Consider the following 274,373-nt stretch of genomic DNA (forward strand, 5'->3'; position numbering starts at 1 on the left):
GGAAATCACCTCAGTGGTATCTCTACAACGAAGCTATTGTGACTTGGAATATTTGAAGACATGGCACCTACCGCAATGGTGCGACAAATTGAATCATCATGAATTCATCGACGAATCGTGTGTTTGGATTTACATATAGTTACTAAACTCGATTTGGGCCAAAGCGGCCATTTAAAAAACAAATTATGAATATAGTTACACACATAAAGAAAAGGGAAGAGAGAAAAAGAAAGAACAAAGGCCGGCATCAATAAATTGCCCTCAAACAGCGTAGCAAATCAATGGTTTTCGTCACCAAACAATATCCGACTCAAAAGATCTATTTCGCCCGTTCCCGTCTATAAGACTTACGTCTCCCAACAGCATCACTATCAAACGAAAGTACAGACTCCCAGGCCGACTCCACATTGGATGGTCTCACGTTCCTTGAATCATCATCCACATGTTCCTGGCCACGCTCGAACTTTGGGAATTCCAGGACACACCATGCAACATATCCCTTGAGATCAGTAATGGTTTTCAATATAGGTTCAACCTCTTCAAGTCCAGGACCCAAATCGGATACACCCTCATTGACAAGGACCCCTGTCAACTTGGCAGCGTTTCTTAATTGGAGATCTAGGCCCTCGATATTGTCCAATAATGAACGATAGGCCTTCACAATCTCCTTTGTGATCCTTTGGCCGCGTAGCGTCATGTATTTTTCGCCATCACGCCGATCATCCATGATGAGATTGGCATTCCAGCCTGGTGGAAGGTTCAGCTTGTCTTGAAGGTCGTGCGGGATCTGATTTGTGAGGTATTCGAGAAACCCAATAATATTATCTGATGTGAAATCGCCGATTTTCCTTGCGCGAATGAATAAGTTTTTGAGTGACGCATTGATTTTTACGAATTGCTCATGGGCATTTTTCATGTAGTTGGCTGTCAGATCGCCTATGGGTCTTCCATAATGAGGTAGCGCTTTCGCAATCTCGAACCTTTCCGTTAATTTGTCCAGGTAAGATGGTTCCCCGAGGATTTCAATAGACGATGTGAATGCTTTGTACGTGCCGTAGTCCCGCCCGACCTTTTGTGCCAAAGTATCGATGGTTCTTAAACGTGCCCGTTGGGTAGACTTACATGGAAAAATCGAACAAGTCACAGCTTTGGGTACAGTTGCAATGCTACTGCTGATATTATATGCGGCCCCAGCAGGGTCCAAGAAGATATGGCGCGGGCAAGGGACGAAAAACTTGGTGACCAACGTAGTATTGTGTAGCAGCCAAATGAGAATACCAAACACGAATAGATAACTACCAATCCTTCTGGTACGATATTCCTTTGGATCGTAGAGAGCTTCTCTGCGCAATTTTGGACCCGCCTTATCCTTCCGGGAGGGCTTGGCCTGCCCATTAGAAAGGCCATGTTGAGAGCTATTGAATTATTTGATAGTCAGTATAATGACTTTGTTTCAGTAAGATATGACTAGAACTCACAGTAGTTCCTGGTTTTTCTGTGCCTTCGGTTCAATTCCTATGGATTCGAGGAGGCCTTTTTCGTGTTCGTTCAAGGCCGGTACCGGTACTTGTGCTTTCATGTCCTCATGGGGTTTCATGTTCTCATGGGGTGCCTTTTGTTGCTCAAGACGTTCGATATAAGGGGTTTGCGCACTACTGTTTCTTCTAGCTGCTGTCTTTTCCTGCTTAGGGTGTTCGATATGAGGTCGCCTTGCACTGCTTGTTCTTTTCTGTGCCTTTTGAGGCTTGATATGTTCGATATAAGGACTCCCCTCACTAGTCACCTTTACCTGTGCCTTCCCGCCATTTGTCTCGGCCCTCCTGGAAGAAGAACCGGTGTTTTTCAACCCCAACCCTTGACCCGAAGCTCTGGGGGGTTTGTGATGCGCTTTATTGGTTTCTGTCTCTGGTACAGCACTGATATGCGCATTGTTAGTTGTATTAGTATTTGGCGACTTTTTACTTAAAATATGGCCAAGCCCAATCGTTTTGTAAAGTTCGTCAAGCTTCTCTGCCGTACGTGTAAATTCGGCATCGCTATCCCATGCATCAATTTTCTTCCAATCCGGACTCTGATAATCTGAGGGGGCGGGGTCGGGCCTTGGTTTATCGAGGGCATTTGGTCCCTGAAGCAGATTATTCCTCTTGTAAAACTCATCGAGGTCCGCCGCTGTCTTTGCGAATCCGGCATCGTCATCCTCCGATACGCTTGCCCAATCCCCTCTCGATGTCTTCGCGGGGTTAGGGGGAAATAATGTACCCTCACCATTAGGGTATAGAACCTTTTCGAGCTCCTTGTAGAATTCGTCGAGGTTCGCTGCTGCCTTTATGAATTCGGCATCGTCATCATCCGATCCGGGACGTCCTGGGTACTGAGGGTGGGGCTTTGAATCAAAACTCCTGGGTATTTCCTGACCGGACGGTACAGCAGATTCCGGCTCTTCATCATCCGGCTCCCCATCATCGTAGCTTGCCCCTGTATCACTGCGTGTACTGTCATAGTAATCGTTTTCTTCCAATCTTGTATTGACTCTCTCAGCCGGAGCTGCCTCGTAACGCCCAGCTGATATCCCCATAGTTCTGCGAGCTTGTGGTATATTATTTTGTTCGCGTAGGGATGGCGCTACCTGTGGATTTGCTTGCTTTAAATGCTTGTTTGCACTAAATGAGTCCACGAACTTAAGGTAAGTTATATCGTCATCTTCATTAAAACTATGAGAGTCGTCATCCGTGTACGCAGAAACGTCGGGATCGTCTCTTGTTGTAAAGGTCACATTTCTGTGCGTGGGCTGCGCGCGATTTATGCCCCTCATGGCCGATCGATTGGGCGGCCCCACTCGTTCGTGTCTGGAACTCATGGTGTCTGTTAATAAGCTGGTCAGTTTGTACTTGCGGTCTAGGGTGTGCTTCGCAGAATTAGAAAAGGACAGAAGATCTTGCAACAAGGCTATTAGAGCTCTTAAGGATGATGACTTCTTTATGTGAAGTTATCAATGTTCTTTGTTCTCCGCTGACAGGATGTCTTTGTTGCATTCTTAATTGCTCGGCCATTGCCAAGAGAATATATGGGGATTTTTCTTTGACGCTTCACAGAAACGGGTAAGTGATTTCGATTTTGATTTTTCTCATTCGTTGACACATAAATCATTACCAAGGCCGGACTTAACACCGCTACCCTAATTAGACACCCGAGTGAGGATCCATGATCCAAAATACCACGCAGGATAATCAGCCAATCAAACAAGCAGAATTACGGGGACTAAATAATCCCAATTTCTGTAATATTATTTGTTTTATGGAGTGTAAACAAGTTTATAGAGGATAATTAAAAATGGTCTTCGTTTAGTTGGACACTGAAAGTTTACCATAGAAACAGTTGTATTATCTTTGCATACGGGAAACAAAAGAAAAAATCGAATCAATGAACACATTTAGTTGATATATGCATACGTACCCAGAGTGGTTATATCATCTCTCTAAGCACACTATTATGTAATGAGCAAAATAATACAGCTAAAAAGAATTGTGCGGGAGCGCTTAATTGCTACTTACTCGTAGTTACGGCATTCCTCTCCCTGCTCTAATAGCTTTTGCAACTTCACTTTGGGCAGTATTATCGGCGCTTCAATAAATCAGTATGCAGCACAACCATTGAAAGCTAAGGTATTCTGCTATTCGATGTACTCACTATCGTTTGTAAAGCTTTCTTGTAGGTTCTTTGTCGCTCCCAGTTTCATTATAGCTCTTCAAGTCACTCAACGACTTTGCCCAAGCGTTCCATCTTTTCCACTCGGTCGTTTGTGGGACAAAAAATGGACCCTTGTACTCATCCAGTACCCAAAACCTTTGGAGCCAGTGAGCTACAATTAAGTCCACCATCATTGGATTTGAGCCTCCAAAGAAGAACCCGCCTTCCTTAGGCTCCCTCATAGCTTTCGAAAAAGTGAGTAGAGTGTCCAAGTACTCCTTTCTCTTCTCTTCCAGCCCAGGTAGGTCAGTGGCTGGCAAGAATTGGAGGTAGCGATGGAATGCCGGGACCATCCTGGTAGACACGAAGTCGCTCCAAAGCCTTGAGTATGCTCGATCATACGCATCAACTGGGAGCAACTTTTGATGATCCGGATAGGCATCCTCAATGAACTCACAGATGACGCTGGATTTATAGAGGGCTTTTCCATCGTGCTCGAGTGTTGGAACGAAGCCTCGGGGATTGATTTTCATCAACGAGTCTTGCTTGTTGTATACGTATGGGTTGACTTCAACCCATTTGTAGGGAACTTTCTTCTCTTCTAGGACAAGCCAAACACGTTGAACTGGAAGGTATGAGTGAATTGCTGAAAACAATGTGTAACGTGAGTGGGAAGGAGCTGAACAAACCAAAAGGACAGAACCAACTCCCATAAAGGGTAAGGTCCTGGTCTTCTTGATGACGGTCTACGACTGTACATGTCTTTGCGGCACCAGTAGCAACTGGATGAACGTACAGTATCTTCCAACGCAATCTAAGATAGCGGGATAACTTCAGCTTCTGCAACGGAATATTACATGTAATACTTAAGAAGTCAGATATGTAATACAATGACGCACCACTAAGTAGTACACGCCACGGTCAATCTAACTTCACTAAGAAGATCTGTACTGATCTGACCAATCAAGGTCGGTTATTACAAGGATGACGTTAGGAAGCTTGTGATCCGTACTGATGAGAATTCTTGTTTGTACATGTATGTATGTTCATCACGTGCATCCAACTCTAGATCTGCTTTAAGCTTAAAGGATCATGCATCTAAAATGACTAGGTCGCATAAAATCCGTACAATAATTTCCTGCGTAGGGCACACCTTTAAAACAACGCTCCCGCAATAAAAAGTCCGCCTTGTACGCCTGACCATGAGCTTTCAAACCAGAAAAAAAAACCTCCCCGTACATGTATGCCATTTAAGGCAGAAATAAGAAGGGAACCGAAAGAGAATAGAGAGAAAAACAAGAAATCCAAAATACCCCACAGAAGATGGCATACAATCTTCTCTTTTGTTGCGATCGGATCACCCGCGCCTATAATGCTAGTGTGCATAAAACCCAATAAAGGAAATAAAAAAAGAGAAAATGGTGAATACATGAAACCAGAAATGGTATAGAGACGACAAAAATCACCAGAACTTATAAATGCTCCATCAGTCTATCAACTTTCTCTACCTGTTCGTCGATGTTCCCTCTGTTGGTAAGGATAACAACACTGACCAACGCCGCGTACGCTTCTCGGATGGCACAAGCAACACATGTCTTGTTGATATCCGCTGTAATGGCAGGTAGTCCCCAAAATGCACACCAAGCTCTTGCAAATACCTCATTATCGGTCACCCCATATGCTTCCACAACAAGTACTCCCTCAACCCCCATATTACTCTCGCTCTCTTCATCATCCAGCGACGATTCATTATCACCTCCCGAAGAACCCCAGTTTTGTATGTCTACCAGCGTATCTACTCTCGCCGTTCGGTATCGGTATTCACAGAATAACACATGTGGGCCACTTTGGCATGGGTATGCGGCTATGAACGGAGTATCGTATCGTAACGACACCTTCCACGATCTAGCGCGATGATCAACCGTTATTGCAAAGGTTATTGATGCATCGAATATGACGATAGGCTTCTTTTCCACCTCACCATTCTCTCCGTGACCGATGGCGTGTATTCCTTTTGGATTACATGCCGCTGGCGAGAAGTTAAGACGTTCTATCCTGATTGAATCAACTGCATCTTCCTCATGTGCTTCTAGAAGGATAAAATCATCCACGAGGTATGTTGAATGATGTCCTCCAAGAGGATCACTATTGTGAGCCATAGCACGGACATCACTTGGTGTGATACGGTTACCCCGTGGGGGTGCCTGGTTGATAACGGCCATTTCAGAGCGATCAAGATCAGCGGATGCTGCACATGGACCAACCCAACCAGCTATTTGAGATACCCCAAAGGCAGCTCCAAGGACTTTCCCAACTATGGATTCCCATGACCAATATGTATGCCCTCGGTACTGCATACCAATATTTGGTGTTGTTGGTGAGAGGTTATGGAAATCCTCCGGTACGTCAGGATCGCAGTCTGTGAGTGCATTCATCAAAACCCATGACATTGATTTTCCGGGTAGAAGCAGCCCTGTAAACCATGACATGCAATTGTTGCTTTTATCCTCGAGAAGTTCTTCGGGGTTATCCTCTTCGGAAAGTGTATATTCAACTTCGTGCATATTCGGCCATCTATCATTTAAATGTTAATATCCAGTGCTTTCTCTTTATCTCCTAGTCAAGGGAGAGTAATAAATGAAATAAAAGATAGGTAGAGAAGACAAGTTGAAGTAGGTAAGAACCCGAACATCTTTTTCAAACTATGAGGCTGGATTCCCATCATGATAAAGAAGCAATGTTGTTCAACTTACTTGAGCGTCCAGGCAAAATTACGTAATGCCTCAATTTGATTTTTCTTGTTTGGAAATTTGAACGAAATGTTCGACTTTTGGCGCTTGCCGTTGGGACCTTTGACAGTCTTGGGAGGTTCTACCTCAACATTCTCAAGCCATCGTTGCGCCAATATCAAATCCCATCTGATCTTCTCCGGCATATCCGCTAATGGTTTCAACGCCATGCTAGTTTTATCCCTCGCATTAATTCTTAGGTACAGTTCTACTGATAGGAGGAGCTGATGAAAGAAGCTATTCGCCACACCAGGTGTTGGGTCTGAGAGGAATCGAGCAATTGTCTGGTTTTCAATCAAAGAAAAGTCCACCCAACTCGGGCGACACAAAGCAGCGACAAGATCCGAAATCTGGGTGTCGAGCGAGAATTGGGTATGTGGGTGTTCATATTTGCGTGTATCATGCAGCAGATTCTCGTAGAGATGGTGATGAAGCTCATAAGGGTCCTCTTCAACACCATTCTCTTGGAGCCTTCGTAATCGATCGAGGACATAGAGCATGGTTAGCTTTCGAACCTTCCCCCGAGCCGCCACCTCCGAGCCTCTAAAAGTACTCCCGAAACTAGCAACATAATACGACAATGTCACAGTTCCTGGGTAAATTCCAAATGCATGCCCCATAGCTGGGCGCTCTAAGGCATCAGTCTGTTTTCCCTCTGGGCTTGAACTCATATCACAGAAAGAGTCACTCTGAAAAGCAGCAGTATCTGATTCTTCATCCCATTGATCCCCGGCGAATGCAAATAGATGAAAATGTCCCCTGGGGCCGTTTGTAATCTCTCGAAGCTCGCCTTGAAACGTAGGCGCACCTTCACTGATAAAAACCTTGGCTTCGTTTGGGGTGAGCCCGGTTTGATAAGTTGTAGGCGGCCATCTTTTGGTGGGTGGTTTTAAGGGTCCGGGGGGAGCAGGAAGAGCTAATGGCGAGAAAACAGGAGAAGAGAGAGATGTTGATGAGTGAGATGAATGGGAGGGCGTGGGTGCCTCCTTGGAAGGGAGCACAATAAGATTCCCCCCCTCTTGCTCAATTCTAAACCTTTGACTCTTCTGTCGGGACAACGAATATTGAGACAAATCACTTGAGCGGGAAGTTGATGGGTGATGTGAATGGGGGTGGTGCGAATACCCACTGGAATAAGGTGTTAAGGATTGGGAACTTGTGTATGATGGATGCTGCTGGAGTGATTGAGGATGAGGTATATGTGACTCGTAATTTGGGTATGTGATTTGGTGTTGGGGAGGATAGGCTTGAGGATGTGCATTATGTGAATTTGGGTATGAAGAATGAGGGGCGTATTCGTATTGGTGGGGCGGGATTCCTTGAACAGGCGGGGGAGCACTATGGTAATGACCGTTCGGATAAGAATGGTGCTCTATTGCTTGATGCTCTACGGAATGACCATATATTCGTGGATCGTACGGACCATAGTCCGTGACGGGCAGAGTACCAACGGAAGAATACTCATATTCTTGATCTCGGGGGTCCTACAAAAAGCGGTTGCGCCCGTTTAGAACTTGTCCAAATCACGCCGGCTGGCGGACAACTTTGTGGAAATGATAACAGGGACAAAAACTAATATAACAACGGCCCTTTCGAGAGGAAACAAAGCTGGAAACAAAGCTGGAAGGAAAGCCAGAAAGCATACCCCTATATGTCTTATACCAGATCCCCTACTCCGCGTAGAGTACGAGCGGGGCTGGTCGGTGATGTCCGGAGGAGCGCCAGGAGCATGGGCGCGATACCTTGTCGAAGATGTTGACGACGCGGAGGGTTTCATATCAAAAGAGAGAGAAAGGTCCTATTCTCCTTCTCGGCGTTCTTTAGCTGGTGCTACTGTTAATGTAGGAACGCTGTTAGCCCAGGTTGCGTAGACATAGCAGATATGGTGTGGTGGTTGGGAAATAGCAGTGACGATTCGCTTCAAAAATCGACCCCGAAGCGCTGGGGCGCAGAGAAAAAAAGAGGAGCAAATCGGGAATCGGACTTCGACCAGGGAAAACAGGGCATGAGGGTAAATACTTGAATAATATATATTCAAGATCCAATAAATTCTCAAGCTTCACGGGTTAACAGCCAGGTTGGACCTGGCCGATAAGGCTGGTGCGTATAGAAGATGACGAAAGCAATTACTTGCCTGCTGGATAAAACCGCGATACCTGCAACCCACCACTGACAACACAGTCGACTACAATAAAGGAAGCTTCGAGAAGTTGCTGCTTTCTTTACTGATTGTGAAGGGAGGTGGTGATAACTAGGACTCTCGACCAAGCCAGCCAACAGACACAAATAAACAAAAAACAAATACAGGTGTTGAACAGCGAAGAGGAGTTTCCAAGAAGACAGATGTTGCTGGTTCGTCCACAGCTCGTTGGTTCACTTATTTTCCCGCTCTCTCCACTCGACAACACTGCAGTATGTAAGGTGTCTTTTGGATGCTCTTTAATGCCTCTTCCCGTCAAACCACGGCTCAAAATTACGACAAATCACGTCGCAAAAAAGCCAGCTGCCAACTCGCGCGTCTGCGATACCCAGAAAACTGACCGTCGCTGCCAAAGAATGAAATAGCAAGGTGGTGGTGACACGGTAGCGAGTGTTCGACGAGAATTAACGCACAAAACGGGATGCCCTTTGGGATGATGTCTTGCTATGGATTTGCGCAGCTGGCGAAATGAGCTGGTATGTGGGATATATGTGCTTCTCAGAAGCGGACAGTTACCTAGGACCCCTCGTCTCCTGGAATGCCGTGATGTACCTACAGAATGCCACGGCCTATTATATCTACGTAGATCAAACCGGGCCTACGGGGGGTTTGGAGTTGACCCAGGACCGTAAAAGCTAGACAGGACGCTACTGTACGTGCAAAGTGATCACTGACGATGGTGATATTCGATTGGGTGGGGCCTCTCAAGGCTGGCTAAGCCGACGAGCGGGGGAGATGTCTCGGAGGATCCAACTAACGTGTATCAAGCAACTGTTCGAACTACATGGTTACCCTATGTAGTACCTACATGTAGGTACTGTAGGGTAGAACACAGTAAAACATTTAAAATAGGTACTAATACTCTAGCTAGAGTATACTCCGCAACTATGTACCTGATTGCTTATGCACTGTCTTTTCAACAAAAAAATGGCAATCCAATACGCAAAGAAGAAAGCAAAAAGATAGGATAACCCAAGTAATTATTCCGATGCACTAGATCAACGGGGACTAAGTTTGTAAATAATTCGTTGAAAACATGTCACGCTCTCTTGGGTCTGTTCTGACTTTTGAATATCTGATTAGACATCACTGCATCTGCAGTTGCTCATCAGCAGGCATCACTTCGATTCTTCGTTCTTTACCCTGCAGAAAACCTCTGGATGTATGTACCTACATGTACTTCAAGATCTATAATCCGACATCGGTGAGCCCCCCACGTCGTTTTAGCTGTCCATGTCAATCGGCCTTAGAATCCAAAGAAGAGAAGCACGAGAAAAAGTATTTGTACTTTGTGATTGGTATTTATATAAGTCCCTTCGAATTGACTGTCTCGCTAGGCAGCAGAATGAGGCTGTCGCTCATCGTTATGCCACATGGGACGAACTGCCGTGCAGCTGTCACAGTGCCTAATGTATGATGCAGCAGTGCCATTCTGTAGTAACGATCTAATTAGCTAACTCATTGGACTTGCTTGGCGTGGGACCTGATATCAATTAATTGATGCTTTCGAATTCTTCAGGTACTTACAATAAACTAGATTTCTATGACAACATGCAACCTGGACATGCAGGATCTTGCGGAGCCGCGAGTACCGGTCGAGGAATTAATTTTGTGAAACGCTAATGGCCCCCAAAATGCAAGCCAGAAATTTGGTCACCCCGACTCTTCTCAAGCTGTGAACAAAAAATGTTTCCCCGCATTGTTTCAAGGTGGATTTCCGATTGTTATTGCTTGTTTCCGTGGAACCATCCCGAGAGTCTGGAGCACTGCACAGTCCGTCTCCCTTTGCGTGTGTGTGTGCGCCGCGGTGGATCATCCTACGGAATCGCACTTGTCAAGTTCCCACATCCTGCATTTCATCCCACGCTCAATCACATCATAATCGCGGGGTTTAAAGGGAGCGCCATAGCACATGATGATATGCATTCGAGGGGTATCCAAATCTTCCTAGAATATCACCGGCGGGGCCCCGTTGTACACAGCCTCGGCCGGAAAAATCAAAAACGTATGATTCAAACAGTCGACGTACGTACATACTGTAGTTATGCAAGTTAATTAATAGATACAGATATGCACGGTTCATTGTCTAAAGAGAGATTTCTTATAAGTTGACGCTTCGAAAAGAGAATCGATGATATCTGGAGATGCGAGGTATATCTATAGAGTACATATACGAATTCAACCACATAATGGAACCAGCACTAGTTATTTCTGCCAATACATTCTGAGCTCGCAGTAGATTTACTTCCTATCAAAACTCTATGGTTTAAATTTTTAAGAGATATGTATCTCCCGCTCGAGCTCACGGTACGTATATCTACAATCATTATGACCTTGGGCACTGTCTGCCTGCATGGAAAGAAACAAAGAAGGGAGGAAACCTACTATATAGGTTGACCTAATTCTAGAAGCCGGTACCCGAGCCCAGTCTCTAAACAGATTAGACTCATGACATTACGGAGTTTCTCACGGAGAATATACTAAAGGCGATCCAGCTCAATATACATGTGCAGCTGGCTACCCGCATATAAGGGGTCAATGCAATGTTTTGTAAATGAATGAATCCCGTACCCTCCCGCATAACATATACATGTACTTATATTTGATCGACAAGGTTCCTGCTTCGTGGCCCTGTGCTGATAATATATAATGGCACCCCAGAAATATCGATAGATAAAGCCTCGCAGTACTGTTGCGGCCACATCGCAGCTTGGGGGTTTCCCTAGATATGATACATCTAGACCGATTAAGCTCATAGTCTCCTTTAACTATTAAATTGCTAACTTAACAACTTTGGATGCCATGGATATATTCTAGGTCTGACAGATCAAGAAAAATATTATCTTCATCAGAAACCACTCGCCCTCAGGTGCCAGGTCATACATGCAGTTAGGGCACATTAGCGTTAATTAAACGACTACATGTAGCCTATTAGACATCCAAAATATGAACTAATGAATATTTATTAGAAGTAAGCAACAGTTATAAAGCGTATCCGTATCTTCTTTGGTTGCCGAAGTAGTAGTCAACATGTTATATAGGCATGAATGAGAACAATTTTCATTATCATGTATGTACGTACATGTACTCAGTAACTAACTTACTAACGTTTGTGGACGCGACCAATATTGCATACCATACAAAAATACGCCAAGCTCATGATTTTTAGTGTATGCAATAGTGGCCCAGTTCAAAAACGCCAGGAAGATACGAGCAGAGACTCATGTAGATACATGTAACGTGTTTCACCGGGAAAGCAACCGAACCTCACAAAATAAGGTTGTGGGCACCAAAACACAATATATGAAGGCACATATACTTGCCAGATTTTTTTCTGTGTCCAGCTGCTTCTTCCTCATCCGGAAATATGGGAGTGCTACGAAGCAACGGCCCTAAAACTTCGTGAATTTGATAGATATTTGGTGAGATAAAGTCGTTGCGACTCTTCCGTATCAGGAAGAATAGGTTCGCTGGACACAGAAAAAAATCCGGCAAGAGGGTTCAGTGTGTCCTTTCCGAATCCTGGAGTTACTTTATAATGAATATAAACCAAAATTTGGTAAAGTCGATAAAGCTTACACTCCCTAACCCAGTCAATGACCTCTCTGAAACAATACTCTCGCTAGATAGAGGTAAATCATGTCAAAAATATTTAGGAGACATCTAAATAACACCTCTGGCTACTTGGTTCTGTAATTGTATATAAATTCGGCTTTCTTCACCAACTTTGGATCATCCCGTTGTCACTCTTGATTGCTTTCCCGGTGACGATCGCTTTCCGGTGAAACACGTTATATGTATCTGTATCTCAACAACAGATCTTGTCACCAATCTTTCACCAATCAAGCATCACTTTGTGAGCCAGTGCAACGTGCACTACATTACTCGTATTTCTCTGACGTTTGTGGACGCGACTGATATTGCATGCCATACAAAAATACGCCAAGCTCATGATTTTGGGTGTATGCAATAATGGCCCAGTTCAAAAACGTCAGAGAAATACTAGTATTATGGGTTTCCACAAGTAAGCGTACATTCACGTTGCAACCAAAATTTGTATGGGAATGCAACTTCAAAAGCGTATTTCTCCACAACCACAAGGAGATGGAGCAAAGGAATCTTAGATATGGATTCTCCGGTAGTGATAGTATCTACAGCTAAAATGTCAGTTCGAGAGGGCGAATTTGAAATTTTGATGTTGTTAGGTGGTTTGTATGGTTACCACCTCAATGTTCGCTTACTTGTGGAAACCCGCAATACATATATATACTCGTGCATGTATCACATACTCAATTTAAGTACTGAGCAGCCTGAGAAATTAATTGACCCCAATATAGGGCTTTAGGTGTATTTGAAACATTACGTCTTTAGATGTACGTAATGTCGAATTTATGTATCTGTGAATCGAGTTGCAATCATTTAATCGTGATATCGTTGTTTGATATCACTCCTTATCTACTGCCCTTCTTTCAGGCATATATATATCTTGGCGAGAGAAAAGGTTCGAAAGATAGAACATTCACCTAAGTCTTCGGCTAGGCATCGTTGCTACATGTACCAGTGTTGGATCACAATGTCAACAATGCCATGTGCATCCAGTCTCAACCTGCGTGTGCATGCTCCCTCCGAGCTAGATGTTTCAGATTCTTCATCGTTGCCTCATTTTGATGTTTATCACTATCGATTGAGATGGACCCATCGTTGAGACTCCGCAAACGGTCATGAGTTGACACTCTTGGTCCTAGCCTCTTCCTCCCCTCCCCCGCGCAAGAGATGCCAATGCCAATGGCAGGGGTTTTTAACCTACGTAGTTAAAGGAATCTTCAAGACAACATAATCAATGACCTCTATCTAATCACATCTCTGGATGGGATGAGCTGTCTCGGTCGTATATCAGGCACCCTAGAGATATTCAAAAAACTGTTATCCAACTATACCCGATTTGATTCTACAAAAAAGATTAGCCTAGAATACAGAAGAAGCCCATTACAGGTGTGTACATATGGTTCTAGAAAGCGGGGGAGCTGGGTCGGGAATGCAACCAATGGGGAGCATGAGAAATGTGGAACTGAATCATAAGGGATCACTCACAGTCCGGCAAGATCCATATATACACTTCCTCGAGCTAGATTTTGACAAATCATAAAACCCAGAGCCGGAAGGACTAAGTGAGCCCCTAATCACGCACTCGATCCCTTTCGTGTTGTGTACTTGTATGTAGCAGATAGAACCAGAAAATGCAATTACATCAATTTGTATGGCGGAGCAGCGCCACTCCATACAAACAACCCCCGCTTCGTCACTTGCATTTTCTAGTTCTTATTGCTGAGCACGAGGATAAGTATATGCTCAATTCCATACGAATGCACTGATCAACATCAGTGCTTTTGTTCTCGGGTGTGCAGGGTGATCTTGCCGCTCTTTGCTGTCACACATAATACACTGTCATTGGAGTTAGCATCACTCTTAGACAAAGTTAGCTATTCGTGATGGTTTGATTAGCTTACATGGGCGGCCCTGATATATCGATGGCGCATGTTGACGTTGTTTCAAGGCCTAAAGATCACCATTAATAGTGCCGAGATCTAGATAAGATCACTTGAAATTCGGTTGTTGCGACATTGTTGAAAAGAGGTTTGCAATAGTCCCGCTAGGTCGATGTCAACGGGATGATGTCAAGTGCCGACCCCCGGGTTTGGTTTGCAATTTGGACCCTTGACATAAGACCTTATTATGTAACCTCCTCGAGCCCATGCGGAATTCGGGACCCTGACGACTCGGAGTGCGCACCGATGAACCAGATCAGAAAACCATATCCACGAGCTTTACGAATCAATAACATTTTGGGAATGGCGTTCAGTGTTTACTAGCTACGGATGACCCATGCTCAGCTCATGCATGGCGCTCGCCTGTGAGATATGTACCAATGGCCGCCAACTTAGGTAACCGAGATACCCAGCGACCGGTTATCTATAATTATGAGATACATGTATGCGTAGGTACATTCGCAAGGGTGGAGATAGAGTTCAAGCTGCAGATTAAAACTCCAGCCTTGCCTCCCTCTTTGCGAGTGAGCTCTGGTCGTTCACCATACAGCCTTTTCCCTCCCGAAAACAGAGTCGGGACCTCTGGCAACTATTCAACACCAATCGTTTCCTGCTGATACGTGCGTGACACCTAGGGTTACAACACGAAAGCTAGCTGAGCTATACAAGTTCCAGAGGCGCACAAATCCCTTCCGAAATGGCAGAAGTAGCAAGAGGCGATGAGTCTGCGGACGCCCAGCTCGAGAAAATGGGCTACAAATCTGAATTACCAAGAAACCTTAGCATGATGTCAATTCTTGGACTGTATGGTTTCCCTCCATTGTGTGTGCCTCCATTCAAACTTACAAATTATATCTCTACAGGTCTTTCGCAATTATGGGTTCGTTTAAGCCAATTCCTAGGGAGATGAGTTTTAAAAATGCTATAAGGATCGGATTGTACTGATGCCGACGTTGCCCAAGGGCCCTTTCTTGGATATAGCTGTACCATTTGTATGTTTGTTTTTGACGTGGGTTATCATCACGTTTGGCTAACCATTCTACACGTATAATAGGGTATAAGTACTACAATGTATATAACGCTCATAGATGGCCAATCAGTAACTATAATATGGGGCTGGTGTTTCGTATCTCTAATTTCGCTCGCAATCGCCGCTTCTCTTGCCGAAATTTGTTCAGTATTTCCTACAGCTGGAGGAGTCTATTACTGGTCTGCGATGCTTGCAACTAAAGAATGGGCACCAATTGCATCCTGGATCACAGGATGGCTTACGCTAGTTGGGAACTGGATGGTTACGACCAGCATCAACTTCTCGGGAGCACAGTTGATATTAAGCGCCATCTCGTTGTGGAGAGAGGACTGGGCGCCGAATGCATGGCAGACAATTTTAATGTTTTGGTGTATGATTTTGCTATGAGGGTTATCATTACCAGATCGAATGAAGATGTGACTGACTTATTTAGGTGTTACGCTAATATGTGCATCCGTCAATATATTCGCCTCAAAACATCTGGATTTCATCAATAGGATATGTATCTATTGGACAGGAGCCGGCGTTATAATCATTCTAGTCACTCTGCTCTCAATGGCTGAAACGAAGAGGAGTGGGGCGTACGTCTTTGGTCATTTTGACGCTTCGCAGAGCGGCTGGCCTGATGGCTGGGCGTTCTTTGTAGGTCTACTACAAGCTGCATATACATTGACTGGATATGGAATGGTGGCATCTATGTGTGAAGAGGTTCAGCAACCTCATCGCGAAGTTCCTAAAGCAATGGTTTTATCAGTCGCTGCTGCAGGTATTACTGGTGTTATTTATCTCATCCCAATACTATTTGTTTTGCCCGATGTAGCAGTCCTTTTGGGCGTCAAGAACGGACAACCAATCGGGTTATTATTCAAACTTATTACTAGGAGCCCAGGTGGAGGGTTTGGCCTATTACTTCTGAGTAAGTCGCGCAATTATCTACGGTGTCAAGGCTTGGCCATGTGCTAAAGGAGTTCGGATTCAAGTTCTTGGGATTTTGTTTTTCGCCGGGATTGGAGCCTTTACCGTTGCAAGTAGATGCACTTATGCGTTTGCTAGAGGTGAGAAATTGAATTCTAGGTGACTTTTGATAATCGATTGACTTATCTTTTTCTTATACAGATGGTGCTATCCCTGGATCAAGATTGTGAGTACAGATACGTATTAGTCAGAAGGACTATCAAAACCAATCATACTAATACATATGATGGTAGATGGCGCCGAGTGAGCCGAAGATACGGAATACCTTTAATGGGGCTGATTCTTTCGACCACTGTGTGCTCCTTGCTAGGGTTGATATATTTTGGAAGGTATGTGTGTCCAAAACCATTCTTTCTTTGGATGTATTCTAACGAAAAAAAAAAAAAAAAAAAAAAAGCTCGGCCGCATTCAATTCCTTTACCGGAGTGGCCACGATATGTCTAAGTACCTCCTATGGTCTACCCATCTTGGTTTCTGTACTTCGTGGAAGAAAACTCGTCAAAAACGCACCTTTCTCCCTTGGAAAGTTTGGAATGACTATCAACCTGCTCTCGATTATATGGATTTTACTTGCGTATGTTCCCGGGTAATGATTTTTTGGTAAGGATCTAGATTGACATGTGTTCCAGTATTGTGTTATTTTGTATGCCTATTGCAATACCGGTGACAGCACCTGGAATGAGTAAGTTTCTCTTTGTCCATTCTTTTATATTCCTGGTTATCATAACATAAAATTAATGTCCGGACCTCATTAGATTATGCATCGGTTGTATTTGCGGGTTTTACGGTAGTCTCTGCAGCATGGTATTTCATCCGCGGTAGAAAAGAATTCAAGGGGCCTCCGATAGAAGGGGACGTCATTGAGATGAAATGAACATGAGGACTTTTGATTTATATTATATTACGATAGCTAGTAGATATCAACTACATACATACATATAACCCTTTAATACTGAGCACGTACATACAGTGTATATCTAGAGTACATGTATTTTACCTCCATACAGTACCTGTATACGTATATACGATGTAAGTATATGTATCTTTGACTAGAAGTATATATAGCTACTTAAAAGGGCGATTTTTACCCCGATTATAACACGAATATTCGCGCGTTCATTAAATGGTCGAGGTTTTTAATGGGGATTTAGTCGCAATGACATCCAACCATTTAATGAACGTACGCACGATTAGACAAACTCAATTATTATATTCATAAGATGATATGTGGTACATGTAAGTCAGTCACAGGTAGCCTATCAGTGGTATCGATAAGCTCAGCTACAGTATATATTTTCTGGATCAATATTGGTGAATAGTCAAATCAGCTAAGGCGCTGATGTAAATGGTAAGATCTATAAGTCTCGTGCCCATACTCTACTATACTATGCGAGAGGTTATCACACAAACAAGCAACAGGGTTGGTGAACGAGTGATGGCTGAGGGATAGCTGTGGACGGGTGATGGTTGATGAAGGAGGGACAGATGTGGACGGGTGGGTTGATGGGCAGGGACGAACAGGTGCTCCCAAACTAAACGCAAACCCGTTTAGACCTCTGTTATCTACTACATTTCTCAGTTTACTACTTGCTAACGCCACTTTCTTTTTTACTACCGTGTCCGCTAAATCACCCTTGTCTAGATAGGACGACTCATCTGTTTCTCTGTGGGAATGATCCCCGATATTTGCAGTGATTTCGATTGGCCAATAAGCGCGCATTCGCCATTGACCCAGAAAGGACTATCCTCTAGCGCTATCTAGATAGCATGATAGATCCCGGAATGGGGAGCTTAAGTGAGGCATCAAAACTACCTACATACTCTAATATGCCTTGACATAACGTGATGCACAGATCATCTTCCGCCGCTATGGGAACATAGACCGCGGTTCAAGATGAGGATGCTCGCGGTGCATTTATATCCCCGTGCATAATAAAGATCGAACAAGATAACGTCTCCTGCCTTCCTCCGCGGGTCTAGAACCACTTATATCAAAGCTGATAAAGGCTTAAGGTATATTTTACATGACGCATGTTAAAGAGGAAACCTCTTATCAGCTACGGCGAGTATTCCTGATAGTTTCTATATAGCTCTACAACTGATCTGTTTCGACTGCTGTCAGGTTCAAAGGCGATCTTGTAGTGCCATCCCTCATTGTATCATGATATCCGGCAGTTGAAAGTGCATTTGGTGCTTGCTTTTGAAGTATTTCGCCCCCATCTAGGATTGAGTACATAGCCGTTGCAATGCAATTGTTGCTGAAGGCTCATTGACCTCAGTACGCATGGCTAATATCGTGGCATACTGACAGAATTCAATGGCATTTATTTTGCCAACGCTCAAGTTTCATGTTTAATAGTCCCAATCGAGCTTACTAGCCACAATCTTGCTGCTAATAATCATTTTCCTGAAGCACATATATGTAGGTTGGTGATCCGGCGAAGCAAGCGACGTTGAGGGGTTACGGTGCACAGCCCTGCAGTAGAGCCAGTATCTCTTGCTGCTAGATCAACAAGCCACTTAAAGAACGCCTCACTTGTATAACGCTTTGTTTTTCGCGCCCACTACGCCAATGTATTTACTGCGCAGTGAAAGACAACGGTCCTGCGCACTTGTTTGAGGTGTTAGAAGAAAAAGATATTTTCCTCTCCAGGAGTTAATGAAGGTACGGAGGAGGACAATTTGACGACTTGGAAAAGCAAGCTGTGGATGTGTTGAAAATTGAACCTGAACCATGACGATGGACGCGAGGCTCAGGCGGGAGTTCGGGGGGAATCGCGACGCAACCCAGCCGTGAATCTACCTATTCGATGAAGGATAGGCAGGCGGTAGTATTCCTATGTACCGCTCTATCAAGGGTGGGTAAAGATATATATCTGTATCGTATGGAAAAGAAGAGAGAAAAAAAAGGTTTGATAGTTGTGTGTGTGTGTCGACTATATTTCTCTCTCAGAGGCCAGGGGGATTTGCAACTCTGCAGGATTCGCTCGTTCTTCTCCGGACATCTATTCCAATCACGGCGACTTCATCGAGTCTGGATAATTGTCGAATCAGGGCGAGCACACCCGCTCTTAACTACTACAAAGAAACGTAGTAAGTAAATACATAGCAGCACACCAACAATCTCACTCGTCTCTTTACAGCTGCGGTGCTAGTCCCGGTCCTTACCCAGGGAGAAAAAAGAGTAACTGCTGTCGACGTCCGTTCAACCACCCTACGGTAATTTACCGACAACATCCTGACAGACTCCACCGTACATACATACCACCATACATACTCCCTTGACTGTCATCGACGTCTATTACACGCCCTTCGACACACCCACACCCACAACTTCACAACCTATTCATCTACCTACACAACCCCCGCCCACACTGTACCAACCCATTTACACGTTTCCACGTTCATTCCATACACCAAACAAAGACGTCACGGCATCTCCAGGACCCTCTCCATCCATTCATTCATCTTCCTCCAGGTCCCTAGCTCCCCCCCCCCAAAAAAAAATAAGGAACCGAAAAGTGTTTATCCCGCAGTGCCGTTCATTCTGGAATTTCCACAGCCCGTAATACCCTGCCGATCGAAAATTTCTCCAGGGCAACGCTGAAGTTCTGCCTTCTACCTAACCTTCAAACACCTCGTTCAACTAGGATCCCCGGAAAGCTCTGTTAAACTCAGTAGTAAGCTCTACTTCACTTACCCCTTACTTTTCGCAGTTGGTTTGTGTTTTCAGGTGAGGGGCTAGCTGCTTCAACGGTGGCAGTGGTCAAGGATGGCAAAACAACGAGAAATTGGGGCGCTGCCGTTAATTATGAACAGATGGATTGGTGGATCATATACTAAAAGCTTGCGACAGATCTTTATACCGTTTCCATCATCAGAAAACAGCACTTAAAGACATCACTAAACGAGCTATCGGGTGGGCGATGAATGAGGAGGAATTGAACAGTAGCAGCCCTTCCGACTCCTCTTTAACGAACCCGTCCTCCCTGTCCTCGCCTACCTTCGACCGTTCCAAACTTCCCTCAGAACAACTTTGGACGACAGCCAACTTTTCACAAGGCCTAACACCGCCTCCAGACTTTACAGAACCACGTGATAATTCACAACCATTTCAACAATCGGGTGGCTTTGGGGGGGATTTCGAACGATCAACTATTTTTTCCCTTGGATATCAACAGCCCCTTACACCTTCATCTATCTCTGTGATATCGGATTCTTCAGATCTGGATTCAAGGTCTAAAAAAGGGTCGTCATTGGAGTCTTTCGCAACGGAGGCTATTCTAGGTCCAGGGGGTGATGTAGAGATGAGCGGGGACTTTTCAGGCGGTACCCAAGCACGAAGTAGTATTCAAAATTCCCGGAAATCTCCGATAAAGCTCGAATCAGCGTTGGATATGAATGGAGAGGGTCGAGGTTCCGACCAATTCGACGTTGACCAGTTTTTCAACTTTGACGAAGCAGCGCTTTCTGTACCTGATCCAGTAGCCCAACAGTCATCCTCATTTCCAGCACCCATATCACTTCATAATATTGACAGCCCACAGCAACAACATATGCCGTTAAGCCCTGTGCCGTTTGGCGGCAATCACTTTGGACAAAATTTCATGGAAGATGATTCCAACAACACAAATATGCATATGGCTGGGAATCGTCGGAAAAGAAGTCAGGATCAGATTTTTGATGATAGTTTCTTTGAAATGTCAGACGATGGGAATAATGCACAAACTATAAAATCGACACACACAACTGCTGTTAGTTCACCGACGTATTATGAGGCGCATTCGCCCGATGATTCAAGAAATGGGCAAAGGTTTACTACGCCACCAAATCCTTCAACGCCCTGGGATCAGTATTCGTTTAATGCGTCACAACAAGCCAGGCCAATTGCCGGTTCCTCCCGAATTAACCAGAAACGACCTTCGTCAATAGCTTCTCAATCCAGGTCATGTGCTGTGCCACCACAACCACAACCACCATCTCATCCAGCTACAGGAGTCCATTTTCCAATGCATCTCCCGTCGACTCTGAGTGTGGACCAGATACCAACCAAATCCAGGGTTGAGACACAGATTCCAGTCAAAATTCATCTCTTCCCTTTCCCAGCTGGGGTTACCAAACTTCACTTACCGAGACACACCATTTCAAAACCGAAGTTATATGCCAAGCCACCAGTCACAAAGTCTCCTGACATGTTGGAATTGCACGCGAATCTCGTCTGCTCTAGCGCCATGCGGAATCATGATTGGCTTGCAAGTGCTTTGGCACGTGCACGTGGAGAAGATGTTCTGCCCGGTTACAGAAAAGATCCCTCTCAAAGAATGGAAATGACCGAAGGATCCAGTGGAGATGATTCAGATGACGCACCTCGTAGTGAAAACTCGAACTCGGACAAGACAAGTCCGCTAAGTGGAGGAGAGGTCAAGATTTGCCTTGGCTGCATGTCAAGAGAAAGAAAACGGGCTGCAAGGAAAAAAGCGAAAAAGATCAAGGAAGAGGATGAATGGAAAGAGGATGAAGCAAAAAGAGCAGTTGTTTTCAATAACACGGAGGTCCGAGAATGGATGCCTATATCGAAATCTCAGTACCACTCAAGTTTGGCACCTGGAAATCTCGAAGGTGGAATGATGGTTGAACTTCACATGAGGCTTGCCTGCTATTGTAGACACCAAGGCGAGAAAGAAGGGTTTAGGTTTGTAGCCCTATGAAACCGGTAATATACAGAATTGAGGATGTTCTAATATTATGTCTAGAGTTATCTTCACGATCAAGAATCATTTGGACGAAGTCATCGCTCAACAGATTACAAGCTCTATCCTCATCACAGATGATCACAAATCCAACTCGACTCTTTCTACAATGCCTGCTGGATCTCAAGATATAAAGATTATTGGAGCGGCTTCACAACAGGGCGTATACTCTACACTCCATCCGAACTCCAACCAGTTCGCACCTCGGCATGACGGAGAACAAGGAATGTTTTCTCAGACGACTTCGCCAGTTGCTCAAGCCCCTCAATATTCTAACCCAGTCCGCTTCGGTTCTCCGTTTAATCGGAACGGGGGGCCGTTGTCTCCCCAATCTGCAGTATCTCAACAGTCTCCTCAGTTTGGCCCATCGCCTGGAGCTCCTCATACCAAGAAGAGAAGGATAAACTCTGTGAATAAAGTACCAGCAAACCTAGCTATGACTAAACTCGACAACCCTAACCCTTCGTTTCAGGGATCACATACTGTGCCCTCCCAGCATCAGTTTATGGCGGGTGCTTATGATATGAATAATTTTGGACAAGGAGGTCCTCTAGCAATCCAGTTCCAAGAGCCTTCAACTCCTTCAGAAACGAATGAATCTCGAAGGTTTTCATTTGATGGCACATCAGGCGATTTCAGGCCCCAGATTGAGCAGTCACAGTTCACCTCTCCTCGATCTGCTTATGCCAGTGCTGTGACCAGCCCATCTCCCCGCAGCTCCTTTGTATCCCAGCAAGCTCAACAGCATGCTGTTCTAAGACAGATGCCCTCTGATTCCATGCAAAGGCATGATCGAGATGGTTCTCTAATACCAGAGATTGGCCGACTAATTCCAGGAGAAGGAACTACTCGGGGCGGAATCGAAGTCACAGTTCTAGGCAAGGGATTCGTCAACGGACTTACAGTCTTGTTTGGAGACATCCCCGCAGCTCAGAATATCTGCTACAGCAGTTCAACCCTTATCTGCTTATTACCTCCCAGATCGAGTGCTGGGCCAGTAGTAGTTACGTTACAGGGTCTTCCGCTCTCAAAGGCACCCAGTCACTACCCTCTTTTCACATATGTTGATGACACCGAAAAGTCACTGATGGAACTAGCATTACAAATTGTGGGTATTAAAATGCATGGAAGTTTAGCAAATGCCCAAGATATCGCGAGGAGCATTATCGAGAACCGAACAGGTACTTTTGGGCAGGGCACCTCCCAGGCCTCCGACAACGGTGGTGGAAATGGTTCTCGCCAACACTCCGTCCGACGTCTTGCAGCAGAATTCGGGCAGTTTGAATTTGAACCAACCCTGTTGAGATGCTTGGATACGATAGACCTTGACGATAGTCCGCACCCTGCCCGTCTTAATCTCCGAAATAAGGCTGGTCAGACGATGCTTCATCTTGCCTGTATCTTAGGGATGCAAAGATTTGTTGCAGCACTTCTGGCAAGGGGCGCGTTCTCTGATGTACGCGACAAGAACGGGTACACGCCGATGCATTTCGCGGCGTTACACAACAAACCCGAAATAGTTAAACGACTTCTTCTTAATAAAGCAGATGCCAGCATTCAGACGAAGACTGGGAAGACAGCTCAAGATTTAGCACTTATGGTGGCGCAGCAGACATTTGACCAGGCGCCTTCAAAACGCCATAGTCGCACTAGCTCCGAAACGTCTGATCAGCACTTTGGTCGTAGGAGTCGAGCAAATAGTGCAGCTTCTATGCGTTCGTTATGGGGCTCGGTGGATCCAATGAGTCATGGGCGCCCGAAGCCTATGGGAATTGATGATTTCTACGCTACAAGTGACGAAGCAGTTAGCGTTGACACTGATGACGAAGGGGCGGGTGATATCTGGGAGAATTCGCGAAGAAATAGTCTTCGAGATATCGCAGCTGCAACAGCTGCAATGGCGAATGTTTCTGTAAAGGACAAGCTTACACTTGAAGCAGCTCAAGCTTCTCCAGGATCTACCCCCGCATCACCAACAGAGATCGCCCCGTCACCTTCGGCAATGATGGCAGCTTGGAAGGAGAACTTTGCAGTGAGCCTTCAAAATTTCCAGAATCATTGGAATCTTCCAGCTATGCCTACCGCCGCCGGGTTCCAACAGAACCTCCTTCAGAATCTCAACCCGTGGTCCGCCGCAAACCCGAATCCAACCCAGCAAGACATGAAAGATGGAGATTACAAGTGGTGGGAACTCTTCAGCAATCCTCAAGCACCACCTGCTTATGACGAACTTTTCCCTTGGCCTGGACAACCTTCAAACTCGGCCGGTGATATCGTCTTGATGAGAGGAGCAGATGCGGACGATGCAAAAGTAGTGGAACCAACAATTATCGAACGCGCTGAAAGTCCCTTATCCGCATCTTCAAGTGCAACTTCGCTTGATATGGGCGAGTTGCAACGAAGAATCGCAAAGGGTGGTAGAGATATCACCAAAGCACAGCAGGATGAGTACCGCGCACATGCTCGCAAGATGAAGAAGATTAGCAATGATAGACGGTTATATTTTTTCTGGGTAAGCAGAATCCTCTTGTTCTCTCCGATGATATAAACTATTCCGCCTTTGGACTTCGACTAACAAAGTCTCTAGCTGCCTGTCTTAATCCTCATCATGATGGCCATGGCGACAAGTTGGGGACCCCGGATATGGTCCACCTCAAAGATCGTATTTTCTTTCGCCCGGGACGCAATCCAAGACCCATCAAGCGTCAGTGATCGGTTAGGTGCAATCATAGTGAATGCAGTCGGCGGTGAGCTAGAAGCAGTGTAGTTTGTTTATATTGTTGACTTGTTCTTTGCAATTTGGTTCCTTATGTTGGATGTTATTGATCCCTTCAGATTTCTTTATTGAGCTAATTCCTTTGAATCTCCCCATCTAAAAAGCTGTTTTATTTCTTTGCTCGTTTATTATAGCTTGCTTCGTTATTGCCTTGTGTTTATTGTCTTCAGCGCACTTGTTTTCAGCGCAATTCTTTCTGTCAGCGTGATAGATCGCGTCGACGTCTCCTTTAAATGTTTCTCTATTATAACATTGGTGGATTCCTTTTTTGTTGTATTTTCGTTGGTAAAGAGTTCGAGTTAGGAGGCGTTTTAGTGTTTTTTTTTGGGTATTCGTTTGTTTCTTGCATGTAGTTGAGGATGGCTTACATGCTAAGATACACTGGGCCTTTGTAATAGCCATAATGATGACGAATGTTTGGTTTCCCTCGGTTTTTCCTCGCTCTTATATGTAATCTAAGGTATCATTACTTTTTAAGATTTGAACTGCAGTCTCAGCTCTCAATACAACCAGCAGACCTTATTAAATGAGTATATGTGGCTGAGGATAAACCCAAGCTGGAGTCGTCCCTTCAGTTCAATAGTGAATGGGTCAAGAAAACCAACAAAAGAGCACCGGCTCCTTATCCATTTGAGACCCCTGTGATTGGTCGAGAACTCTCCACCCGGCATTGTCCAAGAAATTTCTGTATCCCTCCAAAAGTTAAAAGATGTCTCAGGAGTCGGTTCTTATTCGGGTATAATAATTGTGCCTTGATTGGTTGCTAATGAAATCCCCTAACCCACGAGTCTACCCCCGCAGGAAAGTCACCATTTTCGATCCAGTGCATTAAAACCCAGCAACGATTTTGCCGAAGAAAACCCATTGCTTAAGTGCATATCAAGTTGATGATAAAGATGCGGATAAAGGGGAGGCCCGAATCCGAATATCCACGGTTCCGCCCGGGGTTGGGAACGTTAGGAAAAACTTGAATTTAATGGCTATATAGCCGCTTGCCGTTTCGAGTGATCATGCGTGACCCCAACAATGATTCCAAACCCTAGCATGGGCCTTGATCGACTAAATAAATCATAGAGGAGAGTAACTCTATGAGTACAGTTAAACGTATAGTTTGTTTAGTCTTCTTTTCTCCAAGTTATTTAAGATATTTGTTACTACTGTAGGGCATCCCATACGTGGAGCTGCCGTATATTGTTAGAAGTACAGAATTGCCGAATCGAACGCACAGCACCTACATATAATTCGTGGATAATTGATAGTTCTAGTTCTTTAAATTGAGGGTTGATAGGTAAAATACCTTGATAATCTGAAGGCCAGCCTTTAAGCGATTCACCGAAACTTTGCCCCAAACTTCTCCTATGTAGCCCAGTTGACCCATGGCCTAATTCACTCGGGAATAGGGTTTATAGAGTAACAAGTCGGTTTATAAATACTAATCTCGGCCTCTAAACCCAGGGTCGATAATATGACGTATTCCCTATGTTGTGATTGGAAAAATACGAGCCCTAAAGGCCATTTTACATAGCGCTGTAGTCTCTTTATCACACCATAGCTATCCGGTGGCTGCCCTAAATAATAAACATATCAGTATCGCCTCTGTGTTGGGATTGCTCTTCAGCAAAGGGCTGGGGGGGCGGACTAATTTATGTTCCCTGACCTCTAGTTCTGATAAAAAAATTCAACAAACAATAGCCGTAGTTACTATCTCTTTCCCAATACATCGACAGAAACAGAAACCTTAGGTGCGCACGTGCCGTCTGATCTCAGCTGTCAACGGTCAGCCCTAACTGAAATGTTTGACTATTCTTCCCAGGTTCTTTGAGTGACAGCGGCCCGAGCCCAGGTGCAAGCTGTCAAAAAAAAAAACAAGTTGGTTGTGATTGAAATACAGCGACGGTAAGGTCAAAATAGGAAGTTTGGTTATATCGTAGATGAAGCAATGTCTCCTATTCCCTCCTGTATTCAGTTTACACCACCCTCGAGTGATCCTTCGAATAATCAAGACCAAATCCACAGCGGTCGGGATATTTGGATATAACTTTAGAAGTTTTACCCCTTTGGTGGCTGATACCAAAGCTTCTATGGTAGTATATGCAATACTCCAATCAAGATAAATGCCGCAGAAACGATACCATAGAATTTTTCAAATACTTTGCCTGAAGGAAAGTTAACATCTCGGGACAAAAGACTGGGAGATACTAGGACAGGTCTGGTTTTTATACTACGTATGCAGCAGAAACGAAGAAAAATACTTCGGGACCATTCAATTATTTTTTTGAAAGCAAGAACCAAGTCAGTTTCCCATTGGAACAGGTTGTTTAATTTATTGTGCAGGTTGAAGCTTGGGATAGGTATGTATTATGAGTCTAAATATCTATGCTAGAAGGGTTTAAGAATGCTAAGATACTAACGGTTACTCCCGAGGACTTGGCTTTGAGGCTCAAGTGTACGCGAATGTGTCTTACCTGCGCTATCATGGTGTCATGGGCATGCACTATGATCGTAGCAGGGGTCGGACCGGTGTCAATATCGTCTTAAACATCGAATACACGTGGTGACGGGGCTCAGTGGTAAGACTTCTTTGGTAAAATTCCACCGGCATCTATTTAGAGCTCTAGATGGCATGAAATATTTGACAAATGCAAGTCTTCCCATGACCGGGTTTATCTCGAGATGAACGTGTGTTTCTGCAGGGAAACATTAGGACTATTCTACAGTTGTATCCGAATGGTCTGTTACGAAGAAAGCTTTCGACTTCAACACGTTATCTGGGGCCGGCAGAGAGACGCCGGAAAAACATCGTACCAACACGAGATGGCATACCACTCTCCGAATCACTAGTACCGGTATTAGGGCCCTTATTACCAGTAAGCGAAAGAAACGGAATAATCGCACTGGGCGATTTCACATGATAAAATACTCAAACAGGGTGTTTGAGGGCTCAGGAGAAATAATATCCCTGGTCGCGCTTGTATGAAAATCCGATCCGATCCGAGAAAATCCACACACCTGGTTGCGCGCTGCGACAAACCTGACTCGAACTTCTTTGGGATAGACCCCACAACGTTTAATTTTGAGCCCCATTGCGCCGGTTGATCTGATATCGTGTTTAGTTGGAATGAGAATCATGTACTGCTTACACGTATGTAGTTAGTCGGTTCGGGATATAATATATATTGTATTAATGCACAGGCAGTTGACTTTACCAGCTTGTACATAGATACATGTAGTATTGTTACGTGTCTTTTTATGTTTCTTCCCATCTTTAGTTTTGCCACAAGATCGAGAAGTGATGATGATGAGGGAAGGTATTTGAAGGGAAAAGATTCTTTTTTTGATAAGTTGCATGATGTTTGCCTGAATGGATCTCGGAGATCTGAATACTAGAGGTTCGACTGAGGGGTACCCAAGGAGCTAGAACCAAACATGTTCTAGAGGCGAGGGAGGTGATTGGGCGCAGGGTTGTTTAGACATAATCGGACAAGGAGAGTTTTTTTTACTTGCAGCTTATCCCAGGAGTTACATAGGTCGCACTGCAGGATGTCGCATGGTAGAGTAGCAACGGTGACATGCTGTACTCGACGGATATGGGTACATTGAGCTTTACGGTTTTATGGTAGGTTGTGGTGAAAGTGACAGTCATAATGGTGGTGGTGCGTGCGTCTGGTGTCTGGTGTCTGGTGTCTGGTGTCTGTCTTGTCTGGCGTCAGAAGGACCAGCGACCGTCAGAAAGACTTCCCGCTTGAGTTACAGCAACCACTTCCAAGTTCCCATATTTATAATTTCTTCCCTCCCCCTTCCCTCCCTTTATATTTTTTTTTCTAACCATCAGCTACTAATTATTCTATATTACACCTATTATTCTTTACTACTAGTGCCATCTCACCTAGCTCCTTCTAACCCCTCTTATCTACGGAATTCATCTCATCTTCCCCACTTCGTTTTAATAGTAGCAAAGATGGTCCCACCTGCGCACTCTGCTGCCCAGGCGACTTCACATTCTCCCAAAATGTCAACAGCTCCCTCAACGTTCCATCGCACCACTTGTCACTCTCCTAGTCATCTAAGCACCCTCTCAATACCAGATATTTCTGAGGATTTGATGTCTCTAGATGTTGGCGGAGGCCCAGCCATTCCAATCGTCTCTCCTGCATCTCCTCCTGTAATGTCTGCTGCTCTCAATCCCGCCCACAGTCCGTTGCCGATTAAGCAAACACAGCACTCGTCGATTGCCAAATCTGTCATGAACACACCTGCGATGACTCGAACCAATTCCGGTGGGCGCGATATCGACCACCTTGCCCCTCCCCCTACTTCTGCAGCTATTGGACTAGGGTTAAACTTTTCGGATACGCCAGCCGCTACTGCTCCAAATTCTCCAAGAATGTGAGTTTCTTATGATCTTATGACTCAGTTTAAGGAATTCTTCGTATTGACAGTAATCCAGCCGGGCCACCACCTTAGATATTCCGGGTCTCACAAAATCTAAAGTGTCGCCAGATGGCCGCATTGCAAACCGTGATATCGGTGCGAAGCTTGTTATCGTAATGGTTGGACTTCCGGCTCGAGGGAAGAGTTACATCACAAAGAAGGTGGCAAGATACCTTAATTGGCTTCAGCATGACACCGAGATCTTCAATGTTGGCAAGAGAAGGCGTATTGCTGCTGGCGCTCCGGATGGTTTGGTCTCCACCTCAGGACCTGTCACGGCGGCGAATCTGCTCAAGTTGTCAAATACCTCATTTGCCCCACTCCCCCCTCCAGCTAATGGTCACAAGCGCACCGATTCCACTGTTAGTGATATTGCAGGGGGATTAGACCAATCTGCTGCGTTTTTTGATCCAGCGAATAAGGCTGCTGCAGAGCTTAGGGAGAAGGTTGCTTTGGAGACACTGGATGAACTTCTAGACTACGTGCTGCATCGCGGGTCTATTGGGATCTTGGATGCCACGAACTCAACCTTAGAAAGGAGAAAGGCTATCGTAGATAGAGTGAGAGAAGTTGCGGGAAAAGAGTTGGGTGTGCTATTCTTGGAGAGCGAGTGCCATGACCAGCAATTGCTTGAGGCAAACATGCGCCTGAAACTAAGTGGTCCAGATTATAAAGGCCAGGATCCAGTGAAGGCATTGGAGGACTTCAAGAAACGAGGCATATTTCCCATCGCTGAGCGAATACTAGGAGCTATCCATACTAACACTTCTTTCAGTTGCTATTTATGAAAAGAACTATGTTACCCTTGGTGAATTCGAGGAAAAACAGGGAATGCAGTATATCAAGGTATCATTAATTGACCTACTCTTTAGAGTTCTGGTAAACTAATTTGTCTTCTAGATGATTGATGTTGGGCGCAAGGTGGTAACCCACCAAGTTAAGGGCTTTCTTGGCGCCCAGACTGTTTATTTCCTTTTGAATTTCAACCTCGCTCACCGTCAGATCTGGATTACTCGCCATGTAAGGAATTCATTTTCGTTGTTTAAAATTGGTATTAAAGAATCTGCTCTAACAGAATTTTTTAGGGGGAATCCACCGACAATGTGCTTGGCAAAATTGGAGGAGATGCTCCCTTGAGTGAGGAGGGAAAGAAATATGCAAAAGCTCTAACATCTTTCATGGAACGTAAGTTTTCGAGAAGCTTTAGATCAATTCTTCTTAAGCTAAATCCTATTTTTGTAGATCAACGTAGACTTTTCAGGCAACGTCAATTACAGAAACACGAGTCCGCACACATGCCCCCTCGTGCCGGTGATATCACACCTCCCAACCCTGAATATTCCAAGGGAGATTCAATGGATGAGGATGGCAGGCCTGCAGAGAAGAACTTTTGTGTGTGGACATCAATGCTTCAAAGGAGTATCCAGACTGCCCAATACTTTGATGAGGAGGAGTTTGACATCAAAGAAATGCGGATGCTCAATGAGCTCAGCGCGGGAGTGGCTGAAGGAAAGACGTATGATCCCCGTTACCTTAATATCTTACATATTGGCTCATTGAATTAACAACATCTCGTGTCTTTAGATACAATGATATTAAATCCATATGGCCAGATCAGTATGCTTTGCGGAAAGCAGATAAGCTTCATTATCGCTATCCCGGAGTTGGCGGCGAATCATATTTGGATGTTATCAACCGTCTTCGTGCAGTCATCGTTGAGGTGGAACGTATGACCGACCATGTGTTGTTGATTGGACACCGAGTCGTTGCAAGAGTCCTTCTAGCATATTTTCTTGGATTGGACAGAAAAGACGTTGCCAAATTAGACGTTCCGTTGGGCAGGATTTATGGTCTTGAACCGGTGAGATGCACATTTTATTCTATTGTCAGTTTTTGCAGCTATACTAACTTGTAATAGAAACCTTATGGGACTCAATTCAATACGTATCAATACAACCCCGAAACTCAATGGTTCGATCAAATTCCAAATAGCCAGCTCATGAGCGAGGAAGGAACGCTTGTCAAGGTCAACAATTAAGCCACTAAGTTCTAATCGTCTCCATGAGCGGTGCTATCTGGAATTACTCGTTTTCTTTTAACATCTTACCTGGGTCATTTTTGTGGGTTTCTTTTTTCCTTTTTTCCTTTTTTGCGAAAAGAATGTGCGTGATGGATGGGAAAGCAGACTAAAGCCGTTGTTCTGTTTTGTTCGGTTTTGGTGGGCGTTTGTGATATTGATTCTTTTCTTTTTTCAAAAATTCCTCCTCCTTTACAATCTCCTTCATCTCTCTACGAGATTTACATGTACAACTACATATCTCTCAAAAACTCTCTACTTCAAGTTTCTTTCTTCCTTGGTCGGTCTGTTAAAATGATGTTTTTGCTCTGCGTTTAGGAATAAGCTTTTTGTTCGCATTTCTTTTTCCCAGGGAATTTCTGATCACCCTTATACCCGATTGGTATAGGCTTTTTTCTTTTATGGCACGCCACTTTTCTAGCGTTTTATATTTTTCTTTTTCCATGTCTTTCCTCAGATTTCTTTTAGATGAGGTTGGGAACTTGCGGTCAGCCTAGACTGAACCACGATTCTTCGGCGGGGACTCGATCTTCACAGTGGTTGCTCCGTTAAGGTAGATAGATGGTGGGGTTAAATGTCGTGTTGTACCAATGAACGTCACGTGCCTTTGTGCGTCTGCATCTAGCCAACAATATATTCTGTCTTTTTTTTTGTTTCAAACCGGGTGGCCCTGAAAAACAAAAACACTAGCAAATGGGAGCAAGATGAGCCGAGCCGTCTATCTCATCACTCATCACTGTAGAAACACTTTCGTTTGCCCGGGGAAATTCCTCTGCCCTAGCTCGACAAGATGCAGTCTTCCAGAAGGGTTTGGCCACATGTAGTTTGGCCCTCTTTTTTTATTCCACCCCGCGCAATTCTCCGTTATTCAACTGATAGAATGCTCCAGAGATGGAGATTGCTGGCTTCGGTTGAGATCGGGACCATGGGTTGTCCGTCGCCCTTCTTTGCTTTTTTGTTTCCCCACAATCAAACTTCAGTCTTTCGTGGAGGCGGGGGAGAATAAGAAGCTAGGGTGCAACTCCACAATATACTTTTCGTAGGTAAAAAAAAGTGAGGAGAAAAGAAAACATGTCCTGTTTTTGAATTCATATTCTGCTACGTTTCTCCTGATATACATGTTTTCCCAAAGACCCCCCCCCCCAATCCACCTCCACCCCATCTCTCCACCTAGGACAATAACAGACCGCAAAGTTAGTTAACTAGTGGTTGATTGGTGGGTTAATATAAAAAATAAGGTTCATCTTCTCTTCAACGCCTGTGTGTCTGCCTGTGGTTGATGATGCACGACGATCATCCATCCAGCTATCCCCACGTACGTTAATGTTCCACTTTTCTACCGCATTTCCCGAAGAGAAGAATCCACAGAAAGTGTGTATGTGTGTGTGTGCAAGAGAGGAGATTGACAGCTCCCTAGATAGATTCCAGGAAGACAGGATAGGATAGAAGGAAGGACTGCTAATGAATAAATAAAGGCAAAGCTAGCCCGTCTGTAAAGGGGACGTAAATGAAATAATAAAAAAAAATAACAAAAAAAAAAACGGAAAAGACAGAGAAAAAACATAGAAACGCAAAATTCGAAACTGCCTGGCCCATGAACAAGAATAACAACAATAAACTCGAAACAGTATAAAATCGCGTAAAAAATCACAAAAAGCCACCCATTTTGTTTTGCCGTTCCCATACCATCCACGAAACCCCCAAACCCAATTCTCTCTCTCTTTTTTTCGTTCTTTCTTTTTCTGCTTTTTTAAAAAGGAAATCCCCCCCCCTCGCTTCTGATCGGTGTTTTACAAACCAGTCTTAAAAATAAATAAAAATTGATGAAAAGCCTGGAAATAATAAAAAGTTAATGACCGTCACGGATAAAAAATCTGAAGTGAACCTCTCCCCCCTTCTGTATTCACGCTAAGACCTATTGACAGTCCTTGACATCCTCGCACCTTCAACCGCTAGCTTGTCGGCCTGAGAATTCCCATCATTATGTCCAGTATGACCCTGTACCCATTCGAATCTCGTTTGGCTACCATACTCTACTCTCTCCTTGACCTTTTCCAGGATTTTTTCGATCAAATCTTGATTTTCCACAGGCCTTCCCACACTCGTAATCCAATTGTTTTTTATCCAGTTGATGTGCCAAACCGTGACACAATTGATGGCGTATTTGGAATCAGTATAAATCAACACCTCACGGTGCAGTGGTGCAACATTGATAGCACGGAGAATTGCGGTAAGCTCAGCTCTCTGATTTGTCTGACGAGGACCTATGAGGGGTTCAGAAATGTTTCTGGAACTTGAACGTTAGTAAGTATGCGCATTGGAGCGATCAATGAAATAGATATCCCACCTCGCATCCCTGTCGCCGAACCACACGCCAACACCAGCCATAGCTGTATCTCTACCATTTCCGAGAGCACTCCCGTCGGTATAAATCCTGAGGATGGAGTTCTTTTTCGCAGTAACCCTCGGCTTCGGTTTTTTGCGCTCCGCCTCCTCGGATGTAGAGCCGTCGTTTTCCTCCCTCGGATCTGCCAAAGACACACTGGGAAACTGTTGTTGGTGCTGCATATGCTCCACGGGGGAGACGCTTTCCTGCTGCGCCAAATTGTTTCCCACGCTTTTCCTCTTCTTTGGAGCAGGCGTGCTCTGTTCCGGGTCCGATGAAGACCCGTCCCTGCCAAAGCTCTTTACGCTCTCCCCCGCACCGTTCCTGGCAGCTTTTTCGCGCCCATTAACGCTCACCGGCGATCCCTCACTGCCACCAGACCCACTGCCGTTGACAAAGGCCTCAGCTTCCTCGCGGGTAGGGAAACATCGGACTTTTGGTTTCTGAACGCCGACGACTTGCTGCTCAGCTGAGGCCCAATCAGTGTATACGCCGGGAGTCTTGCCGCTGCGAACACCGTAGAATTTCGCTGTATATGAGGACGATGCAGGATCGAGCGAGGGATCAGTCCCTGAAAGGAACAGCTGCGCTTCTTCCTCGGAAGGGAATGACTTGACTATGCAATATTAGGTTGTGGATCATACGACGGAAAAGCTAGTGAACAACGCACAGGAATTGATTGAAGGGGGAGGGGGGGCTTTGAGAGGGAGGGGCGGTCCAAGGAAGCTACATACATTTTGCTCCCTTGAAACCAGTGATCTGCCCTAGACAATCCTTCCAACTGGTGTAAATACCAGGGTTAAACCCGGTCCGTACCGCGTAGTACTTCATCTCTCCGGCCCTCTTCCTCTTGGTACCCGCCGCCCCGTCGCAGACGGAGGCGCTCTGAACTGATGGTGAAGCCACTTCGAAAGTTCTAAGAGGGTTATTTTCTTTTCCGAGACGGAAAAGCTGCGATCCGCGGAGCAGAGAGCTGTAGTTCTCGTTCAGTATTGAACGGAGTGTATAAGACCGCAATGACACTTTGAAAGAGAGAATTGTGTATCTTAAAACTATGGACAATTACTCACCAGAGGCAAGATTTGTGGGAGGAGGATATGGAGGAGGAGGGGTAGTTGGTGCTATGTACGGAATGTGGAGGGGTGGTTGTGTATGATGCCGGCTAGTGGTTGAGGGAGGTGGAGGAGTTTTATTTTGGTGAGACGCGTTTTGGGGGACAACAGATTTTTTCGACTATTCTTGCAATGACGTAGAATGTACCTGGTCACGGTATCGATAGAAAAACAGCACTCGGAAGTGTGGGTTGAAATGTATTGCCCAGAAGCAGCAGCAGTAGGTTGCAGTAGCAACTCCGCCGAGATTGTGAGATGATAAATCAGTATACTTTTTTTTTTTTTTGAGATATAAAGATTAGAAGTGAGGTTTGGGAAAATATGAAGGAGAGAGAGAAAATAGTTGTGGGTAATATTGGAAGTAACGGTAGTAATAAAAAAAAATCAGTCTAGCAGTCTCCTGCTCGCTCTGGGTAGACGATTCCCCCCTCCTTTTTAGCTGTTTCCCAAGCTGCACTGTGCAACTCACACACCCACCCACCACCACAGGCAACACACACCACTCACATACCTAGAAGAGAGGTCCCGGGGGTGGGTGGAGCAGACCAGACCAGAGAGGGGGGGGGGGGGGTTGCGTTGCAGAAGGGGGGGGGTTGTTTGGACTGGGCACTAGCTAGGCTTTTCCGCTTCTTCTTCTTTGTTGACCACCCCCCCCCCCCCCCCTCACACCCCCCGGAGTCACTGCGGGGGGGGGGGGGAAGAAAGAGAGAGGGGGGGGTTACGATTTCTCGGCCAAAGGGGAAGAGGCTTGAATCGTCAAATGACCTCAAAAAAACTTGGCCAGATGGAAGAAGGAAGAAGGAGAGGAGGCTCTTTCCCTATCGATGCGCGGATATGAGAGGTAGCAGATAGTCTACATGTGCATACATATGCGTATACGCAAGAAGAGTAGACGCACGAGGTGATGCCTTCAATTCTTTTTTTTTTTAATCCTACGATGCCGATCGTTCTATCATCGTTCGTTGATGTCCGTTCGAGTCAATCAACCTGACCATCTTTTAAACTAAGAAAAGTAGAGAGTACTAGCGCGCAAGCCCAAAAGAGAATCGAAAGGTAGTAACGAAATAAGGAAACAGAGTAACTACATGTACATAAGTAAGTAGGGATGAATGGCGATATGACCACTCTACCAGTAATAACCAGTAATAACCAGTAACAGAGAGAGTGAGAGAGAAAAAGGAATAATGAGAGAAGAGGGGGGGGTGTTAAGTGTAAGAGTGAATATGGAGGAGGATGAGGAGGGGGTATGCTTTTTTACGATCCATATCACAAGTTCGCCGGAAGAGGATGGGGCCTGGCAACTGCGGAGAACACTGTAGAGAGTATGTTGGCGCGGGCGAGCAAGCAGCCAGAGAGCGATGGAAGTGGGATCAGCTTATGATATAGGACATACGCGTGCGCGGCCCAGTCAGGGATAGAAAAGTAAGAAAAAAATAAGTTGCTCTGGGACTTTCAATCCGTTTGGACCCGTGGAGATGGGGGAGTTATGGACTGAGAAAGAAGGAGAGTGAAAATGGGATTACAATTGACCCATCCATTTCCATTCCATAGAGGGGGGTGAGTGCACGAGTAGAGAAATCGACATGGGTTCCAACTATTTACTTTTTCTTACGGGTTCTGGCCCGAAAGGTGGACTATGTAGTAGCTCGTCCCTTGCTGGTTCTCAGTGCGTATCCCTTCCAAATCATAAATCATGGCGGGGAAGAGTAGGAAAGGGAGGAAAGAGAGAGAGGAAGGGGGGGGGGGGGGGGGGGTTGGTTGTGAGGGGAGGGGAGGGGGGTCGGACGCTGAGAGGAGGAGGGGATGGAAGACATCATGAAGAGAGAAGTGCGTGAGAAATGGTGCAACAAACCGGTCCTAATCACATTGAGGAGGCGAGTAGTGGAGTACCTACTCCACGAGTCTACTCCCATCTACATCCTGCAGTGTGCCCGATCCGCCATATCGTCTCTCCCGTTCATGTACAGTCAGGTATTTTGATACGGTACCAACAGTCGCGGCAGGCAGGCAGGCAGTCGTTATTCGCACAACCCCCGCCTTCGCGAATTCCTCCCTGGTCAACTTCCCAACTCACACGCCCCCCCCCCCCCCTCATCATCATCATCGTCTTCCTCCTCCCCTCCTTCACTTCCAACCCTCCCTCCCCCTCCCCCTTAGTTAAATAACAACCTACCAGCAGTAGCAGTAGCAGTAGCAGTAGCAGTAGCAGCAGCAGCAGCAGCGACCAATGCACCCCACCAAACAAATATTGTTGGAAAACGGCCCCCATCTATCATCACCATCATCGATGAGGACTGGCCATTGAAGAACATATCGACCCGGGGCTATTGTCTCTTTCGGCGTTAACCACCTCTTTCAAACAATTCCTACCACCCTGCGAGCTTCGAACCTTTCGATCAAGTATTCAGATCGCCTACATATACTAGCCTTCCACCCCCCCCCCCCCCCGAAAAAAAAAAAAACCTCTTCCCAAAATTCAAGTCACGATGCCCAACCTTCCCTCTGCCCCCCTACCTCCAGTAGTTGAGCGATGGGGGATGGGCTGCGAGCTCGCCGGTTCCCAATCTACACAAGCTCTCCCAACATTCCCTGCAACTATTGCTCTATTAACCTAGCCCATATCACCAGCTCCTATCCCGATGGCCCTGACCGTACGTTCGCCTGAAAAAAAGTAAACAGCATACTGGGCTCGACATCATTGCAAATCTAAAGCCACTAAAATAACCGAGTCTTAGCATATGCAATAGTACCGATTAGATATACCTATAGAACCCACCTCCACCCCTCCCAAAAAAAAATCCCGTAGAAACTGCGGAGGGTAAGGGTACTTGTTAGTAAAGGTAGTGGAGGAAGACAGGAGGGTAAGGGTTACTATTACTACCAGTACCCTAATAATCGTGCCTTCGTTCCGTAGATATTCCATGGCACGTTTCCGATACAAATTCCCCCTCAATCAAAGCTCTTTCTCTTTCTTGTTCGGAATCTCAGGGCAACCGAAATGAAGGTCCGGAAGGAACAGCGAGAAGGAACAGCAAGAAAGCCCCGATTCAACTAAAGAAAAGGCCAGATCGGAGTACGGAGAGCTACTAACTAACCCTAACAACATTATTTACCCCTCCGGATGCGGTAAAAACGGTTTTTTACTAGAAAACCTAAATCACGTGAAAACCAGAACCGAAGCTTATTCATAGCACAAGACATCACTCACACTGACTGGCCAAGGAGCTTTTCCGAAATAAGCGAATGATATTGTATCCAAGCCCTCCCTTCTTGAAATAATCGAAATAGCTATGCTTCACTTATGATAATGAACGAGGAGGAGGAACAAGAAGAAGAAAAAAAATCCTCGGCATTAGTTATATAATATCGTCATTGAGAATAATAAGAAAAAGGGGACACCTATATAAACGCCACTGTTCGCCAGTGCAAAATACAAATCGCAAAAAGAAATCCACCACCCATTAACAAAAAAAAAAAAAAGTAAAGGTGCAGAAAAGGAATGCTTCGCCGTTCCTTTGGAGGCCGTGATACACTCGAGGAAATAGAAAGAAAAAACAAAGGGGCAAAAAAAAAAAGAGAAAAAAACTCTTGGTATGTGCAGAAAAGTATACAAGAATGAGAAGAAAAAAAGGAAAGGAAAAGAGAGAGAAAGAAAGGAAGAAAAAAAAGATTGTAAGAACTCCGGGTCATCGATCCCTCTATGCCTGTATTTTACCCTCGCAGCTAACCCTGCCCATTTCTGTTGACTATAATTCCAATGTCCATCTTTCCAAAACAGGAAATCTTAAAAATTATAGTGCCTCCATGTAATGGCCTTCGATAAACAAAATGAATGTGCGTAGAGCTGAACGCTTTACCGGTGAACCGCTTCCAAAAACAAAAGAAAGAAAAAATCACCCCTAAAACTTTCTCAGCCACCAATTAAACTTCCACCGCGCCTACCCTGGTCGTAGGCGAGTCATCCTTAGTCTCCATCGTCTAATCCTCGGTTGCAGAATGAGTTGCATAAATAACATTTTATGCCCCCCGTTACACCCTCAAAATAGCATCGGCATGTTCGATCTCCTTTCCCTTTCCCGTAGAAGGCATATCTGACGAGTCGCACCCGCTGTCAGGGCTTTGTGCACGCATATCTGGATCAAGTGAATCTCCGGCTTCTTCTGGTATGGCTTGGGTGACAGTTCTCCGAAAACTACGGCCCCTGGCATCCTTCCAGGCCTTACTACTTGGTGCCGCGGTTGTACTAACACGGCCATTGTCTGAACTTGATCCCCAGCTATGTCTCTTCCAGTCCTCAAGATAGGCAGGCCTTATACGCTTTCCAGAGCCGCTAGTGCTGCTGTTTTTCTCGTTAGAAACTTCTGGTTTTGAAGTCGGATAAAGATAATATCCGTATCCCGCTGGATCCGCTCCGAGAATTGACATGCGTTCTATTTTTTGATCTTCGGTGTAACCACCAACACCATCGGGTTTTCTGCCGTCTGACCGTCTGCGGAATGTTTTTGCACGTGCCAAGGAACTGGAAGATCTTGGTCGCGGAGAAGAAGAGTTCGATTTCGGCATAGGAGGAAGCGGTGGGAGATATTCTTGCGTGAGGTCTGCAAGATCTGGGTGGGACTGGCTACGGCGCAGGAAGTTTCCCAGTGAGCTCCTTCTCCTTGGCTGGTGGTTCTCGTGACTCTGACTTGTCATTGACCTTGGTGGTGCAGAAGGTAGGGTGTATGGTGAGTGGGCATCCATGACACTCGACAGTGGTGAGGGATGTTTTTGGTAGCTGTCTGTTGGCCTTTTGACGGGCTTTGGAAGCTTTGTAATGTTCGGCGATACCTGCTTTGGCGGAGAAATGGGTTCCACTGGGGTATCTGCTATGGTTGTTGCCGAACCACCACCCATAGTAACTATTGAGGCAGATGATAATGACTTTATCAAGATTGACGGGGACGAGTTTGAGGGTGAGGTTGCTGCTGTAGATGCATCTGACGTAAATTCGAGTGAAGAAGCAGACGAATTCGACGGAGATGGTGCATGACGGGCAAAAGGTGGCTGTACCTCTGCGGGTAGCGATGCAGTCGATGAGGTTCGAATGGTTGGGAGAGCTGGCTCCGAATTTGCACTTGAACTTGAACCTTCACTGTCTGAACGCTCCCTGGTAGGTCCGGTGGGTAGTGATGCTGTAGAAAATCCAAGATCCTTCGAAGCAGGTCCACTGATGATAGGATTGGCGATTTCGGCTTCAGCAAGCACAGGTGTCTTCTTTGAAAATTTCCAAAATGAAAACATAGCTCTTAGGCTACTCCGTTTCTTGACAGCTTGGGAAGCATCTTTGGTTCCGGCAGGGACTGACTTGGGAGATCGAAGTTTCGTCATTTTGTGTGATTTGTATTTGTTCTTCCTCTCTCTCTCTCTCTCTCTCTTTTTCTACTTTTTTTTTTCTCCCTCACTATCTGTTTTCCAAACCCTTCTCTCTTTTGACCCACTCTTCTTTTTTCTTCTTTCCCTGTCTCGATTAATATAATTGTTGTAATAGTAGTGGCAGTATTGGATATAATAGTGGTGATAGTGGTGTGCTAATAATATGAGGGTTGTCGTTACTGCTGTATGGGAGCGAGTGATACTTGTACAGCTGCCGGATACTGGCAATTGATGGATTAAGGTTTATAGAAACGAGGGTAAAGTAAGGCAACTAGGCCGGAAAGCAAGCGAGCGAGGATGTGGAGATAAATAGGAGAAAAGGGAATGAAAGAAAAGAGTGGACAGGAATGGTTAATATTAGAGAAGAGGAAGGACAGGGAAAACAAGGAAGTCACAAGCCTGGAACAACTAGTAATGTAGTAAGTCAGGCATAATCGAATGGAGTGATGACGATAGCCAAATATGCGCGAACATCTTAGTACTATTTCCAAGGGAAAGGGGTGGTGCATCGACTGGCCTGGGCAGGACAGACAATTACGCGCACCCTAGACAGCTCTAGAGTAACGATTTTCGCCCTGTAACTTGACCCAGGCAATCGGAAAAACCAGCCGAGAAGCAAAAATATCAGACAAGACAAGACAATTTTAAGACAAGTGCACCTTAACAACCACCCACGGAATGATAGTAGATGCACGGAAGGGTGCAACATGATATGCACGGAACAGTGCAACATGGGCTATTAATTGACTGACATTGATTGACCGCACATCTCGCTGCAGCAACCGCCGCACCGCCGCGATCTCATCCAATCAATGATCGCCAAACTAGAGTCGCAATAGACGTGTTCATGGGCAGAATATCACTTATGGCTTGGAAAGTGTAGGCATGTAGTACTGTGAGACTGATCTCTCCTATCCAGATAAATAAATCCTATGTAAAAACATCCTCTCGAGTTTCATAAAGACTCGGGAGTAAAATAGGAATCCATACGGCAACACACACCAACAAGGCCATTCACCAACTCACCTACTACGTACTAGTCTGCCTGCCTCAAACCTTCTGATGAGCTCAATGCAGTCGATACAGCGCACAAAACGGATGGGATACCAATGAGGGATTCGTGGCATGGTGTAGACGGGTTCGAAACAGCATCATCAGACATTATGTAGGTTATAGGAGGGAAAAGAAACCATTGCGAATACGTGAACTCGAGATGGAAATAGAAGTAGAGGAAAATGAGAAACACGCTGCTATCAGTCAGACCTAACGACACGGTACAGACTCCAGAGCCACTGTGGACCGCAGCACTCTCAGATCGCGATTCGTGAAACGAGCCGTGTGGGTGCAGAAACGGCTCGCCTTTCGCTGTATCTGTATAGCTGTATCTAGTGTGTATACATGTCCCTATCTGGTGTTCGGAAATTATAGACTAGTAGCTTGTACCCCGTAGACACCTACTGAAGATAATAACTGATACACATTTTGGATTTCGAGGCACAGGACACAGCAGGACGTTGCCTGCTGCCTGCTGCTTGTTGCCTGTTGCTGCTGCTCCAGCCAGCCAGCCACAAGGCCAATAGGTACATACATGTACCTAGGTGCTACTATAGCAGCTGAAATCATGCAGTACTCCCATGTGGGATATTTGAGATTGGGATTCAGATATCCTACATAAATATACTTAGTGTGATACTCTTCTAGGCCCAGGATGCCCCACGGTCAGGGAGTTGATGCTGATAAGGAAAATTTGATTCGCTCCGGCGCCAATTTATCCGCCCTTCCTCATCCTCCGAAGGCCCGTGATTCGGGACTCGTTTCGAAGAGGCCCCTGCAGTCGCAAATCTTGATTCGCGGAATGTGCCGTGCGGTGCGGTGCGATGAGGGAGGGTTCTTCTGCTTTCGCTTGTCATGTCAACGTCAACATGGGGGCTCCTAAAATCAAGTAGGTAGTCTAGTTAATCCGTTGCGCACTCACAATTGACGATGCCATTTTTATTTACTTTTTCAACATCATGATCAAAGCACCATGCATGTAGGTATAGAATATCAGAGTATGTACTCTGGATAAGAAAAGTATCCAATGTCCGAAGCATATCACAGTTGAATAGTAATGATTTACAGTATAACGCCTTCATTTATATATTTGTAAGTACTTTATACGTACCCCCTACTGATCTTGGCCTTATACCATACCGAGGAGCACTCCTGCTCAGTAATATAAACCACACGAATGTAGGTATAAACGGGGCCAGAGTATATAATTACATCCGCTATTGTCAGTATACTACTAGGTTTGTTCATCGCGCATAAATACAGGTATTTCTGCTCGTTAAGATTTTGAAAGGAAGCTGCTCCATGTAGTATCGCCGTCACTGCCACCTATCCGGTAAGATAAGGAGCGACTCACATCATCTTGCATGTCTAGATACAGGCTACACTTATGCTTTCGAAAAAAAAAAAACAAGAAAGACATCCTGCTGTTTTTATATTTATCTTTTCGCCAATCATTCCTAATAGAACCAGGTACAACCGGCGTAGTGAGGTTCTCCGAAGCCTAACCCTAATATTCTCCGATATGATTGTCTGCCGCGTTATCTTTTTTACACTCAAAGTTTTTTTTTTTCTCCCCACGCTCAAATCCCACATCAGTTACTCTTGTGAGTGTCACGTATTACTTGGCAAATAGGGTAACTTTCGTCACCGTATCACCTTGATTCGACCCCCGAGATTCCGCCTTCAGTTTACCCATTCACATCCCTTCCTTCTTTCCCTTTTCTCCTAGTGTCGCACCCAAGATGCGCAGACTACTTAAGCTTCTTCTGCACCACGAATACTACGCTTTTAAAACATATCCAGTGCTTTAGGGGCGTGGCCTTATCTGCAGTCATCAATTCGTGTCGCGCCGGCGAGTATTCGTGCTCTTGTTGCCCTTCTTCGGATCGATTGTGTATTTTTTTTCCTTTTCATTGATAGCATGATGTTGATTGACAGCGCCAACAAAGCCCCCCAAGCCTCGAACGTGTCTATCCTCAATCACGAAAAAAAACATGCATATCAGACAAAAGCGCTTCGCTTGTGCTGTTTAACCACAACTTCGGACAATCTTCCGCCTCATGTTCACTCAATCTACCGATAGGGTTGGGGAGTGGATCCACTTCAGTCTCGAGGTGAGACATGCGCATCCTAAGCAAGGCATCCACGAGTCTTTTTACTATTCATTGTGGTAATTCGCTGTTTTTTGATTCGCGATATCCGCCGACGGGGGGGAATAAGTCGTCATATCTATGGAATTGAGGATTTGAACGGATTTATAAAACAGCCCTATCCAATAGTTTGCCAAAGCTCAGACCCTCCGGAGTTTTTGCTTTCACGGGAATTGAGGGTAGAAGTGCTTCGAGGAGTTCGTCCGTGATCATCGAGAGAAGCAGAGCGAATCGATCAGATTTCAGCTGAAGGATAAAGAAATGACAATTTCAAGCGGCTGGACAGAAATCGAATTCGTTTACCTGTCAAAAAACGACTGTATTGGTGGGCGTCAAAGGGAGTGGACCCATAGAAGTAAGTTTGTCATATTCTGTATATAAGAATACGGATTCTACTTGACAGAAGCAAACACGATGCCTTGCACAATCCACCATGTCCTTTACGTCAGTCAGAAAAACTCATTCGAAGGTCGTAGATTTCGACATAGAGGTACTAAACGATGCGGCCTTTGAAACAACACCGCATGTTAGCATCACAGGATATCACTCGTTTGACCAAAGCTTGATACCAGGGGCTGTCTTGGTATTTGATCGGCAGGTATCTACAAACACCAAGTGGACTTATTTTGATTTAGTCCCGATTCTGCTTTCAATGTGCATGAATGATCTCAAAATTTACCATTTGGTAACGACTTTGATTCGCCTCTCGCCAGCCACAACTGACAGATTGGCTCGGATCAATATCCCTGTAATAATTCGATCCTTTACGTCGAGGCTACTAGTACTCTCTAGAACGGAGTTGTCGGCACCAAGATAATGATACCCGAGTTCTGGCTTTCACCGAGCCTCCACAATTCTCTACCGGATCGCCACTTGCCATTATCATGGGTACTAACAGGTTCGATAACTGGCGACATACGCGTACCCCCCGAGGGAAATGTGCCCTAGGGCTAAAAAGTAGTTTTTTTTATAGGGCCCTCAGTTTACTGCACGTGTAAAACCTCCCAATATGGTATACTATGCAGCCCTGGTTGTGAGCATAGATAGGGTAGATTCAAGCCGCCGAATCATCGGTTTTGAATTATCCAGGTGCGGTCAGCTCAGCCCGCCCAGCCATCATTATGATAGCGTCAAAGCAAGCTGAAAATCCTACATGGTAAAGGCAATAAGTAAACAGAAATACCTAGGATGCGATTATAACCTATGACATGAGGAAGAAAAGCACACAAAGTTTCCTCTTCTTTCCGATTTTTTTTCTCGCTACGTTTTCCTATCGAGTGAGCTCCTTGCCTACCAGCCTAGCATTCAATCTACATACATACATGTATTTCTTGGCTGCAGGTCTGACAGCCAGTTTTTGCATAGTGGGGGGCCCAAGACTCGGTGCATAGGGAGCTCGTTCAGCAGACCTATGGAGTAGATACAGTATTTGGCATTAAGTTTCTAATGGGTATCTTCGTCTATCATTTAGCGAGAAGAGCACTTCTGAGATCATCTTCCAATAGGCCGATCCAATTAATGCCCTTTCCCCGCAGTGCGCAGAGCAAATTGGCCCCCACAAACACTACATGAATGTACTCTACTCTGATCAATCCCGTGGGGGCACCATGCTTCGATAGTGTGTAACCGCGGGAATCGAGGATTATGTTGCTTAATTCAGAGCCTCATCAGCAGGGCGATAGCTGACAGCTACTGGCTGCATAGCAGAATCCAGTCGCCGAATTTTATGGGTTTATGGCGCCCCGCATGGGGATAATCCGATTCGTTCGCGCTTATCTCGCTTCCGGATTTCGGGGTCTATATATGCGGCAGTCATGTAAGAGACTAACCAATCTTACTTGCACCATCTTCGAGTGCTCGTACGTGATTACACAATTAATTCATAAGAACATAGGGTTTGTCTATGATCCAAGCCATTGTCTAAAGAGGTGCAAGGATGAGTTATACTTACAAGCCTTATCTGATAACAATTAACTAGCTGTCAGTTATGGCTTTCAAATAATGTCCTCTACTTGGAGTCTTGTGGAAAATGTCAACGTGTTGAGCTGTCGTGATTGGCGAATAGCGTTCACATCTAAGATCAACCTCAGAGATATGGAGCCTCATGCAAACAGCGAGCTGACCATAAGGGGTGCGCACAAGACTAGGTCTCATGCTCATATATTGAGTGAAGGTAGTTCCTTGATGCTGTAGAATGCGTCTGGGGTTTAAATATATCCCCGCACGCTTTATGGCCTCTTTATGCTATAAATTCGGTTGGACTTCACGGGAGGCGACAGAATGAAGGCCGACCTAGTTTACCTGTATGGAGTGTACTCGATATCCGATTGAGTAATATTGGGATAGATACATTGTACGGGTATGCAAATATCCTCTGATTCAGGGTTATTGGGGTATCCGGCAGGGCACATAGCGGTGCGTCCTTTGGGCTGAACTGAGGGGAGTCCAACCGGGTCAAGAGTTCTATTGAAAGGCTTGATTTAGACAAAAACCGATCTTCTGACTGAGTTAGCAGCCATGATATAGGTGAGGGTTGGGGCTATTGGTCAGGAAGACAATCGCCGAGCAAAAAACACAGAAATGTGTTTACAAAAAACAGCCATATCTATCCTGCCTCTGTAATTAATCGTATAACGTAACGGTGGGGGTCTAGAATGAACCACATGTACTTAAAGACATATCGAAGCTTTCTTAGCGCATTAAAGTTAGCCATCACCTTGCAGCTAAACATAGCAACGGCCTCCAAACATTCCACTGATGTCAGCTTAGTGAACCGGATATCAGTATCAAGTGCTGGTGCAGTCTGTGGTGGCAGGTTATGCTCAACACAAGCCTCGTAGGATGCCTACATTCCCTGATAAGAACGCCAGTTAAGTAATAGGTCGGGGATATCTTCACATAAAGCTTGTAGGAATTGATCATTTCCGGTTTCCTCTACATGCGACCACAGTGTCCCTTACACCCTCGAGTCATGATCATCATAACTAGCTGGAAATCAGGTTCTCGGCGTTCCTGCAGTTGGGGAACTTATGCGGGGGCATCACGTGTTTGTTTCACACGCTGGGGAGAAAGGAAAGAAGGGGTTTGGGCTGCATCTCAACATGCAAGGTACCAATCGCTGTAAGGGGAAAAAGGGCTGTCTGGAGATTAGGTTTCATCCGAGATGAAGAAGCTCTTCAGCATAAAACAAGTACAGTGGTAAGTAAAATGGCATTTTTTGTATATCACGACGGAATATTAGACATTTATGCCCAATTTCCCGCCCCACTGCGGTATTTTAGAACGATCCAAGACTGGAAATGAGCCTATGTTAATCAAAGTTGTTGACACATAAAGGAGGCATGGAAGGGGTTCTGTGAATTCGGAGGCGGACTGTTCTCCTCATAAGTCATAACTTATAATTGGTCGGCCCCCTGGAGTTTTCTCATTTTTTAAAACTGTTCCCTCTTTTATTAATGTGGTCTATATGAGCTTCATCCTAAGAAATTGGTTTCGAAAGAGGTGTGAAAATAGGAAAGACAGGAAGACATCTCCTAGAGCATCATATATTCGTTTAGATCAACCCCCAAGGATACCAACATTTGATACGACTTCAACGCAGAAACTTGTAAGTAGTCACTTCATTTAGAATTTGGTTTCAATCATCCATAAATACCTAAATCTAACCTTGACAAACAGATTCCAGAGGGTATCTACCGGTAATATATTTCATCTATAAAGCCAGATTAAATTTTCAACAACAACTATGCATCGTATCATTGCCCACGCGATCCATGCCTTGCTCATGAAGCGCCATGGAGTAGTCACGCATGACGATGATTTTGAAGAAGATCATCTAAACGATCTTTCCGAACATTTCCATACCATGATGCCACTCGACCCTGCCGGCCCCCCATATAGACCTTCATGTGGTGGGTCGAAAGAGGTTGGCGTCGATTATGATATCAAGTTACATCTTGCTTCTCTCCTCGTATTACTAGTAACAAGCTCTGCTGCCGCTTATGCGCCAATTTACATACGATATCTGATTAAAAAAAATGCACGTACTGCCGACGCCCGAACCAGCGATCAACTCCACGCGGAGGATGGTATCTCGATCATGACAGGAACGAAGGAGAGAGTGACTGAGATTGCATCGAATACATTTCAATGGGCATTATGGGCTACTAAACATTTTGGAACTGGTGTCATTATCGGGACCGCATTTATACATGTAAGTTCTTACTATTCTTGTCTTAATCAGCTGATCGAGTGATATACCATGACGACATAAAGTATACTTCGCAGCATTTTTGTTTCTAAATTTGATTTAATGAAATATAGATACTACCTGCAGCGCATTCTTACCTTACCGCACCTTGCCTCCCCCCTTTCTTCACGACCGATTACCCCTCTCTGCCGGACGCTATCGCAATGGCAGCCATGTTCGCGATATTCCTTATCGACTTTTCGTCCAAAAGTTGGGTCGAATCCCTTCATGACCAAGCTACAGCAGATGCCGAGAAGAATGCGGGATTATCTGAAGAATACGAAGCACGCATATCCGACCCGGCAAACATTGACCGATCGTTGTACCAATCCGAAGAGAACGGATCCGTTCTGGTTTCTTCATATCGGCATGCGTCCAAGGAAGTCACCCCAAATGATATGAGCGCGGTTCATCAGGACGACCTTCTGACGATAAATCAAACACCACCACTCACAGAATCTGAGATTGCAGAGATTGCTGATATGGATGCACATCAGGTTGAACTGCGCTACCATAGGCAACAAGAGTTGTTATCAACTCTGATTGTAGAGGCCGGAACATGTTTTCACAGTATTTTCCTTGGACTTTCTTTGGCTTTATCAACCGGGGATGGGTTCACGGCGCTTTTTATTGCGATCGTATTCCATCAAGTATTTGAAGGACTGGCTATCGGATCTAGGCTAGCGAGCATCGACCTCGATAACCATAATTCAAAAGATTGGAGCTTGTGGGTTTGCTCAACAATTTACGGAATTACTACCCCGATGGGCGTCGCTATTGGCATTGCGGTCAGACAGGACTATGATCTCGCGAGTGAGAGATCGCTCATCTTGACGGGAGTATTTGATAGTATGTCTGCTGGGTTCCTGCTATATGGTGGGCTTGTGGGATTGCTGAGCCGTGACTTTTTACAGTAAGTATTCCAGCTAAGGGGCTTAGGCAGTGCTGCAACATACTGACAAACAAATAGTGGTGAGCTGTCAAGGTCACCAGCTAGAGTGCGTATGGCGGCCATTTTCTTGGTCAGCTCTGGAATGTTTGTTATGGGGTATGTACTCTTCGGGTGTTTTCTTCTATTTAATACTGACTTTTTTTCTTCTTCAGGGTTCTTGGACGTTATGCTTAGAGGTACCCTGGTGACGAAATTACAATTAGCGAGCCGGGTTTATGGTTTATGGTTGGAGGGATTTGTCACTTGGATTGATTAGCTCTAGATATTGTTCTGCGGACTGTAATGTTTCGTCAAGATTACGAGTAGTTATGATTGTTTTGAATTATGAATAAATGTGAATCCCAGCGTCTTGATAAAGTCTGACATAATCCACTCACCCTTAAAACACCGAGTGATAGCCTGTGATCTTCAAATGGTCCAACGATGTGCTTAGTATTGGGGTTTGTTGACTCTCGAGTCCCATTAAATTTTTTACTTACATACATGTACAATGCAGAGAATGTAGTACAAAAACGTGCCGAACCATTCAAACGGTCTAAAGTGGGACACGCATTCAGGCCAACCATCCCTCTCCTGCCGGTAATCACAGAGCGGCCCAGGCCAAACCAACCAACGACCGCCCCACCCACTCAGCCAATCACTTACACTCAGGTACTGCCAGCAATCCATCATTGATTTTATTAAACACATCAAGAACCATCAGTAACAAAGCAAACGTACATACAGGTTGAACCTCATCAAATCCTCTGGCGGGAGATTCAAGCGGTGTCACGCACGTTGCCTAGAGCAAGCTCACCTAGAAATAATAACGGTTTAATGGATACCCCCATCAAAAGTATCTATTTCCCAAAAGTTCAAACGACGCAACAAGAGCTATTTTGATTGAGCTAATATATCTTAGATAAATCATCTGCGCCTGTTGTGATCGACAGACAGGATCGATGGCCACCCCCAACAAACCGACCTTTATACCCTGTGCGACCAGATTTTTTGGAGGAGCCGTCCAATATTAATACCGGAGGGAATAAGGCATCCAATGTACCGCAAGAATTTAAGGCATCCCCTCCGCTGCCGCAAAGGCCTGGCATCGGCCGCGGTATCGGGCGACTTGCGGGAAGTCACCCAGTACTTTTTCAACCAGGACCACAAAATTATCCTAAGAAAAAATTAGCGACAAGCATGCAACATCAGAATACGAACCTCAAGTCTTTTCTTCTCAACACAGTTTCCGACTTTGAGTCTTCGACGCTAAACTCTGCCAGAGCCACCACAGCTGCCACATGTAGCGGTATTTTTGAGCAGTGGCGATCAGGGGAGTGCAGAAGTGTCGAAAAAAAGATGAAAAATACAAATTTTCAAAACGGCTCGGATTCAGATTCAGACGGGGGCGTTACTCTGGCTGTACAGGCTGCTTTTTTGCAACAACCAGGCACCGTAGGCCTTTCTCTCCGACCCGTGGCCCCAAAGCCCAACATAGAACCCCAGAAGCAGGAGAAATCACTACATAGAGAACATGAATTGAGACAGCAGGGGTTGGAGCCCGAAAAGGCCGTTAGGAGACCGTCCTTGAGACCACAGCCCTCGTTATCTTCTCACATAGCAGCAATACTACAAACTCCAGGAAGTGTGAACTTTATGTCTACACGTCGTAGAAGCTCAGTTACAACCGCCACTGCTCCCAGTCCAAGGTTCTCTAGCTCGGCTAGCTCGTCCACGACGTTTACTCCCGTTGAGCTCGAAAAAAACGAAGATAAGACCCTTGATGAGCCTTCTGGGAAGCATTCAAGCCCTATTGAAGCTCTATATAATCTGCCCAATTCTGTTTTCACTTCAAGGGAATTGGTCGAAGATAGGTTTCCCGGCAGGTTCACCGACCCCGATAACGATTTATACTGGAATACACCGAGTACACAGCCGGTACAGCTCAGCAAACCTCCACAAAAACCCCTACAAAACCCTTCACAAAATTCCATACAATACAAGCACCCCGTGCCTGTAGCTATTACAAAGCAAAGAGATCATAGATCATCAATAACAACGCCGCGGAGATTCCGCGGGCTGAAAGACGGCGACATTGTCGGAGAGGAGGCACCGGAAATTCCTAAGGAGAATAAGGGTCGACGCATGATGGAGAAGATGGGATATAGGGAGGGCACTCCACTCGGTATCAGCGGTGATGGAAATCTGGAGCCTGTCAAGGTTGAAGTTAGGGTTGGGAATCGTGGGTTGGGCTTGTCGAAGGAGGACTTGGCAAACAGGGCACGGGAAGAGCAAGCAGTTAGAATTGAAAGGGCGAGGGATATAGAACAAGAACTGCTGGCCAGGGTGGCCCAAACGGAGAGGGTGGCCCGGATGCACAGGGCGAGCTTAGATGCTGCAGTCCAGAATCATGCGTTTCACCAACAATATCAACATAACCCAGTAATCCTAGGCCCAATAGATCATACAGCATTCGCTCAACAAGGACAGCTTGAAGAGTTTACTATCCCAGGACCTGCGCAAATCGTGAAATACACCATGGCCACGCCTTGGGAAATTCATAAAATTCGGGAGCGGGTTACTCAGATTCTCGGCAATCTCGATGCATGTGGGAGTCTTAGCCCGGTGGAGAGTGCATCCGTCCTTTGGTCAAGTATCAACTGCGCGGTAGCGGATCTACATCAATCACGATTTGGATTCCTGGTAGATGCCGAGTTGACTGAAATAGTTAGGAGGGGATATATGGGAATAATCGTTCAAAGAGAGCAGACCGGGGGTGGGTGGTGAAATAAAAGAAAGGACCGAGTGGGATTAGAATTAGTTTGATTTCATTTTTAACTTTGATTTTTAATTCTCATGATTGATTCTCATTGTTAGTTCCCATTTCCCATTTTTAGTTTGAAACCTGATTGATGAGATGATTGTCTATAAATTAGCATGAAAATCAGAAATGTCTCTATCAGACATTTTGTCATCACGATATGTATGGCAAATTGGAGACGGAACCTTCTTGTGACAATAGAGAAAAAGATACCGATTAGGGTGTATTTATAACAAACCACAAGTAATATATAGCCCTACTAATGAAATTCCAGAAATGAAATGTGCTCCCTCAAGCTAGACGCTCCCTCAAGCTAGACGCTCCCTCAAGCTAGACGCTCAATGGATTAAAAAAAAAAAATGTGAAAAGACTCTCCGACATGAACTGGGAAAGAAATTGAAAATTGGCTGCATGCCAGAGAAACCCTCATAAGCAGTGCTCCCATCATCTGCTATTACCTCCGAATCCTAAAGCCGCTGTCGCTCTTCCCCGATTTCTTACCGTCTTCATCAATTGGGATTGGGCAACTTAGGACAGGGTTTATACGTACCCAAGATGTTATAAGTTAGTACGAGAAGCCTTAAATGTTTTGAATCTTCACATCCCTTTGAGCTTCACTTCGACCGCTCCCTCTCTCTTCCTCTAGTTGTGCTAACAGGGTGTTCAGTTCTCCCTTGGCAATCTTTTCGCATGTCTCATGGTCCACATCGAGAAGAGGATCTCGCATCATCATATCTCTAACTTTCAGATACGATCTTACGAGCGTATCATTGAAAGCAGTTACTGAAACCTTGTGTGGGATGCTCTCCTCTAGAACACAAAGAGAATAGAAGATGTCCGACAAGGCAACTTGCTCTAGTCGCTCGATGATGACAAAATCAAAGAGACGCATGGGTACTGTTGGCCTGCCAGGAGAATGATGGTATGGTGGGAGCTCCCAGCGTTCCTCTCTGCCATCGAAGCTTTCGCTCGACACGGGCTCCAGGTTCTCTCTGGTCTCTTCCTGACATCTATTCTTATTCACTGCTCCTACCTGTCCCCCAGGACTAGCATCGGGAATTTGAGGGTGAGCCTGGGGAGGTGCTTGGGATTCGATTCCAGCCAGACCATGACATGAACGATCAACTGCGCCATCGAATGTCCCTCCCATCTCCAAGTTTTCAGAACCAGTTTTAGCTTTGCCACCGACTACATCATTGGCTTCATTGTTGTTTCCATAACTGACATTCTCCTCTTCCTCTTCTTGCTCATCGACTTCTCCATCGACCTCCTCGCCAAGCTCCTCATCATCAATCTCGTCGTCAATCTCCCCTTCGATATCCTCATCGGGGTCACCGAGTTCGCCACTTTCGAGGGGTTCCTCTACCTGGCTCTCACTCTCACTCTCGTCTCCATTCTCATCATCGCTCCCAACATCAACCTCGATATCATCCTCATCCTGGACGTCGTCGTCGATGGTAATTACCTGGGGGCCGTCTGTCATATTCACATCTTCCTGGCCCCGATCTTCATGTACTTGCATGCTCCGTATCTCTTGCGGAGTCTGTAGTTTTTGAGCGTTCTGATCCCTCGAACTTCTTGGATCCCTCATACCCCTCGGGTCCACCTGCTCCCTGCGCTCTTGCATTTGCCCATTTTCTTGCAATTTCTCCTTGTCCAGGGGCAATTGCACACCGCCTTTGTTATCATTATTGCCACCAATAGCAATACAAGAAGGATCTCTATCTTCCCCTCCATTATCCCAGTACCTTGCTTCGTTTCCTGTCATTCTAGTATCACCACGACGTCTAGGATCTGAGAGGTGTCGAACACCACCTGAAGTGCCGACTGCTCGGCTGTTTCGTTTAAAAACGCCACTCGAGGATCCTGGTATTCTCCCAGCTCTCGATGCTGCTCTGTCTTGATTGTTTCCCTTTCTCATTAATTTTCCACGGCCACGCGCCCCGCCAGGAGGAACACCCCTAGCCGCAGATGTACCATTCCGGTACGCCTTTTTGCGGCCTTGGAAACGACCAGAAGGGGGCTTTCCTCTATTTGAAACCCCAGCTCTAGGTCCCATATCTTCCTGTTGTGCGATAGGCCTCTGGTTCATGCTTGCGTCCATGCCCATGAATCCATAACCAACACTACTTCTTCTTCCCCTTATCATATGATCTACCTGTCTTTCCACACCCTCATTGGGTCTTCCAGCCCTATACCCGGGTCTCTCAGGTATGAACCGGCTCTGGTTTCTAGGAGACATCTCACCCATCCGAGTGCCAAATATCTCACCCTGTTCATATCTAGACATATTTTCTGGACTCCAAGTTTGAGATGTCTTCGAAGTGTTGTAAGCGTTAGGTTGTTTTGGTGGACTATGCATATATCTCGCGTCGGAACCATGGTGAGGAGACGAGTTGAAGTTGTAACCTCGTTCTCGCGGATCTATTTCATTTATCGCCCGAGAAGATGAGCCTTCAGGGAATCTCGGACCGGTAGGAATGCCGCGGTAGTCATGGCTAAATGCCTCTTGTCTCCTATGCCCCGAGCCAGTGTCGGCCGCCGGCAGTGACTGTGTTAGAACCTGGCCATTACCATTTTTATCGCGACGGTGAATCTCGAAAGGAGTAGAGTTTGACCCTTTGGCGAGCCGTTTAGCACCGTGGCTAATCTTTACAGGGGCTTTGTGTGAGTTGATGGCGGTGCCATTCGCCCGCGGCCCTCTGGGTGAATCGAAAGCCTCATGCGCTCTTTTGGGCGAAGGTCTAAACGAATTTTGATGGGACGGTATCTTGCCATTAGGTGTCTGTTGTCTGCCAAATTGGTTGGTATACTCGTTCACTGGAATATCTGGAATGTGCTCGCGCGCATGAAGCTTTAAAGGGGAAGATTTCAAACCCCGCATCATATCCGAATGTCTATGGTTTTTCTTAATAGAGGAGGCGCTAGCGCTACCGCCGAGCTTTTCTCGCAAGGGTATAAACTTCTTTTTTTTGGCCTTGTTTCTTGAGTTACTTCTGGATGCTCCTGGACTCGCCGCTGCTACTGATTGGTTAGAGCCGCCCTTCGAAGATCTACGAGGGGTTGCTGTTTGATGAGCCTTTGGACCAGTAGGTGGTGATTTGATGCCCAGTGGCATCTGGTTGACACCCTTTGCAGCAGATTTGGGCGTTGCTTGCGACTTTGGGCCAGTAGGTGGGACTTGCGGAGTCATTGCCTTTGGTGCCCTTGGCGGACTCCTCGATACCTGTTGAAAAGCTGCATCAGATGGCACTGGAGCTCTGAAGGCGTTGTTCCCATTTTGTCCATTGGAACTACGTGATGGAGTAGTAGCATTAGATGGTCCCAGGGCTGTTGTTGTCGCGGGAGCACCGATATGCCGCAGCCTGCTAGGGTGAACCATTGCAACGTCTTTGGGAGCTCTCGGAAGATGTTCTTTCGGTGTATTCGAGCTCCGTGTGTCCGAAACTGTAATAAATGGACGCCAATGAGCTCGTCATCGTCGAGGTCTTCATCGAGAATTATAGCCTCACCCTTCAAGAAATTACGCAGGCCTGTGGCTTGTGTACTATTACCGTTTGCGAAGACAGAGGGGTGTTCGCGGCCTTGATTTAGCTTGGTGGTTTCAAAGTTGCTTAAAGATGCCCCTTCGGACATGGTGGTGCTGTTGTTGCGTCAATATGAGTAGAGCTGTGAGCTATCGCTGGCGGGTTGTTGCTGGAGGTTAGAGTCTAGGATGTGATTGTCGTTGCCGAGACCGCCGCATCGTCACTCAGCCCTAGCGGGGAATGCAGGCACCCTAACCCTGACAAGAGTAAACCATCCATCGATCAGGAGTTTTGTGATTGGACAGAAAGAGGGCACCTCTGTCCAATCACGTCGTTTGGTGGGAAGGGGAGGAAATTCCGTGCAGCGCAACATTATTAATTTGCATGGGAATACTTATATTCAAACCCACAAACCCACAATCAACTTGCTTGTATTGATGTGATATCCATCATCAACCCTACAATTAAATAATAATTGTTCTATATAACCCGGTGAAGTATACTACTCGGATGGTAATGCTATTGAATACATATATATATATAATACTGGAGGGGTGGAGTAGGTACGATATATACATACGATACCAATACGGAATTGCATAAAACTATCAAATTAAAGTACATTAGACCCGCTCCCTTGATAGAAAAACCGCTAAAATTTCGCTGAAACAGATTCCCTTCTTCCAGATACAGTAGAGACTCTACCCACGCCTCTTTCGGTAATACTCACCCTTTCCCGCTGTTGTCAAGACTCCCAAGTTGACCTGCAGTACTTGTGTTTTCTTCATAGGCTCTCACTCATTCTTGGCAGTCTAACTACATGTATAATATCTTACTAGGGACTAGCACTGCTAATATTAGGGTTCAATCTCTAACCTTACCAGTGCGAAGTTATTCTAGTGGGATAATGTGGAAAACATAACAGTGTGGTCGGTGGACTGTGATAGACTCCTATAGGTAGTATTTTGGCTATTCGTTGATGAGAAAGAGTTATACAGAATAGGGTGAATTTGAGCATGTGCACCGTACCTGTATGGCTTAATTAACGCCCAAATATTACTCCACCACTTAACCACCAAAGAAACCTCATGAATTCTGGATCAAAAATAGAGTTAGGAGATGATATCTCCCTGCAAATCTCATATGGTCATGTCTGGTTTGAAAGCTCTATATAGTCTAGTTCGGGGCCACTCATAAACTCTGACTCGAGCTAGGGTTAGGGAAGATATTATCGTCAGGAACAACTGTTCATGGTATATGGTAAATATGTACTAGTACACACTGCATTCTTGTATTGTTTTTTGTATCTCCGATAAATTCCGAAATTTAGTATAGGTACTCATCAATCATTGATGTTACCAGTGAGGCCGTCAATCTTTTTCAAGAGGGGTCTTATCAAACGGTTGTGGGATTCGGTGCATAGGTTGACCCACCACGTAGTTAAGAACATCCGCAGCAATCGTATCTAACCAAGCTTAAGTAGTAAATATGAAATTTCGACAACATAAATGGAATACACGTCATTGTAAAACCCAAATATATGTACTATAATAAACTACAACGTTTCTACCATAAACACCGTTACTACCACTGTCACATACACCATCCCAGTGCGTACCCACCTCTCCCCCACACCACCTGCTGGAGTACAGGTTACCGTTGGCAGTATTGTCAAAGATGCTTCACTACTTCTTGCTCTTGAATCCGGGTTATTTTCAGATGTTGTATCTAGAGTATGCGAATAGTATTCATCGATAACCCCAGTAAAGATTATTTGTACCTCCCGTAAAAGGTAGGCCCACGTACATATACATCATCAAAGCTGCCAACAAATGCACCACTGGCAGTGATGGAGGCTTCTGTTGCGTCAAAGCTCCCATTGACCTGGTTGCGCAGTGCTTCGTGTTGTGCGCGATCGCTGAACGATGCTTCCGAGTCAATAAAGGGATAAGAGTAAAACGACGCCAGGGGTGCGGATGAGTCGTTCGAGTTGCTGCGCAGTGGGATTGGATGAATAGAGAACTATCTTGGTACTAAACGTTGGCGGAATCAATATCCACACAATCCAAACATTTTTTTTGCGTACGGGTTTATAGGTTTCTGACAATGTTTTCGAATATATGCTGCCATTGAAATTATACTCGCTTCCACTCTTCCGGGCAGCGAGCTCCCACGTTGAAAAATGCACCCCAGTAGATAAGTGACTCCTAGCAAGCGCAAATGAATTCAAACTCTAGACGAAAAGAACCCATTAGTAATATGGTCATCACTGGCTTTATCAACATACATGTAAGCAGCGGTTATATTTACCACTTCGACTTCTGCGGGCAACCAGTTCATCGACGCATTGCGAATATCCACAACCTCACCCTGGCACAGCGCCAGGTTTCCAGCCATTCAGTAGGAACGCAAAGGAACTTTCATTATCAACCTCATCTGGCGTTGGGTACTCCATGATTCCCAGGACTGCGTCGTACTTTGAAGAAAACTCCCCATCTTGACCACTGCAGTTTCTGTACTCCTCATCGATTGTACATGTGAATTGAAACTCCTATATATGAGAAATAATTAGTAAACATCTTGGGTGAGAATCCTATGAAGAAAGTACAATGCTCCCGTTGTAATAGCTACCTGGCCAGCGATGTAACCAGTCCCGCAGATGGGGGCGGTCACTTTCAGGAATGATATAGCAGCCTGACTCTAGATTTAAAGACGATACAAGTGCGGCTTTTGTAACGCTGTCAGAGTGAGGATGAGTAGAAGGTAAGCGAACTCCATCTCGAGAAATAGGTCGAGGTAAGTGTTAACGAGTAAAAGGATTGGGCACAAGGCGTGAAGCGTTGTCTAGAAAGATGTTTTGAATCAATGAGGCCAAAGAGCCCAAATATAACAAGACCAAAGGCCGAAAATCAAAGCGTTATTTCACCAGCCCAGTCCTCTCTAGCTCTATTATCACCCACTTCGATCCCACCAGAATCACATATCCCCAACCACGAGTCGACCCTCAAACCCCGATCTTTAACAACGCCCTCAATAGTCTAAGCCCCCTCAAGCTTCCAAGCTTGAGTAACCAAACATTTGGACCAGTTCTAGGGTTCTTCCTCCAAAGAATTCAGCCCTAAGGTCCGATTTGCCGAATCAAGCAACTGAGTTGTCTACACTATTCCTCATTTCATCACTGTGCATAAGTCATTAGTAATATGATGGGGCGCTAGATCTGAACCGCCCAGCGGCTTCCTGGTAGGTGGTGATGATTGGCATTGCGTCTGCGTGCCAGGAATAGATTTGGTGGTTGCTTTCATTGGTCAGTTGGACCACCTGTGATCAACGTGCTCCCCTTGGCAGAGAGATGTTTGGCAGCCAGTTTTTGTGTAATATATAGAGTCCTAAGGCTCGATGTGTAAGTTGGGAGCTTGCTCGACAGTTAGGGAAAGGGAGTAAATATTCAGAGTGTATCTACATACATGTATTTATCAGTAGCTGCTATCTGTTATTAGTACTGTGTCCAGACAACGAGTATGTTTGGTTGCCTTGATAATACGTGTTGATTTACAACGTAAGTCTTTTTTTGCTATAAGGAGCTTGTTTCTTCTACTCTTGTTAATTACCAATCACACAATACGATTCTCTTCAGACTTCAGTCTCTTATCACATGTGCTCTGAATAACAGCAACTGCGGTTTAATGGGGCCCAGTCTTGGTCGAGTAGTTCGAATAAGCTCTAGCAGGCAACTTAAATTTGAGCTCGAACTAAACCCAAGACCCCGAGCCCCTAAACACAGAGATGAAGTACTGTTGTTCTGACGGATATAGATAAAAGAGGAGGCCTAAGGGGTGTGAGGTTCGAATCATAACAAATGATTCGAGGACTGGAAGTATTATAGTCACGTCGACGTCGATCCTTGCAATACTAGCGTATTTTTTTTTCCCCATCAAAACACGAGATACATGTATCTAACTGCATGTACACACGCCCTACCAACGCAGTACCTAGATATCGGGGGTATAAATACAGTGCTATAATGGCCATCACCACCGTTATCTGAGACATTATTGGATCTGATTTGATCAATTGGGTAACAGAAGCGTTAATTAGTACTGGTATTATATTAATATTTACGCTATCTACTAAATTTAGTCGCCATTGGCTATTCTATCTCACTCTGCATATTACTAGCACGAAGATCATCAAATCCTCAATCTACAATAAAATCAATGCACGATATCAGACCAATCACACCAGTTAAGAAAAAACCCTTCATTCATATCGTATTTCGCCTGTATGCCTACGGTACAAAACAAGAGCCCCAACGAGCTAAGAAAATTCCCAATTCATCCTGCAATAGCAAAGAACATACTCATTATCCCACCGTCGAAATCGTCACCTCCAGATCCAGTGTTATTTGCCAGCCATCGCAGAAAAGAATTCTATCTCAGACCAATTAGCACACATACACACACTATAAACCCATTCATCGAAGACAAAGAAAATACATACCCCCATCTCAGCATCTACCTCCCAACCCACCTCCTCCCATACACATCCCCAACCCCATAGTCAACCGTCTGCAAATGCCTCCTCATGCGCAGCGCCTCCGCCTGCTCATGAAGCAGCGCATCCATCTTGATCTCCTCCTCGGTGATCAAGATACCCTCCTGCTTCTTCGCCTCGACCGCCTTCACCTCCTCCTTCTTCGCCTCCTGCTGCTGCTGGGCAACAGGATAGTTGTAGGTGTTGTAGACGTTATACGTCAGCTGCGGCCCACCACCACCACTGCCGCCAGCGCCGGCGGGGAACTGCCCCGGCGGGTGGACAATGATCTTGTCGGTGGAGGTGACGGGCGGCGGCGCCTCGATGGTAGTCGCGGCGACGGCGCCGGCGTTGGGACGCAGCGTCATGGCGTGGGAGGGGTAGAAGTGCCATACTTGCTTTCCGTCGATGAGCTCTTGGTGCCAGATGCCTTGCGAGGTGGTTGACAGCGCCATGGTGGTGGATATTTGTGTTTTTTGTGTGCTGATGCTGATGATGGTTTTATGATCGATGGATGGATGATGGATGTGATGAGGAAAGAGAGGAGGGAAGAAGGAAGGGAAGTGGGAGGAACTACGGCTTTATAGACGGGTAGTGAGAGCGTTGCTCATTGAATGCGAGTGACTTGGGGTGATGGAATGGGGTTAGCCTGCTTTTTCAGGTCGAAGGGAAGAGATTATATTAGAGCCAGGGGGCAGAGTTGAAGTTTGGGGAAATTGCGGGGAGCTATTTTAGGTTGGGAAGTACAAACTGCTACTGGTACTTGGCTGGTTGGCTGGGTACACGGGTGTAGGTGAGGGGGGGGTGCTGTGCTGGGTACAGTGTGGTACTAGCTGTGTTTTGTGGCCGTATACTACATGTGCCTCAAAGTTACTTATATATTACTTCAAGGTTGGATATTGATGGGAATGAGAATTCTATATTCATAGATGTGTGTTGGAAGTGAGGGTTGGGGTCATATATGTATATCCCCCACCCCCGCTAGCTGTGCAGCAGTTAGCAACCACTAGTAGAAGTAATTTCGTGATAAACAGCCCCCTCGTCGCCAATTCCACCATTAAAACCACTTTTCAAAGCCCACGATATCTTCAAACACCCGGTACAAGCCCTCTAGCATCCGTAAGTCGTCATTTTTGGCTGGATTTTTGGTCGAGTGATAGTTTGTGATCGGGCGCGGGAGATGGGATTTGGGAGGTTGGGAGGTTGGTTGTGGAGGTGGCCTGGGTGGTGGTTGGTATTTGGTGACTGGTGGTGGTGGTTGTGGTGGTGGTTTGGTACTTTGTGGGCGCTGGGGGTGTGGACACTGGGTGGGTGTATGAGGATTGTAGACGGTTGCGGAGGAGGAGTTGTACCGGGGGTACTGAGGAGTGATGCAATTGCAATGAGTCTAGTAACGCTGAGAGCCACCTCTATGTCAGTGGATTGACTTGATACAGCACATAAATTCTGATTGAATTCATTGCTAGAATTGACTAAATTAACAACGCTAACCCGTATCAGCGGGTTGGGTCGGTTGTGTATAGGCGGGGTTTGGAATTGAACCTGTGTGTTAGACTGACTTGACACCGCCGCTTCTTTTTGAGAATGGAGATTATTTCGGCGGTACGTATAGCTACATGCTATAGGCTGGTTGATATTGGGTCTTGATCGTTTGGTTAAACTGATCACGGATGCTGCATGCCCGGGTTTCGTTGAAAAGAGCTAACTGGCGGTTGTAACTCCTGGCTTTTGGAACGACTGTTAGATTGCTGGGTATCTCGAGTGGTGTGCAGTGCTCTACGGGGACGCATATAGTAGGTTAGGTGACATACGAGAGATACGACCTTGGGTCGTGGGCAAGGGGGGGGGGGGGAGGCACTTTCATCGAGTTGGTCGTTCTCGATGGGTGGCATGTCGGCGTCTAGCTACGAGTTTATGGCAACACTTGAGTTGCGGTATGTTGGCTGATCTGGGACTCGAGGGATAGTGGTTGTTTTTGGGCACGTATTGCTTGGATGGCCACGATCGACGGTGTCGGTGCACTGGGAGTTGATGGGTTTGTCTATATACGAAGGTCACGTTTGGATGAACGAATGTCACGGATACATGTACGAGAGTAGATTGTTTGGAACTAGATTTTTTACTATACAAAAAAAAAAGAGAATATAAAAAAATATACAAAAAAAGGGAGAAAAAGGGAACCTGTCAGAGTTCCATCCCCACCCACCGCCCCCTCCAAAACAGAAGAGGGGGCAGAGATCATCATGGCCACCCCTGCCAAAGCAGAGGCAAAAAGAGGCAATCACTCTAGGATGGGGAGGATGAGTGTCATCACCCAGGTTGGAGTGTCTGGCTCTTTAAAAGAGTTCTGACAAGGCGATCTACTATAGAAAAAGATCCTATGAAGTAAAATCGCATGGCGAGAGGAAGAAGGGTGTGGGTGGGCGCTGCCTTTTATAGACTTGGGCCGGAAACGCCAATATGGGCGGCCAAGGTTGAGGAGCGGCGAATGTGCGGAAGGGCATAGGGCTCGAGGCCTTGGCTTGTCGTATGCTGTAAATAAAACCCAACCTACAGACACCAAACCCGTCCACCACCCGCCCGCCGCAGCAGACAACACCGCCGAGTGACATCTCGTGATGCACCACCACAACACACTCACACACTTCAATTGATCAGGTATATTTATTGCAAACAAATGAACTCCTAAACAATAGAAACAGTACAACGCTGGCTAACAAGCAAACAACCAACCAACCATCCAAACGCGCCCAAAAGTCTCCAAACACAAACCAACCACCGCACCGCACCACACCGCACCGCTCACGCATCCCACTTCGCCACCAAATCACTCGGCACCGGTCCCTGCGTGTCCTCCCTCCTCCTGTACACCTTCACGCCCTCGCTCTCCTTCCCACTCGTAAACACCAGCGTCGCCCGTCTGCCCTCCATGCGCTCCACCACCGTGCGGATGCGCGCCAGCAGCACCAGATAGCGCTTCAGCACCACCTCGTTCTCGTCCTCCCACTCGCGCAGCAGCGCCGCCGTCTCAATCTTCTCCACCCGCTCAAAGCTCCCGCCGCGCTGGTAGCCGATAAACAGGTGCGGCGTCTGCGAGAAGAACACCTGCGGGATGGCGCGCAGCATCATTGACGGCGCAGAGTTGTCGCTGCACGTCTTGATGCCGACAATGGACTCGTGCGGGTACAGCGGTGTCAGGCTCTTGTGGGCTTCGATGGCGACTACATGAGGGGGCATAAGGGTCAGCATCTCCATATACACCGAGAAGTTCAGACTAATGACTTACCTGTAGTCTTGACTCTGCCCAGCGTCAGCTTCGACAGGCCCTCGATAAACTCCTTCTCCAGCCAGTCATCCGCCTTCTCCTGCGGGCTCGCACTCTTCCTCCTCGCCGCCTCCCCCTCTCCCTTGCCCTTCCCCTTCACCTCCTTCTCCCTCTCCTCACTCCCCCTCCTATCCCTCTCCCCCACACCCCCTCCCGCAGCCTGCGCCGCCGCCGCCGCCGCCCTCCTCTCCCTCCTCCTCGCCCTCTCCCCCCTCTCCCGCTCCCTCTCCGCCCAAAACCGAAACTCCGCCAGCGACTGCGTAATCGCATCACCATGATATCTAACCAAAAACCGCATCCCGCCCATCTCATACTCCACCACGCGATGGTGGCTCTGCAGCTCCCCCTCGTCCATCACCGCCTCCTCCCCCGCGTCCCCGAACCGCGTGAACCGGTTCAGGAACTGGAACCCCCACCCCCGAAACTGCCCCTCCGGTATCACCTCGGAGCTATTCGTCTCCCACCGCGACAGCAGCATGCTCGCCCTTGTCCCCCCGCCGCCGCCCATGATGTCAACGTCGATCCGCGCCTCCTTCGGCGGGTCCATGTTGAACGGCTGGTGCTGTGTGCGCCCACCCCGCCCCCCACCGCCGCGATATCCAAGCCCTGCGCCGCGCCCCCGCGACGCCGGGCTCCCCGGCGGCGTCGGCAGCCCCCCACGCCCCCGATACCCCCCACCACCGCGGCCCGTGTGTGTCGGCGTCGTCGGTGCCGGCGGCGGCTTCACCTCGCCGCGCACAAACTTGAACAGCTTCAGCAGGCTGCTGCGGTCCGTAACAACATCAACACCGCGGATGTCGTAGTCGGGCCGGTGCGTGTACACGGCGCGCAGTAGCGGGCGCAGCGGCGTGCCGGGGGAGAAGTACTCGTTCTGGTGGATCATGCGGAAGCCCGTGTCGGGCGGGAGCTTTATGGGTAGTTGCGGGGGGTTCCAGCAGGAGGGGTAGCCTAGTTGGGTGTGTTAGTCGCACTGACACTACTAAACTGCTGGGCTAGGGTGCTATGGAGAGGCGGCTTACCGGGGACAATGATCTTGAGGCGCTTTCCCGGCCCGTACACCCAGTTGTAGGAGGATATGGTCTGGAGGGCGGACGGGTGCAGGTCCTGCTTGTTTATGGCGGCGAGGGCGCGGTCGGACTCTGTGGGGACGGCGATGGTGGCGGCGGGCGCGCCGATGGTGCCGTCGAGGAGCGTGCGCGGGGTGTCGGGCTCGAAGGGCGTGGGCCCGATGCCGGAGATGAAGCGGCTGTTTGCCATTGCGAGCTAGCTAGGTGGTAGTAGTAGAGGTAGTAGTAGTAAAGACAAGATGGGAGGACGAAGGGGGCAGCGGGAGGACTGTGGGGTTTCTTGCTGGCGCGGTGGATTGGGGGGAGGGAGGGAGCGGGGGTTATATACATATGTCTCTCTCCATCTACATGTCTAGAGTATGGTATGGTATGGGGGAGTCTACAGTCACTTCACTCGCCGTGCAGACAGTATGGTATGACGGTGATGATGCGTCTCTCTCTTCTGCTTCTGCTTCTCTTCTCTTCTCTTCTCTCCTCTTCCATTGCTGCGCTGTCCCCCAACCCCCCAAGGCTGAATTGTTTCCATCACCTTGACTCAATGTTCAATTCCTGCTAACACCAACAAAAACGATCAGGCAAGCAACATTAAGGGTCCCTCCCTCCCACGTAGGCGGATAGAGAGAGAGCGATTTCAAAAAATTCAGGCAAGCAACGTTACACCGCAACGGGTGCATATCGCACTTATCGATTGGTTGGTTGGCCGACACCGCTGCTGCTGCTGCAGACAATACCGTCGTCCGCCTTGCGGATACGGCTGTCATCATGAAACAGCTCATCACCACCCCCCCCGGCAATCTTTTGCCTGACCCGATCATTGGCCGGTCGGGGTTGTTGGGTGCGGGTCGAGTGATAGTTTATGACGGGGGTGAAACCCTAACCTTACTTACTCATTCGTTCACTCGTTCGTTCAGGAAAGTGCGGATTGATACAACAGACAACAGCAAGCAAAAGCCAAAATACAACCCCCTACCTATCATACCTACAAGACACAAAAAAAAACAGCAATACGAAAAGACAGAGAAAAGAGGACAAAAAAAAAAACATAAGCAGAGAAAACAAAATGCTCGTCAATTCCAACAACCCCCAACAAACAAGGACATGTGTTCCATCGCTACGTAAAGAAAAGAAGAAAAAAATATCATGCTCTCAATCCCTTGATAAGTCCCACACACACACACAAATTAATGCTTTCGTCTCATCAGCTCATCACAGTTCCCCCCCCCCCCCCCCCCCGCGGGCTGATCCCCCCAACAGCATATCAACATCCTACAATAGTTGCAGGGCCTCATACAACAATTACGTCTTCTCGTTTCATTACACCGTCCCACCGCCTAGAGCTCGAGCCCAGACAGATACTTCGCCGTCTCCGCGCCCAGCTCCATAAGCTCCGTTCCATTACGATGGTGACGATGATGCTTTTCCATCGCCGCACGATACTACACATCAAGACCCCATTAGCTTCCACACTCTCACTGACCAAAAGAAAAAGCGTATAAAAAGCAGTATCAAAACCCACCTGGAACGCAAAATTAACCCCCAACGCCACCGCCAGCGCCACACACACCACCACCGGTCCCAGCGCATTATCAAAGTCCTTACCCGAGCGCTCCCGAATCAGCTTTGAGCGCCACATGTACATACCGTATCCCCAGCCCGCCGCAAAGACCGCAATGCACGTATACACCAGCGCCAGCCACCTCGCGATAACGTTGTGCGTGCCCGCGGCGTTATACAGCCCGATACTCAAACTCGCCAGCAGGATCGACACATGCTGCCACTTCAGGAACGTGCGCTGATTCGCCAGCCATACTTTTGCCTCGACCTGCACGGGCCCAGAGTGCATGATGAGGGTCCCCGGCTTCTGCACACCAGGCGGGAGCTTGACTGCTGCGCGGTGGGCGCGGCCGTAGCGGGATGTGGAGAAGGTGGGGAAGAGGTTACGCAGGCCGGCGATGGTCGCGACGGTCGTAGGCTTGTCCTCGTCGTCGGTACCCGTGTCTTCGTCTTCTTCTTCCGTGTTCTCGCTGCCCACCTCCGTGACGTCCTCCTGCGGCTGCTTCTTGCCGGCGCCGCCGGTCTGCATGATCATCGGGAAGCGGCGGTCCGCGTTTGGCGGCGTCTGGCTGTATCCGCCGGCCGCGCTGCGTGGCGCGCCTGCACGGCCGCCAAAGTCGCGGGCGCCGGGAATGAAGCTGCCGACGATTGTCTCGTCCTCAATCTGCTTCTTGGCCTTCTCCTGCTCGGCCTCCCAGGCCTGCTTGGGGTCCTGGCGGATGTCCTTGTCCAGCTCGCTGAGCCAGAAGGGGAAGCTGTTGACGTGGTCGTCAAAGAGGACGGCGACACCGTGCGCAAACTTGCTGAAGCGCGGCGCGCTCTTGATGAGATGCGAGTTCATGAGGTCCTGGACCCACTCCTTGCTGCGCCCGCGGAGCGCCGACTCGAGCACCTTGATCTCGAGCAGCGCGTACGGGAAGCGCGAGATCTCGCCCTTGCGTAGCCCGCTGAACGGGTACTCCATCTGCGCGTCGTCAATGTCCTGCCTGTGCCAGTCCTCGGGGTCCCTGCAGGGGCGCTCCAGGTCCAGCGAGTCCTCCCTGATGAGCGCGAGGTCCGTGTCGAGCGAGACTCGGATGCGGTCGTCGCCGGGGATCTGGAAGGCAGTGCGCGTGTAGACGGCGCGCATGACGGGCTCGAGGTTCTTCTCCTTGATGAAGCCCTGGAGCGACTCGACGAGGGCCTCGTAGCGGTTGACGTCCTCGCTCTTGTTGCCGCGGTCCTTCATCTTTTGCACGTTCTTCTCCATGGAGTAGGAGCCGTTGATGAAGTCCTTGACGTACTTTTCCTTGATGACAATGCGCTCTTCAATTGCGCCCTCAGAATCGTTCTCGGCAGCACCGCCCTTAAGCGTCTTGCGCTCAATGCTGATGTCGGGCTTCTGTGAGAGCTGACCATACCAGCGGAGACGGAGCGAGGCGGCTTCGGGTGTCTTTGAAATCTTGTCAGTGTAGAGTGAGAACTTGGGGTTGTCAAAGTACAGAGAGTTGATCGTTGGGTCACGGCGATTGGCCTCAATCTCCTTTGAGGGCTGCGGGTTGTAGATCAGAATGGGGAGACGGCGCTGGATGAATGTCTTGACCTCGGCAACATTGCTGGGGTGCACCCAGAACTTGTGCGAGGTGTATTTTCGGTGGCCAGCCTGTGGGCCGGAGGCAACTGAGGACGCACGGGTCTGGCCGGGTCCGCCCTGCTTCAGGTTCTCACGGATGAAAGTGTCCATGGCCGAGAGTCTGCAAACATGTAAACATTGAGAACCGTGTGTGCGTGGAACCGCAAACCATCACGTGAAGAGAGATATTGATATATTGCTCACCTGTACAACAGCGGGCTGTAGTCCTCCTTGTTGAACTCTAATGCACTCAGCCTGACCTGCAGCAGCGGGCGAATCTTGTACTCCCCCACACCCGAGCTCGCCTTTCCCTTCCCCTTGCCCCTCTGCTGCTGCTGGGGCGCTCCTCTTGGGCGACGATCGTGCTTCTTCGCCGCCTTCAGGAAACCCGTGAAATTGACCCTGGAAAACACCTTGAGCTCGTCAATGTCGCTCGTGATCGCGTCCAGCTCGTCCAGCGTCTGCTTGAGCAGCTTCTGCTTCTCGTCCTCGCTAATCTCCTCCTTCTTGTCCTCGCCCGGGGCCGAGGCCGCCGAGAGTTTCTCCATGCGGGCCTCGAGCTTTGCCGTGCGCTCCTTGAGCTGGTCGCCCATCATGCGCTGGAAGTTGTTGACCTTCTCGAGCTGCACGTTGATGAGCTCCTCGACGAACGCGGACTCGTCGTTCTCGGTCCAGGGACGGCCCTCGTAGCTCTCATCGGTGCGGGAGGTGGGGCCGCGTTCCGAGTCGCTGTCGTCGCCCTCGTGCAGCAGACGCTTGAGCTTTGCGTAGTCGATGTAGTGGTCGCGCCATGGCGCGTAGATTGACGACTGGAGTGTTTTGCCGAAACGCATCTTTTGTGTGTGGTGGTGGTGGTGGTTAGTATTAGTATGTAGTTGGTGGTGGTGGTGTTGTTGTTAGGACGGATGATCCCTTCGATCCTTCCTGTCAGTAGTAAGAGAGGAATTGACCGTACAGAGGAAGAGGGGAGGGGAGAGAGAGAGAGAGAGAGAGTAGGAGAGAGAAGAGGAAAAAGAGGAAGAAGAGAGGTAGGTGGTCAATCGAGGGTTTTTTACCGCTCGATGATGGGTGTGATGTGATGTGATTGATGGGTGGTTGTGATGGTCGTCGATATGATATGTTAACTCGGCCACTCCACATCGAGGGTGCTCCAACCTTCGTTCTTGCTGTGAGACAATTAGCCAATCGCACGTACAACCCGCGTCACTTTCGTCGGAAGAAAGTGCTAAACTCAGTTGCAGAAAAGAGAATTAAAGCCCGGCTGTCCCGTTCCTTGGCTAAAAGAAAAATAAATCAATCGCGGTGGCCGCTGCTAGCCTTTTGTTGCTCTTCTTTTTCCTCTTTTTCCTTCCCTTCCTCTCGTCTCGTCTCGTCTCGTTTCTTACTTAGGTCGTGTGCTCGCTTGCTTGCTAGACTCGCAGACAGAGCGATTCTTGGTGAGCGTGCAGACAGAACCTCCACCGCCAATCAAGCAAGGGCTCAGGGTTACATCAGTCGGGGAAAACCATGTCTTGGCTGCTTCTTCAAAAGAAACACTCACAATTTTTTTTTCCCACCCTTTGCTTCACTTCACCTCCAACCCCCCACCGTCACCACCATGCAGGAACGACCACGACCACGACTATTACTATCACCATCTCACCATCACCGCCAAACATGGGCCAAACTAATCCACTAACAAAAGGTATTTACAATTCCGCTTTTTCTCTCACAGCACAATTTGCCCCTCCTCCTCCTCCATTCCCCTCGAAATGATGACTTCTGGCATTTGGCTTTAGTTCGTTGTCACCTTTCTGGTGGTCCTCGACAATGATGAAAAACAACCGCTACCTTAATAACTTTGTCTGATCATTAACACTTTCATTCCCCTCTTTTTACCCCCCACCATCATCGCTGCGAAAAATAACATTTTGATGAATCAAAATTGGCTAACTCGGCGATTCAGAACAGGAAAAAAAAAATCATTCTAGATACCTCCACCGTACCATACCATCGGCAATGACGGCCTCTGCGCATCGACTGTACGCCATATATAGAACTAATAAAAAAATATTTTACAAAAAAAAACTCACTTCTCTTCGCTCGCGGTGATCGTGAAAACCTATGCCTATGCCCGTATCCATCCGTGACAGTCAAAAATAGATTTTGTAGACCTCAATTGGGTTGAACTTCCAATTTGCAATGCGCCGTGATTTCCTTCCTCTCCTCTGTGATATAAAAAAAATACACTCACCCGCTCGCTACACCGCAAAAAAGAAATATCAAAAGTGAAAATTTTTGCCTGCGGAAAGAATCACAATCAGTAATTAAAGATAACGCCCCCCCCCCCCCCCCCAGTCCATCGATAATGGGGGAAACGCAATTAACCTGATACTCTCTACCATCAACTACCGGTCAAGGCTATTTAGCACCCGAATTGAGCAATTGCAAGACCGCCCATCAGCGACCACCCCCCAGGCCCTCCCTCACATGCGGAAAAAGATCGTGTGCGTGTGCGACCTGAAATTTTTCTCACCGATGATACTGATAGTAGCGCCGGTAACGTACCCCGCACAACGGGGCGGAAAAAAGCAAAAGATATGATTTCGCCCGGGCTCGAACCGGGGACCACAAGTGTGTTAGACTTGTGTGATAACCAACTACACCACGAAACCATACATTAGAATGTTATTCGTTACAATTCTTATTCACAAATAATTAACTTAACTCTAGCTGGAGAACATCCCGCGCACAGGGGATTCTGGTGGTTTTGCCTTCATTGCATCCTACCATCTAGGCGATTGATTGATCGCTAGGATTCAAAGCGGGCATGTAGATACTCCCGTTTTTAGAGATTCCAAATGCGTCCAAAGAGCGGGCATCAGGCACCAGGCATTAGGCATCCGCCCGGGAACACGGCTAGCAAGTGCGGTGCGGTGACATGACCGCCCTCTCCTCCCCCCAAAAAAGGGCGTTCACAAACCAAACCCATCCTATTCAAGTCAGCCTACAATAGTCCGTAACATACCAAACCGCAAAAAATAAAAAAAATAAACGTAAATAACTATAAAAGTAAAAAAAAAAAAAAAAAAAAAAAAGAGTGGCCTGCAGGGGGATAGGCACATTATCACTCGATTCCTAGTTCCCGCCCCCCCCCCCCCCCCCGCGGGCAGAAACTTATTGTTTCTCTCTCGCCGTAACCAACCCACTTTTCTGGATTTAGATCACCTTTAGAAAAAAAAAGGCACCAGAATTCATAAAGCGTTTGGGGCCCCATTTTATGAATTAAGACTCAATTGGGCTCTCTGTCTATTCTCTAGCGGTGCGGCCCTGTTTTGCAATTTGCCCATTCGCGGTCATATCTTCCACTGTGCTCTTCGACCCTACTTACTTCCGCCATAAACCAAGTACCATTGAAAGATGTCCATGATCTGTAACCCCCCCCCCCCCCCCCCCACAAACCAACTCCCCCACCCCGCACCCACCTCCGGGCCCATCACGAGCGCAATTCCTACCAAAGTCAATAACTAATCGATAGACCGCTCCAACAGTCAATGATCATTTTACCACTTCTTCATCCTAGCCGCAGTAATGGAACCAATGTAGTCACCACCCACCGTTATGCAAAGCAGTTCTCAAAAATATCCTGTACCTAGACGAGAAGAGCGCCATCACGTGCAGTCCGAATAGACACAAGTGACGAGTTGTCATTATACACATGTACATACATACTAACGGATATCCGAATAACTCAACAAATCCTCCCAACGCCGGCGCCCATCCCCGCGTAGCTTATCTAACCAACCTGGCTGCGGAGCTAGATAGAACTTATAATCCTACTCTGGGGGACCTGTTGATCTAGTGGTTATCGGCGGTGGCTGGCTATGGATGACACCGATACGTTTAATTTCCCTTAGGGTTGTGCTAAAGATGGGAGGAGGGTTTACACTATTGGTAAGGTCTATTGGGTATTCCCGAGTGAAATGGGCTCTCGACCTTTCCCCATACTGCGAGCGTGCTCGTCCTGCACGTAACGATAATAGTTGGGCGCCTTCTCCACCCCCAAAAAATATTGGATGATAAAATAGATGGCCCCTCTGCGCGATTCGCTAAAGTTACTCTCGGTGATTGCCAATCCGGGGCAGCTTATTCTACTTCAATGGCTTGCCATTCTCTTCACTGTGAAGCACGTTCGGCAGCAGGACGAAGAAACCACCCAACGCGGGCATGGGCTGGGACTGACTAAACACTGTGATATTTGTGTACCACCGCCCCATTTCCCCTAACCAAAACACAAGAAGCACCGCAGCAAACCAAATCAAACCATTCAGAAGACAGATACGATGCAGAGCCACGGACAGAAAGAAAAAGGCCCGCTCCTCAGACAGGCAAGCAACTCGCAAGAATCCAAGAGAGAGAGAAGAGGAAATACGGTAACAAAAAAGGGTACCAGATTCGTATCTCATAAAGAAGCAGAAGAAAGACGACTAGAAGTAACCAAACCCTGCAACGCGCAGAGGAAAAAAGAAATGACGCAAACCCATGGACCCCACCCAGCCAGGAAAAGTTGAAAAAGAAATCGACTCCCCGAAACACGTAAACCCGTTATCAACCCGCGTATCATACAGAATAAAAGAAGGCCCCCTGTGCATATGGCAAGAACCCGACATGGCGGATAATTTACTCGACCTGCCCAGATCCCATCTGATACATCGCCGTCTTAACCCTCTCCCTAACATCCAACTCAGAATCCTTTAACATTCCTTCCAAGCTCTTGTCGAATCCAAGCCTCACCAACTGCTGAATACGGCCTCTAACCTCCTCCTCCTCGGGGCTATCTGCCTTGTCGACCCAGGTCAGATTGATAACAATCCAAGCAAGGCCAGTCCTAACATTCGGAAGACGATGGTTCCACAGGCTGGAGAGAAGCTTTAATAGCTCAGTTCTTTCGGCCAAGATTTGTCGGTGGCTCGACGCCCCAGCAGCGATGTGAACAAGGATGTATACAATAGAGCTTACAACTTCCCCTGGTGGTAGGGCAAGGGTGGATCCGCTCCCGTTCCGAAGCTTTATGTTCCGTGGCCTAAGCTTATCCTCCAACATCTCAAAAAGACGATTCTCGCCCATACGCTCAAACAAAAGATCAATCATCTGAGTGCGGTCCTTGTTGCAAATGAAGTTTCTGATAAAGTCCAAGCCTTGTTCCTGCATTGCGATGCTCTGCTTTCTTCTCATGGTGATTTCCTCCGGCTCCCTCCGTTCAAGCTGTGCCATAACCAAGGAAGCTTTTGGCGGGAGCTTCCGAGCTTTAGACCTCACTTTTTCTTCCGGAGCGTCGTAAAATTCTTCGTCTGATCTCCTATGGGCCAGTTTCCTCAGATCACCGATACTATCTTCCATCGCGCCCACATCGGCTTCACCCTCTTCGACCTCAGCCATATCTTCGTCCTCGACTGATTGATCACCAACACCATCAGTGCTGATAACCTTAATGAACCACTCAATCCCCAGTCCTTCAAAACATTTCCTTTTTACTCCACTCTCGGCATCAAGGATCAGATGCTTCAAAGCCCAAAGCGCGTTTAGTCTCAGCGATGCGTTATCACTCTTAGCGTGTGTGCATAGTATATCCATGACGCCAGCATCAACTATTGGCTGCCTCATCGGTGAAAAGTCTAGCAACAGGTTACAAACAGCGGCAGTAGATGCGACGCGGACCTCGATATCCTCGTGGCGCAAAAGCGTAAATAGGGGCATCGCGACTCCGGCATCAATTAAAGAAGTACGGAGAATTGAGACTGATCGAGAGAGAGACTGTACGACACCACAAGCGGCAATAAGAACAGCAGGTGGGTTGCCCTCCCCTGTATTGTTTTCTTGAGAAGCAGGGGCACCAGGAATAGGCTCCAAAGGCTTCATGGAAGAGACTACCATAGGGATTACCCCTGCCTCAATGATTGTTTTGCGGTAGTCGTCCTTGAAAAGTGCCAGACTTGCTAAACACCTCATTGCACCCTCCTTAACTTTCATGCGATGGGAGATCTCTGGCCTATTCCGTCTGTGTTTCTCTGTCTCTTCGGACTCAATAGAGTCTTCATTTGTGACGCCATTAATTGAGGAAGATGGGGACTCTGTCGCTTTCCGTAGCATCAGAGCCAATTTCTTGATAGCCAAGGCATCAACTGCAGCCTTCTGCATCTCCGGACTATCCATGACTAGTCTTGAAAGAATAGCCGGCGCCCTTTCCTGGATGACCCACTTTTGTCGAGTTTCGGCGTCCACCCCGCCAACACCGACACCCACCTTTACAAGCATATCCTCTTCGTTAAGAAGCCTTACCAAAACTGGCAATACCAATAACACCAATATATGCGTCATCTTCTTGCTGATAAGGGACACTTTGAAAAGGTTTGTCAAAACAGCAGTGGCCATCAATCTTGTGAAAGAATCCCCTGAACGAACCTGAGAAATCAGCCAGAGAATTACCGGCGATTCCTCAATCTCTATATCCGCTTCTGAGCCACCGGAAATAGATTCAAGATTTGATGCTCGAAGAATTGGGTCTTCTGCATCGGTGGTTTCCGCACGATGACGAAGAGGAGTATCGCCTCCCGTTGAGGATTCTGAATCGTCAGTCCCACCCCCGGATCCAAGAAGCATAGACTGAGCCTCTGCAACTCCGATAGAATGGTTGAGATGATGATGATAGTGCTGCGTGCTGTAGTGATGGAGTGATGAATAATCCGCAGATCCTTGGCTGGCAGCAGAAAGGGGTGGAAAATGAGCAGAAGATGGAGTAAGTGGGGGGAATGCAGAAGGTGTGATGAGTAGTTGTGGTGGCTGAATTATTGAGCTTGAAGAAGACTTCTGTTGAGGAAGCTTTATAGATGTTGTTGATCCGGGCAAAGAATCACTATGCTTATTTGACATGGAGGATTTAGCTTCCGCTGCGTTGGAGGTTAGCGTAGATGGCGGGAAAATTGCCGTTAAAGCTGGTGAAAATAGAAACTCCAAAGAGCGAAGTTTCGAATTTTTTATTATGACCGAGATAGCATCAAGTATTGGGGCTAGTTTTGCGCCTTGTGGAGCTGGAGACGGCATGTCAGGCTCCCCGCGACCCTTCGACGGTTTTTGAGTAGCCTTCCATGAAACAACAAAGGATCCCAGTCTTGCACTCAAAGCATCCAGCACTCCTGTTTCAACGAGTAATTTTTCATGGGTCCCTTCCTGAGATAAACTGTTCCCACCACTATCAATGATCCTCGCAGGATCGTACCGGCCACATGACTTTGCAATTAACGATGAAGCAAGACAAATTTGCTGCTGCACAGCAGAAGATGGGGATGTCTGGGAGATGATTTTGCAAATATTCCTCAACACTTCGGGAGTGTATAGCGCTGTGGCAATTGCATAGGATGGGCCTTCTGATGAGGACGCTGTGTCGAGAATAGTGTTCAAGGTTCGAAGGGAGCAATGAACGAGCTTGGGGGGATTGTAGGACGGATTGAGCGAAGCTATCAGAGGAGCAAGGGCCTGCGAGAAAAGCAAATGGGAAATGTGTGCTTCGCCGCCTGTAGGTTGTTCACGAAGCTCAGCGATGGACCACATAAAAGGAGAGGACACGGAGCAATTCACGTGGCAACGAAAGGTACAGTCCAGTGAGATTGAAGAAGGCTTGATATTGAAAAGGAATTCCTACCATACGCCAAACTTCCTATAGCAATCCCAGCTTCAACCCTCGCATCACCCCAAGCTTCATCCGTTGTTCTAGTACCACCTTCCAGAATCTTCACAAGCGGGGGAACAATTCCCAAACGCACAAATAGTTCCTTCTTCTGGTCGTGGCCGATGAGTTCATGCTTAAGTCGTTTCAGAGTAGTAACTACAGATTGAGGCTGTGAGAGCGACAGATTCGAGAGCTGCGAGAGGAGGGCGAGAGCCGTAGATTCCTCTTCCGAGTGAGTCATGATGATGATGTGGATGGTTGATGGGGTGTTGGAGGGGTGTTGGAGGGGGGGTACGGCGGTGAGTTATGGAGCGAAGCAGCAGAGGTAGTCGTTGTCGTATGTAGCTGTCGTGCGAGGTGCCGGGTGGTGCGATCAACAAGACTTTAAAATAAATGAGAAAAGAAAGTTATTGGAGAAGGATCCGTGGCGAGAGATTGTTGGAAGGGTTAAATAATTGATGAATCGATTGATGTAGCGATTAAGATAGGTGTATGTGGGGGGAGGGGTTGGCTGGGGGCACTGTATGAAGTTATTACTTACCTCTCTCTCTCTTTTTTGGAGGGGGGATATGATCGGAAATTAAGAATTTTCGGCGATGTGGAGAGAGGTGGAAGCAAGCTTTCGGTCGGAAGTGTTATGTAACCTTGTGTTGCGTGAGCAGTTGCCTAACGCACTCAGTGTTCAGAGCAACACCCACACATCGACGGTAACGCAAAGGCCGCCGGCTGTGCCCTGCCCGCCGCCGCTCCCCAGGTACCGGATCTTCGCAGTCCGTGCGCAATCTGTGTACCCCTCTTTCTCTCAGCTTAGCACCCCTCATTTTTATGCTAGTAGTAGCACTCGGAGGTTTCGTCCGATCAACAACAGCATGCGAGGCAGACAGGAAGACAGGGTGGCTAGTCGATAAATGGATCTTTGACTCGCCGCCAACACCCCAAGAAACTATAGAGGGTCCAATCGTGACAAGAGGATATACTCGTGGTGTCCTATCACTCGGAAGGTGTGCTTTGTCAATCGATTGAAATCAGCAGTGCAGAGTGTCCTGGCAATACCTATTTGCCCCCAACACGAGTGCATGTGCTGAGCCGCTTGTCCCACTGACCGCTAGGACGGGATTCAAGTGTTACATTGGCTTGGATTCGTTGAGATAGTTCGTCTTTGAGAGTTGTCGTGGTGCTGTACTCTTCCGCCGGGTTCGTGAAAGGGCTTTTTTTTCTCTCTTGTTATTTTCTTTTTTCTCTCCGCGGTTCCTTTTTTTTCCCACTCCCCTTCCCCTGGTGTTGGTTGGACCCCCGGACTGACGTCCGCAGCAATAAGTACGTACATAAGGTGCCTGTTTCCCTCTGTACATACACTTGCTCTACTTGTGTCTACCAACAGCTGGTTTCTCCCTCCACTCGTGTCGACGTGCCAACAATTCCCTCAATCATTCATTCCTATACGTGCATACTACATTTACTACTACTTGCTACTACTACTTGCTGCTACTACTACTACTACTGCTTCTACTACTGCTGCTGCTACTGCTGCGTGGGAATTTGTTTTGCTATAGAGCCTTTTGTATTTGCTTTTACGCTGTGCGCTTATAAACGCACCCGTTCCGCCAGAGCCTCCTTCTGCTGTTCTGGATACTGTTCTGGATACTGTTCCCGATCGTCCTCTCGTTCTCGTGGTTCGAGACGTACCTACAGGCACGTAGCCTAGAATCTAGTATCGACGGTAACCCACATACATTATTCCTCACCCGACTTGATCTCTCTATCATTGGTCGAAGTTGATCGCCTACTCAAGAAAGAGCCCCCATCGATTACCTCCATTCGCTATTACAGCGATTCGGGGAGTTTTAACAGGCTTTTCAAGCTTTCAGCTTGCTATATTTGCTTTTTTAAAAAGGAAAAGGAACCTACCCATTCTACCTGCGGCTACTGCACCAACCTCTAATCCAAATCCCCCATTCCCCGCCGCAAACTTTCCTCTAACCCCCTCCATCCAACCATCACCGCCACTACGACTGAAACCTTCCCATAGCAATAACCAGCTATCGCCCGCTATGAACCCACCTCTGCCCTGCATTAGTACGTCCTCATCATCCTCATCAACCACTACGTCATCCGAAATTATACCCCGGTCTGCTTCCTCTTCAGTCAAGGCTCTATCCCCGGATGATTTTAAGTCATCTTCTTACCCGCAGTACACCCAATCGCCTTCTCTCCTCGCCCGCTCTTCTACCTCGAGCGGCGGCGCATCACACATGTCAGCCCCACCAACCCCCAATGGTGGCCGACCTCTTTCTGAAACTCCGAGAGCCTCTCCTCTGATGAAACACTCTAGACGTTCATCGCGCCCCCACTCTCCAAAAATAACTTCGTCAAAGCCTTCTTCACCCATAGTAGCTCCTAGAGCCTCTAATCTATCTACCTCCACACCCCCGAGTAAATGCTCAACTCCCCCAATCGCTCCTACTACCCCTATTGCTCCTCCTTCTCGCGATGATACTGGAACCCTATCTCCTCCCAAGCGAGCCAGACACATGGATCCTTCAATCAAAGCCCTTCCTCAGCTGTATCAACACTGTCCTACAAATGATCTTGTGTACCTGATCAGTGACATGTTGCTTGAGCTGGTGGGCTTGAATGATAAGATACCACTATCGGGGGCAGGCTTGACCCGTTTCCACTCGCGGTACTAACCCATTTTTACAAATTACTCACTTGCTTGATCGATTTTTCAGCGCTGACTTGACCATGCGCGCAATTATAGAGCGCCGCCTACAATATCAATCCCAGACTACTTATCGAGATTAGCACTGCATGCGTCTCTACAACCATCGATCCTCTTATCGATGGTTTACTATATTGACATACTGTCTACTCATTACTCGCCATTCGTTGTCTCCTCGCTGACTGTGCACCGTTTCCTAATCACGGCTGCAACTGTCGCGTCTAAGGGTCTTTGTGACTCCTTCCTCACAAATGGGTTCTATGCCAAAGTTGGTGGTGTTAGTTTGATGGAGCTAAATCTACTGGAGCTGGAGTTTCTTGTTAGGGTTGGGTGGAGGATTGTACCAAAGGGTGAAGTTCTGGAGGAGTATTATAGGAGCCTGATTGGAAGATTACAATCAAAATATATAATTGAGGGCGCGGAAGAGGCCCTGGGTGATACTCCGGGGTCCTCAGGATCTTCTGCGGTTGCAGGTGTAGCTGGACCGGCGGGAAGTTGACTGTGGTCTAGATGGAGTAGCAGGAGCTATGCTTCTTACAGCCGCTCTATTTTGTTCAATAGGAGTCTTTTAGTCTACATTGTTTCTTGTTTTATGCGAATTGTTTTGATGTTATTGCCCAGAGAGTTAATACTGGGCAGGCTGGAATCTGTTTGCGGGGGGCAGCTGTGACTTAAAAATGGGGAATACTTCGGAAAGGTACAGGCACAGACGGGATAGATAAGCGGGAATAACGATTGATGACCAAAAATATATGTACATGCTCGAAAGACGATATACCTAGCTCAGTTGGAGTAAGAGTACAAGTAGTTGTTACAAAGGAGCTCCAAAATTTTTCCGAGGCAGAAGCTTTTCCGGTGCCTTGTTGACTCTTTTGTTTTTTCACAGTGAAACACGTAGCTTTTTTTCTTTTTTGCTCCTCCCCTTTCTTTTTTTCAGGCGTCCAATCCCATGAGGGTCCTCTGTTATCTTGCAAAATGGACCAGTACGTAAAATGTGCTTTATGCGCGTCTTTGCAACGCGCAAGAGAGTAATCATTTGAGGAGAATCATGATCCATCACTCATCTATCCTCACACCCCGCAGTTGCGATAGGCCAGATGACCTGGGGAAAGACTTCGACTGTATCCGATCTAATTTGCGCCTTGATTTGCCTCGGACGCCTATCCGACGGGCGAGTGAATGATCAAAATCGTGGAGGTGGACGGTTAAATAAGGCGGGGAAAGGGGGGGGGGTAGTAATAAGAGCCAAGAGAGTCGCATAACGGGAAGAACCGAAGGCAGGAACCGGGGCGACAGCGTTGACGTTTATGCTTGGGGTGTTTTAGGATGTAGTTTGTTTGGATGCTGGGAAATCGGCAGGGGTGCAGTACGCTAGTTGTCAGATCAGGGCATGCTAGATATCATAAACTGGAGCTTCACTACTAGAAGGAGAAAAAGCAGCGTAAGCGGGTGTAGGTACAGTTTTTCCCTCTGCACAAACAGATCCAGTTTCATTTCTGTCACATTAAGCATATCCTCAGCCGCAATCTTATCTTATCAATTTGTACCCTGAATATTTATTTATCCCAAATAGATCATTACTTAGTTATCACTATTATTACTGCTCAGAAGGTGGGGAAATGATATGCGGCTGAACGGTTCCACAAGGATTTGAGGGACATGATTTAAATGGCTTGCGTATGAATCGGATGTTTAAAATATAGATTGTCAAGAATGGCTAGAGTAAGATGGCAGAAATTAGTGGAAGTGCTTCAGGACTTTGTTGTTTCAAATGGAATCATAGCTGCACCTACCTACGTACTAGTACTACATGTAATTTTTAGGGTAGACGTATCTATCATCTCCAGCAATTGAAATCTACCTATCGAGATATAGACACAAGATTATAAGTATATGTTTAGTAATATCTATATAAAAGCCTGCTCACTAACTGCTTGATAGTTGGTTTATTCATAGAAACGTATATGCTGTCCGGCCTTTATTAATACCCTGCAAGGTGTGACATCATGCATATGGTCGATATCGCGATACGAACCCCACCAAGCTCCCCGCGACAGCTACAGCTACAGCCATAGGACATACATATCATTGATACTGTTCGAGATGACGAAATTAGATCCTAAAGTTCTGAGTGCCCTTGCTCTCCAATCCGATACCACTACTATTGCGCCATTCGGCGGTAGCGGATTCGCATCCACACTCAAGATCTCCACGGTTCTTGCGGAAGGGAAGAAGAAATGCTTTTTTATGAAGACCGGGGATGGCAAGGACGCAGAAACAATGTTTCAAGGTAAACAATATTCACTCCTTCTTGAGACGAAAGGCTAAACGAAACAGGTGAATTCGAGTCTTTAAACACAATCCACAATGCAGTACCATCACTATGCCCCAAAGCCTTCTCACACGGAGCCTTCGAGTCTAAGCCTGGCTACTATCTCGTGACTGATTTTATCAACCTTTACAGACACTCATCGTCATCTGGTGAGACTTTAGCACATAAAATGGCAAAGCTGCACCTCGCGCCGCAGGCGGAAAAATATAATAATAAATTCGGTTTTCCTGTGCCGACGTGCTGTGGTTCCACGGTTCAGGATAATACATGGGAAGATGACTGGGCCGAGTTCTTTGGTAAACGAAGATTGATGCATATTCTCGCTGAAAGCGAGGCGAAAAACGGAACCGACAAGGTGTTGAGGGAGTGGGTAGAGAAGACGGTGGACACTGTAGTGCCAAGACTGTTAGGGGTGCTTGAGAATGTGAAGCCGGCTCTTGTTCATGGGGACCTATGGAGCGGAAATGCGTCCAAGGGGTGCTTTGGAGAGAATGGGGAAAACGGAGACCCAGAGGATGTCGTCTTTGACCCTTCGGTCAGTTTGGCCCTTTTCATGGGCGAGAACTGTGACTGAAGTAGATCTAGGCTTGCTATGCACATAACGAGTATGAGTTTGGGATTATGAAGATGTTTGGTGGTTTTGGGCCAAAATTCTTCAACGAATACCATGAACATATCCCAAAAGCCGAGCCTGTCAAAGAGTATGACGATCGTGCCGAGCTTTACCAGCTGTATGATACCCTTCTACCTGCCCTAACAGGTATTTTGTGATCTAACTATATAGTAGTTATCACCAATTGAATCATCATGCACTATTCGGGAGCGGATACAAATCAGGCGCTATTAGTACTATGAAACGTCTATATACAAAATATGGGGGGTAAAAGAGATAGGTTCGAACGTTCAAAACTGTGTGTTTTTAGAATTTAACTTTCTATAGACGTACTTTTCATCAGAAGAATACCAGCTACTTATTTCAAATCTATCGGGATTACAATAATAACAAAACGGACCTTCTTTACTGAAATGTCAAAATAATTCAGCCAGATAAATTCTCCAATTCAATTTAAAACAAAACTCCATTCTGATCAAAAACAATAGATACACAGTATCGTAGAAGGATATAAAAATAACTTAGAAGTAACTCATATAGGCCACCCAAGCGAGTTCGGCCAAGGAAAAAAAAACAAGATATGATTGGGATTTCGACAAGTTTCGCAATTTTAGAACAAAGACGAAATTCTCGCACTAGAAAGGAACATCCAGAAACCCATCTACAGTAGATACACTGCTATCAGACCTGGGGGAATCGTTTGCTGCTGCCCCAACTGGCAATATCAAACGGCCCCTCGATTGAGCTGCTTTGACTCCTTTATCACAAGTGTATGTAGCACCATCCTCCTGTGTCTCTAATATCTGTGATGCAAGCCGGTCTATGATGGTAGGAGAAATAAAACGGGGCAATTCGTTCTCCTGGTCGGAAATAGCAGTGTGATAGTCTGTTGAACTCGTTGACAAGTCTGAATGGGAGTCCTCAGCGGTATGATATATCGTCGAATCTTCCAAGCAAATGCTTTCAGAACTTTTGTATCCCGCCGCGCCCGTTGGTACAAGAAATTTCGCATGTTTATCCTCATCTAGCTTCTTAGCACCGGGTTCCTTTTGCTGAAGTTGTTCCCACGCCAGACGTTTTTGCTGCTCTTCGAAATATGACAGGGGTTGATGCAAGTGGGATAGATCTGGGAACCCAGCAGCGACCGAGTACTCGTTGTACTCCCTCAGTTGCTCCTCTGTGGTCTTCCCAGTAGGATCCACTGAGATCCCTAAGTACACTGGATCCATCTTGGGTGCATCTCTACTAATACTGCTCAACGCGATATCAGAGCTAGAAATGATGGAGATTTCGTCAAGAAAATTCTCCGCATCGGCCTCCAATTGCTCTATAACTCTGGTCATTTCCCTAAGACCTATGGGTTGCTCCAGTTCGGTGATGTCGATATACTGCGCATTGTGTCTCAGGACGCCCGGGACTTCTTTACCTGCACGTTTACTATCAATAAAAGTAACCTAGATGCGCCAGTATCACGGTTTCTAGCTTTAATAGGCTCACCCCCAACTCCATCTTGACTAAGAATCTGCTCACCCCCTGCACCAGTGGAGTACTCCATCTAGTAAGAAAGTCTTACTCCAATAGAATACACTAAACATATATCAGTTATTAATACTTTGTCGAACATCGGAAGATCAGCTTACAAGTCTCAGATGAAACCCCACACAATAACTACTATCGGATGCGAAAATCAGAATTGAGCTTTTAATTAGCAACTGCCAGCGTCTTTAACTATCTGAGACGAATTTCAAAATCAATGCTATCTCAAAGCTGATAATCTCTACACAGGAGGGTCTTTGTAACTCCTGAAAACGTCTTGTCTATATACAAATCGTCATACGAGGGCTGCCGAATAAACCGATGGTCTATTTTTACACATCAAACGGGAATTGGCAATCCCCGATTATCATAAGGCGACGTCTTAAGAACTATCTATTGAAAACAATACTGTATAAAAACACCATATAGACCCCGAAGATATCGTGACCGAGCCCAATCGGTTCTTTTCCGTGCATCGTACAACAGTTCATCTCGGCTTTTTGTATGCACTCTACATTCATACTCGATGCACATTCCCGCTGAGTATTTATCTTCTTAGGAAATATCAATATCAGGTGTAAGTAGTTACAATTACCATTGTAGTGGTAATGAGTTATATGTGTCCCGTTGCCGATCAATGTATCGAGTGATATTTCATGAGTATTACTAATCTCATTTTATGAATATAGTATATTCTCACATAAATACGTATATGCTGCAATCCGCGAAAACATTTACTACCGCGGTAATACGGCCGGTCGCACGAGACGTTGAAATTCCCTGTTCGGCTATCTGTCTTTAATACGCCTTTAATCTCCCCTCATACTTGAAAAAGGTAACTCCGACGTCCTGTGTGGCCGGCCGTCTGTTTGCTACGATAGTATAGGGTATTTTCTTTGATCACAATCATCTCGGCTAGAAACCATTGAATAGTGACAGCTAAGATCCTTCAGATTAGTAGTCAGAGAGGTACTTGTATGTACCAGTAGGAAGAAATGGATAGAATTCCACTATTATTTTATAATGTAGATACATGTACAAATGGGTATAATGAATGAAAATCTATGACGCACATGTTATGCAAACTCTAGGCTCCAGTCTATGATGACTACCTCCATCTATGGCCTCATAACACAAGGAAACTGCCTGTATTAATCAGTTGTAAACCAATAGCATTCTTACCTCCTATGCTTCCACCAGGCGGCCCCTAAAGCCGTTCCAATAATCAATGTCCTTCCAAAGAGTGTGATCCAAACAGCATCCTGAACGATATCGTAATACCCTTCCAATAAGGTCCCAACAACACTAGTCCTAGGCTCAATCTGGCGATTCTCGTTCCTTCCTTGAACAAGAACCATGCTGCTTTTCGTGTCCCCATCTGCATCGATATCCTCCAATCTTCTTTTCTCTTCTAAAGCCCTCGCCATGCTTCCTTGCTGCATCTTTAACCAATTCCTTTGCCTGAGGCTTTTAGTCATGAGCCATACAACAGCCTTTACATCCGGACTCGTAAATGTAGGATAATTCCACCCAGTAGCTGGCTCCCCGTGAGGTAACATCTCAAGGAAGTCTGTCACAACTCCCAAGGTGAGTCCCCAAAGCAACATGGGTCTATCCCAGCTCCCGCTAGCAGCTCCGGAGTCGGTGATAAAGTCACCGCCGAAAGAGGAGTAAACCGAATGACTTGGCCAAAGTCTAACAGCTGAAAACTCCATCTGCCCTAGATTGATCCTGAGACCCCAGCGTACAAAACGGCCCAAGAGTCCTGTTGTTTGTCGCGCAAGGCGGTCGGATACGTCGCACCTGTGGACCGTACGGAAATCTGGTGAGAGAAGAGTACGTAGAGGAACCCAGTGTGCTGAAGCTACTTCGGTAGGTTGTAAGTGAAGGGGTGGGGGTGTGGGAGACATATGGACGAATACAAAAGGACATAGAACCATGAGCCTGTTGTCACAAATTAACACTCAGTTATATGCGCAGTGTGTAACAAACTCAATCGTAAAACGGCACTTACGGCACTGTACCCCACGAAGTCGTCACTCTATCTCCCCGATCCAAAGGTCAGTCATCAAGATTCAATTGACCCCTCAAATGACACTTACATCCTATCCGGCAATTTACCACAATCAATTGCCATTTCTCCATCGAGATCCAACCCAACCTCCTCCAAGCACTCCCTCACAGCTACCTCGTAATCGCCCTTATCCTCTGCGTCCCTCTTTCCGCCTGGCAATGCCACATGGCTCGTCCAGCGATCCCCCTTCCTAGCAGCCCGTTTGATAAACAGGCACTCGGGATCACCATGCTGTACCCAGGGAAGGTCAAAGAATTCCGCCAGAGTGGACACACTGGCATTGTTGTTGTCTTTGGGGCGGTATGAAGGATGCGGTTGGATCTAGGGGAATGGGGATTGTGTAATTTAGCGATTGGACAATTGCACCAACACAACGGGCCTCGGGAGGGGCTGATTAAGGCACAAGCACAAGTATGTAACAATGATTCACATTGTATCTCTGATCGTACTTACCCGTATGACGAGTGCAACAGACGCGCGCTTGGGAGTGGCAGCGGGTGATGGGATGGACGGTGGGGGATTTTCATACAGCTCCTCGAGTACCCTATGGAGAGTTGGGATCAGGTCTGGGGAGGGCTCCATTGCCATGTGTTTCTCTATCTGTAGCTAAGCGAGTTGGAATTCCCGACGGGAAACACGAATGAAGGAGAGTATACGGATAAGCTTAAGTGTGAAGTCTGGGAAAGCGGTTCAGAGGGTTTTTCACGAAGGCAGACGACACGAGTCAACGGGTGGTGGCAGTGATGGATTTCGAGTGATGATGCTGGTAATGATCTGAACTGTAGGACATGTGAGTGGTAGAGGCTGTATTTGATTGTATGTATGCCTGTCTGCCTGTATGTAGGTACAGAACACACACACATCTACGTAGCTACCCCACCACCATCCACCATCACCACGTCGTGGCCTACACCACAGCACAGCAGCAGCGCTATCTGGCAATGGCAGCATCTCATGGGCGGACAGCAGCTCAGGAACATGAACAACACAATGGGAGGGGGGGATATGTATAAGTAGTTTGAATGCGAAGGGGATTGGGGTGGAGAGTTGTCGATGCTAGTGCTGGTGTAGCTGGCCAGATTCCCATTCTCCAGGGCACGGCAATGGGGGTGTGTTTGTGCAATTGCAATTGATTGATGCTCAATTCACCATTAGGGCGCTTTCCCTGAGCCAGTAGATTAGATTCCTCTGCTTTCCTCTGCTTTCCTTTCCTTTTCCCCCCGCGGTGTTCGGACCATAGGCGCCCATACATGTACTCATGTCTACTTGACTGGAAACATCATCATCACTCAGGACTTGCTCGCTGTCCGCGTCAAAACGATTGGCTGACTGCTTGGCATTCCTCGAGGGAAAAGAGACCCTGCGTCGTTTCAGGCTTAGAAAGCAGGACGAGTTTCTTTTCCCGAAAGCCGACGCTTCGCTGATCCGATAATTCCACCGTCTCCCCCCTTTCCACTTCCTGTTCCCTTCCCTTCCCTTTTCCCTCCCTCACCTACATGCCTAGTGTCCGGTGTCTGGTCCTGTCGATCTCCACATCCATCCACACCATTCCTGGACAAGAACGCCTTTCGCGGCTGAAAATAGAAATCCTCTAGAAGGCCTTCTATGCATATCGTCCTACCAAGTTCATTCCCAACCAGCCCTCCCCACCCCCAACATCGTGAATCCTTCTCTCGCACTGCAAAAATACATGTGTTAGCGGCGCGACTACCGCCGAACACCAACAGGCGTGCAGGCTGCATGGAGCAGGAGAACATGACCTGCAGCAAGCAAGCAGCAGTAAGTACGGCAAGGCAACCGTCAGCGGTGCCATCCATCATCATCCATCCATTCCATCTACATATCGTCCATCCATCAAATGCATCATCCCCCCCCATGGACCACACACATCCGTCCAATCCAGCTGCCCCCGACCTGAGCTCAGCCCAGTAGCTCTGAATGCAGTTTAGCTGCTAGATACTAGCTTGTAACTGAGCAACTGCATCACGGCATTGACTGCTAGATGTATGCTCCCAAGATTCCTAACTTCCTTGCTTCATTAACTCTACGAGTCAAGTACAAGAAAGTACATGTACTCCCTACCTACCTACCCTCTTGCACATTCCTCACCGAAGCTCAATTAGCGATCAAGAGGTAAGTATGTACAGTACTAGTAAGTAGAGCTTTCCCTGTGCCGCAATCCCCAAGCACATATCCCATAGATGATATCGTAAGCAGGAATTGAGTAAGGAAGCGAGAGTGCTCAATTAGCCCTCAATAATTATAATTACTCTCACCCTCCTATTCACACCCCCCCCCCCCCCCTCTCCCTCAATTCCTAATTTGGTTATTCCCGGATGATTAACTGGATCGATTGACCGACTCGGTGTCCGAAGCACTCCTCCCACCCCACCGCACCGCATCGCCGGCGCCGGTCGGCCGTAAGAGAATCATAATTAATTCGAGCCTCAGTCAGTGAACCCCAGCAATCGAAATTGCTGTGACTTAATTGACCCTAATCACTGTTGTGTATCATTCCTTTCCCAATATGCGTCAGCTGAAACCCTCGTTCTGCCCTCTGGGAGCAAGGCTTTGCGGGGAGTTTCACAGGTACAAGCACAACCCAGCAAGTCTAGTTTCCCGCCTCGGAAGCTATCTATCCTCCTAATACCCGTATCTAACCTTTAAATCAAGCGACAATCGGTATCTAACCTTTGCAGTTCAAGCTTACTTGCCCTCCATTCCCTTCCCCCTCTCCCCAATTGCTACTATTTTACTCCCTTTTCAACTCCTCTTTCATGCATGCATTCAATTGTGCTTTGCTATATCGCCACAGTGGTGCAATTGGGTCTTTTCCAACGGCAATTCGTAAGCAATTGACTCTTCAGAAGAATCCCTTCTACACTTCACTTCCATTTCTTCCATGATCCACGGAAATCCTGTAATTTTACCATGACACTTTAAATGCATAATCCCTCCCAGGCACCTATGATCTTGCTTGCCCACCCTCCCTCCCTCCTCCTCCTCAACAATAACCCCCCCCCCCCCTCAATTCAATCAATTCGCCCCTGAGCATATGGGTTAAAAAGAAAAAAGTGCCATGCAAAGGGGCGCCAACGGTGTACTCAAAAATGCCCTCCGCGCCTGCTGGGTTGAGGGAGTGAGTGAGGGATTGATGGTCGCCAATGATCCGAACAACGATACGATACGAAACGTGCAATGACGGCATGGCTCAAACCACCGGATGTGCCACCTTCCAATTGATCCCTGAACACCCCCCTCTCTTTCTTGACTCCTTAAGCTTGTTCCTGGACATTCTCGTGATCACGCAACCACTGAAAACAGTGCAGATATGTGGGACGGAGATAACGACAAAGAAAGGAAGAAAGAAAGAGGTAAAAAGAAAATCATCAATCGATGGCATGATTGAATAGTGGATAGTAAAACATTCGGGTTAATAATGAGCCGGAACTTGGTTTATCAATTCGATTCAATTTCACGTTTAGGGCAGAGCAAAGTCAACACGGAGATACTTCAATTCTCCAGAGATAAGATAAAAAAATTGCCCGATTGTAAAACGTAGGCCTATATGTGCTGAATACATAAGGGATGTTCTCAAAGAACGAAGAAATAAAGGAAATAAGAAAAGAAAAAATAAAAAATCACAAAGCTCCCAGGCCCCTTGGGTTGATGATACACACAAAAAAAACGCCGGACTGGACACAATACGCTATCTTCCTGCGCATGGCCATGCAGATGAACTAAAAAGAAATGAGATTGACAAAGAAGATGTCACACAATGCCATGTGAGTGATGAATAGAAAGTAGGAGAAATGAAAAACCTATGTAGACAAAAGTTATACCAAAGAGAAAATAAAAAAGGAGAAAAATACAGGACTCCGAAAAACCGCCCCAAACCAACCAAAGCCCAGTCCGTGACAAAGAGAGGAAACAAAATGAGGTATAGAACCAACCGCCCAATGAGCCAGGAAATAAGAAAAAAACCAAGAAAGTACAGGCCCGACCAGTCCCAGAAAACCAATGAGCAAGGGAATATAACAAGACACCATAATGAACACAAAAAACCCCGCCCAAAACCAGTCCGTGTAATGTATGAACAAACGCAAAGAAAATATCGCCAAATCCCATGAAAAACGAAAGTAGGATATCAGATAAATAGAAAGAAAAAAGGAAAAGGAAAAAAGCAAACCATTGTCGTCAGATCATAATGAAAGGTACAATATCGCCAAATTCAGCTACCGCGTCGATTCCGTCCGATGCGCCCGGCGCCAACCTCACAAGTATTGTTGGATGTATCGTCTATCAAACCAACCAACTTTCTCGTATGCAGTCCACAATTTCGAAGCCTTGTTAACATCGATCTTACAAGCCTTCTGGGAATCGGTCTTCATGAATTTCAAGCCCATCCTTTCCCTCTCAACCTTCATCTGGAAGATTCTTCGCTTAGACGTAAGATAGGAAGCGCAAGAGAGACGGAGAACAGAAGCGAGGTGAAGCTCTGCAGGGTGAAGAAGCCCTGCATGTGGATCATCTGAGAGGTCAAGGACAGTGCCTTTCCAATCAGCTTTGAGGCATTTTGAGCCAGGTAGAGTTTCGAGTGGCGGAGACATGTCGGGAATAGCTTCAAAATCCGCGTCCTCCCGGGTTGCCACTGCCCTTGCGCGTACTGCCGCCGAAGATGGTGTCTGGGGGGTTGGGAGGCGTCCATCTGGATAAGCGAAGCTATCATTTATAATTGCTTTAGGGGTAGGTCTTGGTGTTCTTGCAGAACGTCCCTGAGCAGTTCGCGGCTTCAGGGCAGATGATGCGCCGTTATTAACCGATCGGGCAGGTGCAATGTTTCGTTTAGTAGTGTACCCAGCTAATACAGTAGGCTTCTGGATCCTGTTACTACCCGCCCTATCAATAATCTTCATGTTCGCTTTCTCCCGCCTGAGCCAGTCTCGCGGGTTACTCTGGCACAATCTCCACGCACAAGAAACGAAAGCATTATATTCCTCATCAGTAGGCTTTGGCCGTGAATCCGACTTTCGCTTAGTCTTTGAAGAGATGACATTCTGGATCAAAGGCTCGAACTGCTCTGAGACGTCAAATAGAGGAGTCTCGAGTGATATTGCGGGCTCAGAGTGAGAAAATAGGACCCGATCAGCAATCTCTGTCGAGGGAGGTGAGGAAACGGAAATTGAAGGCGAGGCAAGTCGTCGAGCTGGCGAAGGGGGGGGAGATAGCATGGTGTGGGGGCTGGGTTTGTCGCAGCAGCGATAGACATCTTATCAATTGAAGAGGAGTGTTGAACTCCAGACATTGGGGTTGTGTATAGACACCGGTTCGTATTGGAAGGAGTTGGTGAAGGGAATCTATCCAAGCTGTGTAGGAGTTCAGGAGGAGAGGCAAGGACACCGGTTTTTGTAAGTGAAGGGGTCTGTGAGTAGCTCATAGGGGTAGCGTCCATAGCTGTATATGTAGCTATGAGATTGCAGGATTGCAGTCCGTTCTTATATGGTGAGCTATGGGTAGCTCTGGATGCTAGGTGATGATGCGTAATTAAGCTTTCAAATCCTGGTTTGAATTGGGACCATATAATTGGTGAGAAGCTTTGAGCAATTGGAACTTGCAAATTTAATCAAGCAATGAGGACGTTCTAGAGAAGAAGAAGCTTTATCGACAGCTTCAGAATATCTTTATGGCGTATAAGATGTACTTGAGTCGTAGTTGTTGGATAGTATCTGATGTGAAGCAAGGAGAAGTAGGAGAGAATGGATAAGGCGAAGGGGGGAGCACTGCGTTATAATAAAGTCAGGCAGTCAAGGAAAGTGTGGGAAGGCCAGGGTGCGTGCTTAATGGCTTGCGTGTATGGATTGAGGCAGGACACAAGGAACACCGAACAAAGGGAGGGGGAGGCAGATAGGTGAGCGGGTGGGGGGTGACCTGAAATAGAATGCCATGATCACTCACTTCTTGCCCATTCAATCACTCACTCGTTCACTCACACCTCTCACCTTTTACCTATACGTTCCCTGACAGTGCAAGCGCTGGGGGCAGCTCTCATATCCGACTGCGCAGTAGAAGGGTCCAGCAGGCACAGGCTAGTCAGTGGGTCACCGAAATTCACTTAAAAAAAAAAGGCTGTTAAACTCGGTCACCGCGCGACGTACTCGACCTACTTTTGGTAGGGTACACAGGGCAACACAGAAATGTTTTGGAATCTGGTAATAATAAAATATGTGAGCGGTGACTGGACATTGTATTTGGAAACAGGACAAATTCAATTGAATCGCCACACCTCCTTGACATACTATGTGCGAACAGCACCGAAGATGATCGAAATTATAATCTGGGTTCCAGCCTGTCAGGTACGTAAGGAAGGCAGCAGCCGTGTTATTATGTACTTTACAGTACATCCAGTCATCCACAGCATTACAATGCCAGCAGCTCTGATGCTACTATACAGTATTAATTAACTAGATTCCCGGTCACTTCTCTCTCTGTGAACGAGCAAGCAGAAGAGGGGTGTGTCTGTGATGTGAGTGGTGAGCCATTGTACAGGGCAGGTCCCGTCTCTATTCTCTAGTAAGTGCGCAAACCAGAGCGCGTGAGATGGCAACAGGAAAGTTCGAGATAATAGAAGCAGGGGTGGGGAGAGTAGAAGAGGGGAGTTATGGGTTATTGTTGGTAGTCGAAGTAGTGTATGTCAGTTCAATTGAGGAGGGAAACCCCCCCCCCCCCTCCCCAATCACCCTCCATCACCCGTCCATCCTTCCATCCCCCACCTCAGATCATTGTGAATCCCCGTAAAGCTCCGTCTGTTAAAGAGACAAAACCATCAAGATGAGGAGGAGGAGGAGGGGGAAACAGAGTTAAGGCGGATGACTGGTAGGATGACAGCCTAGTTGAGGCTTCTATTCCCGTACCTGGTCTAGCCTGGGGCTTAGCGGCCGTCGCGCACGCGAACAGAGTAATAAGAGTCACTTGGAGAGACCTCACTGGCTTATGACAGGTGACTAACGAGTGCATCCCCACGAAGACTTCTACTTCTTGCAGGGAATCTTGCTTGAATAGATTTACATATTCCTGCAGGGCCGGTATCGGTGTGAGCAATTCAAGCAAGGGACTGACTGGGTCCCAAGATTCAGACCCCTCTCTCCCGGTCTGTCTCTGGTACTCAAAGTATGATGCTACACGTACATGCTACTTTACCACCACTCTACTGGCATCTACTACTACCACATCCCCTCCCTCCAAGAAGCACATGCCAAATCAGTGAGTCCCAGTATGTATTCGTCAGACCTTGTTGTTGTCTTTATACGGCGACACACTACAGCGGGAGAACCAAGGCAGAACTGAATGGCTATAGACGTAGACAGGTCACAGCAGCAAGGCTACCACCCCATACACAAAACTCAATTGCAAATAAACCTCAATTGAAACGTCAGGAAGCGAGCCAGCAATTACCAGACAGGAGTAAGATTTCAAGTCAACAACAAACAGGAGAGGGGCTATGTGGCAGGCTGAACACGCGCTGAGAATAGAGAGAGCGGGGTAGGTATAGATAAGGCTTCCGACACGAACATCCGCCGCCTCGAAATCAGAGCTCAATTGCAACTATGGTAGCGTTAACGTAGCTACACACGTCCCCAAGGCATAAAATAAAGGGCCATGATATTCGAGGAAACATTTCATGTCACAAGGTTCGTCCGCCCACTCACCTCTTGTAAATGGGAAACAGGGAGTGCCATTCGAAACGCGGCGACCGCGGTCAACAAAAGATGTTGACCTCTCATAAAAATACGACACCTCACATTCAGAGAAAAGCTAAGACTTTTCGTCCGGACTTTGCGTTTGATTATACATCATACGAATCACGCATGACCTTCTTATGCTCCGACTTATCGTCATCATCCGCCTTGGATTCTTCGCTAGACTGCTCACCCTCCATCGCTCAAGAATTTAGGGCGATTTTCACAAGGGAAAAAAAGAGGGGAAGTAGATAGATTCAATTCTCGATCAATTGAGTGGGATGGCCTTAGAAATCACACCGGACGAGCTCGGAGGAAGGAGAGGTTAATAATTACTGTTGCTTGGTGATGATTGTGGTGGTGTTGCAACCGCAAAGGAATAGGATAGAAGGGAAGAGAGGACGACAACCACCGACCGACATGACGCGGCTCAACTGAAATCTTCAGATCGATCGGGCAATTACTCATTCGCCCCGTCGAATGCTGCACGGGCTGGTTGGTTGTGTGTACTGCCACCGCCAAATGGTACAGATTTCGTGCCACCACAGAGAAACAAACAAACACATTGAATGCAGTCCTCCCTCCTATGATACATAGGCCGTTCCTGTTCCTGGTGGAGGGGTGCTCGTGGACCGTATGGCAGGTACCAAACATTTACAATTATGTATCCAGTGCACGCAATAAAACACAAGATCTTAGTAGATGAACTGAAAGATGGGGAATTCAGTTTCAGCCCTGCCTCAGTGCTTGACCTTGTACTCAATGCTACATTGAGCCTTACAATGCTCCCGTCACATACAGTACTGTACTTACATGTATCCTCCTCACAAACTTCAATCCCACCGCCCTGAAAGAGATTTGCGCTCACAATTGACAAAGATAAGATACTGTTAATAGAGATCATTGATACCTACAGGACATCTTTCCTAACTAGCTCCGTATCTTTTCTGCAATGGAAAGCCCCTGCATCACTCATCCTAAATGAGGACGCCGAGCTTCCTATCGCTCAGTGGATCCCTTGCATGATATGCGGGTGGACGGATCGGTGCATCACACGACCTGCTTTCTGGGACCAAACGGAGCGTGAGATTCGCTTCTTTTGTAAGAGCTGAGCACATGTGCACCGTTTCAGCTTCTGTTCTGTCCCCTCTTCCTCCAGCCCAATCATCAAGATGATGATGCCCCGGTTGGTTCGGTAGGTACATGTAGTGCAGTTGCGAGTCTAAAATGTCAAGAAAGTGCAGCAGATATGCACCTCCTCTACGCTCATTGACATCACAACACTGCTGATGGTCTACCTGGAACTGGTACCGAAATCTTCTGCACTCTCAAGAAAAGGAACAAAAAGAAAGTTATCTAGCGATGGATTTCATCTGAACTCTTCGCATGTGAATACATCATAAACAAAAGCTATAATAATCACACTATTCAACCCCGCCATTGTGCACCCTCCATCCGGAACTACATTCCCGCAGCTCTACCGACTCTTACCCACCCTACTTACCCACCCTACACAGATCTCCCATTATGGAAATTGTTATTTTAATAGAGATCCGCGAACATCTCTCTCATCCGCCAAAGTGCATTTCGACAGCTGATTATTATGGAATCAGCAAGCGGAGAAGAGGAGGGTGATGCGAATGGACGGGGGTAGCTTCTCCGCGACCCGAGTGCGGGAGACGGGTTCGTAAGATCCTGAATGTTAAAGGTCCCTTCTCATGCATGATGACGATGGATCCTGCATGGTGTTTACCCTCAAGTCCTTCGGTCTCAGCCCTCAAGAGTCAAGACTCGAGACCCTGGCCGCGGTCGTCGACTAACTCGCCAAAATTAAAGTACTCCACGCGGACGGAGACTACTCTACTCCAAGCTAACAACCCATTACCAACCTCAATTGATCCGAAACATCCTCTCTAACCACCACTACACCACAACCATACCACAACCACCACAACCAAACGCACCTCATCAGTTGAGCTCTACTAATGCTAGAAGGACGCACGAATCACACGCCTTTCAGCGCACGACCCGAAGGTGAAGGAAGAGTTGAACAAGCTTGATCTCTGATATCATTCTGCTGCAAAAACTAAAAAGCCTAGAACTTGACTGCATATGTTTCCCCTCCTTCCCCGGCGACGGTCGGAAAGACTATTCTCGTTCCGTACTTCTTATCACCAGGGTCCTATTTATTCTAAGGAACGATTTTATCCCTTATCGTTATCGATAAGAAGGACCACAAATATTCTTGGCAAACTATGTGGTGTCACGTGTGATGGGCATTGATTTCATGGCTTCATTTTCCTTATGTAACCCATTATCCATTATACCCCATGGGACACCGTACTCTATGCATGTACCTATCAGTTCCACATTTTAGAATTATATTTAGAGGAGGAGGGGTGATCTACAGGCGTCTAGACATGCCTAGACATGCATACATATGGTAGACAGGCAAAAATAAAAGCGTAGACCAGGTGTTTTCTAAGTTACTATTCGCCAATGGCCGAGAGACATGGGCGGTATTGGCGTGACCGTGAGAATGGCTCAGCTCACAAAGGATAAGTTTACGCCTGAAGGGCAAGACCCATCGGAAGACCTGGTAAGGATCTGAGAGAGGTAGGACGGAGGAAGGACTTGAGTACCGGTAGCTTAGCCGCCGGTCTTACCTAGAATCCCAAAGAGGGAAGCCCAGATCTACCTGTCGTTACTCGATTCAGGTGAAATAGTAAAGGCTCAATTATCAACTGATTCTAAGACCCTATTGATTCGGATACCATAGTAGTGGGTCCTCTGGCAGGGCTAACTGAAAGATCGCTCACAATTGGCATATAGTGCCTAATACCAGAAAATATTCCAGTACACAAGAGAAATACGGTACTGTATTTGCATTTTCTCCATGATGAGCCCTATCGTATTGATTGAAGCCAAAGCTATTTTTAACAGTACGGGGAGCGATAAATTAAATCAACTTTTTTCCATTCTTCATAACCAGACTTTTTGTGACCATGCTTCCCTACCCAAGGACCGACCGTTCCCCACAAGACAGCCGTGGGCACTTAAAGATACACCAGCTAAATGAACAAGAGAGAAGTAGGGAAAGAAAAGAAAGTACAGGAGATGGAAGAAGCAGAAAAAAAAAAGACCCAAGCCGAAGGTTAACCAGAAAGAACCCAATGAGTATCATCAACATTTCTTTTTTCTTTTCTTTTTCCGTAACCAGTGTCATGAGATTGAGGTACTAGATGGACGATCATCTCTCCACAGATCCTCCGTGTTTTGTTTTGTTCAATGGAACCCCACTTAGCCCTAAGGATTGAAAAAAAAAATGAATGCATGAAAAAGAAAAGAAGCTTTTCGAAGAAAGAAAAAAAAAATTCGGTTCATTAAAAACAAACCCAACCGTAAACACCTATGCAGCTTGAACTTTTTTGAACATCAGGCGTTGATAATTGATGGATGCAATTACGCGGCTTGGCCCTCAGGGCAGGCGGCCATGACGTGACCAGGTTGCTTGCACCTATTTTTCAGAATTAGTACCAAAATAATGCATTATGTTTCCAGGAATCTCAAGGCGTAACTTACTTGTAGCAAACACGGTCCTGCTCACTGGGGCAATCACGAGAAAGATGGCCGATCATGCCACAGTTGTAACACTTCTGGCCCTGGGTGCAATCACGAGACAAATGTCCTGTAGTAAGTGGAACATTAGCAAGGAAATCGGTCATATTTAGAACAGAAAATGAAGGGCATACCGTATCCGCCGCATGAGTAGCAAGTCTGCGCACGGTTGCCAGGCGCGGAGCCTCCGTATCCTCCTTGCTGCGGCATTCCACCGGCGCTGGTGCACTGGCGGGCAATGTGTCCTACTTTGCCGCACTTGTAGCACTCAGCGCTGCCAGATTGTCCGCCATAAGTAGGGTTTCCGCCGTAGCCGCCGCCACTAGCCGAGGTAGGCTCGGTGCACTCACGAGAGAGATGACCTAAATTATGTACAGTCAGCACGATGTGATCACGAGACCAAGATTGGAGAAGAGGATCTCCAAATTAGGAAAGTTCGAACCTGATTGGCCGCAACGGTAGCAACTCTTCTCCTTCGCGGGGCTGGTGCAGTCTCTGCCTGAAAATTTCGTTAGATCAATACTCAAGATAATCAATTCCTAAACGCATAAACATACTCATATGACCATCCTCTGCAAATGGAATAACACAACTAAGTTAACATGTATAATTTGAGTGGTTAAAATTATATTAGGTATTAACATACGGCCACAGTTGTAGCTAAAGGCAAGGCAAAGTCAGCTCAAACATTCCATCCAATCTTAAATTGACCCAAATACTATGATTAGGGAAAGTATGGGGTAATATTTACCAAACAGGAGTACCACGCTTAGGGCATTCGCGAGCCTTCAATTGCAATCAGTAATCGAGTCAACTTATCGAGAAAAGCAATAAAATGGCAGTACCTGGTGACCAGCCTCGCCACCTACATTATATCTTTGATCAGCGCGAGCCCCAAAATTATTTCCATCCCTTTCTCTATACCAATTCTGAGAATGAAGAGCGAAGAGGTTGGGTGGGGTAGTAATAATAGTTCGGATATTTTTCTTATTGGGGAACTTGCCATCACGGCGTTCCCTCCCCTCATGGAGGGAGGGAAACGCAACAATGATGAATTGTACCGGTGAAAAGAAAACATCAAGTTAAGAGGACGGGAGAACAAACAGTTGTAGCAAGCACGAACGTTAGAACCGCCGAACTCCATTTTGAAAAATATATATTTACTTTAAGGGTGGAGGGGTGTAAAGGTGGGTGGGGTGGGTGGGGTGGAGGAGATGATAAATGTGGAATTGATGGTCAAAAGACACAAAGACGATAAAGTGAATTGATGGAAGAGAAACAGGTGTGTAGAGGAGAGGTGAAGAATGAGAGAAAGGTGGTGGTGGTCGTGGTTGTGATTGTGGGAAGTGTAGTGTAGTGACTAGGCCAAAACCTTCGCCCAGGCAAACAGCGGGGCGAAAAATATGTAAAAAAAAAAAAAAAAAAAAAAATGTGAGAAAAAAGACTGCAGGGGGCAAGTGCCCAAACCTGAGCCATGAGAGGGCTCTAACCTCAAAAAACTAGCCCGTAAAGGACTAGCGGCTGTTGCTCCCGAACGATTTGCAGACAGTGGGCCAAGGCGGGGAAGCTTCTTTTTCTCGGCGCCCCGAAAACGGCGAGAGCAGTCCCGGAAGGAGATTTACTGGGCCGATTGGACCCGCCCCGCGTGGTACTCCGCCTTTTCGAGTTTCGACAGGGGAAACCTCCCTTCACCGTTCGTTATCTGTCTTGAGTCTAAACAAGCGAGTACAACCTGGCTCTCAACCGACTTTGAATCCTTTTGTGACTTTTTGGAGTTTTGTAGGGTTTCTCTCACTACTACCTAAATTACGGCACTCTAGGCATGCACATCCGTCAAGATTCCCATCCCGCTGAAGGAAAGACTTTGGTTATGTGCAACGTGCATATGACAACTTCGATCCTAGAGAAAAGTACATACATGTATGTACTCTACCCATCCCCAGTACCTACATGTAGGTAAAGTACATTATATATACTTTACGCTCATGCTCAACCTGGCAGCATGAACTCACACTCACTCCCCCGCATTTTAAAACCAAGCAACTTTATGTGCTCCACATACCCTTTGTGCTTCTGCATATAAAATTTCCTGGGTTTCGACATGCTCCATCTCGTACATATTACCTACGCGCCGAAGAGAAACCAGGAGTCACGGGCTGTAGATTTTCCCCGCCAATGTCACAGTTCCCCGAGGACTCAGCCTAGCTGATCCGAATATCACATTTTGGGAAGGGGGGGGGGGTAATACAAAACCCCTCTTGGCGCGATCGCAAACCCCTCCCCCGCCTTTACACCCTGCAACACTGGAATACATGTCTCGAAAAAGCTGTTAGACTCGAAGCGAAATCCTTGGTCGGTTTTCCACACTCAGATAGCCTTAATTAGCTATTCGTTTGGACGGTGTCCTGACTTCCTTTGAATAACGGCATTTAAAATACTTTTTTTCCCAATTCACGCATAGGTAGGGTCCTAGCAGTGATCTTCCGTCGAAATGGAAATCAGAGATGTTGGGACGAGAAAAAGAAACGTAGCAGTATGCACTATGCCCACGTGCTTCTGCACGATAAGGCTCTATATTATGCACCCCCGAGCACGATCCCAAAATAGCCGCATAATGTATCATCAGATCTCTAGATTCCTCAACACCTATCCTCTTAGTCTATCTAATCTTTGGGACCCATAGTGCCCTAGCGGGAGAAATCGTAAACAATCAAGGCCTGTCTACCTTCGTCCTTCGCTCTCAACACCACCACCTTCTCTTCATCAAATCCGCCTAGCCATCCTTGACTATCCCCGCGCCACTCTTCTACTACGTCATTGCCTTTATATGCTTGGGAGGATTCCACTCTTACACTCGCGTTCAATCTTCTTTTTTCCGATACACCACCCTCAAGCTCCCAAACACGGAGCTCCAATCCTCTTGTAGACATGGAGACCGCTTTTCCCCGACTGCTGACCTGGGCTGTAGAAACTCCAGAAGTATGCCCCCAAAGGCGTTGTCCGGAATCTATTGAGACTGATGAAGCTGTAGATTTGACTAAATAAAGGGTGAGAGTATTGTCGGCATGTGAGGCTAGTAGATATCTGAGATCAGACGGAAGGTCCCAGGGTGTTAGTGTTGGTACTACAAACTGAGACAAACTCGATACGATTGAAAAGCGGGGGTTTCGAATTCGGTCTTATGAGGCGTCATATCACTTACGGATGAGTGTATGAAAGACAAGTAGGCTGAGCAAGAGGCACATTATTCGCCTGCGAATGTGACTTTGACCCAACGCTACTTTGCGCGGGAGGACTCGCCGGCGACATGTTTGGCACTGGGTTGAAACCGGATGGCACAGCCGTTGCAATTCTTGAGTCATGAACTCCATCCGCATCATCTGAAAACCGGAGTTCTTGGATTCCCACCGACCACCCTGAAATGTACAGCGGGAACGCGTAGACGATGCAGGCAATGACTGAGCTTTGTGCTGATCGTCGAAGCGAAAGCGATAAGGGGGGCCAGACTGTATGCGAATGCAAGGATGTAAGGATTTTCGGTGCATGCATCATGCGCTCGCGGTCTTCAGCACTACCCTTGCTCCCATCAATGTCAATGTCGTCTGATCCTTCAAATCGATAGGTAGTCAAAAGCTGAGAGGCTGTCATTGTCAGTAGGTATGGTGTGCAGTAGGCCATTGAGATGATCATCGGTCCGTGTGAACTATTCCCCGGGGAAGGGCCGTTCCGGGGATCGATGTAACGGAGCCTGAATGTTGAGGATGACATTTCCATGTCCAGCTGATACACACAAAATCCACCATTTTCAAATCCGACTGTGATATTGACAGCCTTCGTCGCATCGCAATCTTCGTCGATGGCCATTGCAGTAGGAGCGCCGTACGAGCCGAGGTCCAGAGAGCTTTGATATAGGTCTGCATTAGCGATGAGACTTTTTTTCGAGTTTCTCCACTTCCATGCACAGAGGCCATGCGTCGAGTCCACGGTAAAGACCATTCCCTATGTTAAAGGCACATGGTCAACCTGTGATCCGCTAGGAAATGAGGTAGACCTGTGTACCTCGTGCAATCTGACCAACAATGGCGGTACTGGCGGTGGGAGCGGCGGGAGTGGTTCATTGGCAGTGATATCAATCTCACTGATACTACATATCCCTCTATTCCAATTGTGACGCAGCCTATAGAGCTGCTTCCAGTTGGTTGCGCTAGTCCTAGCAAGCCCTTCATCCTCCAACCATCTTGAATTACGCGATGAATAGTGCAGACTCGAAGGCGGAGCTCTTGATACTCCTGGAATCCGAGAAGCTCGAGGACGTACGAACCTCCTGTAGAAGAGCGCCTTCCAGATTTGGCCATCTGTCGCAATACGAGAGAATCGTTTAGATACCCTCTGGCATGATGTAAGATCAGATATCGACAAGAAAGAGGCAATCCTTAGAAAGAGCTCGTCGCTAAGTCGTTTAATGTAAGGAACAACATTTGGGCGGTGGCGTTTCGAAGATGGCTCCGGCGATTCCGAAGCTGGTCGTTTAGGCATTACGCCGAAAAAACTGGTGGGCGCAGATTAATTCCCTTAATTGCCGGGTTTTGAAGCTGTGTCTACTCGGAGATTTGAGCTTTGTCGTTGACGGATTGACGTTGAAGGATGACCAGTGGCGACTTGAGCCACTCACTTATCATTTCCTTATTCGCGTTATCGTGAGCTTAGTCAAGCACATTGGGCCACATCCTGGTATTGATAGCCACTTCATGGTTCATCAACACTACATGTAGTATCTGAATAGCCACTAGAGTTGTGTAACTTTGAAATGCCCTAGAATTCATATGTAGTGAAAGTGTTTACTTTTATACAAGTGCATTTAGTGGTATTAGATACCAAATTGTTCTTACGGATTCGACCGACAGAATAGAGCGTATTTGACAACTGTCGATTTCGACAATTGACTGTTCGGCTTTGACAGTTGCGGGTCGCAAAATTGACATTATACTTCACGAACTCTCAAATTATTTACTAGATCTCGACCATTATCAGTGGTGACGAGATCGAGACATAAGGCCTTTTGCGCATTGATAGAGTCCAGCTCCAAGTTCCGGTACCATGTGCCGATACCCTCATCAATCAAAATTGACGGTTCGGCAAACCGCTATTGCAGCCGGCGAACTGTCAATTGTCGGAATCGACAGTTGTCAAATACGCTCTAATACCACTGAATTCAACAAGGTTTCAATAGTATGATATATCGCTGGTGATTTTAGTACTCTTCTCAGTACTTGAGTATTATTTCTCCTATTATGTCGATATAATCCAATATAAAATACTATATATACATGTACATAGTACGTACATACCCACATCTACGCCTGTATCAATGTGAAAATACCTAAAGTACAGTAGCAATAATCCTTGACACCAACTAATCCTTGGTACCAATTAAGTGATTGGGCTGAACTCCTAACCATCCAAGTGCCAGTAATCACTTTATTAACATCTAAATCTACTTGCAATGGCCCATGTAACTCTTTATTTTGGCATGTAAATTGGACTTGGATGCCTTGACTTAAATCTGACTAATCGTTTACGATTTGTGGCTGAAGATTGGGTTTGTCAGCTTTTGTCAGGGCATGATGTCCCGCAACACGTCACTTTTAGCGAATTTCGCTTTACGCGTCGTCCCAAGTGACCTCCGGGGAAACATCGGCTCTAGTGAACTATAGGCGCCCTAATCTGTCAAAATCACGGCCCCATCCAAGCTTACTATAAAACCATACCCTCTTAAAGGCTCCCGAAGGATCTCTTATAGCTCGCCTCACATGGATATCATCGAGAGGCATCGCATCGCGTTTAGTAATATTGGGTCTCAGCTTTTTGGGGACTTAGAGAAAGATTTGGAATTAGCGCTGAAAAAAGGTAAGTCACAAACCTTTATGTGCCAATTGATGATCACACGAAACTTACGTGATATTCGATCAGCAGGAGTTGAAGAACAAGCGGAACAGGACAAGGTCATTGAGGATTTAAACAGACGTTTACAAGAGCAAGAGCTACTGGTAGGATTCTATCCCGCTATTTATAAGTGGTATGGACTGTCTAACCTACATGTATTTTCGAACGATAGCTTGGCGTGCATGAACGGTCGAAATCGGAGCATTTAAAGAAGATTGCGGACCAAAAGGACGAAATACATCATTTAAAGTGCGAACTGGCAGAGGCCGTCGTCGAGAACGGAAATCTCGAAGAGCTTTTGGCAGTAAAATCAGATAGAGGGCTTAGGCGGAAAGTGTATGCCTTAATCTCAATCTTTCCCATCTTGAACGGAAAGCTTATTGATGTTCATCTGTAGGCTTGGAACACCCCCAAGGGAACAGCTACAGGACAAGGAGAACTTGGACCCTTTACCTCCAGTCTTGAATCATCTTACCTCCCCCCTGCAAAAACTCCCAACTCTAGAGAGACCAGTATCACCACCTCACAAATCGTCAATACAAACTTCAAGATCGCCAAATCTTACTAGTGATCGCAGCGTGCAAACCGAATACCTCTATTCAAATGATCAGACAACTCAAACAAGCTCCATACAAGGTCATGAGGATCTCACAGAGGCATTTTACGAACTCAGTACTCGTTACGATTCCGTTCGAAATGAAACATTAAAGCTCAAGAAAGCTTACCTGGGACTTCAAGAAAAATATATTAAGAACAGAAAGGTCTGGGAAGCATGGATCAAAACAGACAAAGAGCGCATAGAGCAAACAAAAAAAAGGAAACGGGAGGGGACTGTGATGCCTGAGGATGGGGGGCTGCAGCTATTAGATAGTAATACGACGTCTATGGCCCCCAAAACTGGGAGAACGCCCTACACGAAGCCACCGCCACTCTCGCCGTACAGGCCAATACTTATACCCGAGCTATCCCACGCAATTCCAACGAAAACGAGCCTGTTTGCAAAATTCAAGGGTTCTACTGGTAAATCGGAATCTGAAGATCTAGGTGTTGATATTTGCACTTCCGCCGGTACCAAAGACGTTAAGAACAAGGCTGTTTTACCTGTGGAAAAGGTCCATTCAGAGCTAACAGAAAGCGACGAGGACCCCCCTCACTATCAGAAACCCCTAGGGCTGAGATAAAGGCGGTCAATACCACTAGAGAAAGTCCTAAGAGCACTCCGACTACTACTCCTCAAGATCGTAACGCCTCCAGTACACAGGGTGAAAATAGCGAATCACGAGACATCGGTGCTACACCGACCCAGAAATTATATGACCGTCCTCCACTTGCTCCCCCACGCCTTGATACAGTCTTCAATGTTCCAAATGCGAGGGGGGAAACACACAGCAGATGTATCCAAGAAGGGGGCTCTATCGCTCGTCCTGTTGTGATCAAGAGTGAAACCAGTGTTGCGAGTAGTGAAGGCTTCGGCTATCATCTTTACGAGCAAGAAAGTTTGGATCTTGATGACATTGGTCATAAACCAGATACGCCTCGTAAGAAACAAAGGATAGCCAATTCTCTTCTTAGAGAGGGATCAACATCTAGTGTAACTTCTAGTGGTAGACCTGGTTGGAGTAATGGTGGGTTTACGGTCAAGAAGATACCGGGTGCGCCACAGACCCAAGACCTAATGATGGTAGAGGATACTCAAGACGAGGACGAAGGTATTATGTGGAATAATGAAGATGAGACTTTGTCTCCAGCATCCCCATTATCAACCATGCATCCGGCTGGGGCCCCTTACCGGCCAGAAATATCACGGATACCTCCCGGGATAACGAATATTAAATCCACAGTACCACCCCACATGGGCCCAGATACAGGAACTGTGATATATGGCGGAGAAAACCAGCGAGTTAACAACGATTTGGGGAGCAGCCCCCCCTAATAGAAAACATAAACCAACCCCCGCTCTTGACTCCCACTCGAAGAGCCTTACCAGCTGCGAGAAAGCCAAAATCTGGCCGGGACATTCCCGAGAAGTCAAAAATAAAGCGCCGCACAACCGCCAGAGACTTCATAGCACAAATCACCGAGGATGGGACTGATGGGATCGACGATATTGATACTTATGATATATCTGAAGAACAGAGGAAACGGGAAGGTATTCCAAAGTTAAGTGAAATGCTACACTCGCCTGCACCGAAAACTCCAAGCCTTGAACATTTGAAAAAGAAAATGGGAGCTTGGAGTAGTGCCCCACCGAAAAGGACCCTCAGGAAGGGATCAGAAAACCCCGGAAGTACAAGTGAACCGCCGAATAGAAAGACACAGAAAGACTGGGTTGATGCCTTAACATATCCCGAAAGGAAACAGAAGAGTAACTCACGTCAGAGCAAACTCGACATTTCGCACTTTCGGGTCAACCCGAAGGTCAATGGTGGAAGGGACTATGCATTTGTCGAGACTGTTCGTGATCGCGGGGCACGTAAATGTCTACCTGGGTGTGCAAAAACCTGCTGTAAGGGACTTATAGGATTCGTCGAGGCAGCTGGGTTACCATCCCTCCACCTAAAGGGCCGAGGTGGAGATCTAGCCCTCCTCCAGCATCCACCGATACAGCTTGTGATGAGGAGGGGGAAGTGGCGTTGGATGCAAGGTTTACGGCCAGGTTTGGAAGGCATAGAGATGCATTTCCTAGACGAAAGAGTCCCCCGGGGTTTTGGGACGCAGATTTCCCTGATACACAAGATCTCGAGAGGCAGCATGGAGCAGCCGAGGAAATGAGGCTACGGAAAATTGAGGAAATGAGAAGAGAAGCTGAGAAGGGTGAGAAGGGGAGGTATATTTACAAGAACCGGTGACCTAGTCAGTTCATCGATTACCCACAAGATTGCGGGAACTGTATTTCCATGGATTCATATCTAAGCTTTGAATTTCTACCTCATGGGACTAATTATTCTATGGCTGCCATCGTAAAATAGAAATAAGGGTTTTAGGGTTGGTTTAGCTTTTGCTACATGTGTAAATACATGCTTATCTCAGGATATTACATGGAGGCAAGGGTACGGGCGTTATTATGTTTACTTTTAGGAGCTAAAATCTAGAATGAAGGAGCCTTAAGCCGCGCCCTCGCAACCGCCATTTCAGATATTGTGAGTTACGACCTGCCAATGTAGCAACCTGGCAAAAATAAATTTTAAGGCGTGTTCTGCTACCCATAACACATCAAGCCTTCACAAGCCACAATGGTGTTTCAATGAATGTAAATTCGTGTGAATGAGAGCTCTAGCAATACAATAGTTGGGGTTGGTGAATTTGGTTGTGAATTTGGTGTTAGTGCAGTGAGGATTGATTGATACAACCTTGAATATTTTGGTCTGAGCAGAATATTTTAGATCGTGATATTAGGGCCCTAATAGGATGACAAATATTACAAAAAGTGGTTGCTCGAACACTACCTTCAGAAAGAATCTCACATATTGTGCCAAGGAGGTCGAATATCGTGATATTCGTTGCAACAGGACGCGGCCTTAAGCTTGTTATATCAGTAGCTACAGAGACGACATACAACTTGTGTTTTGCCGCTTACAGGATACGCCTCGTATCACTCTGTAAACTAGCTGGAGAAACAGCTTAAGTCCTGATCAAGCTAAAATTGAATCTTATTCAAAAGAGCAAAGGGAAAAGGAACAAGAAAACTACATGTATATCAGCTTCGTTGAAGCTCAAGAATCTGGTAACCCTAGGCCTTCTAGCTACGTGAACTTCATGCAAATATTTCAACTCTAATCATAGCTAACCCAATTGACCAACCAAGGCCTAAATAAGGGCTGTGGCTCGTATATAGGAAATGGTTTGTAACTTTGTATCTGATGATTAATTGTATGTTAGTGGAGGAAGTTTAAGTTCGATCGATATATGTAAAAAATTAAAAAATAGAACCGCTACCCGAATTGGATCACATACAATCACTCGTGGTTTTAATCCTAGATCTGTAAACCCCATCCTACGGTAGTTTGTTCCAGTGGACAAACATTCAAGCAAACTATCTCACCCCAAGCGTACGCGTATATTTGTAGATATACATGAACTATAGCATCGCACTTAGCAATCAGAAAAGAAGACTTTTTGGATGCATGGAGCGGGGTGGAAATATACCTAAAGCTCGGTGCGTTCTATGGTGCCATAGCTCTACTTTTCATGTTCGATAATGATAAAATCGTCCTCGTAAGAAGGTTCTTCTTTTTCGCTCAGAGTCGCATTTTTGGGGGAAGAGCTTTGTGGAGACGACTCCCGGGTTGAAATGACATTAGGCAGTTCGTCCTTAACCTTCTGATTGCAATATCCGCTCGACTTTGCATAGATTACGTGAACGTAACCTTTGCTGTCTTCGTCTTGGCCTTCGCTGCCACTGTTGCTTTCCATCCTTCCCTCGCCTTTCTCCTCCTTCACACCTTGCCCATGTCCCTGCTTTTTCTCCTTTTCGCCTAGATGTTTGACGCCATCAGAAACGTTCTTCCACTCATATACTCCCCTTAATTCCCCCACATGCGGACGGCAGGCCGTTGTAGTGGCTTTTTCGTGCCACAAAGGAGCTCTAATAGCTCCAGAATTTCCGGTAGCCCCAGCGTTCCTGGTGGCTCCAGTATGATCAATGGGATGCTTGTTTGCAAAAGGGATCAATTCACTAGCCAGTTTGTCTGTATGCAAGTGATGATGTTGCAAAGGTGGGACACCATGGGCTTTCACATTAAATTCTCTGGTGTGATAGCTAGAATGTTCAAAACACGATTGAAAACCGTCAGGCTCCACTTTATGGTCCCTAATACCCTTTGAGTGTAGAATGCTGGAAGGAAGCTCCAGGGGACTAAGTGAGCTTCCGATATCCTGAAACGTCTTATCGATAAAGTTTACAATTTCTTGTTTGGATTCCATCGCAAGCAGGATATTTTTGTAGGAGGGTGAAGTGAGATAAGGGGATTGATGAATGTCGGGCTTTGTACGGATACTTTGTAATATGCTCGTAACTGAAGTAGATTTATAGGAACGCAGGATGCCTTGATATTTCAATTAGAGTGAACAAGGAAGAAGAGGTCAAGTCAAAGGGACAAGTAGGAGTTTATGAGATGGGTGCAGTATTACGATTAGCTTGTTACGTATGAAATAGACATAGGTGGGTGTTCAATACATATATTTATAGTGAATTTGTCCTCACAGTACGTCATCATCAAACCAGCCGCTCTAAAGTGCCACCCATTTTCTTTGATAGTCGAAAAAAGCATACTTATTACTACATGTATGACCAAGTGCACTAATACAATTATTTGACTTAAACGGCCAAAATCCATATAAAAATTATCTTAACACCAATGGATATTTCGTGTAGTTACCTATCATTGGCATATCTGATGTAGCTGCGTTGAACTCACACGCTTACCTCGGTCCTCACTACATGGCATTAAGCATACATGTAAGAGCTATTTATTGGCTTTGAAGCTATGGCTAATTTTTTGATTCGATTTTGATTGTGAGATTCGGGATGCAATGCTCTTGGCATTAGAAAAATATTAAACCGGTATCTTCGCAGCGGTCCTTCCAAGTCTTTTTGAGTGTAATTAACCATTACATACACCCCTCTTCACAGAATGTTCTTCCGCATTATTTTAACCCGTCAATGCATCCTTCCTTTGCAGTGTTCTAGAGTGTCGATCGCATTCCTCCACTACGTCCGTAATACCCATTTTCGAGGTGTCCAGCTTGACCTCCTTCCCGTCCTCTACAGACATATTAGCCATCTTGTTTCCCCCAATTCTTCCGTTCATAGGTGTACATACTGAACACAACATGAATGCTCCCGCCCAGCTCAGATGTCCGGGGAAGGACTTTGGTGTTGACCTTCATCATTGTCCGGGCGTCCGGTGGGAGAAGACTCATGAACAGCCGCGCTGTCCGTGCACGTGGAGAGAACGGATTGAAGGCGATCGTTACGTTCGAGATGTAGCGGACAATCATTGTGGTGTTTGTTTGATTTATTTGTTGTAAGGTTGTGGTTGAAGTTTCGAGAGTGAATTTTTTTGAGCCTCAATTAGGAGATTAGATAAGATAAGGACCCGAAGATCTTGAGATGAAATCCGTGGGATTATTTCCTATGCCAAGGATAAAAACTTTTAATTGTCCTGATTTTGCTTCTATGAAACTATATCACAAGTTATTAATAATGCGTGTAATGTCTATTATTACATACCGAGTGATTCCATATGATTAAGCCCATAACAGGTACATGTAGTACAGCGGTGGGTAATAAGTCATCGGACGACCTAGCCACAATTTTGCCTGCAAACGCGTATTTTGGTGGTGTTCCGTCTGATGACTTATTACCCACCGCTGTACTTCAATCTGACTCGGATTGAGCATGAGGGAATTTATATATGCCAAGCCTCTTAGAACTCTGGGCCCATAGTCATATCCTATCGGGGCTGTTAATTCGAGGGACCTGAGTAGTTTTATCGCCGAGTACGTACATGCACCTGCAAAAAACCCCAGCCGAAAACAATATGGTTTTAAGAGTGGAGGTTCTTATTGTGGGGAGCTCTAGACAGACACGACACGAAAACTCCCACTCTACATAGACAGTAAATTTGCAGGCGTCTCTCCTATAATTGAAATGTTGTAAACTCCACGAGAATGGACGGCCTCGGGACTTTATTCAAGCTCAAGGAGCTTTTCTATAAAGATATATGTGTCCTGTTAGATTTTAAATCAATCCTAGAGCTTGGGTAAGCTACATGTAGATAGGGATTTTGTATTAGCTTTCCGTCCTACCGACCCAGGGATCCAGGACTATGGGCCTGTATGAGATTCCTGATCTTTGGATTTCTGAGCCTCAACTATTCATACTGGCCGGGGCAATGATCGGATAGACAAAACGGATTAAAAGCACATATTTATATCCATATAGGTATATGTATTATATGTGGAGATATTGTAGAAATGACTTCTTTGTGACATGGTATATATTAAACGTGTCCAGGATGGAGTTGACATACTCGGATCTTCTGCTGGGACTGTTATTGTCTTGATGGTTGCACGAAAGCACGGGCATTAATGGACCAGCCGCACGCCGAGTTCGCGACCCCAGTGGTGTCCTCAACAAACCAGAGCTTGCGATTTTTTTTACTTCACCCCCAAACTAAATACCCCCTTGGTAAGTAGGTACATACAAGTACTTGACTCCTTTTTTACCCTCCCTTTTTTACCCTCCCCCCTTATTCCCCTCTTTTCTTGAACTGCATCTAACTCTGCTATTGTTCGTCAAAGCTTCGCTATCGTCGTCTCAGCACATCTCCCAACACTTTCCCTCAACTCTGCAATTTTTTCGTCCTTGGTCAGGACCCTTAAGACAAGAGAATAATTATCAATGGCAGCCGAAACCACCACAAATGTGATCCAAAAGAAGCCCGTGAGCTTCTCCAATCTGCTCTGTACGTCCTCCCTTTATTATATGCGTTCGAAGAAGAGATAGAGGTCTAACGCTGAAGTTAATAGTGGGAGCTGGATTGAATATGTTCGAGTATGTTTCCTCAAATTCTGGTTATTATGGGTATTCGTCCTTGAAGATAAAAAAAGCTGATTTTCTCTCTTTTTTTTTGCCAATAGGGTCACTACGTTGGGACAGGTATGATCGCACAGGCTTGCGCGAAATGTCCAATAGGTAGCTAACTAGTATTTTCTTTTTGATCGAGATAGCCTCTTGAGGTTGTCAAGGTAAACCACTATTTCTCATCACCGATAGGAGGTTCTTAAAGATATGGTAGAACTAATAAATTGTTCCAGACCCATATGGCAGCCAACCGAGGCGACAGCATTGGGAGTGCTTTCAAGACGACATGGAGTCGTGGTGGGGTTTTCGGATGTGCGTTGTTCTGCCCCTCCCCCCCAACTTTTCTCCCCGCAGTTTAGTGCCTTGCGCGGGAGTGGCAGCTGATTCTTACCTGTGCGTTTAGTCTACCAGGGGTTAATCCCATGGGTTAGTTGTCACCTTTTGATGTTTTGGCACATGCAAAGAACCAGGGCGTCGGCAATCGCCGGTTGAACGGAGACGTAAACTGACCAATAATTCGAAATTTAGGCATGGATTGAGGCATCAACCAAAGGAGCAGTTCTTCTTTTTGTTTCCTCGGAAGCTGAGTAAGTGAACTCCACGTGCCTCTCTTTGGGGGAAAAATCCAGCTAACCATCGGCGCAGATACCATGCTCGGACTTTCGGAGCTGGGAGCTTCACCGCCGGTATCACGGGGGGTGTTATCGGTGGTGTTGCGCAGGCATATGCTACCATGGGATTCTGTACCTGTATGAAGACGGCCGAAATCACCCGTCACAAACAGGCTGCCTCTGGAATTAAGCCGCAGTCTACTTTTGGCGTCTTTGCCGATATCTACCGCAAGGATGGTATCGCGGGTATCAACAGAGGTGTTAACGCTGTTGCGATTAGACAAATGACCAATTGGGGTTCCAGGTTCGGTTTGAGCAGGCTCGCTGAGCAGGGTATCAGAAAGGCTACTGGAAAGGGTGAAAGTGATAAATTGGCCGTATGGGAGAAAATCTTGGCTAGTGTTCTTGGTGGTGGTTTGAGTGCTTGGAATCAACCGATTGAGGTGAATATACATGTAGATCTTATGAGGGTAAAGACGCTAAATATATTATAGGTCATCCGTGTTGAGATGCAGAGCAAGAAAGAGGATCCGAACCGTCCTAAGAACCTCACGGTCAGCACGGCAGCAAAATACATTTACCAGCAGAATGGACTGAAAGGACTTTACCGTGGTGTCACTCCTAGAATCGGACTTGGCGTTTGGCAGACGGTCTGCATGGTTGGGATGGGTGATATGTATGCCTCTCTCCAAACTTAACTCTTTATATCTGATCATCTACTAATACCACCCGGGACAACAGGGCAAAGGAAGCCGTCGCGAAGCTCACTGGTGAAGTTCCTACTGGGAAGCACTAAAGCGTTTCTCATTCTTTACACGCTTCTTCTTACTTTCTTTGTTGGGAATTAGTGGGGATATTTTTTAATAGTTAGAAATTCCCTGTTTTATGCCTTTGATAATAATTGTATAAGCATGTCATCCTGTCCGGATGATAATAGATACCTATCAATTTTTCTCTCGGGTGTTTTGGGCAATTGGAATTTTTTTTAAAAAAGAATGGATGTATATGATACGACGCTAGGATGAGATATACCTCTGGGATTTTGGATTAATCATTTTTTAATGCTCTATTTAAAAATCATGGTAAGGTGGAAATAAGATTGTTGGCGCGATATGCTAAGGTTTTATGCGCCGGTAGGGATAGGGTTGTTAGCCAACCAGCTATGTACTGGGGGCTGAGGGAAAGTACGAAGAATCTGATAAGAGAATATTGCTGTACAATAGTGTTTATCTTACCAGATTCTCGGTATTTATGATGAACCCCGGTACATTACCTACAGGATGTAACGTGTTTCCATCATGGGCAAATTCAAACGACGATCTCAGGTTCGATAGAAGCATTCACAAAGTCATTTATCCGTAATGATACATTAACATTACAACCTGCAGATAAGCCCATGCTCCCCGAGATAATTCAATCCGCTTCATAGGACTTATGTATGATCAAAATGAGGAGGATAACTGCTGAGCTAAAAGAAAAAACACAAGAAAAGGGATTCTACAATAATCATTGATATATATCACCCGCCCCCCACCATACTCTAATTCTTTCTCCCTTTCCCACTCTGCTTCACCTCTGGTGTTGCGGGCTTTGATGTCCCAGCCAAGAACGAAGCAACATCGAACCCGCCCAATGGGTTCGCCTGCGCCGCGCCAACCTTCTTCTGCGACTCTTCGAACTCGGCCTTGAGTTCAGGGTCCATCTTGTCAACCAATTTTGGGAGGCCGACAATCGCCACGAGTGATACAATGGCGACGAGGATCATTGGGTTGGCGAGAAGTTTGGTTGGATTGACTACCAGTACGGTATTAATTATCTATGTATGGAAACAAAAAATCGGGAAAGGGGCACATACAGCCTTCACGGACTACATAGTAGTCTGCCGTCTTGATCGCATGTAGCATCACTGGGTACGGCCGTGCCTCCCCTAGATTGCTCCACTCGTTCCCGCGGAACGTGGTGTGTACGCTCACATCACCGTTACCAGCAACATCGACTCTAAGAGGCGCAAAATGGTGAGATGGACAGGCGACATCGAGAAGATAGGATCCTGCCGAGATGTTGTGGAAAGTAAAGCCGTTAGATGTTGAGATGAGGGTGCGCGCGGTGGTGCCGGAGGTGGTGAGTGTAAGTGAGGTTGTGGGGGGTAGGAGAGCAGGATTCGGGAGGTGAGGGGAGGGTGCGAAGGTCCCGGTTACGGTAAATGCTGATGCAACAGATGCCAGTAGGGATGCCAGTAGAAACTTCATTGTTTGATTATTGTATTATTGGTGAATAGGTGGGAATTTAGAAATTTGAAGTTGAGGTCGGGGAGTTGAAGCTTCGTGGTCTTGGGGATGAATAAGCTGGCTAGCTACATCCATGGGACTTGACTACATGTAGACATAGGTAGTCGAAAAAGGCGCCACAGAGAGGCTGACTGGTATCAACAACAACGCTGGTGGCCCTAAATAGGGTTGTGCACCAAGCCTATTCTGCCGCATCAAGGAAAGGTACTAGCGTGGCGTGCGTGTGCGTGTGCGTGTGCATGTGTACTAGTAGGTGCCAAGGGTTTGTCACTGACCAGGCGATTTTGGGGTTGCTTCCAGAAAATGGAATCACCAAAAAAAAATCCTGGAGAAAAGTCTGCTAGTATCGTCGTCGTGGTTGCTGTGTTGAGTAGGTACATGTAGTCACCTCAACTATATCTTGTATCTACAGTACCTCAATTATCACATATCTATTGTTACTACCATAACTATTGCTATCACGACTATCAAGTGTACATGTAAATGCTTCAATTTTGAGGGAATTGATAGATACTAATCTTACCAACCACCCTCCTTGAATATTTCCCTTACACCTTTCTCCTTCGACTGCAGGCACCCGTCACTTGTTCACTTACTCACACTCACTCCACCCCCCACTCCACTTGTCAATTCAATCAAAGCCAACACGACACACCGAATACCGCTCTGCCAGACACATCCCGCAGCTCTAAATATACCTGTTTCTGTCAAACTCTTAGCGAATTCCCCCCACAATAACTACTACTACTCTCACTAGGTAGTATAACATAACCGCCGAGAATCCTTGCCAACAATTACTGCTGCCTCAAGTGCTATTACTACGGTATTATAATCAATCCAGAATCAACCTTTATACACCTGCTTCTGATCGAAACAAAGACAAAGGAGCTTCCGTCTTTCTATTATGGACCGAGATCGGGAAAGAGATAGGGACAGAGACCGCGATAGGGATAGTAGAAGGTACAAACATCATATCATCATCAAAATATCAAGCTACTCCTTTTCATCCATAAAGGGACAAAAAGTGTGATCTCAGGTCGCATGGCATGTCCTCTAGCCCATTATCATGTTTTAGAAGACACGTTGTTTTGCTGACGGCCTTTCTCTGTAACTAGATTTCGTGATTTCCGCGATCCATCACCACATCGCGGTCTCGATTCTTATATACCCTCCTCGGGCTCTGGTCGTCGCCGCCCATCCCGCTCTCCGCCTCCTCTAAGAGGTGATAGCTATATTCCTACGCGTCGTCGGTTCCCCTCTCGCTCCCCACCATTTGGGGATAGAGGGAGGTCCCGCTCTCTGATTCGCCGCCACAGGTCACCTTCTAGGTCACCTGTTAGAGACAGGGACAGGGCAAGATCTCGAAGCCCTATTCGGAGAAGAGATAGGAGTCGATCATTGACACCAATTCGTAGACGGGGTGGAAGAAGCCCGCTGTCTAGATCACCTAGAGAGCATCGTCATAGACGTCGCTCGCCCTCTCCACTACCACCTCGAAGGGATAGGTCGAGGGATAGATCGCCCCCCTCTAGGCGTGATAGAACTCCCCCGCCAAGGAGGGATCGATCTAGAGGAGGGAGCCTGCCCCGCTCTGCTACGAAAAGACCATCGTCCAGGCAGTCACCTCCTGCCCATCCCACAGAGCGTGTGGTGTCTGACCGTGTAGTAGCTGAGCGCGTAGTCCCAGTTCGTGCGAGAACCCGCTCTCCGATTCGCCCTGTTTCGAGAAGGCGCTCTCCTACTCCCCGATCACCTGTGCGAAGACGGGAAAGGTCTCGTTCTCCCAGAAGAATCATTAGATCTAGGTCTCCACTTCGTCGTAACGATTTCCGTAGAGGTGATCGGAGAGATAGGTCTCCCATAAGACCCAGATCACCACTTCCTCCTAGGCGTGGATCTCGTTCACCTTTTAGGTCGCCAGTAAGGAGGCGTCGTTCGTCCACACCTCCGCGATTTCCATCCCCTAGGCGCCGAGATTCCAGATCCCCTCGAGCAAGGCCGTCTAGAAGCCCGGGGTCTCCTCCGAGAAAAAGAGGAAGAATTGGTGGTTCCCCGCCTAGCAGAGGATCTGCGAGGCCGTTCTCACCACCCCCACCCCCGAGTAGACCTCGTTCTCGTTCCCCGGTCCGTGAGTCTGTAGCAACATCACCACGCAGCGCCAACGGCAAACCACCGGTCAGAGCCACCGGCTTTGGTTCCTCTCCTGCACCATCAGCTGGAGTGACCAGCAGGAAGATTTCGCCGGCCCCTCCATCTCGCCCCCGTTCACCCCCCTCTAGAGCAATGTCACCCCCACGTGGCCCACGCAATGCCGCTGCCTCACCCCGCCCAACACCTCCAAGACGAGCATCACCTCCTCCGAACGGCCCTGCTGTTCACCCGGAGAGGCTTCAACAACTTTCCAACGGCTTCTCGACTGTTCCTCCTCGCGGCCCATCTGGTGGCACCAGGCCTATGAACAACGTTGTCCCGCCCCGTGGACCAAGTGCCTATCAACCTAATCGCACACTCTCTACACCCTCACATGGCCACCCCTCACCTTCAGGCCCTCATAGTTCTCATGGCCGCTCGCCATCCTATCCATCACGAGCCACGCCTAATCCACCAATTCAGCCACGGAACGCGATGGCACTCCCCCCATCAGGACCACGCCGCATGTCCTCCGCGCTCTCACCAAATGGCTCTACCCCGCCTGCATCGTCTCCAAACCCACCCACCACATCTGCTATCCCAACTGGCCCTCGTGCGGGTAACTTCCCTTACCGTACATCACTTCCGCCACCGCACCCGCATCATCACCACCACCCGCCGCCTCCAAGAGCGCCGAGTGGCCCCGGTACTACAATTCCAGGTGGGAGATTATATCCCGCGGTTGATAAAGCGAGCGAAGACAGACTGGCCAGATTGAAGGCGGAGCAGGTAAAATTGGAGGAGGAGAACAGGGTGATCCAGGAGAGAAAGAGGAAGGGGCTGTACGGATGGGAGAAGAGCACAAGAGAGGCAGAAAGGGAAGGATACAAGGTTGAGTTGGCTGAAAGCCAGTTGGTTGGTGGCGTCCTGATGGACTGATCACTGATTACTGACTTGTATTCGCCAAAAGAGGTAGCTTTAGTATGCTCGTCTAGCCAGGAAATCATTGAAGGCTTCTATTTCTTCTTTGTTCTTTTAGGATAGTTTTGTTTGATCGATAATCTGCGATGTGATGCGGTTCTATATCCCCGTGCGTGTGCGCCTTGGTTTTTGCGTTTTTTGTAATGAGTATATTCTCTTTGATCATCCTTTGCGTAGTACTAGTAGAAGGGTGAATATATGCACTTATCTCCAATTATGATTTTGGTTGGGGCTACGGACATCACTCGTTTTAGCAACGAGTGCGAGTGATTTTTTGTGTTTGGAAAACCAGGTTGTGATTTGGATTCTAACGTCAGGCTACCTATAGCCGTGGATATATGTAATGGTTGTTGTATATTCAGTTTTCTAGCCTATAGTATTTCTTGGTATGATAATAATCGATCGGATAAAACAACTCGGGGGTGTACAATTGTAAAACCACCCCACTCACAGCAGTTTCCCTACCTTTATGGATAAGAGCTAAATTTTATATGAGCAATGATCTTTAATTTATAGCCTTGAGCGTACAAGTGTCTGGGGCTATAAGTTCTACTACATTTCCTTGATATATAGCCCGTGCCATCATGAACAATTTTATAGAGTAGACACTACTCTGGTAGAAAAGCTAATATATCGAAACAAAAATGGAATTGTGGCTACTGTAGCTAGCTTGGGGAAGTATATAGAGGGTTCCGTTCGTAGTTACATGTAACAAGTGTGGGTCTGTACGAGCCCCGCTGGCGACCATGAAGCCACTAGAGCTCAAACCAGCCGCCAAAGCTCCAGGTCTGCTTAGGAGAGTAGGGCTAATAGTTCAGTCCTCAATTAGAACCTCTAATTTCAACTCAAAGGCTGTGGTTTTACTTGTTGATACAGATAACTAGCTAGATGGTAGCTAGATGAAGGCGGGCTCAATGGCAATGGAAAAGTCAGCGAGGGGAAGGAAAAAGGGCGATCGTTTGTTTGGAGTTGAATATTTTGGAATATCTTACATATTCCCTTTATTTCATTTGTTTGATAGTTCCCAACAGCTAGGGGTGGTGGCTAACGCAGTATCATAGCCTGAAGGTTGCACATACATACAATCAATTGCAATTGGTTGCCTTCATAGATTCTCACTCGGTTTATTCCAAATTCCGATTACGGACATGTATCTTCATCTAAACGAGGAACTGGCATTGAGATGGTACGTAAATAGCTACGTGTCAGTTCGGAAGAAGGAGAGTCCCACTCCTGATAAGAAACTTAAAATGAAGAAAATTACGATGGTTTTTTCACCGTCACTCACGTACAGTTGTGCAGGTCACACACGCATCACTTGATCGACCACGGAACCATATTTCCCCCTCTCTTGACTACGTATCATCTGCTAAATTTCACTGAACTAGGCGCCTCATCAGTTCTCAAACTGGAGCGTTATATTAGCACATCAGGGTACAGTTTTATAGGTTTTCACTGTCGGAATTTCTATCATTGATCATGAGCTTTCCAATGGTATGACTAATCATCGAGATCTACAAAAACTTTCGAGGTGGGTCTTAGTGAGCAGTGAGATCATGATCGTAGGCGCGCTTAAAGTGGTTATTTAACTATAATAAAAATTCCTCTGCAATTTTAAGTTCTTTACTATGAATTTCCATGGCACCTAAATATGGTATCCAAATCACATAGTGCAAACAAACGCTCAGATCATGTCCAAGGTATCAGATCTTTTGCAATTTGTCATAAACTATCACGAAAGCGCGCTCACTATGCGCATGAGAACTAAAGTACGGCATCTAGTCTAAGCATCCCCAGAGCCTTTCAAACTCTCCGGTGGTTCTGTTACTTTTGGTAGATGATTTCTAGAAGGTCACCATGAGCCTCGATCAGTTCACCTATCTCCCCAATGACAATGATCCACAACAACACACATACCCATTCAACTCCTTGAAAACATGTCCCAACCCTTCATGGTCATAATCCTTCTCGTCCCATTGGTCCTTATGATACCTTATTATAGGTTTTTCCTACTACGTATCAGCAAAGTTGAAAGCTATATCCGCATGGCGTATTGATAAGTATCCGGATAAACGCACCTCACCTGGGTCCAGCTTCAACGTAATCAGAGAGTCGACCACCTTTGTAATATTCACCAGCTTAAACGTGTATTCTTGCCTGAGTTTAAACACAATCTCATCCTTCTCATTCGCTACTACCTCATATGCCTTGGGGTTCAAGCTCTTGAAAGCTTTCGGCAGTCCATACCATTGCCCGGCAATTTTGTACCGCGTGTCACAGAAGCTGAACGGGTCATCGTAGATGCTGTTTTCGTGATAATGCCGCATCGCGGATTCACTAGGGTTTCCAGCATAAAGGGAAACAATATCCCGGACCAGGGCTGACCGGTCTGGTGGTAGTGGGAGACTAGCAGAGGGGTCTGGGGTATAGGGAAGAGGGAATCGGTCCGGGGGGTGACGGGGTTCAAATTGGTAAGGGGGTAGGTTCTGAGTAGGAGGAGTGCTCATGGTGGTGTATGTGTATGGGGAGAGAGATTTCTTGTAAACTGGGAGTATTGTGGGGTTGGAAATTGCTCTAAATGGGAAGGTTTTGAGGTGATGCATTTAGCTATGGGACTTATGATGGGTTTCATGGTGGTATTTATTCTATTTTTTTGCTTCCTTTCTTTTATCTAAGGGCTTTAGTGTTTATTCTCGGGTCGTAGATGGAATTGCGTATGGCCTGTAAATCAGTGGTAGATGGCGAATCTGGAAAGGGAGCCAAGGTGAGGTCATTACATCTGTCGCTAGATCGAGGAACTATCTTCCCCGGGTCCTTGGCGATCGGGTAGACTGAGGTCCTGTTGCAACTTGCAGCAGACATACCCATGTGAGATTTAGTCTTTCAGGGGGGTGGTGTGGTTCATTTGCAATAATACGCTATGTATCAGTGTTTATCAACGTACCGTCTTGGCGTACGAGGAACACGATGATTTTTATCATGACTACAATGCCGTATTTATTTCAAAGAGGTCTACATGAGCTGCGTAAGATGATGAAGTTGGGATATATCTACTGGCTATATATGTATTTGGTGTTACGGAACTGAAACATCGATCTAGGTACTACATACATGTAATGAGCGGGATCGACTGAGATAACTTAATCCCGATTTTACGGTATGGTACGATATTCTACTCATTCAGATCTAGAAAATACGCACAGGAATGGCGGAATCTGTAACTACATGTATACATTCATGCATTGTAGATCATTGATTCCTGTCCGGTGCATGGCCACGTGCGCTAGTAACACCGCGAGTGAGAGAACATGATGATAATAAGTCCTCACCCCTTTAATTGGGTGTATTTCTGGCAAAATCGAAACCCACTTGGGACCGGATTTTTTGTGAGGAGTGGCAATCGCACAATAGAAAATCTTGGTTAGTACCAGGAGATTATTGTATTGACAAAATAGTAGAACTTTTGTTAGAACCGTAAAAGAGGCATTCAAACGGATAGGAATTGGTAATTTTTTGCTTTATCAAAATTTTCGGTATCAGACTAACTACTTGTATTGGGCAGGAGTAAAGTTGATCACAGCTAGTGTCAATCACATGGATCTAGCGGTTTGAGTTCAAATAATTTGATCAACACACTGCAGGAAAAAAGAAAAAAATTGCCCTTTTGACTCTCCTACACACACCAGTGCGCAAAATATCAAGCCTAGGTGCTTCCCCAGAAACTCACAGGCATAAGGCAAAAATCTGACCAGTCATACAAGGTATCATATACAAATTACAATTTCAGTGAGCCCGCAATTCATCCCATTCGCCGAAACGCCAAGTCTTAGGAATCTTAGGTTGCCGCAGTAGATGTTGCGGCCGCAGGGGCAGTAGTAGTAGCAGTAACAGTCTCGGTTGATTTGTTGTTGTTATTGTTGTTGCCTCCACCAACTCCACCATTCTTTACCACGACTACCACCACAACGATGATAACAATGACAACGACAATGGTGACACCAAGGCCGAGACACATCCACTTCTTCTTTCTGGCTGCCTTCGCGCTCACAACTCCGGTTTCTAAATGGTTGGCTGCATGGTGCACGTCTTCTTCAACTTTTACCGCGTTGTCTTCGATCTGTTGGAACTTTGGCTCATCGAGGACTACTTGCTCGGCCATTTGTTCGAACAGTGCTAAAAGCTCGATAAGTGTGGTCTCAATACGTTGGATCTCCTGCTGACGAGCTTTTACGGCTGCATTGACTGAGTTTGCTTCTCGGCTTCTTCCGCTCGAGAGAAGCTAGTAAAGGGTCAGTGGTGTCGATCATGTAATGAGAGCAGTGGAGGAATTACAGCTTGACTGAAGATCTGTGTTTCACCACTTTCAACAAGTTGCTCAACTTCTGCGTCCGTGGCTTCGGGATTCACAATACGGTATTGTCGGCTCATTTGTTCTCTATACCGTGTCCGAAATTGGTTTTCAACCTATAGCAAAATGTCATAAGCATTTTGGCGGCGGAAAAAGTAAGTATATATGCATGTCTCACCTGTTGATACGCTTTCAATTCCTTGTCGAAATCAGACTTCAACTTCTCTGTCTGCGCACCCTTTGTAGACTGTGCCGAATAATCACTCATCAAAGTATCTCGCTCCAGGTACTTTATTCCATCGCGAAGCTGTTTCGTCAAGATAGAGGTATCTGCAACCAGCGCTTCCAATTGTCCTGATGAGCCGGTGGTTGATCCGTGGTCGTATGACTGCAAGCTCTGGTTGTGCAGAGACGAGATGTTCAAGACATTCTGTCTGAAGGTCGAGATTAAATTGCGGATACCAGTAACCTCGTTGAGAAACTCTTGGAGCTCCATCGCTTGGTGCCCACCTGCGTACTGGTTGGACTCGAGGAGCGGGGCTCGATGAGTTTCCATTTCGTAGCCCTACATGGCGATTAGTATTTGACGACCGATGTAGGAAGTCTACAACTGCAACTCACATTTCCAGACATCCTTAGTGATAAGTCTTGAAGAGATTTCCTTGAGAAGAGAGATTCGGCACTGTGGCAGTCTGCAAATGGAGAGACGAGCGAGCGAGTGGGAGTAGTCTTATTGTGAAGGTGCTACGGCTGAAAAAAGGGCTGAGTGAGGCTGCTTTACTTAAGCACCCAATTTACAACGGTGAACAACGGGGCTTAGACGCTACATGAATCCCCCCCACCCCATCTCCTGCAGCTCTTACAGGTGGTTAAATATGTGCCACAATCACTTTGCATTGGAGCATGTGGGAACAGGTCTCAGAAGCGTGATGGTCATGCTCAGCTCTTTTTGAACAATCCTGTTGTTCTCGGCGCGAGCTTTTGTAAATTTTGTAAACACCCTAAATGAGCTTGTCTCGAGGCGCTAGTGATAAGCGAGGGCTGGTGGGTCTAAAAATAGACTTACGTGAGCTTAGCTTCAAGTGAAGCATCTTGCTTGGCTTCAACGTGAACAACGACGGTTGATAAGTGCAACTTTGAGCTTTTCTTTGCTTTATAAGAAAAATAAACATCCGCTGCAAAAAGACATTCTGGGTTAGCTGACTGATCCCTGGGTTTCATGCTGTGCAGCGACAACACGACCTTCATAAAGTATATAACCCGGAATATAAAGAGAGTGAAGCAGTGCTATGATTGTTGCATAAAGACTGAGACCACAATCATTTTCACAAGTGACGGGAAAAAAGTGCATTGATGGGCTCTAAATCAGAAAACCTAACCCTTGATTCCGGACCTTACTATGAAAACGAATATTTATTTAGCTTCTTAACTAGAAGAGCTATCTTGATCCGAATATACTTGCACGCATCTAAGGATTACTTAATTTCGGCTTCGCTTCTTGTATGTAGAACAAGTCAACGCCCTCCATGAAATATCACTCGGTTTCTTGGTAGAATCGATCCTGGGGATCAAGTTCTGCGATTGATAAAACAAGCATGGGGCCAATCAAATAGTAAATTGAGATTTCCTTTAGAATCCGATAGGATTATGTGTTCCATTTTTCTGGAATCGTGCACCCCCCCCCCCCCTTATGACAACACCTAAAACAAGCAGCTGGCAGTAATACTAGCATATCGTAACACCTAAGCTCAAAACTAGAGGTATATTGATCGTTGATAAAAGCTACTCTGTCTTAGCAGTAGCATTGATAATTCCTCAGAAATAACGACACCAACGGAAATCGCCCAAAGATACTCCGTCCCAAATTATAATCTGTGGAAGAACTACCCAAAGATACGACTATTTGTTCTAATCCTTGGTTTGAAGGCGGTTCTCGATAGTAAAAACAATATTCGTAATATCTTCACTTCAACCAGAAGTCTCAAGAGGAATCGATGAGCAATGTTTGAATTTTCTAGGCAGTGCTTTGGAAAAGGGTATGACATGCAGTAAATAAACATGGGGCTGTCGATATATACCCGTTCCTGATCATCACAGAAGTCTGATTGCTGCCCAGCGCCTGGTAACCTTAGTATATCGACTGGTCCATATTCCCCGCATCTTCCTTCATCCATTCTGTGATTTGGGTATAAAAAAATCGCAATTTCCATCGTTAATAGCCTCGGTAAACCTTCTTTCAGAGGAGGACCGAGGAAGCAGGTTAGTCTACCGCCTGGAAGGGAAAATTTCTGCTTTCAAAATCCATGAGGACCCTGCATATATACACTTTGAGATATGTCTTGTCGTAGATGGGAGTTAAGACATGCAACATATGCATCGGGTGTTTGTAGCTCCATTCGTCCGGTGTATATTTCTTGGCCGCCGGCCATCCGAAGAAGCCGAAATGAAATCTCTTGTTCATAATAAAGAGTGCCAAATGGCCCCGTGTCTCTTTAGAAGTAACCGAAAGCTCATTGTTTTTAATCTTTTCTTTTACGTCGCGATTGTTGATCAGGTGGTGTGACCCCTCAAAACGAACCCTTGGCCACGTATACATATACTCAATCCCAATAGAATCGGAGCCTTGTTTTGAATTAATCGAGGAATCTTACTGGGGTTTATAAAGTTTTATTTCTGTATATCCTTGGGGCTCATCCACTTGAATAAAGGTCTGAGGGGTTTCAGGTCCCGGCCTACGTATGGGGAATTGTTGTCAATCATAGTTCATACCCGGAACAGATGCTGCTTGCCCAAAAGATCCAGAGTATTTATGTAAATAATAGCTTCAGTCCAGCACTTCCGTATTTTATTGATAACTGCCGCGATTCATAGGATGCTCGAAGTAAAACCACCGGGATTTAAATCCGCCTTTTGAGGAGGGCCCACACATTCTGATATGTACGCCCTTTCGGAGAAACCTTTCTCCAAGCTCAAGGGTTCATCCTATGATCTAAAGTAGATAAGCTTCGGTAGAAGCCTTACGATGACATGCATGCAGCCACGAGTCATAGCCGCACTTTAATTCCACGTCGATCCTCGGTAATGATAGTAACTACATGTATGCCATTAAGGCGCATTATTGAGATATTTGGCACATTCTTTGTACCCTTAGGTCCATATATTATAGTAATGCTGAGAGCTCTATTATTGTGAATAAAAGCACCGGGCCTTATATTTAAACCGTTATATTCTGGTAGAGAGAGTCATGATCAGAAAAATTATTCCAAGGTGTTTAAGTAAGTACAGTGCTGTAGTTGTAGACACCGATACAAGACGAGGGTACTAATGCTTCAAAAAGACTAGTACGAATGCTGTGATAGTGTATTTGGCTTCAAACCCAAGGACCTAAGGAACTTTACCCAGGGTCCGGGGGTATATAATTAGGGGGATATGCCAGATGAAAACTTTCTTGTCCGTATATGTGAATCGTGGACAGCCTTTGAAGTTTGAACATGTTAATTGCCCCCAATTCTTTAAGAACCCATCATACACGACTTACAAGTCTAACCGGCGAAGGCCACTGCAGGTTGAGATATTGTTTGAAATCGATTCTGCAAAGTCATGTTCACGACTTCTCACTCGTACTGGACTTATCCTTATTTGGTCTTAAATCGAGGGGACGCCATATTTGTTTTTCTGGAAAAGCCAAAGTATGAGACCAGGAATCCGGGTTTGCGCTGTGTAACTCGTCCATCGTGTACTTTCCGCTTTCTTCAACAACCGCCAGCCGTTCCGATCTTTATCCACCAGTGATTTCGATCTCTGAAGTTTCGAGACATGCCTCTCTGAAACTTCATAGTGCGCATTAAGTGCCTAGTAATCAGTAAGCCTGTACTCTCTGTGTAAGGGGACGAGGAGATACCATCTTCAAGCCAAGCAAAGTTCGGAGTACCTACCGGTAGGTACCTATCCTGGACAGGTTTCTTTTCTTTTTCGGGCACAACGTCGAGATCTGGCCCGTTGGCATGTTCAAATACCCCGCTACCCTAGACCCTAAAACTCGTTGTTTTATGACCTCAACCGGGTTACGCCCACAAATCAGGAACCAGAGTAAGGAAATCCAAAAAATCGGAGTAAATTTAGTGAAATTATATATGCAATTCAAACCTTCTGCCTAAAATTTTATTGTAATGTCCGATATTTGTCGGTTACTGAATGGTGGGATTATCACCGGGTGCGGGTGGTTGACGTCGTTAGTTCGTTCGGCGGGAAGGAGTTTCGGAACGGGGAGAAAATCTCTCAACATTTTTTCCTGATCTCCGGCTACTACCTTCCCTCTCTTCCCTCCTTCTCCTCCACCACACTTCAGAGCACACTCTCCTCAAGTGACATCTCCTTCTATCTATCATATACACCATGTTTGCTGCTTCCCCCATGAGATTGGGCTCTATTGCCCTTAGGTCTTCGCTGGCCTCGTCGACCTCTTTCTCCGTTAAGAGGGCTGGTTACCGCTACTACTCTGCGGTCAAGCCTAAGGTATGAATTATTCCCAGATTAGCAGATTAGAATTGAATTTGTGCTGATTCTATTCCTTCCGATAAGACTCTCAAGGAGACCTTCGCTGCGAAGATCCCCGGGGAGGTTGAGAAGATTAAGAAGCTCAGGAAGTAAGATTTTGCAAATATGGTTCAATGAATTCCATCAATTAACGTTTTAATTAGGGAGCATGGATCAAAGGTCGTTGGAGAGGTTACTCTTGACCAGGTCTACGGTGGTGCTCGTGGAATCAAGTCCCTTGTGTGGGAGGTTTGTGTTTCTCGATGAAATTTTTATGTGTAGGAGCTTTGTTTGACACGTGCTGCAGGGATCTGTTCTCGATTCTGAGGAGGGTATCAGATTCAGAGGAAAGACCGTGAGTGTTCAATTACCTAAATTTAAGTCGGGCTGAGTCTAATTTGTCGCAGATTCCTGAGTGCCAGCAAGTCCTTCCCAGAGCACCTGGCGGAGAGGAGCCTCTTCCTGAAGGTCGGTCTTCGCTATTTGATAAGTAAATGAATTCTGTGGCTAAGCAAAATCCTAGGTCTCTTCTGGCTTCTCTTGACCGGAGAGGTTCCCACTGAACAGCAGGTCCGCGAACTTTCTGCTGAATGGGCTGCCCGTTCAACCATCCCCAAGTTCGTTGAGGAGCTCATTGACCGCTGCCCCAACACTCTCCACCCCATGGCCCAGTTCTCAATTGCCGTCACTGCTCTTGAGGGCGAGTCAGAGTTCGCTAAGGCCTACGCCAAGGGTATCAACAAGAAGGAGTACTGGAGCTACACCTTTGAGGACTCAATGAACCTCATTGCTAAGCTCCCCACCATTGCGGCGAAGATCTACCGCAACGTCTTCAAAGATGGAAAGGTCGCTCCTATCCAGCAGGACAAGGACTACGGTTTCAACTTGGCCAACCAGCTCGGTTTCGGAGAGAACAAGGATTTTGTTGACTTGATGAGGTTGTACCTCGTTATCCACTCTGACCACGTACGTAATTTCTAAAAATGATTGACAAAAAGAAGATACAAACATTAATAATTATATAGGAGGGTGGTAACGTTTCTGCCCACACCACTCACTTGGTCGGATCTGCTCTCAGTTCCCCCATGCTCTCTCTCGCCGCTGGTTTGAACGGTCTTGCTGGTCCTCTCCACGGATTGGCCAACCAGGAAGTCTTGAACTGGCTCACTGAGATGAAGAAGGCTGTTGGCAACGACCTCAGCGACCAGTCCATCAAGGACTACCTCTGGTCCACCTTGAACTCTGGCCGTGTTGTCCCTGGTTATGGTCACGCCGTCCTGAGGAAGACTGACCCCCGTTACATGTCCCAGCGCGAGTTTGCTCTCAAGAAGCTTCCTGATGACCCCATGTTCAAGCTCGTAAGCCAGGTCTACAACATTGCCCCTGGTGTCTTGACCGAGCACGGAAAGACCAAGAACCCCTACCCCAACGTTGATGCTGTATGTTCTCCCCTACAAAACGATAAAGCGTTCTTTTACTGATTGCAATTCTGTATAGCACTCTGGTGTCCTCCTCCAGTACTACGGTCTTACTGAGGCCAACTACTACACCGTCCTCTTTGGTGTCTCCCGTGCTTTGGGTGTCCTTCCTCAGCTCATCATTGACCGTGCCGTCGGTGCTCCTATTGAGAGGCCCAAGTCTTTCAGCACTGAGAAGTACGCTGAATTGGTTGGTGCTAAGCTTTAAACGGCTTTTGGAAGATAAAAGTTGGCAATTGTGGACAAGAATCTCGAACCTAAGGTTTCTCCGGTCCCTCAAAAACATTCATGTTTCAGTTCTGTATTCCTAGGGTATAAAATTTCTCGTTGCTGCGGGTGTTGTGCGTACTTTTCGGAAAATAGAATATAGTTGTAGTGTTGATATGGGGGAAATGATCATTTTTTTTTTTTTGTTTAAGTAATTATCTCTTCTCAATTGGATTCTTCAATCAAAAAAAAAAAAAAAAAAAAAAAGAAGCCATTTTCAAAGATGATAAATGTGATCCGATCGCCCGGGAGCCGGAATGCGGTCATTTAAAAGCCCAAGGTCCTCGGAGGAGCACAAGTGCACGGACCAAGCCCTGTAGGTACAGTCCTTTTCCTTGGCACTCTCCCGAAAGCAACGTTCAACATTCAAACCTCAAGACCGCCGGAATTGCCCCCCCACCAAACGGCGAAACACGACTGACACAGCAAATAAATGCCACCCACACGAGAGCGTCTCCTCGAGCTGGCCAAGGTGACCCCCCTCCTCCTCCTCTCCCCTATCTCCCTGCTTCTTCCTCATAATATTATATCAATCCCACCCCCACTATCCACTACTACCACCCCACTAACACAAAAAAACAACGCCGCAGGTGTCATGCCGCATCTTCTCCACAACATTCAACCCCACCAACGCCCGCACGGGGAACAAGGTGCTGCGCCAGCGGCTCAAGGGCCCGACGCTGCTCGAGTACTACCCGCGCAGGATCGCGACGTTCAAAGACCTCAAGAGACACTTCCCCATGATGGAGTTTTACGACCATGAGGAGGCGCAGAGGCTGCAGGATTTGGAGGCGTATGTTTTCTCTTTTTTTTCCTTGTTTGGTTTTTTGTGGTTGTGGGGTTGTGGGGGGGGGGGGGGGAGATAGTGGGCTGACAGGTGGCGGGCGTGTAGGAAGAAGGCGAGAGGGAAGGGGGCGCCGAAGAAGATCAGGACGAAGGAGGAGGCGGGGGCGAAGAAGGGGAAGAAGAGGTGAGGTGCTGGCTTTGGTGCTGGTGCTGGTGGTGGGGTATAGAGGGGGGTTTTTCTTTCTGGGTTGTGGGGGGTGTAGATAGAAATATAAGTATAAATTACAATTATCGATTCTTCTTTCTATGCGCGAAGGCGCCGTGGTTGGAATTGGGCCCTGTGGGTGGGGGTTAGTGAAATGTAGAGGGTGGTTATAGGTGGACAGGTCAATGGTGGTTTGGTAGGAGGTTTGTGGGTGGTGGTGGGTGTAGTTATGTGTAGGCGGGGGTTGTGGGATTGGCATTGGGTTATGGGGCCCGGTTAGTTGTTAGATATTGGCATGTCAGGTCAATGGAATTTATTGATTGGGTTTTATACCATGTAGGGTCGAGAGCCGGCATTTGGGGTTGGTGTGGATAATTCTCACTCGCACTCCAAAGACTGGCAGAATACATGTGTTTTCAATCATTGATGCATCAACTAATACTATTATTATATTCTGCCCATTAGACATTACACCACACACCTCCACACCAACAACACCCACGCTATGATATCTAATATATGCACGCTACACCCCACTATGCTACAAACCCCACCTACCTCCCCACCTGCTTCAACTTCCCCTTCCACTCCTCCCTCAACTCCTCCATCAACCTCCAACACTCCCTCCCCAACTCCTCCCACTCCACGCCGCCCTCCCCCTCCACCTCCGTCGCCTTGACACTCTCCACCCCACCCGTCACAACACTGCTCCCCCACTTGACCTTCTCCGCCTTCTTCTCCGCCAGCTCCTCCTCCCCCGCCAGCGCCAGCCACACCGCCGCCCGCGCACCCGAATAGCTACTAATCGTGTGCCACGGCGACCCCAGCCACCGCGCAACATAGAACGCCGCAACCATGCACCACCACAGCACCACATTCAGCGGCACAATCGCCGTCGCGCACACCCCCGGGTGCGTCAGATACGTCTTTGGCCTCGTCCACCCCTTCTCCCCTTTCCCCGCGCCAAAAAAACTTATCCGCATACGGCGCCGTCGCCGGCAGCCCCGACGTCAGCGCCAGAACATCGGTGAGCCGGCGCGTGCTCTCGTACGAGTGCGTGGCCTTGAGCGCCTGTATGTCGGCGGTGCTGAACGTCCACGGGTAGGCCTCGAGCGAGCTGGTCCAGATGATGCGGCCGCGCCCGCGGCCGAGCAGCGGCATGAGCTCCGCGGTGAGGTAGTAGTGGCCAAACACATTTGCGCAGAAGACGCTGCCCAGCTCGCCCTCGAGGGGCAGGGGCTGCTTCGTGGTCCAGCCCGTGGCCTGCAGCTTGAAGGCCGGGTATGTTACCGCGTGGACCCACTTTGTGAGGATGCTTGTGACGGCGTTGAGCCAGTCGATGCCGGTGAAGGCGCCCATTCCCGCGTTGAGGAAGACGTAGTCGAGCTTTGTGTAGCTGCGCGAGAGGGCGGCGGCGAGCGCGGTGATGGAGAGGAGGTTGGTCAGGTCGACTTGGTAGTGCGTGAGGGTGATGCGGGAGGTGGCGGTGGGCGGCAGGTTGTGCACGAGGTGCTTGGTGAGCGTGGTGAGGGTGGCGGCGCCTTTGGAGGCGGAGCGGGTGGTGAGGATTAGGGTGAGGTGGTGGGTGGGTGGGTGGGTGCTCAGGAATTCGTCGAGGATGCGGTGGGCGATTGAGAGGCCGAGGCCGCTGGGAGAGAGTTAGTATGGGGTGTAATTGGTACATAGGAATATCGAGAGAGGGGGCAGACCTGTTGGAGCCCGTCAGGAGGGCGAAGAAATGTGTATCGTCCGACATTGCAATTAAAGGTGAGTATCACTATAGACTCGAACCCCTTGTAAACAGGTGTAAAAGTATAGAGAGTAGCAGTAGTGATAGTAGATAAAGTCCCCAAAGCCCCAAAACCAGCCCAACCCAATTCCAGCACACGAATTGAGTCTTCAAAATTCAAAACCGAGTGTCGTGAGCGGGTGAGTGAGTGTTGAGTGTTGAGTGTTGAGTGTTGAGTGCTGAGTGTTGAGTGCTGAGTGCTGAGATGTCGAGTGATTCCGTGAGTCGTGGCTCCCCCTGAAACCCCTGCGCTACCCACACGGAACATCCCGCACAGTTAGTTACCCACGCCCGCGAACATCTGGGCCCGCATCCCGCATCCCGCACCGCACACCGATCCGATCTGCAGTCCAATATATATCCCCCCGATATATCTGATAGCTGATACACAATGGCCAAATACCTCATCTCCAAGTAGCCCCCCCCCCACCCCCCTCCGCCCCCAGACCTCAGCCCTAGGAAATACTGACAACCACTAGAATCGGCGACCCGCTCTTCGCCCTCTTTGTCGGCGTCGGTGCCGCGGCCGCGCGTGTCAGGCGGGAGGAGCAGGAGGCTGGCAGGACACCGGCCGAGACGTGGAACAGCTTTGTGAGGTGAGTGAGATGCTGTGATTGCGTATGTTGGGGTGGGTGCTTGTTTACTGACGGGGTTGGTGGGTGAAGACGTGGGGGCTATTATTTTGGGTGGTCCAGTTAAAGGAATGAAGGGAATGAGGAGCTCACCTTGGTTTCTTGCGAGTTGGGGATATATTACTGTTAATGAAAACTCGGCTCATTTGACTTGAGCTCTTTATTTTTCTTTCCACATTCACAATTTAACTAGCTACTACTACTACTGCTGCTGCTGCTGCTGTGTGCTCTAAAATACAAATGCCAATAAAAGATATCACGAAAAGAAAGTAAAAACCAGCAAAAGCAATCATTGCCACAAAAACCAAATCACCAAACCAAACCAAACCACAAAAAAACAGAACAAAAAACAGAGGGAAAAAAAAAGACATTACTTTCTATAATAAATCTTCTTCAACTGAAAATGCAACTGCAAAATGCCCTTATCAAAACTACTCCTAAACCCCCTCTCCCTCTTTGCCGAGTAATCCCACTCCTTATCCACAATCCGGAACGCCAAATCCTCATACGGCGGGCCCGCAATGAACCTGATAACACACGTATCCTCCTCCCCCGCCGGCGCAAAGCTCTGCCCCCTCTTCCTACCCCCCTCCCTCTCAATCCGGTACGTGGGCGCCTTGGACTTGTCAATCAGGTCCGGGTAGAAGATGTTGAATTTATACCCCTGCACGACCCTCGGCGGCGGGTTGTCGTGGTCGTAGTGCGTCTGGTTGTACTTGTTCCACTCGTACCCCATCTGCACGCGGTTGAAGTAGCGCGGCTTCCTCGGCCGGTATTTGGACGCCCAGGCGGGCTTGGGCCCAGAGGTCGTGACCTCCTCCTCGCCCGTAAAGATCTCCTCGTTGTCGCCGACGCCGCGCGCAACCTCGCGCTCGTACAGCGCCTTTGTCGCCTGCGAGAAGTCGTCATTGTCAAAGACCGCCGCGAAGCGGGATGTCGGTGGCGCGCTGGACGAAGCGGAGCTTGCAGCTGGGCGAGCGACGACCGCGGCAGCTGCAGCAGCGGCGCCGGAGCGCTTGTGCCAGAAGAGGCGCTTCTTGAAGGGCTGTTTGTACTGCGCGCGGGCCTTGAGGGGGACGTAGCCCATCTTGAGGACCTTCCTACGCTCCTCCGTGAGGCTATCGAGGAACTCCTTCTCGGAGCAGGACTCGAGTGCCTTTTCGTCATGGCGCAAGCGCAGCATGGGCTCCGGGTCCATGGCGCGGTTGTAGGGCACGATGCGGGCCGCGGGATACGACGCCTGCACGGGCAGGGACTCGAGCGTGCTCTCGTCGGTGACGTCCTTTGTGCCGCCAAGGATCGCCTCCAGCTTTGCACGCACGGTGCGGGCCTCGTCCTTCTGCTGCTTGATGAGGATGTCGAGGCGGTTGTTGATGACCTCGCGGTACATCTTCTTCAGGCTCGCCTTGGCCTTCCACACCCTCACGCTCCGCAGCAGCTCATTCCAATAATCCACATCCAAGATCTCGTCGCTGTTCAGCTTCCCCACAATCTGCCGCTCGAGCGCCTCCAGCTCCTCGAGCCTCTTGCTGCCAAACAGCTTATCCACATCGCCCGCCACGCTGCTGACCGCGCGCCCCCCATCGGGCGCCGCAACAGCACTACTCTTCTCCCGCCGGTCACGGCAGATCACCTTCATCGTCGCCCAGTACTCCCTATTACTCCGCGCCGTCTCAAGCCCCACATACACATCGATATCGGCCTCCAACTCCTCCAGCTCCTTGGCAGCAAGCCCATCCAGCACCGCCTCCGGATCCACCACATCCAGATCCTCATCCGCAATCTCGTCGTCAAGCGGGTCCGTGGTGCGCTCCTTGTCAATGACGCGCAGATTGACCGCCAGCCAGTCGATCGGCTTCGCGCGGCCCTCCTTGACGCGGATCTCGGCCTTCTTCTTGGCCTGCTTGAGCACGAACGTGTCTTCCTGGTTGACCCACTCGCGCATCGTCTCGTTCTCCTGCAGTGCGTTGAGGCGTGTCTGGTCGCGCGCGTAGCGCTCCTGCTTGCGCCGGTCGACGGTGGCGGCCGGCGGGGAGGAGCGCCGCGCGGATTTGCGCCCGGTGGGGGCGAGTGGGAGCGGGAGCGCGAGCGGGAGCGGGAGCGTTTGTGGTCGGGGGCGGCGGGGCGGCGGGGGAGTTGCGTGCGGACGTAGCGGGAGGACATTGTGGTGGGTGTGGGGTGTGTGTCTGTCTATGTGGTGGTTGTGGTTGTGATGATGTGTGGTGGTGGTGGTGGTGGTTGTGCAATTGGATCAGAGCCCTGTTCTGCCGTTCTGGAAATATCGCTGCCAAGGCGTAGATCAGCAGAGCCGCACAACTAAACAGCGTGCTGAGTAAACAGGAGCATGGGTGTAGCCCAGGGAATGCCTACTCCAGACAAAGGCTTTGTCTTCTACTTTGCTGTCCACAGCCTCGGGGGCACGCGGGGGGCACGCGGGGGGGATTTCCCTTCTGTGGGCGGTGTGTAGAGCAGATACAGTAGAGAATAGACATCCCCAGGGTCTCTTCCGAGTCTCTGCTCTAACGCTCTCTCTCTCTCCCTCTCTCCCTCTCTCTGCACAGACACCACCAGCCACCACTTCATGAGTTGTCTCTGCATCTCTCTCTCTCTTCACAACCCTCTTACTAACCCATCACTCGCTCCCTCCTTTATCAATCACCCAGGTAGGTACTAGGGGGTCCGTTTCCAGCACCGCGCCGGCTGAATTAGGCGGCGGGGCGAGTCGAGTGGCTTGTTGTTCATCCACCCATCCACCCATCCACCCAGCGACCGTGGTTTTTGGGGGGGGGGGGGGGTTGGAGGGAGCAAATCCTTTGTTTTCGAAAACGACATCACCTGATGCGCTTTCTGGCACCTCCCACCTCGCACCTCGCACCTCGCACCTCCCACCTCTGTTCTGAATTAACATCAGCTGTGACTCGCACTCGAACTCTGACTGACATACCCACCATACCATACCAGGATAGATCATAGATCATAGACTCTGCCACCCCTGCTATATCCAGGGCAGGCGGTACCTACATTTAGTCACAAGAAGAGGAATAGATAATACCATGTAGTCTACTCTTCTGCTTAGAGTAGATAACCCCCAGGATATACTGGAATGGATCATGGACCCGGTAGAGTACCTCTATCTACATACTCTGCATAGGTACGGGCCTGACATGCACCCCTGCATAAGTTGCACAAACGCTTCCTGCGTGCGTGCTGCGCAGCGTATGTAGCGTCTTGGATCGGATAGGGTCCGTTTCGTCATTGCGATAAGGGAAGGATCTCACGGGCAGACAGACAGACCCTACATACATGTATGTAGTAGAAGACATGTATTTTGTTTTGGCATAGCATACCAGAGATACTATCATGTGTGTTTACTATACCGTACAAGAGTGCATGAGTGTTGCCTGCCACACGGAACAGTCACGCAGCAGCTGGAGCTATCAGCGAGCTATGAGAGAGAGCTATGAGCTATGACCCCGCGGAGCTACTACAGTTCATGCAGGATACAACAGCTCCTCGCAATACGAATCTTTGCTCAACGCCGGAGCTATCCATCTATGCACTCTCTACAACAACGGCAATGTATGTATATAATTCAGAAGTGAGAAGAAGCCAATCCATTACTATGTATTCCCCAATTACAAAACACCCAGAATGCAGCAGTTGGAAAAAAAAGCATCTGTTATTTCTCAGTGGCCCACAGGCAGCAATAGTACCTTGATAAGCACGTTATTCGAGTTTAAAAAATCCCCTTTCCAAACCCTCCCATGCTTCTCCTCTTGCCCGGTTCCGATATCCTCCCCGCCAAGCAAAGATCAAAAAGAGAATGAGAGAAAAACATTGCCTCTTCTGTGAATCCTTCGAGTGAGGGCTCTTCACCAGTCAAAAATAAAAACACGAAAAAGAATAGAGAAAGGAAAATGCACAAAAACCAAGAACAGGAAAATAATAACTAGTTCAACACCGCGAGAAAAAAAAAGCAGAAACATAAACCAAGTGGAAAAGGAAAAGGAAACAGGTTCCAGAAACGGAAAGGTGGTTGCGCTCACCCACCCCTCTTCCCCCTCTCCCCCAAGCTGTATGTGTTATTCGCTGCTGCCTAGCTTCGGGGGCGGCTTCCGGGGCCACGCTCCAAGTTTATCCAAGTTGATGAACGCCCTTCTCCAGAACGTGAACCCCTCTCCACCAGTTCGTTTCCCCCTGTCCCCCGTTTAAACTAAAACAACGCCCCCATCGCATATTATCCCGTTTGGTCCCAATCCGTGTCTGAGTTTACAAAGCTTCTCCGAATGTGTTCTCACCAGAGTACCTATGAATGGCTCAATGTTAGCTTCACTTTATCCGTCTTCCGCGAATAGCCGAGGAGGGGTTGGGTTGGATTGGGTTGTTGTTGTTGGGGGGTGATTCATACGTGATGTAGAGGAAGCCGTCCTCGTCCTTGTGCTCCTCGTAGATTGAGCTCATCAGAGCAGCCGTCGGTGGAAGCACCTCATCCACAAAGATGAAGATGGCCTTCTCAGGCGACAGCTTGATACGCTTACGGATGACGTACACAAACTGGCCAACCGTCAAGTCGGCAGGAACCAGGTACTTCTTCTTGTCAATCGTGGCGATATCTGACTTCTCGACCTTCTCGCAAATGACCTATAGGGGGGGGGAACACGAGCTATTGTTGGCTTTCTACATTCTCAAATATACGGAACAAACACAAGGGAGAAGGAGGGGCGATTTTTTTGTACATACCGGAATACGGTCGGCATACTTCTGTCGGATGCGTTCAGCCTCGGCCTTACGCTTCTCAAAGGTGTGTTCGTCCTTAAACTTGCTGTGGAGGGCAGACAAGAGTTGGAGGTTAGCTTGCTGCATGGTTAAAGAGCTCTGTGGCGAGCATGAAGGAGGGTGGTTGTCGGTTACATACCTACGCATATTGATTGATTTGGTGGGTTGTTGGTAGTTGAAGGTAAGTTTGAGATGCTATAGAGCTGACAATACAGATGCGTTGATTGCCGGGAGGGGTGGTGGTGAGGACTTGTTCAGGAGATAAGAATGTGGTTGTGGATGAAGGAGAAAGAAAGGAAGAAGAGGGAGGAGAGGAAGGGTAGATGAAGGAAGGTTGGTGTGTGGATAATGAGGCGAGACCTGGGTGAGTAATGGGCACAGTACAAATACAAAAGAAGGCGGAGGGCGGGGAGGGAAGCGCAAGGAAGGGTTAAGGATGCGTGCGAGTGTGTACCTACCACACAGACTCACGCTGCTCACTTGGCTAGACGCAGCAGGAACACCACAAGGTCAAAACCACGAAGGTCACAGAGCAAGCAAGCTACAAGGTATAGGGCATGTATCCTATGGCATGGCTCTCGAGAAGCTGGTCAGCTGATGTGTTTCTCGATGAGTCTTTCTTTCTCTTTTTTCCTTATTGATCAAATGTATCTATTTCATATCTATCTACTCTATCTACTGCTGACAACTTCTATGTTTTAACAAGAGAGGGGAGAAGAAGGGGGGGGGGGGGGTTGTTGTTGCTATTATTGCCTATGACGAGCCGGAGGGAAGGCCTGATTACAAGAGAAACGATCAGTGGAAACGCAACAACAGGAGAAGCTTCCTCCCTCCCCCCCTCCTGTTCTAGCTGGTGAAGGGTGACTGATATGGAGGATCGAGGAGGGGCGACCGTACCGTGGTTAACTAGAGCACCCCAAACGGACTCGACTTATCACGGATTCATCACCTCTCCCTAGAACGCTAACGAAAGAGGGGTTAAAGCCTGGAACTCCCATGTCTCGTGATACAAAGCTAGAAGAACCCAAGTCTGTGACATAATGCCTCTCTCTCCACCGCCACAGTCTGATAGAAGAAGCTGCTGCAGAGCAACGTCTCAAGCCACAGCACATATCCGCACATCCTCCACCCCCGACCTGAGGCTCTGCGTCAAGTGCCGGAATTCGACAACACTTGAAGAAGCCATGTAACCCAACCAGCCAACCAAACCGCCAGGAACGTCGTCTCAGAATCGGGTGACATCTCGTGTTCCATACTTACTTATGGTCCAACATCTCCAGAAAACTTCCCCCTATTTAAAAAGAAAAATACACTCCCCCGAATTGTGAATTCTCAATCTCAATTACCTCCTCCTCCTCCTCTTTCCCCGGTCCATAATGTCTTTCCGTCTCATCTCCCGGTCAATTCTTCGCCCAGTGGTACCCCGCCATGCTGCTCGATCATGCCCCAGAGCTTTCCAAGCTTCAAGAAGTTATTCCACCAATGCATCGAGGTCTCAAACCGCAACCACTGCCGCCATAATTGGTATTGCAGTCGCATTGGGCGCCGGCGCCGTCCTCTACTACAAAGTATGGCACCCTGACCCGCACCCAATGGCCCACCACTAACCCCCTCCCCCCCAGAAAACCAACCCATACCTCTGCGAAGCACCCCACACCAGCAGCACATCCTCCTCTACCATCCCCATCGACCAGCGGGATGCGCTACAGAAGCGCGAGTCCGGCGTCACCGAGTCGTCCCCCATGCGCCTGAAGATGGAAGCCTTCATCAAAGAGAAGCAGAAGGAGATCGTCGCCGCGCTCGAGGAGGTCGACGGCAAAAAGTTCACCACCGACACCTGGGAGCGCAAGTCCTCCGGCGGCGGCGGCATCTCGTGCGTCCTGCAGGGCGGAAACGTCTTCGAGAAGGCCGGCGTCAACATCTCGGTCGTGTACGGGAAGCTACCGCGGTCGGCGGTGCTGAAGATGAGGGCCGACCACAAGAACCTCGATCCCACAGTTGAGAGCCTGGACTTCTTTGCCGCAGGGCTGAGCATGGTGCTGCACCCGTCGAATCCGATGGCGCCCACGGTGCACCTCAACTACAGGTATTTTGAGACCATGAACGACGACGGGAGCACGCAGTCGTGGTGGTTCGGTGGCGGCACCGATCTGACGCCGAGTTATCTGTTTGATGAGGACGCCATCCATTTCCACAAGACCATCAAGGAGGCCTGCGACGGCCACGACAAGCGCTACTACCCTGCATTCAAGAAGTGGTGCGATGACTACTTCTACGTGAAGCACCGCGGCGAGTCTAGAGGCATTGGCGGCATCTTCTTTGACGATCTGGACGACAAGGATCCAGAGAACTTGTTTTCATTTGTCCGGGATTGCCTGGACGCATTCCTCCCCAGCTACCTGCCAATCATCGAGAAGCGAAAGGTCTGTCTCCCCACCCCCCACACATGCGCATCTTATTCCACTGGTAAGTACTGGGGGCTGACAGGCTGTGCATAGAACATGCCGTTCACGCCCGAGGAGAAGGAATGGCAGCAGATTCGCCGTGGGCGATATGTCGAGTTCAACCTGGTCCATGACAGAGGCACCGCCTTTGGGCTCAATACCCCTGGCGCACGTGTGGAATCGTAGGTTTATGACTCATTTTTTTGCTAGAGACGGTATACCTACCCGTACTTACACTGGCATGAACTAGAATCCTCATGTCACTTCCACTGACTGCTAGGTGGCAATACATGCACGCACCAGCACCAGGCTCCAAGGAGGATCGTCTCCTGAATATACTCAAGAAGCCCGTGGAGTGGGTTTAAGCTTACCATTCAGGTACAAGGAGAAGAAAGAAAAACCCACTGAACACACACAAAAAATATACTGTTATGGAAATTTAGAGGAATCATGATGAATACCTATTAGACCAACGGCGGTATGTATTTCTAGAAACACTATGGACCAGGATTTCGGGGAAAAACCTAGGGTTAGGGGAGCCATACGATACGTCTTTGCTATAATGAGAGATCAGAGAGAAAACAAATACAAAAATAAAGAAGAAAAAAAAGAATTATAATCCAGAGCGATAAATATCCGCAGAAGATGGAAACGAGTGGCCTAAGATTATTATACTCTCTGTTGAATTCCCGCACCTTATCAATCCAATATAATATGGTACAGGGGAGAAAGAAGGGTACAATTGTTAATAAATGCAGAGGCCGGCCTCTTCTACATCGAAAGGAAAAGAAAGAAAAAAAAGAGCCATTCATTCCTTCTACAAACTAACAATAAGGAGGAGAAAAAGGAGAAAGATTTTTCATTCCTCTATTGATCGAACAAGTAACAAGGAAAGAGAGAAGAAAAGTAGAAAAAGGTACGAAATCGAATTTAACCTCAACTCCCAGTTCCAGCCCCAGGTTTCTTTATCCCTCCACACGCAGATTCAGAAATACGTAACTAAAAAGGTGAAATAAAAAGAAGACAAAAGACAAAAGGGTACAGTAGGTAAAGAGACGGCGAGAGGGGGTATTCATTAGGGGTTCCACAAAGACATACCAGGTAGGGAATACAGGGGCAATATCCGTAACCTATCCTATTACTTTGTTTTCATAACTCACCAAAAAGTGTTTACAAAAGGGGATGGGGGAATACATGTAGATGTGGAAAGAGAGGGTCCTTGCACATTACAAACTTGAGTGAGTGGGGTTAGGGGTGTTTATTTCTTCTAATGCTTACCATCAGTAAAGTGAAACAAAAAGATTGGAAGAAAGGTAAGTATAGAGGGTGGACTGCGTCGACGTACTTTGCTGCTGTGTATCGCATTCCTCTGCTTGTTCAGCCAGCTAGATGGCGAGTCGCCCATCCTCTGAAGGACAAAGCTGTTCATCTGCAAGCGACTAGCTTGGTCATACCAAGCTGTTGCCATTAGAGTGTTTTCTCTTTCGAGGAAGGCTAACTCCTCATTCTTCTTCCTCTGGACGCACAAAACCGTTGTCAGATAATATCGTCAGGCAGGAATGATGAAGAACCGACCTTAAACTCGGCCAGCTGCTCCTCTTTTGCTTTGACGTTCGCGTCCGTGGTGCTTGTGACTGCCTGCTCGAGCTGTTCTTTCAGATCCTTGATGATTCCGTTCTGCTTTTTGATGTGCTGTTCCGGTACCCGCATCAGCAACTACCCGTCGAAACCAAAAATCCTTTTTCCAATCGTTTTTCTGATTCTCTCGAACGATGTAATAGTACTTCCGCGCGCATACCTCTCGGGTCTTTGTCATCTTCTCCCTGCGATCCTCCAGTTTGTTCTGCAACTGCATCACTCTCTTCTCCAATGCCCCGTCTCTACCCTCCGTAGATCCCGTAAATGCAGCGATGGTAGCCTTAAGTTCGCTATTGGACTTCTCCTTTTCAAGCATGAGGTCCTTTTGTTCCGAGACCTTCTTTGAAATTTCGTCCTTTTCGAGGAGGACAGTGTTGAGGAGAGATTTCTTCTGCTCAACGTCAATTTCAAGCTCCCGTACTTTGATTCTCATTTCTTCATGCTCTTGACGGAGCTCAATGACTTCAGCTCCAACCAATGTTTTGAGCTCTGCAAGGATTTCAAGTTTATCTTTATCGACAAGGCTTACTATTTTTCCCGTGATCACATGCATTAGTTTATGGGGTCTCAGAAGTGTGGCTTGTCGGGATTGGGATTGGACGAACAATCAGACTGTGCAGTAACGAGTTCTCTCTTTGTGGCCGAAAGCTCGGCTTCCACTTCCGAACACCTCAATTTATACTCGGAGAGTTGTTTTTCAGCATCAACCAGGCTTTGTCGCAGCCTCAACATGACATCGGACCTGAATGAACCAAACACCAAAAACTATCTTTGAGCAAGAATTCTCTCTAATGCAAATACAAGCATAAACCGGGCATTGAATTTAGAACGGACGTACCCCTCGACTGAAGTACCTCCACGAATAGCAGTCAGTTGCGCCTCAAGAACCAATTTGTCAGTATGGGCTACTAGGAAATCTTGCTCCAGTTTATTCTTAGCTAGAGTGGCGTCGTCGAGTAGTTGTTGTAACATCATATTATCTGCATTGACTCCACCACCTTCCTTCAGGTTTTTGAGCTCTGCTTCCAGTCGTGCAATTTGCATTTTGCTGGTGGTCCGCATTAGAATAAAGCCCTCGTGGCAACATAGCAGCCATTTTGTTGCAAATCAAAATCAGTAGGGGCACTTACAGGTCCGATTTTGTCTTTGTCGAGAAGGTTAATTCCGAATTTAAATCACCATTGGCATGTTCCGAGCCTTGTGGGATAACGCCAGTTTCCATCTCCCTGACCCTCTCCTCGAGATACTGTATCCTCTCCATGTCTCTGCTCTTCTGGCTTTCGGCACCTTGAACCTTTTCCTTGAGTACGTTACGCTCTACATCCAAAGCATTCCTGTGTCGTAATAACTCGGCATATTCCGTCTCCATTTTATCAATTTGCTTCTTATATTGTTCAACAATCCTCTTGAGACTGGGGACCTGCTTTGAATGCTCCTGGCTGGCATGGAGATCTTGAAGTATCGAAGCATGCTGCTGCTCTAAAGTCTAAATTCATGCCAGAAAAAGGCCATGTGAGGAACGGAGCAAAATATTGGAGAAATGATAAAGTTTAGAGAAATCGTAGAAAATATATGGGTGGTATTTACCTTAACCTGTCGTTCAAGTTCTCCCATTCCCTCGAGCTTTCTGCGGTACTTTTCAGCTACATTCTGGCCTTTCTTGAGCTTATCAATCGTATGATTGGCCTCATCCAGATCATCCTTATATTTCATCCCCGCTTCCGCCTTTGGTAGTAGATCATCCACGCGCCTGTTGAGGGAAGAAATAACACTCTCATGTCCATGGATCGTGTTTTCTTTTTCTGCAATCACATCTTCAAGTTTCTGTACATCACTCTGAAGCTGATCCAATTGGCTCCTCATCATCGGGTCCGTTCTATTCGCATACCCCTGATCCACCGCCCCGCTGGAAAGCTGATCCTGCAGCACCAACAGATGACTCTGGTTCTCATCAAAATCGCTTTGTAGACTTCCTAATCGTTTCTCCAAAGCTCGATTCTTGGCCTCGACAGCCTCCTTCTCCGCAACCAATCTTGCCATTTCCTCCTCCATCCGAAACTGGTCCATATCCGTCTCCTCAGTCTTGCTTTGTTCCGGCCCTGGTCCCTCTACCCTTATCTTTTCTGCAGCGTCGATTTCCATCATTTGATTGATTACTCCCATTAGCTCTGTTTGGGAAATCGGCGAAAGGTCTTGGATGTATTTGATATAGTCCTCCCTCCTATCACTTTGAACAGCAGCAGCAACAATTATCTTGACAAGCTTTATACTCTCCTCCACATTGCTGTCCTTCGCGATCATGGTCAAGTTGGGGGCTGCACTCGGGAGTCTGTGGCCAAGAGCCTCAGTATAGTACCTGGTTAGCTCTTTGTGTAGCTTCTTGAGCTTTTGAAATCGGAGAACCCAATGAGCTCCGGGTGGAGCTCCTCCCCCGCCCTCGGAGCTTGCGGCCGCCGTTTTGAAGTAGTAGGGGTCGATATCCACTGTTCCATCATCAGTATCGGCCAGGAAAGATACTAGAAGCAAACAAACATACATAAGACCTTAGCTATAACTACTCCATCGCTCAGTTCTTTTAAATCTGATATCTTGGGCTCGATGGGGCACGCGTTGATCTATGCTTCAAAATCAGCTCTGTATCCCTTATCGCCACACCTACTCGTATGACGCGTGAGTACAAAGCACATACCCAGTCGGTCAGAGCCGCTGCTACGGTCTGCTGTTTAGAACTCATTTAATTTCTTGTATCGAAATCCGTGGTGTTATCGAAAGGACCGGAGTTATGACTGCGGGGGTTGGGTATCTTTGTCCCACAGGTTATGGAATATCGTAAGAAGTTTGGGAGGAGAGTTTGCTCAACCGGCCGAGGGGGGCGTTGTTTCTCGCAGCACTCGTTGGAGATCTGGCTGCACGGTTAATCGTTGGGTCGTTGTCAAAGTGTCGAATTGGAGGTTTCATATTGATTCCCCCCCCCCGGGGTTAATCACATGATCTAAGACCTCCCCTGTTAGGCGAAGGTCGAAATTTCGATACGAGCCGTCGATGCGCATCACTTTGGAACGGTTCAATCTCCACATTCCAACAACATCAATCTTGTCAACCATACACAGAAATGACCACAATGTTACTTTTCCCCGGCGATGTCGTCCCGGAGCTTCCGACCCCACAGAAGACAAATACAGCTTTAAAAGTCGGGCCGGGATTGACTTATACCCCACCTGACAAGGTCGTCGCGCACAGGGTTGGAGAGCTTCATGTCGATGATAGGAAATGCGCCGTTTGGATGGAAGGAAATGGGAAGAGGGTTTGTTTTATTTGTTTTAGTGTTATTTCCCACTTAACTAATGTTCCACATCAGTATATCCCTTCACTCAACGACGCAGTTATAGCTACTGTCCTCAGATCCACATCTGACTCCTACATACTTGCGATTCCTTCTTCCACCTCGCCTGCCCCCGCTAGCATCCAGGCCCTTCTCCCACATCTCGCATTCCCGCAGGCTACCAAAAAGACCCGCCCAATCCTCCATCCAGGATGTACTGTGTATGCACGAGTTTCTTTAGCCAACAAGCACATGGACCCAGAGCTGGAATGCTACGACGCAGAATCACAGAAAGCTGAAGGATTTGGCGAGCTGAAAGGTGGCATGGTCTTCAATGTTTCTCTGGGGATGGCTAGGAGACTCCTCGGAGACGGGAAGAAGATCAGGCAACTACAGTTGAGAGCACGCAAAGCAGAAGGAACTGAGGCCGAAGGTGGGGAAATTTCAAACGGTATGGAAGTGCTTGAGGAGTTAGGAAGAGTACTGGCCTTTGAGATTGCGGTGGGCAGAAATGGAAGGGTGTGGGTTGACAGTGAGGATACAAAGGTCACATTGTGTGTAGGATCATGCATACAAAAAAGCGAATACTTGACAGGAGATGAGCAGAGGGCACTAGTGAGGGAGGCGTTAAGAAAATTGTAGTAGATAAAAGTTTTGTTTGTATTATAGCTTTCTTTCTTTCTTTTTTACTCATGGGTTTACATAGTAGTCGGTGTTGCTGTACTGTAAGTACCGGTTAATACAACTCGCAGGTGGTAAAATGTGACAATATGGTCATCACTATTGGAAATGACCAAAGCAAGGCAAAACCTAAGATTTTCATGAAGAATATCATGGAAACTAGAGAGATGGCATCGCGACTCTACAAAAACCCGCGTGAGGTCAGGGTCCCAAGGCTGACTATGCATACTTGGCTTTAGATAAATGCCATTGGCTGCGTACTTTTCAATCATAGAACAATGATCTGCAATATCCCAATTTTCTGTAAGGTACTGTTAATGTACATTAATGTACATGTAGCCAAGGCCAAGAGACTTTGGCCACTCGGGACCTGCAGCCATTCTGGACTGCTGGGTCTGACATTTGAAGAACAGTCAATAAATATCAAAAATTTTACAAGGGGTGTCAAGATGATATTAAATCTAAGAGGTGCTGGTACTATCTCATGTATATATCTCCTTCTTAATTTTTACTCTTATTGTATGTTTTAGACCAGGAACTGTAAATGAGCTACATGTAGTCTACATGTATCTTCGACCCTGGATTAGTTAGTAGCATTCGTGCCGAGATTAGTAAGAGACCCGCTTACTGAAAGAAGAATACATGTACATACTTTGAAATACCTGTGATTTTCAATCAAACCACAATGATCGATTTCAGGCCTAAATGATTAGGTGTAATGTGTTGTAAAGTGGGCTCAATTATACGCAGCTGCAGTATATATGGGTATTTAAATCGCTGCTGGTAGCAACCAGCCACAGCACTGAATCAACCAATCACAATCCGTTTAGGTGGGGTGTGAAGCTCGAAGACTCGAAGGGGGTTTTACGCAGGTACGGCAGCGGGCTTTGTTCCCATTCCCGCGTCAGCCGCCCCCTGCGGAAAATGTCAGCTTCTAGAATAGACACAGCCCAAATGCAACACCCACAAAAAGAAGCCTACCTACATGTAGATACAATAATTGAGTGATCCTCATCCATCCATCGTTTTATTCTTCTTGTGCACTTACAGCTCATATAAGACATTTGATTCTATTCGTCTGGGTACCAATAGATAATCGCTCCACTGTCGCTCGTTCATCTGTATCATCATCATCATCATCATCAGCTAGATCTGCGCAAATACCTACTCGAGTAACCTCCGAGTCCAGGTACAGTTCCATATTTATACCACAGGGTCTTTGCACTTTGCGACAGGGCCAACGCGTCCCCTCCATATATTAGCCAGACCACTCCACAGCTGTCATGTTATCCCGTACACGCTCTCCGAAATCATCTTCAACATTCCAGTTTCCCTCCTCCTCTTCGACTTCAACAATCCTCCCAACCCGCGTCACATCGCCTACGCGGAAGCAGCAACAAGACAAGTGGCACCCCCGAGTCTACCACCAACAATACACCCACTCCCGAAAGATTTCCGACGTCCTCGGTAGGATGCGATATGGCCGCAACAGATCCGGAAGTGTCACGGCAGGAGAGGTCGTAGATGCTTTGAAGGCCCCGCTGAGTCCGTACCTTATTGTGAGTACAACTGGGGGAAATGACTGATTCGCTTGGGTTGTTGTTGGTTCTGACTATGGTGTAGACTTTGTGTCTGATATGGTACATTCCCCCTGGTTTTTTGGTTTTGTTTGGTTCGCGGGGCCACATGTTTAGATTTCCGACTGTGGCATCGTTGAGTTCCTTTTTATTGGGGATAGCTAGGATCTCATTTCTTATATTTGATGGTGAAGCGAATTCATTTATTGGCACACTCAAGCTAACAGGAAATCTCCGGAGATCTGCAGGTACCTCTCATCAGCACTTTCAAACACTTCCTCAAAAACAATCCTTAACTCGTTCCCCCAGCCAGTAACACTCACAATTGTACAATTCGGCTTTGTATCATCATGGTGCATCACCTTGTCGCTCCTAGCAAAGTTTACACCATTGCGGACAATCCCCGGCCTATCCGGAGGTTTAAGATTCCCGACCAGGGCAATTATCGGAACCACTGCGCCGCTGGCTTTATTCCAAGTTGGAGGCCATATTGCCAGTAGTATAGCTACAGAGAAAATTCCTGTCAGCCTAGTTCATACGATTAAGGTACTACTTTCCTCATTAGAAGGTATGTTTCCGGTGGCTAACTCCAAACACAGGGCATGTCCCCCCTCTTCACGGTCATCGCCTACCGCTTCCTCTTCTCTGTTCACTACTCCACCGCGACTTACCTATCCCTCCTACCCCTCACTATCGGCGTTATGCTCGCCTGCTCAGTCGAATTCCATGGCAACCTATGGGGAATTCTCTGCGCTTTCATCGGCGCATTGATTTTTGTTTCACAGAACATCTTTTCTAAAAAGCTGTTCAATGAGTCGTCGTCCGCTGCCGCCGATCCATCAATCCCACTCTCGCGTCGTAAGCTGGACAAACTCAACCTTCTCTGCTACTCTTCAGGAATGGCATTCTTGTTGACGTCCCCCATCTGGTTCTACTCAGAGGGCTTCGAGCTACTAAGCACATACGCACGTGAGGGGCGGGTACCACTGGTTGTGCAGATAGGGAAGCATGGCGAGGAGCCGCTGAGTGGGTTGGGGTTGATTGGCGAGTTCATATTCAACGGAACAGTACATTTTGGTCAGAATATCATTGCATTCGTGTTATTGAGTCTGGTATCTCCCGTCACGTACTCAGTAGCAAGTCTGGTGAAGAGAATATTTGTTATCGTAATGGCAATCGTCTGGTTTGGGAACAAGACTACCCCAGTGCAAGCAGTCGGAATTGGATTGACGTATGTTTTTCCTCCTTACCTCCTAGTAGATTAGGATCCCGGTGTTAATTTCGAATATGCAGCTTTTTGGGCCTATATCTTTATGATCGAGCCGGGGATGTCTCGCGGAAAGAGCGCCACATCAAACTTGAACAAACAAGGGGACTCGATACACTGCTGCCCTCCACACATGCCCATTCCGCAAATAGCAGCAGTAAAGACAATATACCCATGGGACGGCCTCGGAGCGGCACAAATGGGTATGCAGTTTCTAATGCTACAGATAAAGACGGCGAGATCAGTGGGATGAATGTGGGCGCAGCGGGCGCCAACGGGTGGCTACCGCAGGGGACAAGACAAGAGGAGACGTGGAGAAGGGAGGTTACGGCGCAGTAGATTTGAAGGGAAAGCTGGACTTTATACTGGGGATGGGATTATCATATTACATAGATTTTCTTTTGTTGCTATAATACGAATGTACGAGTGATATTCAGTGATTTCTGATTGTAGTATGGCTTGTCATCATACGTTCACACTATCATAGGTAGGGAGATACGACTAAACGGAGAGGGTTGATTGTCTTGGCTATTCCAACCATTTCAGATAGTTCTTCCCCAAAACTTTTGGTATTCTAGTTGAGTCCGATTGTAACCCCGGTCCGTCCGGCTTCATTTGAATTAGAACTACAGCAAAACCTACCACAACCCCACCCCCGCGGTGACCGAATTTTGCTGGAATTATCGCAGGGATGGAGTTTAGAGAGATGTATTTGCTAACAAGCTGCAGGTATGTTCCCTCCAACCACTAGAAGTTTGGTAGGGATGGAATTTCGAGAGGGCGGAATTATGATAGGTTTCTCTGTAGTAAAATCAGAATCTGTGCACGTGTATGTATAAAGGAAAGGAAACTTGTCCTTATATTCTGGTATTGCTGATTATCTCGGATGCGGCCACGAAATCTAGACTATCATCAGAGGAGGGTTGTATTTTCTAGTGAGCATTCAATTTCCTACACATGAGGGTTACAGGGTACTAATGCTGGAGGGGGAATATGATCGCTAAGAATCATGAGCAATCACTCGGTAGTTTGAATCATCAAAAATCACCCTGTATCCGAACAGAAACAGTAAGGATCACTTAGAATTCCCTACACACTCCGGAAACTATAAACACCCCACTCTTTTTAAGGAAGCACTGCTGCTCTGACGGTTACTATAACTGTCCATAAACTAAAGTAGCTCAAGCATTTCCCATCATTATTAAATACCCAGAAATACTATGTAAGTACATGTAGTTAGGCATTCTTATTCTGATATCGTGCAACTATATGAAATCATCAAATTTTATAGTCCCCGTAGATCTCCTTTGTGGCATACTAAAGCGCGTACTGTACATACTTAAATGTGGTTCTCTCATTGTTTGATCGTTTTATGTCCCGAAAAGTAAAGAAAAAAGAAATATGTGTGCCAGTGAAAAGAAAGGGATTCAAGAGAAAAAAAAACGTGGTGTGATGTGTATCAAAGGCAAAAGGAAAAAAACAGCGTGGTAAGAAATAGCTAGCGAACATTGCAACAACAGACTCCCATAGCGATGAGGTTTAGACTGGGAAATGGTACTTGTGGAGAGCGAGTGCTCAGATAAGGAGAAAAACAAAACATAAAAGGAAAGGTTTAAGCCCTAATTTGTTGAAGCCGACAGCCTGGGGGCTTCAACTCTCCACTTCGCTAGTAGAGGCGGAGGTGGGGGCGGCGATGTAGGTGGAGGCGAAGGCGAAGGCGGAGGTCGGGAGATGGTAGCTGAACGTTTCGAGGGTGCGGTTTTGTGTGGTTCGCCACCTTTCGCCCCTTTCGTCCAATATCCAAGAAGGTTGCTTTGATAAGTCTCTCTCTTTGCAATACCAGGTGTACCAATACTCTTGCTGATCAATTCTAGTTCTTTGGGGCTCTCCTTTCTTTGGCCTTTGATACTGCTTTTCCGAGGTTTTGATTTTCCCTTCTTGGCATGATTCGTTGATGAGTTATAGGGAGAAAGCTCATCATCAGGATCTCGGCGAGATGAGCTGGGAACGAATTCGCCATCAGAACCGTCGTATTTGGGGGGTAGAAGTATAAATCCATCATCTCCCGGAATGGAGAGCTTTGGCTCATAGTTTCTCTTGGGGAGTTTCCGGCGTGCACGTTCGGATTGTGGAGGAGGCGGGGGAGACGGTGGTTGTAGAGAAGGAGAAGGCGGAGGTTGAGGAGAAGAAGAAAGCCGAGGAGGAGGAGAAAGAGAAGAGGTGGGAGGAGGAGAAGGGGAAGGCGGTGGTAGTGAAGCCGCCCTAGTGGACGAGAATGGGCTCTCTGTTTTATTCCTGTTCCTTATTGGTGAACGGACTTTTTCTGGTGACCTTGAGCGTTCCGTCTCAGGTTGTGGTTCAGGAGACCCAGTGCATGAGAAATCGGATTTTAGTGATCTTTTTTCGGCACTAAAAGACTCTCGTCTGCTAGTCTCATACTTAGGCTTTAAAATCTTCTCCCCTGGTAACCTTCGCTTAATATTGTAGATATCCTTCTTAAGTTCCTCATATCGGGCTTGCTGTAATATATGGAACACCTCAAGCTGTCTCTGGATTCCATTGTAGAATTTTTCCTCCTTGTCTTGCAACTCTTCAACGAGATCGTATATTGAAACAATTTGTTCTGTATCTATTTTTTGGAAGTTAGATTATTCGAATAATGGAAGGAATGAAAGTGCGTTTCAAACGTACTCAGTTCGCTGCTTTTGGACCTCTTCCGCGGCGCTTCCTCCTCATTTTCACTGAAATTAAGAGATTTTCGTGACCTTTTTGTCTCTTCTTGATAATGGGAGTTCATGTTCTGAGATATGTGGGGACCTTAAGCTGCAGGATGAGAGCGATGTCATGAGGTTGAAGCGCACAGGCCAGCAGGTCAGGCAACCACATTGGCTAGGTAGCGGACCGGTAGGCTTATGTAGCTAATACCAATAGCTTGGCATGCACTTGGCAAGTTAATCATGCTAACCCACTCCGTGAACCTCTTTTGCTGTGAAGTCACCTTCTGTGACCCCTCCTACACTTATTCTGGTGTCTCCACAGTCTGTAGGTAGCTAGATTTTCTGAATATCACCACGCCGTCGTGGGCCTAATTTGTCTCCCCTTTTGCTCTGACGAACGAGGGGATGATAGTAACTAGTAGCCCGGTGTTATTTGCCACTGCAAGGGGAGAAATCTGGTACCGTGTGAAACTGGGAAATTAGTCATTGGCACACAAATTTGGTTGTGAGTAAATTTGGTTGTGATTAAGCCTGGTCTGACGGCGTTGGGCCTGGTAACAGTGACATTGGATCTATGACTTTGTAAGGGATGAGGGGATTACCCTTCATCTAGCTGTCCCTGCTGAGAGCTGACTACCCTTTCTTGTAGATTGTGCTGAAATCTAGTGTTCGTTTTTTGGAATCGCAGCTGATTAATAGGCTTAAAGATTTACAATATCTAGATCTATTAGTTGTTTCAGCAGGAGCTACCAGCCGCATCTCTCCAGCAAACTACTCTGGGACATGGGGAAATGGATGTTCCTTTGCATGTTAGTGAGGGTTCACTATCTCTATTTTGCGTTTTTTACTTTTCTCCTCTCGCTAGGTTCCTGGCCTACGCAACCCGCCATTTCCGAGATGAGCTTTCGTTCTGACCCTTTTTATAGAAGATAAATGCGATTAGATTGTAATTGTAGATTCTCCAGCTAATAGTGTGCCATTGATCAGGCTTTTATAGATCTATAGACGAACCGTCATACATAACTCGAGAGATCTAACTACCAGAGATCTATAATAAACTTTTGATGCCGTCCAGCCAATCACTCGAGCGATAATACCTGGCTGGAGATAGCGGTATTTGATTCTATGCTTATATCTCGACATTTAATCTCCGAGAGAGGATGCCTGATTTAGTAATTCAAGGTAAAACAGCCCTTTTGGCTCATAGTTCTGCGTATACACTTTGGGATAGGTATATGTATGAATGCAACTAGCTCTTCGTTGCAGAACTTCTTAATCGAAAGTAGATAGTTTGTGCCAGATATGGTCAATTAATAGTTATTGCTTGCGGGAGCTCAAGTCTTAAACACCTACAGAGCTGTGTACTGCACCGTGTATCACCAGTAATTAAGTGTCTTCCTCCTCTTCATACACTTCAACGGGTTTCTTTTTTATCTTTTTTGCCGGCCTCTCAACAAAGTTTCTTACGTACTCCAGAACCCTCTTGACCTTTTCAACGCCGCTTCTATCTTCCGATACACGTTCTAGATCTACGGCTCTCCACTGCTGTCTTTCCCTTGAACCAGAGTAATTGACTCTATATATCAACTCGATCCGAGTGCGATCTTTACGCAATGTTGCCCCATTGACTCGGTTGTCCCAAAAGCCAAGTGCCATGTTCTGAACTAGTATGATGTCTCCAACGCGCAGTGAATCGACAGTGGCTACAAAGGCTTCACCTGCGGATGTAAGCTTCCCGTTGGGTAGCCATAGGTCCAACTTGAAGCCAGCAGACGTTTCATCGCCCACCAAGAGGGTCTGTATGGTTAGTTGCGTGCCGTAACGTTTCGTGGTAAATGTGCGTGGCTCGAAGATTTGTATTATCCCGACGATTGCTGAAATACTCATTGTTTGGGGGACAATAGATTTAAGGTAGCTCGCAGTTGGGAGGTTCTGCAAATTGGTCAATGCCATAGAAGGTATAATTGAGAGCATTGGAGGTGGAGCTGGAGTTTCTGTGATTGACGAGAAAGATGAGGCAGCGGCGGTACTAGTAAAGGAGGCTTCGAGATCTGACGGGCCGGCGACTGGGGAAGAGGGCATATTATGAACCGCGAATGAGCGGTTAAGATCGTCGTCTCCATTCGTGGAAGTAGTCGAAGAGGGGTCAATAGAAGAGTTGTAGTCCTGGCTGAACTCTTCTCGACGTAGATGAGTAGGGGTGTGGACCTCAGGACGCTGTGAAAACCCGGTATGTAGGTATTTTCGCTTCAGTGGTAATATTCGCCAAACCGCGGGATGTTCCGTAGCGGAGGGGATTGGCAGGGAGGTTGATGTCACATGATCCACATTGCCGCTGGTTTGGCCCCAGAAAGCGGGGAGGTCCTCTTTGTTGTTGTCATCGCTGTCGAAGTCTATCAACGGCAGATTTCGAAGGGTGGACGCACGGGGGGCACCGAGGAGGAGGATTGTTCTCCCAGAGCTGACCCGAGTAACGGAATCGCCTGATGCTGCTGATGAGTCGGGAAGATCCCCGGCAAAAGATCCTTCTTCGGCAGTTCGGTAACTTGAAGGCGGAGGGGAGGTCTCTGTCATCATAGGAGTTGGGGGGGGGGATTCTTCGCTGTTCAAAGTCTTGTCTGGGGTGATTATTATTGTTCCAGTTCCATTCTTGTGGCTCCTCTCTTTAGTGTGGTCCCGCCGTTGACAGCATGATGACTCGCTCCCCAGACAACCGAATTACATGCTTGCTTTTTTTGGTTCCTGAATAAGGTGCAGGCAAAGATTTAAGAGGGTATGCGTATCACCATTAGCCTGGAACCCCTCGAGTTAAGTCAGTGCGTCGATGCTGTAGGGCCACTGTACATGTATCCAGGTATAAATGCAGTCTCGTATAACCGGTATTTACGGTAGTGTTTTACCAATACATGTCGTTCTGCAGACTCGAAGGACACCACGTAAACATCCCACCCTGCTAGGTTGGGGGTTGCTCTTACGGGTTCATGTAGGTACTTCTCAATCTAGAGTAAAATACCAGTGGATAGAAGTGCACATGTTCGTCCAGAGTAGAATAGAGTATGGTAGTGCCGCTATAGCTCTCTAGTAGCGTGGATTCTCTCCGGGCTCTGAACTCTGCTAGGTAGAGATCCCTCTTTAAGTGTCCCATGTCTAAGCTTGTTTCTACATTGTGCACTCTCGGCGGCGGGACGGCTTCTCTTTCGAGCACTCTGATTTGATAAGAAATGGACAAACGAGAAGCGACGGAATGGTTGACAGGCCGTTGAGAGATGCAGTGCATGCAGCAGAAGAGGAGGACAGCATGAGATGCCAACAACAGTGCCATAACAACGAAAAAAAAAAAAACAGAGGGGTGCCGGTTGCTGGGAGACGACCACAGCCTGATCAGACTAACCCCTATGCGGAATGGAGGGATGGGCTTTGGATCTGTTTGGATGCGGGGCTGAAGTTTGTTACTGTGGCAACCGCAATAGAGCCGCGCCCTCCCTGCCAGCTCAGTGTGATAAACAACGGGCGGGACCTGCAAGAACCTCGCAGCTTGGGTACATTCTGGTGTCCGGTTTGTTACTTATCCCCTCGGTTCCCCGTCTACTCTATCCATTCCTCCCTTCTCCCCTTCTCCCTTCTTCCTTGTTCAACCCCCCCGTGACTGCATCATATCGTTCCTTCGCTTGACTGAATCTTTGTTGTTGACTTCTGTGGTGTCTCAACGGGTTTCTTCAGCCCCTTTCCCGCCTGCCCCTTTGCTTTTCAGTCCATCGCCTTCCTTACCTTAACTTACCTTCCCCACACTCTGCCCCAAATTTCGCGATTCTGTCCTTATTTCGTACTTTATTCTGAGCAGGTCTTCAGAGAGCTGGCTGGCTATATTCGTTTCAATTGCATCTGCAATTGCTCAGTCCCCCCCGCCTTTGTTTAGACTCTGCAATCTGGATACAAACATCAAAGTACGGCTACCCACACTTTTTTTATAACTTCTCCAACCGAGATGGCTCCCGCGATGGCACCGGTATCAACTATCACGGCTCCCCCACCTATCGCACCTAACCATAAACGGACAGCCACCTCGATCTTCAAATCGATTGTTTCCCCCAACAAGTCCTCCCACAAAAAAACTGCGTCTCAATCCACCACTACTTCCAACCCTCTTAACACCTATATGGTCGGCAGCTCTCGTGTACCCCCCCCACAGTTACCACCTCTCGATACCTCAACCTTTTTGCCACCTTTGGAACCGCCGCAAGCCCCCTTTGCTCAACACGCTCGTCACAAACGGTCTCTTTCTTCGCTGTCTATCTCGTCTTTCACGACGAAGAAGGATGCTACGGCCGCGGGTTCCCCCACTAGGTCTATAAGAGAGAGCTTAGATCTCAGAGGAACAGTGTTAGACCTCCTTCATGGCGATCATAATTCTGTGAAACCCGAAAAAAAGCCGAATAAGTCTAGGAGCACGATTGATTTTTCTATTCTGAAGGGTCATAAAAACAAAAAATCTTTGCATGATCTCAAAACTATGTTCAAAGATAAAGAGAACCAAAGACCAACTCCGGAACTAACCCCTAGTTCTTCTGCAGGCTCCGGGTTTGTCACGGAGCCTAACTCTGTTGGTAACGGGCCTAGCAATACCCCTGGGCTACCGCTTTTCACATTGCCGCAAAATCACCCGCATGCGCAAGGTTCCAGATCTGGAAATGTTCCTACAACTAATCCGCGAACGGTTCAGCAGTCTTCAAGAACTTCTCGTAATCTTCTACCTACATTACCACTGCCCCCTGCGCCGCGCTCGTCTGGCTCCTCCACGGGATCCTCATCCTCACTGAGCCCTAAGAAACGAGACATTGCCGACAAGCGCACCAGTACTGAACATCGGGCTAGTACTGAACACCTTCGGGGCAACACAGAAGAGCTCGTTAAGAAATATACCCCGAGTGAATACACACCTGCATCCCAGCGGAATTTTTATAAACCAAACGAACAGCCTACACTGGTTCCTAAAAATACGACAAACAGCATTGCCAAGCAAAGACCAAAGAGCGCCTATATACCCTCATTAGAAGCTTCAACTGGGCATAGTGCAGATTCTCCAAGAAGGACCAGTCTCGAGCTACGAGAGGGCTGGGAAAAGAAGCGACCTGATGCATCCAAGGACGGCAGCGGCAGCAGCAGCAGCAAGAATTCATCAACCAGCAGTCAAGGTAGCCTGAAGAGCGAGAAAACTGGTGCAGGGTTAGATTTGGCCGGCATTGATATTGCGTTTGAAGCATTACTTGTTTGTTATCCACACTTCATGTTCTATCACTCGGTAAAAAATCATGCCTGCTAATACTAGCTGTAACAGGACTCCCGCGGCGTCCCAACGAACATGCGCGATCGCATGCGCAGTCTTGATATTAGGGTTAAACAGGAGTTCATTCGTAAGGAGGCTCAGATGGAGAAATCCGCGGAAAAGAACACCGCATCTTTTGCGGGCATGGGTATCTTTGGGAAGAGACCTCAAACATCACATAACATGAAGACCGAGGCTAGGCCAAAATCATCCAAAGGATTGGATGTGAGTCCACCAGCACCGCCAAGTCCTGTTAAGAAAGCCCGTCCAAGAAGTCGCACATTTGTTGGCACTTCAAGAGAAAAGGAACATTCTAGTACAACAACGGCACCAAGCTCGCCTGCCAAAAAGAAGACTGCTGAGGTAGCTCCCCCTCTTGAAAAGAGTATGAGAGTAAAGGGTGTGATTTTTCCGCCTGTTACAGCAGCCTCGGCCATGAATAATGGTCCTACGCCTCAAGTAATGGTAGCAACTCTCATACCAGAAGAATGGGTCGAGTGGCTAGAGGAAGCTGGAATACCAAAGAACATGGGCAACAAGATGTTTGCAGAAGACATTGATGGAAAGGGCCCTTCAGGGAGCGGTGAAAGGGGTATGAAGGACGTTGAAGTCGCTAAATTACATAAGCTCAGACTGATTCTGAGAAACGAACGTCTAAAATGGGTGGAAAAATTCGTTGAGTTGGGGGGTATGCAGGCGGTTTGGGGTGTCCTTGAACGTGTTCTCGGTGTTGAATGGAGGTATTTATCACATTTTGACCTATGATCAAAGATTAGATATTAACTGTACTGTCTAGGGAGGAGCATGAGGATATGTTGCTTCACGAGCTCCTTCTCTGTCTTAAAGCTCTCTGCACCGCCACATCAGCTCTCAGAAAGCTATTAGATATGGAGGAAACAGTCTTTCCACGTCTAATTGAGCTGTTATTCGATGAGGAGAAAAAGGGCCCATCAGAATTCACCACTCGTGGCCTCATCATTCAGTTGCTTTTCACCCATCTTTCTACTGCAACTGTTAGTCAACGTCCTGAACGAGCTCGCCGAATCTTGGAATACCTTGCGGATAAACTTCCAAACGAAGACAAACGTCCAATCGAATTCATTGAAGCAGCACATACAAGAAGACCTTACAAGAGATGGTGCAAAGAGGTCGTTAATGTTACTAAAGAAGTCTTTTGGATTTTCCTGCATGGGACAAATGTAATTCCTCTTCCGACCTCCTACAACCCCGCTAGTGAACGTGAAAGCTACATTTCACTTCACTTCCCCGCTGAACGCCCACCGGTTCCAGCCGCCCCATATGTGGGTGGGGTCGAATGGGAGGCAACAAACTATCTTGCCAATCATTTGGATCTTTTGAACGCATGTATTGCGAGTCTGGAAACCAGAGAACAGAGGAACAATCTTCGACTTGATCTCCGAAATTCTGGGTGGGAAAAAGCACTGGGTGGCAGTTTACGGACCTGCAAGGAAAAACTTCATACAGCTCTCCACGAGGGGCTTAAGACATGGGTTGCCGCTGCCGCTGCTGATGATTGGGAGGTGGCCGATGTACGGTTCGGGCCAAGGTTTGAGCGAGTCTACCATCACAAAGAGGTTAATGACAAAGAGGCGAGAAGAGAGCGGAGGAAGAAGAAGGAGCTCGCGCAACAACAACAGCAGGAAGAGCTTAAAGTTGAGCTCCCACGATTAAGCTTCGACCAGGGCAATGGTGGAGCCGAAAGTGGAGAGTGGCTTTACTAAATTATCTATTTTTATCTATTTCTAAGTTTTATATCCCTTTCCCTTTCTTTTTTTTTTTTTTTTGGTGTGATTGGAGTATTTTCTGGGTTTAAGTCATTTGCTGCGTTCCAAGGCGGCTGATTGTGCACTATTTACGACGATTAGACGAATCTTCTATTTCCTATGTCATCTCTTTACTTCTGACACATTTTCTTACCAGCATTATTCTCTATTTCATTTCTGCATTGCCGTCATTGGGACGAAAGGAACGATGCCTTATCGGGCGACTGAGGATAGTGATGACGAAACACTAACATTGGGAACTCTTATAAAAATCTTACAACGGGAGTCCTGCGTCTTGTGTTTTTTACTCATGTGGATTTTGGGCGGTGTCTTCTCTGTTTTGTTTATTACTTTATTCCTGCGTACTTGCTCTATCTTTAACTTTGGTTGGTACATGTGGTTTTTTATTTTCCAGTATTTTGGTTAACTTGTCTATATAGAGATGTCCTTTGCTGTTTTCCTTCGCAATGGCGCCTCTTCGGAGTTTTTCTTTCGTTTCTCTTTTCTTTGCCATACCTCCTTTAACGATCTCCTTTATACCAGTCCCCTTCTTTCTCGGTGCTCGTTTTTCATTGGCAAGTTCGTTTCTTGTTTATACTTTCAGCGTTTGTTAGTATACCGTTCGGTGCGGTGCATTATTATCTTCCAAGCTATGGTATCCTTCCATAGCTCCGAAGCGCCGATGGACCAGTTTACATGGGTGGCATGGTGGTTTTTTTATTTTTTTGGAGGCGGACACTCGGAAGCAAATTTGTCGAGTATTGCTGTTATCTGTAACGATATTTAACGAACCTTTTCGAATACACCGAAAACAATACACATTTAATTTCCGTGATCTTGTTTTGGTTTTGTTAGCTGCAGTCCTTTGTTTACATTGTGATCGATAAATGAACTCCGATCTGCAGGCCGACTTATGCGTCATTGTAATGATCTACTATTTGTTAATACCTATCATTATGATACTATTCATGCACATGGTGCTTGGAAATTCCGGGCTATGGCACACTGTGAGAATCCACTACTCGTAGCTTCATAGCGTTTCCGAACACGATTAATATTGCATGACATACAAAAAGGTGGATTTGGCGCTTTTTTGTATGGTATGCAATAGCAGTCGTGTTCGGAAACTTCATGAATTTACGAGTACTATCGCCTGTTGAATTTCAGCTTTGAGTGGGAGCATCCAATAATGAAGAAATAATAACACATCGAAATTATTGTTGTCAACAGTCTGCCTCAACGGGTTAGGTTAGTAACTACATGTATTTATTTGCATCTGATAGCCTGTAGCACGTGTTTTCTGTGGCACGGGTGGCACAGTCACGAGTGATAGCATATGATGTGATCTTGTCAATGTTTGCAGGAAAGAGCAATAGAATTCCACAAGAGCCCCCCTTTGAATTCGTGAACTTCAACTACCATAAACATAGGTATTCACCAAATCATGAAGAGTCCATCAGAAAACACTCTCCTCATCAATCTTACCGATTCTTGCTAGCTCCCAAGGCCCACAATTCACAACACAGTGCTGGATATTTAACAAGATGGGCTGTGCACCCAGCATTTTCTGGGGAAAGAAGCCCGCGCAAGAGGCGAATCCCCACCCTCGGCTTTACATTCCGCTACCTCGTCGAGAGCCTGTTCCCGAATTCCCAGTTCTGCCAACATTTCACGAGAACCCAAGTGGTACCTTCATGCATTTGTACGAGGAGGATAATTGGCGACCATACTACGAGGGTCGAAGTGTTCCGCCGATAGGATACTCGGGAATTGGTCGAGCCCCATCTTTGAAGGGGAGAAAAGACGGAAAGGGGAAAGGCAAGGAGAGAGAGGATGGAGAGTCAGCTACGAATGGAAACGAGAGGGAAAAAGATAGGGAACATGCAGGAGGAAGTAGTGGGGCAGATAAAAAGACGAAGGGCGTCTTTAAAAATATGGATGTCATTGGTATGTTTCAACCATTATTTTATCCACTCAGCAGGTTTTGCTATACATTTTCCTAACGCTTATGGCAGTGGAGGATGATAACGAGTGATAACATATCGCTATTTTAATGGAATATTTCTTTTGGGTATGCTCTGGATCAATCAAGTATCTACAGACATTTAATTCCTACTGGGAATTCCGGAGAATTACATCAATACCAGGCTTACATGTGTAGGTGTAATAGAAATCATCAAAACTCTTTGTCACTGATAACAAATCAATCCATTACTCATTCTCATCTCAGCGATTTTGCGGTTGGCTAAAATCTCTGAATAAATGAGCCTCTTGAATAATCGGATCTAAAAAGGTGTACCGCAAAAACTCGATCTCCTTTGACAATTGGCTGAAGGATATTGATCAGTCTCGAGGATTTCCATTAGTAGTAATGTTGATCCTCCATGCATAACAAAATTCTTTGAGCTTTGGTGTTATTTGGATATTTGGTGAAGTAAATCCAGCAAACCAGCACCAAGTATTTCTGCACTTTGCCTCAACAGAACAGACGCAATGAATCGGTGCACAGACAAGGAAACACGGTCATTATCTTCCTCTCATTCAAAGCCATCAACCCGAAGAAAGCCCTTAGGTTGGGCTATGCAGAAGCTAGACCCTTCACTCCATGCGATATCCCGACCACCGCATGTAAATAAGTACATGTATTCAATTGTAGTGAGCTCACGGGGGCCAGGGTTTAGTACAAGTGACTACATTGTAATCAAGAAATTTTAGACCTGAGACTTCAGGTGGTCCAAATTGGTAGAAACCCCCTTTGTTGTTGTTTTTGTTTTTGCGCTGACTGGGAGAACAAGATCCGGAATGAACTATCATTTGTGAAAAGCCGACATGGGTGGGCCCTTTTGAGGACGGAGACTGGAAATTTTCTGGATCGATATAATGTATTAGGAAAAACCAAAATATGCTTCAGCTTGCTAAGAAGTTAGGGTGTAGTAGATGTCGGCTGGTACTACCCATTGAAGCATATTGCCTCCACAAATGGGGATAGGGCGTGAAAAGGCTAGTAAGGAAGTGGTTTATAGGGGAGTATTGAGACTTGCGTTTGATCGAAAGGCCATTCTTTCTAGTCTTGGAATAGGAACTTAAATGATCGTGATAATGTTGATTGAATTGGGTAATGTTGATAGCTCGATAAACAAAAAAAACAGGTCTGTCTCTGGCTGTGACCGGGGGTTGTGCCCGCAACGCGCCGTGTGCAGTGTTTCATTCCTAGTTTTAGTTTAAAAATCAAAAATACGGCTTGTGGAAAGGATGATCTTTAGTTAATTCTATTTGCACGTAGAAAGTACAGATCTAGGTTTCAAATTCCATAATCTTGAGGTGTCTAACAGTAGATATAGAGCTGTGATAATCTTGGCATGTTTTGTGATGCCCTTAATTGGTCACCTGACTACATGTAGCTAGGTAGTCCACCCTTGAAGCCGCGTTTGACGATAAGCAACCACAGCACTCGAGCACTACCGATCTTTAAGACCGACAAGATGAACAACACTGAAGGATCGCGATCAATCTACCCAAAGCCCGCGGCATTCTCGTTGTCAACATTTTCGGTCAGTCTAGCTAGAACGTTCATGGTCCAGGGAGAGATCTACTGACGCCTAGCCAGAGCAAAGACTTCATTGTCAAAGACTTCATAGAGGGCCTTACAGAAACCAGTAGAGCTATCAACCGCCGCTCCGGGGTCCCATCTAATGGTGAATAGTGTATTAGAAGACTGAGTATAAGTTTAGGAGCTAACTTTACTATAGCTTTCGATCCAAAGCCCTATATTCGCACGTTCGAGGCCGCCCTAGAACGCCTCAAAGACCTAGACGAGACACTTTCAGAAAAGGAATCAGAATTGAAGGAAGGAGTACGTCGGGCAGAAATTGACCACAGTCGTACTCTGGAGCGTTTAGGCCTTAAATTTAACTCTACCTTAGCCGAGTTTCAACGCCTGGACAGCAGTATATCTGATGGTGGAGGTATGGCAGTAAGAATTGGAGGGCAGCTAGAAGCGCTTGATAAACAACGTCAGAGAGCGGAGGACGCCAAATTTTTGATACAATGCTATACTGAATTTAGTAGAGGAGATATGGGAAGATTGGAGAGCTTGAGGAGGACAGGCAGAATTGAGGATAGCATCAGGTGTGCTGTCGTTAGCAGGCAATTGAGTTTGATCGTCAAAAGGACTGAAGGCCCTGGAACGAATCCTCGGACGAAAGAGCTTATAGAGGCATTTTCAGAGACATTGGAACAAGACCTCTTAAGACAATTTGACGATGCTTATAGGAAGTTCAATATCGAATCTATGAAGGTCGAATCTTTCTCCAGGTTAAGGCTTTTGGAGGGTTTGGAAACTGACAATGTTATCAGGGATGTGCAAAAGTGCTCCATGATTTCAATGGCGGCAATTCTGTCATTAGCAATTTCCTTAATCAAATGGACTTTTTTATCGCAACTGGAAAGATAAATGCTGGGGAAGTTGTTATTGAAACCACAGTGTGAGAATTTGCTTTCTATCTTACTAAAAACAGTGCCGCTATGGATCCTTGGGCTTAAGTTGTTGACAATATTGTAGGGAGGAAAAGTTATCCGACCCTGATGAAGGTTCACCAGGACTTGAGCCAAGTCTGATGGCCTTGGTAAATGAGATACGAGACGTAATGAAAGCGGAGTCTATCACTATAAAGGATGTTTTCCCCTTCCCAGAGCAAGTGCTTGGTACATTCCTACAGCGTGTATTCCAACAGTCGCTACAGCAGAGGCTTGAGATGGTTCTAGATAAGACATCCACTTTGTCACCATTAGCATTCCTCCGTACATTACAAGCATCTAGGGCATGCGTCAATACTTTAGCAGATGACCTCAAAGCACACGGCTTGACAGAGCATCCCGGGCCCTTATCGTCTACTACGACTGTGCTAATTGACCAGAATGTCGAAGAACTATTTGTACCTTTCCTCCAGGACAGAGGATATATGGAGAAAGAAAAGGAATCTCTGGAGCAACTCTATTCCGGGATCTTATTGAAATTTGGCATGTTTCATGTTCGTTCCCTGCCAGACATTCGTGGAGAGAGGCTTGAGTCGATTTGGAAACTCATCAAACTGCGTACCCAGGAACAACGGAAAAAGGAACAAAATCTCGGAGTTCTTGACCGATTGAAAAAATCACGAGAAAGGGCAATTGAGAAAGTTCTTGATAGCGATCTTGGAAAATCCCAAAGCGATGCACTTAGCCGAATTATCGGCCTCGAGCGTAAATCTGGGAAAACCGGCCAATTGTCGGAAGTCGTCATATCGGAAACGGATGGTAAACTAAACGTAGAATCGGCGAAAAGAATGCTAAAGTGGCTGGCCGAGGCCGTTGGGAGAAGTCTTGAGCTGAGCACTCCGGCTGATACGTATGATTAATGTTTTTATTTCCTGGGGGGTTGCCAAATACTCATTCCGTTCATAGGCCGAAGGACGTCACCGTACTATTGAATCTCTTAATCGACAACATGCGAACTATGTACTTGGACACTGCCCTTGATGCGTAAGTACACACCGATTTTCAAGTGGAGTTTTGGTCCTAGCTGACAGAGAAATGTTTATAAGTGCCTTGGAAACTGCTGAAGGTCAGACAAAAGGAGAACCAGATCTAAACTACTTTTTGGAGATAAAGCCCGCTACCACAATTATGCATTTGATGTTTTCTTTCATCAATACAGCCTTGATTCCCCTGGCCCAAACTTCTCTTACTGTTAGAAGAGAAATGAGCAAGTTAACAAACACTACACTGGCAAATCTGGAACAGAAAGTGAATAATATTATTCAAAGGACTGTTGATAGTATGTTACCAATATTCAAGGACTTTTAAGCGATTACTAATGGTATGAAGTGGTAATAAGCTACGTCACAGTATTGCTTAGCAAACAGAAAAAATCGGATTTCAAGCCGAAGGACGATGAAGTCAGTTTGACAACTCTTCAAACGCCAGTAAGTAAATATGGGGAATATCTCTTAGTGGGGGTTTAGCTCACCCAGATATAAGGCTTGTCAAACGGTTTGCGCTTTCCTCCAGAAGGTGTATGAAGTTGCCAAAGAGTCCCTTGATGGCGCAAATTTAGACGGATTCTTGAATGAGATCGGTTCTGGTTTCAGAATGCTTCTGCTTGACCACTTGAAGAAGTATCAGGTTAACCAAGCGGGTGGTATCATGCTATCGAAGTAAGACTATTTGCCCTAAATCCGTGGGGAAGTTACTAATTATACAAAAGGGATATTACCAAGTACCATGACATTGTTGGTAAATGGGGTGTTGCAGCACTCAAAGAAAGCTTTGAATTGCTCCATGAGATTGGAAACCTTTTCGTTGTGAGGTACGTACCCACTCGACTATTTCATTAGGGCTAAAAAGGTGGGACTGACATTTTCGATAGACCCAATGCCATAAAAGAACGCATGAGAGACGGCGTTCTCTCCCGGGTGAAACCACACTTGCTTAAGCCGTATCTTATGAAAAGAGATGACTATACATCAGCTGGGATCGAAAAAACTGTAAGTACTTTCCTTGTTTTTAGTCGTTCATTTATCACTAACAGTCAGTATCATAGCTCTCAGCCGAATTATCATAACGGGTGGGGTTGTAAGGATCGGTGTATAGATAGTCGTAATTTATTATAGTGCCCTGTGGTTAGCGATGTATTTAATAGTGCCAATAATCATAATAACGGTATTTCTTTAAACCTAGAATTTAGATGGCCCGTTAGTATGCGGCGACCGATTCAGCCGGCTCAGAATCAAAGCACTGCGAACAAGTTGTAATCATGTAGATGTACATGTACATGTAGTTTTAGTTTGGCTCTTATTCCATGTAAAGTACATGTAACTACACCTACTTGTATACATGTAGTATGTGTATGCTAGTTATAACTTGATGTGCCAGGCCCTTTGTATAATTTCTTCTACTGCAAGATAGATACATGTATTTTACAATTATAGATTTCTTCTAGATAGATATCCCTTTTTTTTATTCCGTACGAAATCCTCAGAATCTTGGCCGTCCGACATATTGGGTTGCAACTTTATGACGTCCACATGCTTAATCGAGCTTCACATGGTGTTGAGGATATCTAGTGTTAGGCCCAATCTGGCCTAGCGTCAGCCATGGGTTAGGGCTTTTTTTACTGTCAAAAAAAAGTTTGAGATCTTCTTTTCGCAACTGAGCCGCAACCTCTCCACTGGAATTCCAACACTTGAAGGCGCAATGGATCAGTCAAACAAAACCCACCGAAAGCCAAAAGAGAAGAAGAAGTTCACTAGTAGGTTTATTCCGGATGAGACCTACGTACGCTTTTTTTTTTTTTTGCTAATCTCAAAACACAGGAGAGAAAGGGCAGAATCCGAAGGCTTTTGCATTTGCGAATCCCGGGAAGCTTCAAAAACAAGCGACAAGATCCCATGATGTGCGCTTTTCAAATTATGGCGCGGCGATTATGATTGAGAAGCTGTACTGATATATTGCTAAAATTTAGGTCAAAGAGAAGCGTCTTCACGTGCCCATGGTAAGAACGCTTCGTATCTTTCATCTTTCATAGTACTGATATTTTTAGGTGGATCGCCTCCCCGAGGAAGCACCACCATTAATAGTCGCTGTCGTCGGTCCCCCGGGGGTAAGTAATTGAGCCTTCTCTTATCCTTAAACTCTTGGTTGACAATATCCTAGACCGGGAAAACCACTCTAATTAAATCCCTCGTAAAACGCTACACCAAACATTCGTTGACAGCAATCCAAGGGCCAATAACAGTTGTATCAAGCAAGAAGCGCCGCCTGACATTCTTAGAGTGCGACAACTCCCTGACTTCAATGATTGATATCTCTAAGATCGCCGACATTGTATTACTTTTGATTGACGGGAATTTCGGATTTGAAATGGAGACCATGGAATTCCTCAATATCATGGCCACTCATGGTCTGCCCTCAAATATCTTTGGGATCCTTACTCATTTGGATCTCTTCAAATCCCAATCTGTTCTCCGGACCACAAAAAAAAGATTGAAGCATCGTTTTTGGTCGGAGCTCTACCAGGGAGCAAAATTATTCTACCTATCTGGAGTCATCAATGGACGATATCCTGATCGTGAAATTCACAATCTAAGTAGATTTATCTCTGTCATGAAAAACCCTAGACCTCTGGTCTGGAGAAACTCCCATTATTACCTCTTGGCGGATCGTATGGTCGACTTGACAGATCCGGTTGCTATAGAAGAGAACCATAAGACAGATAGGACTGTCGCTTTGTATGGCTATGTTAGAGGCCTCAATATTCCAGCAGATGGTGGAAGAGTGCATATCCCCGGTGTGGGGGATTTGTCGATTGCTAGTGTTGAGGCACTTCCGGATCCATGCCCTACTCCAGCTAGAGCACAGGCCGAAGGCAAGAGCAGGAGGAGATTAGGCGAAAAACAAAAACTAATATACGCCCCGATGAGTGACGTCGGTGGTGTTTTGGTTGATAAGGATGCTGTTTACATCAATGTTCCATCTCAGAACTTTGAAGAGGGTGCAGAGGGCCAAGGTGTGGGCGAGAGATTGGTCGTAGGGCTACAAAAAGGGAAAAAGGGAGAGGCAGAAGGTGTAAGACTGTTCTCTAACGGTGAAATGATAAAAAAGGTCCAAGATGACGACGAAGACGTTGGAAACGTTGGGAGAAAGCATATAAGGAAGGGAAGAGCATTGGACAAGCAACCTAACGAAAACGATACTGTGGAACTAGAGGATGACGATGAAGAGGAAGAAAATGAGGAATTCTTCGGAGACGAAGACGCAAGCGACGATGACCGGGCCACAGCAGTATCATTAAAGCCCGGAAGAGCCCTCCAAGACAATATCACTAAGTTTGGGAGCGGCACTGACGACGTCGCATTTGCTGATAGTGATTCCGACCTAGGATCACTGTCTGACGTCTCTGAAAGGTCTCTCGATGATGGCGAATTGCCATCAGATGCAGAAGTAGCAGAAAGCGACGATGAAGACGTACCACAGTGGAAATCAAATCTCGCTGATAACGCAAAGAAAATGTGGTCAAACAATCCTAATGGCCGGACGACAAGCTTGAGCAGGCTACTCTACGATGAGACTCTTACACCTAATCAAGTTATTCAGAAATGGCGGGGCGATGTTGTAGAAGCCAGTGAACAATCTGCTGAATCCCAAGGAAGTGATGAAGAGGATTTCTTCAAAAAGGTCGAAAATGAGGATGACGACGATGAGGTTAATACTCAGAAGGGTAAAAAGACCAAGAAAATCCTGGACAGGAGCATGCCGATGTATGACTTTGAGAAATTGGAGAAGTACTGGAGCGAGGAAGCAGCTCTGGAAGATCTCCGGAGCAGATTTATTACCGCGAATCTATTGGATGAAAAAGAAGGAGGTGGGGGAGGCGAATTCGAGGGCATTGCAGATGATGACGATGACGAAGGAGATGGTGTCTTTGAGGATTTGGAAACTGGCGAGAAACACGGAGGGGATCATGAAGGAGATGACGAAGATGACGAAGATGACGATGAAGGAGATGATGAGGACAGCTCAGAGGGGGAGGAAAGTGGGGGGGATAATGAAGAACTTTCTCTGGAAGAGGAGCGTGAAAAGAATGCGCGCAAGAAAGAGGAACTCAAACTACGGTTCGAAGAAGAGGATCGTGAAGGGATCAATAACGACAAGACCGGCACACGAGACGACGATGAAGAAGGATTTGGTGAAGATGACTGGTACGATGCCCAAAAAGCCAAGATTGCCAAACAATTAGCCGTTAATAAAGCCGAATTTGAACAACTGGACGATGGCACTCGAGTGCGAGTAGAGGGTTACCGAGCAGGTACTTACGCCAGAGTGGTTCTCAGCAATGTCCCGCACGAGTTTGTAACGAACTTCGACCCCATATACCCAATTCTCATCGGTGGATTGACGCCCACCGAAGATCGATTCGGGTTCTTACAAGTTCGGATCAAAAGACATAGATGGCATAAGAAAATTTTGAAAACGAACGATCCCCTGATTTTCTCATTGGGTTGGCGTCGTTTCCAGAGTATACCGGTCTATTCTACTTCAGATTCAAGAACCAGGAATCGAATGTTGAAGTACACTCCAGAACACATGCACTGTTTTGGTACTTTTTACGGCCCTCTTATCGCACCAAATACTGGTTTCTGCGCGGTTCAAAGTCTTTCGTCGAAAACCCCCGGTTTCCGCGTCTCAGCTACTGGTGTCGTTCTAAACGTAGACCAGTCCACTGAAATCGTCAAAAAGCTTAAGCTTACAGGTATCCCATATAAAATATGGAAAAACACGTCTTTCATCAAGGACATGTTTACTTCATCCCTGGAAGTTGCCAAGTTTGAAGGTGCCGCAATTAGGACAGTCTCTGGAATTCGTGGCCAAATTAAGAGAGCACTTGCAAAACCAGATGGTCATTTCAGAGCCACTTTTGAGGACAAAATTCTCATGAGTGATATTGTCTTCTTGAGAGCCTGGTATCCTGTCAAACCTAGGAAATTCTACAACCCTGTCACGAATCTATTACTGGAAGGGAAAGGCGAAGAAGCAAAGTTATGGCAGGGTATGAGATTGACTGGAGAGCTGAGGAGAGATATGGCAATCGCAACACCAAACCTTCCAAATTCTGCGTACAGAAAAATTGAGCGCCCGAAGAGGAACTTCAACCCTCTCCGTGTACCGAGAGCAGTTCAGAAAGATCTTCCTTTCGCCTCCCAGATTGCTCAGATGAAGCCGCGGAAGAAAGAGACATATGCGAGCAAGCGTGCGGTTGTGTTAGGCGGTGAAGAGAAACGTGCCAGGGATTTAATGCAGAAGATCTCTACCATGAAGAATGAAAAGGAAGCGAAGCGCAGGGAGGCAAAAGAGGCCAAAAGGGATATTTACCGAAAAAAGGTGGCTGAAAACTTGGAGATGAAAGCCGCAAGAGAGAAAAAAGAAAAGGATGAATATTGGGCAAAGGAGGGCAAAAAGAGAAGACACAGTGAGGTTGGGGGCGGCCGAGGCGGTCGAGGCGGCAGCAGAGGTGGGTCAAAGAGGAGCAAGAGGGAAGCGGATGATTAACTGTACTTTACTGTTATTTGTGTTTTGGTGTAAATAATGTTTCCGCTACCTCAAATAGCTTGTATACTTGGAATATTACTTAGGTAGACACAATTAAAGCCCAACCCTCACATGTGATACTAGAAGAGCAAATTTGAGATTGCTTCTATGTCTATTCAAACTGTATGACATATCGAGTGATATACCATTATCCTCCTTATTGCTGTTTTTTGTTTTTTGTTTTTGTTTAACTCATTAATTGCATGAACTTCTCGTTACAGTTGGCCCTCCCTACAAGGGTACGCTCGGTACCGGAAATCGGTACCCTTATAGCAAGGGCCAATTTGTGCTCAAAAAGGCCGGGGAGTGGCGATATTCACGTTATGGATACCACTGGCTGGTCCGTAAGTGCCGTTTTGCTAGCATCCTCTCACTTGCTAAAGGATAATTCAGAATAAGGATACATATTTTAGTCCCGATCGTATTCTTATAGTGAGAGTACACTGGACGAGATTCGGGTCAATTCCCGACACTCCTCTAGAGGGGTTTATATTTCATAAGATTACGAGTCTATCGACTATTTTGTTTGGGTGAACCGCTGAGAACATTCACTGTTTAAGAACACATACAGGTCTAAAACTTTTAATAAACAAAAAAAAAGAAAAAGAATGATATCCACTTTCTACTCATACAGCCCCAAAATTTACAAGTAGTTGATAATTGTCAACCTGATCTCAAGGCACCCCATCATCAGAATTATGTATTTTTATCATATCTAGCGTCCACTGCGCAGGAATTCTCCAACGCCTGCACAGTATCCGACCAACTCCGCCAATCTACTGGCCTCCTTTTTCTGTTCAATAGACCACTCCCCCAAGGCAGCCCTCAACCCCCTCTCCCCACTCTCGGCACCAACATCATTAACAATCGACTCCGAGTGACACTTCAAGAATACATTGATCCACGTTTGCACAAGCTCATAATCTCTCTTACTCCTCAATCTTTGAGTCAATGAGTCAACAAACGGCACCAACTCCTCGGGCTGTAAGCTACGAATCTCCAAGTCCGCCGAAGAGGGAGGGAGTGTCTTGAAGTGATTAAGGAAAGCGGTGTAGTCCCCGTTGGCATCAATTAATAGGTGCGTGAATTCGCTTTCTCCGGCATTGCGGGACATGCGTATGACACGAGACCTTTTAGCTTCGAGCGCTTGTACGGTCGCCAATTCATCCGTAGTATCGCTGCCTTTAATTGCAAGAGGACCCTCCTTATCTCCGAGGGAAGGAAGGAAAAATGGTGCCTTCTCAGGAGCTTTGGGAGCTTCTTTGGGTTTGTTACGTTGCTAAAATTTTGTGTTAGTCAAGTTCCAAGATAAATGATTTGTAGGTTTAATTTACCCTAATGACATCAAGATTCAATAATGTTTGCCATCTTGCGCGGGGGACAAGCGACATAGTCAACATCTTATCGCTTAATTGATCTGCGGTTGTGTAGACTCCTGTGCTATTTTCTTCTTTCTCGCTATCTTCGAACGCTGCCTCAATGATACTGATTCCGCCCTCTCCAGAGGCTGTTGGGGAAGTGAGATCTACAATCTCATCGTCCTTCAGATGTCTAGTCGGAACATGCCTAAAAAGTGTCCGATTTGTCCTATATTTAAGATGTTTCGGTAAGCATAGGAAGTCATGCAATATATAACCAAATTACCAGTGCTATCTTACCATAGGTCAACGCCAACACTGTCGACATGTGCCGTTGCCAAAAACTCACCGGTTCCAGAAAACGCCATTGCAGTAACTATACTTCTTGTTCGCACAGCATCGATGAGATGGCCGGTAGGCAAATCCCATATCCTAATTATGCTATCTGTGGAGGCCCCAAGTATCCATCGCCCATCGTTAGAAAAGCAGAAGTCACTTATCCTTCCCGCCGCACCCCAAAGCTCACGAACAACCTTCCGTGTTTCAATATCAATTATTCTGATACACAGGTCGTCGCAAGAAACAGCAAGAAGATCAGAGTGTCGATGTAGCTTGGCCCTAGTGATCGCTGTGAAGCTTTCCCAGTTGATCTCATGGAGGAGAACACCAGTGTTAAAGTCCCAGAACTTGATCTTTCCATCTAGCCCAGTGGAAATGACAGTACGGTTCAGGGCATCAGTAACCAAGCCAGTTACAGTCTTTGTATGCTTTCCCTTTCCGGCAACGCCGAATCGACCGAGTGCAGTTCCTTGGGATTTTATCTGTTTCGCCTGTGAAGCTGTCATGGGTTCAGGGAAACGACGTCTATGAAGCCCACTCTGAAGGTTATACATATCGATTCCGCCACTGCTTGATCCAAGCAATGCAAAAGTGCCACATGCAGAGATAGCGACACTTTTAACTTCTCCTTGATCCCTAGTTTCGAGGACCCATCGTCCGATCTTTTTACCCTGGAAGCTCCAACATCTCGCGGCTCGCTCGCCTTTATGCCCTGTGACAACACCCTCCCAGTCTCTCCCGGCACTCCCGGCGCCGTCTTCGCCTGAAGACGTTGCAATACATGTTATAGGGCCGGCCTTTGCCCCCGAGATTGCCCCCGCGAGTGAGGCTGTAGCGGGGTTATTTTTGGCTGCCTTTGTAACCTTCTTAACAGTAGCACCTTGAGAGAATTCAAAAGACTGCGCGTCATTCCTTAGGGAAAGAGCCCAGAAGGAACGATCGAGGGATGATGAAAGAAGGAAATGAGAATTTGCCGGCGAGAAGAATGTAAGGCTTGTTATTGGCTGAGAGTGCCCGGAACGTGATCGAAGGATACGAGGAAGTGTTGTGTGAGGAGAGTCAAATATCCATTCCTAAAAGAATATAAGTATTTCAACTTGTGGAGAAGACAAATTGCACAAACCTTGACGCTGTTGTCTCCTCCGCTGGTAACCAGGACATTTTGGCCTGCTAACCATTCCACGATTACACCAGATCCAGAAGGGCCCTCATGCACGTTTCTCATGACACCAACAACTTTTCGTTTCTTGAGGTTCCAAAGAGTGACATCTCCGTCATCATCTCCAACCGCAAGTATTTTCCCCCCTCCCTCGCCTTCCCTTTTAGTTTTGCCAGCACCAACTGCTGGATCCGTGCAGAATGAAATGCTTGTTACACGCTTTTTCCCCCGAGATGACGCTGCAATGCTCCCTGGCATTGCAGAGTTTAGTGTGAACAATGGGGTATCAGTGAGAATGTTGTGAAGATGTATCTCTCCAGTGGAATATCCAATGGCCAGGATAGAAATCACTGGAGTTTGAACAAGAGTGGTTATGGCCGGAGCGGATTTTGAAGAAGTTATTGGCGCAGGGAGGGGTGAAAGTATAGTGTGGATCTTCTTGCTGTAGAATGATAATTTAGTATCTGAGACACTAGAAAAAAATCGAATGAGTGCTCTAGCCATACCTCGTTTTCACGTTCCAAATTTCTAGAGATCCATTCGCTTTCCCTACAACAACCTTGTTCAAGAAAGTGCTTGGATGCACAAGAGCCGTGACCTCACCCACAACCTCAATCTCAGTATAAACCTCTCCGGTTGTCCTCCTCCATACCACTAATCCCCAATCGAAAGCGCCAACAACCCAGTCTCCAAATATCAAGAGCTCTCGCCATCTCCCATCCCGTTTACCTCCACTTTGCAGTGTTCTGACCGGCTCAAGTTCAGCGATCTTCTTTCCTCTCTTGAAAATCCAAACGCGGATCAATTCATCGTCGAAGGCAGCGTATACGAGGTCCTTATGGGCGATGACTCGGCGGATGAGACCGGGAGTAGCAGGAGAAGATACGAATAAGATATTTAAACGTCGGATATCATAGGTTTGTAGGGTGTTTGAAAGCGCAGTTGTGATTTGAAAAGTCTTGCCTAATGGAAGAAGAGTAAATGGAGTCGCTGGCGCAGATGTCGAAGTGATGTGACCGAGAGCCTAGAATAGGTGAGATTGATCAACTTTAAGTCGATAAAAACATAGAGCTAAAATTGGGATCATCATACTCTGAAAGGGGCCAAAATCTTTGAGTGTAATGGTGTCTGGGGTGAAGCGGCGAGAGTATTTGTAGCGACAACACCCCCACCAGCTGCTATAATGGAGGTGCGCTGACGTTTATTGGGTGCCATAGCTGGGGTACTATAAATGCGCTGATAGGATGGTGTTATTCAGTTAGACGAATGGCAGAACACGGAACAGCTAGCCTTGAAGCTTTGTGTTCCAATGGCACTGAAATTTGTACTAGTGGTTGGGGATCATGAGAATTTCAAGCAGATTTATTTTTTGTTAGCGTTGAGTTTGAGGCTCAATGATTAGATCGATCTGATAATGAATGACATCAGGGCTAGGGGTGACTGTACCTACCATCCACAAGGGTGTAACTACAATATTTGCGGATATGCGAAATATCGCTACTTGATAATACAATTAAACTGGAGTTCTTACACTCATAACTCTTTGTATACCGGAATATCCGGTGATTTCCACCTTAAGTATAGCGACGAACACTTATGTCCTGTTAGGTTCAGAGGTTAGAATTCAACCAAATGGTCCACTCATGGGCTTTTGTAATATATATAAACATCCAGCCCGCAGAAACCACCAGATAAAATATGTAACTCTAAGAATACAATTACTTGTTGATACCATTGCATGGCAGCACAACTGCGTGTCCTATATACATGTACCTATGAATATTAACCTCTCTTGCGGAGAGCTACTATTGGGACAGGGTAAAGAGACCCTTTCCTTAAAAAAAAAACTGGCTAAGTTCTAAACCACGAATGTTTTTGAAGAGTCTGTAAATAACGGGCCAAGAAATTATTGCTTCAAAAAAAGTACATATACACATTATCGCCTTCTGTCCATAAGTGTTTATCATTATTTCTTTCCCTTATTCTTCTTTGCGGTTCTCTTTTGTGCTCTCACATCCTTTTTCAACCTGGCATCAACAACCTTATATTTACCCTTGACACCCTTCGGCCTTCCATGGCCCTTATTACCACCTTTGGCAACAACGACTGTGACCTTTTTCTTTGGTTTCTTCTTCGCTGCCTTTTGCATAAGCTTTGTGATGCTTTGTGCCTTGTCTTTCTCCGTAACACCATCCTCGTCCGCCATCAATGCACTCTTCTTACGCAGCTTCTCCATCCTTTGATGAGCTTTAAACTTTTTGCGATCCTTAGCTTCTTGAACCTTCTTGATTGGCCGAGCATTTAAAGCTCGCATCTTTTCCTTGATCGCTGCTGCACCCTCGGCGGTGATAGGACGTATAGGCTTCGAATGATTGTTTTCGTCGTCAAGGAACCAGTCAGGAAGGCCATCCTTGTCCCGGAAGGAGAACTTATTGAAATTATCATCTATAATATCAATTTTGGCCTTTTTCCCTGAAGCAATTCGTTGTGCAAGAGACATGGCTTCAGCAGTGATGATGTTGATATCTAGAATGTCGTATTAGTACAACCTACGCAGAATGAGATATATTAAAACTCACCAAGCTTGCCGTTCTTTTTAGGTTCTTGAGTTGAATCCCAATGTTCATCTTTGCTTCCCTTGACAATCTCAATACCGTCATCTTCCCATTCTTCCTCAGTTTCGAAACCATCCTCCGACCCTGCGAGCTCCTCTTCAGCTTCATCAGCCATTTCCTCGTCACTCGCATCGACTGCTGTATCTGCATCTCCCATTTCTTCGTCTGAGCCCTCATCATCCCCTTCACCTTCCTCGAGATCTGATCCGTCTTCACTTTCGACTTCGTCGTCAATGTCTGCAAATATTTCCTGATCAAAGAACATGGAAGCTCTTTTGCTTAAGCCATCCTTGCCCTTAACGTGACTGTCGTCTAAGGTTGTCATCAGTTTGTCTTTCGTTTCACCATCTTCATCCTCACTATCGCTCTCATCGCTGCTCTCCGCTTCGTCAACCACGACCTCATCGTCACTACTTTCTTCCTTCTCCTCTATACCATGCCATTCGCCGTCCTCGTGCTCTTTTCTCGCCTTTTTGGCTTTATACTTTGCATCGGTTTCAGCTTTTCTTTCCCGATATTGCTCGTACCTATCATGCAAAATTTGATTAGTAAAGGTAATAAAAATATTCGATATGGTGCCTTACAAGCCATCTAATTCGGCCTCCATCCTGTCTGCCTCTTCATCCTCTGTGTCATCTACCTCCGAATCACCCATATCTAAATCTTTTCTTTTCTTGTCATCCTCTTCAACAACCACGTTCATTTTGCCCTTGACTATCTCCCCAAGGGCACCAGCTTTATCGACAGGTTTAAGACCAAACATGGAGTCCCATTGTTGCTCTTGTCCGATTTCCATCGGGGTAGTCATGTGAAGCTGTAACCGTACGATCTCTTTTTGTTTTTTCTCGTTTTCTCTTCGCCTTGCACGTTTCTTTTCGGCGGATTCTTTCTGTTTGAGAAGCTCGAGATCTTGCTCGATTTGTAGCTCTTCGTCCATAGGGGTGATTTCGGCGGCTTCAACGACCTTGTCATCCTTTTTCTTGACTACCAATCCAAACTATTACACGTCAGTCCCGTAACGACGCCCGAGTGTAGGAAATTTTACCTTTTCCCTAACGGAAAGTCGCCATTTGAGCAGGTGTTTGAATTCTTTTCGGCCTAAGACCCTAAGATCCTGACAGCAGTTTCGGATCTCTACGGTTGTCTCTGGGAGTTTGGAAATCGCCGCAATCGCTAGATCTCCACCCTTTTTTTCCTCAAAGGACAACCTGTTTAAGCTTCCTAGCATTTGAATTGGATCCGTAGTCTCAATGAACTCGTTGACAGGAACTTCCTTGAATTGCAGGTAATCGCCCTCTTCATAACCATCTCTCTTTCTCTTTTTGACCTCCGGATTGAAGACCTTAGCCTCATTATTCGGGGTAGCGTCCGGCAATTCCTCGAATACGCTCCGGGGGTCAAGGAATTTAGGGTCTACTCTTTTAGGAGCTTTATAACCTCTGCAAACGACGAAGATTTCCGCAGATACGGCACGTGACGATGGGGGTTTGGTGGCTTCAACTTTGGTGAACAGCTGATTGAACACCCACATAAGGTTGTTAAAATCACGAGAGCGGAAAACCTTGGTAACGAAAGTTCCTCCTTCTATCAGAAACTCCGTGGCGAGCTTGAGAGACTGGAGAACAAGCTCTGCCTGTGTGAAAGCATCCTGAACCCACGCAGTACCAACGTTTGGAGCACCATCATGCATGACGGTATCCGCTTTCCATGACTTCAAATGTCCTCGGATTGTGGCCCTGCATTTTTCTGTGGTGATATCGCTTTGGAAAGAAATAACTTTAGGGATAGGTTTGATTGGCGCGAGATCAACGGCGACAATAAGGGAGTTTACGGGCATGCATTCCGCAGCAACCTGGGACCAGGAACCTGGGGCAGCGCAGAGATCAAGGACTACTTTGCTCTTTTCGAGGAAATTGTATTTCTTATTAAGCTGAATCAATTTGAACGCGGCACGAGCACGGTAGCCTTTTTGTTTGGCGAGCTTGTACCTATAAAGATTTTAGTTTCTTGAAATCTTAAGGTGTCGGATGTGGGATCTTTTTTTTTCTTTTCTTTCTGCGTACCATTTATCAAGACGACCTTTTCCATGCTAAAAAACGACTCAATTAAAACACATTCGGGTAAACAAGAGGAGATAGCTCACCTTCTTTTGAATCGCCATTGTGGGCAAATGCAGAAAAGAAGCTGAAGGGAATGGTATGTGGGGTTCTGTCTGTTGAAGGTGCTGGAGAGGATAGCAACCTCGAAATTCATTTTTTTTCTTTCTTGCCAAGATTTCACTGTGCGAAACTGCGCTAGTATACGCCAAGAATGAGGCTCAAGGAGTGAAGCCCTAATTGCTCAGCCCTGTCACCCGCAACCTGTCCTCCTTCCAGTATCAATCGCGGGAGTCCCAGAGAAGATCTTTGTGAACCCCTGGAATTGATTCACAGCCCTCAACTAACCGGTTCAGCTTCTTGATTTAGAAAAGGAGTTCGATCAGACTCCTGTGACGAAGTACCTTGACACCAGTATTATATAAAACAACCTTATCCGCTTGACATCTTCTCGAGTCCACAGTACTGCGATAGAGTTCGCAACATCCAAGATGTTTACCACATTCGTTGAAGTTTGGGCGACTCCGCTCTTGTTCTTCTCGATGACATTTACCTTAATGTTGATGTGTTTACCTACAAGGCATCATCCATCAAACACTGAGAAGAAGCGAGTTGTCGTGTTGGTGTTAGGGGATATTGGCCGGAGTCCAAGGATGCAGCATCATTGCTTGTCGTTGGCAAGGAAAGGAGCTATAGTGGATCTTGTGGGATATGAAGGTCTATTTTAGTTCAACTATACACTTCTGAACTACGAGCTAATTTTCAATTAGAATCACTTCCTCGTCCTGAGCTACTCGGAAATACTAATATACACAGATACCCTCTTCCGGTGCCTCCAAAGTTATTCAACACTTCTACACCGCTTACATTCGTCATTTTTGCACCTTTCAAGGCATTCTTTCAGTTCACCTCATTGCTTTACTGCCTTCTTTACGTAATCCCGCCATCAGCAGGCTATATTCTTCTACAAAACCCACCGGCCATACCTACTCTCATTGTCACTCAGTTCGTTAGCAAGCTGAGAATGCAGAAGGTTGTTATTGATTGGCACAATTTTGGATGGAGTATTTTGATGATGAAGCTCAACGAGCATCCTATTGTGTGGTTCTGCAAATTTTACGAGAAAGTCTTTGGAAGGGCCGCATACGCCAATTTTGCAGTTACAAATGCTATGGCAAAGGTTTTAAAAGATGATATGGGAATCAAAGCTCCCATCAGAACTTTGTATGACCGACCACCAATGCATTTTGTCCCGCTAGACGCTGCTGCTAAGAAGGAATTTCTTGAATCGCACCCAGCAACTAAACGCCATGCAGCAGCTATACTTTCAGGGAAAACCAAGATGATAACCTCTTCCACATCCTGGACACCAGACGAAGATTTCTCTCAGCTGCTTGCAGCCCTTCTTTCATATGACAGTTATGCGAGTGGAGCAAACTTTCTCAAGCCTGGCTCAGCTCCATCAATTCTTGCAATTATCACTGGCAAAGGACCCCTGAAGGATGGGTATATTGCTACGATTGAGAAGCTTGAATTTCAATTTATCACCGTAGAGACTGTATGGCTGGAATCGGAGGATTACCCAAAGATGATTGCCTGTGCCGACTTGGGAATCAGCTTGCATACTAGTACTTCTGGTGTAGATCTGCCAATGAAAGTTGTGGACCTATTTGGCGTGGGCGTTCCGGTTGCTGCGTTCGGATTTTATGCTTTGAGGGAGCTGGTGAAGCATCGTGAGAACGGAATTGTATTCAAGGATGGTCAAGATCTGGGTGAAAATTTGAAGGTATTGTTTATTCATTGGATTCATATCTTACAATTTTGCAGGCGTTGTTGACTAATACATTCCCTAATAGACTTTGTTTAATCCGAGCTCAAGGGAGTTGGAAAGGTTGAAGATGGGGGCTATGAAAGAGACTCATGATCGATGGGACGAGAATTGGGATAATATAGCTGCACCAGTTTTTGGACTTTGAGGGAACATTAGTATTTTTTTCACATAGATTTGTTTAGTCAAGGAAAGTTATACATAGCGAAGATATTATCCGTTGACTTAAGCTCACATATTACGAGCATCCTAATTATGGCCCAAAGGGGTTTGACCGGGTTTATTAAGGCTTAACGCCTTCTTGGGAAGTATATATCCCTTACCTCCTGTAGGGATCTGCTATCACGTGACCGTACCTACTCTAGCGTATCTGCCCCACTGTGCAACAAACAACCCCTCCCAACCCCGCCAAAATACCAGAAATCATTCGCTGCCTGTTATTTCAAGAGACACCACGCGCGACATTTACCCTAGTACTCTGGACGGTTCATGGCCTCTGAAGCAGCAGAAAAATTCTCCGTCATGTCTATCGCCGACGCACAAACAGTTTCCCACGGGCCTTGCTCGAATGCGGCCGAGTGGAAATCACAGCTCGAATCAGCCTCGGGACTTCCTGAGTCATACTCTTTGACCAAAACTCTTGTTTTCAAGCCAAGTACGAATATTCCGTCCCCAAAACTGCTCCTTTTTCTAGAATAAAACTATGCTCTTATAAGGGAAAAAAAAAAAAAAAAATGCACGAGTGTGAGAGAAGCTGTAACTAGTGTTTTTGAACGCGCGCACGAATGTCGTGAACAAATTTCTTATAATGGAGACTTTTAGAAACCCCAAAATCGCAGACCGCTGTCCTTATCGTCCTTGTCGCCCTAGAGGATACAAACACCCCATCTAGCCTCATCGCAAAGGCGGTCGATGTCAAAGAGCCTCGCATGGCTGCCGCAGATGCGGTCCAAACTGCGTTGGGAGTAGAACCGGCTAATGGTAAGCATCCAACCATTCCCCCACAAACAATTGAACGAATATTGATAACTTTAAATGCAGTTTCTCCTCTTTCCATCACCAAGGAAAACGCTACTGCTGTTCAGGTGGTGCTCGACAGCCGTCTGGTCGAGTCTACTTCTAAGATCGCGGTTCACCCCTCAAAGTCAGATGTAACCGTATTTATTTCAGGGGCGGAGATCAAGACCCATTTGGAGGGAACTGGCGTTAAGGTCACTGTTGTAGAGTTCGGATTGGCCAGCGTCCAGGCCGCTTCAAAGGAGGTTGCTAAGGCTTCTCCAGTGAAAGTTTCAACAAAGAAGGATTCCGAAATCCACGGCGCGGAGCTTATTGGTATCACTACAAGGAAAGAAGCCGATTTCTCGAACTGGTACCAGCAGGTTCTTACCAAAGGTGATATGCTGGACTACTATGATATCTCTGGATGCTACATTTTGAAGGTTTGGCCCTCGATTGACTTCAAGATGAATTGAGCTAATTGGACACTCTGGATAGCCGTGGTCCTATGCGGTCTGGGAGAAGGTCCAACGCTGGTTTGATGATAACATTAAGACCATTGGAGTTGAAAACTGCTACTTTCCCATGTTTGTTTCCGCAAAGGTCCTCGAGCGCGAGAAGGATCATATCGAAGGATTCGCTCCTGAAGTAGCTTGGGTCACTAAGGCGTATGTTTTAATGCACATTCCAGTAAATAGCCCACAATGAAGCGCTGATTTTATATCTACATATCTACAGCGGCAGCACCGATCTCGAGGAGCACATTGCTATCCGTCCTACCTCAGAGACCGTTATGTACCCCTACTACGCCAAATGGATCCGTAGTCATCGTGACCTTCCCCTGAAATTGAACCAGTGGAACTCAGTTGTCCGCTGGGAATTCAAGCACCCCCAACCTTTCCTCCGCACACGTGAGTTCCTCTGGCAGGAAGGCCATACCGCACACATGACTCGCAAGATGGCCGAGGAGGAGGTGATGCAGATCCTTGACTGGTACTCTGGTGTCTACTCTGAGCTTCTCGCTGTCCCGACTATCAAAGGTAAAAAGACAGAAAAAGAGAAGTTTGCTGGTGGTCTCTTCACTACCACTGTAGAGGGTTATATCCCAACAACCGGCCGTGGTATCCAGGGAGCAACATCCCATTGTTTGGGTCAGAACTTCTCAAAGATGTTCAACATCATTGTCGAGAATCCGGACTGGAAGGAGGGAGACCCAGAGGAAGATAAGAAGGTGTATGTGTGGCAAAACTCCTGGGGTCTGTCGACCCGTGTCATTGGTGTCTGCGTCATGATTCACGGTGACAACAAGGGGCTTGTTCTCCCCCCTAAGGTGGCCGCTCACCAGGTTGTCATTGTCCCCTGTGGTCTCACCGCAAGAACTACTGATGAAGAGAGAAAGACTCTCTTGGAGGGCGTCTCTGAGATCGCAGTCACTCTGCAAAAGGCCGGCATTCGTGTCAAGGCTGACACTCGTGAGACCTACTCTCCTGGATACAAGTTCAATGACTGGGAGCTTAAGGGTGTCCCATTGAGAATTGAGTATGGTCCCAAGGATATTGTGAAGAAGCAGGTCCTCTCCGTCCGTCGTGACAATGGCGAGAAGACACCCATTCCTCTTGATGGGCTCGCATCTACAATTCAAACTCTCCTTGACACTATCCAATCAGATCTGTACATCAAGGCGAAGAAATCATTCGATGAGCACACCAAGATCATTACCAAGTGGGAGGAATTCACCCCGGCATTGAATGCCAAGAATGTCATCCTTATTCCCCACTGTAAGCTTATCTCATCTTTATGCATACCAAATAAAGCTCATTACTTACAATTATTTCTACCGGAACTTAGGTGACCGTGAGGAGTGTGAGGATGAAATCAAAGAACGCAGCAAGGGCACTAATGAGGGCGGAGAGCCAGAAGACGCAAAGGCCCCATCCATGGGTGCCAAGTCCTTGTGTATTCCGTTTGAGCAGCCAACCGGTGAACACGCCATTGTCCCAGGAACTACAAAGTGCACCCAATGTGGTGAGAATGCAAAGGTACCTATTGAATCATATCTGTACAAGTTATTCTTGGCATATATTGACTATTTGAATAGCATTACACACTTTTTGGAAGATCCTATTAGTTTTGAGGTTTCTTCCATATCTATTTCCTGTTTCTGGTCAAAGATTCAATCTAGCATTTCTTTGCTCTTTGTACGCAATTGGCAGATGAGGAGATATAGTACCCAAATCTGATTCTTTACCAAATTTATTTGCTACTAGATAATCATGATCATTCCCTTTTTTGGACAAAGCATTGTAAGACAAAAGCGCCGCTAAACAGAAGGGCCTTCGCAAGAAAATTGATATATCGCAATCGACTCTTTGTTAAAATTGTAGAATATTTATATAAAATAGCTTATGAAAAAGTCGCCGAATTTCCGATTAACTAGATTTAAAGCTTCACGCCTTCAATCCACTTGCTGAGAATATTAACACACAACTCGAGGCTTGTAAGCCATTCCTCGAGCTGGGCATCGCAGTTCTCTCCTAGTTTCGCGTAGAACGAATTGCGTGCGGGGCAAGCCTTCATGGCAAGACCAAAGAGAGGCCTGACCACAAAGCTGTGATGCTGCTTGAGAGTTACGCCGTATGCGTTGGTGAACGAAGTGGATAGCTCTTCTGAGGGGTTCGAGACACTCTTACGAAGCCCAGTTGAGGTGAATAAGAGACCACTGTAGGTTTATTAGTATGCCTTCTCAACGAAAAAGATAAATTGATGATTGGAAATAGATGAACTCACCGAGTAAGCCAGAGGAGACCCTCAGAAGCTGTTTTCAGGCCCTCTGCCCTCTCGTTCTTGACGAGATCCTGTATAGTTTCTGACTTTGCGGGGGTCGCGAGCTGACGGTCGCGAATTTTCTAATTGGCTAATGTCAATACATGCTTTTTTTAAGCTCCTGTGGGGGTATAACTCATTACACACCTTGATGTTTCCGGTCATGTCGCTCTGGACAACAGAGAAGGCTGTAGCCTCGAACAGATCTTAAAAACGATACAGAGTAAGCTACTACTGGGGTGAGCGGAGCTGGAGAAGTTCGTTTTGTTTACATACCAAAGAGCTTCACCACGGACTCGCAAGCCAACAAGAATTCAGTTGTGGAGATCTGGCCATCTTTGACCGGGACGTCCTTGAATGATGGCTTTCCGTCAAAGTAAGTTGCCATTGTGTTTATTGCTGGTATGTATGTGATTTGGAAGATTGAAGGATTGGTGGATTGATGGATTGAGTTCTGTTACGGGATTGTTCTGGGCAAAGGTAGTTACAAGTAGTTGTTGGAATTGGACTGATTCAGGAGACCGGTGGGTTTACTAAGTTTATATACTCCAGGAACTGTGAAGGGATGCGTTGGACTGGCGAACCGTGTGAGGCATGGCGTTACCCCGCCATGCCCATTCGGCTTAGTATGAGTGTAAATAGCAGGGTGCAACGAGCTTAGAATCCATGCTTTGAGTGGCTGCCTGTCCTTCATTTCTATGCATGCACCTGCAGTAGGTACTCTACTCTACACGTCCCCCGTACCGTGTACGCGTAGGCGTGGGATCATCGCGAGTGGATTCGTGAAGAGGTTGGGAATCTAAAAACGAGTGGGGGATGTGAAACTGATGATTGAGCCAACAGTGTTTACAGGTAGAAAGCTTTAGGGCCTCTGACTTCATGATTGGTTCGTACACGTCTGATCTAGTCTGGCAATGTACCGGGTACTCTAGCTACATGTATCTACCACGATATGCAGGTCCACAGGGTAGAGCATCGTGTGCTTATTAAACCCTCGGATGACCGACCTATATGTACCGGTGATATGTTGGGAGATGCGGGAAGCTCAGCTGTTGTGCTTATTATTGGATCTTGAGCCTTACGGACAGATTTATTATATGGTCTTGGCATTAATAGATCACGTGATAGTGGTCTTAGTACCGAGTGATACCTGATGAAGTATTGAATGGGAGCGCTCAGCCACTTGAGCTTTACCTATCTGACTACATGTAGCTTCGAGCATTGCCTTCTTCTAACAGATATAAATAAGTCTACACTAATATAGCTTAAATAAATCAAAGGATATATATAAGAATACGGCATTCCTTAGTTTTACTCGGACAAGGGACGATTCCTACCCTTGAAATAGAGATTTTTATATAACTTCCGCCGGCAACTATGTGTCGTAGGTTCTAACCTAGAGACCGTCACCCCCCTAGCTTCTTTGATTTGTACTTCTTACAAACATACCAAGTACCTTTCCATGATACATCTCTCAACCCACACCCTTATTCCTGACCCGTCAGTGCCGCAAGCCCGCACTGCTGTCAAGTGGGGGCCGGCGAGATCAAAGTTAGTGACAGGAATACTAAGTTCTGCTGGAAATCACTATACTCTCTCTGCAGCTTTGAGGATGGTAACATTACTAACAGTATGAATAACAAAAGTCGAGTGAAATCATATGCTATCACTCGGCTAATGAAACTATCGTCACAAACCCAAACCTGACCTTCGTAGTAGACCTTCGTAGAGTTTTGTACCAATCTTACGTGGAAAAGCTTAGAACTAAGTAAGGTTTTGATTTCCAGCCACGCTCTAATGCGGCCCAACCTTGAGGTTTGTATCTTTCGATGTGTACGTTCCCTATGGCCCGATAGTTCTGGAACCATACTGTCTGACCGTTCCGAAGAAGGAGACTTAAGAGTCAAAACACGTGAGATGGTGTAAGGTAGACTAATTTCTAGGATAAGAGGGGGTCGGGTTATAGGAATCTTTTTCCTGGTCTGTGTTGATTTTCGTACGCAGAAGCCGCGATAAAAACCCGAGAACTTTATCGGTCTTACGATCAGTTAGTTAGATGATTTACTACATGTAGTCCTTGCAATCGGTACGGAGGCGTAGTTATATATGCGCATTAGTCTATACTTTAAGGTAGTCCAAGTCCTACTGATCTATGATCAAGAACGAGTATGCTCAATTTCATAAAACCTTACCGATATTGCTACTCCCTCTTTCTTACGAAGTTAGATATTAGATACATATAACTTGTGGGCGCCAGTCCCGAAGTTACCAGTCCTTCCATGGTCTATAGATGGTAGATCTTGAAAAAACTGTAGATAATGATTGTGCGATATCGACTGGGACCCGTGTGAAGGTATGATTGCGGGGCAGATACTTTGATACCACCGCTGGCTCGAGAAAAGGGACAGCTACATGTATGTAACGGCTTGAGAGCTTACGCTACGATAGAGTGAAATCACGGCTTCTTCATTTATGGCCAACTCTTCTTCCCGTTACACCTCAGCCGGCTCTTTGGTTTTGCGCCCTTGTCTACTTAATCTTGTTACCCATTCAACGAATAAATCCTTTCGACAACTGGTAGAAGATTGGTTCCTGTCCTATCCTCTGCACCCTTATAATGATGGCGCGATAAAAGATCTGAACTTAGACCATATCAGTGTCGTTTCTTACCGGTATACCAAGGTTGTTGAAGGCCTCGATATCTGGTCTAGCTATCAATCTCGGGGCTTGTCAACCAAGTTGGGCCCATCATTAAATTAAGAAACCTCAGAATGTTGTATCTCGTTTTCAGACGGTAAGTCTTGCATGTAGAGCTCGGGGAAAAGGTGCGTGTAGTGTTACGCCCACCGGGTTTCGATCCTCTCTTAAAATATGCCTGTTCGGTTCATGCTGTTTGGAGACGTCCCCTTCCGTTTTCGGGAATGCCCCATTTTCCCGAGCAGAACAGTGGCTTTTGGGAACCCTAATCCCACGCCAAATATGTAGATCGTGCCTAAAAACAACTGCGCGACGTTTAAAAGATCACATCGTCTCCAGTATCAGACTGGGCACGAGGTTCACGATGGCGTACCGGTTGTTGCGGCTTCTACAGCAAGACTCGCATGGAAATTTACAGTTTCTGGGTGGTCGCGATCTTTGGGTCTGCGAGTGTTACGACTGTTCGGTCACTTTCACTTTGGAGATTTCTACAAAAAAAATCTGATCACACGAAGAAAAAGAAAGGAAAGGGGGGGGAAACTGTAGAACTTTTTTTATAATTTTTATTGACTATTTAAACTATATAAAAAAGAAAACTATATAAAAAAATATAGTTTTCAGGACCTGTCAGACTTCCATCCCCATCCACCCCCATCTCCAACCTCCAAAAGGAGGCAGGTAGAGACAAGGGTCGAGATCATAGCCACCACCGCCGAAGCAGAGGCAAAAAGGCATCACTCTTGGATAGGGAGGATTAACCTCATCCCCCAGGTTGGAGATTCTGTGGCTCTGGTAAAGAGTTCAGAAGAGGCGATTTACTATAGAAATGATCCTATGAAGTAAAATCGCATAGTGAGAGAAGAAGGGTGCGGGGGAATCGTCGGTTTTATACAACCGTGCCAAGGCAACGCGGCCAAAAAATTTTCTTGCGGGGTCTTGCCCTACTCTGCGCAGGTCGGGAGAAATTTTTCTGCAAGGGGTGGGCTTGGCTTGGCTTGGCTTGGCTTGGCTGTGTGCTGCGCGGTAAATGAACGCGACTGTCATGTCGGCAATCATCTGCAGGGCGGGTTTGCATCTCTGCGATAGTGGATATAAGGTGTTGAATTTGAGGGGCTCACCTCGACTTAAGCTTTACAGACCTTCAATAGATCAAAACTTACATGTATTTAACTGTACTAAACTTGAATGAAGAAGATTGTGTCCTAATGGTTGAAAAGAGCCTCTCAAAGTCCTAGACAGAAACCTACAATTGTCCTGGAGCAAACATGCAATTACAAACATGTGCTTCTTTATCACGACTCTGGGAAAAGGCATTTGAGTATTTGGGCCTCTACTAGTAAATCTCCCAATGGAATCACCACTCAACATCTACGACCGCGATACTTCTGTCGAAACGTCTCTACATCTCGTGCACCGTTTTTATACCGCTGAAGACCATTGAGGACTGCCTGCTCGTGTCTACTTATAATTACCCAGGCATATCAAACAATTGCTCCCACTGGCCTGTCATTCTCTTGTTTTCAAAAGTCAATTCCCGTGACACCGCCGTGATGACAAATTCCGTCAACCCCACCTCTCTCTCTTATCGATTAGATAAGACAAGACACACCTCTTCCCACGATTGTTTTGCCACAGCTCTCTCCCGGTTTCCGCGGATTTGTAACTCCTGTACGAAGAAAGATCTCATCGCCCAATGCCCTGCAGGAGAGAAGAAACATTTAGTATTGAAAACCACCACTTCCCTCCATAATCCTCACAATCCTCCCTGTGAAATAAAGAAGACATAAAGAAACGAGCCATGAGTGCTATCCTGAGCGCCGATGATCTAAACGACTTCATCTCCCCCGGAGTCGCATGCATCAAGCCCGTTGAAACGCTCCCCGCAGCACCCCCGAAAGATGTATCTTCTCCCCCGAGCTTCTGATCGCACTCCACCAAAGCTAACATACACTAACAGAACCCCTACGAAGTTATTTTGGAAGACAAAGCGCCCCAGACTCTCACCCCCGCACAAATCTCGCTGACTGACTGCCTCGCCTGCTCTGGATGCGTCACCTCCGCCGAAGCTGTCCTCGTATCCCTCCAATCGCACAATGAAGTGCTCGCGAACCTCGCAGCGCCCTCGTCCAAAGACAAGAAGTTCATTGCTTTAGTGAGCCCACAGACACGAGCGAGTTTGGCGGTGACCTACGGCGTCACGGAAAAGCAGGTGGGATGGATGATTGAGCAGCTCCTCTGCGGCAGCGAAGGTATCCGCACAGCTACACTGGAGAGCGAGGAGAACGGTCAATCAAAAATACGGGGCTTCGACCTAGTACTAGACACCAATATCGCTGAAGAGATTGCGCTCCACTACGCCGCCGAGGAACTCCTAGCATCATTATCGCAGCCCGCCGGTGAAGGAATCTCGAAGAAGAAGCCGATACTCACATCTGCTTGTCCCGGGTTCGTGTGCTATCTGGAGTCAACCCAGCCCGCACTCATCCCCCACCTCTCGACCCTAAAATCACCACAAGCCATCCTCGGAACCGCCGTAAAAACACTCCTCCAGCCCGAGTCTGGCCCCTCGGGCGTCTACGTCGTTGGCATCATGCCCTGCTTCGACAAGAAACTCGAAGGCGCCCGCGGCGAGCTCACCTCCGCCGCCTGGGGCCCCACCAACGACGAAGCCCCCGTCCGCGACGTCGACTGCGTCATCACAACCCGCGAGCTCATCTCGCTCGCTCAGTCCCTCAACCTCGACTTCTCCACGCTCCCCCGGAAACCACTAACACAGCAGGCGCCCGCCTCCGACGCCGTCCTCAGCCTCCTCTCCCGCCCCGGCCGCGTCCCGCTCACCGACCACACCGCCGGCACCAGCGGCGGCTACCTCACCCACATCGTCGCCCGCCTCATCGAACAAACCCCCGGTGCACAGCTCCGCGTCGAGAAGGGCCGCAACGTCGATACGGTCGACTACGTCGTCTTCCGCCCTCCGTCCGCCGACGACGAACAAGAAGAAGTCATCGCGCGCCTCGCCCGCTGCTACGGATTCCGCAATATCCAGAACCTGGTAAGGCGCCTCAAGCCCGCGAAGACACGGGTGCTCCCCCGATTCGGGAAGGCACAGGCTGCAATTGCCGCGCGCAAGGCTAAGACTGCTGCTGGTGCCGCTGGGTCTGTGGGGTCGGAGTATGCATATGTGGAAGTCATGGCGTGTCCTGGCGGGTGCACGAACGGCGGCGGGCAGGTTAAGTTTAATGACGAGATCGCCTTGCCGATGTCCTCCGAGTCAACGCAGAACCAGAAGGAATGGGTGGCGAGGGTGGATGAGGCGTACTACTCTGCTGGTGAGGAGGAGGAGGAGGGGAGGAATGGGGGTGTGAGGGGTGGGGTGAACGGTGTGAGGGGTGAGAGGGTGGAGGCGTTTGTGAAGGCGTGGGAGGGAAGGACGGGGATTGAGAAGGAGAAATTGCTGTTTACGGGGTATAGGCAGGTGGAGAATGATCTTGGGAAGACACAGGAGGTGGATGTGGTGGCGAGGGCGGCGGAGTTGGCGATGAAGGCGGGTGGGGGTTGGTAGTGAGGGGAGGGTGGAGGGAAAGGCGTTTTGGGTGCTTTTTTTTGTTTTTGTTTTAAATTTGTTGGTTTATGTAGAGTAGTTTGCGTTGGGTAGATGGCCGGGAGTTGTGATATCCAAAAGTCTTCTTCTCTTTCTTTCTTTGTTTATTCCTTGTTTTGTTTGAGTGAGTGGGTATATTTAGTCACTGTTAGAACTTGACTGAGCAGAGAGGAATTCATGGGAATGTTTATGTGGGACGAAATTGGTTTGGTAGTGTGGTAGTGAGGTTCATGGGATATCACTCGTTTATTGGAGCGATGCAGAATCGCAACGCCTATAGCTCCCTCTGATCTTCTCGTTGGATCTAGTGTGTATATAATCCTAATGAACGGCGCAAATGAGTGTTTATACATCAAGAGCTGCAATTATACCATCTCAACTACAGTGCACAGGAGTCGGTTGGTTCTATGGTCCCAATGTCGCGGCGTGGTGCTACGCGATACAGGTGGGTATAAACGGTGATAAGAATCCGGAATGATTGCAATGTTTTAGATGAATGAAGGAAGGAGGAGGGTGCGGTGAGTAAAGATGTAGGATGCTCTGGCAGGTGGGTAGAATTTCCTGATATATAAGTAGAGTGCACCCACACCAGACCTGGGGCAGGCAGGGCGATATATAGGCAAATATTAGAGGCGCAAGATCGTGTAGTTTGAGACTATCGAGAGAGGCCTTAGAGACGATACCCCTAATAAAGGATACTTGTGAGCCTTGTATATGTGAATGAGATTTCAACACCTTTGGCATTCTGCGTGGGGGTTTGCGAGTTCAGCGAAGTGAAGGAGATAGGGAGAAATGTGTATGGTCAAACACTGCGAGACCGGTCTTGGCACGAGTGATATTATATGATTAACCTTCTCTCCTGGGAATTGCTATGTAGGTTGTCAATTCGAGGGCATAAAGAACCCCTCTAGAATAGCAGGATAGGTTTGTCTAGTTGACTTTGAACAAATTGTAATCTCTTCTGCGACTTGCCACTGTCTACGTCACGCCCCATGAGATTGAGCTCGGGCTTTTTGTATTCAGCTCAAGCCTTTTGTTTGTAATAAAGCTTTAAAGCGCAGTATTCATTGTTAAATATAGTAGTCGATTCCCGGAGGGGCAGTATTCAAGGAAATGAACATGTGTACCTCGCCTTGAGGCCAGCGAAAACTTTATGTTGTGCTCTGCCGAGGGCTAAACATTCTCTGAAATTGTGATAACGCAGTCCTCATCTTCCACATCCAAAGCTAATATATCTAGGCTACATACATGTTATAAAAGAGACAGATAGCTATGTAGACGAGACGCATGTTCAAAGGCTTCAGGGGTGGATGGTTTATAGCTCACTTTAGGTGTCGAGATCAGTGTTGGCATAGGATAAATGATTTATTTTAATCACTTTGATCCAGAAATACTCGGAAGCTACTACCGGCATGAATCTATATCAAAAACCACGCATCAAAGCTAGAAGTCTTGATGGCCTAGGTATACAGCCAGACTCAGTCCAGTCCAAAGCCAGATGATTCGCATTGCGGTTTTATGGTCCAGTGCAGGCTATTGAAAATTTGGGCGGGCCCAGACTAAGAGCGTTGTCCGGGGACAAGGAGACCAAAAACGAATTAGATCTATAGAGGTCGCCGAGATGTTCCAGAAACTTGCGATGTCTCAAGAACACCACCTGGAACAAAAAGAAAGTGATGCCTTCGCCAATTTAAATCAAAAAAATATTCAGATCGCATTGTAAGTACCTCCCATCAGCCCAATGGGAAAGCTTTATGAACCAGAATCTAGTTGGGATAATATTTCATCTGATGGACCATCATAAATCAAAACCCAGGATAGCCCGACTGCACTTGAGTTGTCTCAGACCAGCTGGATCAGCTGGGCCAGCTGGCAAGATAGACAGCAGGGGCTGTTTTATGGTTCATCCCGAGCGTGACTTAAAACATGACTGGGTTTTAACGAGTGATAAAATGTGATCCCGCACTATGAGGGACCAGAATTTTGTGGTTCCTTATTATGGATAGTATCGTAGTTTACGCGATATAGGATACGAAGGAGACAAGGCTAGACAATGATCTTAAAACGTTCATATTTTTGGTTCATTTAAGATAGGGAGGAAGGTTGTGTCTTTAAGACGGCATAAAGGATTTCTTGATAAACTCCAAGGCCAGTCAGTATCCAGGGAGTAATCATCCATTATCTAGTCCCTATTCTTAGGATCGATATTACTCGAGCCAGAGAGGCCGAGTTGGTCGGAGGTCTCAGTATTCCAACTATGTGTATGCGTGGCGGCTTCGCACCGGCTGGTACTATATATGGACCTCAACCCTATCTCGAAAACCCAGGGGGTTGGTGATAGAATGAATACGACCACTACAAGATCACGGTAGGTTCTTCCGCCATTGACCTTCGCTTCATGTTTTTCCGAAGCTCCCTGGTTTCTTTTTCGTGCCGGCCTCTCAGCTGGTAAACATTTTTGTAACACCAATTAGTTGAACAGCGCAAGGTGATAAAACATGTCCGCTTCGGGGTTTAGGTTTGCGCAATTTACTAATTCTCCCGAGTAAGGAGACAAGATTCTCTTTTATAGAGCCTCCTAGTACTTTAGAGGTCAATAGCTGTCAATAGCAACCACTTCAGGCCCCTTCTCTCATGCATTTTACACCCCTCGAGGCAAGGACCTCGAGGTTTGCAGGCGCCTGGCCTGACCATGGGCTAAATCAGGGCAAACACCAGAGTTTAAAATCGACCTAGGATTCTGTCTTGAGGCAAACAGCAGAAACATCCGTTTCCATGTCCAGCAACACATGCGGTTGTTTCCACGTGCAATTCTGCTCTAAGCTTCTCTTATATCAATAGGTGTTATTTGTTTGCGTCATCTTCCTTTTCCATGTAACGGGTTCAGCCGGTCGTAGCTTTGTGTTTTCTCCCCTATGTAATGCGTAGAACCTACTCGGTACCAACTTCTTAAAGCTGACAATTATCGCGCCCGGATCTTTCGTCGCGGATCAATTACCCACCTCATCTTGTCTCGGTCGGACAGTTTTCCAGAAATCCCCCTCGAGTGAGTGGGGGGAGCTTCGCGGAACAGTAGCCACCGTCTAGTCGGTGGAAGTGTGATAACGCGTTGTGGCTGCATTGGAGGGCTAGGGGGGATGAACTGAGACACCTTTAGATCGCGATTCTGGAGAATGTAGGAGTCGGACGCGATTAGGATTAGATTGCCCGCTACGAGTTTGATCTGCACACGTACATATGTGGTTGAAACCTGTCCCGCGTTCTAGATGGATAGGAAAAAAGTCGTAGAGTAGAGTCGGACACGGGAGGATTGATATGTAACAACAACAAAAGGTCCGTCCTGTCTGTATTTTCAAAACATGTGCAACATAGACATTCCGCCGTTATCGGCTGGTTGATAAGGCGTGCTTTCATGAGGCGAATACCACCATATCAGCGCGCGGCGAGGATGGGGGGAATGCAATATTAACATGCATACAAGGGACCAAAGAATTGCGCTGGTACTTACCGTTTCCCCAAGTAATGCTACATCATGTCCTCTTACCAAGGTACCAAGGCCTAGGAACCAGGGACAACACCAATTTTTGCCGTACCATACATGTAGGTAGGCCTCCAAGGCACGGCATGGAAGAGAAGAAAGAAAAAAAATCCTTGAGACCGTAAATTAAAAGGGGGCGAGTCATCTAATTATACCGATTGTTTGAATAAGATGGACAGAAAAGCTTTGCATCGGAGCTGTAATCCGTTGAGATTGGGCGGCTTGTCAATGATCAGCGTGAGTTGTCGAAGATCCAAGCCACAAGGAAAGCAAGCCGCAACCAACTAATCGGATTTTGCCGAAGCTTCTTTCGGTCCCAGAGTTTCTTTTTCTTAGTGCTTTTTATCCGAGTTACTAGGGAACTTTATCATGACCACCCCGCCACTATCTAGGTCATGGTATGTCGCCGTATATCTTTAGAAAGTTATTTTCAAGCCTTTGATATATTAGGTGCACCGAAACGAGGCCGATGAGACAATCTACGGCCCTTAATCTAGGCGATGTCTCCGCTTATCGGGCGGGCGGGCGGGCGGGGGGTCTGTCTCTCTTGGCGCCGAGTTGTTTGAGTCCAGGGGATCAGTAGCAGTTCTGCAACTCTAAAGTCTTATTCAAGAAAAGACGCCATTTTCGCATCAAGGGAATAGAGTAAAAAACGCTGTGTACTATGGATACAGTTCTGTATTTGGGCAATACTCATTTAAAGATTATCCCCTCAAGAATCTCACGCGTCAGACATCAAGAATGTGCCAACACAGGCCCTTCATTGGACGCAGGAGGGAATTGCGACGAGACGACAGGTCCACCAACATGCACTTTTTTTTTAAATAAAGATGCAACACCACCAAAAACCTGCGCCAAGTGCCGGTTCAACCGATCAAAGGGCACAAACTGTCCCAAGCAAGAAGCCGATTCGCTCGGGGCTTATCGAGAGGAACAATTGCACTTTTCTGCCGACGCTCGCGAACGACGTTCTGCGTCAAGCCACTCGGGCGGACTACAAAAGTGACGCTCTGCACTAGCTGAAAGCCGAAGAGGAATTTTTTTTTTTTAGCCGGCCGCGGAGGGCTCTGCGGTCCAACCAAGATGTTCAGGAACACGTTGTTAGGCATTGAGATAGAGTATGTATGTAGGTAATGTACTCTACTTCGGTGCTCATCTGCATTGAGCTCGATGCTTGTGGTGTCTGGGTTTCCATTTCCATCAGAGTACACCGACCCGTCCGACCGCTATCGGAAAAACTTAAAACACCTAGATAGATATATTTGGACCTTTTCGGGGGGCATGGCGTTTCTTCTGCTCAGCTTTCATGTGCAATCCAAATGTGTCCACGTCAGGATCATCAGAGTCATGTCTTTGATAGTGACTAGGATGCCGTCATTGGCTTTCTGATGGTAGAATGCGTACATACATAACATAACATAGGTACATGTATCTTGTAGGTACATGGGAGTAGAGTAAATAGGTGCGCAGTTGTAGTTCTGCTTACTCTCGAGTGGAGCGGGCAGAGTTAATCCGGTACGGCTGGTTGTTTTTTGTGCTTCTGCTTTCTTGATTAGATGTAGTGTTCAGAAGCACGAAGGATGTACTCTAGAGTACAGATATGTATGTACCAGATCGAATCAGACCCCTGAGATACAATGTATCAAGTTCAGCCGATAATACTCTAGAGTAGGCAGTAAGCAGTACATGTAGTGACATGTAGTCACTAGTAGGCAGTAGACTTTATCTCTCTTTCGAGGTTTCCCAATGCAGAAGACAAACGCACCCTGTCCGCTTTTATTCTACTCTACCGTAAAGAGCTGCTGCGTTTGATTCCCTCGTCATGGCATGCATGATCTGACCACCCAACCCACACAATCAACCTCAGCGCAACTCTGTTTTAAGACCATTGCACCAAGCATCAGAGCCTCATTTACCCTGCTTTTTAAAGTTGAGATCAACACTGCCAAAACCATAGTAGCTCTCGCGTATATCCGCGGTGACAAGGTGGGTAGGGCAGGGCAGGGGTCTTTACTCTAAAGAAACTCATACAAGAACGGAATTCCATGGGAAGGAGGGGGGTGGTTTGGTTTGCATGCAGAAAGGACGAAAGGCGGACTTCCGTAATGCCGTAATGGGACGGCCACTGTACCTACTCTACTAGATGAGTTGGCAAGAGAGTTACTCTAATAGTACTCTTGGATGACCCCAGTCCGTCATATCAACAGGCATAACTCAAAATGTTTCCTTCTGGGGAAAAATAGTATGTGCTCTACCTCGGTCCTGGAACTTTTACAGGTCCCATGGGCAATCTCTGTCATTGGTATTGGATCAAGTTTACAGTCAAACCCAGTCACACGCCGGAGCAGGATTTCCTAGAGTGCCTTTGCTGCCCCGATGCACACTGCACTGCAGATCCCCTGCCTGCCTGACCCAGGAACGCATTATCATTATTGGAGGGTGCTCTAGAAAAGAAAAAACCCTGGGTTCATTGAATAGAACGCAATGGGGTTGTATCACTCTACCTACTCTGCCTGTAGTACTAGTGAGTGGGTACTACATGCTCTAAAGTACTTGGTACCCTCCCCCACAAGTATAAAGTGGGTAAGGGGGCCCCCATTCTTGTGTGGAGAGCAAAGGTATATCTACAGCTAGCCTCAGTACCCGGGTCAAAACATATTTGCCTTTAATTCAGCTTCTTCTAATTTCGGAAATATCTAATATAATCAACAATGGTGTTCAACGCAAAACGCCTCTGCCTTGCGGCCGCGGCCTTGTTGGTTGCTGGTACCCAATCTGCTGCTCTGTATGTGGAAACAATCTTCTTGGTTTTGGCTGAGAGGTAGAAATTATTTATGGTTACTGATTTTGTTTATTATGCACAGCAATAAGGAAAACATCGAGAAGAGGGCACTTACCTTCAACTATGGTGGCGTCAAAGTCCGTGGTGTCAACCTTGGTGGATGGCTTTTAACTGAGCGTAAGCAATTACAACTAACCCTCATCTCTTTCCGCGTCTTTCTAACATGATCTCTCTTTTTTTCATACAGCATGGATCACACCCTCCATCTACGACTCCGTCCCCGGCGCCGTGGACGAATGGACGCTATGCCAATACATTGGCAAAGACGCCTGCTACGGCAAGCTCAGCAACCACTGGAAGTATGTTTTCCCTCATTGTCCCCTCCCCACCCTCCGGATCCTCTTACTAACCGCACCCCTTCCACAGTAATTTCATCACCGCCGACGACTTCTACCAGATCGCCGCTGCGGGCCTGAACCATGTCCGAATTCCGATCGGATACTGGGCCGTGCGGATGCGGGACGGCGACCCGTTTGTCAGCGGACAGCTGGATATCCTCGATCGCGCTATTGGATGGGCGAGGGCTGCGGGACTCAAGGTCTGGATTGACTTGCATGGTGGTGAGTAGTAGTTTATTAACTCGGCGTTTTAATGTGATGAGGGGTTGTGTCTGATATGAGTATAATTCTTCCTAGCCCCCGGCTCGCAGAACGGTTTCGACAACTCTGGATACCGCGACCACCTTGAGTGGCAGACGGGGAACAACCAGCAGCTAACCGTCGAGGTCATCAGGACGCTCTCTCAACGTTATGCGCAGAGCTCATACAACGATGTTGTCACGGCCATTGAGCTCCTCAACGAACGTATGTTACTTAATTCCGCCAAACAACCATATAGAGTCTATATAATGCCTCAGTGAACTGACAAACTACTCAAACAGCCCTCGGCCCTAACCTTAGCAGGAGCAAAATCGAGCAATACTGGTACGATGGCTGGGGCACCGTCCGCGACAGCAGCCCAGACGTCGCCGTCGTCATCGGTGACGGCTTCTTCGATCCAAACTCATGGAACGGCTTCATGACTTCCGGCTTCAACAATGTGATCCTCGACACGCACACCTACCAGGTCTTTAGCCCGGGTGAGCTCTCCCGCGACATCAACGCCCACGTCGGTGCCGCCTGCGGTGTCGGCAACAACATCCGCACCACCGACAAGTGGACCGTCGTTGGCGAATGGTCGGCCGCAAGGACCGACTGCACAAAGTACCTCAACGGTGTGGGTCGCGGTGCCAGGTGGGAGGGCAACTTCGGAGGGTCGCAGTACTTTGGTGCCTGTGGAAACAGGTATTCCGGCTCGGTTGCGGCATACTCGGCGGAGGAGAAGGCAAATACTAGGGCTTAGTAGGGATTCCCGGAATTGCTTGATTTTCTTTTGATGGAGGGGAGATGAGCTAACAAGGAATAGCATTGAGGCGCAATTGGATGCTTACGAGCGAAATGCCGGATGGTTCTTTTGGACCTGGAAGACTGAGGGTGCCCCCGACTGGGACATGAAGGATCTTTTGGCCAACGGCTTGTTCCCGCAGCCATTGACCCAGCGATATGGTATGCCATTTCCGCCATACTCTTCCCCTACTTGCACAGCTCAAGCCATATACTAACACTTCTCCCCAAAACAGCCAACCGCTGCGGTTACTAAGAGAGGAGTGTAAAGAGTGAGATATTTGTCCGCCATTTTAGCCTTCCTTTTTTTTCACTTCATCTACACAACAACATTCTGAATAGGCATATTTAACGCCTCGGTTCTGGGCTGGAGTTTATTTGTTTTTGTTTTTCCTTTCCGTTAATACCAGTGTCTTAGAGCTCTGCATCACATCATCATGAGCCGTCCGTTCATTCAGGCCCTTTACTTTTCCCTTTGTCAATCAAATCCTTTTTTTTCCTGTATATTACGCAAGATGTATCTCACGAACGGCAACATTTGAAAAACCAGGAAAAACCAAAATTAATGAGAAATTTTCTACCTTGCCGTGTGTGTTGCACAAGAATCAATATATATAAATTACCTATTAGTACGTGGTGGTACTGGGTTTTGTAGATCCATGTACCCCGCAATTGGCTGCGACTGCTGCAACTGCAAAATGTAGGCACAGTTGCACAAGAGAGGGATGATCGGCGGGCGAAAAGTACCCATTTGTAGGTACAGACCGCACGCGTAGAGAAGCTTGAACTGAATTGCCCCTCCTAAGTGTCCCCTGCCTTTCCCCTCTGCCCTATCCCATCCCATCCTATCTCTCTCTGCCCCTCCTTGCACTCCTATCCTATCCGCTCTCACATGTAATGTACATGTAGGTACCTACATGTAGTCATGATGCCCCCCCTCATACTCTACGTACATGGACAAGACTTACAATACTTTACGGAAAGTACCACAACAAGATTTTATCCTGACATTCTACTAATACGCCTCACCAGTAATATATGTCAGCCGTCAGCCAGCCAGCCAGCCAACGAATCGAATCGAATCGACCTCGATGCAGTAACTGCCCGCTGCAATATACTTTATAATTCTCCCGAGCATGTATGTACCAACCGCCAGCTCACCGGTAAGATATTGGCTGACTACATACCTAGAGTATATTGTATGTAGTTACCGGGAAAGTGCGGGGTTAGATTAGGTGAGGATGTGGGAATGTGGGAAATCTGGGGGAGGGAAGGTGCAAGGTAGAGTAGAGAGACCCTTTAATTCTCCCGCTGGAGAAAACGGGTAAATAATATAAGAGAATGCGGGTAAGATGGACGAGTGATGGCATGTGATGTGGTGTTTGCCTGCCTGCTTGCCTGCCAAACGGAGCCCTGGGTCTTAGCGAGGGAGTGCGTTGTGATTGGTCAACAGTGTTGAGTCCTGTTGACTCCAGTCAACTAATTGCCAATTGGGAAAGTGCACTTTCTCGTTGCTCCGATCTGGGTTTGTTTGTTTGTTTGGCAGTTACTTACAGACAGACACTCTTCTGGCCACGAGGTCTATGGCGTAGTGGGGCCATCGACTTTCACCTGCCTGCTCTGTGCAGCATCTCTCTGTGCAGCATCTCTCTGCTCGACATGCTCTGTTCTGCCTGTTCTACATACTCCACTCACCCCCGAGATCTCGTGGACGATGTTTTAACTTCTCTCCCACTGCCTGAAACCAATCAAAGGCTTATCGATACCGCACTCCAGATCCCCCAGCACCTCACCATCTAACCTTGCCTAGCCCCAACACGATGTGTCTCCGAGCCCCTCTGCGAAACCTGCCCAATCACGCCCCTCACGCAGCCCCCCCCGAGTTTCCCACAACGGTCACCACGCTCCGGGGCTAGCACTTAGCTGCATCGCCTCGGTCTCGTGATTACACAGGAGCTCTCTCTTCTCCGCAATTCTTGGCAGTATCCAACAACGTCATCCGGAGGAGTACAAGCAACTCACCTACGGTACCTGTACCTGTACCTCCACAGAGTTTTTTTTTTCCAACACCGCCTTTTTACCTCCACCACTACCATGCTGCGACTCTTCCGCCCCCGCCCTCTCCGCCCTAGCGGGCTTCTTGCCATGTCACGGTCACGGGTCGCCGTGCGCCCAATCAGCACCGACAGCTCCTATGTCACCCCGCTCCTGCTCGATAATGCCCCGCACACCACGGCCAAGACCTTTGCGGTGCACAACCCTGCCTCTCCCAGCGACATCCTCTGGCGGGCCTCGGCGGCGTCGCTAAAGGACGTTGAGCTCGTCACCGCCTCTGCGGCGGCCGCCTTCCCCGTCTGGTCCGGAAAGAAGCTCGTGGAGCGCCGGGACCTGCTCTTCAAGTTTGCAGACATCCTGGAGCGCCGCGGCGGCGAGCTGACGGAGTGTATGTGCACCGAGACGGCGGCGCAGGAGCCGTGGGCAAAGTTTAATATACATACGAGTGTGGGCTTTGTGAAGGAGGTGGCGGGGAGGTTGACGAGTATTGAGGGGCGGCTGCCGGAGAGTGCGGATGAAGGTGGGTTTTGTGGTTTTTTGGGGTTGTGAGGGTGGGTTTTTTTTTTTGTTGACGGTGTGAAGGGCGCACGGCGATGGTGTATAGGGAGCCGTATGGCGTTGTGCTGGCAATTGCGCCTTGGTAAGAAGGGGTTCCGGATTACCAGCCCGCACACACAAGCTAACTGCGCCAGGAATGCGCCCATCATCCTCGCAATGCGCGGTATCCTCTTCCCTCTCGCCGCCGGCAACACCGTAATCTTCAAGTCCTCCGAGCTCTCACCGCGCACCCACTACCTCCTAGCCTCCATGTTTGTCGAAGCCGGGCTTCCTCCGGGGGCCCTAAATGTCATTGGCAGCACGCGTGAGGACGGGCCCGAGATCACGAATGCGCTGATTGCGCAGCGCGACGTGCGCAAGATCAACTTCACGGGGAGCACCGCCGTCGGGCGCAAGATTGCCGCAAAGGCCGGCGAGCACCTGAAGCCGCTGATGCTGGAGCTGGGTGGGAAGGCGCCGTTTATCGTGTTTGAGGACGCGGATGTCGAGAGGGCGGCGGAGGCGGCGGTGTTTGCGGGGTATCTGCATGTGTGTATCCATCTCCTTTTCCCTCTTCCTTTTATACCGCCGTAGTAGTAGTGGTGGGCAAGATATTGACCCACACCTCTCCTCTCACCACAGGCCGGCCAGATCTGCATGGCCACCGAAAACGTCATCGTCCACACCTCCCTCCTCGACCGCTTCTCAGCAGCACTCTCCAAAGCCGCCCGCGCCTTCCCCAGCAACCAGCCCTTCGTGCTGCCCGGCGCCCACGCGAAAGTGTCCGCCCTCGTCGCATCGGCCGTCCAGCAGGGCGCTACCATCGTCGACGCTGAGCACCATGCCACCAGCATCGCAGCCAACCCGGGGACATACCCGAACACCGTGATCCGCGGCGTCACGAGGGAGATGGACATATATGCCACGGAGAGCTTTGGGCCCGTGGTCAGCCTGATTGCGTTTGAGACGGAGGAGGAGGCGGTGAGCCTGGCGAATGGGACGGAGTATGGGCTGCATTCGGCGCTGTGGTCGGCGGATGTGGGGAGGGCGCTGAGGGTGGCGAGAAGGATTGAGGTGGGGTGAGTGTTGGGCTCTTTATATATGCGTTCTTTGATTTTGGTTTTGGTTTTGGTTTTGGTTTTGGTTTTGGGTTTTGGCTGACGGGTGGGTGTGGGTGTAGGGCTGTGCATATCAATGGCATGACTGTCCACGACGAACCGCATCTGCCGCATGGCGGGCGGAAGGAGAGTGGGTTTGGCAGGTTTGGGGGCAGCTATGGGCTCGATGAGTTTTTGACGACGAAGACGGTTACGTTTGTGGCTTGAGCTTGCTTGCTTGAGGGTTGGGATTGTAGTGGTAATATCATGAATCCTTATGCAGCACGTCGGGTATGCAATATGGCGCGCATGAGTACCGTATCGTATCGTATCGTATCGTATTATAATAGCTGTGGATGATATCGATAACAGATCTATGTATGGAGTAGAGAGTGGCACGTGCGCTACTACCACTCTCGCCACCCCTGTAATGCTTTCCCGGTTCCTGGGCCGGTGCATGCATCCAGGAACCCGTTTCTGTGACAAACCCTAACCCTGGCGTGCCCTGGGGTGGTAAGGATCGCGAGAGCAACTAATTCTACACTACACTACTCACTACTACTAAAATCCACCCTCTGGTCTACCCGCGGAGAAAAGCAACGCCATACATATGTAGACCCACAGCGAGGTGCCTCGGCTGCGGACAAAGGAAGGGAAGGAGAGGACGAAACAAGCATTTCGCCGTGTTCCGCTACTACATATGTAATGCCGTGATACCCGAATGCTTGACTAGAGTAGACGCTTGCCCCGCGGGTGGCTTTTGGGATGTTTCTGGGCGGTCAGGTCCGGCACTACTCTACAGTCGCACCTCGATATCTCGTAATTCGATATCTCGGATCTCTCACTGTCTCGTACGAATTTGCGGGACAGGTACTGCCCTTCTCCACCAAAAGCTATTTGCTGTCTCGTATATTTGCTATCTCGTAGGGGTTTGGCTCCTAGAATACGCTAACGACATAAGAGGTGCGACTGTATTCTAGATACGGAGAGGGTGGTGGGAGTTGTTGTGACGTAAAACGGTTGGGGAGATTGTGGAGTGGAGTGCGGTGCTAGGGGGGTTTTTGGGGGAGGGTTTGGCGGGTGTGTCAAGCATTTTGATAGGTGCTGTCGGTATCGGTATCGGTATTTCATGTGCGTGTACATACTACCTAGGTACCTACTAAGTAGTGGGTATCTGGGTATCTGGGTGCCGAGGGTGAAGTTGAAGATGAGGGATTGGGATTGGGAGTAGAGTAGGAATTGGAAATGGAAGGTGAGAGGAGGTATTGGTAGGGGATTCGGGGGTGCCGTATTGCGTATTGTGGAGTAGATTTAGAGTAGAGTAGATAGATAAAACTGCGGGAGAGAGAGGAGGAGGAGGATATCATGATATAACTTCCCACCCGCCCGCCCCCATCTATCCATCTGGTGGAAGAAACCTGTGCTGCACCCACACCCTTCCTTCTCTGTTTCTAGATCCTATATCCAGCCAGTCAGCCAGCGCAGGGCTTCAGGTTCAACTCCCATATTAAACATTGAACGTTGAACAGTGTTTAGACACCCCGCCATGGAGCCCAAAGCCACCTCTTCGTAAGCCCCCCCCCCCCCCAAAACAGTAGAACGCCCAAAACTCACACCACCGCCAGCCACGCCACCACCACCGCTCTCTCCCCACCACCGCCGCCCGCCTACAACCCCGCCACCGCCAACCCAGAAACACCCACGGAGGACGGCGAAGAGCCAACAGAGCACGAGAAGGCGACGCTGCGGCATGTGGCGGATAAGCTGCCAATCTCGGCGTGGTTTGTGGCCGTGGTGGAGCTCGCAGAGAGGTTTAGCTATTATGGCATTTCGGGGCCTTTTCGTACGTATTTTTCTATCTGGGGTCTGGGGGCGTGAATTGGGAGACGGGGGTAGTGGTGGGTGCTGATTTGAGGGGGGGTGTGGGGTTGTAGAGAATTATATGCAGAATGCCCGTGACGACCCGTTACGCCCGGGTGCGATCGGGCTGGGACAGAAGGGCGCGACGGGGCTGTCGTATTTCTTCCAGTTCTGTAAGTACTCCACCACCATGAAGTCTACATTTTTGTTGCCAATATTGGGATCATTGACCACTAACCCCCCCCGCGCGCAGGGTGCTATGTAACGCCCATCCTCGGCGCCATCATCGCCGACCAATACATGGGCAAGTACAACACGATCCTGCTCTTTGCGTGCGTGTACATTGCGGGGCTGCTGATCCTTTTCGTGACGTCGCTGCCGTTTGCGATTGAGAGCGGCGCGGCATTGGGAGGGCTTGTGGCGGCGATGATTGTGATTGGATTGGGCACGGGCGGGATTAAGAGTAATGTGAGCCCGCTGATTGCGGAGCAGTATCGCGAGACGAGGATGAAGGTGAGGACTTTGAAGGGGGGCGAGAGGGTCGTGGTGGATCCGGCGGTCACGATTCAGAGCATGTAGGTTTTTTGTTCTTGATGGTGGTGGTGGTGGTGGTGGTATGGGGAGGGTGCTGATGAAGGGTGTGGTGCGGGTGGGCAGTTATATGATCTTCTACATGTGCATCAACGTCGGCTCGCTCAGCAGCATAGCGACCACAGAGCTCGAGCAGCACGTCGACTTCTGGGCCGGTACCTAACCCCCCTTCCCTTCCCCTTCACCTCCCTCTCCTCCACACAAAAGACTCACACAGAAAAAACATACCACAGCCTACCTGCTCCCCTTCCTCGTCTTCTTTGTCGGCGTCGGCGCGCTCCTCCTCGGCCGCAAGTACTACGTCGTGCGCCCACCGCAGGGCTCCGTCATCACCGACGCCTTCAAGGCCATGTGGATCGGGCTCAAGCACGGCCGCGGCAACATGGACGCTGCAAAGTCGGCGTATCGCGAGGAGTATGGCGTTACGCAGGCGCTGCCGTGGACGGATCTGTTTGTGGAGGAGCTGAAGAGGGCGTTGGTGGCGTGTCGGGTGTTGTGAGTTTTTTTTCTCTATCTTCTTGGTGTTAGTGAGGGAGCTAATGTGTGTGTGTGTTGTAGTATCTTTTTTCCGGTGCGTGGTGTGGACGAGTGATGGGTTGTGATTGAAGGGTGCGAGTGCTGACCGGTGAGTGAGTGAGTGTGTGTATCTAGATATACTGGATTGTCTATGGCCAGATGACGAACAACTTCATCTCGTGAGTATCATCGACCCTGTATACCTTCTCTACAGCCATTTCTAACGCCTCTACAGACAAGCTGGAACTATGGAGACCCACGGTATCCCGAACGATATCATGCAAAAGTATCATTACCCCCCAAAATATCCACATCCCAAAAAATACTCTCCAGCAGCGATACTGCGATCTGGTAGATATTAGGAAGGTAGAGAGAACTAACCCACATGCTCCAGCATCGACCCCCTCACAATCATCATCTTCGTCCCCATCGTGGACCAGCTCCTCTACCCGCTCCTGCGCCGCCTCAACATCCCCTTCCGCCCCATCTCGCGCATCACCGTCGGCTTCCTCCTCGCCTCCCTCTCCATGGCCTACGCCGCAATCGTCCAGCACAGTAAGCCCCCCTCCCCTTCCAACTCCCCATAATACTAACCACCCCTCCCCTAGTAATCTACACCTCCCCCCCCTGCTACACCACCCCCCTCACCCCCTGCACCGTCCCCAACAAAGTCCACGTCGCCGTCCAAACACCGGGCTACCTCTTCATCGGCCTCAGCGAGATCTTCGCCTCCATCACCGGCCTCGAATACGCCTACACCAAAGCCCACCGGCCATGAAGTCCTTCGTCATGAGCATGTTCCTACTCACAAGTGCGCTCGGGAGCGCGATCGGGATCGCGCTGTCGCCGACCGCAGAGGACCCGAAGCTGGTGTGGATGTACACGGGGCTGTCGGTGGCGACGGCGGTCGCGGGCGCGCTGTTCTGGGTGTGCTTTCGGGGGCTGAATGGTAGGGAGGAGGGGCTGAATGCGTTGGAGGGGGTGGGGGAGAAGGAGGAGAGGTTGGAGGAGGAGTGATGGGCAGGAAGGTGTTGAGGTTTGGGATTGGTTTTGTATGTAGTGAGTATATAGAGATTTTTTCTTTTGGTTATTGTCTTTTTTTCTTTCTTTTCTTTTTTTCGCGGGGTGTGATGGTGGCCATGGGTGGTGTTTCTAGTGTTAGGTTGAGAGAGTGATAAGTGGTTGATCACATACTATCACTCGTGCCAAGACTTGGCTCGAAGTCTGCGATAAGGACCCCGAGTCGCCAGAGTTTTGAAAGCAATACTTGATGGCCCTGTATCTTTATCTCCTACCGAAATCACCCAGGTCTCGTTGGGGTATGATCTGTGTATTGTCTTGTATGTACCCCCGGGCTTCTCACGTATGTCAGCGTGACAGCGTGACACAGACAGCGAGGTGTGTAAATCTAAAACGTACTGGTCTGGCCTGACCTGGCCACCAAAGTCATCCCACTCCCTGGACCATTGTATTGTTATTAGTGATGGATACGCTTGCTGTATAGTAGGTACAAAAAGCAAAGAAGAAAGAATAGAGAAGAAAAACCGAGCAACAAAAGACTTACGTGATGAGTATCATCCCTCAAGAGCGTCGCTACCATGTTGGGCATTCTTCATCTCTGCTTCCATCCTGGGTCGAACCAGAGATGTCATGCAACGTAGTAGAGGCTATTACCCCTCGACCACGCCACGATGTTGTTAAAGATGCTTGGATGGTAAATAATCTACTCTGAGCCCCCTTGAACGAGTGTAATAGGCTACTGCCGTCCAGGCGCTCGGTCAGTTGGGAGCTAGCCCGAATCTACAAGAGTGGCTTCAACCTGACCACGCTGGAACACCGCTGAGAACGGATTTGCTGGTCTAACGGCTCTCGATTACAAGTTCAAGAAGCCGGCGGGGGAGGAGTGGGGGAAATCAAGGGGGGGTGAGCCAACTACAGGTAACCCACAAACAGAGCTGGAAGAGAAGCTACTCTCACCTAGGCATGCCGATGGAAAGGCAAAACCTAGCGAGACTTTGCTTCGGGACTTTGGCAAGACGAGACGAAATTTTTTTCCAGCATCCAAGGCCGCTTTGAGCGGGAAAACACTATCTGTGGCCACAATGTCACGAGACTTGGGAAAGACCGACCCCTACGCACCAGCAACCACAAACTACATGTAACAAGAATTTCATCTTGTATCGTGCACATCGCTACACTCCGGAGATACAGGACTATTTAAATCTACAACTAAGTGAAACACTTGCCTAGAAATGCATTCCGACACCTTCCGGGAGAGCATTTACATCGACTTTTTGTTATTCCGGCACCCCAGAGTGAGTATGTTGCTTAGGCTTATAACAATAGCCGTCATTCACCTGGCAGCATACCCTCTCTGGGGTCCCTAACAAAAAGCCGAGAAAACATCCTCCCGAAAGAAGCTGGCTGCGGGGAAGAGGGGAAATCATAAGGGGACAGGGAAGGGATGAGGTATTTGGGGAAAGTAATGTGGGGGGCGGTGGAAATGGGGAGTGAGGGGAAGGAGTTGGGGAGGGGGTAAAAGAAATAGCGGGGTAAAGCAGAAACTGGGAATAGTGGCGGATGTAAAGAGAAAGGAAGCGGACGAGGAGAAGAAAAGTAACGCCTTTTATAGCGAGCGCGTCCCTGGTGCCAAGGATAACAGAATCAAGGTATCCAGTGTAGGCCAAGAGGTAGTGGCCAAAAACAGGCTCTACCTTAGATTTAGCCCTAATGTATCTGCCGCGTAGAAAATGGTCCCTCCTATTTACGCCTACGTGTTCTAAACAGACCACTTCACTACCACAGAGAAAGATTCTGCTTCGAATTCATCCTTTATAACTCATAGCCCACCTCACCGCTAACCATCATTCAGAAGAAAGGATTCTCGCCGCCCCTACCTCGAATCACACTAAGTTCAAGCCCACTCCGTACGCGGAGGTTAGAATCACACCCCATCACTCGCGCCAAGCTTCGCACCAAATCCCGCCCCGCGAAAGAGGCTTAGATCTCCCAAACTCGAGACCAAGGAAGCAAAAAACTAACAGCCAATCAACAAATGATAAAAAGCCAATAGTAATACCGGAAGTAATGAGTACAAAACCCTTCTCTTTTGATACTAGACGTAGAAGATGGCACTCCGGTATATATGAAGAGGACGTCGCGGTGGGGGAGAAGAGCGCAGCAGATTCTTAAAAAGAGGCAGAGACAAATGATAGTTGCACATCTCGAAGAGGGGATTGTTGTCCAAAGAGAATGCACAGGCGATGTGATGGGGTCACATACCATTACTCGTACACCTAGAAGACCATACGAAGGCTACAAAACGAGTGTAAAGCAAGCAAAATATACTCTATTCAGCGACAGACATAGCCAGATGGCACTGGGTAGCTACCCAGCCCCCAAGCCCAGATGGCCCCGACGAAATCTCATGCACCGCACAGCGGATCATACTACATCACTCGATTTGCCCCACTTGGAAACTTGGCTTTTCAAACGATGTCGGACCCGTACAGGCGAGCTGTCCGAACCTGTCATCTCGACAGCTGTCACTACAATGTCGACACTTGTCCGACCCACGACTACAAGAATCAAGTCACTTACCTATCTCGTCCCACATTTTCAACAGCAAGCCTTCCCGCGACCCACAACCCATAACGAATATCCCGTCATCTATTTATAAATAGTATAATCCTCGTTGTGGTCAGGAAGCATTATCATTGGTTGCTTTTCTTCTACCAGGACTGCTATGTGTAACGGGCAAAGAGCAACTCCCGAGTTCGGAAGGGATGCGACATGTGTACCATCTAAATTCATAGGTTGGTAGTTTGCACTGACCGTTGATCTCGTAGATAGACCCAACGTTGCATAGATTGGATAGTTTAAGCTTTAGAGAATTTCGGCCGGAGGCCGCATTCCATTTGTAGCCTTATGTTATACCCCCATGTCTCTTTAACCACGATACCCTCTCTTCCTAGATACAGGACTATGTATCCTCCCTTAAAATTAGCCACAATCCAAACACAACACAATATTTTTTTTTAAAAAAAAAAAAGAAATCCCGTTCGTTCCAAGGTCAAAGAAACAACAAAATAGAGGCTCTGCGCGCTGCTCTTTTCGACCCAGTCACACAGTGTTTCCACCAAGCCTGGGAGGTACGTATACATAGGCGATCCAAACCACCGACCTCGGCCCCTCTGGGCGACACCATAGCAACTGGGCTACGGCGGTAGATGGTGTGTATTTTCCTAATACGATTATATGGGAACGGTGTGTTGACGTTGGTGTGCCCGCGCTTGATGATTGGGGGGGCAGCTTAGTAGGGGCAGGATATTCGAACCCTGGGACAACGATCCTCTAGTATGATTTTTTAGTGAAACCAGTAACGATTTTACACTGGAGTGACTAATGATGGGGGAGCACCACAGCCGGAGGGGCAGGATAATCTGGAGGGCAGCTATTTCTAATTTTTGCAGTACTTGTATCCCTAAAGCCTGTCCAAACCTCTACCAGTCAAAGTAAGAAAAATACAAAGATCCGCAGCTGCCAGAGCTGTAACGCTAGTACAAAGTGGGAGTACAGAGAAGAGAGTAGTGGAGGCACCGTCACTACTTACTGTACCGGTGTTGCCTGGACGGATGGATCATACACTATCACTCGCCCTTTACACCACCGACATTTTTCTTCCTCCCCCACACTCCACAAAAAGCATAGTCTCAGGAAACTGCCAATACCAGCAAATGTTCTGATAACTCTAAAACGACCGTAATCGCGATTGGTTTATTGTGCGGTATATCTGCACCTACATCTTAACTACTCTCCCGCCGGCACGACCCCGGGGGAAAAAAGAAGGAAATGAAGAAGAAGAAAAAAAAATACCCAGACACCGACTTTTTACCGCCACCGGCAGTGAGGCAGACAAAGATCTGGAAGAAGCTAACTACTACTATGACAAGCTGAGATCAAAAGAGACAATGAAAGGAAACAAAAAACAAACACAAGACCCCCCCGTAGCCTTCGGCCAGCCAGAATGTTGCACTAACGATTCCAACCAGCGCCATCTACAATTCCACCTCCTTGACCACCACCACCACCACAAAGGCACCCTACCTGCGACTGCCCACCAAATGCATAAACTCCTCCCTCGTCCTCGTACTCCTCCTAAAGATGCCCGTCATACAACTCGTCACCGTCGTCGCCGACGTCTTCTCCACGCCCCTCATGACCATACACAAATGGCTACTCTCCATCACCACTGCCACGCCCTGGGGCCTCAGAATCTCCTCCACCGCCATCGCCACCTGCTTTGTCAGCCTCTCCTGCAGCTGCAGCCTGCGCGCAAACATCTCGGCGATCCGCGCAAACTTGCTGAGCCCCAGGACCTTGCGGGAGGGGATGTATCCAATGTGCATGCGGCCCGTGAAGGGGACGAGGTGGTGCTCGCACATGCTGAAGATCTCAATGTCCTTGACGATGACGAGCTCGTCGTGGTCCTCGGTGAAGACGGCGTTGTTGATGATTGTGTGCAGGTTCTCCTCGTAGCCCTTGGTGAAGTGCAGCATTGCCTTTGCGTAGCGGGCTGGTGTCTCGAGGAGGCCTTCGCGGGTTGGGTCTTCGCCGATGCATTCGAGGAGGGTGCGGATCCTGGTTCGCTATTAGTGGAGCTCCAGAGTGAGGGGGAGGGGTAGGGGTAGGGGTAGGAGGGCGGAGTACTCACGCGCCGGAGAGCTTTTCAAGGCGCTCAGCCTTCTCTTCGGGGGTTGCTTCGAGGCGCTTTTTGGCACCAACACCTTCTCGCTGTTAGCTGCTGTAGCTCCCTCCCTCCTAGAGTGAGTGGGGGGGACATACTCGGCCACGAGAGGCCATCGTAGTCGACGGGTGGCTGCTGCATGTACGGACTTCCCGGGCGGCTCGTGACTGGTGTTAGTGCGGTGAGGCGCGGGGGGGCAATGTCGTGCTTGGGCAGCTGCGGAGGGGTGTCATTGATGCGTAGGGAGGCAAAGAGCTTGTCGGCGGTCGAGGAGAGGAATTGCGTGGTGTCTTCCTGGACGTCGGGTGTTGTTGTTGCAGGGGGCATCGTGGAGAGCTGTGCTGTGGGGTGAGGTGAATATGTAGCTATATGAATGAGTAGGTAGCTATATGAAAAGTATATAATAGGTAAGTAGGTAAAGAAAGAGTCTACAGTTATGAAAGCCGACAGCAAACACCAGGCCACAGGTACAGAGGAGCTTAGACAAAGAACGAAACACGCAGGACCGAAGAGGAAGAGGACCCTTAAATACCACCACTGCTCGGAGAGTGAGGGGATGAAGGATGAGGGATGAGGGATGAGTACATGTATGCAGGCTAAGTTTTCCCCGGTTTTTTTTTCTCTCTCTCCTGCTTGTCACTTTTCTTTTTCCTCGCTGCAGGTGTCTGCAAAGTTTATCTGGCTGGCACCTGTGCTTATCCGTCGCTGGCCTAACGCAACACGGCTAGCATGCTCACGTGACAGCTTACCCCACCAATTTAGTGTGTGGAAAGGGAAAGTCGAGAAAGCTCAAGAACTCAAGAACTCAAGGGACATGCAGTCGTGATGTGGGACGGATGCTCAATTACGTTTTTGCAGATGTCACTCCTCTCTCTCTGGTTATGGAATATGGAATATGGATGGATAGACAGACGGCCAGAGAAATAAAAATGTTTCCTTCATGAACGGACCGGCTACCAACTTTCCAGAAGCACTCATAAACAAACAGTACCCTAGGCCTTTGAAACAAACATAACACCCCCACCACCCGCCGTACCAACGACAGATTGAGGACATTTCATTTTCTCCTCTGAAGAAAAAAGAAGAAAAAGAAAAAACAAGAAGCTAACCCTCTGCTGCATACAATGCAGTTCAGAAGGAAAAGAAGAGGAAGAAGAAAAAAGAAAAAAAGTGGGTATCGTACCACATACATGTAGTTACATATTCCATCCCAACTCCTGGTAATAAAAAAAAGCTATGAAACGAAAACGAAAAAAGCAGAAAAAAACAACCAAGCGAGTGTTGCGCCATCAATGCTAAAAAATATCTAATCCCCCCTCCCTCCGGCTCCTTCTCCCCCACTTTCCCAAATAAAATAAATAAAAAAAGATGATAATAAAATAAATAATAACAAAAAAAGCGAGTGTAAAATACAATTTAAGCCTCCCACGTTTTTTTTCTCCCCCTTCTCCCCTTTTCAAATTCCCAAGCCAAGCTAGATTGATGGCTATAATGAAAAAAAAAAAAGAGATCCCCTAATGCAGATAGAAATAAAGGGTAGAAGTAAATAAATAAATAAAAGGAATAGAGAATTGAATACCAAAAAAGAAAAAGTTTCCCAAGATGAAATATGTACCCATGAACGAACGACCGAACGACATTTACACCCATCACCATATCACCATCACCGTCTCCTACTCTCCACTGCACTACACCACAGGCGTAGTCGGCACCACCTCCGGCCCCACAAACCTCCCCACGCGCTCTTTAATCTCCTCACACTGCTTCCCCAAACTCTCATGCCACTCACTCTCCAACATCTTCACCTTCTCCTTCAGATCCTCCGTCAGCACCGCCGCCTCCCTCTCCCTCCCCTCATCCTGCACCTTCTGGTCCCCAGCCGCCTTCACCTTCCATACCGCCGCAACATTCAGCGTCTTGATCTCATGCAGCAGACACAACAAGTTCGTCTGCCCCTCCACAAACTGATACACCGACCTCTCCGCCTGCTGTATCTTCGCCAACAGATACCTCAGCGGCTCCCTTAGGTACGCAGGGTTCTCATGAAACTCCTCTGGCGGCACAATCGGGTGCACGTTCGTCAAATCCAGCGGGATATTCTCCAGGCTCTCCATGATGAGCGGCGCCACCTCCCAGAACGCCGAGATCTGCGCCTCGACGCCCTTCATGCAGTTGTGCTCGACGACGTCGAGGAAGCCCGCGTAGCGCTCGAGCGACTCGGTGTCCGCGGTCGTGCGGCGGGCGGCCTCTTCCCGGTTGAAGTAGTCCTCGGCTTCGCGGATCTTGTCGGCTTGCCGGGTGACAAAGTAGGGCGTGATGACGACCTCCTTGTAGCGGCGGGTGCGCTCGGCGAGGAGGTCGTAGAGCTCGCGGTGCAGCTGCTCGCGCACGTCGAAGAGCCACTTTAGGCATGTTAGCTTCTCGAGGAGCTCGGGGAGCTCGTTGCCTTCCTGCTGGTGGGTGGTGCCATGGTGGGAGGAGTCGGCGGAGGTCTTGATTTCGCGGACGAGGTCAGCATAGGCGGCTGAGGCGGCAGAGATGCGTTCTTGTAGGTCTGTGTGCGTGGGGTCGACGACGCGGGTTTGGAAGAGGTCGAATTCGGTACGGAGGGAGTCGGCGGTGATTGTGTCTTCGCGGGCTTGGAAGTCGCTGTTGAGAGACTCGACCTGCCCGAAGCTGAAGCGCTTGCTGGGGCCGTTGCTGGCGGCGCTGTCGGAGGCGTAGAGCTGCTGGATGTAGTCCGAGTGCTGGGTGCGGCGCTTGTGGGCCTCCATGGCGAGTGTTTCCTTGCGTGCCGTGGAGGCCGCGTTGAAGTCACGCTTGACGGCGTTGACGCTCGAGAGGTCATTGAGCGTGCGGACGAGGTTGCGGAACACGGCGAGTTGCGGGTGCGAGTTGTTGACGGCCGGGTACTCGCGCGGGAAGGGCGGGAGAAGCGTCAGCAGCGGTGCGATGTCGAGGCTTGTCTTGACGGGCCGTGGGGGCATGGAGCGTGTGCGTGACTGCGCAGGGCGGGACCGTGAGCGTGAGTATTTGCGGTCCGGGGGATAGGCGGAGCTTCCCGCGTAGTCGCTGGGGAACATGTGGTTGCGGGGTGTCGATGCAACGTTCTCTGCAATCTCCTTCAAAGATGCCCGGGCAGCGCGGGGATACCGGTGCCCTCCACGTCCAAAGCCAAACTCGTCCTCTCCCATGCCATCTGAGCGCACCGCATGATAGTCACTCTGCGATCCCTCGACACTTGCCTCCCACCATCGTGAAGAAGTCCTCCCGCGAGAAGACTCCTCGTCCCTGATCCTGGCCTCGAGTGCTGGGTCGTTGTGCTCGTCGCTGTGGTGGTTGTTGTTGCGTGCCTCGTTCTTGATGTACTGCCCCCACCACTGCGACTCAGGCCTCTTCCTCCTGTTCGCCTCCTCCGAGTTCCCCATCTCCACATCGCCGTCCACCCCACCCCTCAACACCGGCGAAATCGGAGACAACTCCTGCGTCCGCTCCGGCACCGAAAACGCCGTCCCCAGCTGCGCAACGATAGACGCCTTCATCTTCTTGACCGCCTCAGGATACTGCTCCTCGCGCAACTGGCACTCGCGCACCACAAACTCCATCCACAGCTTCACGCGCTTCTCGTCGTTCTGCGCCGCCGCCTCCTGCCTGATCATCTTGCGGTGCCGCTCCAGCGCCGAGTTATAAAAGCTGTCCATCGCCTCCTCATCCTTTAGCAGCGGCGCCTGCAGCCGCGTGTCAGTCGGCGTCGGGATATGCAGCAGATGCGACACCGGCCGCGTCCGTCTGCCATCTCTCTCACCCGCCGGCGGCGGTGTCGGCAGCTGCTTTGGCGGCTCCTCGGTCACAGGCGATGGCGTGATGAATTTCAACGGTTTCCGGCGCACCTGCGAGAAGAACTGCGGGCCCCTTGAGGACGACTGCGGCGTCGAGTCGCGCTCAAAGTCAATCAATGGGGCGGCAGATGTGTCGATCCTTGGTGCGATCGGTCCGCTGTTTCTGCGCCCGTGGCCGTGAACTTCACTTGTGGGGCTCGAGATGGGCGGGTTCATGCTCTGCTTCCACGGGTTGTTATTCTCGTCACGCGGCACCGCCTCCTCCTCGTCATCTCTCTCCCTCGGCCCCGGCGAGCTCTTCTTATACGGCGCCTGCTCTCCCTCCATCTTGCGCTTCGGTGGCGGCTGCGGCGGCGACGTACTCGTCGTTGTCGCACCGGGCGATATCGTCGCTGCCGTAACCTCAAAGCTCCCATTTCCATTCCCAGCACTCAACCTACCTATCTGCGGCGGCGACCTACTCTGCATCCTATTCGGCACCGGCGACGACACTGACCTCACCTGCGTCGGCCCCTGTCTCGGCACACTCGCATTCCTAGGCGGTGGCCCCGGTGGCGGCGGCGGTATACTCCCGCGACTGCGCGAATCGCCCCGTACCGCTCCTGGAGCCATGGTGCCCCGCGGAACCGAGTTATCTCTTGGCGGCGGTCCCGGCGGCGGGGGCGGTATCCTCGTGAGTGAGTCTGCTCTTGTTGATGCTGGCGGATGCTGCTGCGCGCGGTCGTGCGGCGAGTTCGAGTGCGAGCGGAGCCCACTACCCATACCCATCTGCATGACGGCCGCTGCGTTACTCGTGCTCTGTGTTCGGCGTGCGGGGGGGCTCGGCATGGGGGAGGTGTCGCGGCGCATTGGTGGGGGTCCTGGGGGCGGTGGTGGGATGCCGTTAGGGCCACGGGAGCTAGAGCGCGGGGAGACGACGGGGCTGGGGGGGACGGCGGCGTCGGGGGAGGGGTAGGTGGCTTGTTGGAGGCCGGAGGGTGCGTAGGTTTGCGGGGTTCCCGATGCGTTGGGGGGGAGTAGTTCCGCCGCCGGGGCGAGGGGCTGTTCCAACCCGACTGGTCTTGTAAAAGAGGTGCATATGGAGATTGAGGGGTTGTGTTGGCGCTACTTACTGCAGATGGGCCATGGGAGAAGAGGGGGGAGAATGTTTGGGTTGAGGCAGTTGAGGGGGTGATCATTGGTGAGTGGCCATGCGCAGCGGGCGATATTGGGGTGTTCCCATTGCTGTATTGCCATGAGTTCTGGCGCTGATGCGGTGGGCTCAGCTGTAGACGGGGGTTCAGATGTTGTCGTGAACTCTGTGGCTGCGGTGGGGAGTATGGCGGTGGGGGGGCTTTCATATGGGTCAGCTGGATGTAATATAATCCATATACGAATCAATAGAACCTCACAAAAGAAGAGACATGGTGATTATGCATGCAAAGATTAAAAGTGGGAAACGAGTGATAATATATGCATAAGATGCATAAAACTAGAAAAAGAAAGGAAAACACAAAATATTTCCAAGACAAAGAAAATGAAAAAGAATCAAAGGAATAAAAATAATGATTGACTAGGAAACAAAGGTTCAGTACCGTCTCCTCCAGCAGCCGGTCTTGGAACATATCCTCCACCATTTCCCGCGACTGGTGCATAATTCTGCGGGTTATATTCTCCGCCTTCACCCATATCTGCCTGACCTCTCATAGGGCTAGGACTGACGCTTGGCCGTCTTGGTCCATACGATGCGACCGCAGTGGCCGGAGTGGTCGCGGCTGTGGGCGCGCTCACAACTCCGCCTGTTCCTCCTCCTCCTCCTCCACCTCCGAGGCCGCCCGGGTATAAGGCCGGGTTATAGCGGGTATAGGCTCCATTCGCTGGACTAGACGCCTGGTGGTGGTTTTGAAAAGCATATGGCGATGCCATTGTTACTGAGTTGCTGTGGTTAGTAGTAGCTGTAGTGATTGTCCGTCTTGCCCCAGGATATGTTGTGGATTTGTTGATGTCTCCCCGATGTTTCCTAAACAGCCATTCCCGTCAACCCGTATGTGGGGGTCTTGGATGCAAGCAGCTCCTTCGGCGAGCTGAGTCGCAACGCGGGAGAGAGGCAAATGGAGGGGGGGTAAAGGAAAGTAGTTAAAGAATGGGCACTCGGCGTGTATATGAGGTACCTACGCGTAGGGGGGGTAGAGCGGGGGGCAGTGTTATCCAGACTGTTGGGAAGAAAAAAAAGAGAGATAGAGGAAGAGAGAGAGGATGTGAGTGTGAGAGAGGGACCAGCGGCGCTCTCACTGATTGATTCTTTGGCCCACCACCCACCACCACTCCCACCACACAGGGGACTCCCGACTGGATAGCACATCTAAAAATAGATTAAAAATAAAAGTCCACTGTGACTAGCTTGATCGGTGATTCGTTTCCGAAAAAAGAACCCAGTAATTTCTTAATACCCTTACACCACGTCCTAGTATGGTAGGGCAGCCAGTCATTCAGCAGAAGGTAGGGCATGAGGCTGCCAAAAGCAAAAAAGGGGAGACGTCGAGATGCCAGATGGCGCTTCGGTTTCTGCAAGCCAGCGCGGGCAAGGGGTTATTTTTGGAACCAACCCCATCCTGAGACTCTCCTCTCCAGTATCCTGATAGTGGTAGCCGCCCTCTCAAACACCAACAACCAACCAACGAGAGCCACTTCCGGGCGACAGGGGGAGTTCGTGGGTTTGCGGGGTGGGACACTGGACACTTTGCGACTCGGGCATGGAAGGAAAGTGGTCTGGAAACGTGCTTCCGCACTCTCGAACATCTCCCTTTCCGATCTCGAGGAATACAGAGGTAGAGCAGAGTGGAAAGTTGTGATCCTAGCAAGTAAGTATATACCGGTAATCTATCGCTAGGCCGACTCGGCAGGAATCAAAGGCGTTCGCTTCTCGCGTAGGTAGCAGACCAAACCAGAGAAAGTCTAGCTGATACGCCAGATCTCGCTTCCAAGGTGCATTTATGAGGCATGTCCTCAAACTGCATTTCCCCTCATGCAGAAACTTACCACACAAGATACTCTCGCTGAGGCTGACTGATACCCTAATATTAATATCAATAAATAAATAGGTAATCGTTCTCACACTCTGTAACTGCACAAACTAGATCAGACACAACGTTCGTGCTTCCCTTTGCTTGCTTTTTCGCGAGGGAGGGATTCTGTACCTTACAGTACGTTTAGCTGGGAACCGGCCAAATCGGAGAATCCTAAATAAGGTGGGACAGAATATCAGCGGGAGCGTGCATATTACCAGACACCTACATGTCGTAGTCAGCTAAAAGAGGCAAGATTAGTAAAACGAGTCTCATCCAAATATTCCCTGTTATGTGATGGCAAAAAGCTTACCAGTCTCAGGAAGCTTAAGGGGCCAAGCAAGATACGCCTAGAATAGGCCCACGAGCTTTGAAACTCGAGGTAGAGGCGAATGTAGTGGAGAGAAGTGCGGTGGGGACATTATGAGAACCATGCACTGGGAGTTTAACACGCAGGTTCATATGATAAGCGTTTTCTTCCCGTGTTTGCAGTCATTCTTTTTTCGGGCACTAAGTGTGTTGTAGTAGTGTTGGGGAATTACAATATGTAGCCGACGTAAAGGCGACGTGGAAATAAAACGGGTGAAGGCCTCGCCACGAGTGATAGTTTATGAGTACATATTATACACATATTAGGGACACCAACGCAAAAGGCATGAATCAAAGGCTCCTTTACAAAAATACGACATATCATATGAACTCCAAGCGCTCACAAAACAATACGATGCCAGATTATATCAAAGTTGGACCACTACATGTATGTCCGCTTTATATCGTCGTTTCATGCGTGCATATGCTTCATATTTTATCCTTATGTAAGAAAAGTATAAAGCGTAGAAAGGAAAGCAGATAGATACTAAAAAAAAAATTTCATTGCAATAATCATGATGCAAAAAGAAACTATCTTGTGTGATCACACCAGGGGTCGAACCTGGAATCTCTTGATTCGTAGTCAAGCGCCTTGCCATTGGGCCATGTAACCATGAAAGATATTAATTCTTTCAGCGCTAACTAAATAAAAACTTTTTCTTTACTACAAATATTTAATATAAGGAAATAAACAAGATTGGCTATACTTCACGATAATCCAGAGGGTGTATTTACCCTTAGTAAGTTATTAAGCCTACGCTTTATGGAGGCAAACCTGAAACTACCCAACAATCTCTCATAGACACACTAATGATATCAGTAGAGTTTCTTCAGAACAGCACACCATGTCTCTAGATCTTTGAGAACGTCGGGACTGGGGATGTACTGGACTAATGCGGTCGAATATGCTGTGAATCCGCCTATGTATCTGCCGCATGGCTCTGTATTGGCAGCCAGATGTGATGCACCTAAACGCCCGATAAGAAGTATGAGAATCATCCAAAAGAGCCGATTGGTGAGTCGAGCCCCCGCCACATGCGCACATAATCCTCGTAGGCGCCAGTAGATACAGCTGTAATATGTATGTGCATTCTTGATTAGTTTACAGCGACTTTACTTTGAAAATTTCCTACTCAGGCGCGGGCGGTGACAAATTATTAAAATGAAGGAGGCAACTACTGCTTATGATCGATCCACGTACAGACTCTGCACTTTGTTTTCCGACGTTTGTGCTACGTGTACGTACGGTCTGGCTACCTTTCTGTAACAATGCTCTAATGTAGTTCAGTGAAAACCTGTAACTAAATCTCGGTGAGAAGGCTTGATGACTATTGAATATATTTAGCTACGCTCATGTGACCTGTTGATTGAGTAGCTATGACGATATTTAGTCTGATGACTACTAAGTACATCCTTATTTGGAGATTAATTTCTTTGTGTAAAGCCATCACCCCAAATATTTTTAGGTTTGCTTCTTTGGGCACGTATGTGCATACGTGTAAGCCCATATATTAGTCGATCGTGGCCGCGCAGGTATCGTTTGATAGACTTAGTGGGGGCACATCTGCAGAGATTTTCACCTGCTTCTTCCTCTTTTTCTGTATTGCGATTAATAGATACTTACATACTTACATAGCTCCTGATTCTGCCTTTAATTATCAATGACACATCCCGGCCCTATCGGGCGGAGAGGAAAGCGGGGAGCATTAAACAACATAAATAGAGCGCAGTTAGTCAATTCTGGGATCAAGTAGTTTTGCAGGATGCACGCGAGTATATTCTTGATTATCTTAACGTAGAAATAAACTTACTCGTATTCTAAAGGAATCCCGTGTAAAGGCCCTGAAATGGGCTGTGTTGCTCCAGTATTGAAACTGGGGTTTGAAGTCATCGTTTATCACTCGTAATTCGAGAAAGGCAAATGAAACAGAAACTCCTTTCTTATAAAAGTGATAACCGCAAGCAGAGGATAGACAGTTGCGGAGCAGAGCTATTATTGATCTTATCCTAGGGTCTGTCTCTTGGTTATGAAACTGACCCCTTCGAACCGCTGGACACATGAGTCTAGCTCTTAACGGTCATATCCACTATCGCAGTAGTGGATATACTATTAAAAGGTATTGCGAGTATACCAGGCGATCCAATAATCAATCGTGATTCCATACTCAACCACACCACCATATCACAAGTTTTGAAAGTGCACACGGCCCACTATTTATAGTCACTCCACCCTATTGGTCAACATATCGAGAAAAAATTGTACTACGTTGTTCGAATGGACGGGAGATAGCAAGAGTTTTATATTTTAGTTGGTGGTTATCGTTGACGATGTTTGGCCATAGTGCGTTCAGCTTTGTGCCCATTAAAAGTATTTCAAACAATCGGCTGAAGCATTGGAATGATTAGGAGTAGTATTCGAATCCCTAAGCAAAGAATTCCTAAATCGCCAACAGATGGAGTCTTTTGGCTCTGGCGCCTACTTTTTTGCTATGTTGATCTCAAGTGGCTTTTCAATGTTTGCAGTACAAGGCTCTGGCATTAAGTGAGTGAACTAAATGGGGTGTTGACTGGTGTGGATCCGTTCACTCACTTAATCCAGAGCCTTGTATCCACACCGAGATCTTGGCGCGAGTGACAGCACGTGATTAAACACGCCACACCTGACCACTCGAGACCTTTTCGGACGCAGCAGATGTCAAGTGCTGAAGTGCCAGCTCCCAGGCGGAGTATTGGTGGGAGATGGAGTGCTCGCCACAGCGTTGGAGTTCAAGTACCAGACAGACATCCGTATATCCTGGCCCATACGATAGGCGGTTTTGGATAGGTTGGCCTACGCGGCGAACGCATAGAAATCGGATACCCATCACAGAGTGTTAATAGTTATACTGGCTAGCTCGATCATCCCCTAGGCCTGGCGGGGTGAAAAATCAATCTCATCAATGTGTATCTAAAAACCAGGGTAGCCATAAATCACAAGGCTGATAGATTAGACGGCCTTCTTCCTGCTGCTGTTCGGTTCCTTCATCTTAAGAAGCCCCCGTTCGAGATGTACTGAACCGCTCCATACACAAAGTTACCCTGTGCAGTGAGTGCGCCCCGGTCAGGAAGCTACATGTAGCAGGGAAATCCTAGAAAGAACGTTACTGCTAGGAACATGCAGTCTTAACTACACTGCACCAGTTCGCAAGCCCGCGCTCACATAGCAACCTACTTTTGATGACACATCTACAATAATTCAATTTACATGTATCCCATCATGAATACACCGGGATATTTCTAGCACCAACATTTTCCCAACACATATACTCAAGACCAGGTAGCTCAGCCAAAACATCCCTCAATGGTAAACCCTCAATATATATTTCGTTCGTTTTGTCCCGATTTCTCCCATCCTGACTCTGCACCCTGTGTCCCGCATCGCTCTCGTCCTCTCATAATTACCTTTATACATCTATAGTCCCCACAGAGAGGCTGCTCACAACATGGGGGTACCACCAAGGTGAACCTAACTTGCTTTCACAGTACATACAACTCACCGCCCATCACCTACTCAAATGTGGGATAATTTGGGCTCTGGGTCATCGGGATCTACAGTCTACATGGAGGGCGGTGTATGTCTAGCTTCAATATGTATCCATTTGAAAGACTCTATTGAGCCACCACACAGCACACAAAATTCCCTTCTCCTGGCCCCGGAATCTATATCTCCTGTTAATACACCACTGATGATTCTATCCGTATGCCAATTCGCTGCCGCTATCTAGGTCTTAATTGAGTTAACCTGCTACTAGGAGGCTTCTACGGTGACCATGGTGAATTTGGGGTAAACAAGAGTGGGTTTAGGGTTGATTATCTTGAGAGATACGGGTGTGTCGCGTTGATCGACGGCTCCATAGGTTCAGTGGAAGATGGCAGAAACCGCTAGCACTAACTCCAGAATCAGGTTATCAGTGACGCTTCCTCCTCTCCCTCCTTGCGAGTAAGAAGAAATTGATGTGGAGCTTCGGTTACGCCCCAGGAGCATGTGGATACTGGTTTGCAATGGAGACGGAGTAAGGTGGCATTACTGCTTAAGCCATATGACCTCGATATTTGCTGGGCCTAGAAGCGGGATCAGACTATTTTCAAGATCAAAGTGACAATATTTACTAAGCCAAACCAGGGCTCAGACTTGCCGTTCCGCTTCTAGTAGTTAATCCTAGATAGAAGAATATTGCTCCATCTGGCTGGATAGTATACCGCGGCCATCTTAGGCGTATTCAAGACAGTTCAAACTTTAAAAATCGAATCCTATGAGATGGAATTGTGCACTGTTTTACCTTCAAGATTTCAAACTAAAGAATCCACCTCAGAAATTCGGGGAGCTCGAGACTGCTTTCTCTCACCAAAAAAGTTCAACCGAGCCCCTGCGCAGTGATAGTAGTTCCTATGGTATTTACATTTATTTGATAAGGATATCCTTGGATACTAGGATAGATATGAAACTCTATTATAGAGAAAGGAAGTCCGAGAAATAATATTTGGATGCTTCGGAGGATATTAATGTCGGATTATGTCGTGAAGAGATGATATACAACTCGGAATACCCGCCTAATCGAACACCGCCAGACCAGTCTGAGAAAACAGTGACGAGGTGTTATCCAATATCATCGGCCGAACTTATTGGTGAGATTGTAAGCTGCACTAACCATGAGGGGATATAGAAGACGCCAAAATCAGGCAAATTATGTTTTAGCATCCATGGGCCGCGCGCAGGAGTTGAATGTCGAGCTGAAGTACGATGGGCGGTAATCTTCATCATAATTGATCACTCGTGCCAAGTTACTTACTGTTACTGATAGGATAGCCAGACAAGAACATCAACAAGCAGCCTCCGACCATTGATTTAACAGGAGTCTCAAGGTTATCTCATGCATACGGGTCAAGGGAAATAAGCAAGTTCAAACCAAGAACGATCCTGGGTTATCATCTAGACCTGCCCAGAAAGACGACAACCTTCTACTCCCCGGCATGGGTGCCCCGTCAGCAGTGCGCTATGCCGCCAGCAGTTGAAGCCAAGAACTACGAGTCCACACCAGAGACTGTATTGTTTTGCGCTGCTCATATACGCTTGAGGGGGTTCCATACACGCGGACCCAGCGTACCGAGTGATTTACCATGATCCTAGCAATCCCGGGTGAGTAATATAACGCTATAGGGTTTAAAGAGGTCTAAGCATAGCATACAGGGCTATATAATTGACTTTAGAAAAAGTAGAAAGCTTCTGAAGATAGTTATATCACTTTAACCGCTATGGAGGGCTTTAATGAATTAAACAAAAAAAAAAAGCTATGGAGGGCTAGAATCTATCACAAAATCTAGCGAGTGATATATCATGATTGAAGTAAATGATAACGACAGCAGATAGCATCGATCCCGTCCTTTAGTAATTAAAGACTTAGAGTATAGTTATTATAAATAGGTAAGTTAAAGTCCTCTACCCCTAGTGACAAATCACAGAATGCGTCAGAATGAGGTTACGGCATGCAGTGCCTTATGAGGCGAGTTAAGGAGCTCATAAGGAATTGACATGATAGAATGGTGTTAGGAAAGAGTTTATAGGGCTCCAGACTTTTAAAAGATATTTGATGCTAAATTGGGGCGAGGATCTGGCAAATTATAATCGAGTGATAGTTTATGATTGACACTCTCTGGACTCCTCGAGAATCCTGGAGCTAAGTATGTAGCTAACCTAATATTTGTAATTATTCCCCCTATGGTGGTGATATATGCTGTGAAGTCCTATGCACCTCCTGACAGTTGGAGCGGCGGCCGAGCGCACTCTAGGTAGGCCCCAAAGAGGGGCCTAAAGATTAATTTTCACGTTCTATCACTCGAAAATCGAGTTGTGGAACAAGTGTACCACACTACTGGTCATTGAGCTATGAGCCGGTGGCAGAAGGATCCAAGCCCTAAATCCTCACCTACTCCGCGCTTAGACAGATAGTTTTTGATTGATGAGAAGAGAAGTACATAGTATCGTTCTTTTATTCCTTTTCAGACGCAACTCTGTGGAGAATTTTGAGGCACATGAACCTTAAGGAACGGATTTAAACAAAGCAAGTGAAACGCTCCATGTTATTTCACAAATCTAGTTATTAAGCTATCGGACGGGTAAAAAGAACTTTTTTTGATATATTTCTAGCCAGCTGAAATCCCAGGAACGAGTATGGGGGGTATTTTCTTTTTTTACTCCCTGTCAAGTCTAACGGCCGCATTCGCCTCCACGAATCCCAAATCGACCTTGTGCCCCAGCAATTCTCTAATGTTGCTGACCTTGTATCTAATCATGGTCGGCCTCTCCAAACTCAACCCCCATCCATGCACTCTCATGTCCTTAGGCAGCCCCATAGCCTCCAACATCTCCGGACGGAACTGGCCAGAGTTTCCAATCTCGACCCACTTGCCCAGACCCTCGTGGTATCCGAAGATCTCCATTGAGGGCTCGGTGTATGGGTTGTAGGCAGGTTTGAAACGAAGCTGGTGTACTCCCATCTTCCCGAAGAAGGTGCGCATGAACCCGATCAGGTCACCCAGCGTGAGGTTGTAGTCCGCAATGACACCCTCGACCTGGTGGAACTCGGCCAAATGTGTTGCATCAACAGTCTCGTTTCTGAACACTCTGTCGATGGAGAAGTATCTTGCGGGGCCGGGGTTCTTCGCAAGCTTGTGGAGCATTGCCGCGGAAATGGCGGTGGTGTGAGTGCGGAGGACGAGGCGGAGGGATTCATCTTCCTTCCATGGGTAGCGGTAGCCGAGAGAGCCGAATTTGCCTTCCTGGTGGACTTCACGCACGTTGTTCCAGTACTCGGTGAGGGTCTCGCCGGTCTCGTCGTCGCGAGGCTTGTCGGCGACGGCGGGGTCGGAGATGTAGAAGGTGTCCTGGAGATCACGGGCGGGGTGCTGTTGAGGAACGAAAAGGGTATCGAAGTTCCAGAAGCCAGATTCAACGAAACTAGAGAGATATTAGCTTATGGCTAAGAGGTAGGCAATGAAGGTGTGTTACCGGTTGGTAGGCATTTCCGTGAAACCCATCTCGAAGAAGATGTTCCTGAACTCCGAACGGACCTTATTCACTGTCCGGATCAGAATCAGTCTCACGAACAAAATTCAGCGTAGCAGTTGGATCATCCAAGAAGGGTACCGACAAGGATGTAAGGCTCCGCTAGGAGTATGGGCTCCCAGCGCTGCAAAGTTGTAAGGCTTAAACTTCTGTGTCTTCCATGCTCCGCTGTTGGCACGAGTGATAAATCAGTAAAAAAAGTACTTGCGACACACAATCTCACTCGGCCCAACAAACCTTGCGATCATCTCCGCTGTCAGATCGGTTTCTTCCTTGACAACTTGTAAAGCGAACTTAGCGCCCTTGTTGATCTTGAAGCTGATGCGCTTCTGCATGATCACCAATTTTCTCTTCTTGAGGTCTGCGAGGACTTCTTTTTCGGGGTGAGTATGTGTTTCTGCGATGGTACGAAGCTGATCCCGGCTTGAATCCTTGATCGAAGTAGCCTATAGAAAGCTCCAATTTAGCAATTGCTCATCAGAAAGATAATTTAAGTACGAACCTTCTTGACCAACTTGTCGCCATCTTTCTTGATCCACCCTTCCTTGAACGCCTTTCCTTGTCCGACCTTTGCCGTATTCGCGCCAACGAGTTTCTACTCTCCCTATCAGCACCATTGCTCCCAAACCCTCACAAAGACAGGACCGAGTGAGCATACAGGCAATTCACTGATCTTCAAGCCGCCCACGGCCTTGCAGACCGCCTCGTAAACCTTTGCCTCGTGACTCCCATCGTTCACAATGCTTTGTCCCTCTTCTGTCAAGACAGCTACCTCGCGGTCTACCGTCTCGTACACCACCATCTCCTTGCTCTGCAGCGAGTCCAGAGCTCCCTTAACTACCGTCGCCTCGACATTCGGGAATGCCGTTGATGACACTAGCGGGAGGGCGGATGCAGTGTCTAGGGCGTGCAGAATCTGGGTTGGAAGGTCGGTCGCCATTGCTGAAACTTTTTTTCTATATTCTTTGTTGATAGGCTGGCCTGAGGCGGGGTATGGAGGGGCTCAATCGATAAGGGTACACTACATGCGGGGGAGGGGAAATAATGAGTTGAGAATGACTCAGGTAACGGCAGGGTAGCCCGCCATTACCGCTTACCCGGACATGGACATGAGTGTCAATGATATTTGCTTTTACCCTTCGGAAACGGCTTCCCAATTAACAAGAAGGCCTAAGGAAGGGGAAAAAAACCTCGGATGAGATGACTCTGAAGCTTACGATACAGAGAGGTTAACACGGCTTATTTACCTCATACTCATATTACAAGGGACCTAAGGAAAACTCTAAACCAACAGCGCCCGCTGAGAAAGTTCAGTACATGTTTCACAACGGATGTCTGCTGATATCGATGCGTACAAGCAACGTGCTCTATAGATAACAAACCATCAAACATTAGTTTATAACCATCCTTATCTATAGGTACACAGTCCTTGATTGACACCTTCAAAGGAAAAAGAACTGACGGCCCAATTGCTAAAACCAGAAGAGAATTGACAATATCCCGCGCTTCTAGTACCGTAAACCGGGATCGAAACGTTAGCACAAGTGTGTTATACTAGCCCGCTGCAGGATTCCAGCGGTGCTCTGCTATCTCCAATAAGGCATAATTGACAAATCTCACTCACTGTGGTGTAATCCAACACTATTCTACGTCTTAATGCACTTTGGTGAATGGACTCTTTGTGACCTCCCCTTCTTAATTTGTCTAGCTCTATTTTCGAATTCGAACGCTTATATCTAAATAATGCTTTTTTTAACATAGGCAAACGTTCTCATAACCTGCAAGATCCAGGAAAACAAAACAGCAAAACAAAGCAAAAACAAACAGAGGGGAAGAGAAGAGAAGAGAAGAGAAGGGTCCTTTGTGCAGCATAGTCATCGGCATTGATTGATCTCCATTACTCAATGGCCAAACATACACCAGAGAAGCACAAACTACCTGTATCCACATGCAGTTCTGCCCGGCTACTGTGTCCATCGATTTGCCGGTCCGAGCTTCCAAAAGAAATTATAAGTGGGGAAAATATCTCCTCAAAAAAAGCATGCCTTCCTCCCTCATACTTAGACGAATAAGGCACGCCCGATTCAAAATATCCCCGACTCGTCCCTTCGTGTTCAGCGAGGCGAACCATACTAGTCTGAAACCCGGTTGTCAAACAGATGGCAGCAGCAGCAGAAGGTGATGAACCACCCATTGTAACCCCAGCCTGCGGGCCGTTACTTTAGAATGGGGTGAAATTTAAATTGGGCGGCGACCTTTCATACTTTAGAACGGCGGGCATATTAAGAAGTCCATTTAATTTGTTTTTTCCTCGTCTTCGTGCTTTAGACTTCCGTAAATGGACCTGCATACGAGATTTACAATATCTCATTTCCCGCGCATCTAGCCATCTCTGACTGGACTCTAGAGAAAAAAAATTCCAAGGCTTCAATGGAGAAAATTTTCATAGACACGCACATATGTAGATTACGAGTACAGAGTACCTACTCTAGCAGCCGTCATCAACTCTATATTACCTACTCTATGCAAGTCTCTACCTACTCGTGACCTGCAGCTAATGTAGCATGCAAGCCTCACAGTCATATTCCAAACCAGTCTATCCCTCTAGAATTTAGCGTGCCATACTCTACTCTTCTGGAGATGTTCAAAAAGTCAGTCAGCAGATCCTTAAACCGTATTTTGGTATTCAAGGCATGAGCATGACCTCACAGGTGTATAATAGTCCCGAGTCATAAGATGTCACTCACTCAACAACCAACTTGGTTTTCTTGGTTTCCACCCCCCCCAACACAACCCACTTACCCTACCCCTACGTCAGTGTCTCACACCAAATCTCAGGATCGACAACTTATCATGATCAACCCACCACCACCACCACCACCACAAACTCAATTGAGCGCCAGGGGGGACAAGTTACAAACTCGAGCGTTCTCTTGGGGGATCACCGCCCAAGACCACGAGAAATGACTGATCTCCCGATGGCTTGGTAGGTTCCGCTTGGTCCGCCGCCTTAACACATCAATGGTGGCCCTAGCTAAACTCCTTTTGTCAAACATCCAGCAGATCCCCCCGTTTCCATTGGGGAATTTACCGGAAACGACTGGTCAATCGTGACACCCTTTAGGGACTGTTCAAGAATAATTGCTTTTTCCCAACTCCACTACTAAAATAGCTTGGCTTGTCTTATGGAAGAAGGTCGAAGGTAACACGTAACGGAGGCTAGGTCGTGCTGCGAGTGAGAATCTGTGCCGCGCGCACCTGTTTGAACAGCAGCCAACGATTTCAAATGCGTCCGTGCTGGGTGACCTACCCGAGGGCGCGCCCAGCGTTTCGGATATCAGAACACCACACAACAACTGGGGAGGACCCTTTTTTGTGTATTTTGCACTAGCGGGTTAGTCCGGATGCTACTCTAGAGCATGTAGTAGTTACATTGGTATGTAGATGCCGACGGGAATGGGAATGAAGGAAGGGATGGGACCCGCATCCAACACATCACTATCATCACACATCTTCTTGAACAAGTGCAAATTTACTTTTTTATGAGCCAATTTTTTTTTAATTGTATGTAATTACACTAAATCCCGATAGAGAAAAAATTGATCCATGACATCGAAAACCCATAACGCAACTGTAACCTAGATTTGAATGCAAATTGAAAAAATAAAACCTGGAAAACCGATTCCGCAGATAAAAAGAGGCGCCAAAGTGAAAAATGCTATGCAGTTGAGTTGATAAGGGAAAAAGCCAAAAACAAAGAAAGATAGCCAACGCTTGTAACACCGTAAAAAGCCAAAAAAGCAAGAGGAAAATGGAGTGTGCGGGGGATTTAATAATAATACAGATTCGTGAGCTATCAAACCCACGCGGATAGCCATAATTCCAGGCTTATCACATTTCCGCGGACCGTTTATTTTCCGAAACCATAGTATCCGTAGATACCACTGATTTCAGCTTGGCCCATCCCAACTTTCCTTCCTCCCCACCATTTACCGCCCATCTTCCAGGAACGGCTACCATCATCATCGTCTGGGATTTCACTCTTCTCGCGGATATACCAAGACCTTCTGTGCTGGCTCTTAATGGCCCAACCAAGTCTCTTGCTTGACTTAGGTCTGTCCTTCAAGCCCTCGATAATCTTCTCGCCAACTTCAATGACGCGGAGAGGGTACGAGGCTTGTGTAAGAAGCGAGCAACCAGTAGTGTCGATGAGTGAGGATGGTGTAATGGATGAAATTCCAGTGAGGTCCAAGTATCGTAGAGTAGACCTTGAGGTGGTGTCGTTTCCTGGCCCCTCAAGACCATCTCCCTGCTGGAGGATACTGTTCATGTTTTCGACCGAGAGATCCGCGTTTCCGATGGATAGCTCTTCGAGTTGCTTCGCAAGGCGGCGAAGCTGAGGGACATGTGTGAAGTTAATCTTTGCCCCAGAAATGTTCAAAGAACGGAGTGTAAGTGGGAGCTCCGGTAGCAATTCATCTACGTCCGCACTGGTAAGAAGACGGTATCTTCCCGTGTCATAGAGCAGGTTAAGGTGGATTAGACCCTGAGTAGAAGGATGGTTGATGAGAAAATCGACAACAGCGGGCCCCTTCAACCGGTTACATTTAGAGAGCGAAAGATGGGTGAGTCTTGCGGTCTGTGGGATAGCGTGCAATGTTCCGTCCGTGATTTGAGTGTGGGTCAAATCGAGATGGGTCAAATTAGACAAACGAGACAACAAAGTGGCAAATATGGACGGAGGCAGAGTAGTACATCCATGAAGGCCCAGTCTCTTGATTGGCATGACTTCTGGCAGTAGAGGATTGTTTGGAGAAACGGCGTTCAAAAAGCCACTAACAAAAACAGCTGAAGAGGCAGCACAAAAATCCACTGCATTCAGACGGGGGAGGTCACAGAACAACTTCTCCAACACCTTCTGGTCCATATCGTCGTCCAAGGCCTCCGAGGCAAAGAATTCTCGGAGGTTAGGGTTGAGATCAAGGCACTTGCGAAGGGTAGTGGCAGTCAACTTTTGAATCTCGTAGTTCATCCTTCTGGTCCTCCCCAGGCCCACTGAAGTGAAGTGAGAGAAGTCCAACCGCTTCACCAACTCGCCCAGGTCGGGGTATCTTGAGATATGAGCTAGGAACTTTGAGAAGATTGTGGAGTGAGGGAAGGTAACGTTCGCGTATAAAGTTGAAAGTGTAGCACAGTGGAACGCTCTGGAAACCAAAAGACAAGAAGCAAGGTCCTTGTTCCTTGGGGCGTAGCCATTGCTTGGGGTATCAATTGCGAGGTGGGGAATGATTTGATCTAGAGCCTGTGTTAGTCCAAACTGTCAATGAGGTGCGGGGGACATTGTTCATTGACGCAGCATACCAAATATCTCCATTGGGAGGAGTTCAATTGGGGCACATCCTCTCTCTGACACTGGCTTCGTTACAGAACGGTCTCTCACGTCATCGGGATGATTCTGAGAAGAGAAGCATTTCTGCTTCTGAGACGAGTTCGTTGTGATATTCAAAGCGAGTGTGTTGCTGAAGGATTTGTTCAAGGTTTCCATGGGCATGTGGGTGGCGTTGTGGGGCATTGTATGTAGTAGAAACTTAGAAGGGCGTTGATGATCTTTTAAAGATGGAGCGGGATGCCTTCTTTATACCCACCAGACAGAGAATTACGTGGGACGAGGTCCAATTGGCACTAGTAAGGAAATATGGTTGCTCGGAGGGGGGTTTGTGACTGGATCAAACTGCTTAGCTTGAGCGGGACAGTCACGCCAGGCAACTATTTTTTTTCTTTTCATTACTTTTTTCCTGTCTCTCTGCCTTTGGAAGAGTACTCTAAAGGTGGACATGGACCTTAGTGGCCGATTTAATAGATTTGATGGGATAATAGTAGCTTTTGGCTGTGAGCTTGGGCACGCACACTCACTCGCTCTGGGGTACACTACACCGCACACACGCTGCACACACCGAACATCAGACGCACAGTTATTTAATTTTTTTTTACCCCCAGGAAAGCCAATTCCGTCTCATGTCCGCCCAATTTCTTGACAATTCGGAGACCACAATGCCTGACGCCATACCAATCCGGGATTGGAAAACTTCCAATACAAAGGCTCATATAAGAAGGAAGGAAGTTCTCTCGCACGGTGTAGACCGCCACCAATGCTCTTGCAAGGTTATTGGAACAACCGGACACTGGTCCTGCCTCTCTGGCTTTTTTTCCCCAGTCGACCCATCAAAAGATGACTTCCGCATTGTCCTTCCCGTTTGCGATCATTCTATGACTAATAAGTTGTAATTCCATGCACCACGTGCACCTTACGCCAACCAAACACTGGATGGCGTCGGTGGGAACTAGATCCTAATAACAGAAGGGCTTAGGGTGATGTCCGCCTGATCTGGTGTAGAGTTTCAGCTCATCCGAGGTGCAATGATGCTCCCTGAGGCTGCGGCTACCGTTGACGATGGCTTCAAGTAGGCATCGTAAACACAGCTGCTGTAGTAAACACCACCACCACCACCACCACCACCATCACAAGCCCCACCAAGAATCTTTCCATTCCACCCATACAAGACAAGCAACACACCCACACACCCACACAAGCAGGCAAGCAGACGCGCCTTCGCCAGGGGTTTTGTCACACATGACCTCATCCCAGCTGTCTCGCTTGTTTGTCTGTGCGGGTGCATCCTTGCAGAATCTGGGGTTTTTGTTTTCTTTCATCCTTTCTTTTTTCGCTTCCGGGAATTTTTAGATCGACGATTTCACAATTGTTTCTTTTTTAGCCATCTTTGTTCTACTGGGGAAGGACAGGGACACATGTAGGTGGAAACAACTATTTTCTGCCTTATGGATTTCATACCAAGCCGGTTTGTTTGCGATTGGCAACTTCCGCTCCGAGCTCGACGAGTATAAAGAGGATCCATGGGGACATTCTTTTTGGGACGGCCTGCTCGTCCTTTGCACTTCGAGACGGCATGTGAACCAAGTGCAGTATTTCCGAGCTTCGGCCTGCTAGCAGTGCCGGCCAGTAAACAATTCGGTCAAACGAACCCCATTTCATTTCTTGGAGGAAGTCTAACTCACAGAGCACCGTTGGACAGGTTTCCCTTCGAGGAGCTACCCCGCGGTTTCAAGGAAATTGGAGCTGCCATGCTAGCAGAGCAGCCAAATTGTTGAGTAAATCTTAGCTCACAGAAACCCCAACCGGGTAGTTCTCACGATGTCCGTTTAGCATGTCAGGTGGAGAGGTTTGGGGAAGAGCTCTCGTTGTTGACCTTGCGTGCTCAGGCCCATGTCCTTTTTATTCCCGGACGGTTACGTAAATCATGCAAGCGCAGTGGCACCTGCGCACGGCCTTAAGGGCTTTAGAGCCTAGAACAGCAGTAGGAGTACAACTGTGACCTGGGCAATTGATGTGCAATTGCCAGGCAAAACCATACAAAACCACATGGATTCAATCATTACCCCCTCCTCCACCTGGGGCGACCGTTGTCCGTCAACTGAGTCGGCGGCTGCCCTAGGCCCGAAACTCCCCAGGAATGATTTCCATTATGAAGAGTTTTCTTCATGGCTAACTGACTGGTAAGAAATTTTTGTACCTGCCAACAGACCCAGGGACCTGTTGGGCGGTTGATCCACGAATATCTATGCTCTTCGAGGATAGAATCCTAGTGACACCCTAACCCCCCCCCCCCCCCCCAAGAGACTTCCATTTCCGGCAAACAAGTGTGTATGGACCCTGAAAGGAAATAAATAAAGAGGAACGACGTCGTCGTCGTGGTCATCATTTTGACATGTCACGCAGTGACTGAAAATCTGAACGGAATACGTATGCATAAAAGGGGCGAGAGGAAAGAAAGGTCGGCTCGAAAGCACCACTTACAGCTGTATTTCGAGTCACAGCCAGCCGGAACCGCCTTGCTCAACTTTTCAGGAAAGAAAAGAAAAACACCACGTGTTCAGCCATTTCTCAGTGAGAAAAGAAAAGAAAACATAAGACAGAACAAGTACCGAAAAGTCCAGCCACAAAGGGAGAAAAGAAAAGAGAAAAAAAAGGAACACCGGTAGGAAAAGCAGTTCGGCAGTGTGGGCCTCCCGAGATCCGTTCCCCACAAAACTTTATGTAAGACATTTAAGGGCCATGTGGTTGGGCCTCCCTGGCCCTTTCTTTTTTCTTCTTTCCGTTACAAGCTCTAGGGTATCATAGCTTTAGCCTAGCTCTAAACCTGCCTCAAACATGGGAAACCGAACTGAACCATCATTTGACATCAATCTGTGCAAATGCGGTCGCTATCAAGATTGTTACCAATTGCCTGGTAAGACTTCCGCCCTACAATCCAGCTCCCCGAGAAACACCGTCGTGATTAGAGAGCCCAATTCCAAAGCTTACGGATCACCTCCATCTGTTTGTTAGCCCAAGATCTAGCTTAGGGAAGATCTAGCTTAGGGAAGATGCCGATCTGTCTGAGTTCTCGCACCAAAAAGAAGTTCGAATTGGGATGGCTATCATGCAACGACGTTCAGGAGTTTGCTGCTGCTGCTGCGTGTACCCTGTACTCGCTGCAGGACTTTCCCCGGGTATTCCAAGCCTGCATACTCGAAGCAGGCATGAGGGTCGCCATGCAGGTTCCCAATCGAATCTTAAGCAAGTAATCCGCCAATAATAAATCATAATAAACTTAGGGTCCTCCCCTTGCTGCTCAATAAAGAACAAGAGGCAGGGGGCATCATAATATTAGTTCATTCGTGCATGAGATCTGCGTCCCATCAAACGCCGGCGGGGAACAAAATTCAATCCCTCGGGGCTGGTCTTGCATGATGAAATTATGGATGCCCTAGCTCCCTTCAAATGCAAAGGCACTCGGCGAAGCTTTCCCAGAGCTGGAACCCCGGTGTTTGTGGGGTGCATGCCATCTTCCGGAGGTGAGAGCCTCGAGAATTAGGGTAAATTGTGGATGGAGGTGGTGTAGGTCGACTGGCTGACAACGCATGGTGAGGCAGAATAGGAAACAGGTCAAAGTGAATTAATGAAATTTAACTTTTGGCAGATCAATTCCTCTAGCTAAATTTACCGATCTGAAGAGCCTCAATGAGCCAATGACCTAATCCGCTCGGCTCGTCATGTGTTATCACTCGTATACAGCACCCTAGGATAAGCGCCCCTTGCCTTGTAACACGTAAATTACAAAACGGCCAACGAAAAGACGTAGAAACTATTCCATTACATACACCAGAACGCGCTTCTGATTACTTGCAAAAATTGTACGTAAGTTGATTAAACTCGGTTCAAAGTGTAGGTACGCAAGCGGATATAAATTGCCGACCTAGTCTACACATACTCTGTAATTAATAGAACATCCCATACAGAGAGCGATTTTCTAGTCCAAACACTTATAATTGCCGCATCTACGGGACACTCTTCAAATATTACACGAGAACTCGATGCTTATACCTAATCCCGAGGTAATTTGTGCAATTGTTATATAAGATGGTACGTGTACGTATACACACGTGTATCTACTCTTATTCCGTATGAACAATATGCGACAAAGATAACGTCGATGTGGTTCAGTTCTTAGATTCTGCAGTTCCAGACTTTTCCCGCCTAACATAAACATTTTCCGCATGCTCCCAGATCAACCATAAGTGGCGTTTAAACGACAAAAAAATACCTCTCATAAACAAAGTTAGCCTAGATACATGTATGTACGTACTTTACCATAATTCAAGCATACAATACCATACAGAGCAATACTAGAGTGAACTCTGGTAAGGTGCTGATCAATGAGTACGATCATTAGGGATGGACACGATCTGCTACGTTTTTACCTTACCCGTCCATGCCTATTGCATCCCAAACAGTTTGACTTACTGGAACCAGCATTAACTGCTAGCACGGTATTTATTCAGAATATATCATGAATCTTAAGTCCAGTACACCATTAGAGATCATAGTACCAAACTTTTATTAGGGACGAAAATTGTTGGGCGTACGTACGCGTAGCAATAGTTTTTCTTGCGTGCCAACATTTATGGAATTTAAAAATTCACCATCCTTTTAACTTGCGCACTTGGGAGACAAATTGTCAGGAATGAGTAATAGAGGCGCCTTCCATACCAAGTTCTCACCGATATTGAGGATCATCCCAGTGCTCTCAGCATTTCCGCGGAAGAGTTGCGTAAATGGAACTTATTTTTCGTAATGAAAATTCGATTATGGGGGTTGACGAGTTATGCTGTCCGATTGAATCGGGAATCCTGTATTTACCCGTGAATGGTTATTCCAAACCGGACCACTCACGCAGGTCTGATCTGCCAAGCCTTCGCGGCCAACGTCAACTACATAGATAATTGAGATTCTTTTCCCACACGTGGGTTGTTCCCTTGAGGCGCCGCACCAAAAGTTCCAAAACACCTGGGAACGAAACTGTAGGTCACATACTTGCCAGATTTTTTTTTGTCCAGCTGTTTCTTCCTCATCCGGAAATATGGGAGTGCTACGAAGCAACGGCCCTAAAACTTCGTGAATTTGATAGATATTTGGTGAGATAAAGTCGTTGCGACTCTTCCGTATCAGGAAGAATAGGTTCGCTGGACACAGAAAAAAGTCCGGCAAGTACACAGGATACCATTCCGTATCCGCTAGCGCTTTCTTATGACCCCACCTTGCCAGCTATGGCCATATGGTGGCATCACAACATCACTCGAATAATTCCATCATCTCCCATACATTCCAAGGGGAACAATCCAGACTTCTCGTTTGAATGGCAAAATAGATGCTTTCTACCAATATCCGGAGCTAGCACCTACAGACGACCTGTCAAAGTTTCCTACTTCACCGATAAGCATACGTTCACCGATATGTATAATTTCACCGGTACTAGTAAGTAACTACAAATGGGGATTCGAAGAGAATTCAACGGGGAGGAATTTTTTTTTCGTAGAGTAAAAGGATTGATTGCTAAGTTTTGGACAATTGTAGAGATTGCGATCCGACCTTATCTGAATCCTGGCAAAATATACGTTGGAGACCGGATTTCTTGGGATCTAAACCGATGGATATGACTGATCATTCTAAGTTTTCTGATATTATTGTCCTAGTTGTGCCTCAGGCGACGAGACTAGGATATACCGCTCTGAGAAACTTGAACGATGTTGCAACACTGTTTCTCGCTGAGGACCTTCACCAACCATGATTGAAGCTCCTGACTCTTAGCGCAACCTCGACCCAAATTTCTTTATCGAGAAACATGCTAATGCCAATTATGCACCGGATAACTACGAGGATTCGGTTGAGATACAAAATAATAGCCTTATTATATATGACCATACCAATCCTTTTGGGTTCAACAAGCATTATTTCTCCAACCTGGAAAAGAAGAGTATTAAAGAATGCCTGGGTGAGAAGCCCTGCCGCAGATATGTAACCCTTTTAAAATCTTATAGAAATATCTCGCTTGATATCTCGTGGGAATCTCTAAAGCATCACAAAAGACCGCTAATTCAATAATATCGTTTGACCATTTGATATATGAGTAGGGAGCAGTTTAGGTCCGCTGTTTCGGTGGGAGAGAAGATGAGATTTCTTCAAAAGAAGATTCTCATAGCTAGACGGGTAAATCTATCTTCGCTGGGGCATTTATTGAGTGAAGTGATTATTTAAAGGATATTCGTGGTTTTTTATTTGACCCTGTAAGAATGATGTCTAAAAGGAAGAATTTTTTAATAATTAGATCTGAAATATTCGAAATATCCCCTTGTCGGGACAATGAACAAGCTCGTATGAGCCTTAGGGGCATTGAAGAATAAAGGATAGGACCCTTAGTGCCCTGATGCCGTTAGTATTAATCTGTTTTCTTATTGGAGCTTGAGGGTTCTACGTTGTTTTAATTTAGTGGAAGAGGTGCTGAGTGCATATCAAAGAACATCTCCGAAAACACGAGGGAAGAAACAACCGTGACCCGAGGTGCATATATATCCCGATATTTGAGTACATCACGAAAGATGTGTAAACTTGGCATATTGGTTATAGGTACTTAGTAGTAGTAACTGTGATGGTTTTTATTGTTAGGGTATTTATGCTTCCAGGTCACATAGTAAGACGCAAGACACAGAAAAGCAACATTACTGCATTGGTGACCATGGCACGGTAACGCATAATAAATACAGAGGAGGGAGTTTACAGAACATGGCCACTGTTGAAGGACAGGTACAAGTACGGACCGTATTGTCGGGTTGCGGGAGTCCCTGTGATTTGACGTTGCAACAATGTAACAAAGTAATCCATATTGGAATAGTAGGTTTTGATACAAGTATAACTCCACAAACAACATCGAAAAGGATAATTTTATAATCAGAGAGCCGAAGTCTGACAGAACCTACATATCCTCTGGGTATGAACCCCGAAAACCCACTTCGGGAGCACATAAGAAGTTAGATGTGCAACGTATGCGCTAATGTACTTGAGTACAAATAGGTAAGTTGTTTTAGGCAATTTTTGCTGGCTGTTAACAAAATCACGGGATTTTTTGTAGTCCAGAAACATCCAGGAAATAGACACAAGATGTAGGCCATAGAATTTTTCAAGGCGCTTGACTACGAATCAAGAGATTCCAGGTTCGACCCCTGGTGTGATCACACAAGTAATAAGGTATTGTCTCAAGACCATGTCCGTTACAATTATTGCCGGTGAGTGAGGGGCAGCTATTGGTCCAAGGGACGTATAACTCTGCTTCTTTTTTTGTGATTTTGGTGTTCCGGAAGCGGTTGCGCAGGCAGTACTCAAGTTCGGGGTGGTGTAGTAGTTACTCTAGCCTCTGATATGTGTATTAAACACATATTTAATACCCCTACCCGGATTATTTGGTAAACGGTATACTATATCGGAAGTTTGATCCATCTCCGTATTGTTTGATCATACCCGCTATGTTGAGAATTATTTTAAACATAAAAAACAACCGAGGAAATCATGATGGTATATTCTGCAAGTGTGGCTGGTGGACCCGGTGTGGCAGACCTGCAAAATCTATTTAAATAGCTTCTATTGCGTTACGCATGTTTCTGACCCATATAATTTAGTGGTACAAGTGACTTCCTCTACATCAATCTCACTCCTGCTTGCTTCCCTTTCTTTGCGGCGGCCTGTACAGCACTCGCCGAATTGGTGTTAAGACTTGATGTGGCCTCTCTCTTTTTCTCGTCTTCTATCTTTTTAAGCCTTTTTTCAGTTTTTGCCTTTCCGGAGCCCTTTCCGTGGAACTGATGAGAGAGGTGTTTAAATGCCTATTGGATACGAGGAATTTTATTAGTTACGAGAGCACGCCAGAAAATAAAAGGGAATTGAAAATAACAAACCTCTTTTGGTGTCATATCTCTGCCAAATTCATCTTTATATTGTAGATTGACGTCTGGTCTATACTCTTTGAACCTTGTCTGCAAGTCCCTTGCCTCCTGAAGGTCTCTTTGCTTGTTCTCCCATCGAGCATGCTCTTCCCTTTCTCTCGCGGACATGCGATCGAACTTCCCGCTCTGCCTATCACGTAGTCTTTGCGACTTTGCCTTTTCTTCTGCCTCAACCTCTCGGAGTCGCTTCTGAACATTGAAGTTCTGACGATCGCGAAGTAGTTGAACTTTATTCTCTGCTTCTTCGTCTCGCTTAAGAAGACCACGCTGGTTAAGCATGGCGAGTGTGGCACCGACACCTCTGGACATAGTCATTTCCTCTTCAAGACCTGTGCTAGAGAATTCCGGGGCTCCGTCCGGAGGTCCGGGAGTGATGTTGTTAGATTTATGGCCGGCTTTACCGTCAACGTCGTCAACACTGTCAACTTCCATGTCCTCGATGTCACCATTAAGAGGTTCCACCCAATCATCGGCCATAGATGTGATCCTAGAAGCTTCAACTTTGATATTTTTGCGTTCTGGGATGACAGCCGCTCTTAAATTCGCCACGAACTCAGTTGTTTCATCAATGATGAGCCCGGGTTCTTCCTCATCATCTACCATTGCGTTCTCTGCTTCATCCAAGACCTCTTCTGCCACTGCTGCTGCATCTTCAAGCAATTTACGAGCAAAAGCGTCGGGCTTTAGTATTTTACGTTTCTTTAGAGCAGCTCGACGCTGGGTCGCAAGAGAATCCTGAAGGTCCTCGTCATCAACAAATGATGTCTCTTTATAGGTTCGTTTTGGCTTGGGTGCACTCGCAGGGGCTGAATCAACCTCCATAGAGTTGGTATCGGGCGCCTCTTGTGTATTCTCAGGGGGTGGTGCAAGACTGTCATCGTCTTCGGTCTTCTTCCGAGTCGACTTTGATTTCTTTTTCTTAGATTTTCGGATATTTGTGTTCATGGCGTAATCAGAGACGACTTCGGGTTCTGCGATTGTAGACTTTCTATCAGTCGTGCACCAGTAATCGCGGGAATCTCAAAAATAAGACCGGGGATACTGACTTGGAAGATCTAAAGTAATTTTGATAGGTTTTGCCTTGAGTTTCTCGATCACTTCTTCCCGATGAGCATTGATGTCTGCAGAATTGCCAGAACCATCGAGTACAAACCTCTTTTTCTTTTTCCCATCAATTTCTTCATCATATTGTGCCAAAACACTTCTTTCTCCATTTTCGTCATCGTCATAGGCGTTGTAAACTGGCTTCTTTTTCTTCAGTTCCATTCTCTCGTTGAGCCTTTCCCTCTCGGCCAGTTCGGTGGATACAAGTTCGTCGCCGTCCTCTGATCAAAAAATTAGTATTTAGTACTAGTGAATATATTTTCAGCAGAAAATAAGATCAACGTACCTTCGTTTTCTTCTATGGTGGTATCTTTGAGCGTCAAGATTGTGCCTTCTTCGCCTTCATGTAACTCATCCAGATCATGGCCAACTCTAACACCTGCCAATTGATCTGCAGTATACTCTTTATGCTCTCTGAGAGCTCTTTCTTCCTCCTCTTCCTTATCCTTGGCCATCCTTTCTGCCAACTTCTTCTGTCGCCTCTTCATTTTTTTAACCCACGTCGTTGTATCTTCCTCGTTTTCCTCTTCTTCCCCTAACCCTTTGCCCTCAAGCTGCGCGAACCTTTTTGCAACATCACGCGCTTTCTTAATGCCATCAAGTTTAGCTTTCCGTGTAGCCTCTTTTTGGATTTCAGTTTCGTGCTGCTTCCAGTTGTCGACAGCCCGTCGTTCATGACCTTCAACCGAGTTGTCATAGGTTTTCTCGCCTATAGCGCCACCAGAGGGTTTAGACTCGGTGTCAACCTTTAAGGGTTTGAGACCGAGAGATATTCGGAGCTTGTTGGTTTCTTCGAGAGATAGGGATTCCTCCATGGTTAGCTGCTGGTTGACAGATGTAAGGTGATGATGTCCGAGCTTCACACAGCTTTACCGTTGTTGCATTGAGCCGGGTAAGGAGAAGGTAGCTTTCTTGGCAAAACTAACTACAGCTATCGTGATCGTTGGTCCCTGTTTTCCGAAAGTATATTATAAGTTAGGAAGTACATGTAGTTAGCGTTAATTTAGACCGGAAAGACAGGCAGTACCAACAGACAGACTGTGCAAATTGGTTCCGTATTACCTCATGAACCACGTATATAGCCAAGTAATGATTTGTTAAAGTACGCAACATATTTGTGACCAATCGTTTAAGCTTTCCAACCAGAGAACTATTAATTTAACTTGAATTGATATTTTTTTTTTGATATCTCTATCGTAATCCTAACCCATGTAGAATAATTACACATATACAACGTGATAAAGGAAAAGTGCTTGTAAAACGTAAGTACTAACCCCAAAATATATCTCAGTAAAAAAAGATTTCCTAACAATAAACCCCTTAAAAACTATACAGCTGAAAATTGACAGTAGAATGAAAGAAAGAAGAAGTGACCCTTTCCCCTCCGCTTAAAGTACAGAGAAACACCGAGTAATAGAAAAGAAAATAGGCATCGCCTTTATGTGGAAAGCAACCATACACGCACATCCATGTCCAAGAATACCCTTTGCCGCATCATAGCTCACTTTGTAGAAATATTCCATCCCAGCTCCAAGAACTAGAAACTAAGGGCATCCCAAACCCCCCAGGAGACATAAGACAGAATAATAAAAAGGGATAGAAAATTCGGGACGCAAACCGCTAAAAATCATTTACCCAAATCATCTTACTTTCTGGGCTTCTTCCCATATACAGGCTCCTTTTGGTCATGCTCTCCTAAGTATAGTACTCTTGATACCTCCACAGGTTCCCTCGAAATTTGGAGAGGAGGGGCATTAGGAGCTGGAACCCAGTTTCCATGGATTGTCAACGGAGGCTAAGGAAATATTAGCATTTTATTGATAAAGCATAAATAATCCTGATTACTTACCAGTGCCTTTAGAACACCACGCTCTGGAAACTTCTTGGTATTTTCTTTTGGTGGAGCCTCCCCTTCTTCATCATCACAAATATAGACTAATTCCGGGTCCCATCGGACCTTCGAATTATCGTTATTCACCCATTCCTCCTCTTCTCCGGGATGAAGCATGCAGCCAGTTTCCTGCATTAGTCCCCAGCGCCTTTCCTTTGATTCCTGGGCTGCTTTCCGGGTGGCAGCATCAAGGGCCGCTTCACTGGGGCGAGGGAAGGGTTTTTGAATAGTTTTGAATTTAATACCCACTGAGAACAACCCGTTCTGAGTTGTGTGGCGGTTGCACATCGCTAGGATTAGATCAGGCATCGAGACGCTACTCGAAACAGGGATGTTAGATTTAGTGACCCGCCTCCCAGTTTCAAGGCCGTCAGCAGCCTTCCTCTTGATTCGTGGAATTCCGGAACTTGGGGGTGGTATGCTTGAAAAGGCAGGTAGAGGAACTTGGGATCGACGAGTTTTTCTCTCTGGGGGCTATATTGGGTTAGTTAGATATGGTTAAGATTAATGAGAAAGACGGAGTCTCACCACTGATGGACGAACAGGAGGATGATGAAGAGCACTCCCTTTTGTGATAGGTGGGATTTCACCCACTTCTGTAACGGGTGGGTTCTCATCCACCTTTGAGACTGGTGAGATTTCACTCCCTTCTTCGATGTGCGGGATCCCATCCCCAGTAGATGCCTTTGTAGCTTCAGCACGCGCAGCCCTATAAGCCCGATATGCTCTCTGAATCTTATAGACTGCGACGCGTTCCTTCCTCACGCGCCTGATGTGCTCCTCCCAGTTGGTCTGGACCTCGTCTGGTCGAGAGTTTTTGAGGTAATACTGACGGTCTGGTAAAGTGCTATCCGACATCCTCCGAGGCTTCTTGCTGGTCTTTTTCGACACCGGTTCATCAGGATGGAAGGTTAGACGACGACGACCGTCCTTTCCTTTGCTCTTCTTGAGAGCTTGAAAATCCTCCTGCGGTTCCTCCAAGAACCGCTTACGGCCCTTGGCTATCTTCTCCTCCCTCTCTCTCTCTACCTGCTCCTTCTTGATTTCTTCCTTCTCTTCTTCCACTCCTCGCATAAACGACATCTCAAATTGAGTGTCCTCTCCAATCTCCTCGCCTTTCTCTTCGTCAGGCAATAGGTTGATGCCCTCGTACTCTTGATCGGAACCAATATCAACACCACGGGCATATGACTGCTCAAATGTATCATCCACATCTATTGGTGTTTTCTTGGTCTCTTCATCAGGTAGTAGGTTGATACCCTCGTACGATTGATCGGAACCCATATCTAGGCCACGAATATAGGACTGCTCGAAAGTATTATCCATATCTACCGGTGTCTTCTGAGCCTCTTCGTCAGGCAATAGATTGACACCCTCGTATGATTTATCAGAGCCAATATCAAGACCACGGATATATGATTGCTCGAAGGTGTCGTCGCCTAGTGCAGTTTGGACCTCTTCCACTTCCTCTTGGCCACGAGCGTATGACTTTTCAAATTCGGTTTCATCGCCCGGTTGATCAGCTGTTCTAGGCGATGGACTTGGAGAGAAATTAGTAGCTTTGGACTCTTGGGCTCGCCAAAAGTTTGGAGGCGATGAGGCACGAAATTCCTGAAGGCGTCCCCCGGTGCTCTCGGGATCCAAGTGGAATTTCATCCCTTTACCATCTTCCTCGTCTTCACCCCAGTCCGTGTCTTCTTCTTCTTTCCGGGCCGACTGGTTATTAATCATGATCGGAGAAAAAACTTCAGTGTCGCTTTCCTCCTCCTCTTCCTCCTCTTCCTCCTCATCTCCCTCTACTTTGCTACAGTCTGGTTTAGGAGGAAAGATGCTTGCAGTAGGCTCATAAGAAAACTCTTGAAGTTTAAGTGGGGATTCATCTAAGGGAGAGGACGGGATATCTTCGTCAAAATCATTGTCAGACGCAGTGAATGTAAGGTCACACTCGGCAATGTCGCCCTTTACTTCGGGTACCAAAGGCGTAGACTCCTCTATTGCACGTTAGACACACGTAGTAGCTAGAAAGAATAGAATTACACAGAGAGCATACCTCGCCCAACGGTATTCTTAGCCTTATCAAACAATTTAAACAACTTACTTTCATCCAGGTTAGATGATCTGCTGTCGTCAACCTCTTTTTTGTCTTCCTCGGGGACTATGCGATATTAGCTAATACAAAATGTCTCGCAAAAGGGTAACTTACGAATGTTAGGTGAAACAGCCGCAGGCTTCTCCACAAATGTCTCCTCCTGGTCAACAATCTCTTTATGAATAGATTCCGTAGAGACTTCTTCTTCATCGAGCTTATCAACAAGATCTTCAACATCGTGGAATGATTCCCGATCAGCAAATGTATCATCACCAACATTATCATCGTCATCTTCATCATTTTCCGAGGTGAAAGACAAGTTCCAACTTGGTGATGAACTCAGTGCTGAGGTCTTCGTATCTTTCAAAAAATCTGCACTTCTATTAACATCAAATAAAATAAAAACAATCTTAAGTAAACTTACCAAGCTTAGTCTTCTTAATAGGACTGCTTATTGAGGAACTAGACGCGACTGGGCTCTTCAAAAGAGGAATTCCACTCTCCAATCTCCTCGCAGCTGGGCTAGGGAGGTCTTCGGCAAAGCTTAAACGACCAGCCGGGGAAGATCGAATAAAAGAGTCCGCTGTGAAAGTTTTAGTGGTTGGTAACTAATGTGAGCGGGTTGGATTTACCTTTTATAGGTGTCGGGTTTTTGATGGGGCTTGAATTCATATGCCCTTTATTTTCCATTTCCAAATTGACCTTCGCATTGCTCAGAACAACATCGCCTACCAGCGACTCCTTGGTTGGTGTTTGTTTGACTGGACTTCTTCCATCACCAGAAACTGCATCCGGCGTTGGGGGCGGCATCATAACTGGGCTGCTTTGAACGTCGACATTGAGCACTCGTGTAGGGGTGCTGGCGACCTTCCTGATATCTCTCGAGTCTAAGAAGGGACAGCAACGATATTAGTACACTCCTAAACGGCGAAAAATTGTATTTTTACCTTCCAAATTCTTGAATGGGGTTCCACTCTGAGAAAGACGACTCGGCGTATGTTTATTAGGTGTTGCCCACTTTTTGATTGGCGAAGGGCCTCTAGGCGTGCTGACTGATCCTGGAGAGGCAAGAATAGGTTCTTGACTAGCATTACGAAGTGGTGAAGAGTGCAGCTGTGGATGAGATACACTAAAAGTGACCGGCGATGAAGGTACTGAACTCTTGATGGGGTCTAAATTGGGATCCGGTGAAGTGAATCTAGTCGGGGAAAGAATAATTGGCTTAGACATTGGTAAAGCGAATTCTTCATCCTCATCATGCGCGCTAACAACCTCCTCGGAGGGTTTCCCAGGGATTTCCTCGTGAACCGTTTCATTCTGAACATCTTCGCTCATTCGAGTAACTGCTTCACTTGAGCTCTGCCTAAGTGATGTTCCTTCAGATACGACATCAATTGGTTCAGTTTCCTGGATGGCCTTCGGCTTCTTGCCAATAATCTCTGGCTCTGCATCCTTGCCGTGATCGGACAAGATTTCATCCTTTTGGGCAGATTCAGTCACAACGATTTCCGGTTTAGCCGCAGCACTTCTTCCCCTTCTAACTGTTGTGACTTTCTTAGCAATGCCGCTCTTTCTCGGACCAAGGACGATAGCGGGATCAATAATCCTCGAGCTTGACGGAGCACTTTTATGATCAATTTCTGCTTCTGGCTCAGCGTCAACATTAACATCACCATCAGCGTCAATTTCAGGTTGAAGTTGGCTTTTTGCTTTTTTGGTTGCCGCTGCACGCTCTTTCTTTTTAGTAGCTGCGGACTTCTTCTTAGGCTTGGGAACTTTGGTTTTGTTGGTATTGGTGGCTTGAGAATCAGCTCCAACTATATTTTCGATTGCATCTTCCGCCTGATTCTTGGGGTCCTCGTTCCTAGCCGCAAAGATGTGACTTTCGGCTTTTTTGGTCTTTTCTTCAGATGAGGGGTTCTCGTTCATGAGAGCAACGCTGGAGCTCTCGTCCCCGGCGTTCTTCACTGAGATAGAGTCCGCACTCCCGCGTGTGATATCAGAACTCTTAATTCCGACCTCACTGTCTTCCTTCGCCTCTTGTTCAACTGCTTTAATATCAATCTGTTCTTTGGGGATTGCCTCTGATCCGTCCTGAGTACTTCTAAAAGAATCGATAAAAACTCCAGAATCTTGAGCTTTGGGTACTTTATTTGTTCCCTCCCCATGAAAATCGTCTACTTCGGTGGCTTGCGAGGACCCCAATACCTCCGATGCTGGTTCTGGAACTGTCTCTTCGTCATTGGCTTCCTTGGAAGATTCCATAATAACTTGAGGATTTGCCATCGGGATATCCTCCACAATTCGATCTGTTTGGTCATGCTGAGCGGCCTCGTCTTGATTTTCGACTCCTTCGATCTTTTTACCTCTTGTGGACTTCCTGGTAACTATCGCCTTCTTGGCGGCGGCCTTCATGGCAGCGGTTGCCTTCTTAGAGGGCTTGGCTGTTTTAGTCGAGTGCTTGGGTTCTTCTTTGGCAACTTCGTGATCTGTTACTGGATCGTTGCCGATTGTGGGTTCCTCCTCAACAGTGGGGATTGGTTCTTTAACGGCGGTAGCAATTTCCTCGACTTCGAAGTTCTCAGAGGCCTCAGGCTCCTCGATCTCGGGCTCTCCGGCTTCGGCTTCGGCTTCGGCCTCCTCGGCTTCGAGCTCCTCGTGTACTTTCTTCGCCTTGCCCCTCCCTTTTTTGGAAACTGAAGCTTTCCTTTTTTTCCCTTTCGCTGTGGCTTTTTCTAGCACATCCTCTCCTTGGCCACCAACAATCACCTCCGTCTGTTCCTCTGCCTTACTTTCTCTCTTTTTAGCCCAATGAGGCGTAGCGCTTGAAGAGGCGGCAGCACTTTCGACGGCAGAAGCCTCGAAAATCTCCGAAGTGACTTTCTTTCCACGTTTCGGCTTTTCTACGGTAGGTGCCATAGTAATGCTATTATCTTCTGTAGGGGCTTCTGATGCTCCGCGGTTTCCTCTTGTAGACCGCCTTAATGTGGGGGCAGGTGTCGCAGGAGCAATAATAGCCTCGACAATAACGACCTCCTCTTCCACTGGCGCAGTAACTGTAGTCTTCCCCTTCGCAGCACGGCCTCGTGTCGCTTTAGCTTTTACGAGCGGGACGGTTGGGCCAACATCGCTAACAGGCGCAGCTTGAGGTTCGGGGACCGCAGGTGTGGTGTCAGCTTTTTCAATTCCATTCTTCCCTGCTTTGTTCTCCTCCTCAGCCTCATGTTCATCTCCAGCCTTGGCCTCTACTACTTTCTCCACCTCTGGCTCAACATTTGTTCCTTTCCTGGTGCGCGTAGATCTCCGTACATCCTTTTCCTCGATCTCTTTTTCAATGGTCTCTTTCGCAGTAACTTTCGCTTTCTTGGCAACACGTGTAGCGGGAACTTTTGGTGCTATTTCTATTTTGTTGCCCGCCGTCTCCGCCTTCGACCTCGTAGATCGGCGCGCTGGCGCCATCTCTCTCGTTTGTTCTCTTTTGCCTTACGGCAGGGTGATGTGTTTTCTCGATGGGGATAACTCGAGAAATGAAGTTTGTAAAAATTGACTCCTGAAGGGAATTAGAAGCAATCAAGCAAGTATTGGGGGTTCGAGGTGAAAAAAAGCTAAATCGCTAAATCGCAACTCGAACAGAAGATGTGTATGTGGATGGGGGGGATGAGTGGGGAAGAAAGGTGTTTGGGTGTGGGTGCCGATGATGGGGTGTCGCGCTTTGTGTTGCGCGTGGAAAGGGTGCCAAGCTAAACAGTCCTGAGCACGTGATTTGGCGCGGTTTACTCAAGAGAACACACTTTTCCTAGCTCGGATTGTGGCCTCTCACGCGTAAAGATGTTTCTTCGACGCGTTTAAAGCACTTCCAGAAGATTCTCCTATGGGGCTTGAAACCAAAGCAACAATTTTCGATTGATTGTGGTATCCCCCAGAACCCTAGCCCTGTGAATTGATCAGGATACACAACCAATCCTACAGCTTGCTGACTATGAGAGTTGTTTGCGGTTCAATGGTATAGTTCATGAATCTCGGTACGAATACATAAGCACTCATTAGCTACATGTAGTTGTGGTGATGTCCATTGATTGCATATATGTAACACTTGATAATACCTATCTGTGATCCATGAGACGCGGACATCGGGAAGAGCGTATACGCGTAGCGAATTTGAAAAGGGCTACATGTATCTACATGTATTCCTATAATTGCTTGCGTTGGAACTAATAAAATGATTGAATCATATCAAACGTCACATTTCCACAGGGCTAGTACATTTTGTGAGTGAGTATAAGATGTACTTGTATGTACATATAAACAAGAGACCCCGATCACACGTGCACTTGGGATAAGCTAAGCTGTAGTAGTACTAGAGTATCCCATTATACCAACCAACTCCCGACGCCTTCATTCACGCAGACCCAAAAGGAATTGTGTTGAGTTCTGGCCTCAGAACCTATAGCTAGCTACATGCATCTAGAAAGACATTATGGTCGTCAATACCATACTAAAATATCAGTAGTACATATAGCGCGCACTACTACTATATGTAGTTAGATGATGTAGTGAATGGAAGAATCTATTGAGCATTCCGGTATATGCGTATGTATATGCCAGTTGATTCACCCTCCTCTGTGGTCTATGGTCGACTAAGCAGTCAAGCCCTCTATACATGTAGTTTACTTTTACCTCTAGATCTCTATAGCCATTTCCGTACCAATATGGCAAGGAGAGATCTCGAGACATGATCGATGATACGATCCCACTTGACGTATTATATACGTAATTAACCTATATATTATCAGGCATGGTGCTAAGTACTGCATATACTAACGTAGACTTTGTATTACAAAACATTATCTTGCCTGCATTCTCTAACGCGTAGGGAATTACTATCAGCTAGACTCGCACCCAATAATTATGTAGTTTTAACAGTTATTATAATTCCTAAGCAACCCGAGTGATAATTCATGACCCACAAACTTGACGATTGATGAAACTCATGTGCATATATATCAATTCATGAATTGATTATTCGCACATGACTACACTCTGCATTATGATTAGTCGAATATCCGAAATTCTAATTATATATACGCCACTGCAAGACGCCTCATCGATTGCATGCAATAACACGTACCCGCACCTATTCAGTGACTCGACATCTGATATTGCTGAGGCTGAAACTTAGGAACCTTCACGGAAGCTTCCAAAATTCTGCACGCGGACACGCACGGAATCACATCACAGTTGATGCAAGCTGTTGGCCGCATCACTATCACATCATGCGGAGTAAACCAGTGCACCATAACCAGGATTGAATAACCAGATTGTTTGCGGAACAAGGCGTACCACTGATCTCAGGGCACTCGAAATTTTATACAAATGCGCAAGATGGGGTGTTAATATGATCGTGAGGAATAAGCCGGGGAAAGTATATGGCCGTTTCAAAGACCGGGACCGTGTGATGTTTCATCAAATATTTATGAGGACCCATCATACAAGCTTAAGTGATTGAATTCAAGAGTTTGGATACTTCGCTCTCTGTTCAGTAAGCGGAGCTACTCTCCTTTAAAGAAAAAGAAAGAAAACTTCTAATGGAGGCTGAAACATCTACAGAGATTGAGACACGGCACCCGCAGTAATAATACGCTTTATATACTCCGATGAAGAAGTAATTAATGCCAAGAAAAACATGCTAATATTTTTAATAAATCGAATCGACCCTGTTGCAGTCCCAAAATGCATAATCACAATCTCGCTCGAACTACGAGATACAGAATATGCGCTCCTCCCTCAATTTAGAGTAAAGTAAAACACATTCCTTAGAGGGTTAGGTTTGTACCGGTCAATGCAATGGTGAAGTCAAGTCTTTTAGAAGTTAATTGGGAAATTCAAAGACAAACATTCCATGAGGTGGGGATTGCCTGGATCTCATCTTAGAAAGCCGGCCTAGGAGGTGATGGGAATCACGGGCCCTTCCCACGTCCGATTCTTGGGTTTTTTGTGTAATGTTAGGAAAAACAATGCATATGCATTCTAGACAGACAAAAATAACCATTGGTTGTTTTTGATTGCGTGATTTTTATTTGTGATGATTCAGATCTGTATTGATGAGAAGAGCTTTCGAAGATCGGATTGCGTCGTACTTTTAGGGAGTGGTGGACCGACTACTCTCATGGAACCATCCAACGCAAACTTTTTAGTATAGGCACCTACTCGAGACCTATCTTAAATACCACTCAATTCCTTCAGCCGTTTCCATTCCTTTATCATAAATACGAGGAAGCTGCATGTAATCAGAGCCTTTAAGTTCCGTAAAAACAGGCCGCATTTTCCGCTCGAACCGGTAAATCGGGCCTATGAGATATATCGTAAGATACATATAATAAGACGTTCCCCCCAGTATTTACACCGTTTTACTGAACTTGAGCGTCGTAAGAATGACATTAATGGGAGATTCGATGCGAGTAAAACCGCCGCCAACTTGGGATACTAACCAGGGTAACCCCGGAAAACCATGGCCCTTCACTCAAACTAACCTCGTCTCCATAATCTTCCTGAAGATATAGGATGAAAATCACCAACGGGCCGAGTATATCCAGCTTCATCGTCAGGGAATCCGAACTTAACATTCCCTCCGACCTTTCTAGTGGGGAATCTCTGTCACGATAGCTATGAAGCTACCAACATCGGCCTGCTCTGCGAGTTTCACCAAGAGTGAAGTCCTAATACCGAGGTAAATATCAGGTTGGAAAAAAACGCCTAGTTGATGAGTCTTCATGGGGAATTTTCCATCTGCGTCATTGCGCTCTGGTATAACTTGCTTGCATGTGAATCTCTGGACCTTCTTCATGGTGGTTCGGTACGATTATTATCCCGGCAGATCATAAGATCTTGTAGTCAAAGCTCCGTCCAACAGAATAGTATATATACATGTGCCGACTTGAGCAGGTACATACATACATCTAGATGTAGGCAATGCAGTCGGAAGTCCGAACTGATAATAACTCGGCCAATTTCCGAGTAACGAGGATGGAAGCTGTGGAGCTTCGCACCGATGGTCAGATCTTATCAGATCGTGATTTTCCGCGTATATTTCGATTTGGTGGGGTGCATACGTCGGAAAATAAAAGGAAGAAATCACCGAAGTCCATGTAGATAGTCTAAAGATCATACGCAGGTAGAGTGCGAGATCAAGGGGTAGAACTCATAGGGGAGGGTAACAAGCGAGGCTAGACCCTCCCTTAATCTTAATCCCATCGTGGGGAGATTTCACTAAGAAAGTCCATCGATCCCTGTTCCCAGGACTACATGTACTGTTATAGTTAGATGCCAGTTTTCTGTCTTCGATCAGGTAGGTCGGAAGGTGGCCATGTCAATCAAGCGATTTTAACAGCTGCTTGCCCAGAAGCTTTGGCCGAGTGAGGAACGATGATGGGACCACGGCTGCAGTGGTACAGAAAGGTTGCGAATTCCCAAATGGTAAACATATCCGATTAAAGTTTGTCCCGCGCTAATTTTTCTACCCATCAAACTGATAACTACAATGGCAATGCGCATGTAGGTACATACATGTACATGTTACATGTACCCGTATGTGGAATAGGTATTACATTGTACATACACTGTTGTTGTGATGGAATAACAAACGAGTTTCTATTGGACCTCCCGGGTGTTCGTGATTCGGGAAGCAACTTCTCCATTGGCTTTTCTCCTCCGCTCTCTATAGAGTATAAGTCTGTCAACGTTCAAATGCATAGCAGCTTATCGATCACTAACCGAAAAGTTGAAACATAACTGTCATGCCTGCCAGTTCCCCACGCGCATGGGTCAGCTTCATCCATTCCGTATCAATTGGCAGCTGAGTGCTGTACCGTGCGGAACCAACCACCAAGATCCTGGATACATCAAGAGGTGAATCGTGGGTTATCACACAGGAGCTCGGGATTGCAAAACCTATCAGGCTCTTCTGTCTTATCAAAGGCAAGCTGGATACCCATAACGTGAACATCCCCGGTACCTGCGTGGGGTGCATGCGCAGCAAACTACTCGATCTCAATATTTCCCCGCAAAAACAAAATATGGGAATTCTTTCTGGAACTTAAGAAGTACTTCACAACACAAACACATCATGGGGAGGTTCAGAGAACCACATCACGAAAGTGAGGTCATGTCATATGCTGTAATGTTCTCGGGCACCCCCGTCTGGACGGACCTCCGAGGGGTGGGTGATTTGGTAACGATAACTGTCTAATAAGACCATGTTTCAATCACAGATTCGGTTTGGTCTCAAGTATTTGGATTTCGGTATGTCATGCCATGCCATGTCATGATCCAGCCCCTATATTATCTTGCTCTATTACACTCTGTCACGGATATTAACTAAAGAGGACACAAGGACGTAAGAGCTAAATATGTGTTTATCAACACCGCTGATGCTATCTACAGCTATAGTACTTTGCTTGGGTATTGATTCATCTCGGCATATATCTGCACGACGTTTTCGAGTGAGTAGTCATGACTACCCAGCTCTCGGGGCCCAAGATCGGGGAATACTGTTCACAAAGCTTCCAGAAATTCCAAATATGCAGTGCCACTGTCGTCATAAGCTTACAAACAATGAGTTTGCAATGCATAAATATATCACGCTCATTTTTCTTCATCTCCGGGCATGGACTCTTGCTGTCATCAATAAGCCAGTTAAAACTGGAACATCACCCCCTAACGGACGTGTCACGGCATTTCCATCGGATATAACAATTTATGTCTTTCCTACAGACCAAAACTACATGTAGCCACCGAGGTCTTCGGAATCAAGATGCAGATAGTTCGCGAGTGTGAGTTGGTTGTTGTTGTGTAGTTCCTCAGCAACGAGGGCACCTATCACAGACACCACGTTTATCAACGCCAGTTACATATATGCACGAGGGAGGGACTGATGTACTCAAGTATCCAGACTTTGGGTAATAATCGAAAACCAGATGTTTATGTTCTACCCTCTACTGTCGGTAGCATCACGAGAATGATGTCACGGCGTGAGGCTCAGTCTAACCGCATACCATCTTGGCAGGTCCCCTTTTGATGTGACGGGAATGCAGCAGCGCAGCGGCACATGATAAACAGTGCAGTAAGGTGTTACCACAACAAGGATAAATGTTAATAATAGAGTAGACCACCAGGTGTGATTTTTCAATGGAATCTACTCTACCACCTAAGCTTTCGAAGCTTTGGCTTGCATGGGGGTAATAAGGGCGCTTTGATATCGGTAATCTGTGAGATTTGTGTGGGTAGGGTAGGTGGGTTAGAAGCCGAGAAACATCTCGCATCCAGCCAGTGCACCCTTCTACGCATCTCTCAACTACTCGTGTATGTATATGTATTTACAATGTGTATTAAGTACAGCAGCGTTTAACTGTGAATGGGGTATTATCATAACAGATGATTGGATGGTTCGTTTCTCGGGATATTTCTTTCTCCATCTGCCTGCGGGTATCACAAGTATGTCCGCAATGCTATTAATACACCGAAGGCCGCCCGATCCTCGGAGTTTCCTCAATAAAAAAAAAGTTAAGCTTGCTCTAGCCTTTGGCTATAGAAAAGAAAAGGAAACAAAAACCAAAAAAAACGCTCACCGTAGGGTAGGCATTCCGGAGTTCGTGCAACTGGTGTCGCTTTTGTGCCCTTTCGCCGAGCCGCACGACCCCTGAGGGTGTGAATGCAATCCGTGCCTTGTTGATACCGGGGTTGGCAGCCTTTTTCTCCAGGTTAGCGGGGGGGGTACGAGTCTGTCGCTGAAAAGCCTTGGGTTTTCTAAACTCTGAAGAGGGTAGTAGACTGTGGGGTGCGTTACTTTCAACAAGTAACGAAAGCGTTTATAGATTTCTTAATAAGTGTTACACTTGGCTAGGGCGAACCTCCAGGGAATTATTTCGGGACTGGGTTTCGTGGAACCGCGATGATGCTATGAACTGCGAAGAAAAAAGGAGAACGAGTCTGGACTTTGTAAATGACGGAAGGGCAATAATATCAATTGCTCAATTCCACGTTCTCGATGATGTCGTTCGTAATTTGGTGAACGAAAACTAAAAAAAAAAAAAACGAACGAAAATTTCATGATCAGCGGAGAGGAAACCAACAATATTGCTGAGACTTGGGAGGGCACCCGCGGTATTACAGAGGAGAGAAGTGAGAAAAAGCAATATTTGATATAGCACAAACACGGTAAACCGGGGCACAATCTGTCCAATGCGGATACCCGCCCACCCGCACAGTGTGTCTCTCATTTATCAACATATCTTGCAACTGGCTCATAATCAAAGGGAAACGCCATAGCTTTCTTTCACTCTCATTTGTTCCTTGCACACAGAGTAGGCATGCATGTGAATAATCGAGAGATCATTTACGATGACTATCAATGATATGAGTCTCCATCCAGCCATTCAGGCTGACATACAGTTCAGAGAGTCCCTGTGTTGGCACTGACAACGATAACGACAGCAGTAACTAGCGGCAATGGGCGGCCACCATCACCACATGTAGTACCACCATCGCTACAACCACAACCACCACCAACAGTAACAGGAACCCCCACAAGGATGTATGTATGAGAGCTTTGGGCTTTGACAGATCGCCGGGCTGACCCACAAGCCCCTGTAAAATGCCAGGACAATAAAGCCTGTGTGCCTGTGTGCCTGTGTGCCTGTGTGTCTGTGTACCGGACAAGGGTGAAGTCCAAACGCCCAAGGCCAGTTACGGGCGAGTATTCCATGGAAACGAGCCAGCCACGACTATACCAGTCTGTTTTCAGCTTGCGGCACGGTTCAACACCGTCACCTTACCTGGAAATTCCAGAAGGGCCCCTAACGCATACCGGTTTTGCATAGAGAAATGCCGGAGATTTATATAGGTATATGTAACCCTCGGCTTGCTCCACCTCCACAGCTTTCATTAAAGTAAGAAAATAATAACCCCGTTATTCTTTTTACCATATTACCACGCTGTACCCGCCATCCCCGTCTTGAAAAGTACATATTATTGTTTGTACTAGTACTATCATTTCGTCCGGGTCTTTATTAGGAAACAACAAAAAACAAATACCTCCTCACACCCCCCGGATTTATTCGACCTGAACTTGCAGTATGTTCTTTTCAGCCCCATAAAACAAACCCAGCCTTACTCACAGTTATTAGAAACTACATATATCCACTGCTGCCCAGCAGTACTTCGACACTAGTTCCATCGTATTGATATGCTGTTTCGATTAGTGTAACAATCGCTCAACATGGTCTTCAAGCCGGATTTTTCGTTCAACCCTCGTCCAGTAACACCTAGCGCGGTCGTCTCAAGACCCTGTTCGCCAAAAGCCAGTCTTGATAGGAAAGCGTATAAGGTGGAGGATGGTGAGGTTTCTCCATCAAGCAAAAATATTTCAATCATGTCATCGTCACCATGGGCTTCAAAGCGATCTTCAATGACCTCCATTGCTTCATTGAAGAATCAAAACTACCAAAATTCACCTCTAGCATTTGAAGATGAACTTATTCCTTCACCTGCTGCCACTTTGATTGAGGAGGACGACGAGTTTTCGGAGTACAGCGACGAAGAAGTCGAAGTTGTTGGGAGGATCGAAAAGATTGAGAAGATGAGAATCAAAGAACAGGGTCCCCTTTCAATCAACACAAAAACTTCCATATTCAAAGGATTCCATCCATTCCAATTCCATAGTAGCAAGAAGAGGGACGATACCCCACCAAGCCCTGTAGTTCCAGTCGCTCGAACACCTATAACACCTATACCTCTTACACCAAACACTCGTGCGACAGCACATTCTCGATTCCGGCTTTTCAAATCAGCTCCCAAGCGCAACAAGAGCGTCAGTCGCCGACCACCACCGCCACCACTCAATCTTCAGGCCCCGAAGAAGGTATCGCCTCCATTTTCCATCAGAAAGGCTAATGAGCCTGTTCCTTCCCTGGAACCAGCAATCGTACTGGACACTTCAATGCTCGCCCCGGAAGAGTACGACTTTTCACTATCTCCAGAAGCTGGCGTACAATTGCTTTCTCAAACCCTTGAAGAGGATTGTGACGATGAATTTCAAGAGAAAGAGGAAATCTACAGAAGTTACAGTTATCAGAACGAAGAGCCCACTCACCGAGAAATCCCACACTTGGAAGAAGTCACTCCCATATATTTGGCAAGCCCTTGGTTTGATGCATCCCGAGGAGTATCACCAATGCCAAAAACCACAGAAGTAGACACCACAGTCACCAAATTCCCTAAAACATACCTCCCGATACCGCAAAACATCTTCGAGAGTATTCCAAGCTCTCCCATCTTCTCACCCTTAGCACCAAAGGATAACATCACCATAGCAGTACCTGAATATAAAGAGATATTGGAGTTATCACATCTAACTGCTCAACCCCCGTCACCCCGTTCAACAACATCATCGTTTCTATATGATGAAGACGATGCGTCATCTGATATCGAGGACTCGCCGGCGTTTGTCTACACGAAAAGGCCTTCGGTTCCTAATTCGCGGAAATCTTCCATTGCAACGTTTTTCTGCCGCGGCGGACAAAACGCGATGCAAGCCCGCAACGACTCTATCGGATTTGGGGGACTCACCGGCGATCAAGTCAAGATCATCGATGATGCCGAGTCGATCTATTACCCAGGTATCAGCTCTTTGAAGGTAAAGACATCCTGGCTCTACAACAGCCCAACCGGAAATTACTCCTCAGACGAGGATGATAGTGATAGCGACTGTGATGTCGAGGAGGAGGAGACCTATCCAAGGATGTCGCTACCAATCACTCCAATGCACAGAAAACCAAGCATGACAAGCTCGCTCACATCCACCCCGGAACTGATGTTGTCTTCAGCATCATCGGTTTCTTCATATGGTCAGATACTTTCGACTCCACCGAGGAGAATGGATCGGAGGAGGACAGCAAGCTCAGATTGTATGATGCTCGAGGCACTGGAGGAGATGGAGGCAGCAGGGTTGAAACATCAGTCAGAGGAGAATTCAAAAGGACTTGGGCTTTTTGAAGATTTTGATATCAGTTCCGAATGGGCTGACACTTTATGGGAGATGGATGCGGAAGAACAGGTGGCTGATTGGAGTTTGGCAACATCACAAGTGCCGCTTATTGGAATTGCACGGTGATCACAAGGGAGGGGAGGGTTGGCAAAAGGAACAAAACAAAAAGTGACAAGTCTCTAAACTATTTATTTCATTTGTATTGGTGTTTTTTGTCTATTTGTTGTCCGGATTTCATTTGTTGGGGTGCGGGAAGGTGTCATTGGAAAGGGTGGGTGGTTGGGTTTGGAGTCTTGCTGTGTTTTTGCGCCTTGCTTGTTATTATCTCTATCTATTTTGTCCATTGGCAGACATATCCAAGTCTTTTCCTTTGTGGGGTATGTTTTTAGAGGACAGGAATATCCAACCGCGGCCGGGGGATATTAAATTGGGGAAGGTGGGGGACAACCGGCGTATCTAGCTTTCTTTACTTATTACCACATTTTAATAACATACTTCTATACGGAAGCAGTTCTTTTTGTCTTTAAAACTTAGTTTCATTGTGGTTTGAATTGGATGTTGGGGATTGAGATTGATGTTGCATTTACGGATTTGTATTGGTTATCTGATTAAAAAGTACTTCTTCCTTGAAATTGATGCTTGTTAGTAATTTGCTGTGAACGTTTTTTTATTCATTTCCTGGGGCGCATATGTATATGCAAAAATAGAAGTAGTCAAGTTTTTAATAGATTTCCTATTTGCAATTCTTGTTTAGACGACAGAGATGTCGTTGAAGTTGACGTGCATTGTCTTACCTCACCCAGCATTGTGGTCGCAGTAGGGATAGGTTTACTTTTGGAGGATCGGTTGATAACTTATTTTGCGGTGTTGTCTTTTGGCTGTAATGGCCGTTTTGAAAGAAGATTTCCACATCTCAGTCTCGATTTCCCTTTCCATTCCAACGGAAAGCGGTGTCCGGTTCGAATCCTGTGGTCGTCAACTCACCCATGCGAGTAATCCATGGTGCTGATTGGCGCTAAGGGCGAGAAATATCCTTCAGGGAAGCAATTCTGCAGAGAGTTCTCCCCACAAGGTGGCGGCGCCGGATCGCACTGCTTTCCGGTATGGGAAGTCGGGACAGAGCGGAATACCAACTTTCGCCTAGTATTTTTTATTTTATTTTTATTGTTTTATTGCATCGTGGAATTTGATTGGGATGGGGGTTTGGGGGGGTTGTTTGTGTGCACCTGCACGATCGCGGGGGAAAGGTGTGTGTGTTTCGCTTAGGATGATTGACTCTCCCTCCGCGTTGCATGTTATTCCGTCCACTTGCGGGCATGCGGTGATACACGTTTATTTTATTGGTGGGAATGGTCATTTCCCCTAAGGCTTAATTGACCGAGCTTACCGCCATATCCATATCCATATCTATATCGACATATCACATATCGGTGCAACCGACATACTAGTACAGACAGGAGATATAGGCACGATCGATCGTTCAAAGCTACATGTAGGTAATACAATATTATATCACCGTTTCCCCCCCTAGCTTCTTTTACCGAATGCTTCACCACCAATTCCGACGGTCTGTCTGTCTCTCTCGTGTCTTGTTTACCATAATAGCCAGTAATATGCTTAGCTGCGATTAATAACGTTCATGTTCGCCGGTCCGGCCTTTCTACCGAGACGCCTTACACGCGCGCTCACTCGGGCTCACTCACCAGTGCAGCTCCACACCGTCTGGCTGTCTGGCTGTTCCTCGAGTGTGCAGCCGGAGGCGCAGTGCAGTTGGAGGTTCTGATATATGTACCTATCTGACCATCTCAGCCTCTAACTAACTGTGTACCTGACTGACTCTTCTCAGCCTCCTCGGTGCGTGAGGGTCAGAACTCTATTTTTTGATGCTGGTGGGGTGGTGCAGCAGAATGGGCCTTGGCAGGTACCGCGCATACAGATGATGATGATGTGCGTTTTCATATATAGTCACGAATGAATAGATTGAATCTACTGGGGTCGGGTTGGGCACTGTTGGTTTTATATTGTATTGTGGGGTTTAGGGGTTTATATTGGGAGCTACTTTACATGGCAGGCTAGCTAGCTGGGTAGCTAGGCGGCTATGTTGGTTAGATGGAGGGAGGAGGGATGGCGGTGCTGGAGGTGGTATGTATTGTGGATCCTTCAAGGCGTGACAATTGAGAAGGTGCGTGACGGGCTGGTGATGAGCGCTGGGTTAGGGGTGGGGGCGGGGGCTGTTGAGATGCGGAGCTGGTGGTGAGAGAGGGTTTGGGGGGGGGGGGGGTGTGCTGGTCATCACTAATCACTCGGTAGAGTGGGGGTCGGCGCTGGTTTAATCAAAAACTACTCCATATATACGAGACCCGGAGTTCGCGAACCTCAGGTCGCACTGGGTGTCGGAGGCGAAATATATTGTGCCTACTAATCAATACTACCCTACTATATCTCGGGGCCAATTGTAGAAGCACACTGTTAATACATGCTGTTACTTCGACCTCAGGCTGTACATGTACTGTCGATCGAAATGCTAGCTTAGTGCTGAGTGTGGTCTAGATCTGGGTCCACAGTCATACACCACGCACACGTATCTTTATTAGGAATGCAGCCCGCCCAGCACACAAAGAATGCGGGGTTACATCTTTTGCATAATAGGCACGCGCGTTCTTGTGTGATCGACGAGTGACCATCTGTGACCCCAGACGAACGGTTGGGGGCCGGCCTAATATACCCGGGTCCGGGGAAACCGAAGATGATGGAGGTATTTTGAGAGTGTCCTTTGGTGATACTGCTATATGTGGACCTCGGTCTTGTGTAAGGGGTGGAGAGGTCATGATACCGTCAAATTTTGTCGGAGGGGCTGATCTCCTTTAGTGGATGTAGACAGGATTTTCAGCAAGCCACTCAGCCCAAATATGCCCATTTGGAATATATAGTCCGTCAATTAACCCTATAATGCCAGATAATATCGCTCTTTCCAGCTGAGTTGGACGCTATTTCCGGGAGAATAAATTGCAGGGTATGGTTATATGTGATTGTTTATTTTTCAGCCCTATACAAGTACATAATGCATGTGCTTTATGGGTTCCACCTTGTCGCTGCTGTGATCTATCACTCTGGCCTGCTGGACCCAACTAATTACAATGTACATGCATATTGGCGGAATTCGACAAAAACACCCGAACTTAACACTCTGTATAATGAGTCAGTACTGAGAAGACAGCTGAACATGAGTCTAAGACAGATAAATTCGCTCATATAATTCTTGGGGATAACTGCTTGTCGGATTGTGCGACTGAACGCCGGGCTTTAGTACGTTGGTGGTTGTATGAGTTATTCTCCGGCCGTGGCGTGATATTGATATACGTCTTTCGAGCTCCGCTACCCTGTAGGATATGCATGCTACCCGTCTGTCGTAAATACGCCTAGTATGACCGAGTAGAGACCACCTACGCCCCAATCACGCATGGTCAGGCCATGTATATGTCATGCCGTGTTAACATTTGGAGGCGTCTCCCATCGGGTTGTGGCGTCGTGTAGCGTGTTGTCAGGTTCAGTCGAGCTCCCCTATGATGACCACTGGATTCAAACATACTGGCCTCGATGGAGATTGAGAGAGACATTGTTCTCTTCACCTAACCCCACGACCACCTTTAAATGGGATACAACAGATACAAATCTCTTGACTCATCAAAGCACAAGGTGAGATAGGCTCGGGAGGTGATGAGATATGTTTTCGTAAAGGCCCTGGTATCTGTACTCGGGCCGTGTGAGGTCAATGACAGGCGCTAGAAGGAATCAAATTCGAAACATCAAATTCCATACATTCTAGACCCGAGGGGCAACGACCGGAGGAACCCCTAGTAAAGGTATAAAACACTTCGGTGTGCCTGATGAACATATCTTATACCTCATCATTTAAAAACATATTGAGACTGGAAGGAGGGGGAGGAAGAGAAAGAAAAAATAAACCCTAGCCCATCCGTAATTAAAAAAAAAAAGAAAAAGAAAAAAAAAAAGAACAAAAAGTAGCATTGATGGTCGAGCCATATCTGCTGCTCTCACCCCTGGATTGAATCTTGAACCTTCTGCAATCGAAGGCAAGGCAAAACCTCTCGGTGTCCGTCTGGAAGGCGAGTGTTAACTCGCTCATGTGTGTTATCGGCTGGTGGTGATATTTGAACGCCAAGGATAAGTGATAAGGTTCTGTAATTTAGCTTGATTACTGTATTCGCGTTAGTGATGGAATAATACAAGTTGGAACTGTATACATGCGCTCATGAAGGTTCGAAAGAGAACATGTCATCTGGTTTGTAGGTAAATCATACATTGTCACTCGCCTGGACGCCTTTCCGTCTTGGCATGGGTTACTTAGGCGTTGCGCCTTAGACCACTCGGCCATCTTGGCATGCATACATATAGGCTACTCCTTCCGCCACAACAACCGCAACCACAACCATCATTACATTTTTCGTTCCCCATTACATATCGCCACACGATGACTGACTTCCCTTATCTAGGACGAAATATAGAAGTGGCTAAGTCAGTGGGTTCAGAGGGTTGGCATATGAATAGCCGGCTTGAGAGGGCCTATATACGATTCTCGATTCTTCCATAAAATATGGGCTCATCCCTGGTTGACCCATATCACCGGTAATTACGCCTATGCTGTTTATCGGAGGGTTATTACGAGCAGGGTTCTTGTGCATAGGCTTGCCGAACATGCGGAATTCGCAATGAGTAGAGTCCAGGCCGAATGGTTCTTCTACCCAAGACCACAGTCTCGAGTGGAGCACACTGCTAGTAACGATCATCTTCAATCATTGGAGTCGAAGGGGATAGGATGAATGGCAAGAGGAGGTTTTAGGAGATACTCTACCATCCGTGCCACCTTATTCCCAACGATGGGTCTTAGGCACGCCCTGGCCTTCACAAAGCTACTTCTACTAATATCTAACCGATCGATCGATGCTAACTAGATATGACCAACTGGCGCCGAGGTTACTGGACGCAGAAGAGCCATCCATTGATTTGACCGTACATACAAGGCCAAGAGACGAGGGGGGAACATGTATTATAAGAACAGCTGGTTCCGAATTTTCGGTGCTAAAGACAGAAGAGACGCCTTCAACAGTGCAACCCTAGATGGAACGTGGGCTTGGCGGGGGCTTCTGTTTACGGCAAAATGATATATAGGCCAGGCTCAGGCCCGGGTGGGAAGAAAGAGCCAAGTTAAGAGCAAAGGAATAAACCGGCTCACTGCCTGTAGAATCTTACTAGGAGAACCAACACAGGACCGCAGTCGCCAACTCGAACATGACTGCCTGCGGCCAGCTAGTGGGAGATTTCACCGACAGTACTCTTAGAGAAACAACTATCGTACACATATGGTCTATAGTATGTAGTCTAAGTATCTGCTGAGTATGAGCTAGTATACTTCCAGAACATGAAAACTAGAGTATAAATAACACAGCCGGTTTTTATTGTATAAGTTTCATTTTAAACCCAATCACATTTCCTGGATAGGCGGGCGGTATTGCAAACCCTAACCCCGTAGCATCGAGTGATAATACATGAAGGCATTTTTTCGGTCACTAGAGGGTTCTGCTTCTGTGAATCTTGCCGCTGGGCGGCCAAGGAAGAGTGCTCATATTTGTAGGAACAGAAACACGTGCATACGCAGTACCAGGGCCTGTCAATAACACGAAATTCCAAAAAAGAAAATGTGTGCCGGGCGTTCTGTACTTCCTCAGATCAGGATACATGTAGCTACAGCTTGATGACACGCTGGAAGACATTGTATGATGGATTTTTCATATGTAGATTGGTGTTTCTACTTCGAGTCTTTACCTGATCTTTGCGGGAACCCATCTCCCTCATTGAAGTGTTAGTATACGGCTTTTCGGGCCAACGTTTTCCCCCTCCAGCTTGAAGAAAGGGGGCGGTCCATTATTTATATATGGCGTGGCTACTTGCATCTTTTGTAAAGTGGCCGCCTATGATCATAGGAAGACCTCCTTGGGTAGTATTTCGTTTACGGTATGCATTCAAGTTATTAATAGAGTTCGAAATGAAGGGTTATAGCTCACGCATCACAAAATATCACTCGGCCACCACCACCATCCCGCCTGTTATCTGAGATGAGTTATTCCTATCGTCTATCCACATGTAGGTATCTCTAACTCACCCCAAGACACCTATAAACAAACACTATGATACATACACCCCCTACACCGCAGCCCTCCCTCAACTCAAGCCACCTCCTTCCGCCGCCCAAACACATCCCTCCAAAACTCCTTAAACCCATAGTTTGGTTTCTTGCTATCATACACCTCCGCGCTCTCACCTGCCAAGCTCTCCAAGATCCCGCTCTCGCCCTTACGCTCTATCAAGAACGAGGTGCTTGCGTTTGACCTGGTAGCCCGCGCCCTGATTTCTCCTGCGATCTGCGGCGCGCACTCTCGGAAGCAATTTTTAAGCTCCCGCTCTAGGGAGAAGTATGTCTTCTTTGCCAGCTCGGGGGCCATGAGGTTGTAGGTGCGGGTGATGGAGTTGAGGTTCTCGATCGATAGGTTGTGGTATGACGCCTCGGTCTTTTCCCACACCGGGTCTCTAAACGGCGTTATTGACCCGCCTGTAGCGGGGATCTCTTCTTCCTCGATAACCTCCTTGCCTTCCTCGATCCTGGCCGCCCTCTCTTCAATCCTTCTCAACCGCTCCTCGGCCTCCGCATATCTCTCCGCCCTCCTGCACTGCTCCTCCAGTCCCGTCACCTCGGCCGCAATAGTCCTACTCACATGCCGCTTCCACTCGACCCTCAAGCGCTCCCTAAACGTCCTCACCGCCACCGCCAAATCCTGCTGTTTCTCGATCCACGGCGGCACAATGTCCTGGTCCTTGATGATCCGGTTCAGCAGATACTCCGTCGTATCCAGAAACGGGCTCTCCGCCGTATGGTCCCGCACCAGCGGCTTCCCGCGCATCGAGTTGTGCTTAAACGCGCCGCGCTGCCGGGCCTCCTCAATCTTCTCGTCGGCCAGCGACTTGAGCGCATTGACGGACGCGACCGCCCGCGACTCGGGCAGGAACCGGTCCCGGAACATGCTCCGGATCTCGGCCTTCTCGTCCTCCGTCGCCGCGTCCCTGACCAGCGAGTACTCGGTCGTCTTCTCCCTCGCGCGGGCGATGCGGTCGCCGCTGCTCCGCGGCTGGTACTTTCTTGTCGGGCGGAGGTCGATGTTTGCCGGCTTTGCGCTGCCCCGGAGGTCTTTCTTGAGCGGCTTGTGCGCGTCGACGAGCATGCGGAGGACGCTGTCGGACGTGGACTCGGTCCCCGTCCAGTGCTGGGCGGAGGCGATGTCACGGGTGTGCTTGGAGGCGTAGGAGGGCAGGTTTGCGGAGGCGATTGCGGAAGCGTTTGCGGATTTAAAGTCGGCTCCTGCGATGCGGGCTTCGAGCTCGCGCTTTAGGTCTTCGGAGAAGGGGTTTTCGGAGGCGATCTGTGAGGCACGCCGCGGAGAGGCGGCGAGGGCGTCTTCGGCCATGGCGGTGAAGCGGCGGGTGAGGGCGGACTCGGATTCTGTCTCTTCATTTTGGGGTGCCGGAGGAGAGCTCTGGGTGGCGTTGGAGCTGGAGCTGGAGCTGGAACTCGAGAGACGGTGCTGCACGAGCTGGACACTGGGATGGGGACAGGATTTGTATATAGAGCGTCTTCCGAGAAGTTTCAGGGACATGGAGATGTAGTTGTAGATGCCAGCAGAATCTGTGAACGGGAGAGAAGAGAAGACGGTTAATTGCAGAGGTTGTGAGGGAGGAGTTGCAACAAGCATTTCTTATCGCCCCCTCTCTTCAACAAACCCTCAGCCCAGTTGGCCAAAGATACCAGCAAGATGTCCATAGCCCGCGAGTTCTCTACCGACCCGGCCTTCCAGAAATTCGGCGAATGGATCATCGCCAACGGAGGCTTCATCCAAGAATCCCTCGTCTTCACCTCACCCGGTAGGTATTTGCAATTAGGGTCACCACTCCCTCCACCAGCTAACACGCACCCCCCAGAATCCAGAGTCGGCAGCCAGATACTTACAACCGCCGCACTCCCGCCCTCCTCAAAGCTGCTGACATGCCCGCACACCCTCGCAATCGACTACCAGAAGGTCAAGGCCCACTACCCACCCGAGTTCATTGAGGCCGTGTCCCCGCACGCGGCGCTGTGCACATTCGTGGTCGGCGAGTGGCTCAAGGGCGACGCGAGCTTCTGGGCGCCCTACCTGCGCATCCTGCCGCGCGAGTTTGACACGCCGCTGTATTTCGATGACGAGGACATGAAGTGGCTGGTGGGGTGCAATCTGAATGCGGAGGAGGTCAAGACACGGAAGAAGGTATGGATGGAGGAGTGGGAGGCGGCATCGGAGGCATTGAGAAGGCAGAGGAGTGTGGGGTCTAGGGGGGCGAGGGAGTATACTTGGTTAGTAGTGGGACTCTGGATTGTGGGCTATATGAGGGGGGGTTGGCTAATTGGCGTCAATGACTTTAGGGAGCTGTTTCTTTGGGCGGCTACGGCGTTCTCCTCGAGATCATTTCCGGGGAAGTTGCTGAATTGGACGACGGAGTCTTCAATGACAGAGATTGACGATCCGGATTGTCTGCCCGCGCTGTTCCCACTCATTGATTCTGTGAACCATCAACCTCTCACAAAGATTACCTGGGCACCTGGTGATAATGCTCTTAATGTTGTCAGCGGCGACGAGATTCCCGCTGGTGGAGAGGTGTGCAATAACTACGGGCCCAAGAGCAACGAAGAACGTTTGTATACTCCCTCCTTCACCTCCATATACATACTAACAGCACTTTGATAGTGTTGATGGGATATGGCTTCACCCTTCCCGGTAATCCCTTTGATACCGTCGTCCTCCGCTTCCTCCCCGTCCTCTCGCCCGCCCAAGAATCGATCCGTGCGCTCCAGCCCGCCTCCCCATTCCCAGACGGCATCCACCACCTCTCCCCACGAAACCCCAACTCGCTCTACCCCGCCTCGCTGATCAATCTCTTCCACCTCCTGACCGCCACCCCCGAAGAGCTCCCTCTCCTCGAGGCCAACCCCGCCGCAGAGACAATCACTCTCCGCAACACCATCGCGACGCACCGCCAGCTGCTTCTCGCGATCCGGCGCAAGCTCGACGGCTTCCCCGCGGAAAGCACTCTCCCGCCGTTATCAAACAGCAGGCGGCGCTCTGCAAAGGTGTACCGCGACACGCAGGTGTCAATCATGACTGCGGCGGTCGCAGGGTCTGAGGGCGTGATCCGCAATATTCTAGAGACGAAAAGAGAGGTCGTCGTCACGCTAGAGTCGATACTCGAGGACCCTGTGTATTCCGCGGCCGTGGAGCCATGTTTCGGGAGTGTTTTGCCGCTGGAGCTGCAGATGGCGGGGCATGAGGATCTGGTGTTCACCTTGTACCTCTGCTGGCGCTATCTTCAGCGCGATCAGCTGCCCGAGGCTTGGAAAAAGTGGTTTGGGCGCCTTTTGGAGGCTGGGGAATGCGGGAATCCTGAGGATGTCAAGGGCGACGATGAGGGGGAGGAAGAGCTCGAGGAGGTTGAGGAGCTGTATAAGGCGTTGTTCCCGGCCGTGGCCGGGGCGGCCCCGGAAGTGTTTGATGGGGAGGGATGGACAGAGGGATTGTTAAGATGGGGTATGAGGGCGTTTGGAAGGGAGAGTATTGGTGTGAGACTTGAAGGCAAAGAGGCCGAAGTTGTTATTGTCTGCATCGAATGAAAAGTGTTTCGATAGATAGATAAATGCATGTGGCTACTTACTTACCCAGTAGATAAGTAGATAAATGGCTAATATGATTCATTAGATCACGAGTAAATGATTGAACAGATAAACAGATGACACAAACTCCTGCCTCTGAAGGCTAATAGCCTGTAGAGAAGAGTTTCCAGAATTACAGCCCTAATTACCACCGTGTACCAGAGCTGTGGTCCCATAGAGTAGATGTCTCCTTGAAGGTTATGCCAGGCTAGAACTCCCCAAACATCAAATCCCAGTTCCACCAGATCCAGATCCAGATCCGTGTGTCCATAGATTGATTAGATTTCAGGAACACATCGTGGCTTTCCCAAGACGTTTAATGTTTAATGTCTAATAAAGCCCCCCCCCCCCCCCCCAAGCCAGTGAATCGGGTACCTGCATCTCACGCCCCAGCCCAGTCCACTTCAGAATTGGTCCGGGCCCAGCTTTCAAATCCGATGTCAAAAAAACCCGAAATAGAATCATTTACGCACGGATACTCGGCACTACCTCTACTCTAATCACCATCTACCTGCCCTCCCCCCACTTGTCGGGAGGTTTCTTTTCTTGGGGGGAATTGAGTTTATCAATCAGTACCCAATCGTAAGATCGTACTCGGCCCTCGGGTCCTCGCCTGAAGGGAAAGAAGGAAGGGTTCAGGGAAGGAATCACGGGTAGTTCGGAATGGAAAAGTAAGAGTCAAGCCTTTGGATGCTATGTGTGATTGCACTGTCGATCACTCGGTTCGACTGGTACCTGATTACCAAGGCTATTCTAGAACCCCAGTGCAGATTGAGCTCGATAAATAGACCACAAGCTTTGATCTCCAGATGAAGGTACTGCATAGAGTAAAGGGGAGAAAAAGGAGTTGCGGTTGTGTATGTCGCGCGCGTGAAGATGCAATTCGGAATTTAAGGGTCCAGTGAAGTCCAGTTTAGAGTTTTAAGTTTTTTTTCATATTTTATTTTTATTCCTATGCTTTCCCTTTTTCGCCATAAATAAAATCAACGGTAGATACATGTAGTTAGGTAGAGTGCAGCAACGTAGGTGGAGATTTAGGGTTTCGAGTCAGTCAGTGCTCAATACCTAACGGGTTGTACTTGAGTGCCAAGACGCCGGTGTTATTGAGACAATGTTAGACTTTAGGGGGGATGGTCCAGGTCAGTCAGCTGATTTATTGACCGAGTCTTTTGGATTTGGAAGGGGCGGTGTTGAGGAAAGGGGTGATGGTACGGATATGGTGACTGTGGACTGTGGTGGTGTTTTTATTCGGCTTGGTGTGTATTGCGTCTTTCGTATTGCGTCTTAATTGGTTGGCTTGTATGGTGGTTGATGCATGTGGTGAAGTTGGTTGTGATCCCACGCAGAATACTAACTGTTCGTACCTGCAGGAGTAACAATGTCAGTAGTAGAGCAGTATATGCAACGGCGTGAATCCACAACCAGAATCTCCACATCCACCTCCGCATTCCCCTCAAAGCCTCCCGGGACAGGTAAAAAAGAAATCTCCTTTGCGGAAAAATTACTAGTAGATACGGGTACCTGAGCTAAACCTCCCGCGTGAGCCAGCGCCCGGTGCTCGAGGGTCCGGTCCCTCCCAGTTATTTTTGATTCTCCTCTCGCCCCCCGGTGATTCTTCCACCCGGCAAGACAACCACCAACCTACATGCGAGTTAGTAGTTCACGATTTCTTTTCTCCGGTCTTATGTGGCACGGTGGTTGAGGACTGTATATAGAGAATTGAACCCGCCGGTCCACCATGTTTTTTTTGTTCTCTCTTCCTTATCCAGTTGTTTGTCGAGTACGTCCCCTACGCGTGGTTCATCAGCGGGGTTTTATTTTTCCGTTCCTTTATTTGTTTATTTTATTTATACAGTCGCTCATTTTATTATCCATAAACGCCCACACTCTCTCACCCTTTTTCTCTGGATTTCTTTTTCCGGTGACGTTTGATACGACGCCTTTTTGAATTTTATCACACACATTCATTATCACTATGGGGAAAGACACATTCTTTGGATATGCAGCTGCGATGCTGTTGTTGAGTATTGGGGGAGCTTCGGCCACCCCTCGAGGATTTGAACCTCATATGTTGCAGCAGGAGACTGTTGGCGCAGGCCATTGGCATAAGTATGAGAGCCTATTTTGGATGTATGCGAATACCGATCTAGGTAAGAACCAAACCTTTTTCAACGTAATTTCTGCAAGCATTGTTAGCTAATTCAGTCCTAGATTCATTAAATCCAACTCAAAGAGATGCTGGGTATTTTGGCATCAAGCGATCCAACGTACACAGAGACGCGGCCTCCGACGAGTCCATTTTCAAGCTAAGGATCCATTCCGACGGTATCCCGGCTTTGAACGACGGCAATATCACACTCTGCCACCCCACAATTCATCGCATTACAGCGCCCTCTTTCCTACCACTCCGGACTGCTGCAGAGCTCGAGTACCACACCCTCTACAATAACGTGCTTACGCAGATTGAAGATAGTGAGATCTTGAATGCCAAGCTATCGCTTGAGCAGACGCTCAGACATATCAACCACTGCGGGTCACCTCAGGATAGTGATACGCCATGGGGTCTTATGGAGGCCCATCCGCTCTCAGGGCGCATTGCACCAGTAATTACGAGTGCAGTGACGAGGACGCGGTTTAGAGACGTAGATGGGAAGAGCGTAGATGCAAGGGTTCTACATGTCCTCATGAGCCACAACAACGGCCACTCTGCTGGTATTGAGGTTGACGCGGCCTTTGATGTACTATATACGATGAACCCAGAGCCCCGGATCAGGTTCGTCAGCGTACCTGCAGAAAGATCGGACCACTCTCAGGTGGGCTATCCAAACTGGGCACGGATTATCGAGGAAGCTGGGAACCCTCTTATGAAGTTGTTGAAGAACGAGAAGGATGAGTCGGAAGATAAGGAACAGGATGACCTCGAATTGACCGAATCTGAAGAGAGGGAGGCAGAAGAGAAAAAGCATGCCCTCGCCCCTACTCCTGTCTCTCACAGAGATGAGATACAGAGGAAACAGCGCGTGGAAGCTATCCAAGCAGCTCTACACAGGGCGTCCAAAGGATCAATTCTTATCCATACCCAAAACACCCCAACCAACACTACCTCGACACCCATGGAGATCCCCGTGAAGTCACATCTGACAATTACCTTCGTCAAGGCTCCCGTAACTCCCTCTAGCATCACTATGGTCTTGGTCCGCATTTCCAAGACTCCACTCGAGCTCCTTTCACGCATTCGCCCCGGCACGAACAATGCCCCGGTCAAACCCGTGGAGGTCGAGAACGATCAAGTACCCGGAACCCCCGGTCCCGGTGCTATCGCACTGGTCTTATGGTCCCTCTTCTGGGTAGCCTGGGCTTTCTGCGTAGGTCTTTACACATGCCGTATCGCCCGCTACATTCTCTGGAGGATGCGTGGTTCCCCGCCAAAGTACCAGCGGGTTCGCTCAGACGAGGATGACTGTGAGAGGGGGGTCATTGTGCTGTCCCCAGACTACTTCACTGTTGGCCTTGACACCCCAGAGGGTGGCCAGTCATTCGCGAAGCCAATGTTGAGCAGCATTAGCGAGAAAACTGAGCCGGAGGATGATGAAGAGAAATAGCAGCTACAGTTCCCACAGCCACGACGAGGTGATGTGACAGCACGACTGATCAAGCGGACCTGTAGCGCGATTAGAAAATATTATGTGTCTGTGATAAAGAACTGGACAGCGGTCGATGCGGTTCGGACAGCGCCAGTTGTCTCTTTTGTCTTGTTATTATGGGGACTGTGTGTTGGATGGGAGCTTGGTGAATGGGCGTTTTCTAAGATTTTCTGATGTATGCATTAGGGACGGAGTTTTTGATTTATTTTCTTTCTCTTTTTATGGGGTAGGGCGGGGTTCTTTTGTTTATTGTTTTGTGTGGAGAACATCTTATAGCAAGTTGGGATTTTCATAGTTATACTACTCACCTAGACTAGGCTTCGTGACGGTTTATCTTTCTTTCTTTTTTTTCCATCTCTCTCTCTCTCTTGAATATAAAGTGTTCGTTTGTTTTCCATCGGTAGTCCTTTCTTTTTTCTTCTTCCTCTGTGAATATCTGAGTGCTGGTGATCGAAACCAAAGAAAGTGTCAAGTTATCAGTAATTTCTAATGCTAGTTGGAGTACCGGTATACTACCGGAGGCTGAGTGATTTTCCATGATTTGATTAACTCTTCCCAGACCTTATTTGGGAGCGTAGATATCGCGGTGGCGAGTATAAATTCCGCTCAATAGAAGCTCTCCTTGGGTTGATTCGCGAGAGGGGGATGATAAGAAGCCTCTATGGATTGAAGCGGTAAATATGATTTGTTTTGGGAATACTACTGACATCCTCAGAATGGCACTTGTGGTTGCTGCAGCTAGGTCGATATACAGGACATATCACTGGAAAATTCCCATCTTCTTTTGCAGTGTATGTTTGTTTATGGACTCGGAGAAGTGAGGTGGAGAATATACTCGCGTACAGCATAAAGAACCAGAAAATGCAAGTGACGAAACAGGGATTATTTGTATGGAGTGGCATTGATCTGCCATACAAAATATGCATTTGCATTTTCTGGTTCTTTCCTCTACACGCGGGTATATTGTACGACTGTAGTTAAGGCTGACGATCGATGACGTCGACGGACCCTAACAGTAGCAACAGCGTTCACTCAATTTGCAAACTGTCTTTTTGAACCTGAGGTTTTGGTATGGACACGAATCATTTTTTTCTTTTCTATGGAAAGTTGAGATATTGTGAATTATCTCAATACGTCTCCTCCTCCTTTATCGAGAACATCTCCACACTTTAAATCGGCGACGATCTAGCAAAACCGGCCGCGCAGCCAAATCCTTATTCTGAAGAACCATACAACGAATAAACAAATCTTCCTAAAGCTCAGAGAACCTTGGCGAGGGCCCAGAATCAAATTTTCAACCATTTGTCCCATCAATTAGAAGCTGTACCTACAGTGCTGTAGCGAACTGGTGAGGCCTCATTGCATTGCCACACAGGTACTTTTTGCTAGATCGACACCCAAATGCAGTTGAACAAAAACCCATTATCGCGCGATTACCCCCCTCCTCCGAAGCCCTACTAGAACTTCGAGAAGCTTCAAGAACGTTTAGTCCAACGATCCCCAGGTAACAAACAGTAGCACCATTACTAGCGAAAACGTCCCTTGATCTCGCCCAATCGTTCCACCCCGGGGTGTGCGGAGAAAAAGGCTCCCCACCCGGCGACACCGAAGCATCCCCGAGATCAAGGCATGTCCATCCCCTTGCTTGCCCCGCCACTTCACTGATTGGGTTTGTCATCTATCAGTTGGAAGAATGGCCTCCAACGGGCCGCCGCGTAGGGCGCACGCAAGGTTGAAGATCACGTAAGAACCTTAATCCAACATCAAACCTTCGGCCAGATGGGAATATTTAACATGTCGAGAATTATTGCGTTGAGGTGCAGATATGGAATGGGGGGAAATGGTGTTCAGTGCATAGAGGCAGATTAAGCCGAGGCTGGGGATTAATTTTTTACTGATCATGAGTGATCAGTCTTTTCCCTTGACCTGACGATGCGGTATGTTGACCGGTTCTTCTACCACTTGCAGTTGCCACGGCGACGAGATGAGAAATCAGATGTTTGAGGCGCGCTTTACCAGGCAAATTTCTAATAATTCACGGCACTACATTCGGCTTTATGCTGCAATCGCCGTAAAACTAACTGCTTATGAGACATATCCTTATTAATCTGGTGGTAAGTGGGTCCTTTCAAATAAGTTGAGGTGGGTGCAAAGAGAAATGACGACAACGCCAGTACCTGCTCCGAAGAAAAAAAGATGCGAGAATCGCAACGCTCTCTGCTCCGTTCCTTGCAGGCTTTGGCCAGGGCAGTGCCTTCCTTTTGTAGGTGCATGTGTAACTACATGTAGCTGTGACCAATTGTAATCGTTGAACTGCAAAGTCTGTCAGATCCAAAAGTCCTTTTCAAAACAGCAATAACCTTGTTGGACCTTTCATGGCTTCTCACTCGAAGGTCTCAATGCTAGTTTCAAAGTTCCCTAACCACGCCTCTGAGCCAATCAATTATCCCTGAAGATTTTAGTTTCTTGCCGGCGATCCTGTAAAGGCATATGTAGCTAGTCCGGGAAGGTAAGTCAGGTAACGGCTTGGGGTTACCGTTTTTTCTTCCTCGCGGGTTTTTAGGGAGGTTTTGTTGATTTCAAATCAAAAATCGGTTGTACCGCCGTTAATACCGGTCGCCGAGCCACAACAACCCACGCCCAAGCAGATTCCTAATGTCCTAAGCACGATAAGCGATAAGCATAGTACCAGCGCGAGTTGAATTTTTCCCTTTTTTTTCCTTTCAACGAAAGGAAAACCCCTGTAGGACGCCAATTCCATGCCACAATCGAATCCTTTAGATTCCTTCTGTCCCTTGCCCTGATCCGTTGGCTAGGCAAAGATGGGTTAACGCCCCATGCATAACGGAATTGGGTGGAGAAAATCCGCTGTTTACCATGCGTGACGTACTGAACATGAGCCTTTCAGAAAGATCTTATAAAGGCCCATCTCCTCGCCGCAGTAAATTGCGTTTTCTTCTTCTTCAGTATCAGTTCTATATCATATCCTGCTCATACCAATCTCCACAATGTCTGCCGCTGATTTGAGAAACGTTCCTGCTGAGGGTGTAAGTAATTATTGACAACTGTTTTCACTTATATTGATTGGGTGCTAATGAATGATTTATTCAGGTCTCCTACTTCACCCCAGCTCAGGTTCCTGCCTCAGGAACTGCTATGGACCCCCAGCCCAACGGCAATGCCATTCCTTCGCTCTTCCAGCCCCTCACCATCCGTGGTGCCACTTTCCAGAACCGCATAATGCTCCCTCCTCTTTGCCAGTACTCCACCAAGGACGGAAAGGTCACTCCCTGGCACATGGCCCATCTCGGTGGTATCTTGTCCCGCGGACCCGGTCTCGTTATCATTGAGGCCACTGCTGTCCTCCCTGAGGGCCGTATCACCCCCGAGGACTGTGGTCTCTGGGAAGACGCCCAGGTTGAGCCCCTCGCAAAGCTCGTTGAGTTCGCCCACTCCCAGAACCAGAAGATCGCCATCCAGCTTGCCCACGCTGGACGCAAGGCCTCTTGCCTTGCTCCGTGGTTGAGTTTTGGAGACGTTGCTACTGCTGAGCAGGGCGGTTGGCCAGACAATGTCAAGGGACCTTCCAACGTTGCCTACAACGAGCGTTACCCCCAGCCCAAGGAGATGACCCTCGACGACATTGAGGAGCTCAAGGCCGCATGGGTTGCTGCCGCCAAGCGTGCCGTCGCTGCCGGAATTGACGTTATTGAGATCCACAATGCTCACGGGTACCTTCTCCACTCTTTCCTCTCCCCTGTCGCCAACAAGCGTACCGACAAGTACGGAGGATCTTTCGAGAACCGCACCCGTCTCACCCTCGAGATTGTCGACCTTGTCCGTGCGGCCATCCCTGAGACCATGCCCCTCTTCCTCCGTATCTCCGCCTCCGACTGCCTCGAGCACAAGGATGAGCCTTCATGGACTCTTGAGCAGACTGTGGAGCTGGCCAAGATCCTTTCCGACCGTGGAATCGATCTCATCGATATCTCTTCCTCGGGCCAGTCTCCTGACCAGAAGATCCAGCCCGGCCCCGGTTACCAGGCCCACTTCGCCCGCGCTGTCAAGGCCGCTCTCAAGGGAAAGCCCACTTTCGTCTCGGCTGTCGGATCCATCACCTCCGGAAAGCAGGCTCAGGACTTGCTTGATGCTGAGTGCGCGGATGTTATCATGTGCGGACGTTACTTCACCAAGAACCCTGGATTGGTTTGGGCCTGGGCTGAGGAGCTTGACGTCCAGATCCACGTTGCCAAGCAGATTGGATGGGGTTTCGGTGGACGTGCTGGGCTGAAGAAGCCTAAGACTAACGGCACTGTCCCTTAGATTATTTGTATTTGAAGCATTGGGAATTGGGTTTTTATTATATAGTTGGGGTTTTTGTTTATACACACTTATGTATTAGTATGAGCTCTTGAGAGCGGATATTTCATTGAATCTACTAGATCATCTATCAGTTATCTTATCCGATATCTGAGAGCGATCTTACTTCTTAACAAGTGAAACTCCATGAGCCTAGACGCCTCAGGAAAGGGTACAAACAGAAATTTTGAAGAAATACTTGATGCACTTATTTTCGCATGCTTTGTTCCGAGTGATGCCTTGTGAGTGGTCGCCCAATTGCCAATCCGTCATCGGTTGTTGGATACCGGAAGAAATCTTCTGCTATTCCAGAATGGCTCTGCCTAAAATTTTGATGAAATAGAGAAGGCGACATATCGATTCGTCTAGGAGGAAGATAGATTGCTACATGTACATGTGTTGCTGCTGTCTGGGTTACATCTAATATTAGCTCTATATACACCTTTTTGTAAATCACGATTATTTGAGCTCAACGCTGCTTATGTAAACAGGCAGCATTAATGGTAGGTAAGGCTAATATAAGACTTATTTACGCCAATTAGTTATGTAATCAACGTATAATTGGACTCCAAGCACTAATTAGAAGGCGCGTATCTATCTGCCAAAGAGTTTAACTAATTACTACGGTGTGTATTAAAACGGTGGTTTAACGTGGATTTGTGTCGCGCGTATCGCAAAGAAATCTATATGTACCTACATGTAGTCACATGAATTAAACAAAAAAAAAAAAAATACATGTAGTCACAGCTCATAGATCAAGCGAGTGATATCCTATGAATAATTTAGTTAGCTGCCCGCTAGTAGCTACACGCATCCAACTTTTCTAAATCTTCTGTAAATCACATCACCTGAAGACCTTTTTCTATAATCATTAAACCCCCTTCCCTCTCATTACAAGCTCTCAAAAGCAAGGTAGATTTCCGTGTACTCTAGCGTTGTGATCTTTCAACTATGAGTAATATTCTCTCGCGTTGACTGTAGTTGAAAAAAGCAACATTTCGCCATATAAAACACGTGACCACAACACGAAATCAACTTCATCCATCGACATGACAGTGCTTACATGTATGTACTGCAAAGAGCTACAGTACACAACTTTATTTCAAGGGGAACGAAGAAATACCCAAACCACAACACCTAGAGAAGTCAATTCCTCCAGACCATGGCTCTGCATATATATATATATATCTGGGACACATATCTCAAAGCACGGTAAATGCAGCCGAAAGCCCTAACTTCTAAGCATATGTATGTACCCCTGAAATTTTTAAATAAGCAATATACACTCACCATCATGTGTCATGTGCGTAGCACACGCTCAGACAATGAAAGGGGGTCGGGCGGATACGGAACCTATAAACAGATATAAGTGACAATACGGAATCAGTAATACGCTCGTTCAACGTGTTGCTCTCGTTCGGTAACTCCTGCAGTATATAGTTGATTCTGGATGGTCGATTGTCCTGATTTCATCCCGTTTTTCGGTTTTGATATTTGTGTGTGGGGGAGAGACATCACCGCATACGCAGTCTAAATATTTGACAGCAGCTAGATATTCCTTATGGGGGTTTCTTGAAGTTGTCCAAGGCATTAGCATACTGTCTATGATTTCCCCCACATATACGGGAAGAACTTTCTGTCAAAATAAACCCAGCAATCAATTGCAGCAAAAAAAGGTCCAGGCAACAGTAAGCGGGCTGGCCCGATGATCACCCATTGAAGCATTTTGTGGTAACACAGGAAAAAAGTTGGAGGGATTCTCCCGGGTCGTATAGGCGCCTAGAAGTAAGCATTGTCATAAACAATCAACCTCCAAAGCTGGACAACCCACTTACCGACTAATCAAGTATTTTGTCCTGAAAGTCTCGGAATTTTCCAATCTCCTCTCTAGGACTTTATTTGTTGTCTTCCAAATTCTCGTCCAAAAAACCAAGTGGTAGATAACGAGTGAGCAATATTGAGTATAACTTGTACTCCAATCCTTCCTTCCCAATCCGGCTACCCCTGCTCATCGTTCGCGGGTTGGTTCGTGCATACCGACATAAAGATGCAATGCAGGTAGCTTTCGCGTATGCACTATAATTTCAGGATCCCCGTAAGGGTAAGTTACCGAATCCCACGTCCGGGAATATAGCTTTAAACGGTTTGCTAATGAGGAACACTCAGTTATCATCATTACCACTATCAACCAAAAGAAACCGCATGATGGACGGCATCTCATGTATTTTAGTTGGTCAGATGTATCGTGTATGCTCTGGCCATCTCTTCTATCATCTTCGTTGCCCACAGGCTAATCAATCAATACCCACGGTATGCACAGTTCTCATCTGAGCCATAGCCCTCAGGGGATTAATCTCCGGTAATCCTGTGCCTAAATTCTCGTCTGGGTACCCTTCTTTCTTTGCTTTTTTTTGCCTGTGCACCGTTCCCCGCAATCCAAAGGGCTTCTTCCCATTTGGTGTTGAGTAGAGTACACTGCATGCACTAACCACCAGGGATCTCCGGCCATCGCTGTATCCAGTGGATGGATATGAAGTAGCTACTTTTATACCGAAAGAAAGCTTGATCATCGGGAGACAGCGCAACAGTTACAATCAAAAAGCCAATGACAATTTTAAGACCATACATACTTCCCATCTCTGAATTTTGTAGACAATGTTGCATTTCTCCCATGATCCTCTCTCCTCCGGGAAAATCAGAAGGGTAAAGTGGTAGGTATATAAAATTTATACGCGAAGAACTGCCGAGGGTAGCTCTTGTACATGTATCTTATATCCCCACTTCAGAATGTGCCCTAGTCACTACATGTACCCTTGCTTCCGTCTGGAGGTGCACAGGATAATAGGGGAATATTTGCTGCTTATAATGTTAGCTTGATCTGACAACTGTCCTTGCATGAGAAAAAGAAGGCAGGGAAAAAAAGATAATTATTTGAGAACCGCTGGTGACTGAGGTTTGGATCCGGATCTGCGAGTTACGATCCTGCAAGAGCTTACACCACAGGTATGTCATGGTTCTCGTTTGTTCGCGGATCCGCAGTGTACATAAAGTGTAGACGTGCAGCCACCTACTGAAGAGACCGTGGCGGTGGGGATGGCGTGATGGCGAAGCCGCCGTTTGATGCACTTTTCCGTCCCTTCCTTTGCAGACAACATTCAAACCGTTTCCGTCGTCATCATCCTCCAAACACGCTAGCTAACGTGAGACTTCTTTTCCTCCTTCTGCTCATCCTTCTCCTCCTCCTCTTCCCTTCTTACGCCTTCTCTCATATACCAACACTATCATATCACCGCTATGATATTCACACGACGCCAGAACTCGCACCTCGAACACTGGCAACATAACCAACAGGCTTTATGCATCACCAAAGATGGCATATGAACCAATGCACTTGGCCAGAACGAAAAAAGATAACTCAAACTCAAATCGGCTTTCATTAGAAACCTTTCTATACTAATAGAGGAAATTTATGCAAAAACAATCAAACACCCCGAAACCACACCAAAACCGTATACGCAATGTCGAAACACCACACCATGAGGACACCACATTGAGAGCACAGCATAATCAATGGGCACATATGAAAAGTTACACAATAAGACGAAACAAGAGGTTAAATGCCAGGAAAGAGATGAGAGAAAACGGGAATTTGTTGCTACTTAATACCTGGGAATATTTGGTCGTAAGGTCGTCAGCCTTCATTAGAACACCATCTTTTGCCAAAGAAAAGAAGAAAAAAAAAAGAACGCAAAACCAAAGGAAATAAAGTCGGAAGTATATGAATACTTTGGATAGAAGAAGAATAATAAGAAGAAGAAGAAGAAGAAGCTCCGGACAAGAGGATAACACAATAATGTCACAACGCATGCTCCGAATTATTACAAAGGAGTTCAGAAGCATCAAAGAGAGCCTCGGTGTAACATGATAATGTATAGGAGGATGGGGAAATCATGCAGCAACAAAAAGAAGGGAGAAAACCCAAAGAAAACACCACCGTGCCCAGAAAGACAAACCGCCCACACACACCGATCCCCGAGGCCCCGGTTTAAACCAAACAAAAAGAAATAGACATCAAAGCCAAGAAAAGGTGTATACAAAAGGATTTTCTTCTTTTGTCTGGATGCTCCACCTCTTGGAGCCCGCATAAACTAGCAAGTTAATTGATCTCGATCAGAAGACCGAAACCGCTAGTAAATGTTTTTTCTCGAAGAAATATTTATCCTCTAAAGAGTTTTAAATTTGATACTCAAGATCTTGAGTATCAGAACATGGTAGGGAGCCTCCTTTCATGCAAATCATAGCCCCCGAGATTTTCATTTGATTGCGGCCTTCGAAGATGGGACTCGCTATAATGTGGGGATGATGGGGCCTGGAAGCTCGCTGGTAGATGAGGCGGGAAGAAAACCTGTTCATCTGATGACATTGCAGATGTAGGATATGAGGGCGAGCGGTAACCTGCTGGGGAGTATGGGTGATTTGCGTGAGACATGTGAGGGCTCCCAGCTGAAGACATGTGCGGGCTGCCTAAGCCACCAGAAAGGTGGGGGCTCCCTTGTCTTTGATATTCTGATTTTGGCTCAAGAATTGGGGGCAGGGGCGGCAAGTAGTTTGGATTTGAGGTCGGGGGTTGACGATTCATCCCAGGCACCATTACGGAAGGAATTGTAGGTGTCGTCGTAGGTGTTGGGCGAGGTGTTAATGGTTGCATCTCGCCCATTAACGAAGCAGGGTGTGAAGTGATATTCATATTATTGCTATTTCCACGGTACATATTATACTCCGCGGCCTGACGGTGAGTGGAGAATGGAGGCGGGAGCTCCGTTGAAGGTGATAATGAAGCTGTGCGCTGACTAGGGGACGGTGTAGAGTGCGCTGAAGACGGCTGCGAGTCGTTTGGAGGGCGACCTAGAGGGCGGGCACTGGGGGATCTTGGCGGTCTCCCTGGCTTCGGCAAAGTGGGCCTGGCAGCAAGCGCGGCGGCAGTCGCAGCGGCTGCTTCGCTGATTGTCCCAGTATGATGATTTTGATGGCGAGTAAGTGTTGTTCGCCTATTCAAATTATTAGTGGTGTTTTCAGCTCAAAGTGGAAAATGAATATACCTTGTGAAGGTCTTCTGACAATCCGCGTATGGACATTTATATGGCCTCTTTCCAGAGTGTATGCGTCGGTGTCGCGCAAGAGAACTGGAATCACTAAACGGCTGTATTGAGGGCTAAAGTCAGCGAGCGCTATAGTGATACAGCCAATGCGTTCAATCATACCTTCCCGCACGTATCGCACATGTGAGGCTTTTCTCCGGTGTGAACACGGGCATGTACGGTCAAAGCTGACCGCTGGATGAATTGTTTTTCACACCCGGGATAATCGCAAACGTGAGGTCTGATCCCAGTATGTATCCGCTCTACAGAAAAAAATCAGTAAAATTCCCCTTTTTTTTCTACCAAAACAATATAAAC

At 47.2% G+C, this 274,373-nt stretch overlaps 73 protein-coding genes across 73 annotated transcripts in view; 33 read left to right on the top strand and 40 right to left on the bottom strand.

The window, feature by feature from the left end:
* Positions 1–319: 319 nt before the first annotated feature.
* On the bottom strand, positions 320–2,857 carry LAJ45_06495 (uncharacterized protein; the record flags this gene model as incomplete). Its single annotated transcript, XM_046116059.1, has 2 exons — positions 320–1,415; positions 1,479–2,575. 2 exons carry the CDS (start codon positions 2,573–2,575, stop codon positions 320–322), a joined length of 2,193 nt encoding a protein of 730 aa, XP_045970720.1.
* A 2,292-nt stretch (positions 2,858–5,149) lies between these two features.
* On the bottom strand, positions 5,150–8,253 carry LAJ45_06496 (uncharacterized protein; the record flags this gene model as incomplete). Its single annotated transcript, XM_046116060.1, has 4 exons — positions 5,150–5,158; positions 5,241–6,261; positions 6,441–7,960; positions 8,122–8,253. The coding sequence occupies 4 exons, from the start codon at positions 8,251–8,253 to the stop codon at positions 5,150–5,152; spliced, it is 2,682 nt and encodes an 893-aa protein (XP_045970721.1).
* Positions 8,254–9,762: 1,509 nt separating this feature from the next.
* On the bottom strand, positions 9,763–10,590 carry LAJ45_06497 (uncharacterized protein; the record flags this gene model as incomplete). The annotated part of the gene is made up of 6 exons (XM_046116061.1): positions 9,763–9,771; positions 9,851–9,903; positions 9,965–10,001; positions 10,061–10,108; positions 10,204–10,209; positions 10,498–10,590. 6 exons carry the CDS (start codon positions 10,588–10,590, stop codon positions 9,763–9,765), a joined length of 246 nt encoding a protein of 81 aa, XP_045970722.1.
* A 4,012-nt stretch (positions 10,591–14,602) lies between these two features.
* On the top strand, positions 14,603–17,101 carry LAJ45_06498 (uncharacterized protein; the record flags this gene model as incomplete). The annotated part of the gene is made up of 13 exons (XM_046116062.1): positions 14,603–14,618; positions 14,794–14,842; positions 14,892–15,026; positions 15,086–15,102; positions 15,204–15,214; positions 15,277–15,622; positions 15,686–16,168; positions 16,233–16,307; positions 16,369–16,393; positions 16,461–16,556; positions 16,625–16,801; positions 16,857–16,909; positions 16,983–17,101. The coding sequence occupies 13 exons, from the start codon at positions 14,603–14,605 to the stop codon at positions 17,099–17,101; spliced, it is 1,602 nt and encodes a 533-aa protein (XP_045970723.1).
* Positions 17,102–20,153: 3,052 nt separating this feature from the next.
* Positions 20,154–24,744, top strand: LAJ45_06499 (uncharacterized protein; the record flags this gene model as incomplete). The annotated part of the gene is made up of 3 exons (XM_046116063.1): positions 20,154–21,919; positions 21,981–24,489; positions 24,565–24,744. 3 exons carry the CDS (start codon positions 20,154–20,156, stop codon positions 24,742–24,744), a joined length of 4,455 nt encoding a protein of 1,484 aa, XP_045970724.1.
* Positions 24,745–28,711: 3,967 nt separating this feature from the next.
* On the top strand, positions 28,712–31,222 carry LAJ45_06500 (uncharacterized protein; the record flags this gene model as incomplete). Its single annotated transcript, XM_046116064.1, has 8 exons — positions 28,712–29,139; positions 29,201–29,901; positions 29,960–30,030; positions 30,085–30,204; positions 30,270–30,369; positions 30,427–30,700; positions 30,769–31,045; positions 31,103–31,222. The coding sequence occupies 8 exons, from the start codon at positions 28,712–28,714 to the stop codon at positions 31,220–31,222; spliced, it is 2,091 nt and encodes a 696-aa protein (XP_045970725.1).
* Positions 31,223–33,169: 1,947 nt separating this feature from the next.
* LAJ45_06501 (uncharacterized protein) lies at positions 33,170–35,754 on the bottom strand (the record flags this gene model as incomplete). Its single annotated transcript, XM_046116065.1, has 5 exons — positions 33,170–33,554; positions 33,609–34,263; positions 34,382–34,620; positions 34,718–34,768; positions 35,696–35,754. 5 exons carry the CDS (start codon positions 35,752–35,754, stop codon positions 33,170–33,172), a joined length of 1,389 nt encoding a protein of 462 aa, XP_045970726.1.
* A 3,034-nt stretch (positions 35,755–38,788) lies between these two features.
* On the bottom strand, positions 38,789–40,126 carry LAJ45_06502 (uncharacterized protein; the record flags this gene model as incomplete). The annotated part of the gene is made up of 1 exon (XM_046116066.1): positions 38,789–39,184. One exon carries the CDS (start codon positions 39,182–39,184, stop codon positions 38,789–38,791), a length of 396 nt encoding a protein of 131 aa, XP_045970727.1.
* A 6,993-nt stretch (positions 40,127–47,119) lies between these two features.
* Positions 47,120–48,749, top strand: LAJ45_06503 (uncharacterized protein; the record flags this gene model as incomplete). The annotated part of the gene is made up of 4 exons (XM_046116067.1): positions 47,120–47,587; positions 47,698–48,536; positions 48,594–48,671; positions 48,728–48,749. 4 exons carry the CDS (start codon positions 47,120–47,122, stop codon positions 48,747–48,749), a joined length of 1,407 nt encoding a protein of 468 aa, XP_045970728.1.
* Positions 48,750–49,058: 309 nt separating this feature from the next.
* Positions 49,059–51,341, top strand: LAJ45_06504 (uncharacterized protein; the record flags this gene model as incomplete). The annotated part of the gene is made up of 3 exons (XM_046116068.1): positions 49,059–49,226; positions 49,302–49,410; positions 49,477–51,341. The coding sequence occupies 3 exons, from the start codon at positions 49,059–49,061 to the stop codon at positions 51,339–51,341; spliced, it is 2,142 nt and encodes a 713-aa protein (XP_045970729.1).
* Positions 51,342–51,842: 501 nt separating this feature from the next.
* Positions 51,843–55,011, bottom strand: LAJ45_06505 (uncharacterized protein; the record flags this gene model as incomplete). The annotated part of the gene is made up of 4 exons (XM_046116069.1): positions 51,843–51,871; positions 51,926–51,954; positions 52,032–54,822; positions 54,888–55,011. 4 exons carry the CDS (start codon positions 55,009–55,011, stop codon positions 51,843–51,845), a joined length of 2,973 nt encoding a protein of 990 aa, XP_045970730.1.
* Positions 55,012–56,838: 1,827 nt separating this feature from the next.
* On the bottom strand, positions 56,839–57,299 carry LAJ45_06506 (uncharacterized protein; the record flags this gene model as incomplete). The annotated part of the gene is made up of 3 exons (XM_046116070.1): positions 56,839–56,935; positions 57,008–57,135; positions 57,213–57,299. 3 exons carry the CDS (start codon positions 57,297–57,299, stop codon positions 56,839–56,841), a joined length of 312 nt encoding a protein of 103 aa, XP_045970731.1.
* Positions 57,300–59,413: 2,114 nt separating this feature from the next.
* LAJ45_06507 (uncharacterized protein) lies at positions 59,414–59,887 on the bottom strand (the record flags this gene model as incomplete). The annotated part of the gene is made up of 1 exon (XM_046116071.1): positions 59,414–59,887. The coding sequence occupies one exon, from the start codon at positions 59,885–59,887 to the stop codon at positions 59,414–59,416; it is 474 nt and encodes a 157-aa protein (XP_045970732.1).
* Positions 59,888–62,234: 2,347 nt separating this feature from the next.
* On the bottom strand, positions 62,235–64,014 carry LAJ45_06508 (uncharacterized protein; the record flags this gene model as incomplete). The annotated part of the gene is made up of 3 exons (XM_046116072.1): positions 62,235–62,653; positions 62,719–63,705; positions 63,777–64,014. 3 exons carry the CDS (start codon positions 64,012–64,014, stop codon positions 62,235–62,237), a joined length of 1,644 nt encoding a protein of 547 aa, XP_045970733.1.
* A 1,141-nt stretch (positions 64,015–65,155) lies between these two features.
* On the bottom strand, positions 65,156–67,823 carry LAJ45_06509 (uncharacterized protein; the record flags this gene model as incomplete). The annotated part of the gene is made up of 3 exons (XM_046116073.1): positions 65,156–65,260; positions 65,341–67,111; positions 67,195–67,823. The coding sequence occupies 3 exons, from the start codon at positions 67,821–67,823 to the stop codon at positions 65,156–65,158; spliced, it is 2,505 nt and encodes an 834-aa protein (XP_045970734.1).
* Positions 67,824–71,649: 3,826 nt separating this feature from the next.
* Positions 71,650–75,773, bottom strand: LAJ45_06510 (uncharacterized protein; the record flags this gene model as incomplete). The annotated part of the gene is made up of 7 exons (XM_046116074.1): positions 71,650–74,540; positions 74,669–74,888; positions 75,074–75,077; positions 75,237–75,339; positions 75,394–75,488; positions 75,673–75,682; positions 75,749–75,773. 7 exons carry the CDS (start codon positions 75,771–75,773, stop codon positions 71,650–71,652), a joined length of 3,348 nt encoding a protein of 1,115 aa, XP_045970735.1.
* A 973-nt stretch (positions 75,774–76,746) lies between these two features.
* LAJ45_06511 (uncharacterized protein) lies at positions 76,747–77,916 on the top strand (the record flags this gene model as incomplete). The annotated part of the gene is made up of 3 exons (XM_046116075.1): positions 76,747–76,949; positions 77,028–77,378; positions 77,457–77,916. 3 exons carry the CDS (start codon positions 76,747–76,749, stop codon positions 77,914–77,916), a joined length of 1,014 nt encoding a protein of 337 aa, XP_045970736.1.
* Positions 77,917–79,520: 1,604 nt separating this feature from the next.
* Positions 79,521–80,633, top strand: LAJ45_06512 (uncharacterized protein; the record flags this gene model as incomplete). Its single annotated transcript, XM_046116076.1, has 4 exons — positions 79,521–79,707; positions 79,755–80,284; positions 80,335–80,480; positions 80,537–80,633. The coding sequence occupies 4 exons, from the start codon at positions 79,521–79,523 to the stop codon at positions 80,631–80,633; spliced, it is 960 nt and encodes a 319-aa protein (XP_045970737.1).
* Positions 80,634–80,997: 364 nt separating this feature from the next.
* On the bottom strand, positions 80,998–81,917 carry LAJ45_06513 (uncharacterized protein; the record flags this gene model as incomplete). The annotated part of the gene is made up of 2 exons (XM_046116077.1): positions 80,998–81,788; positions 81,860–81,917. 2 exons carry the CDS (start codon positions 81,915–81,917, stop codon positions 80,998–81,000), a joined length of 849 nt encoding a protein of 282 aa, XP_045970738.1.
* Positions 81,918–83,076: 1,159 nt separating this feature from the next.
* On the bottom strand, positions 83,077–84,554 carry LAJ45_06514 (uncharacterized protein; the record flags this gene model as incomplete). The annotated part of the gene is made up of 4 exons (XM_046116078.1): positions 83,077–83,842; positions 83,913–83,939; positions 84,001–84,293; positions 84,426–84,554. The coding sequence occupies 4 exons, from the start codon at positions 84,552–84,554 to the stop codon at positions 83,077–83,079; spliced, it is 1,215 nt and encodes a 404-aa protein (XP_045970739.1).
* Positions 84,555–88,246: 3,692 nt separating this feature from the next.
* LAJ45_06515 (uncharacterized protein) lies at positions 88,247–89,203 on the bottom strand (the record flags this gene model as incomplete). The annotated part of the gene is made up of 1 exon (XM_046116079.1): positions 88,247–89,203. One exon carries the CDS (start codon positions 89,201–89,203, stop codon positions 88,247–88,249), a length of 957 nt encoding a protein of 318 aa, XP_045970740.1.
* A 1,938-nt stretch (positions 89,204–91,141) lies between these two features.
* LAJ45_06516 (uncharacterized protein) lies at positions 91,142–91,583 on the top strand (the record flags this gene model as incomplete). Its single annotated transcript, XM_046116080.1, has 3 exons — positions 91,142–91,242; positions 91,327–91,433; positions 91,516–91,583. 3 exons carry the CDS (start codon positions 91,142–91,144, stop codon positions 91,581–91,583), a joined length of 276 nt encoding a protein of 91 aa, XP_045970741.1.
* Positions 91,584–95,170: 3,587 nt separating this feature from the next.
* On the bottom strand, positions 95,171–96,470 carry LAJ45_06517 (uncharacterized protein; the record flags this gene model as incomplete). Its single annotated transcript, XM_046116081.1, has 9 exons — positions 95,171–95,225; positions 95,291–95,396; positions 95,461–95,688; positions 95,769–95,825; positions 95,884–95,898; positions 95,973–95,986; positions 96,078–96,112; positions 96,172–96,191; positions 96,431–96,470. 9 exons carry the CDS (start codon positions 96,468–96,470, stop codon positions 95,171–95,173), a joined length of 570 nt encoding a protein of 189 aa, XP_045970742.1.
* Positions 96,471–98,524: 2,054 nt separating this feature from the next.
* LAJ45_06518 (uncharacterized protein) lies at positions 98,525–99,862 on the bottom strand (the record flags this gene model as incomplete). The annotated part of the gene is made up of 2 exons (XM_046116082.1): positions 98,525–99,325; positions 99,386–99,862. The coding sequence occupies 2 exons, from the start codon at positions 99,860–99,862 to the stop codon at positions 98,525–98,527; spliced, it is 1,278 nt and encodes a 425-aa protein (XP_045970743.1).
* Positions 99,863–101,136: 1,274 nt separating this feature from the next.
* On the top strand, positions 101,137–104,118 carry LAJ45_06519 (uncharacterized protein; the record flags this gene model as incomplete). The annotated part of the gene is made up of 7 exons (XM_046116083.1): positions 101,137–101,233; positions 101,300–101,373; positions 101,442–101,605; positions 101,667–102,337; positions 102,430–102,978; positions 103,257–103,775; positions 103,832–104,118. 7 exons carry the CDS (start codon positions 101,137–101,139, stop codon positions 104,116–104,118), a joined length of 2,361 nt encoding a protein of 786 aa, XP_045970744.1.
* Positions 104,119–105,448: 1,330 nt separating this feature from the next.
* Positions 105,449–106,192, bottom strand: LAJ45_06520 (uncharacterized protein; the record flags this gene model as incomplete). Its single annotated transcript, XM_046116084.1, has 1 exon — positions 105,449–106,192. The coding sequence occupies one exon, from the start codon at positions 106,190–106,192 to the stop codon at positions 105,449–105,451; it is 744 nt and encodes a 247-aa protein (XP_045970745.1).
* A 728-nt stretch (positions 106,193–106,920) lies between these two features.
* LAJ45_06521 (uncharacterized protein) lies at positions 106,921–107,269 on the bottom strand (the record flags this gene model as incomplete). The annotated part of the gene is made up of 2 exons (XM_046116085.1): positions 106,921–107,033; positions 107,092–107,269. The coding sequence occupies 2 exons, from the start codon at positions 107,267–107,269 to the stop codon at positions 106,921–106,923; spliced, it is 291 nt and encodes a 96-aa protein (XP_045970746.1).
* A 1,405-nt stretch (positions 107,270–108,674) lies between these two features.
* LAJ45_06522 (uncharacterized protein) lies at positions 108,675–110,264 on the top strand (the record flags this gene model as incomplete). Its single annotated transcript, XM_046116086.1, has 10 exons — positions 108,675–108,738; positions 108,803–108,827; positions 108,914–108,932; positions 109,004–109,021; positions 109,091–109,169; positions 109,261–109,283; positions 109,386–109,444; positions 109,503–109,911; positions 109,963–110,144; positions 110,210–110,264. 10 exons carry the CDS (start codon positions 108,675–108,677, stop codon positions 110,262–110,264), a joined length of 933 nt encoding a protein of 310 aa, XP_045970747.1.
* Positions 110,265–111,008: 744 nt separating this feature from the next.
* LAJ45_06523 (uncharacterized protein) lies at positions 111,009–111,717 on the bottom strand (the record flags this gene model as incomplete). Its single annotated transcript, XM_046116087.1, has 2 exons — positions 111,009–111,262; positions 111,324–111,717. 2 exons carry the CDS (start codon positions 111,715–111,717, stop codon positions 111,009–111,011), a joined length of 648 nt encoding a protein of 215 aa, XP_045970748.1.
* Positions 111,718–112,660: 943 nt separating this feature from the next.
* On the top strand, positions 112,661–114,825 carry LAJ45_06524 (uncharacterized protein; the record flags this gene model as incomplete). The annotated part of the gene is made up of 4 exons (XM_046116088.1): positions 112,661–112,716; positions 112,872–113,002; positions 113,073–113,109; positions 113,172–114,825. 4 exons carry the CDS (start codon positions 112,661–112,663, stop codon positions 114,823–114,825), a joined length of 1,878 nt encoding a protein of 625 aa, XP_045970749.1.
* A 1,825-nt stretch (positions 114,826–116,650) lies between these two features.
* On the bottom strand, positions 116,651–117,374 carry LAJ45_06525 (uncharacterized protein; the record flags this gene model as incomplete). Its single annotated transcript, XM_046116089.1, has 3 exons — positions 116,651–116,711; positions 116,785–116,876; positions 116,946–117,374. The coding sequence occupies 3 exons, from the start codon at positions 117,372–117,374 to the stop codon at positions 116,651–116,653; spliced, it is 582 nt and encodes a 193-aa protein (XP_045970750.1).
* A 1,328-nt stretch (positions 117,375–118,702) lies between these two features.
* LAJ45_06526 (uncharacterized protein) lies at positions 118,703–119,848 on the bottom strand (the record flags this gene model as incomplete). The annotated part of the gene is made up of 4 exons (XM_046116090.1): positions 118,703–119,146; positions 119,200–119,331; positions 119,394–119,780; positions 119,837–119,848. 4 exons carry the CDS (start codon positions 119,846–119,848, stop codon positions 118,703–118,705), a joined length of 975 nt encoding a protein of 324 aa, XP_045970751.1.
* A 2,786-nt stretch (positions 119,849–122,634) lies between these two features.
* Positions 122,635–123,119, bottom strand: LAJ45_06527 (uncharacterized protein; the record flags this gene model as incomplete). The annotated part of the gene is made up of 4 exons (XM_046116091.1): positions 122,635–122,691; positions 122,754–122,805; positions 122,976–123,067; positions 123,117–123,119. 4 exons carry the CDS (start codon positions 123,117–123,119, stop codon positions 122,635–122,637), a joined length of 204 nt encoding a protein of 67 aa, XP_045970752.1.
* A 491-nt stretch (positions 123,120–123,610) lies between these two features.
* Positions 123,611–125,437, top strand: LAJ45_06528 (uncharacterized protein; the record flags this gene model as incomplete). The annotated part of the gene is made up of 8 exons (XM_046116092.1): positions 123,611–123,730; positions 123,797–123,861; positions 123,916–124,000; positions 124,059–124,106; positions 124,159–124,219; positions 124,275–124,717; positions 124,777–125,190; positions 125,249–125,437. 8 exons carry the CDS (start codon positions 123,611–123,613, stop codon positions 125,435–125,437), a joined length of 1,425 nt encoding a protein of 474 aa, XP_045970753.1.
* Positions 125,438–125,929: 492 nt separating this feature from the next.
* On the top strand, positions 125,930–126,470 carry LAJ45_06529 (uncharacterized protein; the record flags this gene model as incomplete). Its single annotated transcript, XM_046116093.1, has 3 exons — positions 125,930–125,968; positions 126,087–126,289; positions 126,389–126,470. The coding sequence occupies 3 exons, from the start codon at positions 125,930–125,932 to the stop codon at positions 126,468–126,470; spliced, it is 324 nt and encodes a 107-aa protein (XP_045970754.1).
* Positions 126,471–127,041: 571 nt separating this feature from the next.
* LAJ45_06530 (uncharacterized protein) lies at positions 127,042–128,243 on the bottom strand (the record flags this gene model as incomplete). Its single annotated transcript, XM_046116094.1, has 3 exons — positions 127,042–127,288; positions 127,473–128,135; positions 128,197–128,243. The coding sequence occupies 3 exons, from the start codon at positions 128,241–128,243 to the stop codon at positions 127,042–127,044; spliced, it is 957 nt and encodes a 318-aa protein (XP_045970755.1).
* A 4,994-nt stretch (positions 128,244–133,237) lies between these two features.
* On the bottom strand, positions 133,238–133,831 carry LAJ45_06532 (uncharacterized protein; the record flags this gene model as incomplete). The annotated part of the gene is made up of 3 exons (XM_046116095.1): positions 133,238–133,549; positions 133,649–133,730; positions 133,824–133,831. 3 exons carry the CDS (start codon positions 133,829–133,831, stop codon positions 133,238–133,240), a joined length of 402 nt encoding a protein of 133 aa, XP_045970756.1.
* A 1,229-nt stretch (positions 133,832–135,060) lies between these two features.
* On the top strand, positions 135,061–136,493 carry LAJ45_06533 (uncharacterized protein; the record flags this gene model as incomplete). Its single annotated transcript, XM_046116096.1, has 4 exons — positions 135,061–135,252; positions 135,307–136,107; positions 136,183–136,310; positions 136,379–136,493. 4 exons carry the CDS (start codon positions 135,061–135,063, stop codon positions 136,491–136,493), a joined length of 1,236 nt encoding a protein of 411 aa, XP_045970757.1.
* Positions 136,494–137,386: 893 nt separating this feature from the next.
* On the bottom strand, positions 137,387–140,500 carry LAJ45_06534 (uncharacterized protein; the record flags this gene model as incomplete). Its single annotated transcript, XM_046116097.1, has 10 exons — positions 137,387–137,395; positions 137,474–137,644; positions 137,704–137,820; positions 137,927–138,294; positions 138,372–138,508; positions 138,605–138,814; positions 138,897–139,252; positions 139,354–140,249; positions 140,303–140,381; positions 140,456–140,500. 10 exons carry the CDS (start codon positions 140,498–140,500, stop codon positions 137,387–137,389), a joined length of 2,388 nt encoding a protein of 795 aa, XP_045970758.1.
* Positions 140,501–140,887: 387 nt separating this feature from the next.
* On the top strand, positions 140,888–141,730 carry LAJ45_06535 (uncharacterized protein; the record flags this gene model as incomplete). Its single annotated transcript, XM_046116098.1, has 2 exons — positions 140,888–141,070; positions 141,125–141,730. 2 exons carry the CDS (start codon positions 140,888–140,890, stop codon positions 141,728–141,730), a joined length of 789 nt encoding a protein of 262 aa, XP_045970759.1.
* A 1,322-nt stretch (positions 141,731–143,052) lies between these two features.
* LAJ45_06536 (uncharacterized protein) lies at positions 143,053–144,952 on the top strand (the record flags this gene model as incomplete). The annotated part of the gene is made up of 5 exons (XM_046116099.1): positions 143,053–143,328; positions 143,393–143,409; positions 143,595–143,892; positions 143,946–144,577; positions 144,640–144,952. 5 exons carry the CDS (start codon positions 143,053–143,055, stop codon positions 144,950–144,952), a joined length of 1,536 nt encoding a protein of 511 aa, XP_045970760.1.
* A 1,280-nt stretch (positions 144,953–146,232) lies between these two features.
* LAJ45_06537 (uncharacterized protein) lies at positions 146,233–147,410 on the bottom strand (the record flags this gene model as incomplete). The annotated part of the gene is made up of 2 exons (XM_046116100.1): positions 146,233–147,242; positions 147,305–147,410. 2 exons carry the CDS (start codon positions 147,408–147,410, stop codon positions 146,233–146,235), a joined length of 1,116 nt encoding a protein of 371 aa, XP_045970761.1.
* A 1,306-nt stretch (positions 147,411–148,716) lies between these two features.
* Positions 148,717–149,904, bottom strand: LAJ45_06538 (uncharacterized protein; the record flags this gene model as incomplete). The annotated part of the gene is made up of 1 exon (XM_046116101.1): positions 148,717–149,904. One exon carries the CDS (start codon positions 149,902–149,904, stop codon positions 148,717–148,719), a length of 1,188 nt encoding a protein of 395 aa, XP_045970762.1.
* Positions 149,905–151,840: 1,936 nt separating this feature from the next.
* LAJ45_06539 (uncharacterized protein) lies at positions 151,841–154,395 on the top strand (the record flags this gene model as incomplete). The annotated part of the gene is made up of 3 exons (XM_046116102.1): positions 151,841–152,596; positions 152,666–153,393; positions 153,450–154,395. 3 exons carry the CDS (start codon positions 151,841–151,843, stop codon positions 154,393–154,395), a joined length of 2,430 nt encoding a protein of 809 aa, XP_045970763.1.
* A 1,586-nt stretch (positions 154,396–155,981) lies between these two features.
* On the top strand, positions 155,982–156,472 carry LAJ45_06540 (uncharacterized protein; the record flags this gene model as incomplete). Its single annotated transcript, XM_046116103.1, has 2 exons — positions 155,982–156,384; positions 156,453–156,472. 2 exons carry the CDS (start codon positions 155,982–155,984, stop codon positions 156,470–156,472), a joined length of 423 nt encoding a protein of 140 aa, XP_045970764.1.
* Positions 156,473–157,919: 1,447 nt separating this feature from the next.
* On the top strand, positions 157,920–161,038 carry LAJ45_06541 (uncharacterized protein; the record flags this gene model as incomplete). Its single annotated transcript, XM_046116104.1, has 13 exons — positions 157,920–157,988; positions 158,045–158,132; positions 158,187–158,734; positions 158,794–158,921; positions 158,999–159,467; positions 159,540–159,823; positions 159,880–159,957; positions 160,020–160,252; positions 160,303–160,400; positions 160,456–160,631; positions 160,682–160,783; positions 160,844–160,961; positions 161,018–161,038. 13 exons carry the CDS (start codon positions 157,920–157,922, stop codon positions 161,036–161,038), a joined length of 2,412 nt encoding a protein of 803 aa, XP_045970765.1.
* A 632-nt stretch (positions 161,039–161,670) lies between these two features.
* On the top strand, positions 161,671–165,522 carry LAJ45_06542 (uncharacterized protein; the record flags this gene model as incomplete). The annotated part of the gene is made up of 5 exons (XM_046116105.1): positions 161,671–161,725; positions 161,790–161,869; positions 161,939–161,968; positions 162,017–162,076; positions 162,130–165,522. 5 exons carry the CDS (start codon positions 161,671–161,673, stop codon positions 165,520–165,522), a joined length of 3,618 nt encoding a protein of 1,205 aa, XP_045970766.1.
* Positions 165,523–166,276: 754 nt separating this feature from the next.
* Positions 166,277–169,632, bottom strand: LAJ45_06543 (uncharacterized protein; the record flags this gene model as incomplete). Its single annotated transcript, XM_046116106.1, has 6 exons — positions 166,277–166,840; positions 166,896–167,148; positions 167,220–168,331; positions 168,382–168,859; positions 168,924–169,441; positions 169,510–169,632. 6 exons carry the CDS (start codon positions 169,630–169,632, stop codon positions 166,277–166,279), a joined length of 3,048 nt encoding a protein of 1,015 aa, XP_045970767.1.
* Positions 169,633–170,383: 751 nt separating this feature from the next.
* LAJ45_06544 (uncharacterized protein) lies at positions 170,384–173,193 on the bottom strand (the record flags this gene model as incomplete). Its single annotated transcript, XM_046116107.1, has 6 exons — positions 170,384–170,943; positions 170,997–171,559; positions 171,617–172,029; positions 172,078–173,020; positions 173,096–173,121; positions 173,176–173,193. The coding sequence occupies 6 exons, from the start codon at positions 173,191–173,193 to the stop codon at positions 170,384–170,386; spliced, it is 2,523 nt and encodes an 840-aa protein (XP_045970768.1).
* A 426-nt stretch (positions 173,194–173,619) lies between these two features.
* Positions 173,620–174,433, top strand: LAJ45_06545 (uncharacterized protein; the record flags this gene model as incomplete). The annotated part of the gene is made up of 3 exons (XM_046116108.1): positions 173,620–173,845; positions 173,899–174,352; positions 174,427–174,433. 3 exons carry the CDS (start codon positions 173,620–173,622, stop codon positions 174,431–174,433), a joined length of 687 nt encoding a protein of 228 aa, XP_045970769.1.
* Positions 174,434–174,470: 37 nt separating this feature from the next.
* LAJ45_06546 (uncharacterized protein) lies at positions 174,471–175,104 on the top strand (the record flags this gene model as incomplete). Its single annotated transcript, XM_046116109.1, has 2 exons — positions 174,471–174,914; positions 174,985–175,104. 2 exons carry the CDS (start codon positions 174,471–174,473, stop codon positions 175,102–175,104), a joined length of 564 nt encoding a protein of 187 aa, XP_045970770.1.
* Positions 175,105–175,478: 374 nt separating this feature from the next.
* On the top strand, positions 175,479–178,080 carry LAJ45_06547 (uncharacterized protein; the record flags this gene model as incomplete). The annotated part of the gene is made up of 7 exons (XM_046116110.1): positions 175,479–175,611; positions 175,779–175,937; positions 175,998–176,395; positions 176,451–176,620; positions 176,691–177,730; positions 177,801–177,991; positions 178,051–178,080. The coding sequence occupies 7 exons, from the start codon at positions 175,479–175,481 to the stop codon at positions 178,078–178,080; spliced, it is 2,121 nt and encodes a 706-aa protein (XP_045970771.1).
* A 311-nt stretch (positions 178,081–178,391) lies between these two features.
* LAJ45_06548 (uncharacterized protein) lies at positions 178,392–179,163 on the bottom strand (the record flags this gene model as incomplete). The annotated part of the gene is made up of 4 exons (XM_046116111.1): positions 178,392–178,671; positions 178,740–178,858; positions 178,923–178,981; positions 179,052–179,163. 4 exons carry the CDS (start codon positions 179,161–179,163, stop codon positions 178,392–178,394), a joined length of 570 nt encoding a protein of 189 aa, XP_045970772.1.
* A 4,107-nt stretch (positions 179,164–183,270) lies between these two features.
* LAJ45_06549 (uncharacterized protein) lies at positions 183,271–185,034 on the top strand (the record flags this gene model as incomplete). The annotated part of the gene is made up of 2 exons (XM_046116112.1): positions 183,271–183,372; positions 183,430–185,034. 2 exons carry the CDS (start codon positions 183,271–183,273, stop codon positions 185,032–185,034), a joined length of 1,707 nt encoding a protein of 568 aa, XP_045970773.1.
* Positions 185,035–191,322: 6,288 nt separating this feature from the next.
* On the top strand, positions 191,323–193,091 carry LAJ45_06550 (uncharacterized protein; the record flags this gene model as incomplete). The annotated part of the gene is made up of 8 exons (XM_046116113.1): positions 191,323–191,396; positions 191,476–191,570; positions 191,641–191,752; positions 191,820–192,013; positions 192,089–192,256; positions 192,334–192,793; positions 192,858–192,997; positions 193,072–193,091. The coding sequence occupies 8 exons, from the start codon at positions 191,323–191,325 to the stop codon at positions 193,089–193,091; spliced, it is 1,263 nt and encodes a 420-aa protein (XP_045970774.1).
* A 1,838-nt stretch (positions 193,092–194,929) lies between these two features.
* On the top strand, positions 194,930–196,752 carry LAJ45_06551 (uncharacterized protein; the record flags this gene model as incomplete). Its single annotated transcript, XM_046116114.1, has 5 exons — positions 194,930–195,410; positions 195,473–195,530; positions 195,583–195,976; positions 196,070–196,506; positions 196,608–196,752. 5 exons carry the CDS (start codon positions 194,930–194,932, stop codon positions 196,750–196,752), a joined length of 1,515 nt encoding a protein of 504 aa, XP_045970775.1.
* Positions 196,753–198,070: 1,318 nt separating this feature from the next.
* Positions 198,071–200,269, top strand: LAJ45_06552 (uncharacterized protein; the record flags this gene model as incomplete). The annotated part of the gene is made up of 8 exons (XM_046116115.1): positions 198,071–198,093; positions 198,150–198,367; positions 198,459–198,557; positions 198,638–198,959; positions 199,042–199,130; positions 199,209–199,470; positions 199,886–200,046; positions 200,100–200,269. 8 exons carry the CDS (start codon positions 198,071–198,073, stop codon positions 200,267–200,269), a joined length of 1,344 nt encoding a protein of 447 aa, XP_045970776.1.
* An 11-nt stretch (positions 200,270–200,280) lies between these two features.
* On the top strand, positions 200,281–200,508 carry LAJ45_06553 (uncharacterized protein; the record flags this gene model as incomplete). The annotated part of the gene is made up of 1 exon (XM_046116116.1): positions 200,281–200,508. One exon carries the CDS (start codon positions 200,281–200,283, stop codon positions 200,506–200,508), a length of 228 nt encoding a protein of 75 aa, XP_045970777.1.
* A 4,085-nt stretch (positions 200,509–204,593) lies between these two features.
* On the bottom strand, positions 204,594–205,564 carry LAJ45_06554 (uncharacterized protein; the record flags this gene model as incomplete). Its single annotated transcript, XM_046116117.1, has 3 exons — positions 204,594–205,131; positions 205,205–205,277; positions 205,336–205,564. 3 exons carry the CDS (start codon positions 205,562–205,564, stop codon positions 204,594–204,596), a joined length of 840 nt encoding a protein of 279 aa, XP_045970778.1.
* A 1,361-nt stretch (positions 205,565–206,925) lies between these two features.
* Positions 206,926–210,981, bottom strand: LAJ45_06555 (uncharacterized protein; the record flags this gene model as incomplete). The annotated part of the gene is made up of 4 exons (XM_046116118.1): positions 206,926–210,131; positions 210,189–210,409; positions 210,651–210,701; positions 210,800–210,981. 4 exons carry the CDS (start codon positions 210,979–210,981, stop codon positions 206,926–206,928), a joined length of 3,660 nt encoding a protein of 1,219 aa, XP_045970779.1.
* Positions 210,982–218,717: 7,736 nt separating this feature from the next.
* LAJ45_06556 (uncharacterized protein) lies at positions 218,718–220,531 on the bottom strand (the record flags this gene model as incomplete). The annotated part of the gene is made up of 6 exons (XM_046116119.1): positions 218,718–219,483; positions 219,535–219,604; positions 219,677–219,759; positions 219,829–220,037; positions 220,094–220,186; positions 220,250–220,531. 6 exons carry the CDS (start codon positions 220,529–220,531, stop codon positions 218,718–218,720), a joined length of 1,503 nt encoding a protein of 500 aa, XP_045970780.1.
* A 2,970-nt stretch (positions 220,532–223,501) lies between these two features.
* Positions 223,502–225,163, bottom strand: LAJ45_06557 (uncharacterized protein; the record flags this gene model as incomplete). Its single annotated transcript, XM_046116120.1, has 2 exons — positions 223,502–224,886; positions 224,953–225,163. The coding sequence occupies 2 exons, from the start codon at positions 225,161–225,163 to the stop codon at positions 223,502–223,504; spliced, it is 1,596 nt and encodes a 531-aa protein (XP_045970781.1).
* A 7,514-nt stretch (positions 225,164–232,677) lies between these two features.
* LAJ45_06558 (uncharacterized protein) lies at positions 232,678–233,928 on the bottom strand (the record flags this gene model as incomplete). The annotated part of the gene is made up of 2 exons (XM_046116121.1): positions 232,678–232,863; positions 232,936–233,928. The coding sequence occupies 2 exons, from the start codon at positions 233,926–233,928 to the stop codon at positions 232,678–232,680; spliced, it is 1,179 nt and encodes a 392-aa protein (XP_045970782.1).
* Positions 233,929–233,935: 7 nt separating this feature from the next.
* On the bottom strand, positions 233,936–234,902 carry LAJ45_06559 (uncharacterized protein; the record flags this gene model as incomplete). The annotated part of the gene is made up of 4 exons (XM_046116122.1): positions 233,936–233,954; positions 234,030–234,080; positions 234,137–234,308; positions 234,374–234,902. The coding sequence occupies 4 exons, from the start codon at positions 234,900–234,902 to the stop codon at positions 233,936–233,938; spliced, it is 771 nt and encodes a 256-aa protein (XP_045970783.1).
* Positions 234,903–235,732: 830 nt separating this feature from the next.
* LAJ45_06560 (uncharacterized protein) lies at positions 235,733–241,526 on the bottom strand (the record flags this gene model as incomplete). Its single annotated transcript, XM_046116123.1, has 9 exons — positions 235,733–235,882; positions 235,937–236,452; positions 236,507–237,969; positions 238,029–238,133; positions 238,182–238,439; positions 238,492–238,650; positions 238,700–238,954; positions 239,015–240,376; positions 240,434–241,526. The coding sequence occupies 9 exons, from the start codon at positions 241,524–241,526 to the stop codon at positions 235,733–235,735; spliced, it is 5,361 nt and encodes a 1,786-aa protein (XP_045970784.1).
* Positions 241,527–244,286: 2,760 nt separating this feature from the next.
* On the bottom strand, positions 244,287–244,666 carry LAJ45_06561 (uncharacterized protein; the record flags this gene model as incomplete). Its single annotated transcript, XM_046116124.1, has 2 exons — positions 244,287–244,415; positions 244,556–244,666. The coding sequence occupies 2 exons, from the start codon at positions 244,664–244,666 to the stop codon at positions 244,287–244,289; spliced, it is 240 nt and encodes a 79-aa protein (XP_045970785.1).
* Positions 244,667–248,462: 3,796 nt separating this feature from the next.
* Positions 248,463–249,322, top strand: LAJ45_06562 (uncharacterized protein; the record flags this gene model as incomplete). Its single annotated transcript, XM_046116125.1, has 6 exons — positions 248,463–248,481; positions 248,559–248,655; positions 248,706–248,710; positions 249,000–249,010; positions 249,135–249,194; positions 249,248–249,322. The coding sequence occupies 6 exons, from the start codon at positions 248,463–248,465 to the stop codon at positions 249,320–249,322; spliced, it is 267 nt and encodes an 88-aa protein (XP_045970786.1).
* A 17-nt stretch (positions 249,323–249,339) lies between these two features.
* LAJ45_06563 (uncharacterized protein) lies at positions 249,340–251,232 on the top strand (the record flags this gene model as incomplete). Its single annotated transcript, XM_046116126.1, has 1 exon — positions 249,340–251,232. The coding sequence occupies one exon, from the start codon at positions 249,340–249,342 to the stop codon at positions 251,230–251,232; it is 1,893 nt and encodes a 630-aa protein (XP_045970787.1).
* A 6,119-nt stretch (positions 251,233–257,351) lies between these two features.
* Positions 257,352–258,929, bottom strand: LAJ45_06564 (uncharacterized protein; the record flags this gene model as incomplete). The annotated part of the gene is made up of 1 exon (XM_046116127.1): positions 257,352–258,929. The coding sequence occupies one exon, from the start codon at positions 258,927–258,929 to the stop codon at positions 257,352–257,354; it is 1,578 nt and encodes a 525-aa protein (XP_045970788.1).
* A 60-nt stretch (positions 258,930–258,989) lies between these two features.
* On the top strand, positions 258,990–260,875 carry LAJ45_06565 (uncharacterized protein; the record flags this gene model as incomplete). The annotated part of the gene is made up of 4 exons (XM_046116128.1): positions 258,990–259,098; positions 259,156–259,564; positions 259,634–259,902; positions 259,956–260,875. The coding sequence occupies 4 exons, from the start codon at positions 258,990–258,992 to the stop codon at positions 260,873–260,875; spliced, it is 1,707 nt and encodes a 568-aa protein (XP_045970789.1).
* A 1,417-nt stretch (positions 260,876–262,292) lies between these two features.
* LAJ45_06566 (uncharacterized protein) lies at positions 262,293–264,516 on the top strand (the record flags this gene model as incomplete). Its single annotated transcript, XM_046116129.1, has 4 exons — positions 262,293–262,386; positions 262,463–262,522; positions 262,921–263,064; positions 263,126–264,516. 4 exons carry the CDS (start codon positions 262,293–262,295, stop codon positions 264,514–264,516), a joined length of 1,689 nt encoding a protein of 562 aa, XP_045970790.1.
* Positions 264,517–267,566: 3,050 nt separating this feature from the next.
* On the top strand, positions 267,567–268,881 carry LAJ45_06567 (uncharacterized protein; the record flags this gene model as incomplete). Its single annotated transcript, XM_046116130.1, has 2 exons — positions 267,567–267,605; positions 267,670–268,881. 2 exons carry the CDS (start codon positions 267,567–267,569, stop codon positions 268,879–268,881), a joined length of 1,251 nt encoding a protein of 416 aa, XP_045970791.1.
* A 4,297-nt stretch (positions 268,882–273,178) lies between these two features.
* Positions 273,179–274,373, bottom strand: part of LAJ45_06568 (uncharacterized protein) — a gene marked incomplete at both ends in the record, with an annotated part of 1,593 nt that continues 398 nt past the window's right edge. The window contains 3 exons of the mRNA XM_046116131.1: positions 273,179–273,965; positions 274,017–274,117; positions 274,179–274,318. Coding sequence (XP_045970792.1) covers positions 273,179–273,965; positions 274,017–274,117; positions 274,179–274,318 — 1,028 coding nt within the window. The remainder of the gene's footprint in view (positions 273,966–274,016; positions 274,118–274,178; positions 274,319–274,373) is intronic.

The sequence above is a fragment of the Morchella importuna genome, assembly GCF_003444635.1.
Source record: "Morchella importuna strain M04M26 chromosome Unknown Morimp01GS019, whole genome shotgun sequence".
NCBI lineage: Eukaryota > Fungi > Ascomycota > Pezizomycetes > Pezizales > Morchellaceae > Morchella > Morchella importuna.